This window comes from Neolamprologus multifasciatus, chromosome 3 (assembly GCF_963576455.1).
Source record: "Neolamprologus multifasciatus chromosome 3, fNeoMul1.2, whole genome shotgun sequence".
Classification (NCBI taxonomy): domain Eukaryota; kingdom Metazoa; phylum Chordata; class Actinopteri; order Cichliformes; family Cichlidae; genus Neolamprologus; species Neolamprologus multifasciatus.
Genome location: NC_140441.1, coordinates 2,796,097 through 2,998,662, shown reverse-complemented (window position 1 = coordinate 2,998,662; position 202,566 = coordinate 2,796,097). Strand labels below are relative to the sequence as shown.

General features: G+C 42.7%; 12 protein-coding genes and 3 long non-coding RNA genes across 24 annotated transcripts; 5 read left to right on the top strand and 10 right to left on the bottom strand.

Moving 5' to 3' along the window:
- Positions 1 to 5,438: 5,438 nt before the first annotated feature.
- On the bottom strand, positions 5,439 to 11,403 carry LOC146521070 (uncharacterized). Of its 3 annotated transcripts, none has more exons than XR_014873239.1 (3): positions 10,767 to 11,403; positions 10,488 to 10,722; positions 5,439 to 6,220 (listed from the first exon to the last, which is right to left on the bottom strand). It is a non-coding gene; the product is annotated as an uncharacterized LOC146521070 (long non-coding RNA). The 3 variants fall into 3 exon arrangements; XR_014873238.1 differs by having other exon boundaries at positions 10,488 to 10,607; positions 10,818 to 11,403; XR_014873240.1 differs by having other exon boundaries at positions 10,488 to 10,604; positions 10,818 to 11,403.
- Positions 11,404 to 14,279: 2,876 nt separating this feature from the next.
- Positions 14,280 to 16,245, bottom strand: LOC146521069 (uncharacterized). The gene is made up of 3 exons (XR_014873246.1): positions 15,105 to 16,245; positions 14,974 to 15,032; positions 14,280 to 14,669 (listed from the first exon to the last, which is right to left on the bottom strand). It is a non-coding gene; the product is annotated as an uncharacterized LOC146521069 (long non-coding RNA).
- Positions 16,246 to 16,814: 569 nt separating this feature from the next.
- On the top strand, positions 16,815 to 32,925 carry LOC146521067 (uncharacterized). Of its 2 annotated transcripts, none has more exons than XM_085154483.1 (6): positions 16,815 to 17,005; positions 26,126 to 26,476; positions 27,589 to 27,915; positions 28,001 to 28,102; positions 28,556 to 28,888; positions 28,979 to 32,925. In XM_085154483.1, the coding sequence occupies exons 1-6, from the start codon at positions 16,969 to 16,971 to the stop codon at positions 29,020 to 29,022; spliced, it is 1,194 nt and encodes a 397-aa protein (XP_085010609.1). In that variant the 5' UTR covers positions 16,815 to 16,968; the 3' UTR covers positions 29,023 to 32,925. The 2 variants fall into 2 exon arrangements, with proteins under 2 accessions (XP_085010609.1, XP_085010608.1); XM_085154482.1 differs by lacking the exon at positions 16,815 to 17,005 and adding an exon at positions 25,068 to 25,172.
- On the bottom strand, positions 18,961 to 24,930 carry LOC146521068 (uncharacterized). Its single transcript, XR_014873236.1, has 3 exons — positions 24,699 to 24,930; positions 19,292 to 24,440; positions 18,961 to 19,213 (listed from the first exon to the last, which is right to left on the bottom strand). It is a non-coding gene; the product is annotated as an uncharacterized LOC146521068 (long non-coding RNA).
- Positions 32,926 to 38,734: 5,809 nt separating the features above from the next.
- On the top strand, positions 38,735 to 42,488 carry LOC146521066 (E3 ubiquitin-protein ligase TRIM21-like). Its single transcript, XM_085154413.1, has 2 exons — positions 38,735 to 38,902; positions 40,563 to 42,488. Exon 2 carries the CDS (start codon positions 40,572 to 40,574, stop codon positions 42,225 to 42,227), a length of 1,656 nt encoding a protein of 551 aa, XP_085010539.1. The 5' UTR covers positions 38,735 to 38,902; positions 40,563 to 40,571; the 3' UTR covers positions 42,228 to 42,488.
- A 1,107-nt stretch (positions 42,489 to 43,595) lies between these two features.
- LOC146521065 (zinc finger MYM-type protein 1-like) lies at positions 43,596 to 45,559 on the bottom strand (the record flags this gene model as incomplete). Its single annotated transcript, XM_085148675.1, is given in 2 exon segments — positions 43,596 to 44,897; positions 44,900 to 45,559. Coding segments are annotated over 2 exon segments (1,086 nt in total), but the record flags the coding sequence as incomplete, so codon positions are not given.
- A 1,407-nt stretch (positions 45,560 to 46,966) lies between these two features.
- LOC146521064 (myelin-oligodendrocyte glycoprotein-like) lies at positions 46,967 to 50,721 on the bottom strand. The gene is made up of 4 exons (XM_085154568.1): positions 50,579 to 50,721; positions 48,716 to 49,054; positions 48,463 to 48,561; positions 46,967 to 47,787 (listed from the first exon to the last, which is right to left on the bottom strand). Exons 1-4 carry the CDS (start codon positions 50,616 to 50,618, stop codon positions 47,750 to 47,752), a joined length of 516 nt encoding a protein of 171 aa, XP_085010694.1. The 5' UTR covers positions 50,619 to 50,721; the 3' UTR covers positions 46,967 to 47,749.
- A 6,139-nt stretch (positions 50,722 to 56,860) lies between these two features.
- On the bottom strand, positions 56,861 to 73,106 carry LOC146521063 (uncharacterized). The gene is made up of 8 exons (XM_085154394.1): positions 71,506 to 73,106; positions 66,908 to 67,255; positions 65,689 to 66,012; positions 65,490 to 65,597; positions 64,500 to 64,817; positions 60,709 to 61,041; positions 57,389 to 57,712; positions 56,861 to 56,960 (listed from the first exon to the last, which is right to left on the bottom strand). The coding sequence occupies exons 1-8, from the start codon at positions 71,540 to 71,542 to the stop codon at positions 56,869 to 56,871; spliced, it is 1,884 nt and encodes a 627-aa protein (XP_085010520.1). The 5' UTR covers positions 71,543 to 73,106; the 3' UTR covers positions 56,861 to 56,868.
- Positions 73,107 to 73,212: 106 nt separating this feature from the next.
- Positions 73,213 to 78,245, bottom strand: LOC146521062 (uncharacterized). Its single transcript, XM_085154570.1, has 4 exons — positions 77,940 to 78,245; positions 74,616 to 74,954; positions 74,386 to 74,508; positions 73,213 to 74,291 (listed from the first exon to the last, which is right to left on the bottom strand). The coding sequence occupies exons 1-3, from the start codon at positions 77,974 to 77,976 to the stop codon at positions 74,387 to 74,389; spliced, it is 498 nt and encodes a 165-aa protein (XP_085010696.1). The 5' UTR covers positions 77,977 to 78,245; the 3' UTR covers positions 73,213 to 74,291; position 74,386.
- A 4,974-nt stretch (positions 78,246 to 83,219) lies between these two features.
- Positions 83,220 to 90,516, bottom strand: LOC146521061 (macrophage mannose receptor 1-like). 2 transcript variants are annotated; one of them, XM_085154449.1, is made up of 5 exons: positions 89,287 to 90,516; positions 88,985 to 89,107; positions 88,422 to 88,796; positions 87,905 to 88,261; positions 83,220 to 87,602 (listed from the first exon to the last, which is right to left on the bottom strand). In XM_085154449.1, the coding sequence occupies exons 1-5, from the start codon at positions 89,447 to 89,449 to the stop codon at positions 87,256 to 87,258; spliced, it is 1,365 nt and encodes a 454-aa protein (XP_085010575.1). In that variant the 5' UTR covers positions 89,450 to 90,516; the 3' UTR covers positions 83,220 to 87,255. The 2 variants fall into 2 exon arrangements, with proteins under 2 accessions (XP_085010575.1, XP_085010577.1); XM_085154451.1 differs by having other exon boundaries at positions 88,985 to 90,515.
- A 5,617-nt stretch (positions 90,517 to 96,133) lies between these two features.
- On the bottom strand, positions 96,134 to 115,524 carry LOC146521060 (voltage-gated potassium channel subunit beta-3-like). Of its 3 annotated transcripts, none has more exons than XM_085154453.1 (15): positions 115,287 to 115,524; positions 112,986 to 113,292; positions 104,301 to 104,413; positions 104,177 to 104,214; positions 103,435 to 103,514; positions 103,013 to 103,057; positions 101,787 to 101,831; positions 101,062 to 101,105; positions 99,356 to 99,442; positions 99,012 to 99,097; positions 98,727 to 98,847; positions 97,465 to 97,559; positions 97,243 to 97,363; positions 97,059 to 97,147; positions 96,134 to 96,863 (listed from the first exon to the last, which is right to left on the bottom strand). In XM_085154453.1, the coding sequence occupies exons 2-15, from the start codon at positions 113,282 to 113,284 to the stop codon at positions 96,771 to 96,773; spliced, it is 1,356 nt and encodes a 451-aa protein (XP_085010579.1). In that variant the 5' UTR covers positions 113,285 to 113,292; positions 115,287 to 115,524; the 3' UTR covers positions 96,134 to 96,770. The 3 variants fall into 3 exon arrangements, with proteins under 3 accessions (XP_085010579.1, XP_085010580.1, XP_085010581.1); XM_085154454.1 differs by having other exon boundaries at positions 104,301 to 104,344; positions 115,287 to 115,514; XM_085154455.1 differs by lacking the exon at positions 115,287 to 115,524 and having other exon boundaries at positions 104,301 to 104,344; positions 109,268 to 113,090.
- A 3,058-nt stretch (positions 115,525 to 118,582) lies between these two features.
- trappc1 (trafficking protein particle complex subunit 1) lies at positions 118,583 to 121,928 on the bottom strand. Of its 3 annotated transcripts, none has more exons than XM_085154585.1 (5): positions 121,904 to 121,928; positions 120,586 to 120,684; positions 120,433 to 120,503; positions 120,215 to 120,353; positions 118,583 to 118,882 (listed from the first exon to the last, which is right to left on the bottom strand). In XM_085154585.1, exons 2-5 carry the CDS (start codon positions 120,682 to 120,684, stop codon positions 118,754 to 118,756), a joined length of 438 nt encoding a protein of 145 aa, XP_085010711.1. In that variant the 5' UTR covers positions 121,904 to 121,928; the 3' UTR covers positions 118,583 to 118,753. The 3 variants fall into 3 exon arrangements, with proteins under 3 accessions (XP_085010711.1, XP_085010710.1, XP_085010708.1); XM_085154584.1 differs by lacking the exon at positions 121,904 to 121,928 and adding an exon at positions 120,785 to 120,808; XM_085154582.1 differs by lacking the exon at positions 121,904 to 121,928 and adding an exon at positions 121,049 to 121,153 and having other exon boundaries at positions 118,584 to 118,882.
- psmb6 (proteasome 20S subunit beta 6) lies at positions 121,262 to 124,670 on the top strand. Its single transcript, XM_085154542.1, has 7 exons — positions 121,262 to 121,404; positions 121,925 to 121,992; positions 122,077 to 122,142; positions 123,873 to 123,938; positions 124,031 to 124,160; positions 124,259 to 124,403; positions 124,483 to 124,670. The coding sequence occupies exons 1-7, from the start codon at positions 121,306 to 121,308 to the stop codon at positions 124,608 to 124,610; spliced, it is 702 nt and encodes a 233-aa protein (XP_085010668.1). The 5' UTR covers positions 121,262 to 121,305; the 3' UTR covers positions 124,611 to 124,670.
- A 3,806-nt stretch (positions 124,671 to 128,476) lies between these two features.
- On the top strand, positions 128,477 to 166,244 carry ephb4b (eph receptor B4b). 2 transcript variants are annotated; one of them, XM_085154274.1, is made up of 21 exons: positions 128,477 to 129,079; positions 147,150 to 147,220; positions 147,307 to 147,449; positions 147,519 to 147,879; positions 147,977 to 148,139; positions 152,873 to 153,028; positions 153,664 to 153,812; positions 153,892 to 154,090; positions 154,164 to 154,291; positions 155,390 to 155,555; positions 155,640 to 155,730; positions 156,011 to 156,066; positions 156,183 to 156,296; positions 158,137 to 158,384; positions 160,442 to 160,588; positions 160,666 to 160,734; positions 161,304 to 161,353; positions 161,461 to 161,560; positions 161,728 to 161,921; positions 163,167 to 163,325; positions 163,424 to 166,244. In XM_085154274.1, exons 1-21 carry the CDS (start codon positions 128,974 to 128,976, stop codon positions 163,527 to 163,529), a joined length of 2,976 nt encoding a protein of 991 aa, XP_085010400.1. In that variant the 5' UTR covers positions 128,477 to 128,973; the 3' UTR covers positions 163,530 to 166,244. The 2 variants fall into 2 exon arrangements, with proteins under 2 accessions (XP_085010400.1, XP_085010401.1); XM_085154275.1 differs by lacking the exon at positions 128,477 to 129,079 and adding an exon at positions 140,698 to 141,644.
- Positions 166,245 to 189,470: 23,226 nt separating this feature from the next.
- LOC146521056 (uncharacterized) lies at positions 189,471 to 196,790 on the top strand. The gene is made up of 4 exons (XM_085154597.1): positions 189,471 to 190,398; positions 192,859 to 192,912; positions 193,020 to 193,136; positions 193,785 to 196,790. The coding sequence occupies exons 1-4, from the start codon at positions 190,368 to 190,370 to the stop codon at positions 193,892 to 193,894; spliced, it is 312 nt and encodes a 103-aa protein (XP_085010723.1). The 5' UTR covers positions 189,471 to 190,367; the 3' UTR covers positions 193,895 to 196,790.
- Positions 196,791 to 202,566: the final 5,776 nt, after the last annotated feature.

Here is a 202,566-nt window from a genome sequence, read left to right as displayed (position 1 = left end):
TTCTGATTGAGCTAAAAGTAAATCATACGATACTGACAATGAATCAGAGTTTTAAAACAGAAAAATAAGTAATAATTTTGTAATAATTGTTCTAGATTTTCAATATCAGTGTTTAAGTGACTCATCAGGAAGTTAGACCGTGACTGTTTGGATGTGGTGAAAAGAGGACAAGAACATAACAGGAAAAGTGTTAGAAGTAAGAAGAGTGGGGTTAGAGTGAGAGGCGGAGGAAGGAGGGACAAGCGTGGACAACCGTATAAAAACACTGTGCCAGTATAGAACCTACGCATGTGTTAACCACACCTTATACCACAGGGGAGGGACCATGCTGGAACACAGCTGGCTCCTTACAGTGGTTTATAGTGGTGGTTACTCACCTCTGTATGGTCAGTCTGCTGTTTCTGCGTTTGCCTTCTTTGTACTCTTTTCCTCCCAGGAGCCAGTTTTAGCCTGACTTACCTGCTGAGATTGTTGGACATACAGACCGTGGATTTTCCCTTCTCAAAGTTTTTTGAGTCCACCCTGTAACTTCAGTTAAGACATTTTTTTTCTCAACCTAGACTTTGGTCATTTATAGATTTGATGATTCTTTAAACCTCAAACAGATTTTATTTTCATCTCATAATATTTGTTATGTTCCGTATCACTTTGAATTAGTTTCCTCCTTCTATTGTGAACATGACTGAGACATGTTTGAGTCTTCAAGTCAAGCTGTCCTTTGTTTCCTTTGTAAGACACAGGTAAGCAATAAGTGCCTGACTTAACCCAGAATACGACGAAACCACTTAGATCCATTTTTATGAATTACATGATGATTTGTGTTAATGCAGGAGTAATGTTCCATAATTAAATAAAGAATTCATTACACCCTGATACCTTACTAACGCCTCATGGTGTGTATTTATAGTTGATGTGCATGCATTTTCTTTTGATAGCCTCCAAAGCATTGTGGGAGCTGAAGTTTCACAACTCTGAGCATGTTCATTTAATAAATGTAATTTGCCCAAAAACAAACAAACTGAGAAGAAACATGTAAATATGAAACCATGAATAAAAATCTGAAATCAGTGTAACTACAGTACGATTTAGAAGTAGTTCCACTTATTCCGTTTCCTTGCAGTCAGTCAAACTAATCAATGACTGATACACCCTAGTTTATTACTGATATCAAGTTTCACATAGACCAGTGCTTCTCAAACTTTTCACAATGAGTACCACCTCATAAAATATATGGCTCTTGAAGTACCACCCTTATGACCAACATTATAGTACAGTAGTATAGGCCTATTTAACACCACATACAGTTTACATGAGACAATTTTATTTCTTATATGAATGTTATTTATTTTAACTGTCATAAACAGGATGTGACATAATGATAATAACAACAACTGTACTGCATTAAAACATTCACAGCAGGTGGGATAACCAATTTTTAAACAATGACCTGATGAATCCTGCTTCCGGGTTCAAACTACTCTGAGTTTTATAATAAGGCTGTTGTTTTTAACATGTTTTAATGCTTTGGATCTTGTTCCGTGTAATCTAAACAAGCCCCTACAAAAGGTCAGTGATCACTGTCGGCCTCTCTCGGTTTTTATCACCACTGTTCATTTTAAAACTCAGTTTTTAAACCCTTACGATTTAACTACAGCCCAGCCCATGCAGCAGTATATTAATGACTAACCTCGTATTGTGGATGGATTAGCGCAGTCATTCTCCTGACTGAAGTGTGATCCATTTACAGCATCCTGCCATGCGATTACATTTGTCCCTGACCTTTGGGAACCCTCACGTTAGCTTTTATCTAGTGGGGAAAAAAGTTAGCGTTCACCCTCCAGCTGCACTGTGTTTATATTATGCTAACCATAGCTGTGTACCTAGCCACCACATACCAGCTAGCCCAACTTCAGTAACACTACAAACACCACTGCTGTTTAGTTTTTCAATTCAATTCAATTTATCTATTGCCAAATCACAACAACAGTCGCTCAAGGTGATTTATATCATCACCTGCCGTGTAATGACCCTCCTCCGGGAACCCCCCATCCAAGGGAAATACACCACTCTCAAGGCGCTGCTTCTGCGGTGCTATTTCTTCTGGCTACTAGGAGCTTCAGCATCCAGGTGATAGTTCAAATTCAAATTCAAATTTTATTTTTCACATACACAGTCATACACAGTACGTTATGCAGTGAAATGCTTACACAACTGCTCGTGACCTAAAGAAAAAAAGAAAAGGCTATGAATAAGATAGGAAATAAATATGAAAATCAAAAAGGGTAAATTTAACTTGGACGGAATAAAATAAAATAAAATAAAATATAAAAATTAAGTTAAAAATGAGATAACTGTACAACACAAATTAAAATGAAGGGTAAATTTAACTGGGAAAGAATAAGATAAAATCTATAAATTAAAGTTGAAAATAAAATAACTGTACAACAAAATACACAGTATAAATATATAAGAATGTATGAAGAAATATAAATATATATATACACACAATAACAGCAGCTGTACAAGTATTAACTGGAAATGAGGAATATAATGTCCAGTGTTGTGCAATCCACAATATTTAGTGTCTTGTGCAGTGCAAATATGCTTAAAGTGATTTAAGTGATGAAGTGAAAACAATGTCCAGAGTGTCCAGTGTGTGTGTAAAAACTATATGTGTGGGTCAGTACTGTGTGGTGGTGTGATTGAGAGACCGTATCGCCTATGGGAAGAAGCTCCTCCTCAGTCTCTCTGTGTTGGTCTTCAGGGAGCGGAATCGCTTTCCTGACCTCAGCAGAGAGAACAGTCCGTTGTTGGGATGGCTGAGGTCCTTCACGATCTTCCTGGCCTTGGTCCAGCACTGCCTGCTGTAGATTGAGTGCAGATCAGGGAGCTCGGAGCGGATGGTGCGCTCAGCTGATCGCACAACCCTCTGTAGAGCTCGTCTGTCCTGCAGTGTGCTGTTCCCGAACCAGGTTAAGATGTTTCCCGTCAGGATGCTCTCTATGGTGCAGGAGTAAAAGTTCCTGAGCACCTTGGAGGGCAGTTGGAAGTCTCTCAAGCGTCTGAGGTGGTAGAGACGCTGACGGGCCTTTTTCACCACGGTGTTGATGTGACAGGACCATGACAAGTCCTGCGTGATGTGAACTCAGAGGTATTTGAAGCTGTCCACTCTCTCCACTGGGCACTCGTTGATGACAGGGGTCTGGTAGTTCCTCTCCTGCTTAGTGCTGAAGTCCACTATCAACTCCTTTGTCTTACTGACGTTTAGAAGGAGGTTGTTCCTCTGGCACCAGTTCTCCAGATCCCTAATCTCCTTCAGGTAGGGCGTCTCGTTGTTGTCAGAGATCAGGCCCACCACGACGGTGTCGTCAGCAAACTTGATGATGGTGGTGGAGCTGGTAGTGGCCACACAGTCATATGTGTACAAAGAGTACAGCAGGGGGCTTAGAACACACCCCTGGGGGGCTCCAGTGCTGAGAGTGGTGGAGGCTGAGACATGTCCGCCCATCCTTACTACCTGTGGTCTGCCAGTTAGGAAGTTGGAGATCCACTGACACATAGATGAGCTGAGTCCCAGATGCTCCAGCTTGGTGGTGAGTGTGGAGGGAATTATGGTATTAAATGCAGAGCTGTAGTCTATGAAGAGCATTTTAACATAATTCCCCCTTCTAGTGTCCAAGTGAGTAAGTGATGTGTGGCGGAGATGAGAGATGGCATCGTCTGTGGAACAATTTGGACGGTAAGCGAACTGTAGTGGGTCCAATGTGTCTGGTAGTGAAGAAATGATGAAGTCTCTGACCAGGCGTTCAAAGCACTTCATCACTACTGAGGTGAGGGCTACAGGGCGATAGTCATTGAGAGAAGCAGGGTGGGGTTTCTTTGGGACAGGAACAATGATGGACTCTTTGAAGCATGTGGGGATCACCGACTGAGATAAAGAGATGTTGAATATCTCAGTGAACACAGGAGCTAGCTGGTATGCGCAGTCTCTGAGGATACGACCTGGGATGCCGTCTGGTCCTGCTGCTTTCCTGGTGTTCACTCTCTTGAAGGCTCTCCTTACTTCATGCTCGGAGATGACGAGCACGTTTCCGGTGCTGGCAGTATCTTCCTGTCTGAATCCCACAACCGCTTCCGTAAACACGTTGACATCATCATTGGAGCTGTTGCTAAACATGTCCCAGTCTGCGTCGTCGAGTGAGTCCTGTAACGCGGCCACCGATTGATCCGTCCAGTGCGCGACCTTCCTCTGAACCGGAACTTCCTGTTTCAGCCTTTGTTTGTATTTTGGCATGAGGAAGATGGCGGCGTGATTGGATTTGCCAAACGGAGGGCGCGATTGTGCCTTGTAGCCATCCTTGACTGTAGTGTAGCAGTGGTCCAGTGTCCTTTCACCTCTGGTGGGGCAGGTGATATGTTGATAAAAGTTCGGCGCTGCGCGTTTGAGGTTGGCACTATTAAAGTCCCCCGTTACAATGAGCACAGCGTCCCGGTGTTGTGTCTGGTGCTGTGTGAGTGCCTCATGCAGCTCGCGTAAGGCGGTGACCGTGTCCGCTTGTGGTGGAATATAAACGGCACTTATAATGACCGATGTAAACTCTCGAGGTAGATAAAAAGGACGACACATGATGGACAGTAGTTCCAGATTTGGTGTGCAGGAGCGTGTGAGAGGAACAACGTTCGCACTGTTGCACCAATTGTTGTTCACCATTAAACACACACCGCCTCCCCTTCACTGCCCCGAGTCCCGTGTCCTGTCCATGCGGTGAACCGAGAAGAACTCGGCCGGCTGGATGGCGTGGTCCGGCACCACTGGGTTCAGCCATGTCTCGGTGAAGCAGAGGAGATTGCAGTCCCGAATGTCTCTCTGGAACTTTATCCTGGCCCTGAGGTCATCAAGCTTGTTCTCCAGTGACTGGACGTTGGCAAGCAGGATGCTAGGCAGAGGTGTGCGGTGTGCACAAGCTCTCAGCCTGTTCCTGACGCCGGCTCGTTTCCCTCGAGGCCGCTGCTTTGCGTCGCATCCTTTGTTCCCCCTCAAGATCTCACTCGGATCCAGAGTTAAAAACTTCGAATTGTGAGCCAATAGAAACAAGAGTGTCACTGTCATACCTAATGTACCCAATGGTGATGATTTTGCGGATTTCCGACGGCATCTCCCACCGATTCTCCTGGGGGACTCCGACTCATCGATGGTGGTTGGGATCGCGGCACGGCGGCACCGTGGAAAAGGGCTGTTTTTTTTTTACCACCAGCGTTTTGGCTGCCTTGTAGTTTTAAGGCCTGGGGAAATGAGTCCGCCCCGCCAGCGCTGTGTAGCGGCCGTGACCACTGGCGATAAGAAAAGGGTGCTCTTCATAGAGGACTCACATTGATGATGTTTTCTGGATCCCAGAGGGAACTCTCGTGTCATCTTTGCATACCTCCACAATGGTATATTATTTAATCTTAATTTTGGGGGGCGGGGGGGATATTTCCCATGTACCACCACAGGGAGCCCAAGTACCACCACTGGTACGTGTACCACAGTTTGAGAATGACTGTCATAGAGTTTATCTTCTTACACCAGCTGCTGTTAACTGTGAAGAAAGATTATGTCCAGCAGAGATGTGGAGATGAGAGAGCTCCATCGAGGAAACAGAAACTGTTAGCATCCACTCGTCACCTCAGTCAGAGTCAGCATCAGGAAGTCCAAACTAACTTCATCTGTTCTCATGTCTTCATCTCAGTCCTTACTGTGCTCAGCTTTGTTCTAAAGAAAATACAACACGGCTCCATTTACAGCAAAAAAACTCATGAGTTTACAGGCTGACTTTAATGTGTTTCTACACATGCTTGTCCTCTGGTCATGTGATCATGTGGTTTGTAGGGACGTTCCTCTTCCTCAGAGGATCCACCTGTGCTTCCTCTCCTCTCTCCTCCACCTGTTACAGTGAGGGAACGTCCTCCATGATGGAGGAGCTGCTGGAAAGTGCTAAGAGTTTCCTCCAGAGTGAGACCTCTGTCACAGTTCAGAGGATCTACGGCAGCAGAGACCTTCATGGACACTAAAAGTCTCAAACACACAACACCAACATCACACTGACTCCACTCTGACATCACTGATCAATAATCAAAGAACACACAGATCAAACTGATTGATCAGCCATCAGAGGAGTCGGATCAATGGAGCTGCTTCTGTTCCTGATGTCCCCTGTTTGATCCTGGACCTGAACTCTCCCTGCAGAGGAGACACAAGACAGTCAGACACACACAGACACACACAGACACACACAGACACACACAGACACACACAGACACACACAGACACACACACACACACCTTTGACTTTAAGCAGCACTGTTTTCCCTCTCCAGATCTTCCCATAGACGAAACATCTGTATTCTCCACTGTCTCTCTCTGTGGGGTGTTTCAGGGTCAGACTGAGGTCTCCAGTTTTCAGCAGGTCTTCATTCATCTTCGTTCGGTCTCTGTAAACCTGGTGATGTTTGTGAGGCTGGTCAGAGCCGTTCATATACACGTGGGCCTTCCTGTATTCAGGATCATAGCATTCCCACCCCACTTCAGCATCTTCAGGCAGGTTTTGTGTGGTTCTGAAGGGCAGCTGGACAGACTCCGCCCCCTCCTCCACCTCCACCTGACAGACTGAGAGGACAACAAACACAACATGAGCTGTACAAAGTGTGATTGGTGTTCACAGAGCAGCATCATGTGACTCTTGTTCTGCACTAAATGAAGCGATGGAGTGGCGCCTCCTTCAGGCAGAGAAACAGCTCATGGAGAGAAATAATTATTAGAGCAAAAACAAGAGTGGAGCTGCAAATAAGGCCGAGAGGAACGCTGCAGAAAACTGTTCATGTGTGAATTCATAACTTCATAGATTTCTTTGAGCACTAAAATCAGAGCTGCTTCTATTTCTAATATGACAGCTGTACATTAGAGCTGGAACACTTTAAATGTGAGCCATAAAAACATGATACTCTACAAGTGCATTCAGCTCTGACACTGTCACATCATGAAGGAGACGTGGAAATCACGGACGGCACTGATGCGGCTAGGTAGGCATGGTAACTACTGGTAATCACGTGGCTACTGGCTACCGGCGAAATTACTGGAGGAAATCGGGACACTAAGCCAATCTCTGTCTTAGCGCATTTGCACCGCTGTGTGTTTTTGTGTTCTTCTTTTGCGGCTTATTCAGTGAATTTTGGTCTGATTGTGGTGAAACTTGGTGTGTAGAGTCAGTGATAGCCCTGGAAGCTAACCAGCCTGTCTTTAGCTGGTTACACGAAGTCTGGAGAATTTCTGGTTCGGTTTTGTTTGTTTAGCGGACCTCTGCGCATTTACGTAACTGCTCGTTTAATCACGGCTTGTTTTCGGAGTGTTTGGTGGTTGTAGAAATGGTTTATATGCCATTTTAGCTGAGATTCTGAGGTTTCTGTGGATACCACACATGGCTGGACTTATATTTCTCAACCCGCATTATAACCAATTAAACGTGATCTTCTCCTTTTTGCCCCCGATACCGGGGGTGTGGGGCTTAAGTGGTTAAATCAGCTCTGTAATAAGGAAGTAAAGTAACAATATTCACTGAAGAAGTGTGTTTATGGTTTTGCATTTTGCCTTGGTTAGGATGGGTGGGGGGGTACTCAGTAAGTCACATGACTTCCTGCCATTTATTTTATGAGACGTCAGATGACTTACTGAGGCTGACCTGCAGGGCTTTAAAAGAGCAGCAGTCACAGGGTCTCTGGTCAGTGTTTCTCATCGTCTGAGCAGGCTTGAGTTTGGCTGCACAGCATCAACCAGCTTTATTTTACTGCAACTTTAAGATCAGGTAAGAGGCAGAAACTTTGTCATGCTTCAGTTCACTTTTTTACCTGTTTTAAAACTGACGGCAGTAAAAATGTCTCCCCTGTTCAGTTCTTTAAGTCTTGCTGCCTGAAATTTGATGACTTTTCCTAAAGCAGAAAACTCCACAAGAGTTTCCATAAACAATCTGTAACATGGGTTATATTCAGTGGTTGAGAGGAGGCGGCAGAAACACTGAGCAGGACAGTCAAAAACTCACGACCACACTGGTACTGGGAATTCAACAGTGCTTGTCCTTTAATAGACACACTCTTCACCAACCTTACTCCCTGTTGAACGGCTGCTTTCTCGCTTATGAAGCGAGCAGTTTTCACAAAACCCCTTACGTCAGTCTGAGTCTGGGAGGTAAAGATATGAGGTGCGTCTCAGTCCAGACGTCCATTTGCAAGCATGTTTCTCCCATACTCTACACAGGGCAGTGGCACATACTTGTGACTAGGGATGGGTATTGATAAGATTTTCACGATTCCGATTCCATTTTCGATTCTGTTTAACGATTCGATTCTTTATCGATTCTCTTATCGATTTTTTTTTTTAAAAAGGAGAACACTAAGGTCAATTAGCTTAGAACTTTGTTTTATATCTTCTCTTTGAACAAGATAGAAATTTAGGAGTAATATGGCCTTACAAACCCAACAGTGAGATCTTAACAGATCCAACCTACGGCTCTTCAATGGGGTGTCACAGGGTCCCCAGGAAAAAAAATTGTGAATGTAAAATAATAAAATAAATATTCTTCTGTAGCAATTACACAAGAATATCCAATAATGTCCCTGCCTACAATTAAACACATTCACCTACAGAAAATCGGGGCATCTGCTGTGGCAAATGGGTGCAAGCCTTTTACCACAAACTTAGTCACTGCTCGGTGACATTCGTCTATCCTGGCCTGAAAGGAGACGCTACCGGTAGACTGCAGCGAGAACTGCCAGCATCTGAGCCAGACTCTGTCTGTCTCTCTCATCATGGTCACCTAAATGCACAGTAATGGCAGCTTTTGTAATAAGGCAGATCGCTCTAACATAATATGCACTGTTAGTTGATTATTTACCTGCCGCATTAACGGGAGAGGACGTGCAAACGTTACCGCTGCTGCTGGGTTGAGATTCACGAGTCCGGAGCGGAATTAAAAACACGACATTCATTTAAGGTTATCGCGTGTTTTGTGAGCAAATGCTTTTGCATATTCGTAGTGTTTCCTTCCTTAAATGAAATATCTACTTTGCAAGTATTGCAAGTTGCCCTGTTGTCATCCGTTCTCGTAAAGTATAACCAAACTTTTTAGCGTTTGAGCCGCCGTGTTTCCTGCCGGGTAAATGATGCTCCGCAACGTGGTGACGTCATTCGGGGCGACTGGAATCGATAAGGGAATCGTTTGCAAAAATGGCAAACGATTCCAAAGAATTGAAACAGTGGGAACCGGTTCTCAACAAGAACCGGTTTTCGATACCCATCCCTACTTGTGACATCACTAAATGTTAAGATAGGTTGTCTTAAAGACACATCACACAATTCTGACTGTTACAAATCTTTAAATGTTCGGAAACGTGTTAATAAAAGGCTGGAGCATGACAGCATGCACAAAGAGCAAAAAACATTACAGCAAAATAAGGTTTGTCACAGAGAGACAACCCCCACCTCCTACTCTCCACACCATCTCTGGAGTCACTGAGCACACTGAACGTTTAAAAATAGCATCATTTAGATGGTTTATTTTCACTATATTTTTCCACTAATGACAACTAATCACACAATTTGCCATTCATTGTTTAACTTGAAGCATTTAATGTTGACTCAAGCAACCAATGTTTTGATTAAATCACAGAAGACGTCACTCTGCGTCTGAGTTTGAGTGTCTGGGAACAAACAATATTTCATTTTGTTTGGTTTTTTTTTTCATTATTTGCACTAAAGTTAACAGGGATGCATGAAAAACATAAACATATAAAACATAAAAACATTCATGTCGCTTTAAAGTGTCAGTGTTTCTCATTTGTGGGGTGGCTGTAGCTCAGGTGGCAGAGCAGTTCCTATTACTATTGGGAAGGTTTGTGGTTTGATCCCTGGCTGCCCCAGTCTGCATGCCAAGTATCCTTGGGCAAGATGCTAACCCATGTTGCTCTCCGATGCATCCATTTGATTGTAAATGTGCATAAATGCTTAGATTGAGAGAACTTAAAGCACTGAAGAAAGTGCTTGGGTGAGTGTGGCATATGAAATGCTTTGAGTGCTCTGTGACATTAGAAAAGCCCTATATAAGAATCAGCCCATTTATTTAACATTAAAAAAGTACCTAGTACCAAGAAATACCACCTAATGAAACGCCCTAAAATCACATTTTTACAGTGTTTCACAGACATGTGCCGTTACAAACGTCCACACTAAAATCTGACAGCTTATCTTACTGACACCATGAATGCTCTTGAAACATCCATGAGGGTTTCTGATTTTGAAGAAAGACTGTTTTTAAAAAACTATCACAGCTATCAGCAGAATCTGTGCTCCTCACTGTCCCCTTTCTTTAGTGTGATGACCTGTTAATAAAATATAAATGCAATGCTGCAGTATTTTTTTTTATTATTATTCCTGCTAGTAAGAGGTCATTGTAACTTACTGTTATTCTGTTGTTTTTCTCTGTGTTTTTGTTGTACAGCTGCTGATCCCTTCCTGGTGTGATCTCATCATGGATGTCACCAACACCCTGGTTGATTAAATCTTTTCCTTTGTGGATCTGCTGAAAGAATGTGCAGACAAGTTGGACAAATTGGCCAACGAGTTTGAGGAAAATAAGAAAAATGTTAATGTCACTAAAGTTGTTGGTAGTACTGTGTCTGTAGGTGGGGCAGCTGCTACAGCCACAGTACTACCACAGTTGCTACACCAGCTAAAGTACTAGGTACTTTAGCTGGTGTAGCAACCTTGTTCACAGGTGGAGCAGCATTACCTGTTATAGCTGCTGGTGGTGCAATAGCATCCTGGGTTGGTTTAGCTACCAATGTGACTACTGATGTTGTGGATGCCATCATTTCAAGTTCCACATTAAAAGAGGCAGAAGATTAAACAAGATTAAAAACCTTCATGCAAAAATGTAGAAACTTGTAGATTCACTGAAAAAGGAAGTGCAGAGGAGAGCAGAGCACAATGGTTCCTGCGGCGATGTGATGGAATACATCCTGAGAGCGATGGCCAAACGCAATGGACTGAAACTGCACGGCAGTGTCTGTTCAAAAAATATCATGTCTTATGTCTTCAAAGATGTGAAGTCGGTGGAAGATCTTTTTCATCATACTGGTGTCAGTAGGCCTGTCTGTCCTTTCCCAAGCAGCCAGAGCAGGAAAACTTGTGGCTAAACGTGTGGCAGGAAAAGCAGCAGGGAAAGCTGTTGGTAAGTATCAAAGAAAATCCAATTACATTTTATTTCTATTGTGCCAAGTCACAACAGTGATTGAAAGGTAAAGACCCTGCAAAAATAGAGGAGTGTCAACAATTAGACGACCCCCTACAAGCAAGCACTTTGACAACTGTGGAAATCTCCCAGGAGGTTGTGTTTTTGAGTGCACTTATGTTAACCATGCAATAAAACTTACATCCACCAAGGTCACCCTCTAACTTAGAAATTATGATTCTTACAAGTGTACTGTGCTTGACCTCTGACATCTTCAAGGTGAATTTTATTACAGTTTAAGATGTCTCAAATCCTACATGGTGCCACGACCTTTGCCAACTATTCCTTCATTTGTATTATTAACCAAAAACCTCACCCTGTGTAAATCCTTTACATTAGGCAGAAGACTTGTTCAGTTATGTGCTTAGAATGCAGAATATCTAAAATAGTGCTGTTTTATTTTCCATATTGTCAGGATAGGTCGGTGGCAAAATGAGCAACAGCAGGTGACAAAAGTACTGGAAGGAACTTGTGCTTTTCTTGGATCACTTGTGTGACTTTCAGTAGCAAAAACTTAGGTGAACGCAAAAAAAGAAGAACATTTATTTATCACCCTACCCTGTGAATTGTGACCCTGTGAATGTGGCAGGTCTTTCCAAATCAGGATCTGACTTTCCTTCCAATTATAGAAAAGTGGAGGCCAAGATAGACTCAGACATCACTACTGTGAGAGCAATAAAGAGCCTTCAGCATACAGTTGAAACCAGTGATGCACACTGGGGGGGAACTCTAATCTTACAGCTGCTATCACAAAACCATATCATAGAGTCCCAAACCAGAACAAATGCACCATCTGAAATGGTAAAGAAGAACCAAAGCAGGCTCGTACTCGGGCACCAACCACCATGACACCACAACTGGCCAAAACAAAGTCACAACCCTAGTGTAGTTGTAGTGCTGGAAAACTCAAAAACAATTGTATGCCACGCAGTGATGAGATCATTATTGAATGACTTCATCCTTCTGTTGGGGTGGGCACGCATCTGTCGTCCTGACGTCTGGTTTCAGGTCCAGAATTACAAAAGTGAGTACACCCCTAAGTGAAAATGTCCAAACTGGGCCCAAAGTGTCAATATTTTGTGTGGCCACCATTATTTTCCAACACTGCCTTAACTTTGTTGGGCATGAAGTTCACTAAAGCTTCATAGGGTGCCTCTTCCGCTCCTCCACGATGACATCATGGAGCTGGTGGATGTTAGAGACTTTGCGATTCTCCACCTTGCGTTTAAGGATGCCCCACAGATGCTCAATAAGGTTTAAGTACCTTTACCCCCAGTAGGCACTGGTCTTATTAGAGGTGTGTTTGGGGTTGTTATTATGTTGAGGGGAAGGGGAATCATGCTCTGCTTCAGTATGTCACAGTACATGTTGGCATTCATGGTTACCTCTATTATCTGTAGCTCCCCAGTGCCAGCAGCACTCATGCAGCCCTAAACAGTAACATCCCACCAGCATCTTTGACTGTGGACAAGACACACTGCCACACACCCTTGACACCATCTGAACCAAATAAGTTTATCTTGATCTCATCAGACCACAGGTAATCCATGTCCTTAGTCTGTTAGTCTGCAGCAAACTGTTTGCAGGCTTTCTTGTGCATTATCCTTAGAAGAGACTTCCTTCTGGGACAACAGCCATGTTATGCAGTGTGTGGCGTATTGTCTGAGCACTGACAGGCTGACCCTCCACCACTTCAACCTCTGCAGCAATGGTGGCCGCAATTTCTGCAGAGGTTGTTCAGCAATGAACAAAGATTAGCAATGTTAGTACTAACTTGGTTTTAAAGTCTTTACTTTAAAATATAGTAATAGTTCAAAAGCTAACTTTAATCCTACAGAGATGTGATGATTTTGTGGATAATTAAAGTCAGTCATATATCCACAAACACAACAAGCTGAAAGTCAGTGATGCTGCTCGGTTTGCAGTCCTGAATATCACAGCACAAGCAGGATTCACTGCACTGTTAATGTTAGCTATGTTATATTGCTGCCTCTGTTCAGTGGTGTCGAGCCAAACGGACTTTAACGTGTGTTTGAACGAGCTGACGGTTTCAGTGTGGGAGAGAGTACTCAGGGCCTTCAAGTTACACACTATTGCTGTGTCCCATTTCAGGGTCTGCACGCTTGAAGTACGCATTTTAAGTGCGGTTACGTCACCGCCACGCGACGACGGCTGTCCCAATTCGAAGTGTACTTCAAATGCATACTCCAAATGCGCCGTCGATTTCCCCAAATATCAAGCGTGGTCCGGTGCACGCTTCGTGGTCCCATATATCCCACAATTCATAGCACGGCGGTGGGTGTGGATAATTTTGCCGCAAAATACAGCAGAAGGGAGCGGCCGAAAAGTGAACTGTCAAAAGTAAGTACTGAATATGACGTCACTTATTCATGTGCGAATGTTTAATAACGAAGAACATTAAAACATTGCTGTTGGCCACATGTCGGCAAAGTTATGTGACATTAGTGATGTTTGTACTTTCAGCATTAACTTGGTTTTAAAGCCTCTACTTCTAAATATACATATAGTCGACCTTAATCTTACAGAGAATCTGATGATTTTATGGATAATTAAAGTCATATATCCACAAACACAACAAGCTGAAAGTCAGTGATATATCTCTATATATAATTGTTAATATGCTTTATATATTCTGAGGTAAGTTGATCTATAGTGTTACATCATATTCTATAAGGATGTTATGTGTTTGTATACTTTCTGGCCAGTTTGACCCATTTAGCAGAAGTCAGCCTGTTGTAACATTGATGAAGCACTAATGAATCAATACAGGCTAGGTATTGAGTGAAATATTATGGTTATTATTAATCAGAAGATTTAGGAATGCTACTGGAGCTGATGGGCAGTAATTAATAAATACACACAACACAAAATGCTTTTGCAGGTACCATGTATTTAACCAAACCCCAAAGAAAAACAAGAAAAGAAAAGGAATACTTATCACTCCTGCTGCAGCTATTCAATTAATCAAAAACCCAGTGGGGGTGCACAAAGACAACTAAGCAAATTCTTCTGGCTTATACCAAGCAATATAGATTGTCAAAACCCAGTTCCCCATAAATAACACATGTTAACATTAAAAACACTGATCCACACTGAAGTCCATGAGTTTTATCTGAATGTCCATGAGAGATGTCCAAGCGCTATTGTCCAGAAATGGGGGGAATGGTGTGTATGAGTGTGGAAATCAGTGTATTTGGAAAATGGGGACAGACGTCATCTTTGATAGCTTCCTACCCAACCAGTGGAAGCTTCAATTGCAGAATGAGTCCTGCTCCTAGCCGTTCATTGGCTCGCCATCCTTTTTCATACCCCAAAAAAGGTTCACCTGGCCTGCATTAAATAAACAAGGCCAATAAGAAATCACAAGAATACTACAAAAATGTCAGCCAATTAAGCTAAATACATGAAGTTATTCTTGTTCCTGTGTACACAATTTATAAATAGATTAAAAAAAACAAACAAAACAGTATATTTAACCAAGAAGGATTTAACTGAAACATTTCAACTTGTAGTTTCACAAGGTTTTTTATTCAACAAATATCGGTCAAATCAAGATCAAATTGTTTGGACCGGCAGCAGCCAATTAGCATCAGCTGGTAGCAATACAAGCAGTCAATTAAAAGTTCAAACTCACCAATTCCGTTCTGTTCAGTGCACAACAACACTATGGCTCTGGCTCACAGTAATCACCATCTAAGTTGCACAAGTTAGTGGGTGTTAAAAGAAGCATTAAAACGGGAAAAGCAAGTCTTTGCCAACACAAACCTGCAACAGCTCTGTCACCTGGCTTGCCTCCACGCATCTGACAGGAGGAAGCCGGGACAGGCTTACTATGACCCACATGCCGTCCGATTGGCTGAGCAAAGTCATGTGGTTGGAGTCATGTACCTGCGATGCATTCAATGGCAGGAAATAAGTGCAGGAAACAGATTTTACTCTGGGTTACACTGTTTAAACGTTCAGTGTGCTCAGTGACTCTAACACCACCCCTGTGTACTCAATGGATGGTGTGGGGAGGAGGGGGCGGGGCTTGTCTGTCTGTGTTGGCCCTGCTTCTCACCCAATCACAGCTGAGTAGAGACAAACAGCATAGTGTTATCACGTAGCTGTAGCTTCATGTTAATCTAGTGTATAACAATGTTTTTGCTCTTTGTCCAGACTTTTATTAACACGTCCAAGTTTTGTGTGAAAAAGTTTGTTTTCCAGGAATCAACACAGTTTTAAAATTGTCACTAATAAGTTTTTATTTTTTTATTGGATGAGCAGCTTGTTTGTGCTGCTCAGAGGTAACTAAATAAAGTTCATCTGTCTCACAGATACAAAGCTACTATTTACACTTTAGACTGAAACACAGTCAGAGTGTCAGGGTGACCATCCCACAGCATCTGCTGGACTCCTTAAGTGATGTTTACTTGGACCCGGAGCTGCAGACACGAACCCCAGGAGCAGGAAGGATGCAGGAGCACTTTGGCAACAGTCCTCCTGCAATATTCATTTATAATAGATGATCTTAAAGCACTAAATCACTGGTTAATCCACAGGCCTGTGACCCTTTATTAACAGACATCAACTATAATATTCTACATTTATCATCCTTACATTAATCATATCTAGTCTTATTCAGGACCATTATCTCAAAATATTTTTTTCCTAAAAAATACAGTAAAATAAATAAAAACTATGTCTCACAGTGTGAAAAATTTCTTTTTCACTGATGGTATATATTATTTATCGCTCTCACTCACATCACTTTTTCCCCCCATTTATCAGTGTCTGTTTTCCACCTTTGAACTGTCACAGTCTGGCAAGTCCAAACAAAATATTCACAAAAGGCACAGGAACACAAGGAACAGTCCAAAACAAATGGTTTACAAAACCAAAAAGATAAAATAAAATAAAACAAAATACCAGAGCTCAGGGAACAGAGGGTCAAAAACATCACGGCATGCCTGAGCTGAAGACTGAGCAGAAAACTCAGCTGGTAACAGAGCTTGTTACTTGTAACGCTGTTACTTGTAACGCTGTTACTTATAACGCCGTTGTTGCAAACAGTGGTTGTTTGTTGCCTTGATTAGAGTCCAGATCATGTTACTCACTGATATTTTTTTTTCGAGACCCACGATATTTTCAATGACCAGCACTTTAGCTTTCTTTGATGATCCATTTAGTTTAATTAATAGTTTGTCGTCCAGGTACTTAGATTTTTTCTTTTTACTTTTTTTACTTTGTTATGCTGCATAACAAAGTTATTTTTTTTGTGGCTATTTCAGTGTTTTGCTTAAGTCTTTAGATATGAGACTTTTAATGTTTGTTTAAGCACAAATGTAATTTTTTTTTTTGAGAAACTTTAAAAACCTACTGTCAGTTTTGTAAAGTTTAAAATTCAATTTCTAAATGTTAGTTTAAAATGGGAGCAGAATAATCCCACAGAGCAGCAAGCACATGTTACTAAAAGCAGTGCAGGTACATGTCGTTTCTCCTCTGAGTTTAATTGTGAAAGTGGATTGCAATAAAAATATTTTATTTTGAAGGATCAACAGGAACTTATCAGGACTGCTCTAACTTAAGAGGACCAAACCTTTAGTGCAGCAGCAGCTGTGTGTATTTGTTATGAGGACTTTAACTGGAGATGAAGATGTTGCTGCCACTCCTGCTCCTCGTACTCGGTAAGAGCGCTCTTTGAATGCAAACACAACGACACAGCTGTTTGTGCTTTTAGACAACAAAGTCTGTAACATGAGTTAACTGGATGAAGCCACTCACTGTATGTGTTTCAGTGGACAGCCAAAATACTAAAACACTTCACATTATTTTCTGTTTGGAAGAAACCGTGTTTTATTCAAATTTATGATCTCAAATATGTTTCAGCAAGATCTCTGATCATGTTTTAAACCTCACACTTGACTTTCTGGAAAAAAAACTTCTAATATAAAGTTCTGTGATATTTTTATGCAAGTGTATTATACGTACACATCTCTATCATAAATAGTATATTTAAAAGGCCTGTAGTTATGGTGAAATAGATTTTGTTACAGTATAAAAATTAAAATCCACTGTTGAAGGGAGGGCATCACATCTCGTCCCACTTCCTGCTGATATGGATCAGCCAGAGCAGAATAAACAGGAAGACAGTCTTGTGGAATTTTTGCAGGGTGGCTGTTTCCTCCAGTTGTTTTAAAGGGCATATACTACAGAGCCCCGCAAGGGACATGGGAGAAAAAAAAATTAAGACGGACTTTTGCGAGATAAAGTTTTGCGAGATCCCAAGTTTGTTTTGCGAGATCTCGAAAAGTTTTAGCCGCATTCTTCAGAGGCCGCCAGCTCAAAGCCGACCGGGAGGTTGAGGCACGATGTGCCGTGAAAGCAGTGTTCCTCCAGGCTGTAGTAGGTCTCAACCTCCCGTTAGCTTCGAGATAGTGGGTGTCAGATCTCCGAAAACGTCGGAGCACTTTTGCAAATATGTGATGTCTTGTAAACCGAGCAGGTATCTGACGTTTACACAGCTACATTCACGCCTCAAAATATCTTTAACGTTTATTTTGTGACCCAGAAAGAGTAATATTACAACTAAGTAGCTGCCGCCATTGTTGGAATTCTAGTTTTGCGAGATCCCGAGTCAGTTTTGCGAGATCCCAAGTCAGTTTTGCGAGATCCCGAGTTAGTTTTGCGAGATCTCGAGTCAGTTTTGCGAGATCCCGAGTTAGTTTTGCGAGATCCCACAAAAGTTCATCATAATTTTTTTTCTCCCATGTCCCTTGCGGGGCTCCGTAGTATACAAAGCGGTGGTTCCCAAACTTTTTTTCTTTTTTTGCTAGCGCCCCGCCCTCCCCCCCCCCCCAACTCTCTCTCTCTCACACACACACACACACACACACACACACACACACACACACACACACACACACACACACACACACACTCCATCCACACACACACCCATATTTTGTTTTCCAAGTCCATTGCAGTGTACTTCACAACTCAAACCTTTAGTAAAACCATCTTTATGGTGTAATTATTTTACGTATAGTTTTTTTTTTCCTGTGTTATAATATTCAACGTTGCTGTCAATACATTTTTCAAAAAATGCCTCTCTGTGCAAAATGGGTTTAAAAATACAAACTGTAAAACTGTTGCTGTGGAATACTGTTTGTCCGTGATTTGGACAGGGGGAACAAACTGTGGCAGGTTCAGCCTGATATTATTTGTATCCCATTGTAACTTTAATGTATAACGAGCTAACATTACCAACATCTCATTATAAGAACTGTTTGTGAACTAAAAATCAAGAATGTGGGATAATGTTTGTCCGTGATTTGGAGAGCCCAGCAACACAGGCGAAACAAATTCCCTCGGGGGTATCTACCTTCATCATATGTTCTAGCCTTTGGTTTGAAAGTATATTTGGTGATGCTCTGCTTTGCGTTTGTGTGGGAGCCCCATCAAAAAACCTGTCCATTACGCTAGCAGTGTCCAAGCTATCTTTTTTTGTAAATTTATACCCCCCCTCCTCACAGTGGCCCCCCAATATGGGAACCACTGAGTTAAAGTATTATCAGCAAACTGAAGTTAATGGAAGCGAGTTAGAATGATGTTGTCCACTGAGTTTAGTCCACTGAGTCCACTGTCCACTTTGTCAGGGGCTGGGTCTGTGATCCAGCATTTTGAGTTCATTGTGTATTTTTGGAGTTGTTATATAATATTAAATATATGTTTAATTCTTGTGTTGCCATTATTAATTTTCAAGCCTTTTACCACAAACTTAGTCACTGCTCGGTGACATTCGTCTATCCTGGCCTGAAAGGAGACGCTACCGGTAGACTGCAGCGAGAACTGCCAGCATCTGAGCCAGACTCTGTCTGTCTCATCATGGTCACCTAAACGCACAGTAATGGCAGGTTTTGTAATAAGGCAGATCGCACTAACATAATCTGCACTGTTAGTTGATTATTTACCTGCCGCATTAACGGGAGAGGACGTGCAAACGTTACCGCTGCTGCTGGGTTGAGATTCACGAGTCCGGAGCGGAATTAAAAACACGACGTTCATTTAAGGTCATCGCGTGTTTTGTGAACAAATGCTTTTGCATATTCGTAGTGTTTCCTCCCTTAAATGAAATATCTACTTTGCAAGTATTGCAAGTTGCCCTGTTGTCATCCGTTCTCGTAAAGCAAAACCAAACTTTTGAGCGTTTGAGCCGCTTACACGCCGTGTTTCCTGCCAGGTAAATGACGCTCCGCAACGTGGTGACGTCATTCGGGGCGACTGGAATCGATAAGGGAATCGTTTGCAAAAATGGCAAACAATTCCAAGGAATTGAAATAGTGGGAACCGGTTCTCAACAAGAACCGGGTTTCGATACCCATCCCTAATCGCAATGAAGCCAGGCAATACTAACGAGAGTTACTCAATATTCCAGCGACGAGTAACTCAGAGCCCCTGCTTTAAGAAGAGCTGCAAATCACCGGAGATCAGCTGCAGGTGCGTGGGCCAAGGGCGGGAGCCCAATCAGAGCTCCGCCCAGGCAGACAGGTAGGAGAGAGAGAGAGAGAGAGCGAGATAGCAAGGCGAGGGGAGCGGAGAGAGAGTAAAACAACAAGCCCTGGCCAGACTGGGCTGGCCGGGGTGGCACAGGGACCATGACACCCTTGCAGCAAAAAAAACATAATATTCCAGAAACACGCTTTGCCGATCCGATCAGCTGTTCATAACACTTCCTACATTGAAATAGACCTCAGCGCATACGATCGCATGTCCGCCATTACCTGCCCAAAACCGGAAGTTACGTCATTTTCGTGGAAAATGTAGTTTTTTACTTGTAGGCATTATAAGCCAATACCGGTGTTTCTAAAAGTCAAGTTTGACTCTATGCATTTCTGTGTCATTTCTGGGATGCTTAGAACTCAAATTACACTACTTTAAATAGTTTATTTTGATGCATATGCTGTTTTCTTTGCAAATCTGCATTATAGGATTGTTTTTTGTTTTTCTGCAATATATAAAAAATGGTGTATCTCAAAAATAAAACTATGAAGACACTCAAAAAAATTTCCTGTTTTTGTAAACTATTTTTTGCAACTTTTTTGTATTTAAACATATTATTAAAATCTGGGCTATAATGGTTGTATTGATTTATGATCCCAAAAATGGCTCCACAGCATGTAAAAATATAATATAAGCTCTGGCGGATTGGTTCTATGGTAGGTCTTAAAGGGTTAAAGTACGCAGCCTTAACGGTCCACAAGGGCCGTGTACTCAAAGACCGCTAAGGCCGGAAGTGAGAGGCTTGTGAAATGGGACGGTCTAGCCTCTGTCGCGCTGCCCAGGTTGCCTAGCAACCATTATACTAACAGCTGGAAACGTTTTATACAGCTTTGTTTGACAGAAATGAAGGAGAACATATCTTGTTCATTTGTTTGTCTGTTTCTACACGAGCTTTGTGTGATTTAATAAGTATCTGAGGCTGAGACCACAGGACTGTAAAAGATGATTGTTGGGCTTCATTTCTGTACTGAACAGTTATTTAAGATTAGTTAGTAAATAACAATTAGCTAATGTTGTTCATGAGTTCAAAGTCATCTCACTGTGGTAATGAAAATATAATATGGCCAATATTATAGTTATCATATTAATCATTATTAGTTTTTACAGCAGTGAGTTTGAACTCTGTCAAACACTGAGCTTCAGTAAAGATTCAAGTTGCAGTTGTTTATATTTCCTATCACCTTAAATCTTCACTCAAAGACAAGTATCTGTGACAGTGTATATATAGATGTATTATATATCAGAGACAAATGTTCGTTCAGTATGTTGGCATTACTAAATTTGGCTCAATGCTTATATATATGTGTAAAAAAGAAAATGTACGAGCTGTGAAAACTGTGTCTGACAGAATGAAGAGTAGACTGATATATGAAATATTCCTTTATTGGGTGAGAAAATCAGACCATGTCATAACTGCTTTAAGTCATACAGAATAGATATCAGAGCCTTAAAAGCAAGAAATCAGATGGTTTACAGGAAGCCAAAGCTGAAGCTTTATGAGTGTCTGTATCATTTACATGATTTATTATCACTTTATTTTACTGGAACTTAAACCTCCTAAGACCTGAACTCTTCCACTGCATATATTTTTAATTTCTCTTTGATATTTGGGCTGATTGGGACCCAATGAATGTAAAAACAAAGAATTACCAAAGTTTTTTTACCTGATTTTTCTTTCTAACAAAGTGAGAGCCACATATCAATCAATCAATCAATCTTTATTTATAAAGCACTTTTCATACAAAGATGTAGCACAAAGTGCTTTACATGGTTAAAAGCAGCCCACCCCACCCTCCAACTCACTCCCCACACTCTCATAAACATAAACATGAAGATATTTGATAGACCAGTAGCAGTATAATGTCCTTGTAAGTGGATATCAGGCCCTTGTAGAGCAAAATTGAGTATTTTAGTCTAAATAACCCAAAATGTGATGTCCACATATGTGGACGGCAGGTCCTAGGAGGTTAAGATCAGTAAAGCTTTGTCATGCTTTATATCACTTTATCTTACACTCAGCGCTGTCATTGCTTCCTTCCTTCAGAACACAGCAGCTCAGAGGTCATCCAGATCTGCGTGTCATGTATTTGTAACAACACACAGGCTGTTTGGGCCACAGCCAACAGCCAGTTTCCTCTAACCTCACACTGCAGCACACTATATCTGCTCCTCAGTAACTTACATCCTGTTCGGGTTCAATTTGACCAGTGAAAATACCTTCAGTGTTCCTTTCTTTAAGTCTTTTTGCCTGAAATTTGTGGAAAAGTGGAAAACTCTACAATAGTTTTTATCAACAATCGTTAAAGGTTCTGAAATGAATATGTAAAATATGACATTAAAACATGTAACATGAAACTGCAGCTCTGCAGAACAACAACCATTGCTGTTTACTCCCAAGAGGGAGTGGATGGGGAGCTGTTAGGAAGTCTGATGTTAGGAAGCCTCACAGATCTGGAAATCTCCTCCTACTGTAAAAAACACTTGAGACTCATCTGAAAGATTAGTCAGATAATTATTTTCCCCCCTGGGCTGGAGGAAACCTGAGCACAGTCTTATCTTTTAAATGTATATATTTGTAATTAATTAAAAATCAAATGCTGTGCCAGTTTCCGGCTTTGCTTGAGAGTGTGTCCAGCAAACCTGATGATACAGACTCTTAAAATCAAACACATCCAAACTCTGAGGCTGTGAGTAAAACACTGAGGCCAAGAACAGCTGTAATCCTGTGTGATTATTACAGGAAGCACAGCCGTCTGTTCTCTCTCTGACTTTATAAACTGATTTATTGGGATCAACACGAATGTTAACAGAGGGAGAATTTTACTGATTGTCTTAAAAGCAATGCACCAATTTAGTAACTCGGTGTAGAAAGTAATTTGTTACAGTACTTGTTACATTACATTTACGTTACTGTGTAATACAACCTGGTTGTCTTAGAGTTATCACATAACAATATAAACCTGAGTCTGACACACCCACACAAATCTGGTAACATTTTATATCACTGATGATTTAACAGTTTTTACTGAGCCAATTTTAATGGCTTTAAACTGGAGAAGGCACCAGTAGGAAGTTTTTGGTTTGACTCTATTAGCACACTAGTGCGTACATGGGGCGCACTGACAGAGGCGAGGCTGCCGGACACTGGCGCCACCGGGCCCTCTGACCACCACCAGTAGGCAACGGGTGAAGTGTCTTGCCCAAGGACACAAAGACTGAGACTGTCCAAGCCGGGACTCGAACCGGCAACCTTCCGATTACAAGGCGAACTCCCAACTCTTGAGCCATGATCGCCATCTTAAAAGTATAATTAAGGCCCCTCCGGTGGTCCTCCTTGGGCTCTTGCACTCTGGGGCCTCTGGATGTCTGGGGCCTGGATCTCCTCCATGCCTGCTTCATGCCCTGGGGGACGGGGCTATGGCTCTCTACATCCTCTAGCAGACCATTACATGGGGAAACCATTTGAATACAAGCGCGCTGATCCACACAGGTGTTCACTGTTCGTAGACTTAAATCACACCTTTCTTGGCTGCTACTTCAAAGCAGATTGTGCGCTGTCTGTCCTGCGTGCTGCACAACAACATTCAATATTTAGTATTTACTGCTGTTTACACTTAGCTAGATTAATGCGATGGTGTTGTGTTTACTATGTTGCTTTGTTTTTTTTTTTGCTTGTTTTCTCTTCTTTCTCTCTCAACAGGTGATCCAGGAGATTTTTTTCCCCCCTTTCTCACTGTCCCTCTCCCCTTCTGTTTCTCTTTTCCTTCCTCTTTCTTTCTCCCTTTCCTATCCCTCACTCATGTCTGTCCCGTCTGTAACAACTGAAAATAAAATAAAATAAAATAAATAATAAAAACAAAGGTTGATCAAATGGACCAATACGGCAATGCCATGATGATCCATTTGGCAAAGTAAATCCATTGTTGGTCTTCAGACAACAATTCTGATGGCTAAAGAACCAAATGGGACAGACAAAAAAAAAAAAAAGTATAATTAAGGTGAAGTTAATGGAAAAGTGGCAGGCATGATGGGACAGAGAAGGTAAAGGTAGATAGTGGGACAGTAGAAGAAGTCAGAGAAGTAAAAAAAATGAGAATATAATTTGAAGAGTAAGATTTGGTCACACAGGGTTAAATAGCACACTTAAAAAGATGAATAAGCATGAGACCGGAGGCATTTGATCATGTAATGTTAGACTGTGGTAAATATAGGTGGGAAAGGCAAATACAGAAATCTGAATTACAGAAAAATACAGTTCAATTAAGGGTAACATAAATATTTCAAATGGGTGTGAAACCGGTGTGATTCTGCGGTTTGTCTGATAATAAAGGTAAAAGAAAGACCTCCAAGTAAATAATTTGCCCACTCCAGCTCCTCTCCCACGGGGGAATTGTAGAAAAGGGCAGCATTTATTTTTACATTAAACATAAAGTATGCATTTACACGTAACATATTTGACATAAGATAAAACAAAAACAACAACATAAAATCCGACATACCTGATAAAAAAAGGTAAAAGAAAGAAAGGCCTCCAAGTAAATAATTTGCCCACTCCAGCTCCTACGACCAAATACAAACAGTGGGGAAGAGGGTTAGCTCAACCTACCACAACTTCCAAGCTAGCAAGGAGATATATTCATGCTAGCATTTATGGCGCCTAAAACACATTTATGATACACACATACTACACACTTGTAACATCTAACAAAAAACAGGCTTAATAATGACAATAATTGAACTAAAATCACAATCAGAAACATCAGGGTGCTAAATATGCATTATGTGTGTTTTAAAGTCTTGGAAAGAAATTATACCAACCTCTCCCACAGGGGAATTGTAGAAAAGGGGAGAGGCAAAAGGGGTACACTGTATTTATAGGGTTGCACCAAAGAAGAAGAAGAAAAGAATGAGGAGGGGCTCTAACTGATAATGAACATAACTACAGGCTTGGAGGTCCTAAAAGTCAGGTATAAAAGGAACGGTTTGGGGGTTTAGGACACATTTTCTTTAATTATAACAATGTGATTTATGACCCTGTTACAGGTGCAGGTCATGGAGTTTATAGAGCGATATTTGTGTTTTTAAGAGCAACAGGTGTTTATATGAAAACAAAGGTCTGAACGATGTCCAGAAGGTGGCGGTAATGCACCTGAAGCTGTTTGCCAACCGCTACAAAAAGATAGAAGAAGAAGAAGCAGCAGCAGCAGCAGCAGGCTGTGGTGGTATCGAGCACTAACGGAATTTTCTCCCGGAGGATGAAGACGTTGCTGACGTCACTGCTCCTCGTGCTCGGTAGGAAAATCGCTCTGATCCCGTTTGAAGGCGCGCGCGCTCACTCAGGCGTGTGCCTTCAAACAATAAGAAGTGTGACGTGTGACGTGAGTTTACTGTGAATCCGCGCGCTGTCCTGAACTTTACCATGTGATAAACCGTGTGTGTCCGCGGCCTGGTGGGGGCGCCGTTGCTCTGTATCCGCTCTTCACTTCGCACTGGAGCAAATATTTAACCCTCACGTGACCCGGCTGAGGGCACCGACCTGTTTGTCGGACAGTAATGATGCGGTAACTGGACTCTTAGCTGGGCTGTTGCTGCTGCAGAGTTTGTGTTATGTTGTCTTTTTAACTGGCAGCTGTAGACCATTTAAACATAAGATATAATTCATCTTCTTCTCTATAAATCCTCTTTTTACAGCAACACTGAAAACAACACACTGTTAACACAAACAAGCCACACAAAACAATATAATGGAAGCCATTATTGACAGTCACCTCATGCACTGTTTGTATATCCACGTCCACACATATTCTGCACAGTTAGCTGCTGTTGAGTAAAAGCAGCGAGCAGCAGACGTCCACAGACATCTGACTTACGATGAGGATAAAAAGTAAAAAGCAGGTTTTCTTCTGTTTCCTGCTTCATGTGTGCTGAGTCAACAATGTTGCGTTGATTAGACGACTAAGCAGCGTCTAAATGTCAGGGTTTAAATCTGAGGCTGTCAAGACGTCGAGCAGGAATTTGCAAAGTGCTGAAAGCTCAAAAAAATCTCTTTCTTCTCTTTTCAACAAGCTCAGAAGATGTTTTTCACCACGGTGTAAGGAAGTCGTCACTAACCTCTGCTGCCTTTGAAACATCCGCTGGTTTTGTGTAATTACTCATTGTGTGGCTGTGATGGACGTTGTGTGTTTGTCACTTCCTGAAGCCAACTGAAACACTCAGTTTGTGTTCTTGTTTGTGTCTCCTGCCAGTTTCCCAGCATGCCCTGCCTGCGGTGGTGGAGGTGTATGAGGGCGTAATGTCTGTCCTGTTGCCCTGCAAGTACTCGGGTTTTATCCCTGAGGACGACCCCACGGTGCTGTGGACTCGTAGTGATCTCAATCCTAAATCTGTCCATGTGAGACGAGAAGAAGCAGATGATCTCAGAGGGCAAAACCAGCGTTACAGCGGGCGCACGTCGATGAGACCTGATGCTCTGGACTCTCTAGACTTCAGCCTCACTCTGAGAAACCCAACAAAGACTGACAGCAGCAACTACACCTGCTCCATCAGCGATGGGACAGAAGATCAGAGACTGAGAGACATCCAGCTCCAGGTCAAAGGTCAGTAATTAACCTGACCTGAACAGAATGAACGTTTTGGGCTCTCTTAAAGTAAGACGTCTGTTAGTGGACTGGTGGTGCTGAGAGAAGCTTTAATGAAGTCAGTCAGGAGAAGACCCTGAAGATCCCAGTGTGTGATCCAAACAGACACCGTCTCTGCTTTTAAGATTAGACGTCAGACTTTATTTTGATAAAGGTCCCTGTGATCTGGATCTTAGTACTCCTCGTTCTTCCCCATCACCAAGTCATGCTCATAGATCTTTGAATTCTGTGTAAAACAAACTCGAGTGTTCTCACAGGTGGATGAAGGTGAAATCAACGTGGTAAGAAAATAGTTGGAGGAACCTAATTAGAAAGGGAGAGATTGAAGTTGTGCTTTGACTATCAGTCATTGCTAACAGCTAACGTGTAGCTTTTACATGTTTCAGTGCAAGTAAGGAATAATCCAACAATAGCTCTTCCAGCCTGATTAAAACCCATGTTAATATATGCTGTATGTGTTTGCATCATATATAGTCAGGACTGCTACACTATCTAACTGGTAGTGTGAGCGATGGTGGTCCAGCCCATTAAAAAGAGTCAGTCTGTCGGCATCTCTCGGGTTTCATTACAACTGTTCATTTTAAAGCTCCGTTTTTAAGAGCTTAGTTTGTTTTGCAGGATGTTTCACAACATGAATATATGTAATTTATCAAACACGTCATATACAAAACGAATATGTGATTAAAACTATGACATTACATGCAAGCTTTAAGTCTAACGTCTCTTCTTCTCCTGTCCTCTTTCTTATCTTTGTCCATCTTCTTTCCTCTCCCTGTGAATTACAGCAGCTGGACTTTTAGCTGCGACACACTGTGAGACAAACTGCACACAGACAGTTTGTGTGTTTGCTGATGTTTGTTAACACTGCATTTGAAATTAGCTGACACTTAAAAAAACATCACGCGGTGTCCGCTGAAAAATTTACTTAAGTAACAAAGTATTTGTACTTTGTTACTTGTGACTCAGTAACATTGATACCCAGATCTAGTAGGTCACGGCTATGCTATTACTTACAGTGTGTCTGCTGTTTCTTCTTCTACTGTTGATATTGTGGTTTCTCGTCCTCTCAGACCAGCAGGTGGAGGTGAAGGTCGTTGGAGGCTCAGACTCCGTCATCCTGCCGTGCCAAACAAAACCTGACCTGCCTGAGGACACCAGAGTGGAGTGGACTCGCTCTGACCAACAACTGGTCCATGTGTATTCAAACAGAAGTGACGACCTGACGAAACAGGACGGACTTTACAGAGACCGAACGAAGATGAACAAAGACCTGCTGAGAACTGGAGACCTCAGTCTGACCCTGAAATACCCCACAGAGAGAGACAGTGGAGGATACATCTGCACCATCTACAGGGACAAAGACATCCTGAGACAGAAAGTAGTGCTGCAGGTCAAAGGTCAGAGCTGCAGATTAAGACCAAAGGTCAATGCAGGAGGTTAAGGTCAGAGGTCATGTTGTGTTTGTTTAACGTTTCTCCACAGAACCGTTTCCGTCCTGGGCCACAGCTCTCCTGGTTTTCCTGCTTCTCGTTCTGGTTGTTTCTGCGGTTCTTTTATTTAGTTTCTGGCATCACATCATGTCATGTGAGTGTCTCCTACTACACTACCCATAATGCCACAGCATGACTTTCCTAAACAGTGTGTGTGCTTCACTGCATTGATCTGACACAGAGGCTGCATGTGGACAAGCTGTTCTTCTTCTGTGGTGGTAAACAGCAGCTGACATGGAAACATGTGCTGACAATCAAAGCGATTTTATTTTCCCGTCCAAAATAAAGTTTCCAACTTTTACAGATGAGTCACTTTATATTCAGGACAGCAGTGGACGTGCTCTGGAGTGAGGCTCACGCTTATCTCCCAGCTGCTGATAACCTGCTGAAGAAGCTCTGCCATGACTTCAGCCATGTGGGAGGAGCCTCTTTACAGCACAAACTCATTCATATCCCTATGCTTTTATTTATTTTATGTTTAGAATTAACCTCTGAAAACCAGCTGTTACCGTCTGTACAGCTCATGTTGTGTTCATTGTCTTCTCAGTCATTCCAGTGGAGGTGGAGTTGGAGGAGGGGGCGGAGTCTGTCCGGCTGCCCTTCAAAACCACAAAAAACCTGCCTGAAGATGTTAAAGTGTTGTGGGAACGCTATGATCCCAGAATGAAGGCCCACGTGTATCACAACGGCTCCGACCTGCCTGTAGAACAGAGCGAGGTTTACAGAGGCCGGACGAGGATGAGGGGAGACCCGCTGAGAACCGGAGACCTGAGCCTGACTGTGGAACAGCCCACAGAGAGAGACGGTGGGGAGTACAAGTGTTTGGTCTGGAGGAGGGGAGACTTCATCAGGAAGAAAACCGTGAGGCTCAGAGTCAAAGGTGTGTGTGTGTCTTTGTGTGTGTGTGTGTGTGTCTGTGTGTGTGTGTCTGTGTGTGTGTGTCTCTGACTGTCTCGTGTCTCCTCTGCAGGAAGAGTTCAGGTCCAGGATCAAACTGCTGGTGAGCAGCTCTGACATGAACCATCACTCCTCCACGTCCAGCACTGTGGTGAAAGCTTTGGATTGTAAACTTTCAGTCACGTATCAGCTTCCTGTCACACACGAGGACTTCCTGTAAAGGTCAAAAGTTCATCTATCAGCAGCTTGTGCATCGTAAAACTCCACCCGAGTGTTTCAGAGGATGATGATTCTCGATGGTGGTCTTTTCAGAAATCAGATATGACACACAATGATGGACAGCAGCACCGCTGCAGTATCAGCGGTTATTCATGTGCGTACTTTAAAGGAAGGAACGAGCAGCAGCATGAGAATAAGCTGTGTGCACTTTCAGAGAGGATGTGGCTTCATCACATGCACAAATCAGCAGTTGCATTTGAGCTTTATTAGCAGAGCTGAGCTCTCTATTTCAACTTGAATCAGTCTTTTTGAATTGAACTTGAACATGTTGTGCTCACAGTCAGAGCCCTGCATGTATCAGTGAGTTACTACAACCATACGTAACGTCCGGCTCTCTGAGGTCAGCTGATCAGTGCTTGTTGGCTTTCTATTCATTATAAAGTGATTGAGCTTTATTACATTTAATAAAATCATGTGAAGAGTGACAGCATGGAGGAACAGAGCTGCTGAAGTGCAGTCTGTTTACATATTTAGGGATAACTATCGTGCCAATGACAGAATATGTTTCTAATTATGGAAGAAATGTCTTTATTAATAATAGAAGAATTGGAGCTGGTGCACACCTGTTTCACTGACTGTTACAATCACTGTTTACACGTATGAATATCTATAAATATGCAAATATTATTAAAGTTATTTTATCCTGTTTTTAAAAAAAATATCTGTTTGTTGCAAAAAAACATATAATTAAAAGTCAATTGACCTTTTTTCTTTAACAACTGTTGGATTATTCAAACAGGGGTGGATCTATGGGGACAAGGGGGGGCAACTGTGTCCCTCCTGTAGAGCCCCCTCCCACCACCACCACCACAACTTCTGTATTCTCAAAATACTTTTCACCTACTCTTGTTTTTCCACAGTGGGAGGTTTTCCACTCTAAAGCTTGTTAAAATCCTCTTGTTCTTGTTTGCAATAAATACAGGGTGGGCCATTTATATGGATACACTGTAATAACATGGGAATGGTTGGTGATATTAAAGTCCTGTTTGTGGCACATTAGTATATGTGAGGGGGCAAACTCCTCAAGATGGGTGGTGGCCATGGTGGCCATTTAGAAGTCGGCCATCTTGGATACAACTTTTGTTTTTCCAATAGGAAGAGGGCCATATGACACATCAAACTTATTGGTAACGTCACAAGAAAAACAATGGTGTGCTTGGTTTCAACGTAACTTTATTCTTTCATGAGTTATTTACAAGTTTCTGACCACTTATCAAACGTGTTCAATGTGCTGCCCATTGTGTTGGATTGTCAATGCAACCCTCTTCTCCCACTGTTCACACACTGATAGCAACACCGCAGGAGAAATGCCAGCACAGGCATCCAGTATCCGTAGTTTCAGGTGCTGCACATCTCGTATCTTCACACCATAGACAATTGCCTTCAGATGACCCCAAAGATAAAAGTCTAAGGGGGTCAGATCGGGAGACCTTGGGGGCCATTCAACTGGCCCACGACGACCAATCCACTTTCCAGGAAACTGTTCATCTAGGAATGCTCGGACCTGGCACCCATAATGTGGTGGTGCACCATCTTGCTGGAAAAACTCAGGGAACGTGCCAGCTTCAGTGCATGAAGAGGGAAACACATCATCATGTAGCAATTTCAAATATCCAGTGGCCTTGAGGTTTCCATTGATGAAGAATGGACCCACTATCGTTGTACCCCATATACCACACCAAACCATCACTTTTGTTGTTCCAACAGTCTTGGAGGATCCATCCAATGTGGGTTAGTGTCAGACCAATAGTGGTGGTTTTGTTTGTTAACTTCACCATTCACATAAAAGTTTGCCTCATCACTGAACAAAATCTTCTGCGTGAACTGAGGGTCCTGTTTTTGTTTTGCCCATTCTGCAAATTCTGTGCTGATCTGGGTCATCCTCGTTGAGATGCTGCATTAGCTGGAGTTTGTAAGGGTGCCATTTGTGAGTACGTTACAGCCCTAGCTGGGCCTCCTGATACACCTGTCATTCTATGGCATTTGTGTCTCCACAGCTCTGCGTAAGGCTGAGCTGAAAGCTGCTCTTGTGTCTGGCTTGGTGGAGAAAGGGATAGTGGCCTTGCCAGTGTCTGCCAGTCCACTTGAGCATGGTGTAGCGTCTCAGCCTGTTCCGCAGGTGCCAGCTCAAGCTGTAGGTCCATTGGTGTCGACACCTGTTGCTCAGGGGCTGCCTGAGGACAAACCCATGACATTGCCTCGCTTCGAACCTCTCTCCATTGAATCAAGTGTAGGATCGAAGCAGGACGCTAAGCTCCGTGTCCGCCTGGCTCGTCTCCAGTTGGAAAAGGAGGATCGTGAGAGGGAGTTCCAGCTAAAGAAGGAGTTGGCGCTTAAGCGTTTAGACGCAGAGCTTGCCAGAGCCAGGGAGGTTGAATTGAAAAAGGTGCAGGCGGAGACAGCTGTTAAGTTGCGACAGTTGGAACTCCAGCAGGCTTCCCTTCCTGCGACTGCTTCTATTCTGCAGGCAGAGGCACCATTTGATGTGGGGAAGAACAGTCGTCTGGTTCCAGTGTTTCGCGACACTGAGGTTGACAGTTATTTTGAGTCCTTTGAGCATATAGCCACAGCATTGCACTGGCCACAGGATTCGTGGGCTATTTTGCTACGAGGTAAGCTGGTAGGTAAGGCTCAGGAAGTTTGTTCCTCATTGTCAGCTCAGGACAGTCTGAATTATGACAAGCTGAAAAGTGCCATCCTGCTAGCTTATGATCTAGTCCCAGAAGCTTATAGGCAGCGTTTCCAGGGATTAAAAAGGGGACAGGGTCAATCCTACCGAGATTTTGCAAGGAAGAAAAGTGTGCTTTTTGATGGGTGGTGTGTGTCCAGCAAAGCTATTGACCTGGCGTCTATGCGTGAATTAATGCTGGTGGAGGAATTTAAGAACTGCATCCCCGAGCAGATCGCAGTATACCTCAGTGAACAGAAGGTTTCCTCATTACAGCATGCTGCAGCACTCGCTGATGAGTTTGCCCTCATCCATAAAACCAGTGTCATTAAGCATGACCGACGCGATGACCTAGTGAAGGTTAGTAATGTGCCAGCTACACAGTACCCAAAGGGTGAGGCACTTGTTTCCCATTCCAAGGCAAAACGAAAATGTTTTTTCTGTTTCAAGTCTGGCCATTTAATAGCAAATTGTGAGGCCTACAAACAGAAACAGTCAGTCTTGAGAGTTAGGAGTGTGCCAGCTAACAAAGCCGATACAGGCGTGGTTTCAAGACCCAAAACAAAGCTTTGCTTCTTCTGCCACAAACCTGGCCACCTGATTGCTCACTGTACGAAAGCCAACTCAAAGCAAAATTAATCTGTTTTCAAAAGAGTGAACTGTGGTTCACAAACAGACAAAGTTGCCAGTCCCAGGCAACAATTGGAGCATAATTGCTCAGTGGTGTCATTTGGTCACTGTCAGAGATCAACTAATTGTAATCTGCCACCTGTTGACCATCTTTCGGGTCCAGATGACCTGCAGTGTGAAACATTGTGTACGACACAAACATTCCAACCTGCACCTCTGGCTAACCAGCATGCCTGTCGCCGTGACCTAGCAAAGAAGTGCCTGAAAAGTGTTTCGTTAAGGCCTTCTAGCTATCCGCTGGGCTCTCCTTATGTAATGGCTCGAAAAACATCTGGCTGTCACTCAAAACACTATTTTGAGGGAATTGAGCCAACCCCATTCAGTGTTTTGGACCCATCGAAAAGGTCTTGGCGGATTCGGCAGGCTATGCCTAACCGTTATTATGGTGCATGGTAAGTGATATGGTTAAAAGTTGGGTAGGACATTCTGTGACAAACCACTGGTTTGTATTTATGGGAGGGGGTGTTACGGCCCTAGCTGGGCCTCCTGATACTGCCCTTGTGTGGGCGTGGTGTTTTTCTCCGCCTCCTCCTCTCTTGCCACTTCTACCCCCTCTGTTTCTCTCACTCTCCTCTCTCCCCAGGACACAGCTGCTCTTGGTTAGCCTCGTTTGCCACCTGAATCCAGTCAGCAATCACCTCTGAGGCTATTTAAGCTGGGGATGAGCTGTGAGCAGGGTGGATTTTCTCTGGTGTTCCCAAGTGGGGTGTTCTCTGGTGTCTCTGCTTTGTGTTCTTGGGGTGTAGTTATCCTGCCTGAAGTGTGGAGTTGTGGAAACAGTATCGCTGCTTTACGTGAGTAGTGTGGGCTTGTGGGCCTTGGCAGCAGTAAAGCCAGCTGCTGTTAGTGACAGGGTGAGCTTGTGGGCTCCTGGAAGTGCCTCCTCGTGGTGTGGAGTTTTTGTTTGGTTGTTGTGTTCTTTGTTGTTGCAACCTTTTTCCCTTTTTCAAAGTGTTATTGGTAAAACGACGTTGCCGGCTGTTTATGTTAAGATTATCTATAATAAAGACTATTTTATTTACTAAAAACACCTATATGTTTCCCTTTCATTCTGTTCTGGACTCATTTGTTACTGGTCCCCTCACTCGCATGCCTAGACCCCTTCGGGGGGACGTAACAGAGTAGCTAATAACTGCCGAAGGGATGTTCGACTAATGCCACTCTCCAGTGACATGCGGCGAGTGCTACGCTGTGGGCTCTTGCTGGATGAAGCTAGGACAGCCACTGATGTTTCTTCATTAGTGACAATTTTCTTGCGTCCACATTTTGGCAAATCCAACACTGAACCAGTTTCACAAAACTTAGCAAGCAGTTTGCTAACTGTAGCATGGGAGATGGGTGGTCTCGTAGGGTGTGTTGCATTGAAATGTGCTGCAATGACCCAGTTACTGCGTTCACCAGATATCAACACAATTTTGATACCTGTTAACCTCTTCAACATGTCAATGGCTGTGAACAAAGGGAAACTTGTAAATAACTCATGAAAGAATAAAGTTACGTTGAAACCAAGCACACCATTGTTTTTCTTGTGACATTACCAATAAGGTTGATGTGTCACATGACCCTCTTCCTATTGGGGGGAAAAAAAATAAAAAATAAAAAGTTGTTTCCAAGATGGCCGACTTCTAAATGGCCACCATGGTCACCACCCATCTTGAGGAGTTTGCCCCCTCACATATACTAATGTGCCACAAACAGGACTTTAATATCACCAACCATTCCCATGTTATTACGGTGTATCCATATAAATGGTCCACCCTGTAGGTTTCAAAATGTTTCTGTGGATATTTCACTGACTCCATTTACATATAGATGATTTTCACACCTCATGTAAATGTTTCTAGATCTGCCAATGTTCACAGCTGGTACAAACTAGACTTACAGGCGACCGCTTCTGGTCCCCAGGCCGTATGTTTGAAAGTCAATAAATAACACTGAGAGACAGTCGACGGTTTGATCTCCTACAAAAATAAAATTAAGTAGAGCCTGAAATCTGTTCCAATAGAAACTGTGTGAATCCTCTGTGGGGCTTTGTTTTGTTACAAAAACATCGCAAATATGAATACTGCATAAATCCTGGAACAAAGCATTTATATTAGCTGTTGGAGTCCAGTCACTCTGACATGTTTGACTGCAGATCCTGGCTGTGTGCTGGCCAGTTGTCGCTGTCTCACTCCAGCTCGGAGGATCCAAGCAATGCTGCTCCATCTGCACTCTGCTGGCCTGTCTCCTCCTCCTTCAGTCTCTCCTCCTCCTCCTCCTCTTCCTCCTCCTTCCATATGGTTCAGTGAAGCCTGTAGCTCCACCTGCCTGACAGCAGCAGATAACATGCACCTCCTGTTACATCTCCAGGATGTCTGAACACGAGCCCACGAACACGTCCACGTGAAGAGACCTCATTAAAACAGCAGAGCTGCGATAAAATGTTGCGTTCAGTGCGCATCTCAGTCACAGCTGCGATCAGCTGAGTTATGATCAGAGATGAAAAAGCACCTCTCATATTTAAAACTGTTTCCTGAACAAATCAAATGTATTATTGTATTTATGGATTCATGTACTGATTGATTTTGCCTTCCAGAGTCAACAGCTCATTTAACAGCCTGTTTATCGTATTTAACATTGTCACCATGACTACCACGGCTGTAGTTCTCATTATTTAAACCATGATATAATCAGAGGTGGGTCGAGTATCCAAAAATTGTACTCAAGTAAGAGTAGCATTACTTTAAAATATTATTACTCAAGTAAAAGTGAAAAGTAGTCGTCAAAAAAGTTACTCGAGTAAGAGTAAAAAAGTACTTGGTGAAAAGACTACTCAAGTAGCGAGTAACTGTTTGAAATGTCCGATTTATTTTTTAAATAAATGTTATCTGACAAACAAAAATAAATAAATATACAAATTTTAGTATTTTCAAAAGGAATATATGTAAAAACATCAACAAAATAAGGCACAACAATTCTAATTTCAGATTTCAGTTTTTCACAACATAAAGCTTTTTTCACCAAAACCTGCAGTAAATAATATAAATATATAAACAGTGCAAACAATTTCCAGTGACAAGATACACTGTAAACCAGCGGTCTCCAACCTTTTTTGCTCCACGGACCGGTTTATGCCCGACAATATTTCACAGACCGGCCTTTAAGGTGTCGCGAATAAATACAACAAAACAAAACTAGTACCGGTACCAAAAAAAGAAGATTTATTCATAACACACGTGAAAAGACCCAGGAAAACCGAGTAAACGATCAAAACGATAACAAAATAACGCTGAAAACCGATAAAAACCCTGAAAACCATAGATTTCACACCTGAGCCAGAAAAAAACACCTCTGCACATGAAAAAACTCTTAATACACCAAAGAAACACATGACAAGCAACAGGGGTGGGTAAAGGGTGAGAGATTGTGCGTGTGTGTGTGTGTGTGTGTGGGCGTGTGTGTGTGTGTGTGATATGTCATAGTGCTTGAAACACACATGAAAATATATTAAAGGTTGATTCTTTTTTTCTTTTGGTTTGTGGAACAAAAATCAGCAACAAAGAAACTCGTGCTGCCTTTAGGTGCACTTGGTAAATTCAGGAATTTCTAATCCAAACCACAGCAGGTTGTTTTAAAGGCTTTTCTGGGCTAATGTTTGTTTGTTGGCAGAAACATGTCTGTGATCGCTGTGTTGTTCTTTTTGATGCAGGATTTCATGTAACTCGGTGCTAAAATCATAACAGTTAAGTTTAACAGTTCTAGTGCTCATGCGTCAGCTAGCATGCAGCCTGTTTCAGTTGCTCCTGCTTTTACTGGAGCGATCGTGGCTCAAGAGTTGGGAGTTCGCCTTGTAATTGGAAGGTTGCTAGTTCGAGCTCCGGCTTGGACAGTCTCGGTCGTTGTGTCCTTGGGCAAGACACTTCACCCGTTGCCTACTGGTGGTGGTCAGAGGGCCCGGTGGCGCCAGTGTCCGGCAGCCTCGCCTCTGTCAGTGCGCCCCAGGGTGGCTGTGGCTACAATGTTGCTGCCATCACCAGTGTGTGAATGTGTGTGTGAATGGATATGTAAAGCGCTTTGGGGTCCTTAGGGACTAGTAAAGCGCTGTACAAATACAGACCATTTACTCTTTACTCTAACTTTTTCTTACTTATTTCTTTGTCCTTTACTGAGTGTGTTCCTCTGTTTAAAAGCTTTCTTTTCAAACATCGAGAGAGTTTTTGTTCTGCTGTTACTTTCACTGAGGAATGGGACTGCAGCACAGCAGCTACACACCAGAGATCAGCTGAGCCGCCTGATGCTGGTGTTGCAGATTAACTGGTGTCTCAGATTAACTGGAGACGGTCAAACAGATGTGTGACAGACTTTAAGGAGCTGCTGCCAACAAACCAGCAAATAAACACTGAATATTTCATGTGTGACATTTGTGAGGTTGCCTTAAACACAGTCCGTCAGTCTTTTTGCTCTTGAACAATGAAATATTAAAAACTGTCTCGAGTTTATTTGGTGATGTTCTCGTGCACGAGGCGAAAACAGCAAACAAACGTCACAGTAAATCTTTCCAGCTGATGTTAGGCATCCTCCACCTGCTGAATCCACTTCAGCCTCTTCCTGCTCATGTTCCTGTTTAGAGGCACAGTCGGCCTGAAAATGGAGAAAACTGAACACAGGAATATTTGGATTTTCCTTCTTTTTCTCTGCTCATGTTCAACTTGTCTGATTCAAGCTGGGAATATTTATTAGAAACAAAGTGAATAATATTATTTTATTATCACGTTGATGCAGCACATGGTTCAGTTAGCTTTGTATAAACACGTGTTAGAAATGTTCTTCAATCAGCTCTTTTTACTCTCATTTCACAGCCAGGACTTTTTTACTTTTACTTGAGTAAAGAAGTTGAATTAGTACTTGGAGTATTTTTAACAGTAGTACTTCTACTTCAGTACACACTGTGTGTACTTTTACCACCTGTGTCTGAGACCTCCTTCAGGGTCCACCTGAAGCTCTCAGTCTGCTGTGGAAAAAGGAAATCCAGGTGAGTTTCTCCTGATCACCTGAGGCCGTCATTACTGTGTGAACCCACACACCACTCCTCACTCCTCCCACCTGCTGCACACAGTCACTTGCTGTGTCCCAATTCGGGGTCTGCACGCTTGAAGTACGCACACTACGCGTACTACGGACGGTGCGTACTATAAGTACGGGAAGTGCGGAAGTGAGAGGCTTGTGAAATGGGACGGTATATGCTTCGTCGCGCTGTTCAGGTTGCCTAGCAACCATGATACTAACCGCGAGACACGTTACATACAGCTTTGTTTGACAGAAATGAAGGAGAAAAATGTTTTGTTGGTCATTCATTTTTGTCATGACATCACTTTGATTAGTTGAGTATCTGAGGCTGAGACCACAGGACTGTAAAACATGATTCAAGGGCTTCATTTCTGTACTGAACAGTCATTTAAGATTAGCTAGTAAACAATAATTAGTTAATGTTGTTCATGAGACTAAAGTCATCTCACTGTGGTAATGTAAATATAATATGGCCAATATTATAGTATTGTCAGATTATTATGATATATATATATATATATATATATATATATATATATATATATATATATATATATATATATATATATATATATATATATATATATATAAAATCTATATCACTGACTTTCAGCTTGTTGTGTTTGTGGATATATGACTGACTTTAATTATCCATAAAATCATCAGATTCTCTGTAAGATTAAGGTCGACTATATGTATATTTAGAAGTAGAGGCTTTAAAACCAAGTTAATGCTGAAAGTACAAACATCACTAGTGTCACATAACTTTGCCACATGTGGCCAACAGCAATGTTTTAATGTTCTTCGTTATTAAACATTCGCACATGAATAAGTGACGTCATATTCAGTACTTACTTTTGACAGTTCACTTTTCGGCCGCTCCCTTCTGCCGTATTTTGCGGCAAAATTATCCACACCCACCGCCGCGCTATGAATTGTGGGATATATGGGACCACGAAGCGTGCACCGGACCACGCTTGATATTTGGGGAAATCGACGGCGCATTTGGAGTATGCATTTGAAGTACACTTCGAATTGGGACAGCCGTCGTCGCGTGGCGGTAACGTAACCACACTTGAAATGCGTACTTCAAGCGTGCAGACCCTGAAATGGGACACAGCGACTGAGTACAGGCTGATTCCTGTAAAGGGAGAGGCAGGAAGAGGCGGAGCAACAGCTGAAAAACAAGAAGCTCAACGTCATTTTGCAGAAGTGAAAGTGTGAGAGAGCAGCAGCAGAGCTGCAGTCGAGTCCTGTTTGTCTCTAAAAGAAGATTCACTGGAGTCCATCAGGTTTCTCTCAGCAACAGTGGTGAGTGCAGCTGATCACACTTCCTGTTTCTACACAAATCTTCACTCTGTTCACTTCATCAGGGCCACCTCATTTCTCCATGGTGCCACGTAGGCTGCGTCCACACTCGCCCGGATAGATTTGAAAACAGCGCTCCGCGTCCACACTTGTGTTTTCAGTCGTTTTCACAGAGTTGTGCGTCCACATTAAAACGGCTGAAAACGCTTACGTTCCAGTCCTGCGCTTGCGTGAAACGCAAGACAATTCAACCGGTCTCATTTCTTTCTGCCGCTTATTTACTTTCCAGCTGTTTGAAATGTCGCAGCAAAAGGTGGAGGAAAAGCACAGAGTTTTTTAAATGGACTCACAATGAGGTGGAGTTGTTGCTGCGAGTAACACAAAAGTACAAAGTTGCAAAAGTGAGAGAGAAATAAAGAATTTGAAGAAAAGCTCTGTGGAGCATGTACGGACTGATATTCATCTTTAATAGGACTGTCAAAACTGCAGCTGTATAATGCTCTCCACTATCTTTGTTTAATTGGTCACATGACTGCATCACATGACTAACATGCGTCATTGTTTTAGAAAGTCTCTGTTTTCACTGTGACGCTAACGCACCGTCGCCAAATGTTTTGTTTTCAAAATGTTTTCCTTGGAGAAAACGCCGTCTCAGTGTGGAGGCCAAAGCGGAGAGAAAACAGTGCTTTTTCAAACGAAAACGCATTAGTGTGGACGTAGCCTAAACAATTGGTCACACCGGTATGACCAGCCATTCGAGCAAAAACAAAAGAAAATCTCTGCAACTCTGAAAGTCTCTGTGTGGTCAACAACACATTATGCCCATATCGCTGGCTAAACCAATCAGAGAGAGGGCAGGACCTCTCTGATTGGCCGTGGTCCAGATATTCCTGCAGGACTACGTGTGTACGTTTGAAAGTGCAGGAGGTGAGCAGCCTGATAGGATGGATGTATCTGTGGGTAATGAGAAAAGAACAATTGATAACTTTTTCGTTAAGGCCGGTGCTCTGACACGGAGCCATCAACCTCTCAGTGTCTAACAGTCGAAGAAGCTGTTGAAGAATCTTGTTCTGTGTGTGATGCTGCTGTCCGCTCTGTTGTGTCTGAGATTGTATGTACAGCTTTGTATCTGCAGGTCCATGGATGCAAGTGTTGTTCCTATAATCCTCTCTGCAGACTTTCTGACTCTTTGCAGAGCCTTCCTCTCTGTCTGTGTAGTGTTTCTATACCAGACAGTGATGCCTGCGGTGAGGATGCTCTCTATCAGTCCTCTGTAGGCCTGGGTGAGAGGGTGGTGGTTCATGCCGGCTTTCCTGAGCAGCCTAATGAAATAAAGCCTTTGCTGGGCTTTTTTCACTGTTGCTGTAGTGTTGAAAGTCCAACTCAGGTCTGATGTAACCTGCAGTCCCAGGAATCTGTGGCTGTTTGTCCTCTCCACCTCCGTCCCTTTGACGATAAGAGGTTGCAGGGGAGGGGGTTCTTCCAAAAGTCCAGTATTAATTCCCTGGTCTTGTCCGTGTTGAGGATGAGGTGAAGAAGCTTCAGTGATTAAAAGAAACTTTTCTCTCCAAGCTCCTCAGACTACTGACGCTTGTTTCTCTCTTTTTAAAAATGAAATTTAAAGTGAATTTTGAATCAAATGTTTCTTTTCTTTCTCCCTCAGAGTGCAGACATGTCTGCTGCCAGCAATCTGCGATCTGAAGATCAGTTTCTGTGCTCCATCTGTCTGGATGTGTTCACTGATCCAGTCTCTACACCATGTGGACACAACTTCTGCAAAACCTGCATCAGTCAGCACTGGGACATGAATCAGAGCTGTCAGTGTCCCATGTGTAAAGAGACTTTCTACACTCGACCTCAGCTGAGGGTCAACACCTTCATCTCTGAGATGGTTGCTCAGTTCAGACGTGAAGCTCAGCAGAAAGCCAGCAGCAGCTCAGAGCAACAAGCTGCCAAACCAGGAGAAGTTCCCTGTGACGTCTGCACTGGAACCAGACTGAAGGCCCTGAAGTCCTGCCTGGTGTGTCAGACCTCCTACTGTCAGACTCACCTGGAGCCTCATCTGACACTGAAAGGCCTGAAAAGACATCAGCTGATTGATGCTGTGGAGAACCTGGAAGGCAGGATGTGCACGAAGCACGATAAACTCCTGGAGCTGTTCTGTAAGACCGACCAGACATGTGTCTGCATGCTCTGCCCTGTTTTAGACCACAAGTACCACAAGTTTGTTCCTCTGAGAGAAGAATATGAAGGAAAGAAGGCAGAGCTGGAGAAGACAGAGGCTGAGATTCAGCAGACGATCCAGAAGAGACGACTGAAGATTCAGGAGATCACAGAGTCGGTGAAGATGAGTAAAGATGCTGCAGACAGACAGAAAGCAGAAGGTGTTCAGGTCCTCACGGCTCTGATGGAGTCTGTTGAGAGACGCCTGAAGGAGCTCATGAAGGAGATCGAAGACAAACAGGAAGCTACAGAGAAACAGGCTGAAGGTCTCATCAAAGATCTGGAACAGGAAATCTCTGAGCTGATGGAGAGAAGCTCTGAGGTGGAGACGCTCTCACGCTCTGAAGACCACCTCCACCTCCTCCAAAGCTTCTCCTCCCTGAAAGCTGCTCCACCCAGCAAGGACTGGACAGAGGTCAGAGTTCATCCACCATCATATGAGGGGACTGTGGGGAGAGCTGTGGCTCAGCTGAAGGAGACAGTCTGGAAACCCATGAAGAAGAAGCTGTTTGAGGCTGAGCTGCAGAGGGTCCAGCAGCATGAGGTGGACGTGACTCTGGATCCTGATACAGCTCATCCTAATCTCATCCTGTCTGATGATGGAAAACAAGTGTACTGTGGTGATGTGAGGAAGAAACTTCCAGACAACCCAGAGAGATTTTCTTACTGTCCTGGTGTTTTAGGAGAGCAGAGTTTCTCTTCAGGCAGATTTTACTTTGAGGTTCAGGTTAAAGGAAAGACTGAGTGGGATTTAGGAGTGTCCACAGAGTCAATCAACAGGAAGGGAATAATCGCACTGAGTCCTGAGGATGGTTTCTGGACTGTGTGGCTGAGAAATGGAAATGAGTACGAAGCTCTCGATGACCCTTCAGTTGATCTCTGTCTTCATCCTGGTCCTGAGAAGGTGGGGGTGTTTGTGGATTATGAGGAGGGTCTGGTCTCCTTTTATGATGTAGGTGCTGCAGCTCTGATCTACTCCTTTACTGGCTGCTCCTTCACTCACAAACTCCACCCATACTTCAGTCCCAGTAACAATGATGGAGGTAAAAACTCTGCACCTCTGATCATCTGTCGTGTCAATCAAACTGATCAACGACTGATTTAATTTGATGAATGATTGATTTTTCTTGAAGGGAACAAATGAACATATTGAGTGTAAATCCTCTACAGTCTCCATGTTTCTATAGAATCTGATCATCAGGACTCTGATTCACACTTTGATTCTCATGGAGTTTGATTTGAACAGAAGAAAAGTTGAATCAGGAAATGTTCCCACTGATGGAGACTCGAGCTGAAGAGCAAATATCAGAGAATAAATGTCCAAAAGCTTCATTTACAATAAAGTTTGTTCAATGCTTTGAGTGAATCCAGACTCATGTGTGGCTGTTATACGGAGCATCAGAGTCCAGCTGAGTTATGTTGGATACAAACTGCTTATTTTGGCTCTGTGAGCAGTTTTGTTCACTGAAAACTGATGAGACGGATAATATTCATAGAACTCTGTAGAGATTGATGCATCCATGTTCTCCACCTGCAGGTGTGGAGGAGAAAGGTGGAGCACAGACTGCTGCATCCTTCCAGTCACATCATTGTGATGATTTGGGTTAAAGATAAACAGAGTTGAACGGCTGCAGTCACAGCATCAAGACGATGCTGAAGCTGAGCTGTCAGTGAAGATGTTTCACTGTGATTTGATTTGAAGAATAGAAAGTGTGTGTGGCGGCTGACAGCTGCAGTCTCTGTTAGTCTGCATAACACACACACAACTTTCCCCCTGAGGCAACGATCCAGCAACAACAACACACACTGTTAAAGAACACTTTACTGTTTAACCCTTTAAAGCCGGTCGGAGCGGGCACGCTCTCTTTTGCGTAACTATTTTTAAATCCCGGTAGCACAACAACCACGTAAGCTCGCGCAATAACTTTTTTTGCATATGAAACCGGAGGAGTTGTACTTACATCTTATGCCATCAGCTTGTCCTCGGTCACAGTTTCCTTCCACATATAGTTTTGCAAAAACTGCATAAAAAGCACTTGCAGCAACAAAAACATAATATTCCAGAAACACGCTTTGCCAATCTGATCAGCTGTTTGTAACACTTTCTACATTGAAATAGACGTCAGCGCGAACAATCACATGTCCGCCATTTCCTGCCCGAAACCGGAAGTGATGTCATTTTCGCGGAAAATGTAGTTTTTTACTTGTAGGCCTTGAAAGCCTATACAGGTGTTTTTAAAAGTCATGTTTGACTTTATGCTTTTCTGAATAGTTTCTGGGATGCTTAGAACTCGAATTGCACTGCTTGAAATAGTTTATTTTGATGCACATGCTGTTTTCTTTGCAAATTTGCATCAAAGGATTGTTTTTCGTTTTTCTGCAGTTTATAAAAATTGGTGTATCTCAAAAATAAAACTATGAAGACACTCAAAATTAATTTCCTGTTGTTGTAAACTATTTTTTGCAACTTTTTTGTATTTAAAGTTTTGAGTGATAAACCTCTTAAATTTGTCCAAGTAGAAATATATGTAAAAAACAAAACAAAAACGATTTAAATTTTTTTGTAGTTTATTGCACTTTTTTGCAATTTATGTAATTACTATGGACTTAATGCATACATTTTATTAAAATATAATGGATTGCATTTATATAGCGCTTTTAGGGACCCTCAAAGTGCTTTACAATACCACTATTCATTCACTCTCACATTCACACACTGGTGGAGGCAGCTACAGTTGTAGCCACAGCTGCCCTGGGGCAGACTGAATATATATGGGATATAACAGTTGTATTGATGTATAGCAACTTAAAATGCTCCATGCTTTGACCTATGTCCTTGTTAGCCTTGATAAACCTTGATCTTCCTTCATTAAACCTTGAAATTTCTTTCACCTTTGAACTTAAGGCTTAAATTAAACCTTTGTTAAAAACCTTCTTACCAACTTGTAATTCCAACTTTCTGCATTAAACATGTATCTTATCATATAAACACTCCATCACTGAGAGAACTGTAACTTTAGGCAGAACCAAATGAAGCAGCTAATCTCGTCAAAATCAGGGGTGTCACTAGGTGTTAAGGACAGGGGGGGCTTAGCCCCCAAGAGATGCACACGATATGAACGAACGTAGTGAATGAGCACAAAATTTCACAAACAGAAAATAAAGACTGAGAAATTGTTTTCCTACTTTTTTGGACAGATTAAACATCCTAGGCCACCAATAGATCTATTGTTTTATTTCAGTCTGTTTTATAATACAGGACAACAAGAAAACAGAGGAAATGTGTTTGCTGCATCAATACCAAGAAAAAAACTGAAAATAAAAAAGTACATCATTTTTATGGCTGCAATCACCAGTTACTTGGTGGAAGCGTCAAAGAATGACGTCTGTTTTTAAGAGTGGCAAATCGGTCAACCACTCTGTTGTGACTCAGATGCTGAAGCGTGCCTTTTTCAATAGACATGACTGCAAGACTGTGAAGTCTTTTCTGACCCATTGTTTGACGCAGCCAGGAGTGCAGCCGACGCAGTGCACTAAAGGACCTTTCGCACGAGCAGCTGCTGACAGGCACTGTTAGGGCAACTTGGATGGTTGCCTTCTGAGAGGGAAACATGTCTGAATCAAGGAGGTTGTACACAGACAACATATTTTTGGGTGGACATCCAGCCTCTGTTTTCCGGGTAAGAAAGTTTCTGGCCACCAGAACCTCCTCTTTTTTCAGGTGAAGTCTGTAGTGCTTTGCAAGTTTATTCAAGTGTGTGTCACTTGAGTGTCACTCAAGAAGTTTTCAGATTTAGGACTGCATGCCTGGATGCCTTTTAGCAGCCCTGCATCTACACTGCAAAATCTTTGATCAAGCTCGCCAACCATCCGATCCACACAAGTAACAAGTAACTCTCTTTTCAATGTGTCTGAGTTGTTCGATTCAGTGCGTGAACCCACAGTTGCCTCCAGGACAAAATCCTCCATCATCTGTTTGTGCCTTGTCTTGGCACCTGGTCCAGGGATACTGTGGCTGTTGCACAGGGCCTTGGTTTTCTCATACAGCTCTGTGGCAAATGCATCTGAGTGTTTGCCCTTAAGTGTGTCACACACAGCTTGTTTGCAGATAAAAGCTTCTGCCAGGTCTAAAGTCTCTTTCTGCAGGAACTTGTTGAGTCCTTCGGTTACAGACAGAATCGACTGAAACATCAGTAGTGCATAGACTGCTGAGAACTTGTAGAGCTTTGCTCTGAGACCAACAGCTATGGGGGATCCAATTGCAGATAGGCACTCCAAAATGGCAGGCAATGTCTCAAGAACTGCACTGATTGCTCGCAACTGACATGCCCAGCGAGTGTTTGAAAGTTGCACAAGCTCAGTTTTTGTCAATCCAAGCTTTGCCTGACTATGAGTTGCTGCAGCGGCTTCATAATTTTCCCATTTAACCCTGTGCGGTTATTAGAGGAGACACAGCCGTCTGTCCTCTCTGTGGTATTTATTCTGGACAACACGGATGTCAACAGGGTCAGTGTTCATCTGATTATTAATATTTAATATTAATAATTATTATAATTCTATTATCATTAAAATAATGAGCACTACAGCCATGCTACTTTCAGCTGTCCAATAATGTTTGTAATGACTTGTAGTCATAGTGATGATAATAAATATGATAAACACAGACAGTTAAATGAGCCACTGACTCACTCTGGGAAATAATTACTTATGGGAAAAAACATAAATAATTCAGTTAATACATTAATCAGTAAATACAAAGATGTTTCGATGCGTGCAGGAAAAATTGAAGGTAGCTCAACTGAGTGACGTGTTGTTGTCTGCTGGTAGCTGCTGTCATGTAGGCGGAGCTACAGGCTTCACTGCGACATATGGAAGGAGGAGGGGGAGGGGCAGAGATAGACCAGCAGAGTGCAGGCAGAGCAGCATCACTTGGATCCTCCGAGCTGGAGTCCTGCTGTGAGACAGCGACAGCTGGCCAACACACAGCATCTACAGTCACACATGTCAGAGGACTCCAACAGGAAGAGCAATAAATAACACTGAGAGGCAGTCGACGGTTTGATCTCCTACAAAAATAGAATTAAGTAGAACCTGAAATCTGTTCTAATAGAAACTGTGTGACTCCTCTGTGGGGCTTTGTTTCGTTAGGAAAACATCACAAATATTAATACTGCATAAATCCTGGAACAAAGCATTTATATTAGAGTAGAAACATCACCTGTATATAAATGATGGTGTCAAACGTATGGCCTGGGGGCCAGAAGCGGTCGCCTGTAAGTCTAATTTGTACCAGCTGTGAAAAATATAACAAGTGTAAAAAAGAAAAAAGGTTTAATTCAAATTTATCTGTGCAGAATTTTTATTTTATTTTATCTTTTGCAGCAAGCAGAAGAATGTGCCATCATTTTTTATTTCTTTTTTTATTATAAAATAACTTTATTAACATATCCATATTCATCCATGTAAACAGGGATTGTAACAGTCAGTGAAACAGGCGTGCACCATCTCCAGTCATCTATTATTAATAAAGTGATTTCTTCCATTAAACGTATAGAAACATATTCTGTCATTGGAACAATTTTATCCCTAAATATGTAAACAGACTGCGACACTTCGCTCTGGTCCTCCATCCGTTCACTCTTCACATGTTTTTATTAAGTGTAATAAAGCTCGATCACCTCATAAGAAATGAAATTTCAAGACAAACTGTCACAAAGTGATTAAAATTGTGTAAATAAGTCAAAGGACGCCTGCACAGGTGGGACGTCAGCGTCTTTATTCAATCTTCTGTGTCATGTTCTGTACCCAGAATCATCACCATCTGAAACACTCGGATGGAGGCTCGCGATGCACAAACTGCTGATAGAGGAACTTTTGACCTGAACAGGAAGTCCTCGTGTGTGACAGGAAGCTGATACGTGACTGAAAGTTCACAGTCCACAGCTTTCACCACTTTATTCCTTTTTGTTACGAGGGTAAAAAATACGGTTGATGCTGCATTTGAGTTAATTGTTAACTGATCACAGAGAAGCATGAGCGCACGTTTATTGTTTAATAGAGCTCGTAATCTTTACAGAGATAGAGATGCAGGCTGAGGACAGAACAACCTCCACCTGAGAGGAGACGGGCACCATCATATCATTGCCTACATATCTGATCTGAACACGCTCCGTCTTAGTGACTCGGTGTTTTGTGTCTGTTTGATGTCCGTGGGGATAAAAACCAGAGGCTCTGATGTTCGTGTTGACGTCTTTATTTCAGGTTCTGAGTGAACAGGAAGTTTCTGGACCAACAACGTTAACAAAGGACGGCGTTGTAGCCGCTGTAGTCAGCTTACTCACAGTAAAACCTTTAAATTCACCTGACTGCTGTAGTATCTGATTGTTGCTTTCAAAGTAAACACACTCCATCTACACAGAGGCAGAAAGCTTCAGCTGCTGTGAGGTGTGCACCTGTGTCCACACCTGTGGTTCCTACCAGAGGTCGGTCAGTCGTATCCTGTGCTCTCATTGGTTGCTTGAAGACTTCATGCCACTGCAGTTTATCAGGCAGGTGTGTCTGTGTGTGGATCATTGTGTGTTTGTAGAGCGTCTCCTCTGTGACGTCCTGATGAAGGTCAGCTGTGCTTTACAGGGCGTCAGAATCCCCGTCTTCACTTTCACAGCCTGAAGAAGTGAGAGGAAAACAAAGAGGTCACACACAGATGTCAGTGCGTCCACTCTGCTGTGTGAGCAGCTCTTCTCTCCTGTTTCCACTGAGTCCTCTGACTTCAGTGATGACAGAGAGGATCACTGTGTCCTCTGGATCTGACACCTGTAGCTGCTTCACTCTGCTCTGGATCAGCTGACAGCTTTGTAAACGTGTTTTCATGGGTTGGTTTGTTCCAAGTGAACTACAAACCATGTGACCACCTTCAGCGCCACAAAGAGGATTTACATGAATGTCACGCTTAGTTTCCAGCTGGTACTGACTGTGCACATCTATGCTGTTGGCTACCTCAGACTTATAGCATAGATGTGGTACCTGATCACACTTACACACCATCAAGGAAGTTTTTTTATATCTGGAGTTTGTTTAGAAGCAGATCTGGACCACGCCTCTTTCAGCAGCGCTCTTATCGTAGGTCAAACCCCGACTGTTAGAATCCGACGCTTCGTAGTCCGAATGAGGAAATCGGATTCTTACACTCAGGAGAAAGCTCAGGGATATTTGCCTGTTCACTTCATAACTCTCAACTCTTTCAGCTTCTGGAACAAGTTTGTGTGAGTCACAGTCAAGGAGCCACCAGAGGACACCTGCTAACCATCGGCATTATGGGTAGTGTAGTAGGAGACACTCACCTGACATGAAATAGCGATAGAAATGAAATAAAAGAACCCCGGAAACTATAAGGACCAGAACCAGGAGAAACACGAGGGGCTCCCAGTATGACCACTGCTCTGTAAAGACAGACAACAAACAGTGTGACCTTTGACCTCTGAGTCCATGTAATCTCAGCTGTATTGATCCAACAAAGTCCTTTGATTGTAAAGTAAAGACTACTTTCAGTGATGTAATCTTTATCAACAGCAGTCGCTGAAGCTTCTTGCTGACCTTTGACCTGCAGCTGTACATCTCCCAGTTTCTGGTAGCCAAATATAGGGTCTCTGATGGAGCAGGTGTAGGTGCCACTATCAGACAGTTGAAGGTTGGTCAGGTTCAGGCTGAGGTCTCCAGTTTCCAGAGCGTCAGTCTTCATGGATGTTCGGCCGCTGTAACGCTGGTTTTGATCTTTCAGTTCGTCTCCTTGAAGCTGACGCTGGTGGACGGTTGGAGGACTGAGGTCGGAGCGACTCCACACCACTGTGGAGTTGTCCAGTTCAGATGTTTGGTTATTACAGGGCAGCAGGACGAACGGATCCCCAACATACACAGCTGAGGCATGCTGGGAAACTGTGAGGACATATAGAGAGACACCGTGTGTCATGTTTGAGGTAATAATCACGGTCAGACCTGCTTACAGACGTCAGAGCAGACAGAATGATGATTACAAATGTTGAATTCATTTTCATTCATGCAACATGAATTAAACTGGAGAGGAAGCCCATCATCCAAAGATGCTAAACACAAAGCACATCAAACAGGAAAGCACAGGAAAGGAACAGAAATCTTCAAAGTAAAACAGGAAGTAAAGTGTAAAAGGTCCAGAGGATAAAAGGAAAACATTTACAAACACAAGCAGAAAAAGGATTAAAAGTGAAAATGCTAAAATGCTAACAAAGGAATCGGGGGGGGGGGGGGGGGGGGGTATCTTGTAGGCCGGTTTACAGGCACCGTCAGGCCTAGTGAGGGTGTCCCGCTACCCTCTAATGAGGGTGATGGATGATGACACACGCCTGCTGCTGATCAGCCTCGTTTGGGGGAGCTAATTAGGAGAGTGGCTGAGCGCCCATCGTTCTGTGACAAACCGTCCGTTTAATCAGTGCACAAAGCTGTTGTGAAGTGTGTGGTCTGCAGCTTGTGTGAGGTTTCTTACGGCTGCATTTGTTGTTTCCCGCAGGATCGCGGAAACAGGAGGACAAGCAAGCGCCAGGAAACATATTTTCAGTATAGTAATTATGAATTACTCTCAGTAATTAGCATAATGCAACACTTTTATGAACACTAAGGAATAATGTAAGTAATAGATTACTTTTTGGAGTAACAACCTCCCCACTGACTGTGACCTGATACAGTCTGAAGCTGTTCATGCATCCACCGTGCCAGCTAACAGAGCATATCCACCAGTATCTATGAAGACTCGTGCTAACCACTTTCAGACTCATTTGCATCTAAATTCTGATGATGTTTTTTCTTTCACTGTTGCAAAGTGCAAACATGACAATTTTCATGAAGTTAAAAAGTAATCTATTACAGCTTTAAAACAGGAGACAGTTGATTTAGCCTGAAATCTTGCGTTGCCTCAAGTAAGTCGCTGCGTTGATGTTTGACAGACTTCAATGAAAGTTTCTGGTTGGAGCAACAAACAGGTTAAGCTCAGATTGAGCTTCAGATTTCAGGGTGACTTATGGCTCTTTAAACCTCTGTTCAGGTGCAAAAGTGTTTCTCCTGTTCCTCGTTTCCCTGTTTTTGTATGTTTGTCACATTTAAATGTTTCACATCATCATTAAGGGGGAAAAACGGTGCCTCAGTTAAATCACTTTAAGTTTAGAATTAAAGCACTAAACAAACATAAACAATATGTAGGTCAGCAGGATGTGTGAGCCGAACTCACACAGACAGGGTTACACACCAATATCAACCACAAACCTCTTCACACATGGACCTGTGAGCCACGTTTCCATCTTTTCTCCAAAACCTTCAAGACTTCCATGTTTCTAATGAGCGTACAAACCTTGTAATAAACGTGATCATGTTTGTGACGATGATCAACCTGAGTGAAAACAACCTGCATTCAGATTTCAGAGAGTTTCTTACCGTCGATGAGGAGAAGCAGGAACAGCAGCAGCATCTTCATCCTCCTGTGAAGTCGACACCAGCACAGATGCCGTTAAACACTCGGACGCACGTCTGCAGCTGCTGACGCACAAATCAAACGTTCCTCTCGGCCTCTGCTGTCTGTCTGTTGCAGGAAACCACGAGAGCTGATATGAGATAAAGAAGCACCAGTTTCAGTGTTCGCTGCTCTTCATCAGTCTGAGACTCAGGCTGCTGTGGTGATTCTCCTGAACTCTCATCTATGTTGTAATCATTTCATCTTTATGCATATTTATATGCAGCACACCACATGTTTTAGTCTTCAAGTTTCATTTTTTATTTTCATTTTAACTTCATCAGCTTATCTCAGCTCCCAGCAGCAAAGCTTTGGTCTGACACAGATTCTCTTCAAGCAGATGTAAAATTTTACTGTGTTTGTTAAACTTCAGTCTGAGTCTTTCCACCGCAGGAGCTACATTTATTTGTATTTTAGAAAAACAGAGTCCATGAGTGACTCAGACATCAGCGCTGTGAAGCATCTTCAGCACACAGTCGAAACACTGGAGGTGAATGTAATCTTGCATCTATGTGGGTCAGCGATCCTCGAGAGGTGAAGACAAAATGTACAAACTGACCTCAGTTCACGGATCAACGAGGTCTGTGTTCATTAAGTAGCAGCTCAGCCTGATGCTGGTGTTGCACTTTGAATTCATCCTGTGGACAGTTTTGGGATCAGCCTCGTTGTGAGTCCACATCAGTGCAGTGACAGACTTTAAACTTTCACTCGCCTCCACCACCACAACCAGGGCATGCTGGGAAACCGTGAAGACACACAAACAGCAGCATGCTGTGGATTTCTTCCCCAGAGCACACAGTGGACTGAAGGTCACAGTACCTGCAGAGCTCAGAGAGCTTTTAGAGAATGAAGGTCACAAATTGTGCGTTTAACCTGAAAGACAGGACTGAACTCTGAGGGACCTCACAGTCCTGGACACGCTGGCTTCTTTTTCTTCTGTTATATAAAATATTGACGCGTGTGTAAAACCACAGCAGTTAACAGGACCCATCGATGCCCGCAACATTCATGCTGAACCTTGATGTGTGTTAGAAACCAGAGAGAAATCCTGGATATGAAGAACCGGCTCCATAGTTCAGGCTCTGGATCAGCTGCAGTTTTATTTACTTATTTGTTTTTATTTATTTATTATCAGCCGAGTGATGAGGTGTCATGTGACCACCGTGTGCTGTGTGGAGCTGACAGCAGAGCCTACAGGAGAACCAGTTAAACCTTTATTTATGACATCATTATTATCATAATTGTGCAGCTTATAATTACAGATGTCAATAATAATAATAATAATAACAATAATAATAATAATAATAACAACAATAATAATAATAATAATAATAATAATAACAATAATAATAATAACAATAATAATAATAATAATAATAATAAGAATAAGAATAAGAATAAGAATAATAATAATAATAATAATATCTACAGCCTGTAACACTGTGTATAACGTCTCTGCCTGTTACACAGATGCTTTTCTTCAGGAGACAGTTTTAAATATAAGTTGTTGTTTTTTTAATCTCTGATCATAACTCAGCTGGTCGCAGCTGTCACTGACATGCACACTGAGTGCAACATTTTAATGCAGCTCTGCTGGAGATGTGAGAGGATGTGCATGTTGTCTGCTGGTAGCTGCTGCCACGCAGGTGGAGTCACCGCGAGCTGCCGTGAGAGGACACAGACTGCTCATATAGGAGAAGATGGAAGCTGGAGCAGGAGAAGCAGCCCAGCAGAGTGCAGACGGAGCAGCATCGATTGGATCCTCCGAGCTGGAGTCAGAGCTCAGACATGTGCAGAGACCGGAGCAGCCAGCTCCAGCAGGTGTCCGGTATAAATTCATGTAATAAAGCCACAGCAGCGCTCTGACTTTATTTTTAGATTCTTTGATTCATGATGTGGAAAAACGTAGATTAATCCTGGATTTATTTTCTTCACACACATCCTGGAACAATCTGGAGCTGTGTTCGTGGGCTTTGACAGGATCCTGTCTGCAATGATAATAAGCGGCTGTGGGGCTGTGGCACACACGTTTCCATGGCAACAAACACAGCAAAACGTCAAAGCTTCCCTGTTATCACCTCACAGCGTGTTCGTGTTCACACGTTGTGTTTTTAATGTAATCACAGTATTCCCACAGACACGTCGCGGTGCACCTTCCACAGACTCGCTAGATCTCAGGTTTATCTGTAAATTTATATTACACATAAATACACATATTTTTGTGGCCTAAAGGTTTTTTTATTTTCCTCAATTTTAATTATTTTAGTGGTAAAATCATAATTTTCTGACCAAAAAAAAAAAAAATAGAGTTATAATGTGGTTTATGAGCACGTAGGAGGTGACATTTTTATTCTCTTTAGCATAAAGAAAAATAGCTCTGTGACTTCATAAGAAATCTCTCTGGTCAACAACTTCCAGACTGAGTATTTGGTGGATATGCTCTGAGTATTCAGGATACAGGCGGACAACATGGTGATGGCTAACCAACCTGATATAGTGTCAGACAAACAGAGGATGACGGCCGTAGTGATAGATGTACCGAATGACAGCAACATCAGGAAGAAGGAACATGAGAAGTACCAAGGGCTCAGAGAAGAGCTGGAGAGGATGTGGAGGATGAAGGTAACAGTGGTAATCGGAGCACTAGGTGTGGTGACTCCCATGCAGGGCTCTAGACTAACTTTTTGACATGGGCGCACCGGTATGCCTAACTTTAAAAATTTAGGCGTACCAGCACAAAAGTTAGGCAAACTAAAATTTTTCAACCACATCACTTAACACCGCAGCTACATGTGCACTTTCTTTTTTTTTGGGGGGGGGGGGGGGGGGAGTCCATACAGACAATATTCATTTCTAAATTATTAACTAACAAACTTGTGCTTAAAGTGCTTTGTCAATATTGTAGAAAATGTTAAACTTAATCATCATTTCGGCCTCCTCTGACGACCTGTTTGCTGCTGTCTGCTGCTGAAAGGCAGTGGGGACACTTGTCAGTGCATTTATTGCAACATATAATGTGTTTTCTGGATACACTGTGCTTTTTCAGCATTCAAAGATTGATGGCACCGTGTCAGAGCACTGGCTATGAATTTCAGAAGGATCAGGCCTTAACAAAAAAGTTATCAATCGTTCTTTTCATCTTTTCTTATTACCCACAGCTACGTCCACTTCTCTCAGGCCTAGGCTGCTCACTAGGGCTGGGTATCATCACTGATTTCTATAATCCATTCAATTCTGGTTCTCAAAGTCCTGATTCGATTCAATTTAGCCTCAGACAGTCAGAAATATTATAATTCTGATCATTTATCAGCACTGATACATGTGAGACTTCATCAGAATTGTGAACATCACAGCAGATGCCTTTGTGTGAAAGTAACTGAGAATAAAACACAGAAAAACAGATTTTCCTGGTCTGGCTTTTTATAGCAGATAACCTTAAAAATATTCTGCAATAGTCTGCAATTTTGCAGAATTTTAAGAAGTTAAAATCTCTTCAGTGTTGAACAGCAGAAATGAGGCTTTCTTGTCCGAGGTCATTTAAGTGAAAAAAGAAAAAGACAGCGCTGTAAACAACGGTAGACTGCTGGGTAATAAGTGAATGAATAATGCAGAAAACAGAGATTGGAGACGGGAAACTGTTCCTGAAGTACAGAGAGAGAGAGAGAGAGCTGTGCATGAAGTGTGATTTTTATCGTGGTGGAAGCAAAACAACAAAAGTAAGCGGGAATTAATGACGACATTGATCAAATGTGAAGCGTAGTTTGTTGCTTCTTTTGCTGCTGGCTCGGTGAATTTTAGTTGGAGAGAGACAAAACCTGCAGCTCAGAATCAGCGCAAAAAGACGTAATCACAGAGCGGACCAGACGCATCAGAATCTCTAAGCTCCAACAGCGTGTCCGTGTTCAGGCCGTCGGGTGAGGAAGCCGAGAAAGAATATATATATATATATATATGGTGTAGATTTGGCATGGATAGAAGTGACATGTCCTCACCAATATTCAGCGATTATTGAATCGTCCCCACCAATAATTTGATCTCTTCGAGTAAAGAAAAACAAAACCGATAGAAAGAAAAAACTATCTGTCAGCGTCTCATTCACCCAGCGGTGCAGAAAGAGTTAAATTACGTTCTCTACTGGAGTCCTACGTCATGTGACAAATATGGCCAATGTGATTGGCTGAGCCTTTCAGGGAGCTCTGTTTAGTTTTAGCAGCGGCAAACCTGCGCTGCCAGGAGGAGAGGAGGACGGCAGCAAAACACATAAAACGCATGTACTGAGGCTGGAAGAAGCTTCAGTGCTCTCAGAAGACTAAAAAGATGGCTAAGGTCAACAATGACTCAAATGAGATTAAACAATCCTGCTGTATGTCCACCAGCAGAGACTGGACAGTATAGATGTAAAACAAACATGCCAGCAGTTTATCTCAGCTAACGAGAGGAGCAGGCACGTGTTTGTTGTGTGGGGCACCAGTAGTCCATGTCTGCTGCTGTAACAGTAGTTCATGTTTAGAGTAAAACATCCCAGCTCACTGACTTGATCGGGGCAGTAGTGTCTAAAATGTTGCATAATTTTGCTGAGAGATCTTTTACTTTGTGGTAATCTTAGATGAGTAGTTTTAGGGACAAAAACCACCAGGTCATTCAGTGTTCCCTTAGTGCTGATGTGTCAGAGATGTTGTGTAGTATAACTGAACTAATGTTGTTAAGTCCTTAAAGTCATATTCTTTTATTGTCATGACTGTATTTGAAGCTATTTTTATTTTTGTATACCTGATTTATATGGAATATGGCTGAAGTAAACTAAAGTCTAGAATACTTAGTCAGTCATTTGTTTAATAGTAATTTAACATTATATAATTCAAATGTAAAACTATGAATTGTAATCTTAAACGGTTTAAAAGCATGTAGAATAGCATATGTAGGCAAGTATATTTCTCCTTTTTTATCAAGAAGCAAAGACAAAAAGAAAAAAGAAAAAGAAACAGGGCAGAGTTTGGTGGTTGAATCATCCGTCCCCACCAATGCCAAAACCAAATCTACACCCTTGGATCAACACTCTCCACAGTAACATCTCCCTTTAGTTTATTATTTATTACTCCAGTTTATTACGTGGGCTAAAGAAAATAGGAAGGTTACACACTATATTTATATGAAAAATGTGTATCCTTACTGCATTTGATGTATTTTAAGCATATATAATGCAGGATGTGACACCATATGTATGAAGAAATTGCTTTAATTTTGCCACCTCATTTGATTTCAATGGAACCTTCAGAAGATCTCTCTAGATCTGTCCCTGAATTCACTGTGGCAAAAGCTCCATTTGATTCCAAAGCAAATTTTTTTACTAATATGTATTTTTACAGTGATGAACTCGACACACAGGAAGTAATTTAAAGTAGATGTCCATTAAAAACACAGTCACCAAACTTTATTGTTTTTTTGTTGGTGTTGCACTTTGTAGACGGTCCCTGAGCACTCCTCTCACTCTGAATCTCAGTCCAGGTCTGAGGACTCTTTTAATGGAGATGAGCTCACATTCTGCCGTCTACCTTCATAATGAAGATGAGTGTGGACTTTTATTGGTGCTTATACCACGATGGTGTCAGGGCCACAGCACTCAGGTGTATGGAAGGGAGCGATAGACACCTGTAATATCTCACAGTAAAACCATTTAATGTGGGGTCTCAAAGGATTGATATTATCACACTTCTTTATTTCACTTTCACTTAATTTATAAAGCACTTTTAAAAATATAACAGCTGACCAAAGTGCTGCACAAAAACAATCAAAAACTAATTTGATATTCTAACCAAAAAAAATACACACACTTGCTGATAATACAAGTTCATGTTGGTTACTGAGTAAATAATGTTAAGACAGCATGGACTGATGTGATACTTTAATACTATGTGATAATGTCCTTTGTTTTTTCATGTTGTAACATTACTGTGAGAACCCTCCTCTTCCTCAGAGGATCCACCTGTGCTTCCTCTCCTCTCTCCTCCACCTGTTACAGTGAGGGAACGTCCTCCATGATGGAGGAGCTGCTGGAAAGTGCTGAGAGTTTCCTCCAGAGTGAGACCTCTGTCACAGTTCAGAGGATCTACGGCAGCAGAGACCTTCATGGACACTAAAAGTCTCAAACACACAACAACAACATCACACTGACTCCACTCTGACATCACTGATCAATAATCAAAGAACACACAGATCAAACTGATTGATCAGCCATCAGAGGAGTCGGATCAATGGAGCTGCTTCTGTTCCTGATGTCCCCTGTTTGATCCTGGACCTGAACTCTCCCTGCAGAGGAGACACAACACAGTCAGACACACACACACACACACACACACACACACACACACATACACACACACAGACACACACACACACACACACACACACACAGACACACACACACACACACACACATACACATACACACACACAGACACACACACACACACACACACACACAGACACACACACACACACACACACACACACACACACACAGACACACACACACACACACACAGACACACACACACACACAGACACACACACACACACACACACACACACATACACACACACAGACACACACACACACACACACACACACACACACCCACACCCACACACACACACACACACACACACACACACACACATACACACACACAGACACACACACACACAGACACACACACACACACACACACACTAACCTTTGAGAAACAGCATTTTCCTTCTGAGAAGTTTACAGCCAGACTTGACTTCACATCTGTATCTCCCGCTGTCTCTCTCTGTGGGGTCTTTCAGTGTCAGACTGAGGTCTCCAGTTTTTAGAGGGTCTTCATTCATTGATGTTCGGTCCCTGTATTCCTCGTCCTTTTTGTCAGGCTGGTCAGATCCTCTTTCATACATGTGGACCTTCCTGCATTCAGGTTCACAGTATTCCCACTCTACTGTGGCATCTTCAGGCAGGTTTCCTGTGGTTTTGAAGGGCAGCTTGACAGACTCCGCCCTCTCCTTCACCTCCACCACACAGTCTGAGAGGACAACAAACAACATTACCATTATACACAGCAGCAGCTGATTTTCAGGCTGAAGAAAAGAAGCAGATCAGAGCAGGAGGAAACAGGACAGAGAGCAAGTGAAAGCAGCTCTTTAAGCTTGTGGAGACCAGAGATGGGCAGTAACGTGTTACTTGTAACTTGTAATCTGATTACTTTTTTCAAGTAACGAGTAAAGTAAGGGATTACTATTGCAAAAGCGGTAATTACGCTGCGTTACTAAAACCGTGATTTTATTGCGAGTGTCTCATGACAGTGACGTAAGCGAGTGCGACGTTCGTGAAAAAAATATTTTATTTTATGTGCTGGAATGTGCAAAAAATAGGTTTAAATATTAAACAAATGTCTTCCAGTCAGAGAATGTTGCAGATAATTAAATTTTTGCTTGATGCATAAAGTTAAAAGATTAAAACTAATAAAACAAGTTTTAAAAAGAGACTTTTCCATTTGATTACATTTTGTATGATGGATTATGCAGAAAAAGTAGAATTGGGCTGAAGGATCTATCGCTTTATCACCTATTCAGGTTGTAAATCGTGTTTTTAAAAAGTAACTAAGTAACTAAGTAATTAATTACTTTTGAAAATAAGAACTGGTTCACCTGAAAGACAAAACTCCAAAACACAGACTTAACAATGTGGTGTATGCTGTACAGTGCAGCAAGGAATGCCCAGACCTCTACATTGGAGAGACCAAACAGCCACTTCACAAACACATGGCACAACACAGAAGAGCCACCTCCACAGGACAAGACTCAGCAGTTCATCTGCATCTAAAGGTCAAAGGTCACTCTTTTGAGGATGCCAATGTTCACATTTTGGACAGAGAGGACAGATGCTTTGAAAGAAGAGTGAAAGAAGCATCTATGTCCACTGTGAGCGACCATCAGAGGCGGTGGTTTACGACACCAACTCTCTGCCATCTATAATCCAGTTTTGAGTTCCCTTCCCAGACGCCTTAACGCCCACTCACACGCGTGCTCCCGATGCAGGGGAAACAAATTCTGTCGGGGAGACCTACCTACCTTGGCACGACAGCTGCTGTTCTAGTCTTTGGCTTGCAAGCATATTTTGCGATGCTTCAACCTCTGCATTGCGTTTGTGTGGAACCCTGTCCATTATGCTAGCAGTGTCCAAGCATTCTTTTTTTGTTGTTGTTGTTCCTTTTTTTAGTCATAACGCGCCCCCCCTGCAATGGCTTTGTACCAGTTTGCTACAGCTGAAGGGAGCTACATAGTTAGTGAATTAATTGCAGAAGCAGGAAAACCATTAACCGAGGGCAGTTTGTGAAGGATTGCATGTTTCATGTAAAGACGATCCTGTTCACCAAACATTGCTCTGTCAGCAACACTGTGGCAGAGATTAATCCGTGATCAGGTAACATCTAGGAACGGTTACCAGACAAAGGCCAAAGACCTCGTTATCTTTGTGTTCATTTATGTCAGCATTAGTGATGGTAAATTTGATTCTTTTTACTGAATCGAGTTTTAATGAGTCACTCACCAAAGTGAATCGGGTTTTTTGAGTCATTTGATTCACTGAGTCAGTTGACCAGAGAGTGCAAAAAATTTACCTTTTCACTCAAACTTAATTTGTTTCTCTTTTCATGTAAATCCTACTGCTAAGATGAATGATTCGGGGAAAAAAACAACTATTTTATAGAGCAAAAAAGAGCAAAAACATTTCTAAAATTAAGCAATTTCCTATCAAAATTGCTTAATAAACATTTATTTTGTTTATTTTTATTTTATTAGTATTTTCCTTAAATGTGTCAAATATATATTTTCTCATCTAAATGTCCACTGAGCTGTGAGCCAGGGGGCGGTAATGTGCCTTAACATTGGTTGCCAACCAAAAAGAAGAAGAAGCTGTGAGCCAGGAGGGAGGGGGTGAGTGAGTGAGTGATTCGTTCGCTCTATGATTCAGCACAGGAGGGAGGGGGTGAGCGAGTCCTGAGTGATTCGCTTACGATTCAGCACAGGAGGGAGGGGGTTAGTGAGTCCTGAGTGATTCGTTCGCTCTATGATTCAGCACAGGAGGGAGGGGGTGAGTAGCTCAAATGTGCTGTTAGCATGTTAGCAGAGCGATGCTACTGTGACCCGAGGAGCTATTTTCTTGATGTGAGCTTCTACTCAGGGTTTTTTCTTCCAGTTCAGAGCAGAAATGTTTTTGTTAAGATACTGGATGCTGTGTTTTAATCCACAATTTTAACTTTAATAAGCTAGATACATTGCTGCTAACAGCAACAGGGATGAGTCAGTGAGTCAGTTGGGCTTGTGAATCATGATTCATGAGTCAGTAAAGTGATTCTCGAGTATTGAACGATTCGTTCATGATTCGCGCATCACTAGTCAGCGTCTCCTTCCGTGTCACGTCCTCCCTCATGGCTGTGTACCCCTCCGTGTTTCTTTGCGAGTCAGTTTCATTAGAATTTCCCAGTCTAATTTTGTTTTGTATCGCCTTTTCCTCCTTTCAGAAAATAAAGCTGCATTTTGAGTTCAAGCTTCCTTTCGGTGAGTTTGCGTTTTGGTCCAATTCCTGCCTGCACACATGGTTCATGACACCCTGCTTCATATGATGAATGATATAAGCAGTACCAGCTAGCATTTTGGATGTTGTGGTTTTTTCATGTTGTGCTCATGAGATCCCAGCAAATTCCAAGAGTTAGTTGAGGCGTAAGATTGTCCAATTATTGTCCAATTTAAAAAAAATAGTACACTTTCACTTGAAGGCTTCTCTCTTGTTTTGTTGCTGAACACATTGCACCATGTTTAGCATGATTAGCATTCTGTGTATGGTCACCAGCGTGTTCATTTATTTAGCTAGTTTGACTTGTAGAAACCACTGTGGTTTCTTTTCTTTTGAGTTTTGATTAGTTGGCTGGCATCTGTCAGCTCAATTTTGTTTATATTTGTTTTCGTTTTTTAATCATTTTCTGAACTCTGACCTTTGACCTGTATCTACAGCACTTACCTTTGACTCTCAGCTCCACCCTTTTCTTCAACAGGATGTTTTTCTTGCTGTCGTAGACGATGCAGGTGTAGATACCTGTGTTTCCATCTGTGGGGTATTTCAGGGTCAGACTGAGGTCTCCAGTTTTCAGCGGGTCTTCATTCATCTTCGTTCTTTCTGTGTAGATCTTGTCCTGTTCTTCAGGCTGGTCAGAGCTCTTCTGATACACGTGGACCTTTGTGTTGTACATGTTTGTCCACTCAATGGTTGCGTTGTCAAGCAGGGGAAGTTTTGAAGAGGTTTTGAAAGGCAGCTGGACAGACTCCTCCCCTGAATCCACCTCCACCTGGGGGACTGAGAGGACAACAAAGCACAGCATGAGCTGTACAGACATCAGCAGCAGCAGTGTGTACATTTTCTTTGACCGGATGAAGTGAAATATTTTTAGTGATGTTTGTTTGGAGTCTGAAATATGTCCCATTACTCTACTGTGTTGTGTTTATCTGTCCAATCAGCAGCAGAGCTGATGTGTCCAGAGTCAAACCTGTATTTGATATTAATGACGAAACAAGGCACTGGCTCAAAAACTGAATCACTACTCACATGGTTCAAAATGATAAACTATGTTTCAGTCACCTTTAATACATCGAGTTTTACGCCAACGTTTCAAAGCTCCACCTGAAGCACTGGGGCTACGTCCACACGTACCCAGGTATTTCTGAAAACTGAGGTTTTCCATGCGTTTGCACCTTTCGTCCACATGTAAACTGTGTTTTCGGTTACTGAAAACGGAGATTTCTAAAAACGCCTGCCAGAGTGGATATTTTTGAAAACTCAGTTTTTGCATTTATGTGTGGACTAGTGATGTGTCAGACTAGTGATGTGTCGGTCGCGAACGAAATGGCTCTTAGAGCCGGATCTTTGACGTGAACGATGCGAGCCGGTGTTGTGCCAAAAAGTGATTGTCTGCCAAAAATGGATTTCCAATGTTTCTGTGTATTAATATCTTTGCATATGTTCGTAAATAGACTTCAGTGAACAGCGTTTACAAAGGGGTTATATATAGAATTTAAAAATTATCTGTTTTTCAAGTATCTTTACAACTCTGTGTTATTGTACTTACATTATAACCAATCCGGTCCTTTATCCCCACTTAAAATATTTTTACAGAACTATTTTCATATTTGCTGCCACTTCTGCCAACTGTCTTCCTGGCCAACTTACTCTTACAAAACAAATTTTTAATGTTAATGAGATTTTTTTAACTGCATAAATAAAGGTTATATAAAAGTCACTGCCAAAAACTGATTGCGGCTTCTACCTTGTTACACGAATGTTGTTTGTGGCTCAAGATGACTTTATGTCACCCATAAGGGATGTATTTGACATATGTTTCACATATTATTGGCCAACAAGTTACTTATAGCAGTTTAAATATGAGCAATCAGTTTTTGGCAGACAATCCCTTTTTGGCACAACACCGGCTCCTTATCGCAATCCGTGGCGTTTTTTTTTCCTTCTCTCCCTCCTTCTCTCTCTCACACTTTTTTTCCGCTTCACTCCGCATGCGAGCCTTGTGCTTTACGCTGGGAAGAGGGGGGAGGGGTGGTAGTTACACTCAGTAGCACAGGAACAGAGCGGGAGGGAGAGAAAGCCAGGGACAACAACGTCACATTAGAAAGGTATAGTAATCATCCACAACTATTTTCAGTTGCAGATGATAAAGGATTCAGAAAGTTTATTCATGCAGGTCCATATGACAGAGAATGTGCATCTTCTTTTTGTTTTCATATTATAATTTATATTTTATTGTGTTGTGGTTTGCAGAGTTTTGTGTTGTTTCACTTTAAATTTGTTTAAAAGGAAAAAGATGAAAATTTAAATAGTTAAAAGTTGAAATGTGAATAGTTGGTTTTTGTATTATATGATTTATTTATTACATTTTATGTGGAGTGAATAAATAAAAGTATATTTATGGTACCCTAGAGACAAAGCACGTACAAACTTCAAAACACATAAAAACTACAAAAGACAACAGAAGTGCTCCAGGATGCTAGGGGGCAGTGTTGAGCATTTGTTACCTAGTGGCTACACAAGCCAGCAAGTACCAACGACTGGATTTGGTGTGTGGTAGTAACAGGTAAATTAACATTTTTTTTTAAATTATTTGAATTTAAAAAATTTATTTGTGTATAAATACACAAACAATACACACATGCTTTCAATTTTGTAATTTAAGTGATCGAGGTAGCTCTGTTTTGGAAGTTCAGTTAATGCTAGAAATGTGTTTTGGAGTTTGTACGTGTTTTGTCTCTAGGGGCCACCACATATATATTTATATATAAACATATATAAATAAAACCAAGTTTTTTTACATTAGTAATTCTTTTTGTGCATAATTTTATATTATTGTTAATAATAAATTAATTAAAGCAACAAAACAACCCGAAGAGCCGGTTCGGAGCCGAAAGATCCGGTTCTCTAAAAAGAGCCGGAAATAAAATAAATAAAAACCAGAAAACGCAGCGTCAAAGGTGTGCTCCTTTTTTGACATCACTGTGCGCCACATTATTGTTTCGGTGAAATGAATTTCTACAATACTATTACTGTTAATTGTACTCTCTGCAGTGTTTAAATGCTTACATATACACACACAGTCCCTCCTCACACTCGGTTCTGCTTCTATGCCCCATCCTTGTTTACTTTTTCCCACCGATGCTTCTAGACTTCTGGTTGGCCAACATTTCTACATGGTTAGGAATATATTGCCACCTGCTGCTTTGGCATGTTCCTAGCAGCGTTTTCCTTCATTTCTGCGTTTACGTGCGGACGGGATTAATTTTTAAAACGAAAACAGAAAATCTCCGTTTTCAAAAATACCCGTGTACGTGTGGACGTGGCGTGAAGCTCTTCAAACATAATCAGTGATTTCAATTGAAGCAAACTCCACCCACAGTTTCACAACAATAAATAAAGTGTAGTTCAAAGCCTCGGTGTTAGAGATAACATCACTATTTGGTGTCTTTAAAAAAGAAAGTCAGGATGTTCACTGCAGGAAACTCTGATTCCAGAGGGACGTCATTCTCTGTCAGCCTTCATCATCAGGCTGGGCAACTTTCAATTCCCATGAAAGTTATCAGAAAGTTAGACACGTCATTGGATCTACCTGAAACAGCTGGGGCATACCGTGTCTTACATGAAAATGTGAAATGAAATAATATTTACCATTTAACTTTATTTTATCTGAAATATACAGAATGATCACATCTTTTCATCCTTTCATCTTCTTCAGCTTATTTGGGGTGAGGTCGTGGGGGCAGCAGCCTAAGCAGAGAAGCCCAGACCACCCTGGCCACCTCCTCCAGCCTGGGAACAACTTGTTTCCAGGTCGACTCGTAATTTGAGAGCTTCACTCAACTCTCTCTTCACCACTATGGAGAGGTACTGATGAAATATGGTAAATAACCTAAAAGAATGTTGTTGTCTGAAAATCCAAGAGATTTAACGAACTGACTAAGACATCAGTTTATTCCACCTTTTTGTTTCCTTTATTGGAAATGTTCGGTTTTATGTGTTTTGTCTTTTTCTTAATCTTGTTGTTCTGAAGACGATGTTACAAACTGAAAGTCTCTGTTAGCTGCAGAGCTCTGAAACTTCACACAGCTTTGGATGATAACATGGAGAAAGGATGTGGAGATTTTCACAGTTCTGCTAGAAATCATCTTCTAGTTATTGTGAAAAGGACCGTATAAGGACCAGTCTGATTACCATTTAATGACTTATGATCTTTGACGTGTATCTACAGCACCAACCTTTGACATTCAGCTTCACGTGTTTCTTCATCAGGATCTTTCCCTCCCTGCTGTAGACGGTGCAGGTGTAGGTGTTTGTGATTGTCGGGTATTTCAGGGTCAGACTGAAGTCTCCAAGCGTCAGCAGATTTTTCTTTATCTTGGTCCTGGCTTTAAAATCTGGGTGCTGGTATTCAGGCTTGTCAGAGCCATTCTCATACACGTGGACCTTTCCATTTTTATCCGTCCACTCCACTTTACCATCTTCAGGCAGGTGAACTATGGCTTTGCAGGGCAGCATGACAGACTCCACCCCTGAATCCACCTCCACCTTGTAACCTTTGAGGACAACAAAGGACAACATGATGACATCATTAGCAGCTGTGATGGTCACATGACCTCCCTGTCCCCTCCTTGTCTTCTAGTCTCAGTCAGATTGTGTCTCAGTTTGTTCCTGATGTGTTCCTGACTCGTTCTTTGGTAACTAGTCTGCAGCGTCCTGTAAAGTGCTGCAGACATGTTGGATGAAGAGCAGAAGAACAGTCAGACTGAGCCTCCACAGTCGGCCATGTCTCACACACATCAGCACAGAAACCATGAAGATCTCATGTGTCTGAACATCTGAAGCTCTCCACCACATGACTGAGCACAACTCAAGGAGGAACATTTACTGTCAGCACATGTTTCCATGTCAGCTGCTGTTTACCACCACAGAAGAAGAACAGCTTGTCCACATGCAGCCTCTGTGTCAGATCAATGCAGTGAAGCACACACACTGTTTAGTAAAGTCATGTTGTGGAGCTGTTTCACTGATCAATGACTGAGTCTGAAGGAGGTTTTCTGACTTCTGGAACAAACCTGGAAGTTTCTCTTCAGCTCTCTGTATCAGCTGTTTGTAACTCTCAACTCTTTCAGCCTCTGGAACAAGTTTGTGTGAGCCACAGTCAAGGAGCCACCAGAGGGCACCTGCTGACCATCGGCATTATGGGTAGTGTAGTAGGAGACACTCACCTGGCATGAAATAGTGACGTAAATAAGATATGAGACCTCCAGTAATCCCAAGAAGAACCAGGAGGCCCAAGAGAACCAGGAGAACTGTGGCCCAGGATGGAAATGGTTCTGTGGAGAAATAGAAAATATAACAACATAAACGCTGAACTCTGACCTAAATCTACAACACTGACCTCTGACCTGTATTTACATCTCTGACCTTTGACCTGCAGCACTACTTTGTGTCTCAGGATGTCTTTGTCCCTGTAGATGGTGCAGATGTATCCTCCACTGTCTCTCTCTGTGGGGTATTTCAGGGTCAGACTGAGGTCTCCAGTTCTCAGCAGGTCTTTGTTCATCTTCGTGCGACCACAGTAAAGGTCATCCTGATTCTTAAGGTGGTCACTCCTGTTTGAGTACACATGGACCACTCGGTCAGAGCGAGTCCACTCCACTGTAGAACCCTCAGGCAGCTCAGGTTTTGTTTTACAGGGCAGGATGATGAAGTCTGACGTTTTCCACATTGTCACCTCCTCTTGGTCGTCTATGAGGACAAGAACCACATTATCAACCACAAAGACAGTGCAGTATAATAGTGGTGGTAACTGGAGCATGATAGAGCAAGTACTGCTTCCAGCTTTTCAACAGACTCTCTCCACTCTATTAGTACATTCCCATCTGTATCCTTAATTACCCAAACAGACAGTACATCCTTTCAACTAGATAAATACTTTCTCCTTCATTTGTGTCCAGCCTCACACATTAAACCAACTACAGTGGGATGCAAAAGTTTGGGCAACCTTGTTTATAGTCATTAGTTTCCTGTATAAATCGTTGGTTGTTACAATAAAAATTGTCAGTTAAATGTATCATATAGGAGACACACACAGTGAGTCTGACTGCCTCGTCTGTCGGTCTCCATCTACCATGTACCCTCACTCATGAATGACACCCCAAGATGCTTAAACTCATCCACCTTGGAGGTCCTTGAATCAGAGTGGGTTCCTTAGAACTGAAGAAGCTCCTCGGATGAGAGGTGAAACGTCTTCAAGCAACTTAAAGAAGTCCAGGCGCTTTTCTTTCCAAGCTCCTTAGACCAGAGTGGGAACTTTGAACTCTTTTCTGGATGCCCATGCGGGTCCATGAGGACCATTGTATCAGACTTGGAGGAGCTGATTCTCATTTTTGCTGGTTCACGGCTGTGAATTACTCCAGTGCGAGCTGACATGGACATATCCAAAGGCAATGGATCCCAACTTGGGAATTCTTTTCACATTGGGACTAACTGGATGAAACTTTTAAGTGACCCAGCTATTTCTAGCATTAAAAACACCATTTTCTCACCAGTACCTACAATTTCAAATCCCCATTCAAATTCTTTTCTGAAGCCTATTGAACTTCAGGTTTTACTGTGTATACGTTCTGGTTTTGTTGCTGACCTTTGACCTGCAGCTGTATATCTGTCACTCTCAGCTCTTCTCTCCCATCAGTGATGGAGCAGGTGTATGCTCCACTGTCAGTCTTTGTTGGTTTTCTCAGAGTGAGACTAAAGTCTCCAGTGTCCAGAGCCTCAGGTCTCATCGATGTGCGCCCGCTGTAACGCTGGTTTTGTCCTCCAAGATCATCTCTTCCTTCACGTTGTAGGTGGAGAGATTTGGGATGAAGATCACTGCGAGTCCACATCACTGCAGGGCGCTCAGGTATAAAACCTGAGAACTGACAGGACAGCAGGACAGATCTCTCGCCCTCATTCACCTCCACCACCACAGTCAGGGCATGCTGGGAAACTGAGGAAACACAGAAGCAAAAACACAAATTAACTGCATGCTGCAGTTTTGTCTCAGAGTCCATTTTTACCTACAGGATTTTGTAGTCAGCCAATCACAAAAAAGCTAAATATAATCAAAGACATTGAACACATACTTGCCTCTACTTAATCACTTGCAAACTGTAGATGTTCATTTATTGAGCTTTTCCAGCCATAGTTGAAAAAGTTAGTCTTGCACCTTTTTACTTGATCCCATCTCCAACAACTGTTCTAATTTGTATTTTGTTGTTTGCAAATTATTAATTATTTTTGTTTTATTTATAAAATATTATGAACAGTTCTCTACAGTCTGGCATTTTCCCATTTCTCTTAAATTTGCTGTAATCACACCACTACTCGAGAAATATAGCTATAGACACATTTATAATCTTTCACTCCAAAGGAAAATATTTTAAAATATTGTTTATAAACAACAGAATACCTTTAACTCACAGTCTCTATGATGAGTAGCAGTATGGGTTCAGAACCAATCACAGCACAGAAACAACTCTTACTAAAGTCATCAATTCAATTCAATTTTATTTATATAGCACCAAATCACAACAACAGTCGCATCAAGGCACTTTATATTGTAAGGTAGACCCTACAATAATACATACAAAAATACATACACTTTGGCAACAGTGGGAAGGAAAAACTCCCTTTTAACAGGAAGAAACCTCCGGCAGAATCAGGCTCAGGGAGGGGCGGGGCCATCTGCTGCGACCGGTTGGGGTGAGAGAAGGAAAACATCATATGGCTGCACTGGTGATTTGGATGTAAAGGAATGTGTGTTAGACGCACCTGAAATGTGTGTGGAAAAGGGGCAGTGTTGGGCAGGTTACTTTGAAAAAGTAATTAATTATAGTTACTAGTTACTTCTTCAAAAAAGTAACTGAGTTAGCAACTGATTTACAAGAAAGTAATTAATTACTAGAAAAAGTAACTATTGCATTACTGTTAAAAAATGTTTAATCGTCTGGGGTCCAGAGTATAATTGGCCATTTTTTACTACTTTTGATTTGACCTCTACATTTCACCTTTGAAAACTATTTACTTTGCCTTGTTTGGTATCGTTCTTTTCAGCACAACCTCACGTGTCTGAATTTACAGTCATCTTTTCATTTTGACATACTGTATTTACACAACTGATCTAAAATCAGACAAAAAATAAACTCCGAGTAGAAAAAGTTATATTTTTTACTGTAACAAACACAAACATGTTTCTTGAATCATAATTTATAACTTTAAATGTAAATATAAATTGTACATTTTAAAATCCCATGCACAAGTTTATTCAAGTTATTCGCATCCATTTACCTTTTACACATTTTTAAATGACCATTTCAAACTATTTATATAAAAATCAGGTGTTCTGCATTCAGTAAGATGCCACACAAATTATTTGTGCCACTCCAAAACATAATTTCTGTCCACTATAAAGGAGAACATCACAGCCCGATACCTGCAGGTCTGACAGCAGAGCTCTTTCACTCCTTCTGTTTTCTACCTGGAGACACCGTTTATACTGTAATCTGCTTTTGATGGCTTTTTGGCAGCACCTGTAACATTCAGCAGTCGCCTCATTATTCTGACACACAAGACAAAACTATCCACTACACTACACACTAACTACACACTCCAAACGCTACACATCACAAATGAAACCTATGGTTGTTCTTATTTTCTTCAATCAGTGACGAATAGTAAGATGTTCTGGCTTTGCGGAGGGCTTTCTTATAGAGCAGCAAACTATTTCTCCAGGCTAAATGATGATCCTCTAAATTTGTGACACGCCATTTCCTCTCCAGCTTACGAGTCATCTGCTTTAGGGTACGTGTTTGAGAATTATACCACGGGGTCAGGTACTTCTGATTAGAGACCTTAGTTTTCACAGGAGCTACAGTATCCAGAGTCGTACGTAGTGAGGAGGTGAAATTATTAACAAGATAATCGACCTCTGTTGGGGTAGCGTTCAGATAGCTGCTCTGCTCTATGTTGGTACAGGTCATTGAAGATGATAACAGTGGGTGGATTATATTCTTAAACTTAGTTACAGCGCTTTCAGAAAGACATCTACTGTGATGAAGTCTGGGTGGGTGAGTTTTTATGTCTTCCATCTAGGGTTGGACGGGGTTACGCATCAGGCTTTCAAATGAATTAAAACTCTGTGTTGGTCTTTGGTTAATTAATAAGCTGAAGAGGAAAATTAAATTTCACTCAATGTCACCTGCTCTGGCCCCTGGAAGACACTTGACTATGGTTGCTAGCCAGTTGCCATGCTGCTAGCGATTCGGCTATGAGCTAAGCTAAGCTAGCAAAACCCTAAAGACAGTGGGTGAATACTGTGAAAATAATTACCAGGTAAATCAACATAGAGTGTGCTTTGGATGAAGCACATGAAGATGACACCATAAAATAAGAAGTTCTTGAAAAGTTTTTAATTAAATTGGCTACACAGCTACGCAAGAACACCACTGTGGGTTGTAACAGGAAGTTATACTCTAACACAGAAAGAGTGAACACCAAGTGCCTGACAATCAACAGTGACTCAGACACAGTTTCAGTTTTAGGTTCTGCTTTAGCTGGTACAATGACCTGTAACCTCTAAAGGTTGGTAGAAACAAGAAAGAAACTGTGTGTTTTTAAAAGCACAGCAGGCATCCATCTCAGTTACTATAAAAAACATTCACGTGAACCAGTCGAATGTGAAAGAAGAAGAAATTTCAATGGCATTAAACTTTGTCCAGAAGATGCAAATTATGCTGCCTTTCTAGACTATAGAGAAAAGCGTTAGGTGCAAAAAATGAAATCTTTTTTGGCAGCCACTCTTCACGTGTACTATAGGTGGATGCTTCCTGTCATTCTGCATTTGGAATATATGTACACTGTGCTAACTGTGTTGAACTTTCAGAACATGCAAATGCTCCCTGAGCAGCACCTTTGTGCTGTGCTTTGCTTATAGCAGCAGGAAATTGTTTTTGTGTGGTGGAAGCAGTAGAAAACAATGGACTTCAATATTTAAGACAAAAAAACAAAAAAAGAAGAAGAAAGAAATGGGAAAAGAGTAGAAAGAAATGCAAGCACTGTTCATCTCATAGTTATATTTATACTGGTTCAATTATATTTTTTCGACAGTGGTTCCTATAACAGCTTTCTTATCGCATTCTATTAAATGCAGAAATAGGGATTTTTTTTACTGTTGTAAATACTGTTCCTAAAAATACAATTTTTTAAGAAATTATTATTAGTAGTAGTACTAGTATAGTTATCACTAATAATAGTAATATATATAATAATAATAATATATTTTCCATATGGGTCTGTTTACAAACTAATAAGGTGTGCTGATGATATACTGGATATTTCAAAACACTTAAGAAGTGAACAGAGACAAGACAGAAATACTTTTTGTTGGTCCAAAAGTCAGCATAATGAAATGTGCTACATGAATAAACTTTTCATAGCTAGTGCACTGCAGATGAAGGTGCAGGCGGCACTAAAGCAAAATTGAAACTGCTGGCTAAGGATAAACATTATCTATGGCTTTAGAGATAAATGGAAAACTAAGTGGGAAAATTGAACAGTAAACCTAATCTGTATGACTAGTAAGACTGCACTAATTCCCTGATCCAATGTTGTGACTGACAAACAACTACCAACATAATATCAATCAGCTCCTCACTGTCTGACCCTGGGCCACCTTACTGGGAAAACAAGTAAAAGTCATTTTAGCAGTGAGTCTGCACCACACTACATGCTGTCACTTCTCTTCTTTTTTAAAGAAGAAGAAACAAATCAGAGAATTTTGACTCGTGATATAAATAACATTTCCTACAGATGACACCGATGCATCACAAATCACATAAGTGTTAATATTTATTTAGACAGCATCTCTGCCATTGATCTCTCTGAGATAACTTCAATAACCATCAACAACCATCAAACCTCATTTATTGACATTACTGACAACACAAAAGATTTAATGAACAGTGAGAGGCCAATGATTCAGAGATTTATGATAACAAAAAAACCCCACAAACAGTGAAATCACAACTTTCATTCTTATTAATAATTATAACGGAAAGTTGCTGCTTTGGATTGTTAGTTTGATCTGAATCAGAATCCAGTGTTTGATGGAAATCTCCTCCTGCTGCACTTCAACACATTAAAGAGAGAGAGATGAAAGAAAAGCTGATGATGAGAGCAGAGAGAGGAAGGTGTACTTACCGTGCAGGAGGATCACAAACACCACAAACATCTTCATGTTCCTGTCAAACTCAGAGACTCTTTAAAAGCCCTTCAGGACATCAGCTCACAGCAGCTTCACTTTCCTCTGCTGATCATCTACTGACACTCTCACACTGCTTCAGATGGGACATGAGGCTGACGGCTACAGTACCCACTGTGTCCATGTCACTGCTGATCCACAGAGTTAAATCAAAGTCTGTAAGGAAAAGTGAGCAGACGGCTCATTAAGGTGTGTCGCAGATCATTTACAGCCCGACTCGACCAAACTTCAGCAAAGCAGCAATAAAATGTGAACTTTGCTAAGAAACAAAATAAACTTGTTAATGTGTAATTTTGGTTCTTGAGTGAAGTTACAGTTTCAGGTCGGTGTTACAGTCTGTATGTAGAGAATAATACAGACATAAAGCCTGATTCTATGTTATAGATCAGTGTTTATACGAGTATCCTGGTGACTTTTATGACATGTCACTCATGTGATGACTGAACTTCGACCTTCACACAGAAACTCAAACTCTGATAAACTGAACCTGCAGCCGAGCAGGTCAGGACTTCCTGTAAGATCTTAATTTTTACTCTCTGATCGATTCACTTCAGCTTTTCAGCACATGTATTTAAAATTACAGTCAAAGCCAATAAAACACTTTAAACCAGCTGCAGGTTTTATGTGTTTCATTCATTTAGTGTCATTAAATAAGTGAACAGCCTCACCCTGTGTAAACATGTCTTTAATTCCAGATCAGTTCATGTGATGCTGTTAATGAAACACTTTGAATCAAGCTGAAAGTCACATGTTGGTCGTGCAGCTAAATAAAGGCTTTACTGAAGAATCGCTGCCTTGGTTTAAATGTAAAGCTTCTCAAAGACAAACAAAGAAGAAGAGGCAGTCGCTGAATGTGACACAGACACATGAAGAAGTCAGACAGGTGGAGTAAAGCTCTGATCCTGGCATAAAATCAATGATTAACTCTTACAGGTCAGGACAGAAGGACTCTGGGCTTTGTTTCAAAAACCGTGTTAACGACAGAGACGTTTTACAGGCTCAGAATGGACTTCAGTCTTTTCTGGGTGTGACAGAAAGATGCTGCTCGAACAGCACACATGCTAACACTGATATGAATGAATAACAAGCATAAGTTCAGATTCATTGTAAATTAATTGTGTCTGTAAATAAACTGTAAAACAGGAGGTAATAACATCTCTCCTTCATCTGTGGAAATAAAGCTTCTTCTTTTTCTGCAATATTCAGATTTATTATATTTCCAATTGTAACCCAGAGTAAAATCTGTTTCCTGCACTTATTCCTGCCATTGAATGCATCGCAGGTACATGACTCCAACCACATGACTTTGCTCAGCCAATCGGACGGCATGTGGGTCATAGTAAGCCTGTCCCGGCTTCCTCCTGTCAGATGCATGGAGGCAAGCCAGGTGACAGAGCAGGTTTGTGTTGGCAAACACTTGCTTTTCCCGTTTTAATGCATTTCTTTTAACACCCACTAACTTATGCAACTTAGATGCTGATTACTGTGAGCCAGAGCCGTAGTGTTGTTGTGCACTGAACAGAACGGAATTGGTGAGTTTGAATATATAATTGATATATTCATATATATTTGAATATATATTAATATATATTTGATATATTCATATATATTTGAATATATATTAATATATATATTAGTACATTGATTTTACGGTGTTTGCTCAGACCCAGCAGACTGAAGGATCAATGTATTTTTGAATAGATCAAAAAGTGCCCAGCTGCGCCCCCATGTGGCCACTCATGACCCTGTATTTATTTGAAACTTCCCCACGCTCACAGAGCAGCAGCTTCCACATCCACACTCATGATGTTCACTGGTCTCTGGTTTATTTTAAAACCGTATGAAGAAAATATAAAGTTTAAATAAACTTTATTTTCTGTTGCGTTTAGGTTTATGAAACAGTACAGGGGTGTGGGAAAGCTTTAAGATCACACAAGTGGATTAATGAAACATTTTAATGCTTCTGTTACTCTGACGTGTGATTAAAAACATACTGATGGAACAAATGTGCTTCACTGATGTCTAAAACACACGAGGCTGCTTTAACTCAGCAGGTCATCAACAAATCAGAAGGTTGATGGTTTGCTTCCCCTTTGCAAATAAAATCTGTTTGGGCAGCTTGTTGATGTGAATGTTAGATGGAAAGCAATTATGTAGAAACACTGAGTGAGTGATTTACTTTTTGTCTCACTTGATACAAGATATTTTTTACTTGAAATAAGTGAAAAATCTGCCAATAGAACAAGTGTTCTCCAGTTTCAAGATTCACTGGCTAATAACAAGTTCACATATCTTACTGAAATATTACTCTTTAGCTGATTTTGTCTTATTTTAAGTGTCATGACTTTTTTTTCACAAGAAATAAGACAAACATACTTGGTAAGAGTTTGAGTTTTTAAAGTGATGGTCACCAGCAGAGTCAGAAAGGAAAAACTGCCCTCCTAGAAAACAGCTTAACATCAATACAACACAGAAAACAGACACTTTAGTGTGTGTCCTGCTCAGAGTGTAATATCCAGTATTAAGGACCTCTGACCTCAACCTAAACAGCAGTTATATATTCAGGTTAACAGATCTGAATCATTTTCACTTTGGCTGTTTTTAGCATGCCAGTTAAACCATCAGATGTGGACAGCCATGTTTGTAGTTTGAGCACCTCCAGTCCACTGTAGTTTCCTGAGGCAGGTCAGCTGTGGAGCAGAGCAAGCCTTTCCACTTACATTTCCTAAAGAACGGAGAGGAAAGCAGCAGAATATGTGTCTGTTCGGCTAAACCCCTAAACATGAATGCAGTCATACAACAGAACAACACAGACTCACATTACTTCTCTGCTCTGTGTTGTAATGCTTCATTCCTGAGAGCACCGCAGACATAGGCTATGCAAACAAGGATGACCACAACACAGAATAAAGTTATCATAAACCACTCCATGAACACAGATCCTGCTGGGAGAAAAACAACAGAAAATTAATATCATCCAACATATTTTAACCTGAGTCTGGCATTAGCCTTTTATCTGTGGTTACAGCAGGTGTCATTTATTTATGACCTTTGACTTGCAGCCATATGTGTCTCACTATCAGTTCTTCTTGTCCATCACTGATGGAGCAGGTGTATTCTCCACTGTGAGACTCTGTTGGTTTTCTCAGAGTGAGGCTGAAGTCTCCAGAGTCCAGAGCATCAGGTCTCATTGATGTGCGCTCGCTGTAGCGCTGGTTTTGTTCTCTAAGATCATCTCCTCCTTCTCGTTGTCGGTGGACAGTTTTGGGATTAAGATCATTGCGAGTCCACATCACTGTGTGGTTCTTAAATATAACTCCTGAGTACTGGCAGGGTAACAGGACAAACATTTTCCCCTCATTCACCTCCACCACCACAGCCTGGGAAACTGTGAGCACATAGAAAAACACAAATTAGCTCCATATTTTGAGGTTGTTTGCAGGTAATTTATTTATAGGGGCAAGAAATACTGAAATCAAAGAGCATTCAATCTGCACATGTCGAAATTCGGAAATGGGAATAGTCCAGTCTGAGTGCACCAGTTCAACCAGGGAAACATACAGATTCCTTTCAGGTTCCAAGACTAAAGTTAATGACTTTAATGTCATTGTAACTGGTAAAATCAAACTCAAACAGATTGAATGTATTCAAATACTGGTTTTAGATTTGACAGGCTTGCAGCACTGGGAATATAACATGGACCATTAAATAAAACAAATGACAGCAAAACCAGCAAGTGTTGGTCCTCCATCAGTCTCCTCTGCATGCATTCGTCACATTCTTGTTATCCTCCCGGAGGATGTAAAAATCATTCCTACCCAAGACATCCTCTTATTTAATGTTTTGATGATGATGGTTTGAGCTGGGTTAAGGTCCGGTGACTGTGAAGGTCATATGTATATGATTAACACCATCTCAACATTCATTAAATCATTTGCTTGCAACCTACTTGTAATTGGTCAGTAACTTGGTCAAGACAAAGCTGAAGTTTAAAACAGTTAATAAAATAATAATAATCATAAAAATAAAAATAAAAATAAAAATAAAAATAAAAATAAAAATAAAAATAAAAATATTAATAATAATTAAAATAAAATAAAATAAAATAAAATAAAATAAAATAAAATAATGAGAAAATCCAGGAAATCTCCAGGCCCAAATTGATTTTTTACAGACTTTTATTAAAAAAAACAAAAAACAAAAAACATGGTCTGCTTCAGTATTAACTAATTGTCCCTATTCTTACCATTTTAGGCTCTACGCCATCATGTTTGTCTTCAATGGGCAGGATTAACAGTTGTGGAAATATTTGAAGTGCCTCAATTCTATGCTTTGTATTGACTAAAATGCCATATAACCATATAGTGTAGTATTAAGTGGACACAGCCCTGAAAATAAAGGCATTAGACTACGTGTCCTTGGGGGGTAGAATGCTGTAGACTCTCGCTCACGCTTACCTGGGAGAAAGTAGATAAAAGGGGGTCATCTTCTAGTGGAAAGTTACTGAAACACTGTTGTTTAGACTAGAGAGGGACCAGCAGATTGATTGTTTGATTGTAATTGATTGTTTATTCTGGGGGAAAAAGGAATGGGATATTACACTGTTTTATGATGCATTATACTGCTGATTTATAAGAAATACTGTTTGCAGAGAATCATGGCCTTGCTTTTCTGATTACAAAGAGAACAGAACATACTGCATCTCATACAGGAGGAGAAAAACAGGAAGCCAAGGTCATGACTTAGGCTCACTGAGAGAGAGAAAGAATGCGAATGCTTAGTTTGGAGGGGGGCCAAAGCTATAAGAATGTGAGAAATGGACACTTGGACACTTTGAGATTTTGCCGGACACCCTCCTGTGCATATCTCCTGTCCAGACGTTTGTAATGCTTAAAGGGTTTGTATGGAATAATGAGAATTGTATGGATTAAAGAGATTGTTGATTCAGCATTAAACACCGAGTGTTGTTCTTCCTTCAGCCTGAAGGTCAAAGAGTTGGGGATTTGACACAGTGTAAAAATGATGCTAGTACCAACATTTCTATATGTATTTGAATGCCTTCCAGTCCTAATTCTCAAATCCTTTTTTAAATCTCTGGATTTCTTAATCGATTATTTATTTGGAATGGTAAACATCTAAAACTGAGGAAAGCTCTTCTTCAAAAACCCAAGCCTCTGGGAGGCTTAGCCCTTTCCAATTTCCAGTACTACCATTGGGCCACAAATATCAGGAATGGGATATTACTCTGTTTTATGATGCGTTATATTGGTGACACTACAATCTTGAACTGTCATCACCAGTTTGGGTCACCATGGTTTCTTTACCTGTGACTTTAGGCTTATCACTTTCTCTTGCCTAGTAATAATAGAGTAGTCCATCAATCTCTTAGAATTTGGTCCCAGTTTAGGAAGAGTTTTGGCCGCCAGGCTTTTTCACTTCAAAGCCCAATTGGAGCAAATTAATTGTTTTTTCCTTCAGTGACGGTGTTTCACATCTGGCACAGAAAGGGTCTAAAATCCTTTGCAGACTTATATGTAGATGGACAATTTGCAAGTTTTGGCACTGCTGCTCTTCAGTGTTTTTGCTTTTTACAGGTCACACACTATGTGCAGACTGTGACAGTACGATTCCCTCAAAACAGATGATCCTGTAGATTATTTTTTAATTCTCAAACGAACATCAGTTCTTTACTATTTCATTTACAATTTACAATGTTCTCCAGTAGCTTTCATTAAGACTAAATTAGAAAAAGACCTTAACATTCATATCAGAGATCAACTGTGGCATTCTATCTTTGGCCAAGTTTACAATATAGCAGTGTGTGTTCGAAACATGCTTATTCAATTTAAGATCATGGGGAGCACTGGTCCAGGGCTAAGTTGGCGTGCATATATGCAGAGGTGGACCCAACCTGTAGAAGGTGCAGAGGTGCTCCTGGTACATTGCTTCACATGTACTGGTCCAGTCCTTCACTGGACACACTCTGATTTCTCTACTGTGTCTTAAGTCCTGCGGCATCAAATTAAACCAGATCCACTCTGTGCTAGTTTTGGTGCTACATAACGTTGCTACATTCCAGATTTAGAGCATTAAACACATTTTTTAACCCTCATAACTTCTTAATGAAAACACATAATAAGCCGTTAAGCAACAAGCCATGAACTATATTAATGAAATTAATCATCCCCATTGTTTCCATTTTGCTTGAAATAATTTGTGTAACAATAGTTTATAGTTTTAAATATATAACAGATTATAAGTTCTACATATCACAATCAATATTTTATAAAAATGACAGTAATATCATTTGCCTCATGTAAAATACAGTAAAATTATCATGAATGTTAAAACGAATAATTGGAGGTAACAGTACCGTTCACAAGTAGCAGAGACAGTAGAAACATCTTCATCCTGCTGTAAATGAATCCTGCTAATTTACTGCTGACTCAAATGAACTGCGTCACATGACTCCATCACATGACTCTATCAGCTGACGCAGAAAGACGCAATAACTTCCAATTCCAAAAAGACGTCTCCATGTGTGAACCGCAGAGAAGGCCATTACTGCAAATGCTGAACAAAACCAGAAGAAACATCTTACTGCTCTCACTTAAGAAAATTATTTTTTGCAACTCTGGTGCTTTAATAGGTGCATCAGTTTATTCTGTTCATGTCTAAAGATATTTTTAAAAAAGGAAGTCAGAGCAGGAGTTTTATTGTTTTTTATTTATTGTAATATAGGATATATATATTAATATATAATATAGCTGGGAGGAGATGGAGGTATGTATGTTAATTTGGCCACATGTGCCTTAAGTGAAACAGCTGCTGATTTCAGACGTTCACGCAGCATCAGAAACAGGCTTTACATTAAGGAGCTCACAGGAGTCAAATAAAGCTGACACAGAGGAACAAACTCTTCTTCTGTACAAACAGATTTACTGGTTTCACTGAAGTTAGTGAGGAAGACAATGATACTGGTGCATCTCTTGTTCTTACTCGTGCTTCAACATTTGCTTCAGTAAAGTTAAAGGTTTCAGAAGTTTCACATAATGCCCGAGGCAAAGATTTTCATTTTATTTCTCAGATGATCGAACACATAAAAAGTGTGAACAGTCACATCTTGACTCTTTCTTACTTCCTGTTTTCTGCGTTTAATCTTCTTCTTCTTTTTTGTTCCTCAGTTTTAAAATGCATTAAGCTGACTTTAGGATTATTGTGGTTAACCACAGAAGATTAAAGCAAAGCTCAAAAAATTCCAGGTCACATGTTTTTGTGTCTTTATCTTCATGGCACGGGTGCGTTTACCCTTAAAAAACTGTCATTTGTGTCAGCATAAAAGCCTTAAACAGACATCACAGAAATGCTGGCTCTTTGCTTGTGGTACCAAACTTCTGGCTGGGATGAGACTGGAAGCCTCCAGCAGTGGTGTGATGGGAAAGTTAAAGACTGTGCTATGACTTTGGTGAAGGAAGAGTTCAATGTGTCCTGTCTCCATATGGTCAGCCACCAAGTTCTCTTCTTTTTTTCTTTTGTTCTGTGACTACAGCAGAGAGTTTGTCTCCCTGTTGGAGTTAAATTGTTAAATGTTGCCATTGTGTTTCTTAAATTTGTAAAGTCTTAGTTCAAACTATAGAATCAAAGACATTCCTTTGTACCTGACCACCTCTCCAGCCACTCTGGTGCTGGGGGGGGGCTGACGTGTTTTTATTATAGGCACATCTTATCTGAAAGATCTTTTTCTTGTGTTGTAAGCTTCCTGCTTTTATGATCCTTTTAGGTCACACAAACGCACCCCCATGACACAAACATACACATACACACACGTGCACACACATATACACATAGTGCCTTATCTTTTAGAACCATAGGAGGGGTTTACAATGGGAGGTGCTTGTGTGTACTTTTGTGTCATGAAAATAAAAAGCTGCGAGGAAGGCTGCTCTTTGAAGGAGTTGGTTAGGCGTCAGGTGCGAAGCATTGAGCTCCAAGAGCCTGGATCTGACCAGCCTTCCCCTGCTAGCAAGTAAAACCCGGTTCCGTCTTGTTTTTGTCGTTAACAAGAATTCGTTTCTAAAATAGCGAGCCCTGTGGAAGCGCAGACCCAACATTTATTTGGTCCTTCCGAGCCAGATCCCAACACATTGCGTCCACCGTGGAGGGGGGAGACACCGCCGCCGAAGTCTGCTAGCAGCCAGCATCTGGGACGGCTGATGAAAGCCCTGGTGCTTAATTTTGTCGCCAGGCCAGTGAGTTAGCTTCTGAACTCCCCTCGGGTTGGATGGCAATTGGTGGGATCCAGAGACTCTTCCCGTGAATGAAAAGCAACACAAACAGTAAGTACAGAAGGCCTTAGAGGCTACATGACTGTGCGTTAAACGCGAGTCCGGGAGCGTGCTAGCCACGTGAGAAAGATGCAGGCTTCTATGCCACTGGGGGCGTTGACAGTTTTAAAGACAACTTAGGTTTGGTGACTCCGCCGTGAAGAGAGTTTGGAATCTCCCCCATTTGGGGCGTTGGAGAGCTTTCAACAGAGAGCACTGTGCGTGTAGATGCAAGCGTTAGGTCTATTTTGTGTGTGAGTGCGGGCCAGACGTGGTCTGTGTGAGTCTGATTGTTGTTTTGTATGCAGTCACTTCCAAGCTAATGAGCAAGCTACACATTATCAGAGCAGGAGCTGGCTTAGAGCGCATCAGAGGGGAGGGAAACAGAGCTATGATAACTCAAGCATGAGGCTATCTGAGAGTTGAGTTTTGTCCTCACACCTCAGATGGGCAACAGCTTTTCTGCATCCTGATTCCTGTGTGTGAGACCTTTGTAACATCAGCATCATGTTTTTTGTTTTGGCCAAAAGCAGGTGAATGTGTCTGACGTCACTGCGTGTGAGCCACAGACAGGTGTGAAAGTATGTGTGTGAACTGGTCCCGAACTGGGGAAGAGATGATTCTGCAGGTCACTTTCTAACCCAGTGGCCACAAAAGAAATAAAAAAGATTTGTGTTGAGGAAATATGAATGATAGATGAAGGGTGTTTCTCAGCCTGAAACAACTACAATCCCACTTTCTGTTTTTAAGAAAGGAGAGTTCAAAAACAGAGAGAGAGATGTGTGTTGTTTAAGCAGTGATGAGAATAGTGAAAATGTCTTAGTTTGTCACTTCAGGTGTAGAGCATACCTGAATCAATTTTCCACATGCAGCAGTCGGGAGGAAAATTATAGGTTTAACATCATTAGGAAACACTGAGGCCGAGCTTTTGGCTGAGTGGTGTTTACAGCTTAACTCCCATGTGTTCCTCGCCCTGAGACAATAAGCTCCATGGAAGTTAACCTCTGCCTGAAGACAAGGAGTGCAGTTCCAGAAGCACAGCACATAAACAGTTGAAAGCAGCCCAAGAGACAACAGCAGAGTCCTGAGCAGAGAGGTCCAGCAGCAGAGTGTGCAAACGGCATCAGAGAGAAAGAAAACCCATCAACATGGATGGATGGAGATGCGTTTTCAGCAAGTTGCAACTGACGGGATGACCTTTGAGGAGACTGTCTGAGGGACATTTGCCACTTTTGAAGTGAAATGGCACATGAGACAGTGAGGATGACCCAGGACAAAGCTGAAGAGAACTGACTGCCATTGGACTGCAAAGTGGGAGAGAAGAACGGAGTGAGAGGAGCAGGTGAAGACACAGAGGAAGGCTGTTTGTTTAGTGTGGGAAATCAAAATTTGGGTTAGCAATCCTGGGAAAAAGGAAACTGCTTTAAGTGGGAAAATTGAGAATTGAGTCTGGACTACAAAATGCGAACGGTACACAAAAAACACACACAAACAGAAAATGCATTACCCATACTAACCCTACATACATATGCAATGAAACTCATGAAGACAGCGTCTAAGAATGAGATTAAGTCACTAGTAAGCAGTGATGGAAACGTAGCAGCGTTACTTTTTTCAGTAACAAGTAATATAACTAATTACTATCGTTACAACACCGTTACAGTTACTAACAAGAAAACGCGGTCCGTTACTATTTTTCAACAAACAGACGGTTGAAGCTCTGTTACTGCATCTTATATCAGCTGTATGGAAGTAGCTGACTACGTAAGTAATCTGGACGCTACAGCTTTAAGCAGCTGCGCTCCCGCGGACGGTGATCACAATCACTGTCTAACACAACACCTGGAGCTAAGGGGGCAAAACAATCGCATGAGTGCTGCTGTTTGACTGAGGAAGAATAAAGTAGTCGTGGTAAGCCAATCACATGATCACTTAAAGACGAAGCAACAAGGTACCAGTTTATAAACTGTGTTGATCGGCCAGTAAAACCAGAGTCATGATAAACAAGATATACACAGCGTTTTTTCCTCAATAGTTTCGTCACGTTTACTAAGGACAGTGCAGCGAGACCTCTCTGCTTATGAGAGAAAAAACAAAAACAAAAACAAAAAAACAGGGGAAGTTTTAGGAGAGAGAGAGAGAGAGAGAGACAGCAGAAAAAGAGGGAGAGCGAGTTTTGAGATGTGAGAGATTTGTGACGTTTAGCTTGTTTGGTGTAGTTAATGTGTTGTCTTGTGTAGTTAGTGTGTAGTGTTGTGGATAGTTTTGTGTTGTGTGTCAGAACAATGAGGTGACTGCTGTCTCCAGGTAGAAACAGCAGTGATACACCTGCTGCTGTTCTGTAAATAGTTTGAAATGGTTATTTAAAAAGGGTCAAAGGTAAATGGATGCAAATAACTGTTGTTTGCAAAACTTGTGCATATGATTTTAAAACTGACCATTTATATTTGCATTTAAAGTTATGAAATATGATTCATTAAACATGTTTGTGGTTGTTACAGTAAAAGATAACTTTTTTCTACTCTGATTTTATGTTTTTTGTCTGATTTTAGATCAATTGTGTTAATACAGTTTGTCAAAATGAAAACATGACTGTAAATTCAGACACGTGAGGTTGTGCTGAAAAGGATGAGACCAAACAAGGCAAAGTAAATAGTTTTTAAAGGTGAAATGTGGAGGGAAAATCAAAAGTAGTTAAAAATGATCAATTATACCCTGGACCCCAGAGGGTTAAACATTTTTTTTAAAGTAACGCAATAGTTACTTTTCAAGTAATTAATTACTTTTAGAATATTGTAACTCAGTTACTAACTCTGTTAATTTTTTGAAGAAGTAACTAGTAACTATAACTAATTACTTTTTCAAAGTAACCTGCCCAACACTGCTCGTAAGATGAAAGTGATACATAGACTAGTGGACTGAATATTATAGGACAGATGGTTGCATCATAGAGGAGGAAACACATGATGAGGGGTCTTAAATGAGTGAGCTGATTGTGAGTTTCTGGTGTGTGTGAAGTTTTAACATTACATGAGAAGATACTCATTATGTGATAAGACAACAGGGTTATGCTGTATGTTGTGTGTGGCTGATTTGATGAATGTTTGAGATTAATCTGGCTGATGATTTGTCTTTTGTTACAAAGTTGAGCCAATAGGTTTGGTATGATTTACTGTCCTGGGAGACGAGGAACACATATCATGATTTAACAAGGCCTTTATTTCTTTTCTTTTTTCCTTTTTATTTTGTTACTTTCACGGTGCACTGAAAGTTTTGTTTGATCGTTTTTCTGTCATCTAAGCAGATCTGAACGTTTGAATAGGAAGAACTGCACAACATGTTGTTGCAAAGTGAGTTTCTCCAAAATTAAAATGTGCTCAGGAGAAAGTCACTTATTGGGACAATTAGAAAGCGAGTCCCTGTCTAAAAGGATTCAACGAGGCAATCCAGTCTAAATTCTTTTTCTTTTTGAAATGTCGTCGTTTTGCTGAGGGTGGAAACGAAATGCGGCGATAATTTCCACAATCACCAAAGAAAGAATCAATGAATGAATAATGAGTGAAAAAAATGGGGGACTGACTGACTGGTAAAAGCTGATAAAAGCTCACAAGACTTGACTGACTTAACACCACTATGCAAAGTTAACCACCAGCCAGACATGACAAAAGGGTGGATGTATCTCTGTGTTTGTCTATTGTTGTAGGAGCAGGAGGAGACCAGAGGAGGAAACTTGGGTCACATGACTATGTGAACTCTGCAAATTTAACCTTTTTAGTTGTAATTTTTCTGGGTGTTTTTTAATTGACCATGGGTGTGTTATTCACTACCTTGTGTTGCTCACAGAGGTCACTGTGAAAAAGTGTGTACACACCTGCGCAGCGCTAACATTTACGTTACTTTTCTACAGCAGAGGGCTAATCATGTGATTTGATCATGTGATTTACAGCAGGACACAACTTCACGTTTTTCTACCACAGAATTATTGTGTGTGTGTGTGAAGAAAACTGTGGTTACAGGCTGTGTGTTGGTGATGAAGGTACACTGTGTTGTTGAAAAATGTTGAAATTACAGGGAGAAGTGAATACAGTCTTTCAGGAACCTGTCTGCAGGTCAGGGTCCCACACAGTCCACTGAGAGTTTCCCACAGGAATGAAACAATCTTTCTCCTGAAGGGTAAACACAAGCTTTAAGCATCACTTGACTAGCATGCAAGCAGAACATGTTTCTGTGACCCACCTCTCCCACAGTGGGTATCAAACCCACTTTTAAAAGCATTAAAAAGGCCAAATGTCTGAAACATCTGAAGCTTCATTCAGTCACTGCTTCAGTACCTGATTCGGTGGTTCATAAGGAAGTGAATCATTGAATCATTGGTGGGGATTTTATGTGAGAGAGAGTGAACCAGTGTGAGAGATAATGAGACATGGAGTAAGTGTTCTGCCTGTTCATAAATAAACATAATATATAATAACATTATATCTATTATGTTTATATTTTACAGGTTGATAAGTTATTATTCCCCCAGGTCAAAACCATCTATGAAAAATACATATAAGTTATGAAATATATTTAAATCTTCCTGCTCAAAGGTAAACCACACAGCACAAACACACTAATAATAATAATAATGGATTGCATTTATATAGCGCTTTTCAGGACCCTCAAAGCGCTTTACAATTCCACTATTCATTCACTCTCACACACTGGTGGAGGCAGCTACAGTTGTAGCCACAGCTGCCCTGGGACAGACTGACAGAAGTGAGGCTGCCATATCACGCCATCGGCCCCTCTGACCACCACCAGTAGGCGGTCAGTGAAGTGTCTTGCCCAAGGACACAACGACCGACACTGTCCGAGCCGGGGCTCGAACCGGCAACCTTCTGATTACAAGACAAACACCCAACTCTAGAGCCACGATCGCCCCAGGGAGAACACACCAGGGTAAATGAGACAGTGTACAGACTAAAATTATTAATCAAATAGACAATGTGATGTTTTTGTATTGTATATATGGTCAGAAAAGGTCAATTTCACCTGTAGGCAACCGCAAGTGACAAATAAAGACTTCATTCATTCACATGCCAATTGTTTTTTGTTTTTTTTTAGAACTGACACGTGTCACTGTCTCAGCTCTACAGAGTGGGCAGTCATGATAGATTCAAGCTGCTGTTCATATTCTGTCCACCAGATGTCACTAAAGATGACTGTGTTAGAAAACCTCGAGTAATGAAGCCTTTTTTTAAATATAAGCTTCAGAAAGTTACATGTGGACAAAAATATATCAAAATGAGGGATGCTGTCAAACTTGAGTGTTACACAGCTGTTTATGTCTAACTTAATCTGGTTGAATCAGTTCAAGAGAAAAATATATCGTAAAAATTATTTATTATTGTATTTGTATAGCACTTTTCTAGTCCCTAAGGACCCCAAAGCGCTTTACACATCCAGTCATCCACACATTCACACACTGGTGATGGCAGCTACATTGTAACCACAGCCACCCTGGGGCGCACTGACAGAGGCAAGGCTGCCGGACACTGGCGCCAACGGGCCCTCTGACCACCACCAGTAGGTGGCAACAGGTGATGTGTCTTGCCCAAGGACACAACAACCGAGACCGGGGCTCAAACCGGCAACCTTCTGATTACAAGGCAACCTCCCAACTCTTGAGCCACGATCGAGAGTTGGGAGGTTTCACAAGCTCAATCACAAAAGTAACACAGGTCCACCTCAACTTTGAGGTTTTTTTTGAGAAATACTAAAATGGGGTAAATATAATAAATCAACTTTACATGCATTTCCTTAATTTTTGGAGAAATGGCTGAAACACATTTAGAAAAAGCCTTTTCATATATATCTTTTTTTTAAATTTGGCAACAGTTTCACATCTGAATATAAGGTGCTGTTACAGATTAACTGCCTTAGTGCCAGTGGCATAAGACACCTGCCTGTATTCTTGTTCTGTACAACTTATTTTATATTTTATTAAAAGCAGATTCAGCTAAGATTAGCTTCAGAGTTCAGTGAGTCCGTCACAAACAATGCATCACCCCTCAAACCAGTTTCTATTCAGCGTTACTGCTCTATTGTTCCACAGGGAGGATGTGTGGGGAGAGAAACATTGAGAACCGTTCAACCTGACGTGGCAGCAGCAAAGGAAGATACTGATTCTGAAATATCTCCAAGTTTAAGAACAAATCTACTGACAACAATTTCTGTAAATGTTTTAGTTAAGAGGGTTTCAGTGTAAATGATCACAGAGGCCTCCATTTATAAAATCAATAAATCAGTCTGGTCTCGTGTTTTGCTCTTAGACAAGCTTCAGTGAATTTAAGTGAGAATAGATAAATTCGTCTGGAGAACTGAACTAACACAAAAAACAGTTCTCTGTCAGAAGTTGAAGACTATTAATAGGACTATCAACCAGCGGAACCAATAACTAATCAATGAAACAGTGGAACAATTCTATTTGTTTTTAAACATTCATAAACAGTCAGCCAGGCTTTTCTTCCAAATACTTCCAGCATGCAGATCAGCTGTAAACTCGATACTCTTCTTCATCTTCTGATTGATCAACAAGCTCCACAGTAACGTCACTCTCAACCAAACACAGATCAAACTCAACACAGGCTTCATTTGGACACGCCCCCTGTGCTCAACACAGAAGATACATTTCATCATTACATTAATGCCACATGGAAAGCATTAGCTGCAGTTAATATAATATACTGTGATGTATGTAGTTTGTACCTGTAAATCTAGGTAGTTGTGGTATTGCATGTGTTGGATGCACATTTGCTGGCTTGAAACCAGCTGTAAAAATGCATCATGTTGACTTTGCTCTTAACTGGTCTTATCATTAAGAGGCGCTGTTTGTATTTGTTCCTGTGAAAGCTGTAACACTGACAGACTTGGTTAAATAAAGGTTTATTTGGCTACATTAACAAACATGATCAGATTATAGAGCTCATATGGAATCATGACACAAACATGGTTTTACCTGCTTTTAGTGACAGGCTTTGTAATTCAAGCTGAGGATACAATGGTGTGATACAAAGATTTACATGAAGCAGAAACATTCAAACCATCACCATATCTGAACTAAATAAAACAAATATCCTGCTACAGTTTAATAATGAACCAATCCAGCAACAATGAAGGAAGAAACCAAGATGCTCCTGACTCTGGTAAAGGAGAGGAAATGAAACACAGACTGCTCTCTGCAAATATCTAACCTGCAGGTAATAATCTGTTGGTCGTTTTTCTCCCATTTGAAACCCAGAGACTGTAAACACTGAGCAGAAACACAGAGTTCACCCCAGAAAATCTACATGTGCAGCTAAGAAGTGACTTTAGGTTTAAACTTTAGTGTTTTATACAAATAAAATTAAATTTCTCATTCTCCCTCTGACTGACCCACTCGTGCTGCCCTCCTGTGGTCATGGCTGCAGACATGCCACAGTCTTCAGTCTTTCCCCCTGAAGCCCACCTATCATAGCACACTAGGTTGTCATTGACCCAGAACCATAAATCCAGAGTGCAGGAGTATCGCAGTCCCAGCCACACGAAAGGAGTTGAGGCCTTTTTGGCTCTTTCCTGGACCCATCGCTGCTGATGAGGGTTGCTGATTGAAACCAGGTCATGGTGTTTCTGTCTGCAGTAATTCAAGGCTTCCTCCCAGGTTTTGTTTTCCCTGATCAGGATCAGTTTATCTGCCACAAAATCAGAGACAACATCAGTCAGTTAAATCTGGAGTTAAAATATCAGAGACAGATGTTTGGTCCAGTTTCACTGGAAGAACAAAATAAAACATTTCAGTGATTCTTGAGATGAATCAGCAGCTCTACAGAGAAATCTCTGTTCCAACCATCAGCTAAACATCTTCACCTCTGACAGAAGTTCAACATACATGCAGAAATAAGTGGCTGAAGAAACATACTGACCTAAATCCTCTCAGTGACTCCAGCTGTTCATCTATTGGACAAACAGCTGAGATAAATCTGTGTAAACTCACCATCATAGCAGAAGAAAGGCTTTCTTTGGTCACATCCAGCAGAGCTCCATCTTCCTGATCTCTCTAACAGAGTCGTAGCACATTTCCTGTTGTTTAGTCCATCATTAAATGAGTCCATGTCCCAGTGTCTGAAAGAGAAGTTACTCCCATCTGACCACCTCCAGCTGTCTCTGAACAGGCCGATCCACAAGTTCACCTTAGAGCCTGTAGAGTTCTGCAGCGTCTTAAACTCTTCACTGTATATCTGATCGAGTCCACTGGCCAGGTCAGTGTGATGCTGTCTGCAGTAGCTCTGAGCCTGAGTCCAGGTCACAGACATCTTAATCAAATGAAAGGTTTTGTTGTTTTTCATTGTTTCTGTCAAATCAACAGAAAAACACAAAAACATTTTTATCAGCTAATTTGTCTCATTCTTCAAAATGTCTCTTTCAGGAACATGTGATATAACTCAGATTATAAACTAGATTATAACATTATTAAATATTGTTTCATCATATTACTGTCCACATATTCTCACCGTCATAGCAGATGAACTGAAATTTGTCACTACATGGGTAATCAGCCCACTTCTCTCCTGTCATCACACAGTTCTCAGGGTATTTCCCATCATTTGGATCTCCATCTCCCCAACAGGTCTTATTTTCAGTGTATTCCTCCCCCGGCAGAGACCAGTGCCACGTCCTGTTGTCTCTTCCTGGCTCGCTGTACAGTCCAATCCAGGCTTGTGTTTGATTCTGTGCAGAGTCTTGAAGTCTTCTCATGTCTGTCAGGTCAAACACTTTGGCCAGGTCTGTGTAGCTCTCTCTGCAGTATGCCCGTGCTTCATCCCAGCTCATCTCTTCTTTAATAAAGTGGTACTCAAACAGCTGACATGTGATGAAGACACACTGACCTAAAACAGAAGAAATACTGTTGAATATCTGCTGATACAAGCAGGAAACTCATGTTCCCATCAAACTGTCCAGTTTACAGGTGAATCCTGGATTTTCTCAGTAAGAGTTCATTTGTTTAATGAGTCCTGATCAAACTAAAGGATTTTAGGTGGAAACAATCAGGAGCCCTGGTAAAATGATCACTCACCCATCAGAAGAAGCAGAAACAGACTCCACTGCATCGTCGCTCTGTCACATGAAAATGACTTTTCTGTCATTTGGAGGAAACAATGAATCCAGCAGCTCTTCAGTGTTTGATGGACACGCAGCACTTTATATTAAACACAGATATCTAGTTTATCACACACTGCTGTAAGAAATATATGATTATTCTTAATAAATGATCATCTGTTTAAAATTATCCAAGAAGAAAGAAGCAACAGTTCAAATGTGGTCCACACAGCACCTCTGTACACAGACATGAAATGAGCCTGCAGGTTTGAAACTTACATCTGGTTCTTCTCTGGTGTTCATGCAGACAGCTGTGCAGGAAATAACCATCTGTACTAACACACACTCTCTTTGTACTCAGTATTTGAATATTAAGATTCAGACTTTCCCCCTGACACAAAGACACAGTGTAGATATGAGTTATGAAAGAACTTGTTTGCATTAAGCTCTGGAAAAATAACAGGAAATACCTCACTGTGGACTGTCCCTCAAGATAAATGAGGAAGTGTGATAATAATATGTAAATATAACTTCCTACTGTTTGTGGTGCAGGTGAGAGAGAGTCTATGACTCTCTTTTATATCTCAGGTTTTAAACACCAGTTTCTCCAGTAAATTCTGAAGGAATATGTAAATTATCAACCTTTTCTCTTTATGTTACTGGGTGTACTGGTTAGTTGGGAAATCTATATTGCAGACAGATGTGAATGTGAACATGAATGGTTGTCTCTCTCTGTGTGTTAGCCCTGCTAACAGAGTCTGGTGATGTCCAGGGTGTGTCCAATGATCACCTTGAGTCGTGAACAATGGACATCACTGGGGTGCTGGGCTTCCTCCTTTTTAGCGCACAGCCAGGTTATTAATGCAGCGGCTTTTAGTTGTTGTTTGTTTGTTTGTTTGTGGGCCTTTCTGTCTGAAGATAAATGGGAGAAAGGTTTCGTAACTCATCCAAGTGACTTCAGTCTCGGCTGACTGCTGGTTTCCCCAAACTTATAAACAGTGCACTTGTACAATGACTGAAACCAGCACCACTGAAGGAACAATTGGCTGTGACGTCAGTTTTAGAGATGTCAGGATTTCACTTTTTTATGTCTGATACTGATATCATAAATTTGGATATCTGCTGATATAGTTGTAACGTTGGACCCGATAAACATACGCTGGAGTGAATATGATGACAGCAGAACTTTTTATTTGACACTGTGGTTTTTGTTCACTGGGACACAGACACTCTCCCTCCGACTGTCACTGCCAACATATTAACATATTTTAAACAGTACTTAGCAGAAATATTAAACAACCTAACTAACAGGGTTGCAAACTCCCAGCAAAAATATTATGGAACACCCCCCACCCTCCGCCTCATGATGCTTAATCGACATAATTGACTTTGATTTAATGCACATGTAAAACAACTCTACAGAAATCAATTATTTTTCTACAATAATTAAATAGATTCAACATGTACAGATGGTACCTTCCCAAAGGAAAACGTTCTACAGGTACTACTATTACTGGGTTATCTATTAGACTTAGTTACTATATACTATAATGGATTTCTATACATTTTACATTTAATAAAAAACTTTGGTTGTAAGATTCAGATAATCTAAACCAGGATCCTGGTGTTATTTGTCTCTCAGAAACAGTTCATAACTTCAACTCATCCATGTCACCTAAAAGGTAAACCTGTTTCTCCATCACCTGTTCAGCTCTGATGATTCAGTAAGGACATCTCCTGGTTTCATCTTCATGTTTCCCTCTCACCACATATCCAAACCATCATGACCAGCAGCTTTACAGCTGTGGCTCCAGCAAACATCAGCTGATACTAGAAATTAATATTAAATAAATTCTAACAACAGCTGATCAAGCTTAAACGTGCTGCTGTTGTTTATCTGCTGGTTTCTTCTTTCTGGCGCAAAGAGGTCGATAAAAAAACAAGAGAGAAAAGCCGATCAGCTGATCATTGATCAGTTTCATAGCAACAGGAGAGGGACAGAAGATGAGGCAGTCACTCCATATATATCGGTTGTTGAGCTTAACGTGGGAATGCTTTACAAAATTCAGAGATGAAGTTACACTTGCTTTACTCCTCTGGGATAGTTTATGCCATATCGCAAGTTTTGTGAGGTGCTTTTAGAATAGAATAGAATAGAATAGAATAGAATAGAATTCAACTTTGTCATTGGACATGTCACAGGTACAAGGCAACGAAATGCAGTTTGCATCCATCCAGAAGTGCTTTAGTGATATAGATATATTACAATATATATTAGCAACTAGGGATGCAACGATACCAATTTTTTCAAACCGATACGATACCGATACTTGGATCTGAGTGCTTGCCGATACAGAGTACAAAAAACGATACTTCTACCACACACACACACACACACACACACACACACACACACACACACACACAAATACAATTAATTGGAAGACAGGTTTTATTATATTCCCTGTTGATAAAAAATAAAATCTTAATAAAAATGACCACAAAAAAATTTCAAGTGAAAAATCAGCACTTCTGATAAATTATTGCAGAGTCTCCACATTGTAATTTTACAAAATATCACTGAACTATTGGCACTGTCTCGAGCTTTCAGAATAATAAATAAACACTTCTGTTTGGAAAAAATAAATACAAATAAGTTTTGCGAATAAAATAAACTTTTAAATTATTGCAGAGTGTCCATATTGTAAACAAACAAACAAAATAATTATTATTAAATAAATAATAAATAAAATAATAATTGGCTCCCTAGTGGCCAATCTAAAAAACTACAACAGAAATGACAAGCCACCCTCTGATTAATGAAATAAGTTGGTATCGGTTCATGGTATCGGTTAACTTTTACGAGTATGAGTACACACACATTTTACAGTATCGGCCCCGATACCCGATACCAGTATCGGTATCGGTGCATCCCTAATTAGCAATAATATAGATATGTAAGTATATTACAGAAATGGGTCTATTATGGTATGTTATAATGTACACGGTATGAATGTATGTTATGAATATGACTATATATACATATATATCACTATAAGTATGTTAGGCTATGAAAAGGATATAAATAAGAAAACCATACAGAAATATGAACTATGCAAGTTATAAACAGTTGTTAATTGTTTTAGAATTGTAATTATTGTATTATACAGAATGATTGTCTATACAGCATTTACAGTAGTGCAGTTAAGATCAGTGAAATATGTGGATAATTTCTACAGAGGTATATAAAGTGCTAGTGGTTGTGAGTGGTGGTTCAGTCCCTGTTATTATTGTGTGTTTGAGGGTACGGTTGTTCATTGTTTTTTTCCATTGTGTGTGTAGGTGGTTGTGGGTGTGTGTATGTTCAATCCACGAGTTTAATGTGAGTCAGATGTCAGGAGGCAGAGTTCAGGAGTCTGACAGCTGTGGGGAAGAAGCTGTTCTGGTACCTGGTGGTCTTAGTCCGGAGGCTCCTGTAGCGCCTCCCAGAGGGCAGGAGGGTGAAGAGTCCATGTGATGGGTGACTGGGGTCTTTGGTGATTTTTCTTTGGAAGGTTGGTAACCTAGCATTAGCATCACGGGGATATGCACTGCAGTGAGTATGATAGAAGTGAGTTCTCTGGGGAGATAATAATTTGTGATTGTGTGAAGTTAATTGATCAGATTGCATTTTTTATTTCCAGTAATCCAATAATTTAGGTCAGGATCGGACAGTACTGATACGGTACATCTCTAGTCAGTTTATGACCATTAATATGCAAATTGACAAACTATGATCACTAAGAACTGAAGGATACTGGAAGCACTCTAAGCATGATCAAAGAAGAACGGAGAACCTCAGAGCTACAAAGTATACAGAAACTAAACGATCTCATAAGAACTCATAAGTACAAGAAAACCAGACATAAGTCAAGTTTATTTATGTAGCACAATTCAACAACAAGGTGATTCAAAGTGCTTTACAGAGACATTAAAAAACAAAAACAAATAAAAAGCATGATTTAAAATTGAAAGAAAGAAAAAAAGAAAAAAGGAATGAACAGTAGATATAATTAGGGTTAAAATTTAAGTTTTGAAATTTAAGCTTAAGTGTGGATTTTGGTATTTTATTCAAATGCAGCTGAGAACAGGAGAGTCTTCAACCTGGATTTAAATAAACTGAGTGTTTCAGCTGATCGGAGGCTTTCTGGGAGTTTGTTCCAGATATAAGGAGCATAAAAGCTGAATGCAGCTTCTCCGTGTCTGGTTCTGACTCTGGGAACTGATAAAAGACCGGATCCAGATGACCTGAGGGATCTGGAAGGTTCATACTGGGTCAGGAGGTCACTGATATATTTTAGTCCTAAACCATTCAGAGCTTTATAGACCAGCATCAGGACTTTAAAGTCTATCCTCTGACGAACAGGCAGCCAGTGTAAAGACCTCAGAGCTGGACTGATGTGGTCCACTTTTTTGGTCTTAGTGAGTACTCGAGCAGCAGAGTTCTGAATGAGCTGTAGTTGTCTGACTGATATTTTAGGTAGACCTGTAAAGATGCTGTTACAGTAATCAAGCCTACTAAAGATGAATGCATGGACTAGTTTTTCCAGGTCCTGTTGAGACATCAGATCTTTTATTCTTGAAATATTCTTGAGGTGATAGTAAGCTGATTTTGTTATTGTCTTAATGTGTTTTTCTAAGTTTAGGTCTGCGTCCATCACTACACCCAAATTTCTCGCCTGGTTTGTGGTTTTTAGGTGTATAGATTGAAGTTCTCTGGTGACCTGTAATCGTTTTTCTTTGCCGCCAAAGAATATTACCTCAGTTTTGTTTTTGTTTAGCTGGAGAAAATTGTGGCACAACCAGTCATTAATTTCCTCAATGCATTTACCAAGAGCCTGTACAGGGCCTCGGTCTCCTGGTGACATTGTGATATAGATTTGTGTGTCATCTGCATAGCTGTGATAGTTTATTTTGTTGTTGTTTATAATCTGTGCCAGTGCAAGCATGTAAATGTTAAACAGAAGGGGTCCCAAGATGGAACCTTGGGGAACTCCACATGTGATACTTGTCTGCTCAGATGTGAAGTTACCTGTTGATACAAAGTATTTCCTGTTTTCTAAGTATGTTTTGAACCAGTTTAGTACAGTTCCTGAAAGACCTGCCCAGTTCTCCAGTCGTTTGAGTAATATGTTGTGGTCAACTGTATCAAATGCTGCACTGAGATCCAGTAAAACTAAGACTGACATTTTTCCACCGTCTGTATTCAGACATGTGTCATTGAACACTTTGGTCAGAGCGGTTTCAGTGCTGTGGTTCTGTCTAAAACCTGACTGGAAGGCATCATAGCAGTTATTCTGTTTAAGAAGTAATTGAGCTGTTGAGAAACTACTTTTTCAATGATCTTACTTAAAAATGGGAGATTTGAGATCGGCCTGTAGTTGTTCATTTGTGTCTTTTCAAGATTGTCCTTTTTCAGTATAGGTTTTATTACAGCAGTTTTTAGTGATTCTGGAAACACATCTGATAATAAAGAAAAGTTGACGATCTGTAACAGGTCTGACTCTAAAGTCTTTGAGACCTTTTTGAAAAAACCTGTTGGCAGGACATCTAAACAGCAGGAGGAGTTCAGTTGACCTAAGATGTCCTCCAGGTCTTTGCTGTTAATCGGGTGAAATTGTTTCATGGTGTTTAAACAGTTTTTCGGTCGACACAGTACATATTCTGGATCTGCTGTTGATGTACCAATTGCTTGTCTAATCTTTTGGATTTTTTCTGTGAAGAATTTGGCGAAGTCATTGCAGGCCATGGTCGAATGAAGTTCAGCTGCCACTGACACAGGAGGGTTTGTTAGCCTGTCAACTGTAGAAAATAAGACCCGAGCATTATGACTGTTTTTAGTGATGATGTCAGAGAAGTAGGACCTCCTTGCACTCCTCAGTTGTAAATTATAATTGTGAAGTTTCTCTTTATAGATGTCATAATGAACCTGGAGGTTTGTTTTTCTCCATCTGCGCTCAGCTTTCCTACACTCTCTTTTTTCATTTTTCACCTGTGTGGAGTTTCTCCATGGAGACTTTTTCCTTCCAGAGATAACCTTCACCTCAATGGGAGCAATAGTGTACATTACATTTAACATTTTAGCATTGAAGCTATCGACGAGCTCATTGACCGAACCTATGGACAGGTCAGGTGTTAATGGGAAGACCTGGTTAAAGATCTCACACAAAGCCCATGTGAAGCAGGTTTGATTCATAGACATAAACACCTGGTTAAATCTTCTTCTCATGCACTTCTGGATCATTTTCATCCCAGCTGATATGCTCAGATCTGTCTAGAACCTCAGTCTGACCTCTGACCTCTCTGTGCTGACCTCTGACCTCAGATTGACAGCAAACATCAACGTCTGCTTCAAACTGACTTGAATTTGTTGTGTCAGCTGATGGAGCTGATCTGTCCTCGTGCCAGCACACACTGATGGATCTGCAACATGAGCTCTACTCCCAGCATCAGACGGACAGGAAACAGTCTCCACCCTCCAGATTCAGCAGATTTACCTCCATCTTTATCGACGCCACATGAATGAAAACCAAGTTCCAGCTGCTTCACAGCACACTGAGGAACATGAAGGGACTTCCACTCAAACATCAGCCACACTGAAGCCGGTGCACAGGTGGTGTTTCTGATTTTTCCAGCCTGATTCACACAGCTTCACATCCACCCATCAGGAGACCTAAGTCCAAACACCTGTCAGGTACCTGGTTAAAGTTCACCTGTTGGTGTTGTGTTCATGTTGTAACCTCCACTGAGTCACATTAATCTTACTGTGTTCGCTTTAATTGGGATGGAAAGTATACTCGTTTCTTTCAAGATGTTCCAGATGTGAGGAGGTCCTGACTCCTGAGAGGTCCTGTCTCCTCAGGTTGAGCACCACTGAGTTAAATGTCTTCTCTATCTAAACACACACAGGAGGGAGCAGCAGCTACATTCATAAAATACACATTTCCAATTTCACAGTAAATATACTCATAAATATATTTTCAGTACAGAGTACTCAGGAGCAGGCTTTTATTTTGAAATACAAATAGCGCTTATTGAGATACGGAAGCCTGTGTATGCCAAAAAACAAAGCCTAAAAGAAGAACTCTGGATTAAATAAAAATACTTTTATTATATATATTTATACTGGAGTGAGAAGTTTGAAGCATGATTGTGTTTTTTACACTAATTTTAAATTTAGTTTACTTGTGCCTTTATTTCATAAATGTCCTAATATCATAAAACACAAGGCTGTAATTCACAGCGGGGCTTAATATGTGATGATAAAAATTATAGTAATATATAAAAATAAAACTCTACGTTCATGTGATGTTTGTGATTGTTTACAAAATAAAACCAAGTTATTATTTCCTAACTAGAAAAAAGTTTGTGCTTCTGTTTGTACGGATACACGTTTTATTGTTATACATATTTTATGTGTTTCACAGTTTCATAAAATCTAGATTTTTATTTCTGCAGCTCCTCACAAACATTGTTTAATTAAGGAACTTCCATAAATCCCTACATTATTAACTAGGAAACAAGCATATTTATATTTTAATGGTTTTACCTTCAAAATAAAAGTTTCCTTTGATACCAGCTTCAAACGTTCTCGTCGTTTTTCTCTGTTTTTAATTGTTTTCACAGTTTATCCATCTGAATATTTTACTGTATTAATGAAGATGTGAAGATTAATACAAGAATAAATATTTCTGATTATCTACAGTCTGAACTCTTCCTCATCTTCATCTTCTCGCCTCCTTCTTCACATTTCTTGGCTTGTTGCCCAGCAATGCGTCCATCTCGGCGATGAGGGGCGGAGTCAGCTGAGACAGCACCTGAGGGACAGAACAGGAAGTGGTTAGTGGCTACCAATCACAGGCCTCAGACTGGTTGTTTGGTTGTCTTTAACATATATACACTTGTATATATATCTTGAAGAGCTCAGAAACATTCCAGGAGCTGTAACGTTGACGGACTGATGTGACTTGGGGTTAAAGGTCAAAGGTGAAGGTTCAGTGCCATGTTGTTACCCTGACAGAGCCGAGGTTCTCCAGCAGCTGTTCTGTGTTGGAGACGCCGAGCAGCACAGAGCTGACGCCTTCACTGCGGAGACACCAGGCTGGCAAACACACAGAGACATCAGGGGTTAATATCACACACACACACACACACACACACACACACACACACACACACGTGATGCTGCAAGATTACCAATGGCCAGCTGAGCAGCCGTGCAGTTCAGCCTGTCGGCCAGCAGGTGGAGCTCTTTGATTTTGCTGAGCTGCTTCTTCCCCTCATCACTGCAGAGGCGCTCCTTCAGCCAAGCGTAGCCCTGCACACACACACACACACACAAGTATTGATCAGCAGGGTAACAGATGGCCTCATTGTGCTGCTCCGAGCTCAGATTGATGGTGTTTGTGCTGCTTGTACCTTCATGGCGGCTCTGGAGCTCTCAGGGACACCCTCGTTGTATTTGCCCGTCAGCAGGCCGCAAGCTAACGGGGACCAGGTCATGGCTCCGACACCTGACAGACACACGGACCTCATGTTGGAGCACGTTTGTTAAACGGGTCTAAATTTAGAGGCGGACCTGAACAGCTGCTGTCCCCACAGACCTCGACTCAGCGTCCAGTTAAAGACACAGAGCAACATTTCATCATCGCACCAGCCTGAGAGCTCATCAGTGACAGCTACTGACAGAACCACAGACACACAACCACTGATTACACAGCTGTACTCTGTCAAAGTGAGCAACAGTAAACATTCCCACAGCTCCCACAGCTCCCAATACAGTGTTTAATGCAGTTCAGCCTTCTACCTGGCCAATGACATCAAAGAGATGAGATGGTCAGTGTGTGACCAGGATCACAGCTAAAGAGGTGGCCAGGGGTGGTTCCCCTCTGAGTTTTGACTGTCACATAAATGTAACCACAGCTGGAAGTTAGTGGAAGCTGGACGAGGTAAAAGCAGCCAGACAGACGAGCCTCGAGCTGACAGCAGGGTGATGTTTTGAATCCACTGTCATCATTCACTTGTCAGCTCATGAGCTCTGTAATCCTCCTTCCTGATTCTAATGAGACCATATTTCCAAACTGAACATGATTTTTTTATTTAGTAACACTTGGAAATTGCGACCGAGACCAGAAACACATCAGGGACAAGTTTACAGAGCCCCCTGCTGGTGATAAAGAGGAATGCATATTGAATGCACTCCAGCACTGACTCGTGTTTCAGACCTGCTGTGCTCATCAGTCTGTTAGCTACACTCCAAACTGTGTGTTTAACCTCCGAAATCAGCTGACGCAGAGAAACCTTCACGTTGTACTCACAGAGAATAAATATGGGAAATCACGTTCATGTGCTCATAAATAAAGAGTGAACGTGAACTTTGACACTGAATGTGATGTATCTGTTATCTCCCGTAGCCCTGGTACTCCTCAGGGAAGCCGTTAAAGGTGTCTCAGGATTTAGAGGCAGCTGTCTGCTGCTCAAAGGGTTGATGGTTTGAGTCCAGCTCCTCCAGTCTGCTGAAGCTCTGCTCCTGGTTTACTCTGATGATGCAGGACGTGGTTTATAAGGCCGAGCAGACACGTCCTGTAACTGTGCTGTGTGCTTTCTATAAGAACCCTCAGACACTGATGAGTGTGTGTGTGTGTGTGTGTGTGTGTGTGTGTGTGTGTGTGTGTGTGTACCGATCTTGTGGTAGAGTTCGGGCAGGTGCAGCTCCACTTTGTCTCTCTGGAAGTAGTGATACTCGGCCTGCTCGCACACCGGAGGGATCAGGTTAAACTGCCGCGCAATGGAGTACGCCTCCTGGTGGACACACAGGTGAGACACACTCGAGTGTTTCATTAATGAATCTGTGGTGAGATAGAAGCTCATCTCTGTCTATATTTATTTATTTTATTTTACAGTATCAGGAACATAAATGTCAAAGCTCAGAGTAAAGCTGTGCAGGTCTCACAGCTGTGAGTTACCATGATCTCCACCACGTTCCAGCGGGACGTCCCCCAGTACATGGCCATGCCCTGCTCGATGACGAAGGTCATGGCTCGAACGATCTCTGCAGCAAACAGAAAGCAGTGAGTCGCAGCTGCACACAGACTGAGGCTCTGCTGCTAATATGTAACAGTTTGTTTCTCTTTTTTCAAAGTTTCATTAACTAAACGTGATGAACTGTAGCTTTCAGTTACTGAAAACTTTAAATACTGTTTTATTTTGTCTCCATGTGGAGCTACTTTGTTCACGTGTTTGTGCACGTGTGTTTGTGCACGTGTGTTTGTGCACGTGTGTTTGTGCACGTGTGCTTGTGCACGCTGACCCTCCATCGGTGCGTTCACGTCTGTCCTGTTGGCGAAAACGATGTCCACGTAGTCCAGCTGCAACCTGGAGAGCGAGCCACGCAGACCTGCAACACACACGCGCAGATGGCCATTCTCAGCATGCCGCCATGATTCAATCAAATAATAAAATCCGTTTCATTCCCAGCCTGAAGGACACAAAGTGCAGCTGTCACTCAGCCCTGCAGCATCTGTGAGTTTGGCCCTCGCGGGCCTCCGTGTGGCTCACGCTGAATCGTTTTCTGAATTTTGTGTTTCTGATCAGCGCTGCACATGTAAGTGATCAGATGGTGTAAAAGCTGGAGGTGCGTGGGAAACGCGGTGGGCGCCTCCTCCACCTGCACCGTCAGCAGAGACGCTGTGAGCGTGCGCGTCTCTGACAGCTCCACGGAAACCTGCGTCTACTCTTTCTGTCGTTTCTGTTGTTTTGTGGCGCGATGACTGTTTTTGGTGTGAGCTGACGGCGGGAATTATCTCAGACGACCTCGTGAAGGACGCTCGGAGGACTCGGAGGGTTTGAGTGACGCTCAGCGGCAGCGCGGCGAAGGCTCGGCGTCCTGGATTACTGCTACTTTATCCAGACTTAAAAGATCAGCACAGGCTGGCACATCTGTGAGAAGCGATTCAAACACAGCCAGTGTAGTCCAACATGAAGAACCGGACCTGACCCTGGTCTGACCCTGTGACGGTTGAGCTTTGTGTTGCAGAAAGCAGACGCATCAATCAGCTGTGGTGTTACATCATCACCAACGTGCCAGCTAAGCAGCGCTCTGCAACACTCAGAATGTTTGTGCGCTCACAAATCCTCAAAGTGCTGCAGAAAACAGTTTTCACTTCTGTCGTGTGTACCAGCTGTTTTACAGGTGTAACATTTTAACAGAAAGCTCCACCTCCTTTCTGCAGCCACCGTAGCCCCGCCCACAAATGTACCAACTGCTGTGTGAAGGTTGAGGATGTTTGTGTCCTTTAGAAAACCTCCAGAGAACGTTAGGACTTCCTGTTTTTGCAGGACGGATCATAAACGCAGAGCTGCTTCTAGATTAGTCTGACGCCTGGACCGGGCTTTACATCAGCGACGCGAGCGGTGCGTTCACTGTCCCGCTGCTTCAGCAGGTGAATAAATAACTGGAGGCTTCCACGAGGAGGCCGCGAGTGTCTGTGAGCAGCTGCTGCAGAGACGTTCATCAAAGATGAGAGTTTGTCAGCATCGCGGCTACTTCCTGCCACGCTCTCGGGGGTAAATTTAGCACTTAGCATTTCAGAGAGTGATTTAAGTGAACCAAGCTGTTAGCAGCTTGCAGTGGGACGGGTGATTGATGCTGCTCAGTGTGTGTGTGTGTGTTACAGTGTGTGTGTGTTACAGTGTGTGTGTGTGTGTGTGTAACTCCTAATCCCGTCTCAGTGTGACTAAGCCTCTTAAAGCCTCGACGACCTCCAGCAGCTGACGGAGGACACTGACTGACCGCTGACAGTGATTAGTCTCTGACTTTTTCACCGCTCGTCCTCGCTCGGCCTCCTCACACGCGACTCCGAGCTGCAGAGTATCCGAGTAAATGTACTCGAGTGTTTGTGTGACAGATGCTCCTCTGCACCGTTCAGAGCTGTGCATGAACTGTGTGCAGGGGATTCTGGGTAATGTAGGAGAAGTGTGCAAACGGTGTGGAGGATGTGTTTGAAGGGGGTTTACCTTCAATGATGTGTTTCCGTGACAACCCTCGCTCCGTCTCTGCCCTGTGAACAAACAAACAGTGATGTCACTGTGACGTCACGGCGATGACCTCACAGAAGAACTGAAACATTAAACACGCCACAGTCACGTGACTTTAACGTGATTTCGTTAATTCTTTCACTCTTGCTGCTTCCTTCTGTCACACTCCAGTGGATGGAGATGAGCTCCGACACTCATCTCAACCTACTCCACCCTGTCGCATCTCTAATCTTCACCTTCTTCTTGCCCTGACCCCTGGTAGACTCCCCCACCTTCACTCCCCCTGTTCCTGCACCTTCCTCCACCTGTCTCCCTCTCATTCACACACACATATTCCTTGTGTGAATACCTCCACCTCTCCAGGCTCTCCTCCACCTGCTCCCTACTCTCACCACAGGTCATCCATCAGTCTGTCCTCCACCCCTAGAGAAAAGAGTTCAGAGCTGATTCCTGATATAATCCCGCCCCCGCCTTGAACTAAACCAATCATATAGCATGAAGTCCATCTTTCATATACAGTCTGTTGTCAGTGGCTAACTCTTTGCTTCCTGTGTCGTCGTAGTTTCAGCTGTTCCAGTTTTCATATTTGACTGAGCTATGGTGCAGAAACACACACACAGCTTCAGTCTGATGTATCTGCAGTCAGAGCTGATCTGAGAACAGTGCAGCACTCGTGATCATAGTAATATGAAAGCATCACTCACTGTCCGCCCCAGTAGAGCTTCGTGGTCACCACATAGCTGGACCTCCTGGTGGAGACACACACACACACACAAGTTATTTCAGTGGTGTTGCTGTTGCACCGCCATCAGTCAGTGTGAGAGATGGAGCGCGGTTGGAGGGAGGGGAGGAAATGATGGAGATTAAAATGAGGTGGAGGAGACGGATGGAGGGAAAATCTGCTGAGTCACACATCAACACGTCTTCAAGACAAAACACGTTATTATGCTGGGAGTTTGGTCCAGCGGAGCGACCTCGCAAACACAGCAGTGTGTGTGTGTGTGTGTGTTAATGTGAGTCATGCTGAACGTTTGTGTTTACATTAGCTGGACGCTGGTTTTTATGCTAACATGTAATAAGGTTACTGTAGCAGCTGCTCTGTGCTTCACTGTGTCAGACACAACGTTATAAAATATCATATTTATGTTCCAGCACTAAACTGCTCTCAGTGTACTTTAAAAACATGTTTATATACATGTTGACATCATAATATAGTCACTTCTCTCATTTCTGCTGTTAAAGATTTAGTGTTAGAAAAATCACTCACTAAAAATTCAATATAAATTCAAAATTTTAAATAAAGATTAAAATTAAGCATAAGCTAAAAAAAAATGGATCAAAAGATCCCTGAAATTAGTCTAGACTTAATATCTCGTTTTAAATCAATACAGTTATTTTTTAAAAATGTAATAAATCACAGAAACGAAAAATATCCCAAAAATATGTTGATACAATTACAATTCAAAGTAAATATTATTAAATTAACTTTTTAATAATTCTTATTGTAAAAAATTATGTTAATCGTATTTTTGTAAATAATGAAGAAAGAAAGAAATGTTTAAATAATGAGATAAAATAACATCATTTCCATTCATTACACATTATTTCCAAACCTAAAAACGTCTAAAAAGTCTAACAAATTGTAATAAATTTAAATACAAAATTTGAGAAAAATGATGAAGTGAATAATAATAATAAATCAAATCAAAATATTTAAGAGACACTAAAAATGTAAAAACAGGACTAAACAGAAAATAACGCCAGCATATAAACACAGATTTAGTTCTTTAGGTAAAATATTAATTCACCAGTTTCTCTCAATCCAAACATTGTTGATATGAATGAAATGATTCCAGAAACTGGTCATATTTCCAGTTTACATCCTGTTTTTCTTGGTTTCTCTCAGGCTAACAGCGACCAGCTGCTTTACCTCCATCCTTTCTTCTTCAGGATGTTTCCCAGAGTCGTCTCCGCCCTGAAACAATCAAAGATTTACATCCAGATTTCAGACAATCTTATAAATGTAAGATATTTAACTTTAAGATAATTCATCTTCTGTGTATGAGCTGAATCAAAGAAACTCTTATGAGAGAAGAACTTGGAGGGTTTATTATAAATAGACTCTGAGGCCGGGATGCTGTTTACATGTATGTTTCATGTCTCTGAGAGCAGAGGGGTTCTTTGTTTTTTAACGTGCACTCTGCGACGCCCCCGGCGACCTCCACTGTGTCCATGCAGCCGCCCTGCGGCGGTCTATACATCCTTTCTTATGGACTAATTGAGGCTGCGGTGCAGCGAGGTGGACGGGAACCAGCTGAGATCGGACGAGCAGACAGACAGTCGGTACTGTACCTCCCCGAGGCGTAAACCTCCGCTGTGTCGAACAAATTCACTCCGCTGTCGTACGCCACCGTCATCACGCTCTCTGCCATCTACACACACACACACACACACATTAATGCAAGCACAGATCTCCAGAAGTGGTTATGTAATATGTGATCATGCATTTAGCACACACACATTCCTACATTACTAACAGTGGACCGTCTGTCTGCACTGACCAAGTGAGGACCTCGTTTCTTTGGAAATATAACTGAAACATATTTTTTAATGTAATTTCAAACTAAAACGAAACCTGACAAACAGCTTTTTGATTTTTCCTTCAAAACTTTCCAAGCAGGAACTTTGATTTCCTGTCTCCGGAGCCTCGGTCGCCTTCAGTGGAGCCAAAAATGGACATGAAAGGATGTGAAGCAGCTGCTTTAACTATATTATTTTTAACATTTAAACATGCTGACGCGACTCAAATATTCCCAAAATAATCACAGACGCTTCATCATTGAATAAATTCATTGTTGCATATAATACACCTCTGACAAGGTTTCATAATAGATATATGAAGAGTACAGCTGAACTTTAAATGGCAGCAAAAGGGTCAAACCTAGAAAGTATATACTGACTTCAAATAAATTCACTAGACATCCCTGCAGCTTGATTTGAACTGAACCCTTTTGGTTTGCAGGTCCTCCGTTGGTGAGTGGCAGTAGCCAGGTCCACATTTGTGTAGGTAAACAAACACACCAACACTTCGTACCTCGTCAGAGATCTGAGAACCAAATGTCACCCATGTTCCTGTGAAGACAGAAAAAAGTAACACTGACTGTGTGTGCTGGATATATGGAAATGCGCTTACAGTGTGTGTCTGCTGCAGCTCTCACCCAGTCCTAAGCAGGACACTCTCAGCCCAGATTTCCCAAGATTCCTGCAAAACAACCAAATCAGCAGGTCCAGTGATGGATCATTACGCCAGCAGGAAGCCAGACTAACCCTCCTGTTACATTAACAAATAAATCCATTTATTTATGCATCATTTAAAGGCACAATTAGAACATCGTAAATGCTGTTTTATAGATTTGTTTTTGAACTACATGGATCTGTTTTCCACCCGCATCATTGTAGTTTGTGTCTCCAGATTCATATTACACAGTCATGATTCAGTTTTTGCTAAATAAATGATGACACGGTGTAATATGTCATGTGTTCATCTGAGGCTGTGTTTAGGTCAGAGTGTTTTTATTGTGTCCTGATACGTAAACCTGTAGAAGGTTTAATTTATTTTATACTTCACTGCACTGATCAGTGTTCATGGCTCCAGTTTGATTGATGGTTCAATCAAGTTTAGTGCTTATTTTTAATGGTTTAACAATCGATTTGTTCTTGTTGCTGCTGCTGTTGTTCTTCATTGAGTTTCACATCCCGTGGACTCAAATTCTACTTTCTTGGTCTTCAGTTTGTTGCAGCGGTTCTTGTTCTGCTCTGCAGCCTCAAAGAGCTCAGCACACAGACACTTGAACCAGAAATCCACCTTAGCAGGAACAAAGACTTCTATCATCACCGGTAAGATAGCAGAGCTGGGATGGCCACAGGGTGAGTCTCTGAGGATCGACACAGCAGTGACCTCATGGGCCTGCTGGCTGGGAAACGTGAGATGGCTGGTGATTGCTTATTAATGTTCAAAATAAGTTCATGGAGACTCCTCAGTATTTTACAAGCACTCTTTAAATGAGAGATTTAAATGGTTTCAGAAAGAAGAGAAGACAAACTTTACGGGCATATTTGATGTAGAGCATGAAGCCTTCTGAAGGTCGTCTGAGTCCAGGCAGAAGAATCAGCTCTGCCTACACTGTACCGTAACTCCTCATAACCACTTTGGGCTAGAATAAGTTGAGCTCCCAGTCAGAAATGGAGTCTGGAAAGTCCCATCAACTCACATTTCCAACTAAGAAAGGCAGAACTGCTTCAAGTTAACAATTCAAGGTGGCGGCACTAAAGGTCAACAGTACCAAAACTTTAAGGTGTACTTCTACCGTTACATACCTGTGACTCAGTAAGTAAGCACTGATCGGACTCTATGAATGTTCTGCACTGATGTTTTTTTAAGTGCAAAACAAATAAGTGTTATCATGTATTGCTGGTGATACCTAAAAAGTCCCGTGTTTCCTCGCTTTATCTGGAACACACTAACTCGTGTTTGACATCATTCCCAAGTTCAAACAGCCGTGCTCCGAAGTATTTAAGTCCACCCAGTCTGTATGATCGTTAAAGGGGTAAATGGACTGCATCATTGTCCTGGACAGAGAAAGATGCTAGTTTCAGCTGGGAACAGTCAGGAACAATCAGGAACAGTCAGGAACAGTCGGGAACAGTCGGGAACAGTCGGGAACAGTCAGGAACAGTCGGGAACAGTCAGGAACAGTCGGGAACAGTCAGGAACAGTCGGGAACAGTCGGGAACAGTCAGGAACAGTCGGGAACAGTCAGGAACAGTCGGGAACAGTCGGGAACAGTCGGGAACAATCAGGAACAGTCAGGAACAGTCGGGAACAGTCGGGAACAGTCGGGAACAGTCAGGAACAGTCAGGAACAGTTGGGAACAGTCAGGAACAGTCGGGAACAGTCAGGAACAGTCGGGAACAGTCGGGAACAGTCAGGAACAGTCGGGAACAGTCAGGAACAGTCAGGAACAGTCGGGAACAGTCAGGAACAGTCGGGAACAGTCGGGAACAGTTGGGAACAGTCGGGAACAGTCAGGAACAGTCGGGAACAGTCAGGAACAGTCAGGAACAGCAGGTACGGCAGCAGGTAGCTCCGCATGTTTGATTAGGCAGCTTTATGCTGAATCCAACCCCAAAAGGGATTTTGAGATCTTTCACTTGCTGAGTACATCATTAAATACCAACATCAGCTTTGTGTGCAGACGGTCAGCGTCGTAGCTTTATCGATGATTTGATCGCGTAAGCGTCTAATTGATTTGTTGCTCTTGTCAGGCTGATACAGTGAAGGTTTGAGTCATTTTACTGCAAATATAAACCACACGCAGCATCAACAGCCTCCACGAGATTTCATTGGTCATCACCTTGTTAATGTGCTCAGTGGCAATAAAGCACACTGAGGTCATTCAGGGCCAGACTGAGGTCTGCAGCCAGGCTAATGAGGACTGCTGCCGCTGCAGTTAGGGAGCAACAGCAGGAAGATTTAAAGTCACTGTTGGAGTCAGCAGCAGTGTATGATGGGAGCTGTGGTCATCAGTCAGGATGGTTTAAAGCTTTATGTCGAAACCAATCAACTTATCGCACAGTGTGATTACAGCAGTGCCTTTAATTTAAGCAAACTCGCTGTACATTCATCAACATGAATGTGAGGTCAGAGGTCACAGAGCTGAGGCTGATTAACGGTGTGCAGATGGTACAGAACATACATGAGGGAGGGAGCGCATGTTTCATGTCAGGATAAAAAATACCACAAACAGCAGCTTCAGACGGCGCTGCTAAAAATACCCCCAACAGCAGCAGCAGCTGACCAATCAGCTGTGTTTTTACTGACGTTTGCAGTTTTCACACATCAAACACAGCCAGACACAAACATCCAAAAATCATCCGGCCGCTTTAGAAACACCTCCACCTCCCCTCTGTTCAAGTCTGGCTCTGATGAAATGACCTTCAGTCTGGAAACCAGCGACACGCTTCAGTGATCGAACAGAAAGAGACTCAATTAAAGTCTGACACGTAAACTGACTCGAGTAATTCAAGTCTGCAATATCATTCACATCCAAGACCGAGGCGCTTGTGTTCGAGATCAAACAAAGGCTCACGTCCAAGTGGAATAAGTACAAATCCATGACATTTACCTCTAAGTCTGAGGCAAGAAAACAAGGTTCACATGCAAGTTACCAAGTCTTACACCAGCTCATTGAACAGGACCTGCTCGTGTTGGCACAGAGGTTTCAACAATCGACATTCAAAGTCTGAAATCATCAATGATGACTCAAATATGAGTCCAAGCTGAAAACATATTCACGTCAGCGTCCAAGTTAAAGTTAAATCTACAAATACGTCTGAGCTGAAAACATCCAAATTCACATTAAAGTCCAAGTTAAATCAGCTGTTTTTATAAATTGCACTTCAAGTATTTCATTGAGTTATTTTACAGGAGTAAAGCCTGAAGTTAAGGACACATCTAAGCAACAGTAATTACAACCCAAGTCCTGATTAAAGTCAGCAGTTTAAAAAACGCAGTCTGAGACTAAATAACTGGACAGAAGCTGTTTACAATGTGCACATCAGATAGATTACATTAAAGTACAAGTCAGGTTGGATAGATAATAAATGATATATATATATATTAGAGTCCAAGTTCGTTCTACTGTCTTCAAACAAGTCAGCAGACAGTAAGAGTTTATCATGCAGTTCAAAGGCATTATTTCCAAGTCTAAAATCAATTACAGTCAAGTGAATCGTGCATGTAGTCCAAGTCCACAACCAAAGCGTGATTTAGACTTCTGCAGGAAATCTATACTGTAACTTGTGATGTAACTGGAAACCTCTTTTAACCCAGTGCTCTAACCTCACAAATCATCCAGTCATTGCATCGAGTCTGCGTTTAGCCGCATTCTCGGGAGGAAGAATATGGGGCTAAAAGGAGTTTCCAGTTATGCCCTGAGTTTTGTCGTTGATTTCCCGCAGACGCAAAATTCAAGCTTGTTTCTAAAACAAAGTCGTTTTTCATCTTGAGACAACAGGATCCATACCAGATCCAAGCTGGTTTTAAAATGTAGTCTTAGCCCAAGACATGAAACCAAGCAACGCTGTCATCAATACTCCTTCATAGCCGGATGTCAATAACGTGCTTCATTGTAATAAAGTCTTGTAAACCATTTCTGTGCCTACGTGTGAGCTCCGGTCCGAGTTCGTTGGTCTTGCTCTGGCTGCGACAGTCCAGGTCCTCGATAATAAGTCAAATGTGATTGATATTATATGTTTGATTGAGTCCAAATCATAGACGTTCATGCACACGTCTGAGACATTAAGGCCCAGGTTAGTGTCAGTAGAGTCCGAGTCACTTGTGCTTGAGTCAAAATCAAGTCATTGATGAATGTGACGTCAGGATCAACAGGTAGAAAGACACGGAGAGTCCAAGTCATCGGTTTTAGTACCTGAGACCAAGCTTCCAATGCTAACATGAGAATCATAGTCAGCGATATTCATGTCAAACAAACATCCAAAGTTTCATGTCCAAATGCAAATCCTGACAAAACCATTAGATGGGACACTTTTATGTCAGTGATAAAGTCCTGGTGTTAGATTTATGTCCACGTCCACTTTATTCTTGGTCTAGTACAAGCTCAGATCTTCATATGTGAGTCATAATCTGAGAGTCAGTCAAACAGACGTCTGAGGTACTCGTGAGTCTGCTCAGCTCACTGCATGTGCTTCATGTTTATGGTGACTGATGTTAACGCCTGAGTCCAGGCCACAGTCCACGATGAATTCATCAATATTCAATCAGGATCAATTCTGAGCCTCGCTTTGAGTCATCAATATCTGAGAGACGAGTCGCCCTCGTATCAATATCTGGCTTCAGACCATTAATATTTAACCCGACTAATCAGTATTCAGACTACATCCATGTCACCTGATCGGCTCTACCAAACGCATCAATCAGCAATATAGAATCAATACCAGGGAGGGGGCGGATCAATATCTCTGATCGGTTTGCTGTGCTCGTTGTTGTTGGTCCTGACAGAACGACCCCGGGCACAAACACACACACAGAAACATGAACCCGAGTCACGCTCTGCACCTGTCGGGTCACATGACCACCTCTTTGTGTCACTCTCACTGGCTCACCTGTACTTCATGTTGCTATAACGCCCGAGGGCCTCCTTCATGTGGGCGTGGCCTAGCAGGGTGTTCCGCTCCGAAGGCTCGGCCCTGACCTTTACCTGGCAGATGGGGGCGCTGCTGGTGTTCGCCGCCGCCCTCCGCTCCTTCAGCTGGTGCTCGCTGGCCCCTCCACCGCCCCCACCTCCTCCCATGTTACATGCTATGGACACCTGCATCCTGATTGCCGCGGTAACGAACCTTATGATTATACAAAGAGTTCTAAAGTCTCAAAGCATGATGAGGAGACCGCCGCTGCCGCCAAGGATGCCAGTCGCTATAGTTACGATGGAAAGAATTCATGAGTGGGATGTCAAGTTTGAGTCCACCCGCTGCGTTTGAGCCAATCAGCCAATCAAAGAGATGCAAACAACTTTCCTTCAGTGTGTCCGTCTGTCGGACACCACCGTCCCACAGCAGGAGCCCCGAGGAGGAGCACAAGGAGGAGGAGGAGATGATGAAGAGCGTCCCAACAAAGAAGAAGGAACAGAGACGAGGGAAGGCGATGCAGAGATGAACGCAGGAAGAAGAACTGGGCGTCCGTCCGTCCTCTGGACTGTGCCGCTGAGCAGGAGAGGGGGAGAGAGGGAGCCCCTCCCCCGCCTGTCATTATTCAGAGCTGGTTGGCTGCACACTGGGCGAGCGAGCATTCAACAAAGAAAGAGAGAGAGGGAGCGCGAGGGCTGTCACTGTGCAGAGAGCACTGTGATAATTGCTACTGTCAGACAGCATCATGGGAAACATGCTGTTAATGTTAGCGAGCTGGAAGCAGCTGAAGGATCTCACCTACAGCCCCAGCACACCTGAGCCTCCTTCATCTGCATCGCATTTAATGAGAAACATGCAGATTAATGCCTGCAAGAGGCAATCATGACCTGCAAAGAAAAAGAATTAAAAATGCCCCCTCATACATCAGCTAAACCCCGGAGAGCGATTGCTGAACAGCAGATAGACGCAAGCAGGAAAAAGCAAAAAGACAACTGTGAAAAAATTAAAAATGACAGAATAAACAAACAATAATGGAACAAATTTGACAAAAAAAACCAACAAAAACAGAAACAAGAAGGAGAAAAACATGAAAAAGGAATCAAATTGATGCAAGAAATGAAGAAAAACACCAACAACAACATGACCCCCCAACAAAAACAACCTTTACAAGGAAAAACAACAGCAAAAAAATGTAAAAACTCATAAAGGGTCCTAAAAAGCCAATTCTAAAAATAACAAAAAACAAAAATGATTTAAATGCCTCAAAGGGACAAACATTTACATGGAGGGGACTTTTCCAACTACACATGCCCTCAAAGGGTCACAAAGCTAAAGCTAGCACAAGACAACCCGAGAGAAGCAAAAACGGGGAAAAGCTACTACAAAAGAGAAAACATGGACAAATAAGAAATGTTTCAGTGAAATTACAAGTCCATAAAAAAAACTACAAACGTCATGGCTGCTTGTTTTTGCTGTCACTGATAACAAAACAACGCCACCTGTGGCCACAGGAGGAACTGCAAGACAAAGATCCTGAAGCTTGGAGGACTAAAATAAACTGAGAGAAGAAGAAGAAGACACATGAACCCTTCTCGTATCGCTGATGAAAGTTGATTTTTTGGCATTGTTTTAGTTTCTCAGGATGTTTCCTGCACATGACGAGATGATGAAGACCCTCCCCCACTCCTCTTCCTCCATTGGACACACTCGTGTGCACTCATAAATGCGCTGCAGTAGTGCATTAGATGTGAGCGCAGACTCGGCAGGATGCCCGAGGCCAAAGGTTTGGTGTCACTAATGTGGATTACAAGAGTAGCTGCACACTTAGGCGCTGCCTCCATCTCTTCCTGCTCCATCACAAACACTTCACCACAGAAACGTGGCGCCACGAACCTCCGAGCGATCAGGAAGTATCATCATCAAACCTTCATCTTTGTCTGCAGGCTCCTCTCAGCAGAGACAGGCCGTCACATACACGCTAACGTTTACTAACGAAGGTTTCTGCCTGCATTCTGTCTGTTCGTCTGTTTGTGTTTTAATAGTAAGCAAAGTAGCTTTTGTTCTGCCATCATCACTCTAGGCAGAATTAGAATTATTAGTATAATTATTAGTAGTAGTAGTAAATACATTTCAGTGTTTATTTTGAAAAGCCGTGTTTTTTCTCAGTGTTTATTTTGAAAAGGCTTTTTTTTCAGTGTTTATTTTGAAAAGGCGTGTTTTTTCTCAGTGTTTATTTTGAAAAGGCGTGTTTTTTCTCAGTGTTTATTTTGAAAAGGCAAGTTTTTTCTCAGTGTTTATTTTGAAAAGGCGTTTTTTTTCAGTGTTTATTTTGAAAAGGCGTGTTTTTTCTCAGTGTTTATTTTGAAAAGGCGTGTTTTTTCTCAGTGTTTATTTTGAAAAGGCGTGTTTTTTCTCAGTGTTTATTTTGAAAAGGCGTGTTTTTTCTCAGTGTTTATTTTGAAAAGGCAAGTTTTTTCTCAGTGTTTATTTTGAAAAGGCGTTTTTTCTCAGTGTTTATTTTGAAAATAGCACATTAATATTTTTTTTAAAGCTGATAAATATTTTAACTAATTCTTCATTCAGAAGTCCTATTTGAAATCTGTCCAATTTAAGTGCTTAAGTCAGGTTTAATGATTATTATTATTTTTTATTATTATCAATATTATTATTTACACTATTTTTGTAAAACATTATTTTAATTTTATTGAATCTTTTTTAAAATAACACATCTCTGTTCCCATATTATATATTTTTTAAATTATTACAGGTTTAAGACACGTTCAGACATATTTTTTCTTTTTTATTACAGTGAGCATCCATAGAAAATACAATTCAAAACTGGAAAAACTGACTTTTTTTTCTTCTGTTAGAAGCTTCATTGGAAATCTATCAGCTTAATGCTAAGTGGGTCTGATGACTTTCAGCTATTAATAAAAATACATTGATGGGAAAATAAAACCCATTCAGAGCTGCCATTAAAGAAGAGTGTAGTTCTGAGTGATTTGATTTCTGGCCTCTACTGTTTTATTATTATGTAAACATCTGTGTTGGGTGTAGAATTTAGCCAGTGGCACTAACTCTCCAGTGGAGACGTCCCAGTGGAAATCTGATGAAACACTGAGCTTATTTTGTTTTTTTAATGAGGTTTACACGGACGTCTGTCACCTGCTCTCTCACTGAGGATCACTCTGTACTGAAACCCAATGATTTTACAGGAGGTTGTCAGACACAGGCAGAACTGTGGTAATGTAGCGTGACCTCGGTCTGCAGAACAAACTGGTCTGTTCATCGACATATTGATCAGGTATCGGCTCGCGTGCTGCTGCCAGTTACACTGTTTCAGTTTTATATATGAGAACATTAGCTGAAGTCAGGGATGATGCAGCGCTCACTCTGAACACACACACACACACACACACCGAGCTGATAAACGACCGGAGCAGAAAGTCTTTAATAACAGAAATGTGACTCAGCAGCTCCAGGAGCCAATCAGAGTGAGCCGAGGAGGACACCACACACCAGTCTGACCAGTAACAGCTGCTCTACAGGTTAACCAGTTCAGCTATCTTCACATTAAAACCAGCTCATCACTGTAGCCCAGTAAAACCAGTTCAAACTGCCATGTGGTTCAAATTATGTGTTTCAGTGTGCCCTCTGGTGGTTACTCCGTGTTACTGCACCTGTCTTTTTATGTCACCTGTATTGCATGTCCCTCTCCTCCATGGTGATGTCACACTCCTTCAGGTAGATCTCAAGGCGTCGCCTCTCCATCAGCCTCCGGGCGGCCTCCAGGATCTGAGCTGCCAACACCGACTCATCTTTCTCCTTCACATCCTTCTTCACTTCCGTTTTCTCTGGTTTCCCAGAAATCCCCCTGTTTACTTTGGGCTTCTTGCTGAAACCATAGAGCTCCTCCACTGACAACTTTCCAGCTTTTCCTGCTACAGCTGCTGAGGGTCCAGCGGCTCCTGCGGCTGACGCCCGACCCGCAAACATGGCTGACACTGAAATGATAAAACAGGCCTTAAGTTTAACCCAGGAACCCATTAGCTGTGTGGTATTGTTGCGTTTATTGTTCCAGGCTTTAGATATATAATTTACAAGTTTGCAAAATGCTGCCTGTGTGTAGCTACAGTGACTGATCCCACAGTCTTACCAGCCTTCCTGCAAATGCGTACAGAAACTTCCAGAACAGAAAGCTAAACGTTCCAGTCTCTGATTTCGGTCATACAGAAGCTTTTTCAGCAAACTTAAAATGATCATGCATGTACCTTCTTGACACATAACGATGCAGATGGGTCACACATTTGTATCAAAGGATAAGTACAGCAGCTTTCTAGTTTGAAAAATAATAAAATCACACCTGTATGGATGATGTCCTGCTTCGCTGTAACACAGTTTACACATCTGAGCTCAAACGTGGCAGTTTAGACTTTCACGGTTTTCCTGGCTGTTGTTTCAATACCAGCAGAATGTTTTTGTCTTCTGCTCTGTGGCTACTCCATAAACGACAGGTCACTGTCATGAGCAGTGTTGGTCAAGTTACTTGAAAAAAGTAATCAGCAACTAATTACTGATTACTTCCCAAAAAAGTAATCCCGTTACTTTACTGATTACTTATTTTCAAAAGTAATTAATTACTTAGTTACTTAGTTACTTTTTAAAAACACGATTTACAACCTGAATAGGTGATAAAGTGATAGATCTTTCAGCCCAATTCTACTTTTTCTGCATAATCATCATACAAAATGTAATCAAATGGAAAAGTCTCTTTGTAAAACTTGTTTTATTCGTTTTAATCTTTTAACTTTATGCATCAAGCAAAAATTTAATTATATGCAACATTCTCTGACTGGAAGAAATTAGTTTAACATTTAAACCTATTTTCTGCACATTCCAGCACATAAAATAAAATATTTTTTGTGTTTACACTCAGTCTTTCAAATAGATGCAAGTAAAACACAGCAGAAAATAAATAAAGTCAAAGACTAGCGGTCCTGTTGCTCTATTTTCACCTGTAAAGCAGGAGTGGGGTAGGCGGAGGGTTACCCTGGTGCAGGTGTGCAGCGGTCAGTGGAAGAATCCGCGAGTTTCTCTGTGAGTTTCCCATTACGTCGTAGCTACTCGGTGCTTGTTTGGAAGTTTAGGGGTTTTTTCGCTGTAAAAAGAAGTTTTCTTCCCACGCACAACGGACACTAATGTTTTTGTCACTTTTTATGGAATCAAACTCAAAGTAAGGTCAGTACTTCCACGCTTTAAACGCTGCACGCTCATACTCTCTCTGCACTCGATATATGATCCATTGTTGATCTGCACACAGCTGTTGTCACGAACGTCGCACTCGCTTACGTCACTGTCATGAGACGTTCTCGCAAAAAAATCACAGTTTTAGTAACGCAGTAACGCAGCGTTCCTACGGGAAAGTAACGGTAATCTAATTACCGTTTTTCCAATAGTAATCCCTTACTTTACTCGTTACTAGAAAAAAGTAATCGGATTACAGTAACACGTTACAAGTAACGCGTTACTGCCCATCTCTGGTCACGAGGTTACCACAAGCCAACAGATGGTGCTGCTATGGTTCTTGTATTCAGGTTAGGGTCTGGAGTCCCACAGGGCTCCATTCTTGGTCCTCTACAGTTTCTTTTCTACATGTTTCTCCTTCATCAGCAAACACACAATCAGTTATCAGAGCTGTGTAGATGATGCCAGCAGCAGCTGCCTCAGGATTACAGCATCACTTCAGATGCTGGAATTATATCAATCTGTAATAGACTCCACATTAGCTGTAGTGCATATACCCGCAAAACACGCTTACAGATTATTTTTATACTCATGTCTGCCTCAAACTGGAGCTGACCCTTACAGATACACTTTCTGCTTTGTCAAACAGTTTTGTTGACCCTCGTCTACTTTTAACAGCCAGTTTAATCCTAATTTGTGCTCTACACACAAACGTCACCTTTAATGATAAAAAGCTAGCATGTGCATGTCGTACCTGTTTGTCTGGTTCCTGTCGCCCGCAGCGTCCGTCCACCTTCCTCTGTCTGTCTGTGTCCCTGCTGCTGCTCTCATATTAATCCCGTTGGCCTGATCCCACCAATCAGAGAGCAGATCTCATGTCGGTCTGATTCAAAAAACCAAAAGTCTGAGTACAGATGTTAAACATGGCGTCCTGCCCATCAACCTCATGTATCTAGCTCTAATCTCACTCACACACACGTAAGTCTTTTTAAAGAGAGAGAGGGCAGTGGTAGAGTGAGATAGACAACCTGCCCTGGTTCAGGGAGGCCCTGAATGCACCATGCAGCAGTGGATTAAACCTGTTCCTGCGTCCTCTAAACGTTCATAAAGCCGAGCTTTCCTTCACAGCAGCAGCTAGAGTGAAGTGTGTCTGATACAAGAGCACACACGCGATGGAGCAAACATCTGTAAACATCTGTTGTGCTTTTATTTTCGTCTGTGTGTAATCCATCACATCATCTGTCCGAGCGGCAGCAGCCTCCACCTGCTGTCCACAGATTTCATTCAAACCCTGAGATGCAAACATCTGGCAGATGTTATAATAGCCCTGTGTTCACTGACACCTGAGGGAAACCCCCGTGACCACAGGGTGGGGTTTTACGCCTGCCTTAATCTTTCACCTCTCCTCCTCCACATCGAGAGGAGCTGGTATGTCGTATGAGGACATGATGGAAATTATTATCTCTTTATTATTTTTATATACAGATTTTTATATCTCAGACGAGTGAAGGGAAATTGATGGCAGGACTGTTTCACCTGCTCACACTGATTTTCTTGCTTGTTGTGATTCCTGTGACGGTAACGTTGATACTTTTTGTTTCGTGAGGTCAAGTTTTGCATGTTTAACAGTGTTTTTTTCCACATTACAATCCTGGCAACGGACCGTACCATTTTCAGGAGCAGGGATGTTAACCTCTTAAGCTCCAAGGGGGTTTCTGAGCTTCCTGCTCGAAAATGTAATGCCCAAATTTAATTGATTATTTCTCTGCAATTACAAACTCTGTCCTTACAATCTTGGTATCAAAATAAAGCTAACACTTGGGAAATTTCATCAGAGGTGTAAATATTGAAGCAGATATTACTGTGTCAAAGTTACTGAGACTGGAACACAGAAAAAGTAAGTCGATTTTATCCTCGCCTAATTATTTTTTTTAATTTTTAGCATATAACCCTTTGAAAAATATGCCTCAGATCACATTTGGTTCCAGAAATCCAGCAACCAACATATAAACATCATCTGTGCAAAGATTTATGTTTCTAAAGTGAAACAGTGAAAAATTACAGCGCTGTCAATACATGAATATCCAGACGTTGTACAAAAATGTCCAATTTTGGCGCACAATTGGACACCATGCCAGTTGATTTTTTTAGGTATTAAAGAGCAGAAATTAATAAATTTTATTAACAGGCCTAAACATGCTTTTTTTAAAATATATTTTTGAAGAATTAACCACACATTTACACGGTAACGGCCCTTTTCTGCAGCACATAGAGCGTTTGATTGGCCTCTGGCTCTTTAAACTCCGAGGGGCTGTAACTTTGGTTTCTTTGGTTTTTCTGGGGCTTAAGTGGTTAACCTGAGTCACAGTAACTGCACACGTTGTTTAAAGTGTTGTAAACTCAGACGTTTTAGGGTAAATAAATGTTTCTGTGGCTTTAATACTGAACTGCATGTGTCCATATTACTCAGTCACACCTGAATCCTGTTTAATCAGCACAGTTTAAGTCCTGTATTTATATTTCATTTACACAGGTGATCCCACTGACACTGTGTCTCAGTTACAACACAGACCTGTTTGACCTCTACCTGCTGACACAGAGGTCAAAGGTCTGCAGCTGTGCTGAATGGATGTGGATAAATCCTGACCAGCCTCTGCTGTTTGCAGCTGCTCTAACACACACAGGAAATCTTTACCAGCTCACAACACAACACTTAACATCCAGATTGTATCAGATTGTATTCCTGCCTCACACAGGAATCCACCGAGTTTGAGAATAAGTAAAGTGTTTTAAATCTTAGTTTATTTTTACAAAGTGAGGACATCTTTATAAGTTGAGGACATTTTTAGATTCTTGGACACTTTCCTGTAAAGAAACAGAAGCACAAAGATCAGTGTTTAAGAGCCGTACAGATGCTGGAGAAACACGGACCTTTGTATCTGAACACACCAGGGACTTTTGTTTATGAGGACATTTTTAATTTTTAAGGACTTGAAAGATTTCTTCTTGAGGACAGGCTTTAGTCACTGTAGTGAGGACATTTCTACATGTAAGGACATCATGATGGATACAAAACTGCTACATAAACATGTTTCCTAGTCCCCACATCTGTCTGCAACTGTCTGTCTGTCTGTACTGGTGATTGTTGGCTACATGGTCCTCATATGTATGCAAAGACCAACGTGTGTGTTCCCAGCTGTTTGTTGGCAGTATGTTTTTCAGTGGGATTAGAGATTACACTGTGGACACACACTCCAATCATGATGATGTCATCGCTTCATCTGTGGCTCCGCCTAATGATGCAGCGTCATTTTTGCCTCTGCTTGTATTACCCACAATGCACTTGAAAAATGACGCCAAAAGCATCAGGCGGTTCAGCAGGTTGTTTCTGATTGATTGACTGATTGATTGATTGACTGATTGATCAGGTCTTCTTTGTCCACAGTCGTGTGTTCAGCAGGTCAGGCGAAGCGTTCAGGTGTTGATGGAGACTCCGGTATCGGAGCTGAAGGACAGCATGTGGAGGGGGCGGGGTCAGGGTCAGCTCAGACTGAAGCTGTTAATCAGTCAGCAGACTCGGGTCAGTTACATCACTCACGTGTTAACTGTGTTAAACCAGAGCTGGTTTCTGAGGGTCGATCACACAAACGCTTCGTTCACACTGATGTCTTCAGCTGTTACAGGATCAAACTCTGGGTTTATCAGCAGGATGCTCACATCCATCACAGGCCGTGAGTCATGTGACAGACTGCTGGTAGAGTGATGTGCTGTTACTCAGGTTTATAACGCTACACGCGATAACGGGGGTCAGAGGGCAAGTCTGTGCTGTGCATCCTGGGTAATTCCCTCAGGCAGCGTACTTCTGCAGAGTTCACAAATTTATCTGCTGTGCTGCACTGCGTGAGCTCGCAGCCAGCAGCAGCGCCCCCCAGTGGTGCCACCCAGTCAGCACAGTTTAAACCATCAACACAGAGTCATCATCATAAACTCCGGACACGTGCGATTGTTCTGACGGGCGTGAGCATCAGCAGAGTAACGACAGTTTCCAGGAAGTTCCACAGAGCTGCTTTTATTAAAGGTCAAAGGTCAGCGTGGCTTCATATACGTTCGATTCAACAGACAAGGACATGAAAGAACAAAATAAATACATTAAACTCTCACTGTGAGCGTGTGTGTGTGTGTGTGTGTGTGTGTGTGTGTGTGTGTGTGTGTGTGAGACGCTCAGGCGGCTCGTGGGCTGTAGTACGGCAGCGCTCTGATGAAGGCGTCCAGTCGGCTGCTGAACAGCTCGCTCTCCAACGTCTGCGTGGATGTACAAACCGGGTTCTTCACGATTAGCTCCACGTACAGCTGACAAACACACACACACAGTGTAAGTCTCTTTCACAATAAAGCACTTCCTGTTTAGCACAGACAGAAAACAGCAGCTCAGATGATTATTATTAATATTATTTCTATAACCCGTCCCTTTGAAGAGCACGTCAACATTTGAAGAGTAAAGTTTGTAACACACAAAGATCTGAACTAAAGATTTAAACGTTAATATGTGACTAATGAAACCTGTCAGCTCAACCCTTCAGCTGAATGAATTCTGGGTAAAAAACATTTTAGTTCAGCCTCAGTGTGATAATCTCTCGTCTCTCATGGACCGAATCCTGTTATAGAACGAGCAGATTTCTGTTTATATTATATATACATATTATATCCAAGATTCAACATGTTGTTCTCTCTCATCACTCTTAAAAGATTCTTTGAGAAAACAGATTAAATTTCACATAATTCAACGAAAAATCGACTTTTTTTATCCTAGAACGTCTTCAGGAGGTCAGCTGGAGCCGTTTCATGTGTTGCTCATCTGTTCACCTGAGCCTCAGGTACCTTGGTGTGATCTTTGATTCTGCCATGTCCCTAGAACAACACTCTCGCCAGTTAATTAGGAACTGCCTTTTTCAGTTAAGACACATCTCCAAACTGCGAACTTTGCTGTCTAAGTCTGAGTTAGAAATGGTTATTCATGCTTTTATTTCTTCTCGCTTAGATTATTGTAACAGTCTTTTTCTTTGTTTGAGCAAAAGGAATCTTGACCGTCTCCAGTTAGTCCAGAATGCTGCTGCAAGGCTTTTAACTAAGACACGGAAAAAAGAGCACATTACACCAGTGTTACGTTCATTACACTGGCTTCCAGTACACTTCAGAATTCATTTTAAAATCTTGGTACTGACTTTTAAAGCTTTGGATTGTGATGCCCCTGCTTACATGTCTGATCTTTTAGAACCCCACGCTCCCTCTCGCAGCCTGAGATCATCTAATCAAAGGCTGTTGGTAGTCCCTCGAACTCGTTTTAAGACCAGAGGAGAGAGATCTTTTAGAGCGGTGGCCCTCAGGCTGTGGAAGTCTCTCTCTACATCATTACGTTACCTTGATTGTATTTATTCTTTTAAAAAGCAACTTATTTATTTAGATTGGCTTTTAATTAGATTTGTGCTGTGTGTTTTATTATTAATGTATTTTATGTATTTCTGTTTTATATTAGTGTGACTTTGTGGTTTTTATCCTGTGAAAAGTGCTATATAAATAAATTGATTTGATTTGATTGATTTGTTCAATACACTTGGATTTTAAAAAGCTGCAGTTCAGCTGGTTCTATAGATGAACCCACTCATAGGTGTGTGTGTGTCTCACATTGCTGTAGATGTGCTGCAGTGTGTCCCTGGCGTTGGTCACTGACAGGTCGGTGTTCAAGACGAACTTCAGGCCGCTCGGTGTCTCGTAGTAATGGAGACGATACTTACTGGTCTGGAAGGACAGGAAGCCCTCCTTCCTGAGCACGGATAAGGACCACAGACGGGAGGACAGACAGACTATCAGGAGGACATACTGACAGGTGATGTGAAGGATACATGTCCAGAGGAGACATCTTGCTGACGAAGGAGCGGATGGAGAAGAGCATCCCGTACATCAGCTTGAACTCCTGCACACACACATAAACACACCTTTCCTTCACACACACTCTGTGTCTGGTTTATTGATTGCTGATTGGTTTCGAGGCTCACCTCCTCCTTGGAGATGCCCGCCTGCTTCTTGCGGTTCCACTCGTTGTAATACAAACAGTTTCCATTGCGGTCAAATATGTACAAGTTATGAACCGTCATCTGCAACACAGCCGATCACAAATCAATTAACAGACATCCACGATGGGGTATGCCGAATCAAAGAGGAACTCCTCCACGACATAAAAAGTGTTAACATTACTTTCTGTCCCGTGGGGATTCTTTTTACTGTAACGTTTTAAATACCAGGGATAAAATTGCACATTTTTTATTGTAGTCTGGTCCTCCGCGATGTTCAGACGTAACACAACAGCCACTAAATTATCTGTTAACCTCGTTTAAACACACCAGCTTTCGATAATATGTTTGATTACTCCGTTTAAAGGAGAAAAACACATTAAATGTTTTAAAATAATCGTTATAATCAGGTTTAGCCGAAGTTTTTCTAACCCAGCTCGGTGTTTACCTTATCTTCCTGTTTCTCGCAGGACCCCAACTGCAGAGCTGTTCACTTATGTGCCCGAATAAAACTGTTTCGAGAAACTTTATACAGCTAAGTTAGACTCTCTGAATTGAAAGAAGGTTGAGTTATTAAATCTAACTTGTAATTTAATCATATGCGAGTTGGTTTGTAACATGGATGTTCCGCTAATAGCGTAAATAAAATAATGTTAGGCTTTATGCGCGGACAGCCTCTGCTGAGTCCAGTTATTCATAGAGAAGATGGCGGCAGCACCGGTGATGATGCCGTACTTCGGCCAGCAAATTTCGTCCAAAAGTGACCTGGTCCCGGACTGGACCCGCCAGGAAGTCAGCACCGGGGTAAGTACGTGGTCTGTGGTGTTGTGCCGGACCGAACCAGGCCCGGTTCGGTCCCGGTGGAGCGTCTTTAAACGGCAGATAGCGGCTGAATGAGACAGCAGTTCTGCAGCGGCTAACAGCGGCTAACGGTAGCTGTGTTTGTGAGGAGCTCCGGAGCACAGCGGGACCGGAGCGGGCTAAACTGGGGGGAGAGTCCGCGGGGACACGCGTGTACTGGGTGGTTGATGAAAGATATTTAAATAACTACAGGGACGCGTGGAGAGCTGGCTAACGCTATGGTTGCATATTGGGACAGGCGTTTAACATTTCTTTGTGTTTCTCTCACTTGAGCGTTTTCAATGTGGCGTAAATGGCTTGTCCGATAATGAGCTCACCCGACAAAGGAGTCATTTAACAGTCTCAGAGGAGGAGGAGGGACACGGAGGGTGATGAAGCTGAGAGTTTAAACGGGAGAGATGCTGTCCGATAATGAGTGCAGGGTGTTTATCAGCCCGTTTACCTGTTTGTTGTCGTGTGTCAGACCACCATCATGGCCGTGGAGTATGACGGAGGAGTGGTGATCGGGGCCGACTCTCGCACCACTACAGGGTGAGAAAACAAACACTGAACACGTGATGATGGAGCCGAGTGCAGGAAACACTCCTTTAACCTGTGTGTGTGTTTGTGTTTCAGAGCGTACATCGCCAACAGAGTCACAGACAAACTGACTCGCATCCACGACAAGATCTACTGCTGCAGGTCAGTCAACCTCACTGGGCTGCATCACAGGAACTCTAATCAGAACACAGAAAACCTTTCAGAATAAAACAGCTATGTTTTTAATCTCAGGAAGTCTTTCAAAATAAACTTAGTTTAGAAGCAGCAGTCCTCACAGAAACCCACAGTCTGCACTTTTTAGGGACTCTGTAGCCTTGCAGGAACACAAAGTAACCGCTTTAGCAACCCTGAAAACCACAGAGACATGAATGGATCTAAAGCCTGGGACCAAGTTTAGGATCTCTGGGCTTCTTAAAGAGTCATTAAGGAACCTGAGACATTTGTACTGCCTTCTTATGTAAAACTGAAGCCCCAGGAAACATTAAAAGGCAGTTTGAAATAATGTTTTACTGAATTCATTTGTTCATTAAGAGCCCAGAGAGACCTCTCATAAAACTTTAACCTTTGGTAAAGATGCTGAGAACTGTTTAAGCAACCTTAAAAGGTTTAAGGATGCAGGATTACATCGCCCAAGTAAAAAAAAATGATGTCAAATATTTGTGCTGTTTGTGCTGCAAGAATTTTTTTGTGCCACTATCGTCTTAAATAATATTAACAAGAACTTTTCTGAAGAAATTTAAAGGGGCCTGCCAGTTGGTGCGTATCAGTCAAGCCCGAATTGCAGTTTCTGTTGACCAGTCAGGTCCAGCAGGCCTCAGGTTGGAGCATCAAACAGCTGACAAAAACAGATAATTTGTGTCTGTCTTTGTTCAATGTGATGGAAATTTCCAAAATATTGTAGGTTTCCCTGTAGGCCCTTAGTGAAGGTCTCTCTATCTGTTGCATTGTGTTGTGTGGGTTAAAGGTAAGTGTTTATGGATATGCTAGAGGTTGTGGATCACTAACTACATCCCATAACATTACATTTATCATCTAATGTGGTACCAGCAGGGTAAAAGCTAAAAGCTAATTATTGCTAATATGCTAACTAACATTAAGCTAATAGTAAGTGAACTGTAGCTTTTACATCAAAGTTAGCTGGAATGCTAATATTAACAAAATTGCTGACAAAGCTAATTATTGCTAATATGCTAATGGTAGCATGTGGGTTAACAGGTTAACTAACATTAAGCTAATAGTAAGTGAACTGTAGCTTTTACATCAAAGTTAGCTGGAATGCTAATATTAACAAAATTGCTGACAAAGCTAATTATTGCTAATATGCTAATGGTAGCATGTGGGTTAACAGGTTAACTAACATTAAGCTAATAGTAAGTGAACTGTAGCTTTTACATCAAAGTTAGCTGGAATGCTAATATTAACAAAATTGCTGACAAAGCTAATTATTGCTAATATGCTAATGGTAGCATGTGGGTTAACAGGTTAACTAACATTAAGCTAATAGTAAGTGAACTGTAGCTTTTACATCAAAGTTAGCTGGAATGCTAATATTAACTGACATTAGCACGTGGGCCAGCAACTTGTATAAAATGAACAGGAGTGCACTTTCAGCAGAACCTACATGGCCTTTAATTGGGCTCCGACTGATACGCACCAACTTTAAAATTTCTTTAGAAATGTTCTTTTAAAATATTTTTAAAATGATAGCGGCACAAATATTTGACACCACTTTTGTTGGATTTGAAGAAGGGGGGTATGTTGAGCCTTTGAGGAATGCCGGATGTTTCTTTAGCACCTTGAGAACTTGTCTGAGAAACTCTCCTGATGAGCGGCTCCTCAGCAGACGCCTCATGTTTGTGTTCTGGCTGCAGGTCTGGATCAGCTGCTGACACTCAGGCCATCGCTGAGATCGTCGCCTACCAGCTGGGCTTCCACAGGTAACACACACACAGGTAACACACACACACACAGCCTTCCTGTCAGCTCAGGTGAGGCCAATACTCACCGGTGTCTTTGGCCCCGCCCACAGCATCGAGCTGGACGAGCCCCCATTGGTGGAGACGGCAGCCAATCTGTTCAGAGCGAGCTGCTACCGTTACAGGGAGGAGCTGACAGCTGGGATCCTGGTGGCGGGCTGGGACAAGAGGAAGGGCGGACAGGTGAGACTTCAGCGCTGATGCAGTCCTTCGTGTGGCCAGCAGATGGTGCTGTTTCCACCATGATGTAAAGCATCGTCTGTGTGTGTTACCTGTCTCAGGTGTACAGCGTCCCGATTGGTGGGATGTTGGTGAGGCAGCCGGTGTCGGTGGGCGGCAGCGGCAGCACCTACATCTACGGCTTCATGGACGCCAACTACAAACCCGGGATGAACAAAGAGCAGTGCATGGAGATCACCGCCGCAGGTAACGCACCGCTGCTGCTGCAAGGCATGCTGGGAGCTGCGCTCCACAACCGTCTCACTGACTCTCTGTCTCTCCTCAGCTCTGTCTCTGGCCATGGAGCGGGACGGCTCCAGCGGGGGCGTGGTCAGGCTGGCCAGCATCTCGGAGGAGGGGGTGGAGCGACGCGTCATCCTGGGGAACCAGCTGCCCAAGTTCTCCACGCACTGAGCGTGCTCGGCTCCACTCACGTGTCTGTTATGTTAATAAAGTTTTCATTTTGTCTCTTCACTGTCGTCGTCTCATTGATGCTCAAATCAGTAACCACAGATCAATCATACCAATACTGTGGCTCACTCTGTGGGTGCAGTTCCCCGAGTGTCCAGCAGAGGGAGACACAGACTCAGCAGTGAGTGCTTACAGTCAGGGCCATTCTGCGTTTAAGTTTGAGGTCAAAGGTCAGATCCTCGGGGGGTGTGGCACAGCCTGAGTGTCCTCTGTCTGAGCGCTGTGTCCCCGCAGACCGCCGTCTGTCCGTCTATCTACAGAAATAAAGGAGTTTAAAAAAGTCGCCTTTCATGGAGGCGCTTAGAAACAGGAAGTGCAGCTACCCACTTTCTTAAAGTGCTCGACAGCTGAGTTGGACTTTTCTGACTTAAATGTTTTAAATGAAGCGACAGGCCTCGTCTTGCTGATGTCAGTGTCGTCTGTGGCTGATCTGCTGCGAGAGGAGACCAAAGGCTGGGGGGACGTTTCCACTGCCAGGTCATGTGGGACGACCAACACTCAGCTGTTACTGAGTGAGAGAGGCGTGAAGTCCACTTTTTCATCTGGACTCTTTATTAAGGAACAAGAAAGTGGATGTTCTCCTCCGTCACAGTGACCCTCCTTCACCCATGAGCTCTTCCTGTGTTTCCCCTGCTTGCAGCTCCACCTTCATCCTCCACCCCCCTCCTCTGCACACGCTCAGACCATCTCAGGCTCTGACGGACTCGTGCTGCTCACGTTGAGGTCGTTACAGTTTCTGCTTAGTAAAAGTTTTATTAGATTTTTTCTTTTTACTTTATTTGTTTTTATTTCCAGGTTTAAATCTTATAATATTTTAAATGTTTCCTATTTTTTATGATTTTTTAAAATCATTTTCTTATTTTTGTTTTTGTTCTCTTTTAATTTAAAAAACCTCTTTTCTAAGTTAGTATTTATTTATTCTTTATTTTTACTTTATTTCTGCATTTTGTGTTTCCCATTGTGGTTTTTTATAACTACATATTTTATATTACCTCTATTTAACTTTTTTTTTTTATTTGTGTGCAGTTTAATTGTTTCATTTCTTTTTTAAATAAAAAACTTTTTATGATTTTTATATTTTTTAACCTTTTAATATTTTTTTCACTAATTAAAAATAAAATAAAAATAATATTTGGTCTTTTTCATAATAGTTTTTCTGTCTTTTTAGTTGTTATTTACTAATCTCTTATTTTTACTTATCTCACTTCTTTATTTGTTTCAATCATTTTTAGTTATTTTAAAATTTTCTTTGTTTCATTTTTTCTGCAGTTCTGATTTTATTTCTTTTCACTCCTGATAATATTAAGTTTTAGGTTTTAAACTTTTAAATTCTTGATTTTTCCGATTTATCTGACTTTTTATTTTTTTTTATTTTAGGAAATCATTTTTATTTCGACTCTCTTGTTATAATTTTTTGTCATTTTAAATTCATTTTATTTTGTTTTTCACCTTTTCAATTTAATTTAATGATTATTTTTATTTCTGCATTTTGAAGCGTCTTCCTCCGCTGTTGTGACATCACTGGGGGGCGGGACTCTCACCTGTCTGTCAAACGCTCGTCAGTCAGGTGACAGTTTCCCACAGGCCTCCTCTCTGTTCTCTCCATCCTTCCTCCTCCTCCTCTTCCTCTCCTTGTTTTGTTCTCCGGGCCGTTCACACCTCTGCCGACAAAGAGCAGAAACAAAGAGGAGCAGCAGGAGGACACCTGACTCCGTCTTTTGTCCTCAGACTGGGAGAAACAGGAGCTCGCCTCCTTTCATCTCTCTCTCTCTGTCGGGACTGAATGTCTCTCGCCCGCTCTCACCTGTCTTCACGGAGCTGCAGGTGAGAAACTTCAGCCTGACTGTAACCCCGCCCCCTTTAACGTGCCAGTTAAAACAGAATCCTGGATCCTCACCAGTCTGACCAGTTCAACTCCAAACATCCAGAAAACACTTCAAAATAAGAGCTGGCTCTCCTTCCCTGACTCATTTCAAAGTAAAAGTGTGGGTCTACACAACAAACTGCTGGAAACTCTTCAACAGTCGTGCTGATCTTTGTTTTCACGAACAATCCGAGGCCGTGCCGCTGAGGATTATGGGATAGATTGATCTCCTTCCCTAAAGGAGGCTCCAGCGTCTCCTCAGCTGAAGAATAAAGGAGGCCGTGCAGCTCCTTCCCTCCATGTTTGGGGAGCAGGTGTGACTGTTTCTGCAGTAGGTCAGAAACTACCTGAGAGTGAAAGCACGGCTGCTGAGGAGCGTCCTCCTCCTCAGGTGTGGATTCAGTTTGTCAGACAGGACGAGAGACATTTACATAACAAACACCCAGAGAGAGAGAGAGGAAGCCTGCTTTGGTTTCTGCTGTTTTATCTTTAATGAACAAAACGAACCAGAAACAACATCAGCACGCTCTCTCACACACATGAAATGTGACTTTTTCCCACTGTCAAGAGTGCTGACCACTGATTAGAACCAACAGGAATAAATAAATAAGATAATGTGTAATAAATGTGTAATAAATGTGTAATAAAGTAATAAAGCGGAGCACGGTGATGCAGATATGTGTCAGTATCATGTGTGTTCATCAGCTGATGATTCAGCTCTGATTAGAAAGACAACAGACAGATTAAAACACAGAAATATGATTTGTTTAGACTTTTATTAAAGCTGGTTTGATCATTTTGTTCATATTTTATTTAATTTCTATAATTTTTTTCAGGAGCTGAACTAGAGAAATTTTCTCAGGGTGGCAAAATGAAAGCTTTTAAAAAACACACATGTGCAGGTACATGTGTTTAAAGTGATTCAAGTGCAGCAGGTTTACACGTTTGATATAAATACAGTCTATACATGAATAAACATCTCAGTTAAATAAAACGTGAGTTTTCATGTTATTTACTGTGTCGCCTGTATAATAAGTAAACATGCAGCCATGTGGCGGTTCATACACAAACACACGTCTCACTTAAGTTTCACATTTTTCTGTTTGAAAACAAAAGTCACACAAAATGTCATGAACAAAATTTGAAGCGAAATTTGTCAGGATTTGTTGGATTAACCCTCTGAGGTCCAACATATAATTGGACTCCCTTTGATTTTACATTTGTATTTGATCCTTTCTCCCTGCCCTGCTCGGGATCAAACTCACGTGTCTGAATTTTCAGTTGTTCTTTTATTGACATTCTGCAGTAACACAACTGGTCTGAAATCACACAAAAACATATAATCCTACTATCAGTTATATGTTTTGTAAAAGCCACATGTTTAGTAAATTATTTTCTGCACAAATCTTGGTAAAAAAATAAGCTTATATACAGCTGTTTATCTAAACATGCAGCCAATGCATCTTCTTTTTTTGTACAACCATTTAAAATACAACTAAAGCTAAACTAAAACAATCAGGTGTCGCGATAAGATGCCCACAAACATCCGCCACAGGAGAACAGCACAGGGATGAACCTTCACAACAGTCTGGATTTTAACCTGGACACAGAGTTTACACTGTTTTGTGACATTCATTATTACTCTGATTACTCTCATTGTCACACGAATACAGCGACTACACAACAAACTACACACTTCGCGCTAAGCGCCACAAATCTGGCGCACTGCCGCCCGTATAGATCGTGTAGATCCGTCCCTGCTTTTTTAAGGAATTTGAAGTTTTTGGTGGATTCGGTCTCCAGGTTTCAAAAACAGACATGCGCAGACACGTTCTCTCCACATTCCTTCACAGTCTGCCTTCCCGGAGCCCCGCCCCCTTTGGAATGGCAGGCTCCTTCAGCCACTCACACTGCGGCTGCGGGTGTGTGGGCGTGGTCTCATCCAGAGGTGGAGGCAGAAAGTTGGAGCAGCTTTTGTTCTCAACTTTTTGTGCGCGTGTGAGCTGGAGCCGCAGACTGGGAGCACTGGGAGCCCTGGTGTGAGCTCCGCGAGTGTGTGTCCGCGCTGTGTGACTGTAACTGCGGCTTCGCGTGTGTGTGTGAGCGTGTCTGTGGTGCGGGACCTCCAGCTGTCCCACCGACCCCTGCGCGCTCTCCAAGCCGCCTCTCGCTGCTCCTCAGACGGCCTCGCAGGCAGCCGCGCCCCGCTGCTCTACGCTGGAGGAGAGAGGAGGAGGGGATGGAGGAATGAGGGGCAGCCGGGTGGGAGCTCGGAGCCGCTGAAGGAGCCGTGACTCCCTCCGGCCTCCATCTTGGACACTTTGAGGACTTTTTTTCTTTTTCTCGAACTTTTCGGCTCCAATGAGGCGCGCGCGGCCGGCGGAGACCGAGCCCAGCTGACGTCAGTGATCGGTGATCGATAGGTGCGACCGGGACGGAGTAATGGGGGCTCAGCGGGGCCCCGTGGCCCACGGCCGGGCCTCCTCCTGCCGCGGGCTGCTGCTGCTGGTCCTCCCGCTGCTGCTGGGCTCCTGCAGGGCGGAGGAAGGTGAGTACTGATCAATACACACAGCTGCTGATCGATCAGTCTGCATCGGCCCAGAAACGATGACGTAATGTTACAGACCCATCGATCCTCAGAGAGGTTCAGTCACACACCTTTCTTCTTCTGTGGTTAATGAGTTTTTACATCCAGCTCAGAGAAGTTCGACAAACATTCAAACAAAAGCACACAAATGCAGACTGATGTGCTTTTACTGCAGTAGAGTCCTCTGAGCTGCAGTAGAATCAGACTTTACTGCAGTAAACTCGCTTTCTTCGCTCCTCTGTCCCATCAGCAGCTTCGTGTTCAGGCTTTGACCCTGTGGTTTCAGGATTCCTCTGCACAGTGAGAAGACTGTAAGCAGGTGCAGTAGTGAGCTGTGCACACCTTTACCTGCATGTTCATGAGTAGCTGACTAACTGTTTGGGTCCGTTGCTCATACCGAGGCTGCGGGTCAGCCTCTGGCCTCTGTGAGCCTCTGTGAGCCTCTGCAGGGCGACGTGTGGAGGCGTGTGGGGCTCTGATGAGGGCTGTTGTTGTGCGGTTTTCTTCTTCACTCATGCTAAGGAGCCTCCACAGTAATGACATGTTAGCAGGTCAAAGGTCAAGGTCGAGGACACTTGTTTCTGTCATGTTTGAGTTCAGCTCACACAAAAACAGAACAGCAGACAGTTTGAGGTGGAAACAGCTGCTGTGTTTGTGTTCACTGTTTTAGTTTTAACACAAACGTAAAACATGAGAAAATCTCAACTGTGACTTAAAGTTGCTGTTCAGAAGATAAAACACGTAGAAATGTTTGTGCTGATCAGAGTCACTCAAAAATTGTTTTATATTTTGTGCGTTACAGTAAAACTTAAACTGAAAAGTTTTGCACTTTTATAAAAGTGTCAAACGTTTTGTTAACGTGTTTTATTTACATCATGATGAAATCTGAGAGAGCCAATCAGCAAACACGGAGGGAGATAAATAAACATGAGAATAAAACGATAAGAAACGAGGAAGCATCCTGTTCACTCTCAGTTTACTCTGTGATCATCAGCTGTGACCAGGACGCGTCTGAGCGCGCTCAGTCGGCGTTTCTCTGGTTTGTGTCGTCGAGCTCTAAAGTGAGAGGAGCCCAGGCTGATGTGGTCACAGAGCGCGCTCAGACAGCGCTCTGGAGCTTTTTACTGCAGCTGATTTGATGATTTATTAGTTATTGATCAGGAATCGTCAGTGCTGTGTCTGAGCAGCAGTAAAACAATCATCCTTCTGTCATCACGCGTGACTCCACCCTGTTTAAATCCAGGTTTTAGCTTCAGCGCGATCTGGAGATAACAAGCCAGCGTTAGCACTTTCAGGCTGTGAAGCTCAGAGCAGAAGCTGGTTTATTAGCACATCTAAATGTGACACGGGTTTAGTTGTCCTGATAAAGCGGTCATGTGATCGTCTCAGAGAAGCTGTTGACGCCCCAAAAAAGCTAAACCAGCTTTAAAAGAGTTAAACGTGCTGATCCCGCTGAGGGAAGCCAGTTTAAAACCAGCAGGCAGGAAACCAACGGCGCTGCAGCTGCTTCAGATCAGCATGTGACTGGTTACCAATACCTAATCTATCACGCTGTTTGTCAACACAAAGGAGCAGCTGACTGTCACGTGACCCCCCCTCCCCAACAGGAAGAGGACAGGAAGTAGAGACGCAGGGGCCAAGGGTCTGAGAGCTGAAACAACAAACTGTTTGATAGCTGATAGATGGTTTAACTGCAGGTTATTGATCTACAGATACCTGCTGTTAGTGCTCGGTAACATTTCACTCATTAAAACCGGAGCCAAGACTTCTGGCATGTCATTGGTCAGGTAGTGCCATTAAACATGCTCCAACAGCAAAACCTCAGTACAGAGGTCCAGTTCGGTTTAGCTGAGGTTAGCCTAGCGACAGCTACGACTTAGCTGCAGCCCTAATAATGCAAACTTTAAGCCTCGTTACAGTTTAAACAGCTGAGTTATTAACCCTTTAAGACTTATATTATATGTTTACATGCTGTGGAGCCATTTTTGGGAGCATTTCAAGTTGCTATACATCAATACAACCATTACAGCCTTGATTTTAATAATATGTCTGCATTAAGTGCATAGTAATTACATAAATTGCAAAAAAGTGCAATAAACTACAAAAAAATTGAAAATCGTTTTTGTTTTTTAACATATATTTCTAGTTAGAGAAATTTAAGAGGCTTATCCCTCAAAACTGTAAATACAAAAAAGTTGCACAAAATAGTTTCCCACCACAGGAAATTTATTTTGAGTGTCTTCATAGTTTTATTTTTGAAATACACCAATTTTTATATACTGCAGGAAAAACGAAAATAAATATTATAATGCAAATTTGCAAAAAATCAGCATATGCATCAAAATAAACTATTTCCAGCAGTGCAATAAGAGTCCTAAGCATCCCAGAAACCACACAGAAAGTCATAAAGTCAAACATAACAAACACCAGTATAGGCTCATGAGGCCCTGATGGTAAAAAACTACATTTCCGCAAAAATGACGTCACTTCCGGTTTCGGGCAGGTCATGGTGGACATGCGATAGTTTGCGCTGATGGACGTAGGAAGTGTTACAAACAGCTGATCGGATCGGCAAAGCGTGTTTCTGGAATATTATGTTTTTGTTGCTGCAAGTGCTTTTTATGCAGTTTTTGCAAAGCTATATGTGGAAGGAAACTGTGACCGAGGACAAGCTGATGGCATAAGATGTAAGTACAACTCCTCCGGTTTCATATGCAAAAAAAAATATTGCGCTAGCTTATGTGGTTGCAGAGCTACCGGGATTTAAAAACAGTTATGCAAAACAGAGCGTGCTGATCTGACCGGCTTTAAAGGGTTAAGGCATTCATCCTCCTACACAGTTGTGCTGTTAGAAACGAGTTTCATAATGACATGTGAATAAAAAGCAGAGGACCGACAATAGAGCCCTGTGGAACTCCACCACCTGTAAAACAACACCTGGTGTCTGTTACTGATCTGTGCTGGTTACTCTCCACAGAAACTCTGAATTAGGCCTAAAATGCTTCTTCTTACACACACGTCCTCATGTTTCTCTAAAACCTCCTGGCTCTGTCATTAATCTGCATCTCTGCCTCAATAAACCTTACACTTGTGCTGTAAACATGGACGTTTCAGTCTGAGGGTGGAGTCTTTAGTGGACATTAGAGGAACGACCGTATTAAAGCTCAGCAGCCTCATGAGCGTGTGTGCAGTCGGCTGAAGTTTATACAAACAGACACTCAGGAAGACTCGAGCATAAATAAATAACAGATTCACACACTCGCTCTGTAACGGCAGGTTAATCAGCAGCTGAGTGTGTTTGTGTGTGTGCTGGAAGCAGGATCATTGTTTCCTGCCAAACCAGAAAATTACCAGTTAGAAAACAATAGTGTGTGTGTGTGTGTGTGTGTGTGTGTGTGTGTGTGTGTGTGTGTGTGTGTGTTCAGACTCTGAAGGCTGTTTGAAGCCTCTCTGGGACTTTAACCCTTTGAAGGATCATCCAGCTTTGCTTCACCCGGCTGAGCTTCGCTCTGTGCCGGCTTCTCGCTCCACCTCTCAGCACAGAGGTTCACATGAAATCAGGAGTTTCTCACATAAAAACAGTGAAATTAGCTAAAGTGGTTAAAGTAGACGTATTTCCTCTGGACTCTGGTGGCGCAGAAGCTTTTTTACTGTGGGTGTGTCCACATATTGTGCTCCATCTGCTCCCTGTCTTTTCTCTCCTCTTGTCTTTGTTCTGTTGTTCTTATTTTAACCCCGCACACACCAAACCTCCCCCTCTCCACCTCTTTCTCCTGCCTCCACCTCTCCCTCTCGGCGCCTTTCTTCCGTCCATAAATCCCTTTAAAGGCGCTGGATTTAATTTCTGACTGAGGATTTACATGTTAAGTGCCGGTTTGTTAATCTGTTGATTGGCCCTTTGGAGGTTTAGCCCTCACGCTCACAATAAAGACCGGCATATGAGACCTGTGAGTGTCGCCAGGATTTTCAAAATAAAACCCCAGCCACATGTTAACTTTGACCTTTCTAACAATATCAGCTGTAACATTTAAATGAGTGCACAAATTAGGTCTGTCCAGAAAGAGAAGCACGTGAAGTTTTTAAAGAAAGTAATAATAATAATAATAATAATAATGGATTGCATTTATATAGTGCTTTTTGGGGCCCTCAAAGCGCTTTTTAATGCCATTATTCATTCACTCTCACATTCACACACTGGTGAAGGCAGCTACAGTTGTAGCCACAGCTGCCCTGGGGCAGACTGACAGAAGCGAGGCTGCCATATCGCGCCATCGGCCCCTCTGGCCATCACCAGTAGGCAGTAGGGGAAGTGTCTTTCCCAAGGACACAATGACCGAGACTGTCCAAGCCGGGCAGACAGAAAACCTGCAGGTGATACAGAAACAGAGCAGTTTGCCTTTAAAATCCCAAAAATAGGAATTTTGTTCTCTCAAAGTTAAAAGTGTAAAAAATAACCTGACCAGGTAGAGGAGGGTTTAGGATTGTAAACACACCAATAAAGCATTCACATTAGTATTTGCTGTTACCATAACCAATATAATGTATACATAATAGTATTGTAAAACTATTACATTTGAATTAATATAATTGTTAAAGCATAATTTGAAAAGCTGAAGGAAAATATTTCATGTTGTGATGCAGAAGAACCTCTGAGGAGCCTGGAGTAAACCAAAACATCTGCACATTTATTCACAGATGGTAAATAAACAGGCAGAACAACAGCTGAGAGCAAAGCTAAAAATATGTTTTAAAGAGATATGATCTCAGTGTCTTCAGTTTGCCCACAAATTTTAGAGAATATATAAGATCATTTGCTTAAAATGTTACTGATACAAATATGATGCAAGTTCCCCTTTAACCTTTGTGACATGTTCCCCAACACCCATCATTACATTAAAAAACATTAAAAAAAAAGTGTAGAATATATGGAATACTTTGTGGAAAACCGCCAGGATTTAAGAAATCGTCATCAGATGACGTTTTGTTTGTAACCTCACCCTGTCCGACGTGCTGTGACAGGCAGATATTTAACGCTTTCAGCTCTATCATTTAGCAAGACTATAACTTTACATGATTTTTGGATGGTTGATATTACAGTGAAAGAGGTTAAACCAGAATGGCAGAGGACCAACAACAGCGCCCTGGGGAACTCCGCTGGTTAAAAGAACACATTCATTAACAGTAGTAATAATAGTAAAACAATGGTGTCACCTGTTCTCAAAGCTGCGTCTCTGTTTCATAGTCAAAACAAGCTTTTCATAACTGTAGAAGCAGATTAAAATCTGTCATGTTGGAGCTGAGGGAAGATTTGCTTAGAGGACAATTTTAGGATTCTGGGAAAGCGTCTAGAGCAGCAGGAAGTCAAACTACCACCTGAGAGTGACGCACGCTGATGCTGTGATCTCAAGCTTTTTCTGACATACCGGTTTCTGAAGCTGAAAAAGTTCCTTCACCTCACATTTACTCACCGAATGATCAGGTTCAGCGAAAAATGTCCATAACCAATCCTTTGATTTCATGTTACACCGCTACACCAACCCCCACAATGGCTTTATGTCCTCCCAGGGGGCTCCACCCCCCAGGGTGGAAAGCCTAAAGCTATAATGTAATGTCAAAACAGTCGATAGCTGAACAGCTCTGTAATCATCTCATCGAACCTGTTTCCATTTTTCAGCTCTCCGTCATTAAAACTGATTCTGAACACTAAAGTTTGAATCATTATATTTTCAAACCTCGTCCAGAAAAGAGGATTTTAATGACGTTTCTAAATTTTCCTGTTCTTTCATCTTTTTGGAGGCTATACGGCGAACAGTGGAAAGTTTCGGGAACCTTCACCCGACTGCTTTCACTAAGTTTAACGAGCGTCAAAGTTACGTAACCACGGTTCTATGAGTGTAGGCGCAGCTGACCAAGAGCTGGCGGCTGCTTTCGTGTTTGTTGCTTTTATGGTGGATTCTCACAGTGTTTGCTGTTCTCCATCTTCCTTCATCGGGTTAAGAAACTGTGTTTGTTCGGAGTTAAGTGGGTAACGGAGCCCACCCAGTAGTTTTTCAGCGATGTTTGGAAGTGCCTACATTCAGATATGTCAGATGAGGTTTTTAATTGCACAAAAGCTTTCCACCCATTTCAATCAAGTCGTTTTCGATAAACAATATAATAAACTTAATGTGAAGGCTCTAGGATGGTTATTTTTTTAATTATAATAACTAGTCTGATAAACCCAAATTGTTTAAATGCATAACATCCAATCACTGATTGGTTATGTTTTGTCTGGCAAACATGTCACATTGAACAAATAACTTTGTTGCAGGTAAAACTGTATTATTGTAATGCAGAGAAAACACATGTGCAGTCAACAAAAACTAAACCACTTTCTAGGACTGAAAATATCTCCCACATTTTACCAAAAAAGAAATTCACCAGTGATTGGTAGAAGGAGCCCACAGATGCTGCGGCCTCCATGGATTTCATTTTTCCTCGCGTAAATTACCCCCGGTTTCCCTTTGTAAAGTTCAGCCTTCAAACCTGTTGAAATGTGGGCTGGTTGTCAAAAGGCACAGAGGCAGAACTGGCTCCGCACTGGCACCACGTCGATGGAAAAGAGATAATGGAGTCGGCCCTATTTTTCTTTCTCCGCAAAAACATCCCTGGAAGAGGTCCTACGGGGGCAGTTCCTGTGGTTGGAACAGTCACAAAGGTGCACTCTGACTTGAAATAACCTGCTTCCTGCAGTGGAAATCGGCCTCATTAGTGCAGTCAGGTATTGGCATACATTCAGTCATAGTTCCACTGTCGGCATTGGAGTAAATGAGGAAAAGAAAATTAATGTAAAACTCCATTTTTGTGGGGTTGGGGGGGAAGCTGCTTGGAGCTTGCACTTTGTTTCCTTGACTCTCTACAGCAGAGGTTAGCATGACCCACAGAGACACGGCGGACGCACTAATGAGAAATACAGCAGGCGGAAATAAAGCGGACTGATCCTTTAAGGACGCTTTGAACCATCTGGATGCAAACGCAGTCAGCCTGCTTCAACTTGTGTCCAGAGTTCCTCCCCTACAGCTAATGAGTAACTTTCCATTCTCCAGACAAACGTCCTCAGGTGGTTTGATTTGTCCGCGGGCCAAAACTCCGATATTTTATAAACTGTCACATGTAAGAAGCAGAAATGTTCTCAGTGCGATTTCTTCCAGTTGACTGTGGGATAATCTCTGCAGCTGTGGAACATTTTTCCAACCGGATGGTTCAAAGAGTCTTTGAGGATTGAGTAAATATCACCAGCAGGGCAAGTTTTAACCGTCCTCCCATGTTTTCAGATGTTTTATGTGCTGATTGCTGAGGAGAACAAACAGAGCTGCAGCTCGTTGTGGAAGATTCCTGACATGTGAGATGAGTCAGAGGCAGTTCAAACAGCCCGAATCATCGATCGGAGTGTTGACAGAGAGAAGATAAGGTGCTCAAACAGAGAGTGATGAAGACGAGCAGGAACAAACACAACCGCCATGCAACTCTCTTAAATTATACAAACACTGCCTGTCTACTGGCAGTGAAATGTGTGTTTAAGACGTACAGTAAATATACACATCAGAAACAAGTAGAACCAACATAGTGCCCAGTAAAGGCTTAGCTTGTCTTACCTGTCCGAACAGACAGCTGTAACTCAGCAGGTCATCTTCTAATCAGAAGGTTGGTGGTTCAGACCCTGGCTGCTCCAGTCTTCAAATATCCCCGGGCACGATGCTTACTCCACTAACTCCTTCATCCTCCATCCTCCCTGTGCTTATATTAGCCTAACCATAGTTCAGCAGCTAGACACCAGTTAGTGCATTGCTTTATGTCAGCTAACCCTCCAGATGTTTACTTCTAGCTGGGTTGCACATTTAAAACCCTTCTGTCAGTGGTGCATCAGCTTTAGATGGCAACTAGCTTGATAACGTCCAGCTAACTTAGCTAAGGCCTGATTTAGATTTCTGAGGTGTCTTTTTAAGGTCTATGATGTAACCTACATAAGTGGCCAATGGTGTCGCCATTTATGCATGTTTTGGTACCTTACGTGGTAATCACGGTGTGGTCGTTTCCCAGTGATTTATATGTGGTGTCAGCACATAGGAACAAATCAAATGATGGCACCCTTTTCCTCAGGTCCATTCTGATAGTTTCAGCAATCTCCTTCCAGGAGTTTACTGACATGTGTGAGTCCTTATATTGATGTTGTGATTATTCTTCCATCATACTGAGGATAGGATCATTATTCTCTCACTGACGAATTTGAACATTGTGGTGAAAAAGCAGACGGAAGAAATCTATTAAGTCTGACGTCACTAGCCGTGTCTGGGCCTAAACTCCGCTGCAGGTCCATATATCAAACGATCACTATGGCATTACTGAGAGTTGAAAAACTGTCTAAAGTCTTTCATCTTTAATAAAATGATCAGCTTTCTGCTCTACCAGGTGTAACAATTGAGTTTAACATCCAGGCATCCATGAAAATTGAATTTATGACATTTAACGGAGTTAGAAGTTAGCAGGAAGTTAGCTCGCTAGCTTCTATCTAAATACAATATAGCATGTCCTGACTGCGGGGTTTTGGAAACAAATTCAAACATACAGCTCTGTTATCACTTCCAACATAAATGAAGACAGAAAACTAAACAGCAGTGACGTTTGTAGGGTTACTGAAGTTTGGCTAGCTGGTATATAATGATGTGCTACGTGACCGCTAGCGACACAGCTATGTTAGCATAATATAAACAAGCTAACTTTTTTTCCTCTCGATAAAAGTTAACGTGAGTGTTCTCGGTGGTCAGGAACAAATGTAATCGCATGGCAGGATGCTGTAAAAGGACCAAACTTCAGCAGGAGAACAACTGAGATAATCCATCCACAATACGAGGTTAGTCATTCATATACTGCTGCATGGGCTGGGCTGTAGCTACATCCTAAGGTTTTAAAAACTGAGCTTAAATAAATGATTAGCGGTAATAAAAGCCGAGGGAGGTCAACAGTGATCACTGACTGTTTTAGGAGCTTTTTGAGATTAAATAGAAGAAAATACAAAACATTAAACATGTTAACAACACAAAAGCCATATTAAACGCAGACTACTTTAGGAAGTAGGATTCGTCACGTCATCACTTAACGACCGGATGGAGCTGAACAGACCAATCGCAGCGCTTGCAGCTGTGGTGACGTGTATTTCCATTTCCAGGGAGATGCACGTCAGGTTACAGCGTGGGGTTTCAAAGAGGCTTGCAGTTGCAGCATAGTTTTTCCCGCTGAAGCATAAATCTTCATACCTTTGTCAGGAACAGGACTTTATTGGAACACGTGGGCGAACAGCCACACTGACCGTTTTATTGGAACTGAGCTAATTTGGACCTTTTTATCTCTCAGCGGTGCCTGAAGGAGCGTTTGGACCAGGAACTAATGCTCCTGCTGATGACATACATGTGAAACTGTCCTCTAACAAACTGGGCTGAGCCACATGATGATCCTGGCTGCAGTGTGATGACAGAGGGAGGCATCCACGGACCCACACTTTGTGCCCTCACCTGTGTATCCAAGCTCTGGCTTGTTTGCTCTGCAGCTGTCTCTGCTAAAGTTAGAACATCCTTTACGGCCCCAAAATCAGCCATAAATCTGCAGTTTTCTCCACATCCTGCACCAACGTTTCCACAAAAAGAGAACACGTCGTTGACGTTTGCAGAAAGAAAAAGCTCCATTGTTCTTGTTTGTTGTCTTTTAACAAGACGGAGCAAATGAAATGACCCTCTGGAAGTACTTAAAGCACTGAGTGCGCGGGTGTTTCATTAGTGCAGGCTGGCATGATGTGTGGTTTTTAGCCCTGACGTGGAGACACATCACATGACCTTCAGCACAAATCTTAATCTGCACTCGAGTCAAACGTTCGTTAGGTTTCTCTGCTCTTCCTGCACAGCCGGTCCGATGGTTGTTTTTAGATCTTTGAGATTAAAAATCGCACAAAGTTCAGCGAGCAGAAAAGCAGCAACTAAAGCAGAAGAAGGAGAGAGTGAAAGGAGAGGGAACAAGGAGTCGAGGAATGAGAGGGAAGAAAGGAGGAGTGAGATAATCAGGTTTATTAGAGAGCAAGTCGCAGCACGAGACCACACGCACCAACGCACACGCAGCCCGACCGGCTTGTGTAAACATCCCGCCAGCGTTGTCATGGTAATTTCCGTGTCCTCGTCATGCACTCTTATCGCAGATGCACTGTTTACAGCGTGTGTGTTCCTTTGTGTGTTTGTGAGGACCAGAGTGCAGCGGGGACGTTTCTGCTGGTCCGAGGATGCAGACCCCAGTCCTCGCAAATACAGGACTCTGTGTGTGTGTGTGTGTGTGTGCAGTTTACAGAGTCTATATAAACCAAACACACACATGCTGAGGCTTTGATTGGCTCAGGCTGCGATGCTGATTAGAAACGCGTGTGCATAAACTTTATTCGTCCCTTGCGGTCGAGACTTGGAGCTCATAACTTCAGCAGCTTCAGAGAAACGAGTTAATGTGGCGGCTTTTAGAAAATCAACAAAAAGAGACGAACCTGCAGGCGCGGCGATCTTGTGTCACATCATCGCAGGTTTCTGTGGTGTTTGCTGTCACCCGACTGCGCATCCAGTACTTAAGATCCGAGGCCGTATCCCTGATCACATAGCATGACATCACAGCCCCGCGGCGTCAGAGGCAGCAGAGAGCAGCGAGGCATTCAGGTGCCGCAGTAGATCAGATACATGAACCCGTGAACATCCTGAAGGGGGGAAAGACGAGAGCGCACACGCATACCAGAGGGGAGTGGCACTAAAACTGCTACACAACCCGAACCCTAAAAACAACTTGCTGTTCCTCTAACATCCCTGCACCAGGCTAAAAATGTCCAGCTGCAGTAAAAGTACTTGGACTTTGTGAACATCTGACATGCCGCCAAATAAAAACACTGCAGATGCTCTTTAGCTTCACACAGAGAAACAGAGTCAGGACCAGACTTGTATATTTATAACAGACTAAACATAATAATACAACACGAGCACATGTGTGTATGAAGCGTATATGAGCTGAAGTGTTTTACACACTAATTGCTTAGAGGTGGTGGAGTTCCACAGGGCTCGATCATCGATCCCTTTTGTTTTTTAAGCGACTATATGTTTATATGTTTATCACTAAGTCAGTTTGGTTTCATAACTCATAGAGGTGGGAATCACCAAACATCCCACGATACGATATTATTGCAATTTTTTTAAAATATTTTGTGATATTCAGATTCTGTACATAAAGGTAAACTTTATCAATATTCATTTTATCTAATATCAAAGTCTCACACTCAGTCTTTCTCTCATTTCAGTTTTATTGTTGACAAACTGAACGGTTTGTATTACAGTCTAGTCCAACTTAACTGAATCAACCATCTGGTACAATTATAGCTATTCTGAACTATGCAGTTTATGAAAACTATGCAGCCCCTTCAGCAACTGAAGAATTTGAAAGTAAATTAAAACAAAATATAATTTTACATTAAATAAAAAAGTTTTAAACTTAATTAAAATAAAACATGTCTTTAATTAAAATAAGTAAACTGTCATGTTTATTGTTGCCAAAAACAAGTTGAACACATTTGGACAGTGAAGGAATGTCAGGATTCTTGCTCAGAAAAAGGATCAACATGCTCTGAAGTCAGAGCACAAAAACCTTTTTTGTAACAAAATATCGATTTCTGCTGTCCCTGTATCCATACATTATTAGCAAACAAAATATCACCATGCTACACAGTATCCATTTTTTCCCCCACCCCTAACATTTTGCAGCATTTGAAGTGACTTACAGGCAGCTGCTAGCTTGTCTGCTAGGCTTCACGTTAGCTGGTACCTGAACTGGACCTGTGGACTGTTTGTGCTCTTGGAGTCTTTTAGAGCATTTCTAATGCAGTTCTTTGACCAATGATATGGCTGCTGTGTGGTTAATGGTGAAATTGTAGGATTTTAGTTGCTTGAGCACTAAGTCTGTGGATGCAGCTTGATAGCCAGTCAAGCTAGCTGATAGCATAGCATAGAACCTCTCGTGCTAACTGCGCTAACATGGCAGCCACACTACTAATGTTGACTCAACTCTGTGTCTGCTGGTTTTTCGTGGTTTCCTGGGATTTATTAGTACAATAGTAGACCCAAAAGTAGAAGCACCGTGAGGGTTTCTACTGCTTTGCTAAGTTTAGAAGTTTATCGGAGCTCCCCGTGAAGAAATGAGAGGCCCGTGTGTGCGTGAGGAGACGCCGACCTTCTTCTCCTGAGCGTATCACACTGGCAGAGGTCACATTTCCATCATGTTTTCCACTCTTGGCGTTGGAGCGTCTGCTGCAGCAGATTAATCATCACACAGCGAGCTCTTGACTCGGCGCTCCTGCTCATCTGTGTCCGCGAGCTTCGTACAGGCGCTCCGAGACGCCCGGGGAGAATTACAGACGGCTTCATTCCTCAGCTGCTGCCAAGCAGAACGATGGAAGGGCCGCTTTCCCTTTCTCCACGCTGTAATTACACACACACACACACACACACACACACACCACACACACACACACACACAGGGTCAGGCGCTCCAACTGTTTAAATCTGCCTGTCGGTTAATTAAAACGAGAAGTGACTGAAGCTATTAGAGCAAATGAATGACTGTGTGTGTGTGTGTGTGTGTGTGTCTGTGTGTGTGTGTGTGTGTGTGTGTGTGAGAGACGCAGGCAGGTCACTGTGTTTTTTCACACCACTACAGATTATTAATCTGGTTAAAGAGAGCTGATGAAGTGTAACTGACGTGGACTCACAAACACACACTCTCTCCAGAGCTGTATTTGTGTGTGTGTGTGTGTGTGTGTGCGTTTGTCTGCCTGTTGTGTGAGGACCATGGTTAGATCTAGACCGTATAAGGACATCAGACCTACAAGTGTCCGTTTGAGGGTTCAGATCACAGACTGTAAGATCAGTTTTTCACTTTGAAGCCTGAACTTTGTTTGGATGATTGATTCATCCTTCAGTCTGCAGGTCGACGATCATTTAGAAAAACAATATTTAATATAGTTTGGACGATTCTTTCTTCTTTCTTTGTCTTAAAGCTGTGCGATCAAAGGTTTAATAGTGTGGACCGTCCCCCACACCTCTAAGCTAACACTCATTTTACCACTTTAATCGAACCAGTGCAGCTTTAATCCTGAAATATAATATGTGTTATTATATATATATAATATGTGTTATTATATATATATAATATGTGTTTTTCCCCATGATAGAGAAATTCTGCTGTAGTAAATGACAGAAACCTAAAGTGTAAGAAATGAGTGTAGCTCATTAATGTCATTATAAAACTGAAAGGTTTTGTTAATTAATGGTTTAATTATTTATATAGCACATTTAATTACAACAGGACCAAAATGCTGTACAAAAATACAACATACATAATAAAATAACAAATAACACAAAATCTCTTTTTTTTGTCTTTTATTTAATCTACTGTGGACCCATTTAAAAAAATAATAATAATTTCTTTCTGATGTCTTTTAGGGCGTTTCGATATAACGATGATTCACGTTACGCTATCGTTTGTTTCGTGGTGTCGCAAATGTGCATTTTTTGTATTTTTTTTCCGTTTTGTATGAAAAAAATACAAAATAACATCATGTATTTATTTGTATTTATTTCTTAAGGTTCTCTCTTTCTCTCATATTTAATATAAACACACTGCGGACAGACAAGCGACTATTTTTATGCGTTGACGGTAAAACCATCGCGTGGCTCCTGCGTCCGCTTGTTTATTTCCCACATAAACCTTTCACAATAAAGCTCAAGATCCTGTTGAAATTTTAAAAAATAAACTGAAGTGAAAGAGTACACAGAGTGTTTACAGATGAAAAGCAAAGAAATAAACCTTAGAACAGGCTTTTCCCGCAGCTCGGGGATAATGAATAAACAATAAATACTCACAAAGAAAATGTCTAAAAATGTATCGTTTTATGCATCGGTCAAAACAACTAACTCCAGGTGACCTGCAAAAAAAAAAAAAAACAGAGATTCACAGAATTTACAGAAAATGTAAACAATGTGTGATATATATCGTTGCCGGGACGATGAATGTCTTATATCGAGCTTTTGGTCATATCGCACAGGCCTAATTTCTTTGTCGGTCTGTTACTTGATTACTTTGGTGTTATTAGCAGAGAACTTTATTAGTTACACAAAGTGTGAAACGTGAAAACACAGTTAAAGGTCTAAACTTTAAATTAGTGCAGTCCAGCAGGCCAGATTGGAGCTTTAGACGTGTTTTTCATGTGGAAAATGTCAGTGCACACTGAAAATAATACCAAAATGAAGTAACAGTTAATAGGAAATGACTTTAATTTGCATCTCTTTCAGTTTGATCCAATTTTTCGGCACAGCCTGAAGTGTCTTCAGTCTCCGTTCACGTCTACACGACTGACTGACAAATGTCCTCCATATTTTGATTAAAGTAACTGTGAGAACGAATCTTTTAAAAAAGCAAATCTGTAATAATAACAAAGGCCAGTTTCCATAATATTGGATTTTCTAAGCCTAAACACTCCAGCCTAACAAAAGTCATCGTGTGGGATTTATGTTATTTTGAAAGCATTCATCCGTCACAGCCAATAGCTACGAGCGCCACAGACACTAAACAGGAAGTGAGCCACGTAAAAATGTAAAAAATGTCCGTCGGGCCTCAAATGTTTCCACGCCCGCCTCACTGAGCCGTCACCATGATTTTATTGATGTACTTGTATTATTCTGAAGGCACCTGTCTGTCACAGTCAGCAGAAATGAACAAAGGTGCGTATTAAACGAGCGCCGCTAAAGAGGAAGTGAGATCACATCTCAGAAAACGCCCTATCAGTGCTTCCAGCTGTGCTCGTGACACGCTAAATTTAAGCTCGCAGCAGAGCGGCGCGCTGATTTATGCAGAGCTACAGCACCAAGACGTTTACATTGTGTGGATGTAGGCTGTAGCATCAAAGCCTGAGCTGAGCTGTCATATTAAAGGTGGGGGAACACCACCCTCCCCTGTAAACGAGTCCTGCAGCAGTGAAACCAGCTCAGATTTATCGCTCTCTCTCTGCGGCTCTGACTGAAAACAACAGCCTTAATGTTGCATTTGTGTGGGACTACTTTCTGCAGAGGACTGATATGAACGTGTGGTGGTTGTGGAGGTCTAAGAGGCTTAAGAAGAGGGAAAGTGTGAGAAACGTCTGCATTTTTCACCGTGTGTGTCAGGGTTAAGCCTCCTGAGCCCCGCTCCTCCAACGCTGATTACACACCATCACTCACAGCAGATATTACACATGTGCAGGCGTGCTTCGAATGTGTGTTTGTCGGGGTGTAGCCTGGTCTTCTTCACCTGTCCTCCTTCCTCCACAGAGACACGCAGAGGGAGAAAGAGGCTTTGTGTTGTATGACCGTCTGTGTTTTTACTTTCCCTGATTGAAGCCGCTGAAAGACCTCCAGTGGGTGTTCTGGCTGAACCTGCTGACTCCCAGTGAAAACTCTAAAACTATCAGAGCTGCCTTCAGCTGATCTGGTTCTGTTTCTCCGTCTGAGGCCTCTGAGTTTCTCTGTCTGCCGGGGTCACGGGGTCACCGAGTGGTCCTGATGGTTTCAGGGGTTTGTTGAGCTTCCAGTGGTTGTTGATGCGAGTGCACAAGTTCTTTTTGTAAAGGTTTCAGAGATACCTAGGTGTTTTCAAAAGAGGTCGTAAAAGACGTGATTTTTAAAAAAGACCCGTTAAATTTTACATGACTTTAAGGAGCTCTGGACACATGGGATGTTTTCAAAGGGGCATTTTAGTAAAAGTGAAGAGTTTTTGCATTAAATACAAGTGTGTTGGAGTAGGGGTGGGGGAAAATGGATACTGTGTAGTATGGTGATATTTTGTTTGCTAATAATGTATGGATACAGGAACAGCAGAAATCGATATTTTGTTACAAAAAGGTTTTTGTGGTCTGACTTCAGAGCATGTTGATCCTTTTTCTGAGCAAGAATCCTGACATTCCTTCACTGTCCAAATGTGTTTCACTTGTTTTTGGCAGCAATAAACATGACAGTTTACTTATTTTAATTTAAGACATGTTTTATTTTAATTAAGTTTAAAACTTTTTTATTTAATGTAAAATTATATTTTTGTTTTAATTTACTTTCAAATTCTTCAGTTGCTGAAGGGGCTGCATAGTTTTCATAAACTGCATAGTTCAGAATAGCTATAATTGTACCAGATGGTTGATTCAGTTAAGTTGGACTAGACTGTAATACAAACCGTTCAGTTTGTCAACAATCAAACTGAAATGAGAGAAAGACTGAGTGTGAGACTTTGATATTAGAGAAAATGAATATTGATAAAGTTTACCTTTATGTACAGAATCTGAATATCGCAAAATATTTTAAAAAATTGCAATAATATCGTATCGTGGGATGTGTGGTGATTCCCACCTCTATGTTGGAGGCATCTGAGTGGCTGAGAGGCTTTGATACACCTTGATTTAAGGCTTCAGACTTTTAGGAGGTTTTAAGCTTTATAAGGTTGGAAGAAGCTGTTTTACAGGTGGTTTGAAGAGCATTTAGGAGAACTTATGATATGATCAAAATCTCATATCCCGATATAAAACATCTATCGTCTGATAACGATATAAATCACAAAAATGTAACATTTTCTGTAAATTCTGTGAATCTCGGGCAGCTCGACTTGCGTGAAGTGTTTCCAGCTGTGCGTCATGTAGCTGGAGTCGAGTGTTTTAACCGATGCGTGAAACGATACATTTTTAGACATAAGTTGTAACGGCGCCGTTTTCTTTGTGAGTATTTATTACACGGCGTGCTGCGGGGAAAAGCCTGTTCTAACGTTTGAGTCTGAGGTTTATTTTTTAGCACCTGGCGTCTTTTTTACTTCTCATCCGTAAATAATCTGCTTTTACGTGATTCAGTTTATTTTGAAAAGTCTCAACAGGATCTTGAGCTTTATTGTGAAAGGTTTATGTGGAACATAAACAAGCGGACACGCGACGGTGTTACCGTTGTTGTTGCTAATGACAACGCATAAAAACAGGCGCTTGTCCGTCTGTAGTGTGGTTATATTAAATATAAGAGAAAGAGAGAACTTTAAGAAATGAATAATAACTACAGTGACATCAAAACATGAAAAAATTGCTGTAAACAGTTTATTTTGCGACACCACGAAACAAACGATAGCATAAAATGAAACGATAGACGTTTTTATATCATCATCAGATACATATCGTTATATCGAACAGCCCTAATTTTTAGGGAATTTAGGGCCTTTTAGAGGTTTTGAAAAACTTATAGGAGGCTGCTGGGACCATTGAGTCTGGAAAGATTCCCATGTGGCATCACTGCTGTTTGAGGAACTTGTTGATAACCTCGAGGAGTTTTACAGATAACTTTAATGCAGTTTCAAAACATTATATTTTATTTTTAAGAGGAGTCGAGGGACCTTTAACACATCTAGGCTTCAAAGAACCATCAGGAGGTTGTTGTGTTCTTACATCACCAGTTTGTTGTGGTCATTTGGGTGACAGTTAAGAGGCTTTTTGAGATCTTTAGAAGGTTGTGGGGGTCCATTGGGAGTCTTGTGACTTGAAGGTATGTTGAGGACCTTAAGAGGGTCTTTTGAAAGGTTTTAAGCAAACTTTAAGAGGTTTTAAATGACATTTGCAGCTGTTTTAAGAGGTTTGGAAACACTTCTAGGAGGCTGCTGAGATCTTTAAACGGTCCAAGAAGTCCTGAAAGGTCCCAGGTGACATCAGTGCTGCTTGAGGACGTTGCTGACAAACTCAAGGAGGGTGTTTGAGGAATGTTTCAAGGGGCACAAGCATGTCGTTGGAGCGTTTGAGGAGAGTGTGCCTGTCGAGGACTATGTCGAGGTTTTAGAGGAGTGCTCAGTAGGTGAAGACCTGCAGTGGGACGAACTTTGGGTGATTTTTAAAGGATGTTTTAATTGGACTTGCTGACTGTTGCTGTCTGTGTTTCAGACGTGCTGATGAACACCAAGCTGGCCACATCTGACCTAAGATGGACGAGCTACCCTGCTGATGACTCGCAGGTACGCATCAAAGCTAATCTGTTAGCTTATAGCTAACGCTCTGCAGTGCTTTGAATGAAAAGCTCACCTGTGACCTCTGTCCTCAGTGGGAGGAAGCGAGCTCGAGGGACGATCACCAAAACACTGTGCGGACCTACGAGATCTGCACCATCACCAGCACTTCTTCCTATTGGCTGAGGACGCGCTGGATCCCTCTGAAGGCGGCGACCACGGTCTACGTGGAGATCTGGTTGGTGGACAGTTGTTTGATGTTGATTAACGTGGAGAAACGAATATGACTCTGAACGTGTCGGCGCAGGTTTTCCATGATGGAGTGTTCCAGCCTGAGGCAGCCGTGTAAAGAGACCTTCAACCTGTACTACTACCCGTCAGACGCCGACGACGCCACGCCCACCAGCCCGGCCTGGATGGAGAACCCTTACATCAAAGTGGCGACAGTCGCCGCCGACCACCTGATGCTGCGTGGCGCCAGGGGCCGCCCTAATGTCAAGGTGCTGCGTCTGGAGGGGCTGCGTAAGGCAGGGCTTTACCTGGCCTTCCAAAGCCAGAGCGCCTGCATGGCGTTGCTCTCGGTGCGTGTGTTCTACAGGAAGTGCCCGCCCCTGCGCCGCGCCTTCGCCTCTTTCCCTGAAACCGTCCCCCACTCGCTGGTGGAGCAGGTAACCATAGCAACAGTGGAGTGTATAACAAGCTCACCTTTGAGTTTAAAAATAAAAGCACTGTAACTGCAGCTTTTATTTTGACATTCTGCTGCAGGCTCAGGGTGTGTGCGTGGAGAATGCTGTGACGCCGCCTGGCGAGCAGTCACAACCTCCCAGCATGCTTTGCGGTGAAGACGGGGAGTGGGTAGGACAGCCGACGTCCAGCTGCGCCTGTCGTCCTGGATACGAAGCGGGAGAGACCGACGTACGCTGCAGAGGTGAGAGTGCGGTAAAACAAAAGACCTCCTGTTAGTTTTCAAAGTAAAAGCGTCGTCATTGAGACGGAACGAATGAATCCGGCACATTCGAAGGCCCGAGCCAAGACCCCGGGGTCGCCGACTCGAGCTCACTAACAGCTCCGACCGTCATTTGTTTTACACAGTAAAAGCTTCTCCTGTGCGCCGCTTCATTATCAGCACTTAAAATTCTTCGTGGTCAGAACTGCGAGTCCGAGTAAACAGAGAGGAGAAGCTGGAGGCGATTAGAGGGAGCGAGAGCGATGTGTTGACAGTGTGAGAGCGAGCAGAGCAGGGGCCCCAAAGGAAAGCAGTAATCAGATTACTCTGTGTTACAGCTTTACTCAGTAAACACTTTAAATCTGAGGGAAATGGAAACATAAGAAAGTGTTTCTCTTTCACGAGCTCAGATCACAACGTTTGTTTACATGTAACCAGATTATAACCAGATTATAACAGATTATAACCAGATTACAGTCGTTGTCTCACGGCGTGTAAGAGGATTCCTGACACGTTTCAGCAAACAAGGATTACTGTAATCAACACAGGCATCAGAGGAAGCGTCTCAAGATTTCCACAATAAGACCGCAATTGTTTGACAGTGTGTTTTTAAGGAAAACATTTTGTAAATGTTTTTATTTATGATTGTTATTAAAGTTATAAGGAGAAGAAAACTGATCTTAAGATTAAAAAGAGTCAAAGATTTATAGACAAACAATCTGAAATAAAAAAAATGGAAAACTGTGTCTGACTGTGATACAATATTAGGAAAGTCCTACAAATCTTATTAAAGTCATGTTTTAAGTCAAAATAGTCACAATACAGAAGTTAAATGACTTAAATTACAAAAGGTTTTGAAGAAAAAAAAAGTAAAATGGTGTTGATGGAGTTTACAATAAAGTTTAATAACAAAAACAAAACAGTAACAAAAGTAAGTAAATAAAGTATATAAATAAAGTAAATAAATAAGTAAATAAGTAAATAAATATATAAGTAAATAAGTAATAAAATAAATAAATAATAAAATAAATAAGTAAGTAAAGTAAGTAACAAAACAGACAAATCTGTTGTGCATTAGTCTGTTAATTGTTTCAGCAAATCAGCAGTTTTATTAAAACTTGCAACATGTAGAAAAATAATTCTGTCAACAGTTACAAATAAACAGTTACAAATAAACAGTTACAAATAAATGAATGTCTCAGTTCATCAAAGTGTTAAAAAAAACAGCTGTTGTGTTTTTATACGAAATTCAACTGAATTTCTAAAACAAATGAAAAGAAAATTGTATTTATTAAAGAACAATCCAAAATTAGTAGAAAGTGAGTCCGGTTTTTAAAAGTGTAAATATTTTTATGAAAAACGTCAAATAAATGAAAATGTATTATTTAAAGAAACTGTTTTAAAGTTATAATGAGTCAAATGTTAAAGTCCTTTAATTAAGAAACATGTAGATTTAATTTAATGTTATAAAAACATTTGTTGTGTTGAATATAATGAAAATAAAATCTAAGATTTTAGAGAAAAAGACAACAAAAGGAAAATATGATCATGATAATTTCTCTGATTCTATGCTGAAAGTCAATGTTTAAAACAGTTTGTTAAAAACAGTCATTGGCACACTGGACTCTGATAACAGTAACTATAGTAACTATTGTTAAGTAAATAACAGGAAGTGGTGTGGGTCACAGTAGAGGAGTGGCTGTGTCAACAAGTGTTCAGCTTCTTACAGTGAGTTTAATAATCACACAAACTGCTGCACAGTGACTAAAATCACAGTCTGTGCAAATGAAATATGGTTTAAATATGGCTGTTATTCATGAAGCTTCACATCAGCTGTTTTACAGAAAAGATGAAGAGAAGCTCGTGATTATTTACTTTATTTACTTTTCAAACGTAGCTGAAAATTCTGTTACTTTTAGTTTTAAAGTTGAAAGTTTTAGGAGATTTCTACAATAGTTGTGTTACGCTTTGATGAATTGTTGTTAAAGTCTTCGGGGAGTCTCACGCCGGCTCCTTCACGCCGCTCAGGCGTCCTTTCAGAATAAGACCTGCGGTGTGGGGGATGGTGGAGCGCTGAAGGAGAAAGTTATTATTGCGCCGTCGTTGAAGTCGTGTGCAGCTGTTTACTTTAATGAGTGAACGAGAGGGTTGTGGGTGAACTGCCGGAGCAGCTGCTGCGGCGTTTCTCTGGAGGAAACGCGCTGTAATCGGAGGCCGTCCTGCCTCCGCGCTCGCCGCACGTTTCCGTCCTGTTTCCACGCTTCCTCTCCTCTCCGCCATTGCCGCGGGATGAAAGCAGAGCGAGGTCGCCGCAGGCCACAGACGGCTTGGTTGTCCAAGTTTCCTGTTATTCTGTGCGAGGTCAAAGGTCAGCTGACTGCAAGCGGGAAGCGCTGCGGCGGCGACAGCAGAAGCAACGGCGTCCTCTGCTTGTCTCTGCTTCTGAGGGAGGGGGAGGGGCAAGAGCCAGGCTGAGTGAAGAGGTCAGAGGTTAACTAGTGCTGCTTAAGCAGAGTGTGTGTGTGCTTACTCTCGTGCTTGGCAGGGGAGGCCAGTGATGACATCATGGCAGCACTTTCCACATCCTGTTGAAGCCAAGGTCACTTCCTGTCTCTTATTGTCTTATTGCTGCACTCCTCCCTTCATCCCTTCATCCCTCTGCGGCGTTCCTGATCCCAGCTCGGAGCATTACTCACATTCCAGCCACTAAACCACAGAGACAAACCTCTCTGCCTTCACTCTCTGCTCTTTTTAAGATTCTTTAATATTTCCTGTAAATGACCAAATCTGCCTCTACGTCACAAACATGCTTCATTTCCAATAAAAGGCTCCAGATATTCATAAACATCTGTTTGCTGGGAGTGTACATGAGGGGAGGCGGGTGTGTTTCTTTGGGACTGTGTGATCACTTTCAGGGACGACCACTGACGGGTTTAGCTGTTTCTGGACACACTGAGCTGCTTCGAGGTCCACTGTCATGTTTGAGTGGAACATTTGCTTTGGTTGGGACTCGCTGGCACGCCTGACACCTTCATGTTGGTTTTAGTGCCATTGTTCTGAAGCCTGGTCTTTGGCTGCCGTGGTAGAGCCTGAGGCCAGGAGGCAACAGCCTGTGTGAGCTCTGATTAACAGTACAACAGGTCACATTCAATGTTTTTACAATTTGTAGAACTAATTATTACTAAAAGATCTTTATAAATGCAACTGCAAAGCTGCGTAACTACATGTTATTGCTTTAGAATAATGTTCGTATAATATTCGCGTTTTGGCTGCTGTCACATCCAAATAAAATTCTGGAATTTCACACAAAAATGGAGCCCGGCTGTCTTTTAGTCCAACTAACCTCACAGCAGTTTATTATTGGTCAGATAATTGCATTAGAAATGCTCCAAAAGGCTCCAACGGCACAAATACAGTCCAGAGGTCCAGTTCAGGCTGCCTGCCGTAGAGCCCACATCGCTAATAATTTAAACTTTAATCCTTTTTTTTAAGCCAGTTTAAACAGGTGCGGTACAAAAAGAGTAGACCCCCCTATAGATGAAGTAATAAACATCCAGTGCATTTACAAGCAGAGTTAAATGAAACTTAATTAAAAAGTAGAGGACCAATAATAGAGCCCTGTGGAACTCCACCGGTGAGAAAACTCTGTGATGTTTCTCTGGTTTCTGCACATTTATCTGAGCTTTTTACTGCATAACAGTTATTTGGATGTAAAACGCTTCAGGTCAAACCTTCAGAGGCTTGTTATACACGTGTAATCATTTTTACTGAAACACCCTGCTGTTTCTGCACTCTATGATTATACCTGGTCTATTGTTAACCCTTTAAGACCTACCATAGAACCAAGTCCGCCAGAGCTTATATTATATGTTTACATGCTGTGGAGCCATTTTTGGGAGCATTTCAAGTTGCTATACATCAATACAACCATTACAGCCTAAATTTTAATAATATGTCTGCATTAAGTGCATAGTAATTACATAAATTGCAAAAAAGTGCAATAAACTACAAAAAAAATTGAAAATCGTTTTTGTTTTTTTAACATATATTTCTAGTTAGAGAAATTTAAGAGGCTTATCCCTCAAAACTGTAAATACAAAAAAGTTGCACAAAATAGTTTCCCACCACAGGAAATTTATTTTGAGTGTCTTCATAGTTTTATTTTTGAAATACACCAATTTTTATATACTGCAGGAAAAACGAAAATAAATATTCTAATGCAAATTTGCAAAAAAGCAGCATATGCATCAAAATAAACTATTTCCAGCAGTGCAATATGAGTCCTAAGCATCCCAGAAACCACACAGAAAGTCATAAAGTCAAAGATAACTTTTAAAAACACCAGTATAGGCTCATGAGGCCCTGATGGTAAAAAAAACGACTACATTAACTACTAACCCCATAGCGTGCTCTGACCGGCTTTAAAGGGTTAATATAGGCCTGACTCATTAAACCACAACACGTCCCTCTGTGTGTAACTGAACGTTGTTATTTTTTATATCAGGTTGTAAACATGTTGTAGAGTTGAAATTTTTAACATGGAAGTCTATGAGCACGCTGCTGGAGCCCCTAGAGGACAATAGAGGAAGTGTGGTGTTTGCAGCACAGATCTGATGTGTGTTCACATGTGGGTTCAGGCTGATGGTGAAGATGGACAGTCCCACATGTGTGTGCGTTTTTAGAGGTGAATGCTAATTCTAAGCCTTTGTCTCCAGCCTGTCCGTCCGGTCATTTTAAAGCCGAGTCAGGACCTGTTGGCTGCAGCTCCTGTCCAGCCAATAGCAACACAAGAATCCCAGGCTCCGCCTACTGCCCGTGTCACTCTGGTTTCTATCGAGCCGACTCGGACCCGCCGCACAGTGCCTGCACGCGTGAGTCCCTCTGCTCTTCATTTATTATTTAAATTTCTGACAACACTGAAACCTCCTACATTTCCCATCATGCAGCTGGAGAGTGTCTTTCACTAGGACCTCTAGTCTCCACAGACCACTTTAAACTCTGTGTAAACTCTGGACCACGAACACACACACACACACACACACACAGACACACACCCACACACAGACACACACACACACACACACACACACACAGACACACACACACACAGACACACACTCTTTAAGTACCCCGACCCGCCCCTTTAACTACATCCCCTCAGGCAACAGCAATTAGGCAAATTAATAGGCTCATTACCTCTTTGTGTTTGTGTCGGTGTGTGTGTAACGTCGAGGTCTTACAGGTAACGACTGCACACACACACACACAGGTGTCAGGTTACTCTGATGCCTGTGTGGAGGCAGGAAGTTCTTATCTCTCAGCTCCTCCATCAGTCACTAAGAAGAAAACTCATTACGCAGGAATGAAAACAGGCCGCCTGACTCTCAGGTATCCCGTAGCAATCAGCCTGCTGAGAGTCGCTGCTCAGGGAAAAAAACGTAGAGATGTCGAGCGTCTGACAGGTGATACTCAGCAGGCGCTGACCTGTGACCTTTGACCTCCGCAGAGCCTCCCTCGGCTCCTCGCTCCCCGGTGAGTCAGCTCAATGACACCATGGTGACTTTGGAGTGGAGCGAGCCACTGGACCGCGGAGGACGACATGACCTGACCTACAGGGTCCTGTGCTCCACCTGCGGGCCCGCCACCGCCACCAAGGTACGCCGCCGCCATCTCTGTCACCATTAGCTGAGCTGTCAGATCTGACTCCGCCCCTTTTCTTCTTTCTCCTCTTCAGGTCACTTCCTGTTCTCCATGTGGCGACAGCGTTCTTTACCGGCCGGCACAGAACGGCCTGACCCAGCGGCGTGTCGTCGTCTGGGGGCTCCGCCCACAAACAAAGTACATCTTCACCATCCAGTCGCTAAATGGCGTGTCTGCACTCAGCCACTCAGAGCCCGCCTCCAGCAAGCTCAACATCACCACCAGCAGAGATGGTACAGACTACATTACCCAGAATTCTTTCTTTCACAGACGTAATGATCAGTGAATGAGTCTGTGTGTCTGCAGTTCCTCCTCCAGTATCTGGTCTGAGGAGGGTGGAGGCCTCAGAGAGCAGCCTGTCTTTAGAGTGGAGCGTCCCAGTTGTGCACAACCAGTACAAGATCCTGGACTACGAGCTGCGCTACAGCCCTGAGGTACACACACATGCTCGTTAACATGCATTACTAGGACCTCTATGCTACAGCCCTGAGGTACACACACATGCTCGTTAACGTGCATTACTAGGACCTTTATGCTACAGCCCTGAGGTACACACACATGCTCGTTAACTTGCATTACCAGGACCTCTATGCTAAGCTAACCCTGAAGTTAACCTGAGTCCATGTGAACTTCACACCAAAGTCTGCCTTTTTTACGTTCTGTCTTTGTCTTTTAGTGTATAAGTATAAGCGCAGATTAGATACGTTGTTTTTCTGTGTCCTGTGAGGACTGTTGTTAATGCGTGTTACTACTGGTTACTACTACTTATTATTCTTTCTGGGTCACAAAATAAACGTTTAACATATTTTCAGGCGAGAATGTAGCTGTGTAAACCTCAAATATCTGCTCAGTTTATCAAGACACCACATATTTTCAAAAGCGCTCCGACGTTTTCGGAGACGTCTGTTAGCCACTAGCTCGATAGCTAGCCGGGGGCTAGGCTCACTAGAGCCGTGAGAACACCGGACTCCCGGCTAATCGTTTTCAAACCCACCGCCGTCTTTCACTACTCAGGTTAAACATGATATATAAGTCACTTAGATAACTTAAAAATGTTATTGTTTGGCTTTTTTAGTATTTTATTTGTTCCTGAGTAAATCGGTTTGGCTGAGATTAAAGTTATAGTTTTTACACAGCTGAATAAACATCAAGCAGACAGCTGATTATCAGAAGTGTGAGATGCTCGAGAATTTACTCCGGTGTCCTGTTATATTTTAGATATCAAGGAGTTTATTAAACTTCACCAAAACAATCTGCAAATTTCATTAAAATTTAATAAACTATCATCTTGTCTTTATTTTTAGTTAGCACATACCTTAAACACTTAAAGCTGTAAGCTAATGATAGTTATATAAGAGCAGATGCTGCTGGTGCAATAAGCTGTATGTTTTACGTCCAATGGATGATGATCTGATTAGTGACTAATCGCAAAAATAATCGGTGACTAGTCGACTATCAAAATAATAGTTTGTAGCCCTAGTTACCAGGACTCCTGCGTTACTCTAATGCTAACGCTAACGTGTCCTTATCAGGATGGCGAGGAGTCGGTGGAGTGGCAGTACGTGTTCAGCAGGTTTTCTTCTCTGGTGCTAAACGGGCTGCAGCGGGCGACGAGGTACCGGGTGCAGGTCCGCGCTCGCTCTCAGGCCGGTTACGGCTCCTTCGGTGCCGAGGCCGGCTTCAGCACGCTGCCTGATGGTACGAGGTTGCATGCTATTACATTTTAGAGTCTGAGAGGTGAAAACACTGAGATTCACTCCTGTGTGTTTGTTTCCTGGGTAGGTGCGTCCCAGCTGATGGCGACTGGAGTCTCGGCCTCTTTGGGGATACTGGTGCTCGCTGTGGCGGCCATAGTTGGCGTGTTCTGCTACCGGTGAGTGCGTGTGTTCAGGATGCGCCCTCCCTGCTCGCCTCTGCAGAACAATAGCACACACTGACCTCAGGTTCACACACACACAGAGCAGGGTGGGACATGTCGACTATATTAAGATGGAGAAACCCGACACTGTGAGAGCGATGGCGAGATACGGCGAGATAATCACATTCCTGCGAGAGCGACAGAACAAAGGATGTGTGTGTGTCTCCTGAGGAAACCAGAATCCCGCAGCTGCTCTGAATCTAAACACCGTCTGTACCTGTCTGTCTGTCACCAGGAGGAAGAGGAGCGCGCACATCCACGACAAGAGCGGGCACTACCAGATGGGCCAGAGTGAGTCCGACAGCCAATCAGAGACAGAGTTACAACTCGGCCAATGAGCCAGTCTGATGCAAACGCTTTTAAATGAACGCGGCCGACTGACGATGATGATTGTGCTGTTTTTGTAGCGATGAAGGTTTACATCGACCCGTTTACCTACGAGGACCCGAATGAGGCCGTGAGGGAGTTCGCCAAGGAGATCGACGCCTCCTTCGTTAAGATCGAAGAGGTCATCGGAGCAGGTAACCCACACCTGTGTCTGCGTGGTGTAAACGTCTGCCACGGTCAAACTCCGCCCGCCAAGAAAGCCCATCATTAAAGTTTTTAGGAACCATTAAGACCATTTCGGGTGTTTTAAAAGAAACTGGGAATGCTCAGAGTGTTTTTCCGACTCCAGGAACCTTTTGAGGGAACGTCTGTGCAGTTAAAAGTTTTAGAGCCTTTTTGGGAATGCCAAAAACCTTTGAATGGTTTCGTGATTATTGTAATAAGTAAATCATTAAAGATTCAGGAACACATCATTAGTGGGTATGGTGGAGTATATTTTGGGAATCTTGAGGAATTTCTCTGCGATCTGGAAGCATTTGTGGATGCTGTTCACCTCTGGAGCTTTGTTAGGGAGTCTGCACGGAGGCAGCAGCACGACAACAAAAAGCCCAAATATGTTGTGTTGTTTCTGAAAAGCCAAAACAAACTTATGGGTCTTAATAGGACTTTTATTTTGTAAAGTCTTCCAGATGTGTTTGTGACCTTTGACCCCCTGGAGAGCGGAACATTAACTTTCCCATGATGAGGCGAAGCTGTGTTCACACTGAAAGAAAACATCAGATGTCATTTGTTCTCCGTCATGAACCCAGTTTTATTAAAAGTAAACACGACGCGTGCGCGTTTGTGCGTCTGTGCGTGCGAGGGCGTGAGAGAGCGTGATTGATTGAGTGTGCGTGCAGCTACTGTAACAGTAGTGCTCTCAGTGATGACATTGGTGAGATGTAACTGGATAGCGGTTGCTGCGGAAACAAGGGTGCAAACTTTTCACTGCCGGCTGGCGAGCGCGCTCAGACACACACGCGGGCCACATGTGCGTGAGTGCCGAGGGAGGTGTTGACGTGCTGGTATGCGCTAATGAGCCTTAAAGGAACACTACACCCCTCCAGTATCAATAACACGAGTCCTCTTTATTGAGTAGATATGGGGCTGCGCGGCGTCGGGGGTTCGGCCCTGCTGCGATTGGCTGTTTTCAGGTGACCGCGTGACCTCATTAGTTGCTCTGACACGTGGAGTCCCTCAGGGTTCTGCTGTGGGTCCTCTACTGTTTCCGTCTTCAAAGGACGCAAAGATCTGCCTCCACTTAGGGAACCTCGCTGCCTCCGGCCGACTCGGTCTGCTCTCACTTTAGACGACGCTCAGTGGCAGGTCTGTGTTTGCATTCTGGGGCTCTGCTGTCAGCCGATCTGCACCTCCAGATTTACATCAACCTGAACCTTTTTACACTCACTTTAAGCTCCACCCTCTCGTTTCCCGTAACCCCGCTCTGTCTGATTGGCCAGCATCCCCTCAAACCTCCTCCAGCTTTTCTTACCTTTACCTATTAGAGAAAACGAGGTATGAGGCTGTTGTCCTCTAGCCTACAGGTGGAGGTGAATTTGGCCAGGTGGCTTTTCTTTTCTCATATTAGATATTTCTATGACAATAAGCCTGAAGGAAAACAAACACCTGGGAAAATACACCTGTGGAACGTCAGGTCATTACAATGTTGTTGTGACTCGGCCGGATACACCTGGGCAGGAGTATGACCGTTTATTTTTACATTTGCTGTCATAGCCAATGTTACTACGTAATCTTTCATCACCTGCCCATGTGATTGTTTTTTAATAATAATAACCTCGGTGTTATTCCCATTTCCTGAATCAGGTGAGGACAGGTGCACAGACAGTGTTGTGTTCAGTATGTCTGAAATCTTTTCATGTTTTATCATTAATGTGGGGATTTAATTTGAATAAATTATCCCCATACAGGTGTGTTCTTCCATTTGAATTGTAACTATTGTAAAAGTAATGTAACCTGTGCCGTATACCTCTACAGGTGAGTTTGGCGAGGTGTGTCGTGGTCGGCTGAGGATCCCGGGCAGGAAGGAGAACTACGTGGCCATTAAGACCCTGAAGGGCGGCTACACGGAAAAGCAGAGGCGGGACTTCCTGTCGGAGGCATCCATCATGGGACAGTTCCAGCACCCTAACATCATCCACCTGGAGGGAGTCATCACCACTTCCTGCCCCGTCATGATCCTCACCGAGTTCATGGAGAACGGGGCACTCGACAGCTTCCTGAGGGTGAGAGGGGGACAGTCACAGACCAGTAAACCTGTCTGACCCTCTACCTGTCTGACCCTCTACCTGTCTGACCCTCTACCTGTATGACCTTCTACCTGTATGACCTTCTACCTGTATGACCTTTTCCCTGACCTTCTACCTCTCTGACCCTCTACCTGTCTGACCCTCTACCTGTTTGACCCTCTACCTGTATGACCTTCTACCTGTATGACCTTCTACCTGTATGACCCTCTACCTGTCTGACCCTCTACCTGTCTGACCTTTTCCCTATCTGACCCTCTACCTGTCTGACCCTCTACCTGTATGACATTTTACCTGTATGACCTTTTCCCCGTCTGACCCTCTACCTGTCTGACCCTCTACCTGTCTGACCCTCTACCTGTCTGACCTTTTACCTGTATGACCTTCTACCTGTCTGACCCTCTACCTGTCTGACCTTTTACCTGTATGACCTTTTCCCCGTCTGACCCTCTACCTGTCTGACCCTCTACCTGTCTGACCTTTTCCCCATCTGACCTTTTCCCTGTCTGACCCTCTACCTGTCTGACCCTCTACCTGTATGACCTTTTACCTGTATGACCTTTTCCCCGTCTGACCCTCTACCTGTCTGACCCTCTACCTGTCTGACCCTCTACCTGTCTGACCTTTTACCTGTATGACCTTCTACCTGTCTGACCCTCTACCTGTCTGACCTTTTACCTGTATGACCTTTTCCCCGTCTGACCCTCTACCTGTCTGACCCTCTACCTGTCTGACCCTCTACCTGTATGACCTTCTACCTGTCTGACCCTCTACCTGTCTGACCTTTTACCTGTATGACCTTCTACCTGTCTGACCCACTACCTGCCTGACCCTCTACCTGTCTGACCCTCTACCTGTATGACCTTTTACCTGTATGACCGTCTACCTGTCTGACCCACTACCTGTCTGACCCTCTACCTGTCTGACCCTCTACCTGTATGACCTTCTACCTGTCTGACCTTTTCCCCGTCTGACCTTTTCCCTGTCTGACCTTCTACCTGTCTGACCTTCTACCTGTCTGACCCACTACCTGTCTGACCCTCTACCTGTCTGACCCTCTACCTGTATGACCTTCTACCTGTCTGACCCTATACCTGTCTGACCTTTTCCCTGTCTGACCCTCTACCTTTATGACCTTCTACCTGTCTGACCTTTTCCCCGTCTGACCTTTTCCCCGTCTGACCTTTTCCCTGTCTGACCTTCTACCTGTCTGACCCTCTACGCGTCTGACCCTCTACCTGTCTGACCCTCTACCTGTATGACCTTTTACCTGTATGACCTTTTCCCCGTCTGACCCTCTACCTGTCTGACCCTCTACCTGTCTGACCCTCTACCTGTCTGACCTTTTACCTGTATGACCTTCTACCTGTCTGACCCTCTACCTGTCTGACCTTTTACCTGTATGACCTTTTCCCCGTCTGACCCTCTACCTGTCTGACCCTCTACCTGTCTGACCCTCTACCTGTATGACCTTCTACCTGTCTGACCCTCTACCTGTCTGACCTTTTACCTGTATGACCTTCTACCTGTCTGACCCACTACCTGCCTGACCCTCTACCTGTCTGACCCTCTACCTGTATGACCTTTTACCTGTTTGACCGTCTACCTGTCTGACCCACTACCTGTCTGACCCTCTACCTGTCTGACCCTCTACCTGTATGACCTTCTACCTGTCTGACCTTTTCCCCGTCTGACCTTTTCCCCGTCTGACCTTCTACCTGTCTGACCTTCTACCTGTCTGACCCACTACCTGTCTGACCCTCTACCTGTCTGACCCTCTACCTGTATGACCTTCTACCTGTCTGACCCTATACCTGTCTGACCTTTTCCCTGTCTGACCCTCTACCTTTATGACCTTCTACCTGTCTGACCTTTTCCCCGTCTGACCTTTTCCCCGTCTGACCTTTTCCCTGTCTGACCTTCTACCTGTCTGACCCTCTACGCGTCTGACCCTCTACCTGTCTGATCTTTTCCCTGTCTGACCCTCTACCTGTCTGACCTTTTCCCTGTCTGACCCTCTACCTGTCTGTTTTCAGATGAATGATGGCCAGTTTACCACCATCCAGCTGGTGGGGATGCTGCGCGGCATCGCAGCAGGAATGAAGTATCTGTCTGAAATGAGCTACGTCCATAGAGACCTGGCGGCTCGTAACATCTTGGTGAACTCCAACCTGGTCTGTAAGGTGAGGGTGTGGCCCTGCACACCTGTCCCATCGACTAATCTAAACAGATGTGACAGTTGTGGTTTTGTGTTTTTCAGGTGTCCGATTTTGGCCTGAGCAGGTTTCTGACTGAAAACTCGTCAGACCCGACGTACACCAGCTCTCTGGTGAGTAACTCTTTATGATTTCTGATATCCTTATCTCAGACACAAAGGCCACACCCCTCTGCTGTAAGGGACAGCCAATCAGAATAAAGTTGGCTTAAAGGAAAGAAACGGGCTCTTTGAGACAGAGGATGGACTGGGGGGCTGCATCAAGGTTTCAGATAAAGGTTTACTTTGAACTGGGAATCATGCAAAGCGGAGTCCGTTAATAAAATGATGGAGCTGGTGCTGATTAGCATCCACTTTAAAGACATGAAAGACAAAACAGAAGCCACTCGCATGTTGTTGCTACAAGTTGAGTTTTGTCTCTGATCATGACAGCTCTTAACAGGAAGTCTTTTATTCATCAGTAGATGATGAATGTTGTCTTTAACACCTTCATCATCAATCACGTCTGTCTGGTTGGTCTTTCAGCTGTTTTGGTTCTGCTGGAGATCCTCAGGGTTCTGGTCTCGGTCCTCTGTTGTTGAGCTCTATTTGAACAGGATCAGTTGAAAGTTTTCCCTGCGTCACCTGGGTGCTTTTATTGTGAAATTCAGTTATTACCTGACTGATCCAGTCTTGTCTTTTAGGGCGGCAAGATTCCCATTCGGTGGACGGCTCCTGAAGCCATCGCGTACAGGTGAGTGCCGTACTGCAGGCTGGCGTAGCGGATAAAGTCTTCCTCTTCTTATTGTTATTATAGTGTTCTGTAGATAATAATTTGATGAATTTACTGTCTGATTGCAGGAAGTTCACTTCAGCCAGTGACACGTGGAGTTACGGGATTGTCATGTGGGAAGTGATGTCATACGGGGAGCGACCGTACTGGGACATGAGCAACCAGGACGTGAGGAAAAAAGCTATACATTTAAAACTTGATTGTTTGGAGGTTCATGGACGTGAAACTACGATCAAATCATTAGTGCTCGTTTACAATAAAGAAGCTGAAATTATTCCAGCAAATGTGTCCAAAGCTGATGGTGCTCACTGCCTCTCACGCTTCTGCTTCATCAGGTGATTAACGCCATCGAGCAGGACTACAGGCTTCCCCCGCCGCCGGAGTGCCCCGCCTCCCTGCACGCGCTCATGCTGGACTGCTGGCAGAAGGAGCGAGCCAACCGGCCGAGGTTCTGCGACGTGGTGGCGTCCCTCGACAGGCTGATCCGAAACCCCACCTCCCTGAAAGTGACGCACCCAGAGGCACAGAGGTGAGGCTCGCTGAAGGCGAGGGGGCCGTGGAATGTCATTCAGGCGCCAGCTGGTGGGTTCGGGGTCAAAGGTCAGAGTGTGGCAGGGAGACAAAGGAATGTGGGGCAGCCAGCTGTGTGATTGACAGCTGTTTACACGAGCAGGTGCACATTCCTGGATTAAAACTCCAAATGAAGCCGTGTCCTCCCGACTGTCCACCTCTTTCAGTGGAGGAAAATCAGACACGAGGAGGAGGAGGAGGAGGAGGAGGAGGATGGAGATCAGTGTCAGATAAGAATGAGATTGTGAGGCGACGTGCATGCTTGTGCTTTCTGAGAGGAATAAAGTAAAGCAGATAGTACAGCAGCACCACGGGTGGAGCAGCCGCTCCTCGTTCTGCTCCGCAGCCTCGGGGAGCTCACTGTGGGTCTTTCAGGTTCTGGTTAAACTGTGTGCAGACCAAACAGGAAGTTTCAGCTCGCCTTACGTGCATGAGTTCAGTTGCTGGGTTTTTTGGAAATTCACAAATATTTGCCAAAGGGCGGAGGAGTGAAGTGATGGGAGAACCTCAGTGCTGCTGTGACACAGCGTGAAACTATTTTTCTCTCTTTGCCAAAGTGGACATATTTTCACTTGCACGAACACGTATGCACGAACTGTTCGCGTCGCCTGGCACGGATTTCAGGTTGCTTTGAACACACCGTGAGAGCAACCCTCCATAGCAGGACGAGGACCTCCACCTGAGTCCAAGAGGTGGAGCCAAGTCCATCCACCACAGCAGCTGGCCAATGTGCCGAGAGAAATCGGAAAACAGAAAACCTCTGGGATCGGTGGTTAGCAAGGACTGAACTTTCAAAATAAAAGCAGGACAAGTCTCCAGTATAATAAGTTAGCACGTTGAAGCAGTGATGCAACACTGTAAAGAATATAATTTAATACATCCAGCCAAAGCCGGGTCACGAACGGGATAATGATCCCAAACACAGCAGCTTCTTCTTTACACCAAATCACACGTCTTTGATTTTAAGACTGAAAAAGGGGTTAACATGTAAACCTTAGCAGCTATATTTAATACGTACGTGTCATTTTAAGCGTTTCCTGGCTTGAAGCCAGCACGCTCTGCTTATTTTAACCTCAACCATGACAGAGAGAATAAATCTCATGCTCACATAGTCATGCCACATATTTTATAGGCTGCAGGTCTGAACGCGCTGCTCTAATAATGACTCACTGAGGAATGTCATCGTTCACATCTGTCCTTGCAGCCTGTCCCATCCTCTGTTGGACCAGCGAGTCCCGCCTCCTCTGTCGGCCTGCGGTTCGGTCTCCGAGTGGCTCCGAGCCATAAAGATGGAGCGCTACGAGCAGAGCTTCCTGCAGGCCGGATTCACCAACCTGGACATCGTCTCGCAGCTCAACACTGAGTAAGACACTGATTGGCTGCCTGCCAGTCAACACTCAGGGAAACCAAGCTCTGTATTTTGATTTATGTATTTGCATCACCCTCTTTCTGTTTCCATAGAGACCTCCTCAGAGTGGGCGTGACCCTCGCAGGGCACCAGAAGAAGATACTCTCCTCCATCCAGACGCTCAGGATACACAAAGCTCCACCCACCATGCTCTACTGACCAATCGCAGCCTGGTCACAGCACGACACTCAAAATGACCCTGACACTGTCCACCGTTGTACCCGATCCAGCCAATGGGAACGCTTTACAGCCTGAAACACTAACTGATGCAGTTTGAACCAATCAGAACGAAGGAATGACATGACCATTCTTTGGCGGGCTGGTTGAACCTCAGGATTTCTATCGCCTCGTCTCGTGAACCACATCCCGAGGTTGCTTGTTTTTTTAAATCACAGAAATCAGCCAATCAGCATCCAGAAAGGATGTTGGAAGACTTTGGAAACTATTCCTTATGTGGACTCTTCTGATTGGATGTTCCTCCACTGTAAAGACTAAGCTCCGCCCCTTGCTGGGAGCATAGCTTTCCCAGCCTGTTTGATGGCTGGATTTCCAGGCAGGAGGATTTTCCACTGAAGAAACATCAAGAGAGAAAAATTACAGGCAGAAAATGACTAAATCCTGCTGGAAACACAAGCAGGAAACTTTGGTTTGTACTTCCTGTAGAAGAAACAAACCTTTGCAGGACCTGAGAGCCTTTTAAAATGAGCCGGACGGGTTTTACGCTGACGTGGTCGGTGTTTGAGTTTCTTCAAGCACCAATAGGAATCTGAACACACGTGTTTCTGAAGGACATCTTGGGAATGTGGGACACGCGGGAGGAAATGTCACAGGAATTCCAACGCACCGGTCGGTAATCTCCCTCTCGGTGGGATTATTTCCACGCCAGCGTTCAGGACCATCTGAACGGGTTCGCGATGTGACCTGTCAGCATGTTCTAGTAAAGTTTCAGCATCATACTGTTTGTAATCTGTGAGGAATATTCTGGGTTTGCCTCAGAAAACACCGGTGTACTTTTTAAGGTAGTCTTTGGGAATGTTCGCTCCTTGCTCAGACCAGAACTTTTCCAAATGTGATTCTCTGGATTAAGTCATGTGGGAGTATTTAACTGTACACGGTAGTTTTGATTGTTCGGTGCCTACAAACGATCGAAGCCCAGCTGTAGTGGGTTTCTGTGTTGTGAACGTACTCAAGTGTATTTCGTCCTCCAGCTGTGAGGCATCATCTTTGTAGACTCAGCTCCCTGTAAACGTGTGAACTGTCCGTACGTGTCATTGATCAGCCTTCACGTGTTGGGCTGAAGCCACTGCAGGGTTAATGTTTTAAGACCATTTTCCACAGGAAGTGAAGCCATTCAAAGCTTCGGTGTTGGACACAAGGACCACGTTTGAGGACTACAGCAGAAATCTTTTTGTTTAATCGTGAACTATTGATGGTTTTGTATCGTAGCACTTTTCTTTTGTACCTGATATTTGATCGTATTTTTACACAAAGCAGGAGATCAGAGTTTTTATAGTAAACCTACATTTCAGGCGAAACGTCGTCTTCACTTTCTGAAGAGAATAAAAACAATCTGCCTTAGCTTTCACGGAGTGAGACGATCCAGGTTCAGGACCAAAGATCACATCTGCCCACTGGAGCGAGACTGTGCGTCCGCCTCACTACATAAATGTTTAACAGCGGCCCACAAACCAGCTCTTCCACTTTTACAACACTAACATTAACCATCAGGCCAACGTTTGGCAGTTTGCCTCTTCAGTCTCTTCTGTTCTCCGGCCAAACACTCACTAACGTGAGGAGCAGTCTTAGCGATGCTTCACAGACAGGAAATACCTGAACACTGCCGTCACCTTCCTCACCGAGCCACCATCGTGGTCGTCGTCTCAGGTGTAACTCCAGCAGATGATGAACCACCGAACTAATCATGTGACCTGAGGAGATTGTCCACTGCAGTGTTTCTGCAGAGGTTTGCATGCATGCAAAGGAGCTGTTGGGTAATAGAATATAACAGGTGTTCTCCTACATTTTAAACGTCACGATAAGTCTTGTATCCTGTCGTTGCAGAGCAGAAACCTGAACAGACGAGACTGAAAAGGCCTCTGAGATCAGAGCTGACTGAGATATAGAACAAAAAGAAGGATTGTTGGCTGTAGACCAGGGGTGTCGAACTCCGGGCCTCGAGGGCCGTGTCCTGCAAGTTTTAGATCTCACCTTAGGTCAACACACCTGAATCACATGATTAGTTCGTTACCAGGTCTCTGGAGAACTTCAGGACATGTTGAGGAGGTCATTTATCCATTTAAATCAGCTGTGATGGGTCAAGGATATCTAAACCTGCAGGACACCGGCCCTCGAGAGTTGCCCACCCCTGCTTTAGATCCTTCGGTTTTAGGGTGGGACTTTTGGATGGATGAAAACATGAAACTGCCGACATGCTTTGGTTGGCCTCCAGCTGGAGGCTGAAACATCCAGTAAACTTCTGTCATCCGAGTTCTGATCATCACTGAATCACGCTGGTGTTTCTACTGAATCACATAAACTGGTTCATCGGTCCATCACCTGCCAGTCAAAGCACGAACGGGCCAATAACAGCTCCTCTTCGTCATGCCTCCTTTCTGTAAGTCACAGTGTTGCATGATGGGAGTTTGAGTCCGTGGCAGTCCATCGATCCACTTTCATTGGACAGACAAATGTAAACACTTTGTTTTGGGAAACAAATTTTATTTAAATGAGTAATTTTGAATGTTGTGAACTCAGCTCTGCCTTTTATACGTCCACACTAATGTATGAGAATATTTTTATTGTTAATAATGTTGTCGTAAAGAAGGATGTCCACTGGGCGAGGGAAACTCCAATAAAGATGCCCGACGACACGTCTGCCTGTCTGCTTTGTGTTAAAACCAGGAGAAAACTTTTACTCTCGTTATTTATGAAGTAAAACCAAACTCGGGCGCCTCTTTGTAGCCGTGTTACGTCCAAGTCAATACGTTAGATATCAGAGGACGTGTTGTTTCGAGCTCGCAGGGGTCGGGAAGGAAACGTGGTTTGGCCTGATTTAAGCTCCAGATGAGACGGGATAGATCCTCAGCAGGTTAAACCCCCGATGGGATGAGGGTTAGGTGGGCCAGCTTTAAGACGAACTACAGGTTAAGGTTAGGTAGAGGGCTGGGTTTGGATTAGAGCGGGTTTATCCCGTTAGAAGACGGGATTTTGGTTTTTGGATGTTGTTCTTTCAAGTCATGCAAGCAGGTAACGAGGAGGTCATTCTGTAGAGTGTAGAGGTAATCTAACCTGCCCTGTGATTGGGTAGATTTAGGTACTCAGCAGTAAGCTCGGCTCCACTTCTCTGCAGACAAAAGGACACCACCTTGATGGTTAACAGACTCTTGCAGTTCATGGTTACATTCTGCCATCAGCTTCACGTCTCAGCATCTGGTTTACCTGATCTAACTGAAACTGATGCAGTCGTCTTAGAAATGTTTCACACACAGGATCATTTTAACGATTTTGATATTGATCTCTTCTAAGGCCGTTCACTCTGAGCTACAGCTCTGACCTTTCACTGAGAGCACCTTTAAATCCTCGGGCAGATGTCTGCAGCCTGTTTCGGGGCGCGGCTGAAGACCAGGGAGGCTCTGCAACAATCTGCCCGAGGTGACTCGAACTTTTATGGCAGAGCCTTTCCCCGTTTCACTCGAGATTTCCTTTCAACTACATTTTATTTCCTGCAGAATTTCTTTTACGATCTTTGTGCACATTTAGCTTTCTGACTGTCACATCGTTACAATATGTGGATTTAAAAAAAGAACAAAGACACTTGGATTAAATATATGATGACGCCTCAGAACAGTAAATATTTAATGAAACCAGGTTCAATTAATCTGATTTTAATCAGAAAATATATCCAAACAGCCTGATGATGTCATGTTTCCCCGACTGATCTGCATAACAAAACACAGTAAGAAAGAAAATAAGGCGTTCTCTCTGAAACAAGCTCTAATTAAACCTCTAACTAGGGCTGCTCGATGATGGCAAAAATGATAATCACGATTATTTTCACTGAAATTGAGATCTCGATGATTTGACAATATTTATTTAACAATAACAATGTGTTGAATAATGACTTCAAAGATTGTCAAAAAATAATATAAAATAGTGCAAATACTGATAACAGTGCAAATGTTTGCAATATAAAAATAAATGTAAACATCTATGTTTAGTGAACTTTGCAGTGTTGCTCTGTGGTGCAGCTACGACACTGTAGCAAAGTTTACACACTGTGTCTACTTGATCCACGTCTGACTCATGAACCCATAATGTTTCCACACCACTGAAGTTTTTTTACCTCTCTTCAACCAACAGCATCACTCTCCTCTCCAAATAACTTCTGCTCAGCTTTCCGAGCTTCCCTCAGGTCCTCTTAATCAGCGGTCCCCAACCCCCGGGCCTCGGACCGGTACCGGCCCGTGAGTCGTTTGGTACCGGGCCGCGAGAGTTGAGGCTCAGGTGTGAAATGTATAGTTTTCAGGGTTTTTATCAGTTTTCAGCGTTATTTTGTTATCGTTTTTATTGTTTACTTGGTTTTCCTGGGTCTTTTCACGTTATGAATAAATTTTCTTTTTTTCGGTACTGGTACTAGTTTTATTTTGTTGTATTTATCCGCGACACCTTAAAGGCCGGTCCATGAAAATATTGTCGGGCATAAACCGGTCCGTGGCACAAAAAAGGTTGGAGACCGCTGCTCTTAATTGTGTTCGAAATGCAGAGAGGTGCGCTCGATTCGCCATGCCATGTAAAACTGTCTCAGTTTCATTATGAGGAACGAGAACATCTGTCCTGCTGTCATCTTCTGATGATGTACAACAGCTCTCGGTTTTAGTCGTTGAGCCACAATTTGTGAACTCCTGCAGAAACGCCAACCTTTGACCCCGAGCTCTCTCCAGGTCCGTGTCACGGCTGCAGATAACGGCGTGTGTGTGGCGTGTGTGCAAATCACAGGAAACTTAAAACAGTCTCCTCGTTTCCTCTGACGGTTTGAGCTCAGAGCACAGAAGAGTTTCATTTAACTTCAGATTGCCTTCAGTGTGACCTTTGACCTTCAAGAGACAAACAGACCACCAGGACTGAGTGTTTCTTATCAGGGCTGAGATGATGGAGGGATGAGCGGCTGACGGACAGAAGGCAGACCCGATGGAGGTCCGGGATATCGTCGTGTGTGCTGACGGTGCATTTCATTTCTAACACCGTCGGGCAGAGAGGTCGGAGTTCACTCAGGAGGTTTGTGTTTGTTTTAAAGATTAACTTTAGGCCTAATTCACAGTTACTGACAGAGATGAGCAGGGAGGTGAAGAGACTGTTGCTCAGGTCACTGCCACAGACCCATCAGCTTCTTCTAGAAGAAGTTCTGCTGTCTTGTGACATCATCCATCTCCTGCTGTTTATCCGGGCTCTCAGTGCCGCTTCCTCCTGCTCTGGGAGACAAAACCAGCTGACATCCCAAAAACCCTGAGGAGGCATCCACAGATAATGCACCACCTCAACTGCTCCCCTTCCCTTCCAGGCGCTTTTATTGTAATTTAAAGACCCTCCAACAGTTTATGAGCATTGGGCGACAGTAGGAAGGACGACACCTCCATCGGGGCCAGGATCAGGGAGCTGTGGCTGGTTGTGGGTGAGGGAGGGAGACGGGAGCCTCCCTCTAAGCCTAAGAGAAGAAAACTGGAAACGGCTCAAACAGCTTCTGTCTTCACCACTTCTGACCACTATTCCAGGATCCCTCCGTTTCCTGCGGTTGAATTTGAAGCTACTTCTTTCTGCTTTTCCAGTTTGTCGTTAAAGGCAGTCGTAAAAAGCTTCAGCCCTGCAGTCTGAACGAGCCTGACGTGACTCGATTGATGCTGTGATGATGTGCTGAATGTGAAACAGACTGAACCAGGAGAACAGAGGCGCGTCGCAAACAGGAAACATACGTTTGAATGTTTCAGCCGAAGCCTCGTAGCTGCAGAGAGGCCCTGTGTTTACTATAAGCTTACAGTCCGACTTTCCCTTTGAGCGCCTGAAACGTGAGAGCGTAAATACATCCTGGGCTCGTTCCCCTCAGACGAGTCCAGCATGTGCTCCACTCTCAGCTAACAGATGTGAAAATTACAGCCGAGCGCCTCGGCAGCTGTCACTGATCATAATTAGCTTCTGAAATCTCCGTTCGCCGCTCAGCGCTCGCTCTGTGACGTCTCCCCGAGTTCCCCGAACCTCAGCAGCTCCAAAGTAAGGAGCCGCCTTCCTAAGGCAGGTAAGAGCACGCCGCTCCAGGCCAGCAGGTGTTCCACTTTAACGCCGACAAACGCGCAGCGACGGCCACATGTGGGAGGTCAGAGGTCAGAGCAGCTCGAGCAGGAGCATGTGGCTCGTGTGACTGACAGTCGGTGAAACTCGAGCCTGAACAAACACTCGACAGAGTCTCAAAGGCAGGACGTTTTCTGCGACCCTTCACCTTCATTCATGTTTGTGGCTCCACACACATTCTCACTGATCACCATGACGACGGGGAGTCCAGTCGTTCCCGTTTCCGGGTCCAGCTTGCGTCATGTGACTAATAAACCTGAAAAGCTGGCAGATGTTCCACCAGCTGTTTGTTTTCCAGTTGCTTTTGGATAAACTTTAAATGCGGTGCTGCCCTCAAACTGAGCACGAGCAGGACTCTCCAGTAAATCAGGATTTGGTAACTGATATGTTACCTTTGGGGGTTTCTATTAAAAACAGGCTCCAAGCTTTTCTGGACTGTGATTTGACGACCTCCTCTGAACCCTTAATGACGAGTGTCGTGGTATATGTCAATAAAGTTGTGGTTGGACAACGATTAGGATGGTTTCTGGGTTTTTCCGAGAGTCGCTGCCCAGGCAGAGACCACCCTCACTAACTGGATGTCATCTTGTCCTACAAGCTGAAACATCGTAGCTCAGTTCAGAAACGAGCTTCACGTTGTCTCCTAGCAGGCGTAAAGACGTAAAGACACTTTAAAGTAGCAACGTCTGTGCAGGCGGGGTGGATAAGCCCTGTAATACTTCCTGTTTCCTGCTTCGGGACTAGCTCAGGTCCAGGTGTCTATCTGTGTAATCTTTATATAACTTGTTACGCATGTCCAGACACAAGCGGCTCATATTAGTTTCGTCCTTGGCTGATTTCAGGCTCAGACATCCAGAGGCTCAGTCGAGCTGCTGAGGTGGTTGGAGCACCTGAACGCCTCCCTTTGGAGGGTTTCTGACAAGCCCAGCTGGGAGGAGATCCCATGGCAGCGCCATAACTTCTTGGAGAGAGTATTTAAATATTTCCCTGGCAGATTAAACATCGCTGAGGAAAAGGGCGTCTGGATCTCCCTGATTAAACTGCTGCCACCGTAGCCGAGCTTCAGATCAGTGGAGGGAAAAGGATGGATGTTACTTAATCGCAGGACATTTGCATTTTTTATTAAAACCGCATGAAGTTCTTCCAAAAACTCCTTCAGCGGTGCCAAGAAATCGTAGATCCTCCCAAAGAACCACCGAAACCTCTGAAACCTCAACGACAGCTGTGAGAGCTTAGAGGAAGACCTCTGAGAGAGCGTCCGAGCAAACTCTCTGACTTTCCCGACGATCAAACTCTCTGACGATCAAACTCTCTGACGTTCCCGACGATCAAACTCTCCGACGATCAAACTCTCCGACGATCAAACTCTCCGACGTTCCCCTGAAACTGAAAAACCGGCCTCACGTTGTTCCTCAGAGGAACACTTTTATTACCGAGGTGCTCCTGAAAGTGTTGGTGAGCGAGTTTTAATCAAGTCTGGATCAGAACCACGAGCTCGGGTTTCACTCCCGTCCCTCTGGTCACGTGACGCCCTCCCCTCGAGAGCCTTCCACCCTGCGAGCCCCTCGGCGAGCTCCTGAAACTCCTCTCGCAGTCTGCCACCACCGCGCCTCGTCTCCCAGAGCTCATCTGACAGAAATGACTTCCAGACACGGCGCAGCGAGCGAACAGCGAGCGGGACGTCAGCAGCGCTCGTCTTTATAAATACCAGCTGCTCGCTCAGGGCACGATCTGATGTGAAGCTCTGCCGGGGCGGCTTAAAGCCCGGTTTGAACCAGCAGCGATACTCTGTGTGTGTGTGTGTGTGTGTGTGTGTGTGAGTGTGTGTGTGTGTGTGTGATGTATAGGAAGGAACATTTCAACATGTTATTTCACTTTAATGAGCACATTGTTGGCAGAGAGACGCAGAGAAATGAAAAAAACAGGTTTGTATTTCATCTCTGAGTGCTGAGGAGTGTGTGTGTGCGTGCGTGCGTGTGTGTGTGTGTGTGTGTGTGTGTGTGTGTGTGAGTGTGTGTGTGTGTTATCCGTAGAGGTTTTGGCCGCCCTCCTGCTCTCTGTCTTTGTCTCCACTGCGATCAGGACTGACAGCCCTGAAGTGCCTGAATACGTGTGTGTGTGTGTGTGTGTGTGTGTGTGTGTGTGTGTGTGTGTGTGTGTGTCATACATGTGATTTTTTCCAGTTGAAGACTTTCCAGTTTCCTGACAAACCTCCTGACCTTCAACATACCAAAAACCCTGGAACCTCTTCAAGCACCTCTGGATCCTCCCTCACAGCGGACCAGTGGGACCTCCTTAAGGACTCCTGGAAACTCCCCAACAATCCACTTGAACCCTCTGTAGGTCTACCAGAACCTCCTCATAGACATCTGGGAGCTACATGCTGCCTGAGTCTTTAACAACCTATGAAACTCCTCGAATCGCATCGATGACTCGCAGAACCCCCGGAATAACCGCCGAAGCTCCCCGAGGTCCAGGCATCGCCCTCAGATATTCCTCACGTCCTGGAGCCTCGCCAACATCCACGAGCACAGAGCGATTGCACCGACAACCTCAGAGCCTCTTTACAAAACCACAGGAGTTAGACTGAGTCGGTCCAACACATGGAGCCCCTTTCCAAGCAGAAGCTGTGAGACCACAGGACGGTTTCTTCAGCATCTTATTGTGTCAGGTTTTATTCTGGGGGCTGGCTGAGTGTTGCTAAGCCTACTGCTAACTGCTGAGTCGGCCTTTGTTAGCCTCTTGACATTGACCAGGTCACAGGCCACTTATCTGGGGTTAACTGAGGTCGAGTTGGGCTCTGTTAACGTCCAACTCTCTTTAAAAGAACAAAAATGCAAATGTGAGAAGAATTTCAGGAAAAAGAAGCTGTATCAGTAGAATTAATTTGAAAGGTGTCATAGATGATGACCCTCACTGGGGGATGTTAACCTCTAACGCTGACCTTTCTCTGGCAGGTTAGACTCGGATGGTCTCAACAAGCAAATAGTCGACAAAGAAGTGTGGATGTTGTCTGAAGTCTAACCAGAGCCCTGGACGAGTTTCCATGACCTGCTGGAGTTTAACCCCTGAGGTCTAAGTCGTAATTGTTGACCCTAAATCTAAGCTAGCGCTAATCCCAGTCTGAGCCGTCAGAGAGCAAAGAAATCTCCGCTGTATCTGACGCACATCAGTTTACGTCTTTTCACAAACACGTCTGTTTCCTCAGAAACACAGGGTAGAGTCGGGGTCATCGCCTGGCGAGGACCTCACAGGTTGAGAGGTTGACATCAGTCCTTAAACTTTACAAGCCAAACCTGAGTCTGGTCTTTAATCTGTCCTTCATTACAGTGCAGGCTCATGGGAAGGAACAGTCAGTCTTTTTGATGCTGGTTCTGAAAACCAGCCAATCACGAGCCACATCTTAACAATGGCCAGGTCGCTGGTGACTCATCCAGGATAAGGGTCGGCTTTATAGTCCCCTCAAGTCAGATTTGTGTTGTAAATTTAGAGCTGATCTAAGCATCCGAGACGTGAACAGCAGTAAAACTTTGTGCTGCTGAGTATTTGTGACTCCTGAATAAGTCACACAGAGCACTCCGAGAATACGCTGCAGCATATATAACTGTCTGTAGTTCCTCAGCAGTTACTGAAACATTTTTGCTCAGCCCATCGAATTAAAGCTGAGAATGTGCTCTGTTTAAATCCGCTGTGCTGACACGCAGAGCTACAATTATGAGAAGTAGTTCTCAGTCCAAACATTTTCAGAGTTCAGCTCAAAGCCAGCAGGACTGCAAAGTGTCTGAATGAGTGCGCTGCTCTTTCACACTAATCGCTGGAATAATATTGTGACAGTGACTAATGGGCCCTTCAACACACACACACTGATGTATTGTGTGTGTGTTTTCTCTCTGATGTTATCTGATCTGACTTCAGCTCACTTTTATTTATCCTCTCCCCGGCGGCCATGTTGGAGCTGCGCTGTGTCCCAGTTTCACTCATGGAGACTTTGTTTCATGAGACCCAACACACAGTGACACACACACTGTCTTCATGCTCACAGTTTCTACAGGACGTCTTCAGTGAGTCTCCAGCTGTTTAACAAACCATTAGCACCTCTGGAAAAACAGCCACATGTTTTTCAACCTAAGACATCAAACTCACTGAAACGTCCTCACAGGCTCGAAGAACTTCCTCACTTGTTTCTTAGTTGTTTCAAGCCTTGTGAGCATCCACTAATTCTCCCTTCATGATAAATAATGAAAGCTCTCCCTACCTGAATAAAGAGCTCCTGGGAATGGTAAATGGCCTGTATTTACTAGTCCCTAAGGACCCCAAAGCGCTTTACACATTCAGTCATCCACCCATTCACACACTGGTGATGGCAGTTACATTGTAGCCACAGCCACCCTGGGGCGCACTGACAGAGGCGAGGCTGCCGGACACTGGCGCCACCGGGCCCTCTGACCACCACCAGTAGGCAACGGGTGAAGTGTCTTGCCCAAGGACACAACGACCGAGACTGTCTGAGCCGGGGCTCGAACCAGCAACCTTCTGATTACAAGGCGAACTCCCAACTCTTGAGCCACGATCGCCCCCAGGTCATGGCAGATTAAAGATCTTTAACCTCTTTCTGGAACCAGCTCAATGCAAATTCCATGTGATAAATCTTAGTGGTGATAGTAGTGATAATCTTAGCAACCTTCCGATTACAAAGCGAACTCCCAACTCTTGAGCCACGATCGGAAGTCTCTTGACCAGCAGAAACAGTTTGTCAAACATGTTGCAGCCTCCATAGAGCAGCCTGAACAGCTTCAAGAAGTCTTTCTTGGATTCATGAAAGGATCATTTTCAAGTCTGATAATATCTGAACGACACATTCGGATATTCAGATATTATGAAGGACCCTTGAAAGCCTCATTGCATCCTTAAGTGCTCCAAACAGCCCTTTGAGACATGAGATAAAATGAAAGATCCCAACACTACCATCAAGGTTCTGTTTACCTGTTTCATAGACCCACACGTCTTTATCAAGAACACAGGGACTCCATGAAGCTCCCAATAAACCAAGAATCTCCTTCAACTGTTTCAAGGACTTCAAGTGACTTTCCAAAACCCAAATAACTTATCTCCACATTCCAGCGTTTCTCTTCTCTTTCCCGTCACCTGTCACAGTCACAGGGGTCAGATGACCTCCACGACCATGGATGGATCCTCCAGAGAAGCGTCCTGTTCCTCGCTGTGCTGCTCACAGGAGATCAACGTTGGTCTGAGCTGACAGCATAAACATCTTGAGATGAGCGTTGTTGTGTATTATGAATAAAACAGAAAGCTTACATTAGAGGAATCTACTGGAGGATGCATCGGAAATTATTAACGAGCACTTCAACCTTCCAAAGATTCCACACCCTGAAGTATCCTGGCATCTCCTAAGCTCTCGCCCTCTCTGTTTCCAGGACTGTCTAGGACCTGGTGTAGCCATCAAAAAATCCTGAATGACCTCAACAAGCCTCTCAACATGTCCTTCAACCTCCCAACAAAACCCCCAAATCTCCCTAATCTTACTTTGTGCTGTTTCAAGGACTTCAAGTGGCCTTTTAAGAAGGACAAGACTTCCTTTAGGGAAGTAAAAAGACTCTGGGAACTTCCTCGGCACTGCAGCAGGAACTTTGAGATCCAGAAAACGTTGTTAAGAACCTGAAGACGGACACCAAACCTCCTGGAGCAGCCTCGTAACCTTCTCCATGACCTCTATAACATTTCTCAGGGTCTCTGTTTGAAGCTCCTGGAGCACCTGGAAACAGTTTCAAGGAGACACAAACACACAGCTGACATGTGTGTGTTGTGAAAGAAGAGACAGGAGGCCTGTCGCCATGCTAATGATCATAGCTGTCAATCAGCAGGTGATCAGTCAGCTGATAGGCTGACAGGCTGACACCTTCCTTCCTGCAGCCCCCCACCCCCGACCTCACCATGAACCACACACACACACACACACACACACACACACACGCAGCCTGCAGTGTGTGAGTCATCGGTCATTAAGTTTCAGCCTTCAAAAAGACTGAAAACAAGATCCTGTTACTGTGTGTGTTGAAGTGTCTCAGATTTTCCTGCGGTCCCATCAGACCTTGAAGGTATCGCTGATATCAGATGATGTATTCACTGTCTCTCTGCATATTTGCTTTGTGTGTCTGCAGACCCGGTGAGCCCGCCTGTAATATAATACATGTAAGTACAGAAACACACGCACTCTGTCAGGTGTGCTTCAGGTGTCTGTGAGAGCAGTGCATTGTGGGTAGCTTGTCAGAAACACCTCATACAGCTCACAGACGTTTGCTCTGCAGCTCAGTGATCTTCTCTGGGATTCTCAGGACAACACAAATATTAAATCGTAAAACCATTTAAACCAGTTTGACCTGATCTAAATATAAGCTTAAAAGGCTGAAGCCCAACTTAAAGGTGAATCCAGAGGGAGGAGGAGTCTCAGTGCTGCCTTCAATGCCTTCCTTCAGTTCCAGGAGACGTCCGACCCAGCACAGCACTGCCTTTGGACACAGGACAGACCACCTCCTCCTGTCTCTCAGTACTGGAGCTCCACGGCGCTGTAAGCCTCCCTGCAGTACATATATCCCCTTGCCACTCTTTGATCTGGAGGTCACAGCAGATTTCACTTCCTGGGAGCTCTGAGGAAGATCAACCTGCCACAGCACCTGCTGGTGTCCTCCTGTCACCTGACCTGTGGGATCCAGGTACAGCAGGAGTAATCAGACTACTACAGAGAAGACAAACACACGCCCACACCTCACCGACCCCCCGTTACACAGCGTCACATCACACTGATGTCACATGCTTTACGTGAGTCGTGCAGGTCGTTTGTTGCAGCCGGGTGCTTTGAGGATACGAGCACCATGTTGTTAGTTTGTCCTGCAGTCTGAGTGGCGACACCTATCTGTCAGGAGAGTACTGCAGCGCCTTCACGGCGAGCATAAATCAAAACGACTGGAGATGAAGTCACCGCAGCATGTGGAACGACCACATGGCGGCTATGGGGCCTGTACACCTCTCTGATACTGTGTGCATGCATGTGTAGGTGGTGCATTAAACTCTCTGCAGGCATGCGGAGGTCTACACAGACACTGGGACCATCGTGGAGTCAATGAAGGAAATCTGCTGTCTCCTTCTGGTCCCTGCTTTAGGACATCCTGATAATAATCAATTATACAGCCTAGATGGACTAAATGCATGATCTAGTTTTTCAGCGTCACTGACAGGATATTTGAGGATGATGACGGTGAGGCGGTCCTGCAGCTTTATGTAAGCACAGCTTGGATGAAAGGATGAAAGCTCAGAGCCTGAAATGAGCAGAAACGTCCACTTCAAGCATGAAACACAACATTTAGCCTGGAAATGGCTGAATGTGCTACTGTTTCTGACTCATACAGCACATCTGGAACACATCTGCATACATGATTCATATTTAGAGCAGCCCTCTGTGTGTGTGTGGTTTCAATAAACACTTTGGAAGCATCAGGATTTCATCAGCACATATCTGATGTCTCCTCGTCTCTGTCGTGTTGCTCTTTTCCTGATTTAAATGTACCAACTGTGCGAACTTTGATCGTCTCTCGTCTCCGAACAAAAGCTCGACGCCGCCCCGCTCCGGCTCCCTCCTCCCGTTTGATCCCTTAATGAAACATTTAAAGCAGCGTCACAGTCTGGGCTCGGAGCGCCGGCCTTCACGAGCTGCTTGGAACCAGAAAGTCAAGTCTTGAATTGTGGAGCCTCAAATATGCGAAGCAGCTCAGTGAGTCACTGAGTTTCTCTCCCCTGTCCTCCCTTCAGCTCTGCTGCTGCAGAGCAGAAACAGCACAAGTGCTGAAAAGCAGAAGTTGTTATCAGCAGAAGTATTCAGGGTGTGACGGAGGAGTGTCGGCTGCTCCTGCAGGTTTAGTGCATGCTGTTCAGGTGATGCTGTTCATTCCAGTTTACACACAAAGACGTGGCCACTGTGACATCACCTCTGAACCTCTGAACCTTCAGCTCACTGAGGGCTGCCATCATGGCTCATGATCATCAGCCTCAGGTCAGCCTTCATCCACTGGTTTGTTTCTGGGCATAAATATTATTGTCTTTTCTTCCTCAGCATGAATTTTCCAGCATGATCTCATGTCCACAAACATGTAAAGTGTCCTGGTGCTGTCAGGACTCCTGTCATGTGACTCCTGGCTGCCGTCAGGGATCTAGACTGTAAAGAAAAGATGAAAATGCCCACATTTTAAATCAAACCGCTCACGTCTCAGCAGAAAACGGTTCACGGAGCGCAGAGATCAGCTGAGCAGGAGGCTCGTTTCCTCAAAGACCAGACGAGTCGCCCCCTGCTGGACATTACAAATTATGATCTGTTGACACACATTCGTACGGAAGCGTAGAGCTGCCACCCAGGCAAAAGAAAAATACAAGTGTATCACGTTATAACGTGAAAAGTTTATTGTTCTAACAAAATACTTTTCCTGTTTGTACAATATAATTATCACGTTCGTACAATATATTTATATTGTACGAACGTGATAATTATGTATATTGTAATAACGTGATACTATGTTGTTCAAACGTGAAAAGTATATTGTACAAACAGGAAAAGTATCTTGTTAGAACAATAAACTTTTCACGTTATAACGTGATACACTTGTATTTTTCTTTTGCCTGGGTGGCAGTTCTACGCTTCCGTACATTCGGGACATTTTTTCACACATTAAAATCATGAATGTCTTACATTCTCACTGGACGTTATGTCCATCAGAGTGAATCGGGACCTGCGTCCAGTGTTGCCAACTCCTCAGTAAGGAAAATCGCTATTGGTTGTCCTTATAGTCGCTAGAAGTCGCTAAATGACGTCATCACCTAATTTGCATAATTGGTCATGCTAATGTAATTGTAACCTACGCTGCTGGAGAGAGAAATAACATCGTGGACGAGACATAAAGTGAGCAGAAAACGTCCTAAATGCATTTAGAGTTTATTTAGAACTACAAATTAAATTTCTTTTAGCAATTATGGTTTTTTTAATGTCACAATTCCAACCCTGCTCCTTTACCCGGGCTTGGACCGGCAAAAGTGACCCGAAATAGGCACTTTGGTGGAGTTACTCTGTGTGTGTGTGTGTTTATAAGTAGTTTTAAACCTGATCCACAAAACAGCATAAGAGTAAAAGAGTAAAAGAAGAACTGACTGCGTTACAGCACCCGCTGCTTCTTGAGAGTAAAAGCGATATGCGCTTTCACGTCTTTTTTTAGCGACTTTTTTTAGTAAAAAGTCGCTAGGGGATCTGAAAACTTGCTAAATATAGCGACAAAGTCGCTAAGTTGGCAACACTGCCTGCGTCGGTCCAAGGGTGTCGAGGTCACAAGGTCATTTCTACGCTGTGAGCGTGTGCAGGTGTGACAGTAGGTTCAGTCTTCTCAGTGATCGGCTTCCTTCCTCTTTTCTCCTTTATGATGTTGTCATTAAAGCTCAGTTAAAGTCGTACAGCTATAATTCTGTTATTGCGGCTTAATGTCTGAACGTGGTCGTTATGGAAACATCACTGCAGGCGCTTGTCTTTAGTGACACTTGGTAAGAAAAATGTGGTGTTTCTTTACTGTGGGACGGCTGTAAAGAGGAAGTGATGCCGCTGAACTAGTCTGTGTGTTTAGATCTCAGCCGTCGCTCACACAGCATGAAGACCCCGTCAGTGTCCCTGCTGCTCGGTGAGTCCACACTTATCCAGCTCTGTGCACCCACAGCGCCCACACACCTGAACTTCACTTTAAACCTGCTCCAGGTTGAATTATTACGGCTACTCTGAGCTGTGCTGTTAGAAAGAGGAACGGTGAAGAACAGAGGAAGGTTAGTGTCTCGTCTTCGTGCCCTTGTGAACTTATTCACAGATTTAAATTCAGTTGAAGTTGAACAGGAACAGAGACACTATCAAACTCACATCAGCAACAAACTTTATTGATAACTGAGTATGACTCATGTCTAAAAGCTTCATGTTTCTGATAGTCAAGGTGTCTGTGCTCTGACCGCAGCTTAGCTGTTTGTTAGGACTGATGTGGAGTCACATCTGGGAGCAGCTCTTATTGTTTGCACGATGATGGACAGGCTGACAGCAGGGAGCAGGTGGAGGTATGCACAGGAGAGAAGTGTGTGAATGAGAGGGAGACAGGTGGACATGAAGAAAGGGAGGCAGTGAAGGTGGAGGGTTCAAATACCGGGGGTCAACCCTTCAAAGCGACGGATGGTGCAGGCAGGGTGGAGACGAGTGTCAGGGGTGATTTGTTACAGAACACACACACACACACACACACACACACACACACACACACACACACACACACACACACACACACACACACTGCATGTGTGAACAGCGCCCTGCTGCACTTCCTCTCTCTATGTCAACACTCACATATCAGCACTGCTTCATCATCATTACACTGATTATAATTATACAAGATTATAGTATAGGACTATTAAGATTAAGATTATAGTATAGGACTATTAAGATTAAGATTACAGTACAGGATTATTAAGATTAAGATTATTGTATAGGATTATTAAGATTAAGATTATAGTATAGGACTATTAAGAGTAAGATTATTGTATAGGACTATTAAGATTAAGATTATAGTACAGGATTATTAAGATTAAGATTATAGTACAGGATTATTAAGATTAAGATTATAGTATAGGACTATTAAGATTAAGATTATAGTATAGGATTATTAAGAGTAAGATTATAGTACAGGATTATTAAGATTAAGATTATAGTACAGGATTATTAAGATTAAGATTATAGTACAGGATTATTAAGATTAAGATTATAGTATAGGATTATTAAGAGTAAGATTATTGTATAGGACTATTAAGATTAAGATTATAGTACAGGATTATTAAGATTAAGATTATAGTATAGGATTATTAAGATTAAGATTATAGTACAGGATTATTAAGATTAAGATTATAGTACAGGATTATTAAGATTAAGATTATGGTACAGGATTATTAAGATTAAGATTATAGTATAGGATTATTAAGATTAAGATTAAAATTATAGTATATGATTATTAAGATTAAGATTACAGTATGGGGTTATTAAGATTAAGATTATAGTATAGCACTCTGTGTTACCTCTATAAGGATGCTGAGTCCTTTATTTGACTCTTGGGTGGATGAGCAGTGATCTCACACTTTCTAACAAATGAGACCTGCTGTGATATTTGGAGACGGTGGAGCTGAGCTGAAGGTGTTCAGATGTTCTGCCAGGCAGGAGGAACAGAGGAAGAGCTCAGAGGAGGTTCATGGATGAAGGAGGACATGCAGAGGGTCGGTGTGACAGAGGAGGATGCTGGAGGAGATGCAGGCAGATGAAAACAGGGAGCAGCTCAAAGGCTTCCTGATAAGAGGCGATAGATGATCAGCCTGGTCTCACTCAAGTACTCACTGTGACGGAAAAGGGTCCAATTACATCACAGCAGAGACAGGAAATACACACATTTCACACATTTGAAAAGTTTAATCAGGTTTCTGAGCCAGATCATGCTGGATTCAATGACCTCTGACCTTTAGTGACCTTTGTCCTGTTGCAGTTGCAGGTGTGTGTGTGCTGCTGCTGTTTGCAGTCACTGTTTCTGCAGGTGAGTTGATGGAAGTGAAAACAATCAGTGAGAGTCCAACAAGAACACAAATACATTTACTCTGTGTGTGTGTCTGTGTGTGTGTGTTTGTGTCATTCAGCTCTAGCCTACGTGCCTCCCTATCCTTCGGTGTGGCCGGTCGTACATTTAGTGGTCTTCCTCCCGTACGCCCTCTCCACGGTGCTGATGCTGTCGATTGAGAGCAGACTGATTGCAGGTACGAGTCTCTGATCTTTCACAGCAGATATGTTTGTGCTGCAGGTGCTGAGGCTGCAGGAGTGCAGGTAGGACTCACACAAAGCTAGGAGTCTGTAGATCAGGTGCTTTTGTTTGGGGACCAGTTTTCTGAAGGTAACATCAGAGCTGATCGAATAGACAGTCTTCTTCTTTCATTTATGTGACCAGGTGAATAAACGGAGAGAAATGTGATTTATTCACTTCGTAGGATATGATGAAAGATGCGTGTGATCAGCTTTGCCCAAATACAGGATTTAAGAAGCAGGTTGGCAGGTTAAGCTGCACATGCTTGAAGTTACACAAACTAGGCAACATCCTTATGGTACCGTCCTGCCAGGATAAGACAGAGTCAGAGGTGATGCCTGTCGGCAGTCCTCCTCTGGGACTTGAACTGGAGTTGGGAGATTGTTTAAACTGGTCGTGTTTAGTCTGTGTTCACTCGCCGCAGGACGTCCTCTGGTTGTCTCCATGGAGACGGCCCTGCTTGATGAAGAAACTCAGGAATTTGGCGAGGACTATGATGACCTCGCTGCTGATGTCATCACCGAGCATGACTTCTGATCTACAGCGAGCGCCGGCGCTGCATTCAGACTGCAAACATGATAGACCTGCTGCATGTGACCAGGTCCTCACAGCTTTCAGCTGTTGAATGAGTTTTTATCTTATTCTGATATTTGTTATGCTTAATGTAAAACATGTTGATCTGTGTCGTCTGTAATATTCTGAATGCTGTAATAAAGTTTTCATACTTTGGGATAAACAGAGTCTGAGTTCTGTTCCTCTGCTGCTCTTCTCTCGCTGTGACTTTGTGTTGCTGCAGTGTTAGTGTGAGCTGTTTCACATCGGGAGAGTTTGAGCCTCACATTGAACGACCGTAACACATCTGCCTCTCCAGTTCAGAGTTACAGGGAGGCTGTAGCATGTCCCAGCTGCCACAGGCTGACAGGCAGGCTTCACCCTGGACATTAACAACTACTCAGACTGATTTACATAAAATCCACTAACCAGCCAAGAAAACATCCACTAAGTTAGCTGGACTTGGTGGTTTTGAATGATTTTACATATTTGACCATGATTAGACATCTGAAAACTTAGATCACAACTACCAAAGTTCAGGTCACATTAAGAGAAACCCTCCAAGGAACCATGATCCATGTTTACATGGAAATAAAATCCAACTGTCCCACAATTCCTAGTTTTACCCTTCGGGACCCCTGAGAGGGGACTCTGTGGGCACTCCACAGTGAGCTCGCTCACAGGAACCCCACGTGGGGTGGGTTAGGCTAGCCTCTGTGGGTCCCTGTGACAGGAATGCCCACTCCCCTCCCTTCTGTTGAAGGTTTCTTCCTGTTACAGACGAGTGTTTCCTTCATCTGATTGTTAGAAGATCTTTACCTTAAAATATTAAGCACCTGTTGTTGTGGTTTGGCACTTTATAAATAAAACTGAATAATGGTTGCTCACAGGAGCCCGTTCTCACTCCCGAGGCGTAACATGGCGACGTTTTGTCACGTCCCGGGGCATTCCTGAGAAACGTGAAAGGAGACCTTCGGCGTTCTTATGGTACGCGGCGGGTTATGGCGGAAATCCAGTGCAATGACGCTCCCGCGGTAATAGACGTTCCAGCCCTGTATTCCAGCCCTAACCATAACCTTTTTCCTGAGGTTAACCAGGACTTTAATGATGTTAAATAGCGTGTTTCTAAGCGATTTGAAGAAAAAGAGCGAACATGTGTAGATTGAGTCCATACGGTTCTCATATTTCCTCATTTTTCCGAGGTCGTCATTCAGGAACGTGGTGGGTAGCCGAAAACGTAATATGTTGACGATTTGTCACCTAGCGTAAAATGTTACGCTGTGGGAGTGAGAACGTGTTGCTCACAGAGAACCCTGAGTGGACGCCTGTGGGTCAGCCCATGTGGGCCCACAGGGCCTCCATCATGGTTTTCTGTGGACATCACAGCGAGGAAACTCGGAGACCCCAGAGGGCAAAACTGCTGTCAGCCCTGTGTGGCCACACCCACTCACACAGCTCATGAAACATGTTTTCTCACAGAGCTGCAGAGTGTGTAGTGGTTCACACGGTTGATCATGAAGCAAAGGTTTGCTGGTTGAAGCTTGAGAAGAATCATCAGGAAGGGCCTGTGGTGTAAACAGCTGTCACGTGGTGACCCGTCTGCAAAGTAGCTTTGTTTTCTGCAACACTTTGGTCCACATGTAGGACAGCCCACACCCAGACTGTGGCCATACTGTGGGTACGCTGCAGGCCCACACTGAGGCCTCCTGCTGTGGCTTAACTGCTCAATGACTTTTTTGTTTGATGTTTGATATGTTTATTGATTAGCATTCAAATATCTCAGTGAAGACAGAACAAAGATTTACCACAAAGCAAGAAAGCATGAGACAAGGCTAATCAAAAGGTATTGGCTGAAGCATTTGCTTATTACGCCAACCCTTTTAACAAAAGATCTTTTAGCATGCAGCTCCTGTACACAGGGCTCGAAGCAAAGAATAAAATTCAATTCAATTCAATTTCATTTATATAGCGCCAAATCACAACAAATGTCGCCTCAAGGCGCTTCATAGATACAGAGAGAAAAGCCCAACAATCATATGACCCCCTATGAGCAAGCACTTTGGCGACAGTGGGAAGGAAAAACTCCCTTTTAACAGGAAGAAACCTCCGGCAGAACCCGGCTCAGGGAGGGGCGGCCATCTGCTGCGACCGGTTGGGGTGAGAGAAGGCAAACAAAGCAAAAACAAAACAAACAAACAAACAAACAAGAAAAAACACCACCACCTTAGTAAGTAACTACATCAAAGCAAAAGAATCAAGAGGTTTTCTGTTTTTTGTTTTTGTTTTTTGTTTTTTTGCTCTTTTCATTCTTGATATATATTTTTTTCTAATACTCTATTTTTAAACATATTTTTAAACAAGGAAAATGAACTCCACCTTTTTAAATCACTGTCATAACTATTCCACAGGTTAACTCCTCTAACAGAAACACATCTCTGCTTTATATTTGTCCTTATCTTGTTTTTTTTAAAGAAATCTGTTCCCCTTAAGTCATATTGACTCTCTCTGACTTTGAACAGCTTCTGAGTACTGGGGCAAAGCAAGTTATTTTGTGCTTTATACATTATCTGTGCCATTTTATATTCAACTAAATCATAAAATTTCAGGGTATTCAGATTAATAAACAAAATGTTAGTTGGTTCTATATAGTTTGATTGGTTTATAATTCTTATAGCTCTTTTTTGCAACTTGAAAATAGGAAGAGTGTTCGTTTTATATGCATTACCCCATATCTCCAGACAGTAAGTCATATATGGAAGCAACAGAGTACAATAGAGTGTGTATAATGATTTTTTGTTCAGGACATGCTTTGTTTTATAGAGAATAGCAATGGTTTTTGACATTTTTGTTTTCACATGGTTTATATGAGACTTCCAACTCAGCTTATCATCAATTATCACTCCAAGAAATTTATTTTCGTACACTCTTTCAATTTCAATTCCATTAACCCTGATTTTAGATACATTTTTCATTTGTCTAGTGCCAAAAATAATCAATTTTGTTTTCTTTATATTTAATGATAACTTATTTACATCAAACCAGTTTTTTAATATATTTAACTCCTTTTCCGCTGTAGTCAGAAGCTGTTCTAGGTTTTTACCTGAGCAATACAGAGTGGTGTCATCAGCAAACAATACACATTTTAACAGTTTGGAAATGCTACATATGTCATTTATGTATAATATAAATAATTTAGGGCCCAGCACAGAGCCCTGAGGAACACCACAAGTTACCTTCAACTGCTTAGATTTTACATTATTGAATTCGACATATTGATATCTGTCATCCAGGTAACTTTTCATCCACTTGTATGCTAACCCTCTTATGCCATATCTCTCTAGTTTATTCATTAATATAGAATGATCAATCGTATCAAACGCCTTTTTTAAGTCTATAAAAACACCAACAGTATATTCCTTATTATCTATAGCATTAGATATCCCTTCTACAAGTTCCATCACTGCCATCGAAGTGGACCTTTTCACTCTAAAGCCATATTGGTTATCACTTAGGAGATTATGCTTCTCAATATATTTATCAAGTCTATTAACAAATAACTTTTCTAAAATTTTTGAGAACTGTGGGAGCAGTGATATTGGCCTATAATTGGTAAACTGACTTCTCTCTCCGTTTTTATGGATTGGAATAACTTTTGCTATTTTCATTTGTGAGGGAAATACACCAGTTTGAAAGGACAGATTACAAATGTATGCGAAAGGTTGCACTATATATTCTATAATACTTTTAACTAATATCATGTCAATACCAAAACAGTCAGTGGACTTTTTATTTTAAATGTCTTCACAATGTTAATTATTTCTCTATGAGTTACAGCACCAATAAACATGGAGGACACATTCTGAGTAATATGTTTATTTAGGTCGTTATTATTTCTTGACTCTGGAATTTCTTTTGCTAAATTAAAGCCAACATTTACAAAGAAATCATTAAATTCATTTGCAATGTCTTTAGTTTTATCAAGCACAATATCTTTATCTTTTTTAAAATAATCTGGATAATTCTTATTTTTTGAGCCCTTTTTGATTATACTATTTAATATCCTCCATGTTTCTTGTGTGTTACTTCTACTTTGCTCCAATAATTTGTGGTAATATTCTTTCTTACTTGTTCTTATAATATTTACTAATCTATTTTTATATAACTTGTACTTTATTTCAGCATCTTTTGTCCTCTGTTTTATGAATCTCTTATATAGATTATTTTTCTTTTTACATGCATCTTCTATCCCCTTTGTGATCCATGGCTTATTTGATCTGTGATGCTTTCTAGTGATTTTCATTAAAGGACAATGTTTTTCATATAGTGAAATTACAGTTGATAAGAATGCATCATATGCACTATTTGAATCTTCATTTGCAAAAACTTCATTCCAATTGTGTTCCTTTAAGTCCACCTGGAGGGCAGCAATGGCTCTTGTTGTTCTAAGTCGTATCATAGCAAATATTTGATTCTTTTGTTTAGTTTTAATCCCAAAATAATTTTGAAAAATTGCAAAAACAGGAAGATGATCGCTTATATCAGTTATAAGAAGTCCACCTACTATTTCATGGTCAATTTTATTTGTGAATATATTATCTATCAATGTAGCTGTATCAATTGTTATTCTACTTGGTTTTATAATTACAGGGAAAAGGGAGTTACTATACATTGTATTTATGAAATCTGTTGTTTTCTGATGTCCATTTGGGTTTAGCAAATCTATATTAAAATCACCACAAATTATTTGCACTTTTTTATCATTTAGGTTGCTAAACATAGCAGCAAGTTTTTCATTGAATGTCTCAAGGCATGAACCTGGTGTCCTATAGATGCAACTTATAATTATATTGTTAGCTTTTTCAACATGGATTTCAATAGTGACACATTCCAATACGTTATCTATGGTGCTTGACATACATTCAATCAGACTACATTTCAAAACTTTATCTACATATAAGGCAACACCGCCTCCTTTTTTATTCACCCTGTTCATTGTAAATAATTCGTATCCTTCCAGTCCCATTTCACTAATTTTCTCATTATCGAGCCATGTTTCTGATATTGCAATTATATTAAACTTTTTTAACTTACTTAAACATTCTGTAATTTTAGAAAAATTTTTATACAGGCTTCTACTATTGAAATGTATGACCGACATTGCATTTGCCATTTTAATATTCATATTGAATTGGTCATCCGTATAGTACTCACAAGTATTATTGGTGTTATTGTAGAAATGGGTATCTGGGTCAATGTTACTTTCAGGGTCATGCATGTTGTGCTCTGCATAGTTAAACGTTTTGAAGTTCGTTTTCTCAGCGTGTGTGGCAAAATAACCACCTTGACAGTCCTTTTCATAATCAAATTCTTCCTCTTCAATATCTCTGAATGGAAACCTATAATCTGTGTCCAAACTTGTCATTTATGTGTTTTTGTTTTTGTTGTTGTTTTTTGAGCCGTAAGGCCAGAAACACTTTCCATACCCATTGTTCATTATCCAATCGTCACTTTTCCAATAGATTCCAGAGCAGATTCCTGATTATTTATATTGCTCTAAGTCTTTGAGTTCTCTTATCGTCACAACTTTCGCTTCTTCGGGATTGCCATTTAGTCTTATCATTACTTTGCAGTTCCTCGTCCATGTCGCTTGTATCTTATTTTGTTTTCTCAGGCTGCGTGCCTGTCTTGCAATTTCAGCAGTCTTTTTCGTTAAATGTTCATTTAAATACACACCAGTCCCTTTAAGCTTCTTACCCTGTTTCAGTAACTCAATCTTTGTTTTGCGACTCACAAACCGAAGAATAATTGATGGCTTTGTTTTACTGTCTTTCCTGGGGAGCGTGTGGCATGCTGCAATATGATGGCTCTGAATACTTACATTCTTCGTTTGAAGGAATTTTATCACTTGCTGTTCAAGCGTTTGCAGCTCCTCTACCGGGGCATCTTCACCATCTTTACCTCCCCCAGCTGTTACTCCGCCGTAGGTTCGGTACGCAACACCGAACCTACGGCGTCCACTTATGACTAAATCATCCATTCTTGTGTATTGTTCAAGGTCCTTGATTCGCCGTTCCAAGTCGTCTATTTTCTTGTCCTTGTCCTTTATGAGGTTTTTTAGTTGTTTTATTTCATCCATTAGGTCATGTAGCATACCTTGTTGTTTAGCCACTTTGCTCAGTTCATCAGACATGAAATTAAGCGATTTCTTAATCTCCTCCAACTCCTCTTCAACTCCTGGGTTTGCTTTTTTAGGCGCCATTTTGAAAATGATGAGATTTGTATTTCCTTGTGATGGCCACGTTACATAGTGGCTGCTGGAGGATCCTGGGCCTAGTGGCTGCTGGAAGAGCCTGGGCCTAGTGGCTGCTGGAAGAGCCTTGGCCTGGTGGCTGCTGGAGGATCCTGGGCCTAGTGGCTGCTGGAAGAGCCTGGGCCTAGTGGCTGCTGGAAGAGCCTGGGCCTAGTGGCTGCTGGAAGAGCCTTGGCCTGGTGGCTGCTGGAGGATCCTGGGCCTGGTGGCTGCTGGAGGATCCTGGGCCTGGTGGCTGCTGCAGGAGCCTGGGCCTGGTGGCTGCTGGAAGAGCCTGGGCCTGGTGGAGCAGGAGGGTCCTGGGCCTGGTGGCTGCTGGAGGGTCCTGGGCCTGGTGGAGCAGGAGGGTCCTGGGCCTGGTGGCTGCTGGAGGGTCCTGGGCCTGGTGGAGCAGGAGGGTCCTGGGCCTGGTGGAGCAGGAGGGTCCTGGGCCTGGTGGCTGCTGGAGGATCCTGGGCCTGGTGGCTGCTGGAGGGTCCTGGGCCTGGTGGCTGCTGGAGGATCCTGGGCCTGGTGGAGCAGGAGGGTCCTGGGCCTGGTGGCTGCTGGAGGGTCCTGGGCCTGGTGGCTGCTGGAGGGTCCTGGGCCTGGTGGAGCAGGAGGGTCCTGGGCCTGGTGGCTGCTGGAGGGTCCTGGGCCTGGTGGCTGCTGGAGGATCCTGGGCCTGGTGGAGCAGGAGGGTCCTGGGCCTGGTGGCTGCTGGAGGGTCCTGGGCCTGGTGGAGCAGGAGGGTCCTGGGCCTGGTGGCTGCTGGAGGGTCCTGGGCCTGGTGGCTGCAGGAGGGTCCTGGGCCTGGTGGCTGCTGGAGGGTCCTGGGCCTGGTGGAGCAGGAGGGTCCTGGGCCTGGTGGCTGCTGGAGGGTCCTGGGCCTGGTGGCTGCAGGAGGGTCCTGGGCCTGGTGGCTGCTGGAGGGTCCTGGGCCTGGTGGCTGCTGGAGGGTCCTGGGCCTGGTGGAGCAGGAGGGTCCTGGGCCTGGTGGCTGCTGGAGGATTCTGGGCCTGGTGGCTGCTGGAGGATCCTGGGCCTGGTGGCTGCTGCAGGAGCCTGGGCCTGGTGGCTGCTGGAGGATCCTGGGCCTGGTGGCTGCTGCAGGAGCCTGGGCCTGGTGGCTGCTGGAGGATCCTGGGCCTGGTGGCTGCTGGAGGATCCTGGGCCTGGTGGCTGCTGGAAGAGCCTTGGCCTAGTGGCTTATTTTTCAGTTTTGGTGCAACAAGCTACCAATTGTCTGGTGTTCGTTTCTTTTTCCGTAGATATGTGTGCTTCCTTCTTGTGTCGTTTGTTGTCTTCAGTTTTGTCAAAAAATTTTATTTTTTTTTGTCTTCAGTTTTGTCAAATTAGTAGAATACCTTGTCTTGGGCTGCTACTCCTTGGAGTCTGCTACTCAAGCTGCTGCTGCTCTCTGTGCACACTGCTCAACTGATTGTGCTCTCTCATGTCACTTTAACTCACTTCCCTCTTTGGTTTGTGTTCTCACTGATGAGCTCCGTCACCTCGCAGGCTTTTGTGTAGTTTGCCTTTCCTGACTCTTCCTGTTATATCTGCATGTATTATTGTCGGCTCAACAAGATAAAGCTCCCTGAGGCGACTGCTGTTGTGATTTGGTGCTGTGCAAATAAAACTGAATTGAATTTATATCTTTTCAGGTTCTCTGTCTGACTCGTTACTGTTACACTAACACACACTAACACACTGACCACACCACAGCACTGTAGAAACACACAGCGGTGGAGTTCGACACCCCTCGTTATCTGTAACAACACAGCCCCATAATTTGACACTCTATAGTTCTGTACACTGAGCTCTTATTAGAAAGGAAGTGGTCGGACTGAGGCTGTCACTGTGCTGCTCAAACTCGCGTTCATTCGTGATGCAGAAGTCATGAAGAGTCCATCGGTGTATCTGCTCCTCGGTAAGTCAAACAAAGAGCTCCAAAAACATGACTTTAGCTTCATAAATGTGCTGCTGGCTGCATATTTGTGCCAGTAAATGATTGTAAATGACTTTGTGTGTGTCCTTAAAAGGGAAACACTCAGAGGTTTTCTTAATAAATCCCACTTCAATTATGTTTTCTTTTTAAATTATTTAAAGCTTCAATCCACATCAAAACAGCACTTACAGCTTTGTCCTTAGTGTTAGCCAGCGTGTGACCTCACAATGCTCTGAAGTTTATACAGGAAGTCAAACAGTGTTTCTGTGCTCTGGATTCACACTGATTAAACCTCTCAGCATCCAACTGTCTCTGCACACGTGTGCGTGTAACGTGTGTTACAGACTTTGTGGTACCTGGTTTGTGTCTGTCAGGTGTTGGCTGCACAGACTGAAGGATCTTCAGTAAATCACACAGATGCTTGTAATTATCCAGATGTTGCTGCTGCTCTGCGTAGGTTGAAGTTGCAGCAGAGCTCATCAGGAAGAGGAAGTAATGTAAAAATAATCACAGATAAAAGCTACAAACAGTCACATCCAGCTCTGCAGGTTACCTCGCCGGGCTCGTTAAAGTCCCGTCTCCACCTGACCTCAAACCCTTCATGTGAAACTGGGGCTGTGTCCCATTTCAGGGTCTGCACGCTTGAAGTACGCGCACTACGCGCACTACGCGCACTACGCGTACTACGTACGGTGCGTACTATAAGTACGAGAAGTGCGGAAGTGAGAGGCTTGTGAAATGGGACAGTATATGCTTCGTCGCGCTGTTCAGGTTGCCTAGCAACCATGATACTAACCGTGAGACACGTTACATACAGCTTTGTTTGACAGAAATGAAGGAGAAAAATGTTTTGTTGGTCATTCATTTTTGTCATGACATCACTTTGATTAGTTGAGTATCTGAGGCTGAGACCACAGGACTGTAAAACATGATTGTTGGGCTTCATTTCTGTACTGAACAGTCATTTAAGATTAGTTAGTAAATAACAAATAGCTAATGTTGTTCATGAGACTAAAGTCATCTCACTGTGGTAATGTAAATATAATATGGCCAATATTATAGTATTGTCAGATTATTATGATATATATATATATATATATATATATATATATATATATATATATATATATATATATATATATATATATATATATGTATATGTATGTATATGTATATATATATATATATGTTTGTGGATATATGACTGACTTTAATTATCCATAAAATCATCAGATTCTCTGTAAGATTAAGGTCGACTATATGTATATTTAGAAGTGGAGGCTTTAAAACCAAGTTAACGCTGAAAGTACAAACATCACTAATGTCACATAACTTTGCCAACATGTGGCCAACAGCAATGTTTTAATGTTCTTCATTATTAAACATTCGCACATGAATAAGTGACGTCATATTCAGTACTTACTTTTGACAGTTCACTTTTCGGCCGCTCCCTTCTGCCGTATTTTGCGGCAAAATTATCCACACCCACCGCCGCGCTATGAATTGTGGGATATATGGGACCACGAAGCGTGCACCGGACCACGCTTGATATTTGGGGAAATCGACGGCGCATTTGGAGTATGCATTCGAAGTACACTTCGAATTGGGACAGCCGTCGTCGCGTGGCGGTGACGTAACCACACTTAAAATGCGTACTTCAAGCGTGCAGACCCTGAAATGGGACACAGCGTGGTTCTCTCGGAGCTGGAGATAGTGGGCGGGGCTTCTTCTTCCCGTGGATCCATCTTTATCACACCATCGTGTGAAGCTCACACTCCCACATGCTGACCAAAGTGCTGCACAGAAGCAAAGCTACCAGCAGACAATCAAAGCAAAACAAAGAGCTTAATAATGATGAAGATAAAAGACACAAATAAAGTGTTAATATAAACAATGACAAAGAAATGCAGATAAAATAATGAGAGATGTGCCGGGAAAATGCGAGTGCAGGTCAGGACTAGTTAGAAGATTTTGAGAAGAGTTTTCCAGCTGGGATTTGAAGACTGTGGGTGAGGAAGACAAGCTGATGGGAAGAGGGAAATGATTCCAGAGATATGGAACGCCCAGCCAGCAGCACGAGCCAATCAGGAGTCTGGAAAACTGCTGATCAGCAAACATGAGTGCGCAGTTTGTGAGAGACAGGACTGTAAAGGAGATTTAAGCTATTCCATCAAGGACCCGGGATCTGAAGGACACTCAGCAGAGCAGCCCACACCTGTGGCCCCACTGTGGATGTGCTGCAGACCTACAGTGGGTCCCACTGTGGACCCCTCTCTGTTTAGCGTGGGCTGCGCACGGTGGGGCGTATCAGGACCCCACAGCACAGGCCTCAGATGTACTCTGGGCGATGTTTAGTCATTTCCAGTACAATGCATTCAAAACATTGTACAAACTTCCCTCAGTGACCTCTGACCTTTAGTGACCTCTGACCTCCTGTTGCAGGTGTGTGTGTGCTGCTGCTGTCTGCACTGACTGTTTCTGCGACTGTTTCTGCAGGTGAGTCGATGGAAGTGAAAACAATCAGTGGGACAAGAACACAAGTACATTCACCCTCTGTATGTGTGTGTGTGTGTGTGTGTGTGTGTGTGCCTTACCTCTTCCAGTCCTCGCCTGCCTGCTTCCATTCCTGCCGTTACAGGCTGTCCTCCACTTAGTGGTCATCATTCCGTACTTTGTCTCCACCTACCTGATGGTGTCGATCTACAAAGCACTCCTGTCAGGTATAATCTCTGTGACACTGTGTAACACAGCCTGGCCTGCAATTGTCCTGTAATTAATAGAATTTAAATGAATTTCATTTGAAATTCCAAAACACACAAACACTTAAAATCAGGTTTTACAGGAAGCAAAGAAATCGTTATATTCTAACTACCTTTAATTAGTGCGTAAGTAAGTTAAAGTACTGCCTCATATTCTGGTAATGCAAAAATCAAACAATATTTTCTACCTTACATCATAAGTATGCTGTACTTTTGGGCCCATGTCGTATTATTAAGTTGCTTAACCTCTGCTTTTACATCATTATTTAATATTTATGATGTTGACATGCATGATGGTTTTTCTGATAATAGATTGTCCTTTTTTACTTAAGCACTACTTACAATTTTTTTAGTTTTATTATTTATTATTATTGTTTCCTGTAAAACCTGACATGTTAGTATTTGCAGTGCACCTACTTTGAGGATCTGTAAGTGAATATAATTACATTGTGATTCTAATAAACTAGATTGCTGTTCCATTTAATTAGAGGATCCCACGCTCTAAGTGGCGGGCTGTATTATAAAGTGTTACTGAAACATCTCAGCTGAGTCACATGACCTGCTGGGGTCTTGTACTGTCATTTTCACTGGTTCCCATTACACCGACAGAACGCACACTGGCCATCTGCATGGATATGGCGACGCTTGAAAGAGGGAATGAAGAGGGATGCAATGAAGACTATGATGACATTGATGCTGACGCCACCACAACTTTCTGAGACTGCAGAGACTTCTGACTGTCCGCAATTGGTTGATTTGTTGACTTCTTATATTATTATTGAAGATATGTTAAGTTCTGGTTGTTGCTATTATTAGTTAGATTTGAGTTCCCTTGTATGTTGAAATTCATTGTTTATGTTAAGTTCATTTAGTCATTAGCTCTTATGTTGCTCAGTTTTTGTTCTTCGATCCCTTTGTGTCTTCACCCTCTGTACATGTGTCATGTTAAGTTCGTGTTGTTCTGTTTCATCCTTTATGTTGAAAGTCTTGTTTCTATGTTTTAGTTTTCCCAGGTTAGGTTGTCAGTGAGCTCTCGCCCCTGTTTGCCTTCGTTTGAGTTGTATTCATGTTATCAGCCACATTAAAGGCTCGTTTGTTTGCAACTCAGTTTCATCTCCCTCTCTGTCTGCTTTTGGGTCTGCACCTAAAACACACCGTTGTAGCCCACCGTGACAGTTGACGTCCACCAACAGCAAATCATCCAAAGGGGTAACCCTAGCCATGGTGGTTACTCAGGATCATCTCTTTATAAACCCTTCAGCCCTTCAGTTTCTGACTTATTGAAGACAACTGCAGCTGGGAAATTTGGATAAACCCGTCTCACACATGGTCAATAAAAAGTATAAAGAGATCAGAACTGCCTTTAAATGGCAAATGATAAATGGCCTGTATTTGTATAGTACTTTTCTAGTCCCTAAGGACCCCAAAGCGCTTTACACAACGAGTCATCCACCCATTCACACACTGGTGATGGCAGCTACATTGTAGCCACAGCCACCCTGGGGCGCACTGACAGAGGCGAGGCTGCCGGACACTGGCGCCACCGGGACCTCTGACCACCACCAGTGTTGGTCAAGTTACTTGAAAAAAGTAATCAGTAACTAATTACTGATTACTTCCCCCAAAAGTAATCCCGTTACTTTACTGATTACTTATTTTCATAAGTAATTAATTACTTTGTTACTTAGTTACTTTTTAAAAACACGATTTACAACCTGAATAGGTGATAAAGTGATAGATCTTTCAGCCCAATTCTACTTTTTCTGCATAACCATCATACAAAATGTAATCACATGGAAAAGTCTCTTTTTAAAACTTTAAACTTTTAATCTTTTAACTTTATGCATCAAGCAAATATTTAATTATCTGCAACATTCTCTGACTGGAAGAAATTAGTTTAATATTTAAACCTATTTTCTGCACATTCCAGCACATAAAATATTTTTTTGTGTTTACACTCAGTCTTTCAAATAGATGCAAGTAAAACACAGCAGAAAATAAATAAAGTCAAAGACTAGCGGTCCTGTTGCTCTATTTTCACCTGTAAAGCAGGAGTGGGGTAGGCGGAGGTTTACCCTGGTGCAGGTGTGCAGCGGTCAGTGGAAGAATCCGTGAGTTTCTCTGTGAGTTTCCCATTACGTCGTAGCTACTCGGTGCTTGTTTGGAAGTTTAGGGGTTGTTTCGCTGTAAAAAGAAGTTTTCTTCCCACGCACAACGGACACTAATGTTTTTGTCACTTTTTATGAAATCAAACTCAAAGTAAGGTCAGTACTTCCACGCTTTAAACGCTGCACGCTCATACTCTCTCTGCACTCGATATATGATCCATTGTTGATCTGCACACAGCTGTTGTCACGAACGTCGCACTCGCTTACGTCACTGTCATGAGACATTCTCACAAAAAAATCACGGTTTTAGTAACGCAGTAACGCAGCGTTCCTACGGGAAAGTAACGATAATCTAATTACTGTTTTTGCAATAGTAATCCCTTACTTTACTCGTTACTTGAAAAAAGTAATCGGATTACAGTAACGCATTACAAGTAAAGTGTTACTGCCCATCTCTGACCATCACCAGTAGGTGAAGTGTCTTGCCCAAGGACACAACGACCGAGATTGTCCAAGCCGGGGCTCAAACCGGCAACCTTCCGATTACAAGTCAAACTCCCAACTCTTGAGCCACAATTTATTGTGTTCATCTGTTTAAATAAATCATGTCTGCCTGATTGACAGCCAGCACAGCGGGGAAGTAGGAAGTAAGTCAATGCTTTGTTTATGTGACACTTCACAAACCTCATTTTTCGATGACCTAATTATAAGCTGATCAGTCAAAACCCAAACAAGGAGCACTGAAAGGTTAAAGAGCTGAGAGCAAAGAAAGCTTAAAGGTGGACGATCAACACGAGGAGGCAACAGAACAACACAAACACCAGGAATCATTACAAACTGTTTCAGAAACACAGATCAGGTCACAGACATCTGCAGGGAAGCAGGCTATGTGAATGTATTCATTTGAAGCATGTGCAGAACCTGAAACCAGAGCTACCAGGGTCAGAGGGGAAACCTGACAGCAGACTCTCACTGAACTGTGAATGTAGTTATCAGATTTAAAGACGAGGGAAGATGTGAAGAAGTATGGGAGCTTAGGATGGGATAACATGAGGTGGATGCTCTTTAATGAAGCCCACAAACCTTTTCACAGCACTGTGATAGAGAGTTTGCGAGCACCGAGCCGAGAGCTGACTGCACAAGAGTTTGATTTGGAAGAAGAAACACATCCTTCATTTCTGTATAAGCAGCATGTTTGTAAATGTTTAACATTCTGAGCCAGGAAAGAAAGTCCGCTCTCACATCAAATAAGCTCGGCGCTTTATCACTCCACAGAGTCAGTGTAAAGTTTCAAATACAGGAAAGGCAGAGGTGGACAATATCATGATTTACAAGTCTGTGATTATAAAGTAAACAAGTCTCTACGTATGAAGCAAACAGCAGTGCACTACAGACAGATTTGAGTATATTAGCGGTTATTTATGCACACAACACTGCACACACGTCCTGGGAACCTTCGGATAACATTTTAAAGGTCCCGGTTTGGACTGTTGAGGTTCTTTTCTTCTTGGATGCCTTGGTCTCTTTGGTAGATGCAGCAAGAAGAACGTTGTGTGGCTGCAGGGTTTCGTCTTGTAGCATCTCTCACCGATATCGGTGGTGCTACAGAACTTTGTCTCTGCTCACCTCAAACCACTTTATGGCTCTGTTTAATATACTCTCCATTCACTGACTGTATATTATTGCTGCCTGTAATCCCAACAGTAAAGTTCACATAAGCTTTGGCTCCCTCACAAAGAGTGATGTAGCCACCACCACTGCACTGCTCATTGGCCAGTTGGCACATCCAAAATAACCCTCATAGGACCACAATTTCTAAATATCACTCTCTGTTTTATGCTTTTCAAAGTAGTGACTGAGACCAAGCCATAGATCTAGACACACTCTTTTTGCCCCCAAGTGACCATTATAAAGAATGGCACTTCACACCTTTTATACGGACCATGTATTTGGTTCCTTCTGGTTCCTGCTTCCTTAGAGGTGCTCCAAGCACACCCAACTGGGAAGAAACCCCAGCATAGACCCAGAACATGATGGAGAGACTGTATTTCTTCTTTGGCCCAAGAGTGCCTCAAAATCCCACCAGGAGGAACTGGAAAGTGTAGCTGGGAAGGATGTCATCGAGAAGGATATCCTGGTTAGCTTAGTGCCACCATGACCTGACTTTGGATAAACCAAGATAATGGATGGATTTTAATACCATGACAGCATAAAACTCCCCGTATGTAAGCTTTCAGTTCATGGATGACCATAAATTAGGATCACTTAGCTTTCTTTGTGGCAGAAGGCTAACATGTCTACTGAATGCGCAGCTGATTGTTTGAGCCCCATACGCAACCATCCCAGATTGCTTTCTTATTAATATTTAGCTAGCTAGCATTTTGTTTCAGCAAACACAGACCGTTAGTAAACAGTTGCACTCTAACAGTTTCCTGCTGCCCGCATTTCATCCTCAATGTGACCCAAAGCCATTCACAAAAACAAAAAAGTCTAGCACCAACAGATTTGTAGGTGGTTTGACTTTGGCCCCTCCTTCTTTTGGATCCCTTAGATAAGGGGTGGAGTTAGGCTGAGTCAGTGAAAGCAGCTAAACTGATTTTGACATTTCTCTGTCTTCAAGCATTACATGTGTCGAACAGATGTTCTTCAAATCTACATTCAACACACACATGCATACACTCACACACCTACACACACATGCATACACTCACCGGCTCTGTGAGTGTTTTTGCACTTTTCAACTCCTTTTGTCCAACAGGTCATTAAACGCACCGCACGCACACACACCCAGGCCAACAATAACATGTATAAACCAAATCCAGCATATTTTTATGGGTGTGTGTGGGCTGGTGTTGGTATCTGTGTGAGTACCTTTCTCCTGTTTAGCAGATCTGAAGCTTTTAGTGGCTTTAGTTGTGGTTTTTGAGAGTGTAAAAGGGATTATGTTTGTGCTCTCAGCTGAACTACATTTATATTCACACTTTGACTTTTTAGTTAACTTATATGAAACACCTGTGTGTCCCCAAACACATCATCTCTGGCTGAATGGCCCAGGAAAGCATTAAACAAACCATGGTCCTCACACTGATAGAAAGGCAGGGACATGGGTAAGTGTGTGTGACTTATGGAATTTCCCTGTGGTGTGTGCGCTCATAAATACTGTGCCAAGTACACACACACACACACACACGCACACACACACACACACACACACACACATTTCCCGCCTGAACAGGCCAATCAGAGGAGCCAAAATCAGCTCTGACCTTTGACCCCCTCTGCTCTACTCAGACGGAAAAACATTAAAGGGCCGTTCCACTTAAACCCAAACATTTGACCTCAACATCCACATCGTTTGAGTGCAGGCGGTCCTCCAGAGCGAGGTTAGAGATTTAAATTCCTGCACAGAGTCCTGCAGCAAGGCATTCAGTCTCTACACCAAGCCTTTAGAGTCAGTTTCTGTTTAGATTACATCAACTCAGAACAAGAAGCTTTGGTATTTATTCTATTGATTAATAAAGAATAATAAAGTGTATAAAATGTATCAGATGGAAGGAAGGAAATATGAACTTTAATGATAACTGTATTTTCATAGCATCCTTATTTCACTTTACCCCAGAATAGCTGCAAGTTTCTACTCCTGTTCTATAAACTGTGTGCATAAAAACATTCTTGTGCACACTATATTTTAATATATTTGAACCATTTCAGCATTTAACATTGACAGATATGTATCAAATATTGAAATCTTTAGTTTTTACAAAGTATTTATAAATAAATAATCCATCCACCCATTCTCTTCCCCTTATTCTCTTCAGGGTTGCAGTTGGAGCCCATCCCAGCTGTCTTAGGGCGAGAGGCAGGTTACATCCTGGACAGGTCGCCACATTCATACCTATGGGCAATTTAGAGTGCCACCCTAAATAAATAATATTTCATTTAACTGTTTGAGATATTTTTCATTTTCACCTCATGTCAGCTCAAACTCTCTGTAGTGAATGTTTACCCCGGTTTATCCCAGCTGTCATTATTCAGTAAACGCCTGTTAGCTATTGTTAACCTGTGATAATTTTTGTTAGCTGTGGTTACACATCATTAACCTCTGTTAGCTTTTATGAATAACCATTAGCCACCATTAGGTCTGTTAGCTCCTGCTACCTGCTGCTAGCCACCAATATCCACTGTTAACCTCTGTTAGCTGCTGTTAGCTGCTGTTAGCCACCAATATCCACTGTTAACCTCTGTTAGCTGCTGTTAGCCACCAATATCCACTGTTAGCTCCTGCTACCTGCTGCTAGCCACCAATATCCACTGTTAGCTGCTGTTAGCTGCTGTTAGCTTCTGTTAGCTTCTGTTGGCTTCTGTTAGCCAGCGTTACTGAAGATTTCTTTGAAGTGGAGGTGGTGTTGTCAGACACAGTTAGCGAGTCTGACAACAGATATCCTGACAACAGGATAAAAGAGTCTGTCTTTTATCCTGTCTTCCTTCTCTCACCCCAACCAGTCGCAGCAGATGGCCCCGCCCCTCCCTGAGCCTGGTTCTGCTGGAGGTTTCTTCCTGTTAAAAGGAAGTTTTTCCTTCCCACTGTCGCCAAAGTGCTTGCTCATAGGGGGTCATATGATTGTTGGGTTTTTCTCTGTATCTATGAAGCGCCTTGAGGCGACTTTTGTTGTGATTTGGCGCTATATAAATAAAATTGAATTGAATTGAATAAACTCTTATATGAAGTAATAATTTAATTAAACTGTTAATCAGAGAACGTGTGAGTGAACCAGTTGGTTTGTCTCTTTTATATGGTCTGTGGATTTGAGTGTGGATGCACTTTAAAGGGATCTGAGGTTGTTATGGGCTGTAAAAGTGTTCACTAACGACTCCAAATCAACTGTGAAAGGCAGAGGAAGCCAGCACAGAAACCAGTAAGGAGACTGAGTGAATTTTGATTTATGATAATGACACAGGAAGAGTGTTTAATTTAAGAGATTTTCAGATTTTGTGTGTTTAGCTGAAAAGTGCATGCCATGTAGCACCAGTGAGAGCAACAATGAGGCCTTTTTAGGGTCCTGAGGTCATGTTTGAAGCAAAGGACACTGAAGGACACTTGTAACTGTGAGGCTCGGGAATGAGAACGACCCGGATGGCCTGTGAGATAAACGAGGATCCAGTTTGAAAGTGTGAGTCATGGACAGCTCCTCGAGTGGACTCCCAGAATGAAAATGTTTCCCTGAACAAACACACACAGCGATTCGGTTTCTTCTACTGACAACACGCAGAATGGTCTCAGGGCTGATTTCTATCAGTGTGTTATTGTGAGGTCTATTTGAAGTGGTGGTTTCACTTCGGCTCTCTATAACAGACACAGGAATGCGACAGGGAGACGAAACTGAAGGACGGATCAGAACAACAGAGCCTCCGGCTGCCACAAAACCTCAGCGACCACCTTTATTTAGACAGGAAACAAAGACTCTGTGAGTGTCGGTGTGTTTGTGCGCGGTTTCCTGACTCGCTCTTCCTCCGAGCCACAGACAGACAGACAGACAGACAGGACGACTCTCTCAGGAAACAAACCGCCATACGTCAGGCAGGGTAAACACTCTGGCTCCACTCGGCTGAGCCTAAAAACAGAAACATGTGTCATCAGAATCACGCTAAAGATGCTCGAAACCCTCCAACAGTGGGAGTGGACGTGTTTCAGTCGTGAACACAGAGTAACACCGATCAGACTAAACTCAGTGCTCAGCTCTGTCGATGTTTCTCACCACATCCTCTCAGCTGTTGTTCTATGAAACTACATTTCTTTGTCCTGCACCTTTGTTTGTCTCCGCTGGGCTCTCTGTGAAGTCCTCAGTAGACGCCAGCCAGCGTCAGGCTTAAAAACCACAACTATTCAGAGGCAGACGCTCAGGCTGAAGCTGCAGGAATTCACCTTCACTGATGTGAGAGTGAAAAAGCATAAAGATATCACATGTTTACTGTGTGAGAGCTCATGAGCAGACACCAGCGCTGGCTGCTGAACCATCAACCCTTCAGTTAGTGGGAAGCCCACAATGCCACCTGAGCCACAGCTGCAGGTACAGAGTGGATCGGTGATGTCAGCCTTTGTCCTTTTAAAGCATTGTTGCCATGTTAAAGCACCATCTTTGCAGAGCAGGGCGGAGCGCTCAGCTATCACTGCATCCACAGACTCCATCGCACAGATACATGCACGTCAGGGATATTTAAATATCCACATAAAATCCTGCAGGTTTTCCCATCAAGCAGAGCCTTCGCCAGTCATCTGCTTTTTCTGCTCCACAAAGACTCAGTGAAACTTCTCTAAACTTCTCCATCATCACATCAAACATCCCTGAGTAGAGCTGTTTGTCAGCATGAAGGCACACTGTTGCTCTCTGATCTTCTCTTCTTCACTGAGCTTCAACAGCTCTTTCTCAGATCTTCATCATCAGCTTTCCCCTTTGTAGTTCCCACAGCTCTCACTGTTCTCTAACATCAGTCCACTCTCTATGATGTGTTTAATAGAGTGGTTAGAAAGTGCACCGTCCTCTCTGAACCTGCACAGGTTCGTCATGTGGACCCACCATCATTCCCCTCTTCATCCTCCGCACAGCTTCCCTCACCTCCCCCTTACTGTCCTCCATCCTCCTCTCTCATTAACATCACTGATCAGCTCCTCACAGTCACTCTTCAACATTAGTAAGGTGTTAGTTAACACTTAATTCATCCTTTATAAACCATTACTTAATATGTCATTTATAAACGTAGACATAAATAGTTATTTAGTTTAATAAGCTCATATGTAACATGTTATGTAACATGTCATGTAATGAGTGAATTATTTTTTATAAACTGTGTGTTTATTGAGTTTTAAACTTTACGCTGACACCAAAATTAAACAAACAAACAAATAACCAAAACAACAACAACATAGCAGAACGGAACAAAACAGACAAAACAAAACAAAGAGACAGGCAACCCGGCTCATGAATACAAAGAAATAAGTGGAATAAGTGGAAAATCCAGACATTTTGATTATGAGATACGATTAACAACACATATATGTAAAATAGCAGTGATCTGCTTGCATTATACCAAGGCCCGTGAGAAAATAGCAGAAATATCCAAACCGACATACGCCATAAATGGGTCCCATATTTTATGAAACTTTTGTCCCTACTATGTAGCTTGCATGTTAGGAAATCTAGTGACACATATTCCCGCCCGGTGCCATTGAGTCTTAGATGGGGCCGTGTCCGTGATCCAGTTCAAGAGGACACAATGAGTGAATT

Excerpts from the sequence above, each read along its gene's own strand:
- LOC146521064 (XM_085154568.1), bottom strand. The coding sequence starts at position 50,618 with ATGAAGATGCTGCTGCTGTTCCTGCTTCTCCTCATCGACG. Across the intron at positions 49,055-50,578 it reads CCTGCTTCTCCTCATCGACG|TTTCCCAGCATGCCTCAGCT; the intron begins GTAAGAAACTCT and ends ATGTCCTCACAG. Across the intron at positions 48,562-48,715 it reads TGTACAGCTGCAGGTCAAAG|AGCAGTGGTCATACTGGGAG; the intron begins GTCAGCAAGAAG and ends CTGTCTTTACAG.
- trappc1 (XM_085154585.1), bottom strand. The coding sequence starts at position 120,684 with ATGACGGTTCATAACTTGTACATATTTGACCGCAATGGAAACTGTTTG. Across the intron at positions 120,504-120,585 it reads CGGGCATCTCCAAGGAGGAG|GAGTTCAAGCTGATGTACGG; the intron begins GTGAGCCTCGAA and ends GTGTGTGTGCAG. Across the intron at positions 120,354-120,432 it reads AAGATGTCTCCTCTGGACAT|GAAGGAGGGCTTCCTGTCCT; the intron begins GTATCCTTCACA and ends ATCCGTGCTCAG.
- LOC146521060 (XM_085154453.1), bottom strand. The coding sequence starts at position 113,284 with ATGTTTGCGGGTCGGGCGTCAGCCGCAGGAGCCGCTGGACCCTCAGCA. Across the intron at positions 104,414-112,985 it reads GAGAGGGACATGCAATACAG|GAGGGTTAGTCTGGCTTCCT; the intron begins GTGACATAAAAA and ends TTAATGTAACAG. Across the intron at positions 99,443-101,061 it reads ACGGAAACACATCATTGAAG|GTCTGCGTGGCTCGCTCTCC; the intron begins GTAAACCCCCTT and ends TGTGTGTTGCAG.
- LOC146521061 (XM_085154449.1), bottom strand. The coding sequence starts at position 89,449 with ATGCAAACAAGTTCTTTCATAACTCATATCTACACTGTGTCTTTGTGT. Across the intron at positions 88,262-88,421 it reads TCAGTTCATCTGCTATGACG|AAACAATGAAAAACAACAAA; the intron begins GTGAGAATATGT and ends TTGATTTGACAG. Across the intron at positions 87,603-87,904 it reads GCCTTTCTTCTGCTATGATG|ATAAACTGATCCTGATCAGG; the intron begins GTGAGTTTACAC and ends ATTTTGTGGCAG.
- LOC146521063 (XM_085154394.1), bottom strand. The coding sequence starts at position 71,542 with ATGAAGATGTTTGTGGTGTTTGTGATCCTCCTGCACG. Across the intron at positions 65,598-65,688 it reads AGTAGTGCTGCAGGTCAAAG|AACCATTTCCATCCTGGGCC; the intron begins GTCAGAGATGTA and ends ATTTCTCCACAG. Across the intron at positions 61,042-64,499 it reads CGTGAAGCTGAATGTCAAAG|TCCCCCAGGTGGAGGTGGAT; the intron begins GTTGGTGCTGTA and ends TTGTCCTCTCAG.
- psmb6 (XM_085154542.1), top strand. The coding sequence starts at position 121,306 with ATGGCGGCAGCACCGGTGATGATGCCGTACTTCGGCCAGCAAATTTCG. Across the intron at positions 124,161-124,258 it reads ACAAGAGGAAGGGCGGACAG|GTGTACAGCGTCCCGATTGG; the intron begins GTGAGACTTCAG and ends TACCTGTCTCAG. Across the intron at positions 124,404-124,482 it reads CATGGAGATCACCGCCGCAG|CTCTGTCTCTGGCCATGGAG; the intron begins GTAACGCACCGC and ends GTCTCTCCTCAG.
- LOC146521062 (XM_085154570.1), bottom strand. The coding sequence starts at position 77,976 with ATGAAGATGTTTCTACTGTCTCTGCTACTTGTGAACG. Across the intron at positions 74,955-77,939 it reads GTCTCTGCTACTTGTGAACG|TTTCCCAGGCTGTGGTGGTG; the intron begins GTACTGTTACCT and ends ATGTGCTCACAG. Across the intron at positions 74,509-74,615 it reads CATATGGCTGCAAGTCAAAG|GATCTGTGTTCATGGAGTGG; the intron begins GTCATAAATAAA and ends TTCTCCCAGCAG.
- LOC146521056 (XM_085154597.1), top strand. The coding sequence starts at position 190,368 with ATGAAGAGTCCATCGGTGTATCTGCTCCTCG. Across the intron at positions 192,913-193,019 it reads TTCTGCGACTGTTTCTGCAG|TCCTCGCCTGCCTGCTTCCA; the intron begins GTGAGTCGATGG and ends TACCTCTTCCAG. Across the intron at positions 193,137-193,784 it reads CTACAAAGCACTCCTGTCAG|AACGCACACTGGCCATCTGC; the intron begins GTATAATCTCTG and ends TTACACCGACAG.
- LOC146521067 (XM_085154483.1), top strand. The coding sequence starts at position 16,969 with ATGAAGATGTTGCTGCCACTCCTGCTCCTCGTACTCG. Across the intron at positions 27,916-28,000 it reads AGTAGTGCTGCAGGTCAAAG|AACCGTTTCCGTCCTGGGCC; the intron begins GTCAGAGCTGCA and ends GTTTCTCCACAG. Across the intron at positions 28,889-28,978 it reads CGTGAGGCTCAGAGTCAAAG|GAAGAGTTCAGGTCCAGGAT; the intron begins GTGTGTGTGTGT and ends TCTCCTCTGCAG.
- LOC146521066 (XM_085154413.1), top strand. The coding sequence starts at position 40,572 with ATGTCTGCTGCCAGCAATCTGCGATCTGAAGATCAGTTTCTGTGCTCC.
- ephb4b (XM_085154274.1), top strand. The coding sequence starts at position 128,974 with ATGGGGGCTCAGCGGGGCCCCGTGGCCCACGGCCGGGCCTCCTCCTGC. Across the intron at positions 147,450-147,518 it reads ACGGTCTACGTGGAGATCTG|GTTTTCCATGATGGAGTGTT; the intron begins GTTGGTGGACAG and ends GTGTCGGCGCAG. Across the intron at positions 154,091-154,163 it reads CATCACCACCAGCAGAGATG|TTCCTCCTCCAGTATCTGGT; the intron begins GTACAGACTACA and ends GTGTGTCTGCAG.